This window comes from Poecilia mexicana, unplaced genomic scaffold, assembly GCF_051168715.1.
Source record: "Poecilia mexicana isolate PSO_F unplaced genomic scaffold, ASM5116871v1 scaffold_9, whole genome shotgun sequence".
Taxonomy (NCBI): Eukaryota; Metazoa; Chordata; class Actinopteri; order Cyprinodontiformes; family Poeciliidae; genus Poecilia; species Poecilia mexicana.
Window position 1 is genome coordinate 8706128 of NW_028263378.1, and position 288358 is coordinate 8994485.

The following is a 288358-nucleotide window of genomic DNA, read 5'->3' on the forward strand; positions in this document are numbered from 1 at the left end:
TTTCTTGGCTTTACGTTTTTTTATTCTCTCTGTGTGAATGCGTATGTTCTTTTTATTATTATTTAGTTATTTATTTCGCCTTTTATTTGTATATGTAAACTTTAGTGAGAAGTGAGGTATTATTATTAAGAGCCAGACAGTTTTTAAACAGACAATAGCTTGTATTAAAATTCGTTCAAGGTATTTTAACATGTAGTTAAATGCATTTCAACTTGATTGCCTGATTTCTTTTTTATTCACAAAAACTGTTTCCGGATCGCAAGTACAAATACAAACAATCTCAAGATAAGTACTCTCCCTTTATATCTCCATTACACAACATTTCCTTCAAATCTTACTTTTTTGCTGATAGCTGAATCTGAGGGTTAAATATTTTTAAAAATTTCACTTTCATCTTTGTAATCCCTCAAGTCACAAAGCAGATGTTAAATAATTTCAATTTACTTGTTACAAAAATCCTTCGACCTTGAAACCTGAAGCGGAAGTTAGCAGAAGGAGAACTCTTGACAAATCTCGCGAGTCTTTGTTCGCATATCGGTAGAAAGTTTAAGCGTGCTTTGGATGTTGACACGTCCCTTATTACATGAGTTACCATGCTATCTGGTTGTACATAAAGCATGCCTTTGTCTAGCATCGTATTTCTTTTTAATTTTTTTTTTAATACCCGTAGTTTCAGTTGTGCTTTTCATTATTTTCAGGCTAACCGGAAGATAATATAGCTGCAACATCCTAGTCCGTCTTCTGTGTTTCTGGTAAGCATGAACACAGAGTGGTTTCTTATTTACATTAGCTTTGTCACAATCCGGTAAAGCAGAGAAAATAGTTTATTTCTTTTGTCCAGACTTAATGACTTGTGTGTTTTACTGTTGGAATTTGATGGCCTCTATGTCTTCGTGTGTAATTGCGTAAAGAACCACTAGAAGGCGTAGTACTTGAAGCTGTACTGGTTTCTTTTATGTTAAAAACATTTGGTTTGTGAATCAAATTCACCTGCCAATAATTAAGTGGTTGTATAGTAACCAGTACTTATAATTGTTATAGACAATTAGTGTGTCTAGAAATATGGTATCAGTCCCCTTGGTCTTCCAAGTTCATCTGAATTGTTAGTACACCAACTTATGTTCAGACATTTTGCAATTTACACATTTATTATTAGGTCTATTGAAGTTGTTCTTTGATTAAAGCCATGAAAATCAAAAACCTTAGTAAACGGTTTAAAAGCAAGCACACTCTCCTCTTTGAAAGAGCCATCTTTGTTTTCTAATGTCAAATTTCATTCTTATGTTTTCTCATATTTTCTGTCTCTTGATGTTTGTAGATAAGGGAGTAGAGGGATTCTTAACATGTAAGACTTTCTGAAAACGGAATATTCAAAATCAAGAACCACTAACAAAAATGAAACTATAAAATTATTTATGTATTTTTTTTTCTTCAGGTTTTGGTGTATGCTTATGACTGCTGGTTTGCTGTTAGTGGGCCTCCCATATTCTATCTGTGTTGCTGCTCAGTGGTATTATGGCTGGCCAGACAAGCCTGGGTATAAGAAGTATATAGGTAACTTTCATAATATTGTGGATTATTATTATTATTTTTTTTTTGCCAATTGTAGTTTATTAAAAATAGTATTAATTGTGTTTTTAAATTTTTTAGGCGGATATACCGGTTGACAATTGTTACGTTGGATCTTCTGAAATACTTTAAATATGGGATTTTGCACTTTCAGATGAAGTCATGGTATAAAAATGAGGAAAATAGCAAGTATTACCAAAAGGTGTGTTAAGTAAAATACTTGATTATTTTATTTTGCCCTAAATAAATAAAAAAATGTATTAATTGTTGTCTTCCTTTATGGGTGCAAAGGGAAAAAGCTAGACTTGTACTATCCACCTAAAAGAAACAAATCTGAAGCCACACTTGCACCTGTGGTGGTTTTCATCTATGGTGGCGCATGGAGCACTGGAGAAAGATCCCTTTACTGTTTACTGGCCAGGCAGATGACTGAAGAGCTAAATACTACTGTCATCTGTCCAGATTACTGTACTTACCCAGAGGTAAGGATCACACTGTTTTCTAAATTTGCATATGAATACAAAATGAGAAAGACCAGAAAATATCCTATATGAGCAGAAGTGTGATGATCTTCTTACGTAAGAAAAAAAATTGCCTGTTTGCCTGAACTTACCCATATATGCAAGCAGAGCAATAATTTTAAAAAGTTAAACAAGTTAAATACTGAAAAATGAAGCTGGATGAGAAGCCAGGTTAATTTTGCCACCAAATATGGTGGCAAGAAGGTAAAGGAGAAAAAATGAATGTCTCAGTGTTAAGAGAACTGATACAAGGAGTGGAATCTAAGGGACACCAAAAATACATATTTTATTTTCAGGTTGTTCTTTAGCAGTGGTGTGAGTAATGTTATTCATAATTCAATCTTCATTCTATAGGGAAAGGAAAAAGGCATGTTAATAGGAATATTTAGGTGATTTTTTTTAAACATATTGTTTAAAAAACAATATGGGAATGTTTTATCAGGGGAATGTTTTAGCGATGGTGCAGGATATTGCAGACTGTTTGATTTGGGTGCAAGAGAATGGACAGAAATTCGGCTTTGATGAGGTAAGCCTTTCTTCTTTCTATATATTTAAGGATTTACTAAATCTCTAACTCTTTACTAAATGAATTGCTTCATGAGTGAGTTTCAAAGAAAGAAACGTTTCTGTCTGTCATATTTTTACTTTGGCTTTATATTTTTTAAGGAAAGTTTCACACGAAGACACATTAATCAGTTTATATTTTGAGTTTATCTCTGCACGACGAATCTAGTCCCTTGCTCTTCTTAGGTTTGATTTTCTTTTTTTTTGTCCTCACAAACTGTCTTTAAGTCCTGAATGCTATGGGTGCCTTAAGGTGGAACCTTATCTTCAGTTCTTTCCATTGTTCTTCATTTAGATTCAAGGTGTTTTGGCTGCATCATTTTAGGAATCCTAAGAGAAGTAAACTTAAAAAATAAAAATCATTGGGATTATGGTCTTGCTGAAAACTTTGCCCTGAAAAATTTTGATTCAGATTTCAATTTAATTTCAAATATTTTAATCTTAATTTAGCAATTGATTTACTTGCAATTAAAGTCCTTTATTTAGGGGGATATTTTGCCAAGAAAGCTCATCCAATATCGAATATTAAATTCAATTTACTAGATGATAAAACTCAAAATTGCCTCATTTTGATTTAAAAAGGCAATTCTGCCTCAAAATGAGCAGCAGGGCACCGTTCAGTGCGGTTTGGTTTGCTGTGATTTGGTTTATTCAATGGAGCGTTTCGAATGCCAGTTGGACTCTCACTGAGTAAGCAGATACCTAACATTACATCATGCTTATGTGACAACAATTATAATGAACATAAAATGCGGCGTTTGGGCCGCTTTACAGTGGAAACTGACTGTTCAGCTCACTGGAAATGAGCGGAGAAGTAAAAAAAAAGCAGACAGAGGTGCATTAATATCCCTCCTAATCTGCAACATTTACTGTCAACATTTTGGGCGATTAATAATTTGTTTGGTTTCCCCCACTCTCCCAAAAAAACCATTGACGAAAACTTCTTCTCCGTGTTTATTTCATAGGACAACATTATTGTAATTGGTCATTCATCAGGAGCTCATCTGGCCACTCTGGCCACGCTCTTTCTTACTGATGCAAGAGACGAGTTGTTCATAGACTCAAAGAAAGAGCGGGAAACTGCTTCATCTATACGAGGAGTTATTGGTACGTATTACATTTATCTACACACTGTATGAAAACAAGGCCATGCTAAAAAAGTTGAAGAAATGAATCATTTCCTTAAACAGGCTTTTATTAGTCATTACAGCTTATTTTAGTTCATCCTTAATAATTCAGTTAAGCTTTTTTTATATGTTCCCTTGACAGGTCTGAGTGGGATCTACAACATTGTGGAATATTATGAGCATGAGCAGAAGCGAGGAATTGAGTACCTTTCATCGATGACAAGAACCATGAATGGAGAGGAAAACTTTCCGTACTACTCACCAGTTCACATAGTGAAGAAGCTCAGCAAAGACAAGCTGAGCAGGTGAGAGACAAACTAGAGCAATATCCTGAAATCTGTTTCCTAATTTATGTATTTATTTTAATAATCTGCCATACATGGTCACTGACGGTGTTAATTTTTCTTGGCTTCCAGAGTGCCTCAGTTCGTTTTGCTTCATGGAGATTGTGACATTGTTGTTCTAGCTGATTCTTCTGTGAAATTTTATGAGCTCCTCACCTCTCTGTCCGTAAAGGTGTCGCTCCATCTGCTTGGTGGAGTCCACCGCAATGAGATGGTCATCGACCTCATGCTGCCAAGCAGACCCTACTACCGGCCCATCTTCAGATGTATCCAACAGGAGTTCAGGAAACTTCTGGGTCCCTCTTAGCAATTCATTTAGAGTCTTAGCTTGTAAATAAATTATTATTATAGCATATTTGTTTTATTTGTAATTCTTGGACTGAGTACTTTTTATATACAACTTTGGGAAAAAAATTAAGAGACCACAGCACTGAACCTCATTGAAAACCTCATAGTTATCCTCCATATATTGATTTCTGAACTCCTCCTGAAATAAAGCGTTAGTATTCTTGTTTCTAAATGAATATGAACTTGCTTGAGGACGTGCTGCATCTTTTTTGATATTTTGACCATTTATCATTTTCCACATATAAATACTAATTTTTTGCCTGGAATTTAGTATTTAAATTCTAAATGATATTAACCATTAATCAGTATTGATGGTGAATATAATGTTTTATTTTAAACATTATAAGACATGTCAGTAGTTCATAGAATAAAAGAACAGTGTTCATTTTACTCAAAGATAAACCTGCCAGTAGTAAAGTCAGAGAAACTGATCGTTTTAAGTCGTCTATTAATTTTTTCCAGAGCTGTATGAAGGTTAGTAAATTAGGATTACTTGTACGTCAAATAATCCTAATTTATCCAGTCTTGGTGGGAGGGTAATGGTAAAAGTAAATAATACATTTCAGCCCTGAGCAGTGTTTCTCATTCACACTCCAGTTCCAGCAGACTGTCAGTTTGACTCAGAGTTTAGTTATGAGGGTGTGGACTGAACCATGAACCAGGAGGGCCCTCAAGATAACAATACAACCCTACCTGAAGCCACTGCTGCCCATTTATGGAGACTGACTGCACTAAAAGAGATTAAACAGAATAGAGAGTGCTATCAACCTCCACTGTATGTCTTTTATTAACATGATAAGCACTAATACTACAGAAATCCAAATAAAAGGATGTAGCTATGCAAACTAATAAATGACTGCATGTCCAATGACTTTAAATTGAGTAGAGAAAAGCCTAAACACTTGATATTTGCAGTGGGAATAATATTTCAGTAGCTGGCGCATTTTGAACAGATTTTGATCTTTGTCAGGTCAACAGAGTAAAGTGGCCACAGGCCAGACCGTCACATAGACGTTTCACAGGTACAACAGGTGGGGTGGCAATCAGCATTCCCATCTTCACTGTAAATACATTGCAAACACTGCAAGAATGAATCAGATGTAGTGAGTAATAACACATGGTCAGAGTTCACCTGGATGGAAAATTAATGCTGAACTGAAAAAAGAATAGTAAAAGTTTTTTTTTTTCACTCGGATGTAATTTTGAATGACAAACTAGAAAAGTTATATTTAATAAAGAATATATTTATTATTTGTAATATATTTTATTTTAAATGCCTTAAATGTTGAATTTTATATTTTTGATGAAGATTTATTAGGGTTAGAGTCAGCAGCGTACAGCTATGGAAATCAAATACTTAGTCAAAATGCCAAAATTGTGGGTGGATCTATATTTGAAAATTAATATTGAATCTTTTTTAAATAACTTAAAAATAAATCTTATTTTCTAAAAGGCTTAATACTATACAACTAAAGCTGCTAAATTAATTAAATACATAAAATATATTACATATTCCATCAGACTAAATATTCCAACGAAATGAAAGAAAATATTAAAAATATATTTTCAATATTTATTTTGTTTTTTTCTGGGCACATTTATTTACTTGATGGTATGGGTATTTATAATATTTATTCATTTTATTATTATTGATTGATTTTGAACTTATTTATTCACCATCTCATTCACTCCAACAATGATTTCCGGTGCGCCAATACAGAGATGTGAATAAGCTCAAGATAGTAATCCGCCTTTTCGTCCAGAATCACTAAATCAACATTTAATTCATTCAGGGAAACCTGAAGTGTTTCCACATTATTGAGCTGAGTAGAGATAGCAGTTTGAGAAATCCGAACTGTTTTACCTGTGTGCAAACTTTGAAACACTGAACCGATGCAAAATAATGTAAATTAATTTCTGACCTCGTCCGCTTCCAAACCGGAAGTTAAATATTGATTATCCAGCTCAGCGGGGAAGCCCCAACAACGGACTTTGACTGTTGACGCATCCTTTGGCAGCTATTTAAGAAGTTACCTTCTATTTTTGTTCAAATAGTAGGAACAGCCTCTGATAGCAATGAGTTATATTTAGTCATCTCCTCGGATGTTACTATTTCTCAGACGTGAGTCAGCTGAGGCTTGCAAACACTGAGCGGGAGATCCAACTGTTCTGTTTGTCAGGTGAGCCTAAACGGAGACCTGCTTTGTAAAAAGCAGGTGACGAGATTAAGTTACTTTTACAGAAACTTGGTGGCTTTTCTTTTTCAAACTCCTGCTGCGCCTGTCCTTACAAAGTTGTAAATGTGCTACTGTTATTTTGTTAGATCTAACTGCAACTTTTAATACTATCTGTCGATTCACTGGATGTCAGGCTTTCTCAGCAGGTCTCAGTTTTGGGGTCTTGCTATTTTTGCTGTCCTTATATTATAAATGTAACATTTCATCCTAGTATTAAGCAATACTTAATACTTGTAATAGTACATTTCATTGTCATTCTATGTTGCCTCAAGGATCTGTTTGGGATTTAGAGTGTCATCTATCACTGGTTGTTCCCTGTTGAAATTAGAGTTCTGCAAGGCTCAATCAGTTTTAATTACACTGTTCATTCTCTTGCATCATAGATTTTATAAATATAACTTTTCTTTCAACTCTTCTGAAAATTATAACCATCTTTAAATGCCCCTAGTCCTGAAAACCCATCCTGTGTTACATACTATCTGTTACATTGATCCAGAGCAAATCTCCCATTTTGCCTCCAGAAAGAAAAGTTTTTCTGCTAACTTACTGTATCTTTATTGATAAAACAGTTATAATCACATTATTTAACTTCCAGATTAAACTGTTATAACTCAGTTTGTTTTAGCATCAGTCAGACCCCGTAGCCACAGTTGGTGCGTTGTTGATTTTACTGCTAGATTTCTTTCTGTGATTTTGTATTCACTTGGTTTTTATATATCATTTTGATTGTTGCATATTTTCAGACGCCATTCTTATTACTTGGACTAATACTACAGCACTTTGGTCCACTGTTTGTTTTTAAATCTGCTGTTGAAAATAAAGCTGAATGATTTAACTCAAGAGATGTTTTGAGCAATTTTTGTTTGCCTAGATGAGTGATAATGTAAAATACCGCTAGAGGGCATACTAGGGCAGTTTTCATCAAAGGTGAGGTTTTCTCAAACATTTTAGGTTCATTATTGCAGTCTTCTTACCAGTGATCAATTAATAGATGTAATTAAGTAAATTACATCTCTCATTGTCCTGTTTTGTAGCCTCAGTTTTCTGTTCTTAGCTGACAAGAGGCACCCAATGTGGTAAACATGTTTTGCATTTTGATATAATATTCAAAACATTTTTTTTTTTTTTTGAGCTTCTGTCTTTCTGTCCTCTGGAGCACTCTGCTCATTCTCCAAACAACATTAAGGCTATTTTCATCTACCCAGCTGCTGCTCACAGGATATTTTCTAACCTTTGAACAATTCTTTGTAGATCTGAGAAATCCTGCAAGAGCTTGTATAGTAGTACTCAAGCAGAGCTTTATCAAGTGCAGAGGACCCCAAAGGGCTTGTCACTACATTCACATGCACATTCACACTAATCGTGGTAAGCTACGTTGTAGCTACAGCTGCCCTGCAGCAGTTTGACGGAAGCAAGGCTGCAATGCACTGGCTCCCTCAGACCACTACCTGCAGGCAAAGTGGGTGAAGTGACTTTAATTTTTAAAGTAAAATAAACAAAAATGAAGAGCAAGAAGAAAAAATGAAGGGCTCTTTATAAAATATACATAATTTACTTCACATAAGTTGAGCCTGAAATTGCAATTGAAGCCGTTTGTAAAGTTTTATTTTGCTTATTTCAGCTGCAGTAAAATATTTCAACTCCTGAATTGAATGTTCTTTGTCTTTTTTTTGTCTGCAGAAGGAGTAGACTAATTCACAATATGTAAGTCTTTCTAAATACAGAATGTTAAACATCAAAAATTACTTTTGTTAAATAATTGAAATATGTTTATATATTTTTATTTCTTTGAAAGGTGTTGGTGTTTGCCTGTTATCGTGGGTTTCCTGTTTGTGGGCCTCCCGTACTTTGTCTGTTTTGTGGCCCAGTGGTTCTGTGGCTGGCCAGACAAGCCTGGGTACAAAAAGTACATAGAAGCTCTAAATCCAAGGTAATTTGTGCAATTCTTTTTGTTTAGGGCTTAACAACCACATAATGTCCTTTGGTACAACATATTTGGTTATTTAGAAGAGGTTTTAATTGTCTTTTTAAAATGTTTTATCATTCAATCAGGCGGATATACCGTTTGACCTTTGCTACGTTGGATCTTCTTAAATACTTTCAGTATTGGAAATTGCATTTTCAGATTAAGTCCTGGTATAGAAACGAGGAGAACTCTAAGCACTGCAAAAAGGTGTGGACATTATAAAAAATGTACTTGTCAGTTTTGTACTTAATCCTAATAAATATGATAAGTTTTTGCAAAATCTTATCAGTAACCTCTGGTTTTCTTGCTTTCCTTTGGAAGGGCATTGTTTATGGGCGTCGCGGCAACAAGCTGGACTTGTATTACCCCCCGATACAGAATACAGATGAGCTTCCACCTCTGGTCGTGTTTATCTATGGTGGTGCGTGGAGCACTGGATACAGATCCACTTACTGTTTACTGGCGAGGCAGATGACTGAAGAACTGGATGCAGCTGTTGTTTGTCCAGATTACTGTACTTATCCTAAGGTAATAAAGGCACGATGTCAGTTTCTGGTCTTTTTTGTGTGTAATAAATATAAATGAAAGGCTCCAACTGCAACATACTCCAGTAATAATGGCTCTTTGGGGAAGCAGCAATAAACCAAGGTTTGTCAGAGAGCTTTTCAAAAACCTGAACTGGTTTGTAAAATGCACTGTTGATTCTTTCTCATTTCAGGGGAATGTTCTAATGATGATTCAAGATATTGCAGACTGTTTGATTTGGGCGCAAGAGAACGGACAGAAGTTCAGCTTTGACAAGGTAAGATGCTCTCTAAGTTTTAAAGAAAGTAGATCAGACTTGATAATCATTGCATAAATCGGAGAATATCCTGACTCCATACCTATTTATTAAATAAAGCTCAGGTCACATACACTTATCTTGGCTAAGGATCAAATTCATTTATCATTTTAGGTGAGAATGGTTAAAAAAAAAAAAAAAAGAAACATCAGTGATGTCAAAAACAGGTATTTGGTGTTTGAAATTACAAAACCAACACAAATTAGTTTTCTTTCCATTTTATTTTACACCACAGCATTCATTAAACTTGACAAAGTACTGAAAGAAATTCCCAAGAAAGTTGCAGGAAACTGGCAAAAACATCTCATTGACTAACAAAATAGAGAACATTTTACCCAAAAGTTAGGAAACTGCACTTTTCTTCAATGTAAGCAAAAATATTGTGTCAGACAGATTTGTCCCATTTGTTCCCTTCTTCTTTGTTTTATTGAAAGATTGCAGTAACAATAAGTGGTCCCGCTGCAGTTTGCTGTTTGTAATGTCTTTGTGCAACTCCGAGAAAACCAACAACAAATTCAAACAATGTTCACCCAATTCTTGTTTCTAATATTTGGTGCAGCTGGAACAAACGCCACAAAAATAGTTTAAATAAAACAATAAAAGTATAATGACAAAATTATATTCATGTCCACGTTTTTTTGTAATTATTTTCTCTCAATTAGCATGGGTCCTATTTGATCTGTTATTTATCGACAACTTCTAATACTGATGTTTTCTTTGAGAGTTATGATAGTTATGATTGTCATGATATATTACGTTAAATTCAAGGGTCTTGATGTGAAATATGCTTTAATAAACCCAGTTTTTTGTCTTTTTAGGACAACATTGTTTTAGTTGGCCATTCAGCAGGTGCTCATTTGGGTGCAATGACCGCACTATTTCTCCTTGACACACGAGAGGAGCTGGTGATAGAGTCAAAGAAGCAGCAGCAGATTTTACAGTCAATACGAGGAGTTATTGGTATGAACATCCATATGTCTTTTTAACCAAAATATGTGTTTTAAAAGGACCCAAAATAAAAATAAACATCTGACTATTTCATGTTTTTATATATTGTTTCTGTAATTGACATCATTATGCGTTAATTATAAGTCCATTTTAGTAATTTATTCCTTTTAACCTTTATTATTTTCCTTTTTATATGTAACTTGTCTTTTTGTGCTTCCTAAATAGGGATGAGTGGTGTTTACAGCATCATGGACCATTATGAGCATGAGAAGAAGCGAGGAATCGAGTACGTCTCTTGTATGTCAAGGGCCATGAATGGGGAGAAAAACTTTCCACGCTACTCACCCCTGCATATAGTACAGCACCTTAGTGGTGACAAGTTGAGCAAGTGAGATGACATTTGTTTCTTGTGCAATGTTTTTGACTGCTGCAGCAAAAACGTCTTTCCTGACATTTCCCTTTCTCCAGAGCTCCGCGGTTTGTTTTGCTTCACGGGAATTGTGACATCGTTGTTCCGGTCGAGTCTTCCACAAAGTTCTACAAGCTCCTCTCTTCGCTGTCCGGAAATGTGTCGCTCCACCTGCTTCCTACCGTCAACCACACTGAGATGGTCACTGACCTCATGCTGTCAACCAGGCGCTTCTACCATCCGATCTTCAGATGCATCGAACGCGAGTTCAGGAAACTCCTAGGTACCTGTTAACAGCCTATCAGGGCAGCAAACATCAGCTGCCAGGGACTCACATATTGCACAGCATCTGCTCTAATGCCACAAAATTTTTTTGTTTTGATTTTATAATTATAATAAACTAAAACAATTATCATTTAGCTGCTTTCTATCCAAAATCAGAAAGCCTAAAGAATAAATGGTCTGTTTGTGCCTTCACAGCCCTAAGCAGTGTTTCTTTTTCACGCTACATTCACCACAGACAGCCAGTACGTCTCAGAGTTCAGCACAGAAAACGTCCACCACCACCTGAGCCACAGCTGCCTGTTATGAAATCAAGACTGAAAAAGATTAGCTGAATACAAAGTGAGGTCAAACTTCTACATACCAACTGTTTTATTAAGAGACGTGTATATAATACTATGTTAAAATATTATTATTATTATTATTATTATTATTACTACTGGAGTCAAATTGCAGAAGCAGTACCTCTTATTCTTAGGTTAATGGTTTTGAAGTGAATGCAGATGCACAACATTGATCATATTATTTGTTGTGTTAAATATAATTAAATATAATTTATTTTGTATGATAAAATCAGCTTGAATGTTGTGATGTTTAATTTAATACCAATAGCATAACATTGATGTTATTAATATTAAATGCACCTTAACCCTCTGATGCGTAAGTGGGTCCTTTTTGACCCGGTGAGCTCATCTTTTTCCAACATCTTTGTAATGAAAAATTTTCATCACTTCATATTCCAGGTGTTCCTCAAGAAACATGTTACTGATATCATGCAATTAAATTTTTTTCATTTACCTTTTATACACTTTAAGAAATAGCATGTTTTATATTGCGACCCCATTCTTCCGTGTGTGGGTCCAAAATGACCCGCATTAATTTCCTATGAAATTTAATGGGAATCATTCTCTTACCAACTGTGACTGTCAGGAAACCATTTTTTTGTGAACCAAACACACTGAGACCTAAGTGTCACCCCTGAATAATATTATTTTACACAGCAAGAACTCTTACATATAAGTATTATCTTTATTTTTTATCTCACAAATGTGTTTGTGTGTGTCAATCATGAGTACTGTGTCAGCGTTATTGTCACGAATCAACATATTAGCCTTCTTCAAAGTTAGCTAACGCTAGCTATCTAACCAACTAGCTAACATTACCACCTGTACTTTATTGTACATGTGTATTATTTGTGTGTGTGTCTGTGTGTGTCTGAAACCCTGGATGAGAAAACCAAGAGGGAGAATGTGTTGAATGACATACAAAACCTGTTGATCAATGTGTTCAAGGTTCTTTCTTTTATCATCTCAATAAATAAAATAAAAATTCATAGCTATAGAAATAAATGTATAAATAAATGAGCCAGAAAAGTATAGAGTGCCTTCTATGGGTCGGGGAGGATGTCCTGTCCCAAGTGGAGGAGTTCAAGTATCTCGGGATCTTGTTCACCAATGAGGGAAAAATGGAAAAGGAGATCGATAGGCGGATGGATGGATGGATGGATGGATGGATGGATGGATGGATGGATGGATGGATGGATGGATGGATGGATGGATGGATGGATGGATGGATGGATGGATGGATGGATGGATGGATGGATGGATCACACACACACTCACATGTGTCATACACATAGCATAACAGAACAGAGACAGTAATGTTAGCTAGCTTGGTTAGCTAACTAGTTTCAAGAAACGTGCTCTTTTGCAGCCCCCACATGCCCCACACACACCCACACACACGTAATGGATGTTAACATTGTCCATTATTGACATTTCATCATTGTTGTTGTAAAATTGCTCCTGTTATCATTTTGTTTTAAAAATGTTCTATAAATTGTCAGAAATGTTCTACAAATTGTTCTAAAAACATTTAAAAAAGTGAAAAATGAAAATATTTCAAACATGAAATAACTCTTGTGTGAAATAAAACACAGTAGAAAGTATTATACAAAACATTTTGAATCAAAATGACAAAAGTAGCATAAAAACACATTGTTTGTAATGTTGTTTTTTTCTGTGGTCCTTCATATTTATGTGCAGTTAAGCTCAAAATTGTTGATACTCCATGCAGAATTAGTTTTAAAGTAAAGTTTTAATTTCACCAACATGTTTCTTCTGATTTGAAGTAATATTAATATTTTGGAGCTGCCCAGCCAGAGTGCGTACTTGAAACTTGGATGATGGATGAAGGCCATCCAGCCTCAACAATGTGGAGTTTCTTACAAAAGATGAAATCAAAATACCAGTGAAAAAATACAAAAACAATGTGAGCAATAAATGCTTTGATTACTGTGACACCAATAAAGACTTTTTCTACAGATTACTGAAAAGGGTATAAATCATTTTTGGTATGCAGTTTTTTCAGTAAAATGTAAGCTTTTTCTTACTATGACATTTAGTTAATGAAAACACAAAATTCAGTTTCTCAGAAATGTAATGCAGACATTGCGGAGAAGACTTCTGACTTGACAGTTTCCCAGCAGACAGTCACTGACACTGTCCACAATGAGGATAAGCCAGGAAGGGTCACTGATAAAGAATTTGGCTGTGTTCAAGAATATTAAAGAACATAGAAAGTTGCGTAAAAGGAAAAAATGTCAGATAAATCTGGATAAGTAACAGGGATGCTAGCAGAACTGTGAATTTAATAGTTTGGCGGGATTTAAAGATGTATGGACTACAGATGGAGTCAATGTTTCTCGAGTCATCGCAAATGGATATGTCAAGGACATGGACTGTAGTTCTCACGTTCATACTGTCACGGCACTTCTGGATCACATGTAATATAAGTGTCTTACCTGGGCTACTCAGGAGAAAATGGACTGGACTCTTCCGCAGCTATCCAAGGATTTATTTTTGGGTGAAAACAGATTTTGCAGTTCATTTGGAAATCGATGTTGAAGAGTCTGGAGGAAGAGTCAAGAGGCACAGAATCCACGTTACTGGTCCATTGTGAATTTTACAGCTGTCAACCAGAAAATTTTAGAACACTTCATGTTTCCCTCCACTGACAAGCTTTATAGAGATGCTGATTTCATTTTCCAGCAGGACTTGGCTCCTTACACTCATAAAACTACCAATATCTGGTTTAATGACTATGGTATAATATCCTTGTGCTTAATGGTCTGACCTAAACCTAGTGGGGAATCTATCCTGTGTTGTCAAGAGGAAGATGAGACACCAGCTGACAATATAGATGAGATGAAGGTCACTATTAAAACAAGCTTGGCTTCCTTAGCAGTCTGATGTGACATACACTAATACTACACAGTAAATTGACCTATTTTCTTAGTAGGCCAATGGATCCTTATGGTTTTACATAATACGGATTTTTTTTCCTAGTTTTTTAAATGAATCTCAATAATCCTTCGTGTTTACATCCTTGCTATTTGCACAGAGTTGTTTCTTTCAAACATTATCCATATAGTTGTTGTTTCAAATAACATTCTTGATGTTATTGTCTTTTTTTTTTACATTTCCTGGAAATAGTCTGTGTTTTATACAGAAATAAACATAAACATTTTGTACATTTTTGAGCAACTATTTAGTTGCACATTCCTTTCAAACGGAGCTATTTTTTAATGAGAACTGTGCAGTCTCATTCTTATTTTCACTTTTTATGAATACATTTTTTGAATAAAGTCTGAATGTGCAAGCTTCTAGTTACCTTTGACATGCGGGTGTTACTCCTGAATTTCTATTCTATACTATTCAGCTTTTATTTTGAAATTTCACGCCTATGGTTCGCGCACAAGGCGGAGTTCTGAGAGGGTCCGCTTCTGCAGAGCTGCGAAAGGGACATACACTCCACTCCGCTCCGTTTAAGTGATTTGTTGGTCATCTGGACGGAACCGAAGCACGAAGGAGAGAACAACATTCGGTAAAAATGTGAATACAAATTTCGTTGAAAGTAACTGTGTCCAAAGAGACAGTAAACATGGACTCTAATGGGAACAACACCAAGAAGAAGTTGTGGTTCTGCGGTCTCCTTTGGTGGTCGCTCCTGCTCGAACTGTCGTCTGGAGGTAACAACATTCCTACTTTTGGACTTTTCTGCCAATGAAAACAATGACTAAATTAGACACTTGGTGTTACATTTGGGGTCAATGTGTAAAAATGTATGTGCTAAAAGTTTTACGTGAAGTTTTACGTTTTTTTTTATTATTATTTTAATTGTCAATTCGTTACATGAAACTGCCTGTTAAAACTGTAACTTAAGCTTAAAAATAACCAAACATCCTTCAAAGCAAAAGTGATAATGACTTTTTTTTAAAGCACTACATAAATAAGCTTGTCCACAACAGCAGGTTTATCATTACAAAAGATGATTAAACGATTTTTGTTGCTATTTATTGTTTGTTTTTTGTCACTGCAAAGGTTCACTGGACTTAAATTGTTGACCTCACTGTTACCAAACAGGATTAAGTGAAATATGTATGGAGACGTGTTGGTGGGGGGTAAAGCTGCAGAGTCATTAGTCCCTTTCCAGCATCAGCACAAACTCCACTCTCTTTCTTAATTTGGATGTTATGAGGGCTAATAAATGCAGTTTCCCTCTCCTGTAAAAAACACATTTGGCGATTTTTGCATGCATGAATACCCACTGTGCAGAAATAGACTTTGAAATGTAAACGGAGTCAAAGGATTTCCTAGTTTTTGCACTGAGACATCTAAGGGAGAGAGATGTCTTTGTTTCACAATTGAGCATTATTAAATCCATGTAGGCATCCCTTAGCTATTCTCCTTTATTTGAGCCTGACATGTGTCATCTAAATTCAGCTTTCATCCAGGCACTGCCCTCGGGGGATCATCACAAATTATTTCACTTTGTCATTCATTGAAAATGGCCACAATGGAGACATTTCCCTTCATGTCATTGTCTTTCTGATTCTGTTTTGCCTTTGCACCATGTACCAAGCCTTTGGTCAAAAGATCTGCATCTCGGGGTTTTGACAGTGCATCGGCTTCAGATACAATTCAGTCATGTTGCATCTCCGGTCTGCTGAATAAACTGAATGCACAGGCAGTGACAAGCACTGGTCTACCCCTCAAATTAACTTACAGGCCTGTGTTCTCTAAAAAGGTCACACAGGCTTTGTTGTTAAGGTAGATGTTTGGGAAGTGTTTCAAAAAATGTCACTGCTGCAAAGAAACTTGCCCCTGTTGACATGTAGATTACAGGATGGTGCTCCAAACAATGTCCTGTTTGTTCTTGTGAAGGGACACACTAAGGTTGGTGGGTTTTTGTCTGATCTGCTGTGTGCTGTGTACTCTTTCATTTACATACCTGCCAAAAATAGACGTGTTGCAACACTTCTGTCATGTCAAGAAGTCAAAATTATGGAAGGAATATGGAGGAAAGAGCTTCTGTCATCACCAAATATTTTTGTTTATGCAAATGCAGTTTTAATGGCGACTCCAGAAGACACAATTAAGCATGCATTTCTGCCTCTGTGAATTTAGAGCAAGACATTTTGTCGCCTTCTTCTTGACTAGTTTAATCTTTATTTTGTACATAAAGCCACTCTTATGAAGGAAAATTAAGTACAAATAATAAAGGACAGGGACCCACAGCGGTGGTTACGCTTTACTCATTTTTCATGTATTTTTTTTAATGCCTGCAAGCCTGATATTTACACATACTTCCAGCCACATTAACCCATCTAGATTAGATTATACCTAAAAACAAAACAAAGCAAACATTCTGCTCTTAAGCTATTGTCCTTGTTTGGATCAGTGATATGGGATACTGCCTTGCAGCAAGAAGATGTGGTATGAAGTGAGTGAAGCAGCTGGTCAGCTGAGGTCTTTCTCTATGAAGTGGTGTATGAGGCTTTTCTCCAACTGTCTGTCTCTCACCGTCAAGTTCAGTGTTCTTTAGTTGATTTTGTTTTTACTAAATTGTTCGTTGTGCATGTTTGTTTAACCTTTAACAAGTTATTACCTGCTTCTCTTTTAGTGCACACATTTTAATGCTCACTTACATTCTAAATGTTTTTAACCACACCACACCAATAAATATTAAACCCTCTATGTATTTCTGAAGTATTTTTGAATAAATCGATATTATCTTGAATATTCTAGTTAGTGCAAAATATATCCTTCCGAACTATCTATGAAGAGGAATATGACACGTTTATTTATTGTTAACTTGATTTTTGTAGATAAACTTAACCAAAAATATACAATAATGTACACCAGCTTAATTTATTAGTAGCTTTTAAGTGCTTAATTTGCAGAATATTGGACCCTATAATCATTCTTCTTTTTTTAGATCAGCAGTAAACATAGCATTTTCTACATGTTTATACATGTAGAAGATGCATGAGACAATGCAAATGTTGTAGAGATGTTCCTGCAGACTTGGAAAGAGAGTGAGATGTAATAGAGATAACAGGAAGGATAAGTATAACAGGAAGGGTGGTCTGCTGTATCCTTTATCAGATTTCAACATCTGTAAATTTAACATGATAAACGAATCAATCAGTTTGTTTATACCAATATTTGGAATAACCCTCCCGACCCCACTAAGGGACAAGGTGTTAGAGTATGGATGGATGGATGGATGGATGGATGGATGGATGGTTGGATGGATGGATGGATGAATGGATTGATTGATTGATGGAAGGAAAAGTTGGCTATCGTTTGGAAATATCGGAGAAAAGTAAGGATCTGTATCCTCTGGGGCAGTGTTTCCCAACCCTGGACCTCAAGGCACACTCATGGGTGATTAACAGGCTTTTGCTGAACTGCAATCATCTCAATCAGTTGTTAGAGCACAGAAGCATCTAAAGCATGCAGGGTGGTTCGTGTCCTTGAAGACCAGGGTTTGGAAACACTGCCCTAGGGAATACATCCTGGAAAACAATGCAAGCTATGCTAATATGCTCATGCTGGTTTAAAATGTCTGCTTTGTTACGTTGAAAAGTAGTGAAATATATTTGATGTTTGTGAAAAAGCATCATCAGCACTTCGATTTGCTTGTAATCTCAGTTTGTACAACAAATTCAAAATTCTGTAATGTAGCTGGCTTAAATGTCAGTTGCTTTGACTTGCACATGTTGATTTTTATAGATCAGATTAGATTTTTATAGATATAAATTATTTATGCTTATTTTTTTCTCTTTCCTTTCATGTTGTGTTGGGTCCTGTAATTGACATACCTTTATTTAATCCTTTCCATTACAGACTCAGCTGTGCTATGAGATTGAGCTTAGAAACATTGCATGTTTCCACACTAAGTTTGTCCAGCCCAGTGATTCTCTCTAACCCATTATAGACTCTCCCCCTGGCTTGTAAACTGCAAATGAATGAAAATGTGAAACGGGCGCTTTTCTCCACAGAGGCAGAGATGTTTGTTGACCTTTCAATATGTGTGGTGCTCCGCAGCTTGTTAAAAACTGGTGGTGCCTGGGCATGGAGGCACATGAGAATGCTTCAGAGCACGTTTGTGCAGATTACAGAGCGAGGAAAATGGCAGGGAAGTGAGGTAGAAGAAACAGCTGGGTCCGTCTGCCACGCCATTTCTAGAACAAGAGGCCGCAGACAATGTGGGGACGTCAGAGCCTTTTATGTTCCGGTTGATGGTTTCTGTCAGTGCAACGCAGGCCTGAACATGTCTGACTCTTTCCAAGTCACTTCCACTTCCAGTGTGTCCCTTTGTTTCCCACTATTATGGCATTAAAGTCAAATACCTTAAATATAGCATATGTCGTCCTTACAGCACCAGAGAGCTCATGAACAACTTTCTACTGGAGCTACAAATAAAACTGCAGTTCAGCCTGGAACTGTGGTTCTGACAAAGGTGCTTATTAGTTTAAAGGTAAAAAATCAAACCAGTATTTTAATGCATGTTAATCATAATGGTTGTGCTCAAACATTAAGCCCAACTGGCCCACCTTGAAGGAAAAACTTGGAAAACTCCCCCATAAAAACTGTTTTTAAATCAGGAACGCTGTAATATCTGAACAGCCTATGTTGTAACTCTCAGTGAATGTGTCTGATTTGTATTTACAGACTTTGCTTTACTTATCAAGTACTTACCAACAATTATAATTAGCCTGGTTTAATGTCTAAAAGTCACAGTGTGGGCTATAACAAGCCCACTCTGTTGGCCTAGACTTCCTCTCAGTTTGTTGTTGTCACTCTGACTCTACCTTTTATATATATATATATATATATCTATATATATATATATATATATAGATATATATATATATATATATATATGCAATTTGATCTCACTTTTCCTATAATTGTGTATTTATTTACTTTAAAAAATCTACCAAATGTGTTTCTTGCAGCTTCCTTCTATGGGGATGGCTTCATACAGCTTAAGGCAACAGAATCGTCTGACCATAACATTCTCCGTGTTCGCTTCCGGACCTCCAGCACCGACGGCCTGATGTTTCTCGCTGCTGGCCAGGCCAACTATTTTCTGCTAGAGCTCCATGCTGGTCGCCTGCAGGTCGGTACAACTGTGGCTGCAGTACATTAGCATATGTGTGCCTTTACATTCTGAAAATACATTTTTTGGGGTTTTGCTACAATCAGCACACCCAAACATTGGCTACTATAAGCTTTAAGTCTCTCCTGTAGAAAAATAAAATTAGTTTGCTTTTTGCTCCATCATTACAGTGTCTGCACCACTTTATTTGATCCTTAGCATCTTTATCACTGAAATCTGTTTAAAGTGTAAGGAAAGAAAGTCCATTTATTTGACTGCATGGCCCTTGTGATATTACTTGATTACATCAACCTGTCCAGAAGCTGCAGTCGGAATTTAGCATTTTTTGCTAAAAACTTGTGCCATGCATCTCTGCTTTTAAAAGGTTAATTAAATGTTCTACATTTTCTCTGTAAATAAACAATATAAACAGTATTGCACATATTGCAGTTGCAGTCACAGTTGTGACTTGATGCAGTTAGACTTACTTTAGTAAACAAAAGAAACTCTGGGATTTACCTGACAGTTTTGTGCATTTGACTAAAATATCCTTGAGACTAAGCTCATATTAGTTACATTTTAACTGTTGTGAAAGAATCACACTGACAAATGTGTTGAATTTTTGCACTTCACTGAGCACAAAGGGTGAACTATGCTTCATGGGCTATACAGTGGTAGTGTTCACCATTTTTCAAGCTGGGGGTCTCACTGTGTGAGTCAGACATGAGTTGCTCCCTGGAAGCTCGTACATGTTTAGCTCCCCAGCAAGCCTTGACAAGCACGTCATCTAAATGCAGCATTATTCGGAGACAGTGTTGTGATGCTCTGCGGTCGTAGCCCAGGGCAAATGGATAATGGTGCTCTTCCTGCTCTCAAGCCCAGACAGAGTTCACTGTTTTGACAACAGGTGACATCATAAGCAGTCTGAATCCTGCATTTCTTATCCCAGGTGTCACTGTATCTACAGCTTATCTTTCTGCAAACTCTTGCAATGTATGATATTATTCTTTATATAAGAATGAGTGTTTTGATATGATAAAATTTAAGAATATAGATGTCATCTTGGATTTGGTAAAGTAAATCCATTTATATCGAATATTAAAGCATTATCTTACATATAGGTCTGCGGTGCCTTTATATCACTGAAATTCTAACTACAACCTTCAATGTATATTAGTGGGACTTGATTTAGACCACTGTAATTGGAAGAAAAAGATAAATTTATCTTTAACTTTGTGTTTTTAAAACACATCTTTCTTTGCAGCTATTACAGTTGTAACCCATTTCGGAGGGAAATTTTTAGTCTGTTTTTCTCAGTTGAAGCTCAGGCAGATTAGCCAAAGGGCATCTGTGTACAACAACTTTCAATCCTTGCTCCATGTTTTCAATAGTAGATTAATCATATTATTTAAAATTGTCTTTGTTTCTTTTAGGTGAGATTGGATCTTGGATCAGGAGAGCAGGTTTTAGAGTCAGAGCGAGGGGTTCAGCTCAACGATTTGGCCTGGCACTCAGTGGAGGTCCACCATGTGCAGCTAAATGTCACACTGACTGTCGACAAAAACTCTCATACAAGTGTAAAGATACCTGGCTCTCATCATCATCTCCACATTAAAGATGGTCTTTATGTTGGAGGCTCAGGAGGTTTGGACAAAATCTACCTTCCCAGAAACTTAATCGGCTTCCGAGGCTGCTTGGATGAGGTAGTGTTCAATCAGCATGACTTGGTGTCATCACTGAGGCCGTACACTGGATACAAAAACATTTATGAAGTCTCTTTAGGTTGCAGCCCCCAGTTCTTTGCTACTGAAGAAGATCCTATTAGTTTTTTCAGTTCCAGAGCCTATATATCCCTTCCAACTTGGAATCATCATCATCATCAGGCTGCATTTGAGTGTGTTGTGCATACCTCAGCCAACGAGGGTGTAATCCTCTACAGTTCAGCCAGGGATGGAGGCTTTGTGGCTCTGGAGATACAGGAAGGTTTTCCAGTTGCTGTTGTAGGGAAGAATGGAGTCAAAACTGAACTACGTTCTCAAACATCCATCAATGACAGAAAATGGCATTCTCTCAAGTTGCATTTTAGTTCCAGAAACCTTGAGCTAACCGTGGACAAGGAAATGGTGAAGAGTAGCATTAGTTCTCACTCAAAGAGGCTTCATCTTAAAGGTTTTCTTTATATTGGAGGTATTGATGATGGTACCAGATTAGAGGTGAGAAAGGTAGGTCTTGCCTCTGTATCAGGAAGACGTGCCAGAGGAGGTTCCTTCAAAGGATGTTTAAGGAACATTGAAATTAACAGAGTTAAGATGGGTCTCTCTAATGCAGTAGTCACCAAAGATATTTCAGTAGGTTGTGAACCAGAAAAACCGTCAGAGGAATCAACCCATGTTAGTCCTACAAGTACACCAAGATCAGTTTTGTATTTTGTAACTCCAACTTCGTCTCTTCAAATGTCCACCCTTGCAGTTGGTTTGGACAAAAGATACGGCTCAGATTTTGTGCATTTCAAAAATCTTGTAGTCCAGGAAGGTGGTCGAGCCTCTCTTGACGCCAAACATATCAAGGTATTCCTGGACTTCAAGGCACTTAGTATTCGACAATCTCAAATTATGTTTAGAATTGAAGAGCAGCCAGTTAGAGGTCAGATAAGACTTGATGTGGATGACGACCAAGAGGAGAACACCTTTGGCATGTTGGATCTTTGGCATGGCAGAGTGATGTATGTCCATGGAGGCTCCGAGGAGCCAGATGACTTCATCATGTTCTCAATATATTGTAGTAGCAGAAAACCGGTTCCAGATTATCTGAAAAGCAACAAATTATACCGCTACAACATAACTGTGACACCAACTAATGATGCACCTGAATTAAGCCTCCCTGAAGGAAATCTCTTTGTCTTATTGGAAAGATCTAAGAAACATCTCACCACAGAGGTTTTGAAAGTAACAGACATAGACAGCAATTACACAGACCTTGTTTTCTCAGTTCTAGGAAATCTGAATGCTGATGCCGGCTATTTGGAAATAGAGGGCAACCCAGGCAAGGCAGAGACTTCATTTTCATATGTTGACCTAGATGAAATGAGGGTATATTATGTCCACACGGGTGTGAGAAACTCAAGGATAGCTCTGAGAGTTAGCGATGGAGACAAGGTCAGCAACACTGTGGTTTTAAGGATCATGGCCATAGCGCTTGAGTATAAGATTGCCAACAACACTGGTCTTGAGCTCACTCAAGGAGAAACTGCTATTATTAGTTCAAATCAGTTGGCCGTGCAAACAAATGCAATGAAACAAACTGTAGACATTCGATATGATATCATTGAACCACCACAGTTTGGAGAACTCCAGAGACTTCACTCAAGTGGTGAATGGAGGCACACAGAGTCATTCTCGCAAAGACTTCTTGAGAAAGAGCGCCTTAGGTACGTTAGCACCTTTCAAGACATCCAGACCTCAAATATCAGTGATTACTTTAAATGCAAGGTTAATGTAGCTGCAAGAGCAAACACTGAAATTCTTTTCCCAATTGCTGTTAAGTGGGTGAGGTATCATTTGGCAAGGAATGTCATGATAAATATGGATAAAGTTAGAAAAGTGACTCTAAGCTCGGAGTGCCTTGTGGCGAGAGCTGATGGTGTCTCCCTCTCAGATGAGGACCTTTACTTTCGGGTCCTCACTACACCAAAGAAAGGAAGACTCCTGCTTGACTCCACAGTCTTGATGAAGAACTCAACCTTTAGCCAAAAGGATCTATCAGATGAAAGAGTCCATTATGAGCTGGTCGACAGACCTCACGAGGATACAACGGACAGATTCAAATTTCAGCTCATCTCCAAACATGCTCAGTCTGAAAATTATGATTTTCAGTTTTCAATCAAAGCCGATATCAACACTGTATTCATGAAAAATGAAGGCCTCTCGATTCAGGAGGGCGAGAGTAAACTCATCACCAAAGATGAGCTCTTTGCAGAGACTTTAAGCACAAGGGACATGTTCTACACCGTCACAAGCAGTCCTAAACATGGAAGGCTGGCACGCGTTAGTCAGTCAAATTCCAATGCCAGCTATGATAACATCTTGACCTTCAGTAATCAGGATATTATGCAGGAGCGATTAATGTACATCCACGATGATAGTGAAACTACACAAGATGATTTTGCTTTTATAGCTTCTACCAACCAAGGGTTCAAATCTTCCATTTCAGATAACGAAGTTGGCTCCAAAGGAGGAACTTTCAACATCGCGATTCAGCTAGTGAATGATCAAAAACCGATTCGAATAATTGATAAAGTTTTCCATGTTGTAAGAAATGGACAGAAAATACTCACTACAGAGGATTTGCTTTATCACGATAACGACTCTGACTTTGATGACGGCCAGCTGATCTACACCCGACGTGGAATCCCAGTGGGAGACCTCGTGCTGGTCAATGACACGACTCATCGGCTGTTTCAGTTTGCACAGAAGGATTTGGAGGAGAAGCGAGTGTTGTTCATTCACAAAGGTGCTAGTATTGGCCGGTTTGTTCTCTTTGTGTCAGATGGAAAAAATTTTGTGTCAGGTCTCTTAGATGTTAGTGCTCATGACCCTTTCCTGAAGGCTGACAACAACACAGGTCTGTTGGTTCAGAAAGGACAGTCGGTAACTTTTACCAACAACAATTTCAGCGTCGTATCAAATATGGATATCCGGGATGACCGGGAGGTCATTATCAAGGTGGAGGAGCCTCCCAGATATGGCAGTATTTATCGTAATAAAACAAAGGTTGAGTCATTCACTCAGTCTGACCTAAAGGATGGGTTAATCTCCTATAGCCATGATGACAGCAAACACCTGGCAGACCATTTCAACTTGACTGTGAAAGCTAAAGTTCTGCAAATTACAGAGAGAGTTAATGTGAAGGTTTATCTTGAAAGTCATCAGAGGCCACCCATCATACAGCATCAGGAGACTTTACTGGTGGAAGAGGGAAAACCAGTTAAGATTGATGAGACTAAACTGGAGGTAAGTGGTACCATAATACACTTTTCTGTCAGAGATTGGATTTGTCATAACTTTTAATAAATGTTAGTGCTTTCATGTATCTAAAAGTAATGAGAAACATGTTAGTGTTATCTAAGTACAAATAAATTTGTAAAAGTTTGTTCACCTATCCATTATTTTGTCTTTGGCTTATTCTTGTCACCCTACCTGAAAATGTGGGTTTTTAATAGCAGTGTAAGAATAAACATTGAGCCCAAAAGGTTTTTGCACTGAAATTACTTGATGTATCATAAGGATTTCAAAGAGAAGTAAATCTTAGTTGGCAATGTGACATTTTAAATCTAACCAGGGAATGTTTTTGGATTGGGACAGGTCACACACGAGGACAACCTGCCATCTGAGATTGTGTTTGCAGTCAAAGAAGCTCCATCTCATGGCTTTCTCCGGCGCTTTTTCGAAGCCGATGAGCGCTACATCGGAACCAAGCAGTCGCCTGTCGAGACGTTTACCCAGGAAGACATTAACAAAGGGAACATCCAGTATGTTCAGGTGGAGCCAAACAAAGTAAACGACACCTTTGTCCTGGATGCCACCAATGGAATCACCGACGTCAGCAACATCAGGATAACTGTTGACATCATCCCACTGCTCATTCCTCTGCACGTCACCAATTTCACCATTAACGAGGGCGCCTCAAAAGCACTGACGGAGGATATACTGAAAGTCACCAATAGACACTTTTCTGGATTGAACTTCTTTTATAATTTGACAAAACCCCCTCTCCACGGTCACATCGAGCACTCTCGACATCCTGGTGTGCCTATAACCACTTTCACCAGGAGACAGGTGAGAAAGGTTACAATGGTGAAAAAAATGTTTTATACCTCTTGAACATTTTCACATTTTATGTCTCTGCAATAACAGGTTTTAATGCATTTCGGAAATAACTTTGATTCTACGTTTAAAGTTTTATTTTTTAAATCTTTTGAAACATCTTTTTGCTAACACTTCACCATTATGCACCACTTTGTGTTGTTCATTCACATAAAATCCCATTGAAATGCATTGAAGTTTGTGGATGCAATGAGAGAAAATGTGAAAAGGTTAAGGAGCATCAGTAATTTTTTGCAAGGCTGGTAGAAATATTTTCTAAAACTAGATAAGGATTTTTTCTGTCTTTGCTTTTATCCCTACAACATTCTGCTATTTCTTCAAAGTAATTAGACTTTTAGTTATTATTGCAGTAATTACTTTCATACCTTGCACCCCTTATCTTAAATGCTTGCATATTTTCAGACTTGGAAACCTAGCAGTCTTACATAATTAAATTATTTCAGTGAAGAAAGCTGTTGCCCTGGCTTGATCTGGCTTATTTGACATGACCTCCTACTCTTGCTGGAATTTATTCACCTTAATGATTATGTGCAAACTAAGTTTCTGAAATGTCTTTTGTTTTCTTTTTTGTGTGTCAACTCTTGCCTATATTTTGATATATTTTAATTTTTATATTTTGTTTTAAATGACCAGTACTTTCCATTTTCCTGAATGATTTCTTTGACTTTTTTCCACAGGTGGAACATGAATTTATTTACTATGTCCATGACAGCAGCGAAACTTTAGTCGATAATTTTACAGTGGAAGCCAACGACACAGGCTTGAGGAAGCACAGTGCTGCCCAGACGGTTTACATCGAGCTTACAGCTGTTAATGATGAGTCTCCTGTCATTACCACCAACAGGGTCCTCAGGGTGAGTCTGTAGCTCTATATTTAAACTCTGCACACTTTTTTTCTGCCAGTCGATCTGGCACCACTGTCAAAAGATTTCCATGGGGTCGTTTACTGTAGTTGCCATGCTTGGGGTGTGGAGGAGCGGGGAGGCGTACTATGTTTGCTATCTGGGATCCCTCGGCTCTGCCAACACAGAGCTGATAATGACATGCATAAAGAGGAGGCCAAATCTTGTGGGAAAGTAATAAAAGCTGTTTTACATTACAATAGTTTATTTAATGTCAGTGGGTGGGACAGTACCTCTTTGTGCTGCATGATAATCCAAATACAAATCCATCAGATTTCATTTTCAGAGCTGGATGGGATCCATCTGGAAAAATAATTCAGAGTGTTGTGTCTTTTGTGACCAGCTTTGTCCCAGTTGTAATAAATTCCTTTGAGGTAAATCAGAATAGAGCCACCCCTGAAATTTCTAACATGAAATATTATATGAAAGCCAGTTTTTATGTAGTTAGGAAACTCTTACAAGTCATAGTTTTATTTTATATTTTTGTTTATTTTATTTCATAGTGATTGGGACCTGATTTTTACATGACAATTTAGCACTAATAGATACTGTGTTAATGCTGATAAAGGTCACTTTTCAGCATGTTTACATTAGTAGGTGTCTGGTGAAAGTCAAGCCTTTTAGACAGAAATAATATATCAGTGGCCACAAGGTGGCTGTCTGCCACTGTCTGACAATAAACTGTGCAATAGGCATATGTACCATACATGCGTAATCTACTTGATGCTGAATATAGCTGTTCACGATTGAGTCTCAATTTTAGTTGAAAGGGCTTTGCCTTGGAATAAAAAAAGAATGATAAGATCAACCTGTAATTTGATAAAGTTATGGTATCGTCTTTATTTACTGCTGGTACAGATTGTGAAGATAAAGATAATTAAAACTGTCTCTCAACAACGACGCATCAAAGCTGTAAAGGTTTGGCAGTTTAGACTCGCTCAATTTCAACAAAAATGAATCCAAAAGTCAAGTATAGTCACGTCCTTTGTGCTTATTATGCTCTCCTCTGAAGTTGTAGCCTGATGAACATCAAACATCCTGCTGTAATTAAGAAGCAATCTTGACCCCAGGAGGCTTTTCATACAAACCGATCTCATGTGTCGTTTTCTTTTAATCTTGTGAGTCATCCTGATGCTGTTTATCAGTCCTGCTGTGACTTCCTGCTAAAGGTGGGATTACCGGAGGTGTAGTTGCTCCCCTCCAGAGCAACACTCACTCATATGTGAGAAAAGCTTTCTCATGTGGGGGGCTGTTCTGCTGTAGGCCTGGTGCGACAAGTGTGATGGGTAGTTGTGCACGTCCTCACTGAAGAAGTCCCTCGGGCTTCTATTCTGATAATCTGCATATAAAACCAAGTTTAAGAACACTTTACTGTTGGTAATATCTGACAGTTTGTATGTTTAGAATGTAGTTTATCCCAAAAAATCAGCATAAAAAATAAGTACAGGCTATGGCAATAACAGATTTTTTTAAATCAAATAAATCAACCAGAAAAAATAGCTTGGTCCTCACTAGATGTTAATCTGAGATCAAACAAAATCTCAAAATGCAAATATCAGAAAATAACTCCACTTATTTATCTAATACTATAATGCAACAGTTTAAGATGATCTGAAAAAGTGTTTAGTATTCAATGCCAAGAAAAAAAAACAAGATCTATACGTCAAACTCCAGAGAATTCATGATTCAGCATGTTAAATACTGTCAATAACAGAACACACAAAAAATTCGATGTTTGATGTTAATGCACAGTGTCACTTTTGGTAATATAGGCAAAAACGGTATATTAGCACAAACACACCATATCAAGCATAGTGGTGGAGGGATGATGATTTGGGCTCTTTTGCAGTCACAACACACCTGAGTGTTTTCTTGACCAAAACATAAGTATATTGGAGTCAGTATTATGCAATTTGAAATTGAGCTGGAAAACGTGGCACTCGGTGAGACTGTTTGGGAATCCCAGAGATTAAATGATTTCTCAAACATATATGAAAGGCAACACTCCAGGTATGTTTTTGATGAGGGAATAACATTATATCATGATGTAAAGGTCACAAAAGTCATAATATTGCCCCTTTAAAAGACAGAAATCTAAGGAAAATCAATCACAACCACTTGTTTTTGATTCCTTCTGATTGCGTCTTCCTGTCTGTCAATTGTGTGGGGCATTTTGTATTTATCACCAATCACACTTCATCTGTTGTTGAAGTTTCTCACTTTAACCACCTGCCAGAGATCTGGCGATGCCTTGTCACATCCACAAGCTTCCGGTAAACTTGCTTTTTGCTAGGTGTGAACAATGTGTCAATTGACAGATCAGATTCTTAATATACAATGTCACACATTGCACCCTGAATTTTTTCAAATTTTGTCATGCAAGAAATGGAAACTTCTAGCGTTGTGGCACTTGGGTACTTTGAAAGTGTTGAGTACCACATTTTCATTGTCTTGTCTCTGGGTGTGCTGCTTTTCCACGATCAAGACAACAACGTAGCGTGAAACTCCTTCCTGCGTTTAAATACAACCAATGAAGTTTTGTAACACTTTAATTTTACTGCTGCAATCTGTACCCTTACGTGCTTCAGATGAGAGAAATGAGAACATAAGATGGAGAAACATTTTCCAGTTCCAGTATATGGATGTTTCTCTGACTGTGGAACACACAGACAGAACCCTATCCTCCCTTTTTCACTTGTTGCCTCCATTCACTGTGTCCGCACGTAGTTCTAAGTTGGTTATTTTTTACCTGGATGTATACACTCTTCAGAGTTATCTGGTTTGTCTGTTTAGTGGACAAGCAGCATGTTGGTCTGCAACATGCCACAGGAGCTCCTTTATTGACTAGCTTCCTAATGAAATGAGCTGCTACAGACAGTGTGGTTTACCTTTTTTTTTTACTTTTTTTTTTTGCTGTTCATAATTTTTTTCTGATTGCTTAAAAGTAAATTGTGTTAACAGTCTAATGAATAATTGAATTTGTTATCAGATTTTTCTTAATTTCAGAATTCTGGCACCATTATGGCAATTCTTAAATTTTTTAACCATTGGAGTTCCTTCGTTTCATAGTTTAAATGGTGCCTATGTCATTTTCCTTTAATCACATAAGCTGATAGCATATTGTGAAAATGGCATATTGACTGAGTTACAGGGATTGTTTCATGCCTACATGCTGTTTATATCACCCTGTTGCATTAATTAAGGAAATGACAACCTGTCCAAGCAACAGTAGCTCCTCTGGCTTGAGGTCTACAGACTTATCCTTCACTGTCAAGGACCTGCATGCTTCAGTAGTTTTATGCTCTGTGTGTCAGTTACTTCCTCTGTTACTTTGTGGTAGCCCAAGGCTCTTTGGTGTGCATGGAAGCAGGAATTTACCTCAGCTTGTCAGCACTCTGAAGTGCTCTGAAGAGTGTTTACAGTCTGTACAGCTATTTTTAGTCTGGGGGGTCCTTGATTTAGGCAGCGTTCAAGTGTTTCTATCTTTTTTTTTATTTAATTTTTTGCCTTTTTTTGCCTTTATTTTTTGAGCTGGAAAGCATGGCACTCGGTGAGACCCAGAGATTCCCATGCTCTATTCTGAATTAGGCCTGTATTGCTCTAATACACATGTGTCAAACTCAAGGCCCGCGGGCCATATGTGGCCCGCCATGTCATTTTATGTGGCCCGCCCCAGCATTTTATAGGCCGATGATTGATTAAAATAGGTTTTGAGCACGATTTGACTACAAACTACATCTCCCACAGTGCATTCCGATCGTTACCAGCCAACATTACGGCTTCTCGCCACTAGAGAGCAGCAGTCGTCTCAAGCTGCTTATTGATTTTCCCAGCGAATAAAACTGAGACATAGACAAGCTAACATCAAAACGTCCAAGAAAAGAAAAATCGATTTACAAGTAAGACTGTGAATGAAGATGTGTGTGAGCTGGTGTCAGGGCGGCAGGTCGCGCTAGACTTTTTTTGTTATCCGTTATCTTGACTGACAACATAAAAAAAAATCGGTCATGTACTATTTTTATCCGTGAAATTACAATCATATTAACATCGGCTATTTAGTCGCATTTTATGCGGCTTAGTTAATATTCGCCGTGAATCCAGATCCCATCAAAGATTAAGCAGATAAATGTATCAGCACCTGCTGAGCTAACCTATCTTACAAACTGTTGAGTTTCCATGGATTTAAGAAGAACTTACATGATCTTACCACAATGAAGATTTGATAAAAGTGCTTATATTCTAATGTTTTTCAAAACAACATACATATTTTATTTTTAAGTGTTGATTGTATTTTTGAACCCTTATTTATTTTGAAGTGTTGATTTTATTTTTGAACCCTTATTTATATGTAAAGTGTAGATTTTATTTTTGAAACCTTATTTATTTTGAGGTGTTGATTTTATTTTTGAACCCTTATTTATTTTGAAGTGTTGATTTTATTTTTGAACCCTTATTTATATGTAAAGTGTAGATTTTATTTTTGAAACCTTATTTATTTTGAGGTGTTGATTTTATTTTTGAACCCTTATTTATTTTGAAGTGTTGATTTTATTTTTGAACCCTTATTTATATGTAAAGTGTAGATTTTATTTTTGAAACCTTATTTATTTTGAAGTGTTGATTGTCTGAAAGACCTTACACATGAATTGCCCCATATGGGCTTTGAACCGTTGACCTCAGCATTACCAGCACCATGCTCTAACCTGCTGAGCTAACTCACCTACCTTACAAACTGTTGAGTTTCCATGGATTTAAGAACTTACATGATCTTACCACAATGAAGATTTGATAAAAGTGCTTATATTCTAATGTTTTTCAAAACAACATACATAATATTTTATTTTCCAGAGATTTTGTATTTTGAAGTGTTGTTTCTATTTTTGAACCATTTTTAATTTTCAAGTGTTGATTGTATTTCACAGATATTTTGATCTCAGGCTTAGTTTATGGACTGTAATGTGAAATTAGGCACAAGTCTGACAGTTTGTTCACCAAGTTACTGTGCTCTCTGAGAGGATCAGTGGTTTAAGTATTTGACACTGTTCCATGCCCATCGTTGACATTAGTCTCTAACAAAATGTGGATCATCTACTAGGAACACTGCAAAGAGCTGAGTTTCTGTAGTGTAGTGGTTATCATGTTTGATTTACATGCAAAAGGTCTCTGGTTCGAAACCAGACAGTAACTGATTCAATATGTTCTATTCATCACAGGTGTTTACTAAAGGTCAACAAGGGTTCTGTGGTGTCATGGTCTGTGCTCTGAATCCAGGCATCTGAGTGCAAGCCTCAGTTGAAATTTTCATGCATTGCATCTCACATCATCAACTTTGGAACCTCAAACTGAAACAAAGCAGAGAAGCTCAGTTTCTGTAGCATAGTGGTTATCATGTTTGCTTTACATGCAAAAGGTCTCTGGTTCAAAACCAGACAGAAACAGATTTTGCATGTTCTATTCATCACAGGTGTTTACTAAAGCTCAACAAGGGTTCTGTGCTCTGAATCCAGGCATCTGAGTGCAAACCTCAGTTGAAATTTTCATGCGTTGCATCTCACCTCATCAACTTTGGAACCTCAAACTGAAACAAAGCAGAGAAGTTCAGTTTCTGTAGCATAGTGGTTATCATGTTTGCTTTACACGCAAAAGGTCTCTGGTTCAAAACCAGACAGAAATGGTTTTTGTAGGTTATACATCTCTTGGGGTGCAGTGAGACAACAAGAGCCTTCCTCTTTTGTGATGGTTCATTTGCCAATCAACTTCAATGTAGGCTTCTTTGAAATCCAAGCTACTTTACTTCAATTACCAATTGGCAGTTCTATGGCGTAATGCACATGTGTCAAACTCAAGGCCCGTGTGCCACATGTGGCCCCCCAACATTTTATAGGCCATGGAAACTCAAATGCAATATTTAAAACTTCAATACATAAAATCAGTTATTTAACAATATGAGGTGGTGTTTAATTTATTTTTAACATTGTATTTTCATACATTTATGCTAGGGCTGCCCAAGTCTAGTTTTCCAGAGCTACCATCTGCAGCTTTAGATGCATTCCTTCTCTAGCACACCTGGACCATTGACTCATTATAAACCTCTACAGAACTGAGTGAGGGAAGTCACCCTTTTGTCTGGGGTGTTTTAGCAGGGATGCACTCCTGATTTGTACTGTCAATGTGGCCCGTTGAGGGGGGCCAATATGCTGAAGTGGCCCTCGGTGAAATTGAGTTTGACACCCCTGCTCTAATATCTGTATTGTCTAAGTTAGAAATTATTTGTATAGTAATTAAACTGCAATACATGCTGTACTAGCAAATGTATTCTTGTCCTTTTCACGTTTTATCTTACCTTGACGCCAAATGTCAATGTACCTGTTGGGATTTCATGCAACTGAACAACAGAAAGCAGTGTCTAATGATGAACTGGAAGTAAAAGGATACTGGAGGAGGTGCAGAGATTCACTTTATGGAAAAGTAGTAAGAAGTAAGACATGGTTGGAAAAAGACAGATCCAACGAGGCACAGCAAACATGATCTAGTCAGATAAAACCAAATTTTGACTTTTTCTCCGAAATGTCAAATGCTGTGTGTGATCACACCACCCCCATGCTGAAAGCACTTTGAACTGCCTTGTTGCTGAAATGTGCTATACGCATAAACTTGACTTGAAAGATAGTGCTGGCAGCATTATGCTGGGTGCTTTTTTTTAAGCAGGGAAAGAAAAGTAGGTCAGAGTTGATAGGAAGATGGATGGAGTTAAGCACAGAATATGACTTAAAAATGTGTGTTTATAGGCTCTCTTCATAAAAAAGCTATTCTTCAAGAAAAAATGAGAAATTATTTAAGTCTCTATTGTTTAAGACTAAAGCTGCAGGAGACGTGTCCAGATTGCTTCCAGCTGTAGTAATAGAAAAATGCTATTCTGCAAAATATTGACCAAGATGGTTGTTAGTAAAAGATTTTGACAGCTTTTTATGATTTTCTCCCACTTCAGAAATCCAGGTAGTGTTTCTAAAATGAGTAGGGCTTACATTTCATTTGTACTGTTTATTTGTGCAGAACTACATGAGACACAATCTTTCTTTACCATAAATGAATTGACTTTGCATTTCCTATATGCCTGACTGCTGGAGATAGGCGCCAGCCACATTAAACCCTACGAGATTATTTATAGATGGATAGGTGGATTTCCAATTAACTCATTTTATTTCAGCTTTATCCCCTCTTTAGAACCAAATATAGCTGTAAATAATAGTAGTTAAATCATATAGGGCATAATGAGTCACATGAAATGAAACTTTCCAAGTAATATGGCACTTGTTTGTTGTCTCTCCAGGTGTGGGTGTCGTCGATCACAGAAATCAGACCGGAGGATCTTAGAGTCGACGATCTTGATACACCAGCAGATGAGCTACAATTCATGGTCACACCACCCAGCAATGGACAACTGGCCCTTAAAAGCAGCCCCATGAAGGCAGTGTTGAACTTCACACAGGCCCACATAGACCAGGGACAGCTGCTGTTTGTCCACAAAGGTAAAGCGATTTAATAGACAGAGAAGGACTTGTTTAATAGCTTAATTTTGTTTTGTCTTCCATCTGCACAGTATTTCACACTGTGAAGTTGTTGGTCCAAAAACTGATTTCTGAGTTATTTATTCTGTTCCTTTTACCTCCACTAGAGGGTGCTCTTGGAAGGTCTGATTTGGTTTTCACTCATGTCATATCAGGGGCAGCTCATCTAAATCATCAGCAGTTTTTGTCATTATGTTTATAGTGATTTCTGTTTTGATATAACTTCTTACGTTTTGTTTTCTTGTAAATGCAGAAAAAGTTGAAACCTGCCCTAAACATCACACTCATGCAATAATGTTTTAAGGGTTTTGTTTGGGGATTTAAAAAGATATTCTTGTTTTTTCTTGACAGTTTCTGGCTTTAATTGATGTTTTGATGTCTTTTCTAGGAGCCATGTCTGGGGGATTTAACTTCCAAGTCAATGACGGTGTGAATTTTACTCCCAGGCAGATCTTCAGCATCACCGCCAAAGCTTTAGTTGTGAATTTGGAGAAAAACCGCCCACTCAAGGTGTTTCCTGGTAAGCATAGCCACTGACTACAGCAAAATCAGCAAATTGCCTTTTCTACTCCTCCTGTACAATGACCTCACTGATAATAAAAAAGTAAGTGTTTTCATAAAGTGAGTGAGCAGCTATTACATTGGTGGCAGTGATTTAAAGCATAATTTAATTAACAACGCTCTCATCATTAAAGCACTCCCAGAAATACTTTGATGCTATGATTACTTAGATTAAAGAGACAGGTGTTGCAAAATTAATCATTATGGCACGACAGAAATAACTGTTTTAGGCTTATGCAGTTATACAGATGGTATATTTGTAAGCAGAAATATTCTAAACTCAAAACTTATTTCATTTTAATTTAGTCCACTCCAATTCTTTCCTAGTTATAAAACAATACCATCAAATTAAGTTTATAATAATGACACCCAGCAGTTTGCAGTGAGTTGACCTTCCAAACAGTGGAAGTTTGTTTAACTTTACAACAATCCCTCATACTAAAAAAATCACGTGGTGAGAGTAGAAAGGAACAATTTCTTCTCAACAAGAAGAAACCTCAAACATAACCAGGCTCAAGATGAGTCGTATAATTATATTCAGATTCACCTACATACTGTTCAAATTCAATAAAATGTGCACTCTGCCTCAACAAGAAAGGCCAAACAAATTCTTTTTGTCATTTACAATTGAAACATATGTGTTGGTCTGACACTTTTGGTTTATAGTTAGCTTTATTTTTTAACTATGACACTGTTGTGTGTTCAGCCCGCCTGCTACTGTGCTTTTCAGATTTCTTTTGGTTTAATAATTCAGTGCCTTTCCAAGAGCAGGGTCATTAAATCATTAAATGGGTGTAGTCTGTGTCTGCAAACGCTTTTCATAGTTTTCCATAGGTTTCCACTACTTCTCTTTGTGAATTAGAAAGAACTGATATTGTTGTGTGGGTGCAGCAAACAGCCAGCTGGCACGCTCTACTGAGCCTCTCAGCCACAGGGTGAGTGGGTACTTAAAAAACTGTGCCACTGTCTGTTCCAGGCAGCCATGTTGGTGCTTTGTGCCAAGCAGGACAGACGGGGGAAGCCAGGATGGCAGCTTTGGCTGACAATTAGGGTTTTTTTGTTTTTTTTTAAAGGAGAGAGTGGCGACGTAAAGCCCTTTCACACTGCGGTGGGAAAATGAATGTTTTTCCCCCTTTTTCTCACAAACATCTAGACTGTCTGGGGGATTTTTGTCAAACTTGAGAGAGGAAACACTGCTTTCTGCATGTGTCTCTTTAAATTAGTTCACTAAAAAGGTCATGCAAAATACATGTTTAATATGAGTAAGATAAAAATTGTGGAATGTAGTCAGGACAAGTCTAGCTATATTATCCGGAATCTACCGTACATGTTTATTATTATTAAGAGCATATAACAGAAAATTATTTTCCTGCAGCGCGAGTATAAAAGAGGGATTTTTATTTTAGTATGAAACCGTTTCTCTCCATCTTCCTCCAAGGTAGACATTTCCCTTGGGAGATGAAAATGGTGGGAGCGCAGCTTACAAGTGAGGAATGAATTTCCTCTATATTTCCCTGCCTTCCATTATTTATCAGCAGCCATTTTTCAAAGCCCTCAAAATATTCTGAGTTGCCACAGGAACCTGCACTGCAAAAAAATAAAAACTCTTACTAGATATTTTTTGTCTAGTTTCTAGTGTAAATATCTTTGTACATTTGACATAAAGACAAAACTAACTTATAAGTAACCTATTGAGCAAGATATAGGAGCTCGCTTTAAGTCAATAATTCCTTAATATTAATCAAAAGAAGTAGTGGTTCCACTGGCAGACTATTTTAATCATAACAAGACATCTATCGTATGTTATAAGTGAAATAATCTACTAATGGAACAAGTACCTTTTCATCAATATTAAATAGTTATTGATTTAAATCAATCTCCTATATCTTACTGAAAAATTACTTGTAAGTTAGTTTTGTCTTATTTCAGGCGTATGAAGATATTTGCGCCAATAACTAGACCCAAAATGCTTGGCAAGATGTTGTATTTTTGCAGTGTATACAATTTATTTTGGAATAAAACTTCTTGATTATTCCTGGCTGTTTTTGTTGATGTCTCTATTTTTTTACCCCCAAGTGGCGTATTTGTGTCTGTGAGGAGCTTTTAATGTGTTGTTAGGGGTTTATGTAACACCCCCACTCTTTCGTTGGACATGGTGTTGTAAAACGTCTCTGGTGTCTGCGTGGCAGCTTTAATTTAACACATCAAAAGGCGGTCATCACTCTATCCCAGGCTTTGTTTTTAAGAGTTTAAAATGTTGTGCAGCACAAAGGAAAATAATACAAGATGTAACTACCTTGAATGGTTCAATCCTACCTTTTACAAATTCTCTCCAGGAGCTTCCAGCCCGATCACCAGTGATGATTTACAGGCTGTGACCAATGACCTTGGAAGCACCTCTAACCGCACCATTATGTTCAATGTGATTCGCCATCCTAAACTGGGACGCCTGGTGAAGAGGCAGCTAGATAACTCTACTGTGGAGATCTCAACTTTTACACAAGATATGGTAAGTGCACACAAGGTCACATACAAACTGTCTTGTTTTAAAACATGTGCGTCACTGAAATAGAAATCAAGGGTGTGTGTGTGTGAGAGAGATTTTTTTATTAAGCTTCCTCCATTTATGTGGAAGGCTATGCCAGATTTCCACTGTTCTGCATGAATAATGCATGTCCTCCATCCTTGTTGAAGATACTGACTCTCCATTTTCTGCTGAATGAGCCATGGTAAACTTTTTTGCTTTGATTTATTATGGATTTTGATCTGACATAATTAAAGTCAAGGTGATTGTTCTGCATTCACTGCAGAACAAAGAATATTTAAATTATTAATTATATCTGATCCATTCAATCTTAATCTGTGGAAAAATTGCTGACCAATTCAATCCCATAGACTCAATTTATACAGGTGCATCTCACCAAACCAGAACATGGAAAAATGATGATTTATTTTACTGATTCAAGTTATAAAGTACAAGTTAAGTTTTTCATTTATTTAAGCTTGAAGAAAAGAAAAAAAAAACACAAAAATATTATGTCATAACACTAATTTCATACATCAGCAAGGATACGCCACAAAGGTCCCAGCCAAAGAAGCCATTAATATCCAAGCTTATGGAAAGTTAAGTGGAAGGAAAAAGTCACATGACTGTTATTGGGATAACCTTTTATGTTTGAATCAGTCACAGTTTTATTGAAGATACTGACTCTCCATTTTCTGCTGTGCGGACCACTGCAGTAACTGAAATGTTTCTGTACTGCAGGTGAACAGAAAGGAAGTCATCTACATTCAAACGCCCATTGAGTCGGTGGGCTGGGAAGCTATGGATTCAATAACCTTTTCTGTATCGTCACCGCCTGCCTCTATAGACGGTCAGACTTTCAAAATAGACATCTCCTATGAAAATACAGGACCTGAACACAATACAGTACTCCTCAAAAACACAGGTATGAACTATATTTTCAGTTCATTAGCTACTGTATTTGATTACACCTCATTAGCTCTGCATTTTGCTTTACATTTGATCAATACTGATCTTTCACATTTCATTTGGACTCTATCTCCTTTATTGAAAGTATTCTTCTGTCTAGTCCTCAACCATGATAGCAAAGTTTGTAGTGTATGGCTAAAGCAGTTGAGGGTAAAATAAGTATCAGACCTAAAACACTGCCTGTAGCAGATAAACAGTTTTTCCGGTCACAACCACATTACAAACCTAAAAGTTTGTCTATTTGTGTTTTTACTTCTTTATTAATAAAAACCAGAAGGAATATGTTGGGTATTTATATTTATCCTTAAGTCATTTTTTTAATAAAAATAAATTAAAAAAGAAAACAATGCATCCTAGCTTAGTTTGCCAAGGTTGGGGAGAAAAAGGAAGTTACCTCCTTACAGATGTAGGGAGTCGTCTGGCAGCAGCATTTTAATAAAGCCGTAAAACATTTATTGAAGTCAATGAAAGAAAACAAAAACGTTTCTCTAAAAGCAGTCATGTTCTTTACTGAAAGCTATGACAAAGCAACATGTTTGTGAAAGATCAAAAAATGACATTATAGAGAAAAGAAAGAATGGAGTTAAACTGCAAATACAGCATCCAGATTTACTCTGTTTATTTTGTGGTAGGTGCTGAGGTGGCAGAAGGGGAGAGTGTTGTCATAGATGAATCCAAGCTGGATGCCTCCAACCTGATGTCAAAGCTGTCCACGCCGCAGCGGAGCTCCTATGAGGTCTGGTTTCAGGTGACGGATCTTCCCCAGCATGGCGTTATCGTGGTAGGTGAGAGAAATCTCACCAAAGAGAAACCAAACTTCTCCCAGTTCATCGTCACCAAATATGGCATCATTTACAGCCATGACAACTCTGAGACGACTAGCGATTCTTTTGTGTTCAGTGCCTGGCTGAACCCAAAAGGCAGGACTGCCCAACGGCCTCAAGATGAGAAGGATGTTGTTGTTGAGCGTTTTAACATCACAGTCAGGCCTGTGAATGATCAACCACCTGTGCTAAAAACTAAAGCTCCAGGTCTAAAAGTGGTACAGGGAGACAAGGTAGCTATCGGGCCTGAGGATCTCAGAGTCGAAGACTTGGATGATCCTCCAGAGGATATTACGTTCTCTGTTATTAGCAAACCAAGCAACGGTTACATAGCTCTGCAAGGAGGTTTGAATGAGTCAGTAGTTGCCTTCACTCAAGCTCAAATCAACAGCAGAAGTGTGTACTTTATCCATGATGGAAACTCTGCCTCAGGCGTGTTTTACTTCAGTGTCACAGACGGATATCATAAACCAGTATATAAACTTTTTAACATAGATGTGTCAGAGATTACCATCACTCTACTCAATTACACTGGATTGTCATTGCAACAAGGGAAGAATGTAGTACCTCTAACCCAGGACAACCTTGCAGCAGAGACAAATGGCAAAAGTGCCACCATTCACTACATGATTACAAAATCTCCCACCTTTGGCAAAATTCTGAAAGAAAACCAGGAAGTTACACATTTTACACAAGAGGATCTTCAGACTGGAAGCTTGGCCTATCACATGATCTCGCTGTCCTCTACAGAGGACAGCTTTGAGTTCACTGTCTTCACTTCTGAGGCAAATCTTACGGGTCAAGTCCTTAATGTGACAGTCAGACCTCTGATCAACATTGGCCAAGGATTGAAAATTCCCAATGGGATCACTGTCAGGCTCAACACTAGCTTTTTTAATGCCTCTGAACTGGCTGCTGTAAGTGACAATGACCCTGTCTTTGACATTTTGTCCCATCCAAAGTACGGAAAGGTGCTTCAGACAAGTTCTAAAAGGTCCAGGAAGTTTGTCCCAGCTGCATCCTTCACATTTCAGGAAGTGGTGCAGCAGAAAGTTGCATTGAAGCTGAATGCCAACATGACTGGAGTAGAGGAGCTGAATGATTCCCTTGTGTTTGTGCTGAAAGCCGATAATGTCCAACCTGCTAAAGGGGAATTCCACTTTACAGTTGTCCCATATGACCCAGCGGTTTTTCCAACCACAAAAAGCCCAGTCCCGACCACGTCACCCATTCCTCAGACACCAATCAAGATCTCTAGGAATGGAACTGTCTCCCCAGTCCCGTCTACAGTTCTCCATTCCACCCACCAACCGAGCAAAAATCAGCAAAAATTCAGGGGCCGTAACCGCTGGGGGAACTCCAACGGAACTAGCTTTTTCAGCACAACACTCGGGAAGCCGCCTCGAACGGAGGAGTTTCCCTTTAGGAACACACCGGTCCGTGTGGAGTCCTACCCTCAGAAAACCTCCAACCCACTCCTCATCATCCTGCCACTTCTGGCCCTCCTGCTGCTCATAATCATCTTTGTAGTTGTGGTTGTCTATTTTCGACACCACAGACAAACGAAGCAGAACACCTCTTCACCTCAGGAGAATCCTCCCACTGCTTCACCCAGCAGTGAGTCCCACAATGACCTAACCCAGAGGAGCACCACAGTCCCCACTGTTACCGTCACTCCTTTAAGTCCCTCCTACCCTTCCAGCCCTGTGCTGAGTAGGTTTTTGCCACCGAACCAGGCTTCACCTTATGACACAGCTCACTCAAATGTACTCGTCAGTTCTTGGAGTAACGGTTCTCTGGAACCAACTTCCCAAATTGTTCACACCGTTACCCCAACTTTGCAAAGGAATCAGTACTGGGTATGAAGACAGTGATTGATACAAGATAATGTTGCTACATGTTTATGTAGTGAATGAATGGTACAATTGATTACTTACTGTTGCAGTTGCTTGCTATAGATTTCTGGAGCTGTTTTGACCCATTGTGTGCTTTGTTCCATTAAATGCAGAACTGTATCGTATTATCTATCAGTTTAACTCTCATGAGCTCCCTTTCTGGAAGGCAGCAGCTGCTGAAAGAGGAAAGAAACGGCTTTTATAAAGTGTTTCTTTTTTTTTGTTTAACAGGTCCTTTATATATAGAAAGCTGCCAATGTTCATGTCAGAGAAAGTTTTCCCAAAATAATAAGTCACCAGCTATCTTTATGCAAGATGTCAGTCTTGTCTGAAGATGGAGTTGTGTCTATACACGTCAGTGCCAAGTTTTTGCTGTGCAAACACTACTGAAGTGAGCAGCTGGATTTAGAAGAAAATGAGATGTTCCCATTTTATTGGCGGATGATAAATCATGACCTCGGAGATTACCCTGTGCCCAGGAATGCTTGTGCATGGATGTTCCAAATTTGGGGGAAATAATCCTGTATGTGCAGCACGTTTGACACTTATTGGCACTTCGGTTTGAGAAGTGCATAAGTAGCATAATCTGATACTATAACATTTAGACCAATACACCATTTTGTTAAAACACATTTTAAAAGTCAGGGAGAGGATCTTCCATCAGGAAAAGCTTGTGTTCAACAATCATCAGTAACACAATTACTGGTACGCCAGTCAGTTCCTTTAAGATGAACATTGTGATAGCTTTTTTCAGATTTGTTCTTCTTTAAATTTAATTAGGAACTTCCTATTAATTTTGCTTCCCTGGTGTAAAAATATAATATGACGGAGGCTTATCTCATTTAGAAACTGGCTATTAAGGATGTTAAGGAACCAAGTATATCTTACCACTGCAGACATTGAGAAAGTTAACAAGTGAAATCAAAAGCTCACTGAAAGTGGCAACTTAGGAACTGTGTGCTCCGATCAAATCAGACTGAAACCTGACCTTTTCTTAACATCTGGCGTAAAACACAGGATCATATGTGGGAAGCACCTCATCTCCATAAAGCATGGTGGAAAACCTGTGATGCTGTGGTCTAAAAATCTTCATCGCAACATGAACTGTTTAGTACTTTTTTTTTTTTTTTTTTTAAAGAGGCTCTGTCTTTGAGAAAAAAACTGAAAATAGGTCATTTTTGAGTATTTAAGCTGTGGGATGATGTGAAAAGAATCCAGATCCCTCTCGATATGCTCCAACCTTTATTAAGTTATTTTGTGCACTTGGTGAAAGACGGTTTGTATCAAATAATATCGCCAACATCACAGTTGATTTAGTAAAAAAATGTTTATTAAAGTGAGACATTTTGCCCCCACCCCCATTAAGTAAATTAAATTAAAAGTTTAACTTTTCTCACTTTCACAGTGCAGGATCGGGCTGCTTACTGAAAACCTACATGTACCTCTTCTTTATGTCAGGAAGAAATTAGACATTTATGGATTTAAATATAAGAGGGGGAGATTACCATGATAACAACTTGATACTGTGAATTACTGAAGCGGGCATAAGATTTATGGTCAAAATATTTAAATCGATTGTTTAGATTTATATAATTTCTATGCATTACACAAGTATATAAAAGTATAGTTTCTTTTGTCATCTCAGGTATTTTTTTAACACAAAGTGTGCGCTACGTTTATCAAAGGCAGCATGCAGTCAGTAATCATTGAAGCCTACATAACATAATTGACAGGTTTTTGCAGGTATTCTATAACTTAAATATTTTTTTACCTCTATTTGACCATATCCTGCAGATTTAACCTCATAGCACTACACTCCTATTTAAAAATAAATATCAAAGTATGATCCACAACTGGTAAATAATCTTTACAGGTGGGGTTTTATATTTCTGTAATAGAAAAGGATGTTTTATTTAAATGAACAAACCTACTGAAGCGACTTGGCGACAGAAAGCGGAAAGAAGCTTTTGATGACTGAAAGGAGCTCTTGTTTCATCTTATTTTATCAAAGTCGGGATAAATTATGTCAAGTTGTTTTCTGCGGATGAACTCTGACCGCTGTAAACTAGCGGTTCTGCTGTGATCTGCTCTAAGGCGAGTTGTGAATTTTCGGGGAAAAGAAACCACTGTAAATATATTTGTCGTGAAATAATTTTGTACTGAAAAGAATCAGTTGTGTCCCAGTCTAATCTAAGTGTTAAAAATTTAATTTGTAACAAAAGTGTTGTATTTATTTATACTGTATTTTTTAATAAACCATTTTAAAAATCTTCTCAGTCTCGGCTTTTTTTTTTTTTTGCAGATCTCATTCAGTCATTTACCTTCTTTTATCCTTTAGCATTCCCTCATTGAATCCCTTTTTCTTCCTCATAGCCATTTTGTGGCTCTCACTGTAATTGAAACTGTGCTGCTGCCATGGCAACAAAAGACCCATTACAGTAGGGGACCAATAATAAAAAAAAAAAAAAAAAAGATTATCATCATGAGTTCTCCCAGTTTCCTGCAATTAGCTCAGCTTTAGTTTTCAAACAACCAAAAGTCACTAAACCTGCAGCACTTTGTTGTTTGGCACTGAGACGCGTTTCCACCCCATCAGCAAGACAAACACAAATTGTTCGTCTCCCCGCCAGCAAATACTGGAGACTTCACATGTGTAAACTAAAGCTGACTTAGCAGTGCTGTTAAGGTGTTTTTAGTCTTCACATTTACAATTTTTTTTCATTAATTTTATCCATACCTATAATAAGCTAACAACAGTTTGGCCTGAACCTGCTGCGTTTCTCGTTTCTTACTTGTTCCCCAAAACACCTTGTCTGTTTTTTGTTTTTGTTTTTTTTAATTGTTATAGTTACACTTCTTTATCAGATATGTTCAAGTTTATTCTGTTGGTGCTAATGACTGGCTCGGATGCTTTGCTTTGTCTTCTCCTTCACTCCGTGGAACGCTTTACACGAAATCCTATATTTTATCCTTTAAATGATTAAAAAATATTTTTCTTTTATAACAGAAGGAAGTATTTCAGAGCTATATGGTTTAATAGGACCTGGAACTCATAAAAGAGAAATCAAACCTTAAATTTAGATTTAATTAAACTGCTTTTTTTATTTAGATTTGTGACTTTTACGAATTTAATAATTTTGTACAAACAGGAAATTGTATGTGATATAAACCAGGTTCTGCAAATTAAACCCCAATCACCAGTAGGTATCTTTTAACGCATAAAACACCTTTTTTCTTGTACTCATTAACCATTTCTTGATTCCCTTTGTTTTAGTGAAGAAAGTTCAAATATCTACTTTGTTTTTTTTTGTTTTGTTTGTTTGTTTGTTTTAATTGTATGACACAGTCAGACTTGTTGAATTTTTCCAGATTAAAGCAATGTTCTAACCTCAGTCTCACAACTGGCGAAGCAATGTTTCTTTTTATGAAACGCCTTTTTTCTTGGTTTCTTTCATTCCCACAAGAGTAGAGATGAAATCATAGAAAAACATTACTGGCGAGACCACCCAACACCATGGAACAATTTAGAGTTCCCTTATGTGTTTATAAATGCTGATCACCTAAAAGAAAAGTGATACACCAGCAGATAAAACTTTGTTGACTGGAATAGTTTGAAGCAAATCCGTTGTGAATATTTTAAACATATTTTTATAATGTATCATAACATAGATGTGTTTGGTGAACTACATTGTGGTTGGTGTGTGTTTGTCTGGGCTGTAGTGTAGGAGCGCTGGTTTCCTATTTATGTCATGTGGCGTGCATGTATTTGCATGACTTTGACAACAGAGAATCTTAGGAAGTGATCACGCTGGCCTCTTTTCAAAGTTACAAACCTCAAAATACCCAGATCAGGCTTCAGTACTCATCAGTAATTATCTCAACACTGTTGGGAGACACTCTGTCTCTGTGCCGCGCTGTGCACTTCAGGTTTTGATACATTTCTGGAACGTGTATATATTTTCATGTAACGGTGAAATAGAAAACTTGGCTGTGGCGAAGCACACACACCTCCAAATTGTACAAGGTCTTGTTGATTGAACTCTGATGGAGTCTTTTTGGCAGGGTTCATGAAATAATTACACAAAACTTAGGGTTTCAGAGACTGGTTTAATTAACATTAAAGCTCTTAAACCCAATGTGAAGGGAGGCTTTACTGTAACTTTTACAGCTGCATTATAACACAAACTTTGAAGGTCACACTCAACTTTTGGCACTAAATGAGAGCTCGGGGCTAACAAATTTTATTTTTAGGATTTAATATAGCATTTATGCACCCCCTGACTCTATACAAAATTCAGAAGCTGTCATTTTGTAACGTTATCCTTTACACAACCAGGGAAGATGCCAGGATTAACTTTACATTCATAACAGAGGCCTGGTGTCGAGACTGAGGAGGTGAAGAAATAGGTAACCAGTACCCTGCTGACAAGCCTGACTGCAAATCATGCAGATAAACATCACATTAGAGCATGACTGGATCTGAGTAAACCCGCATGAAGCTCCTACATTCCCGTGATAACTTATCAAACATGTTTGATGGTAGCTCAAGATGATCTATTCATGTTTTATCACACTTTTCTACTACAGCATTAAAATTATTAAACTTATTTTATTACTCAGTCCTGCAAAGGTCATGTTTTAAATACTCCGAAAAGTTTCAAAACTCTTTTTAAACCAGAATTGAAGATATACCCAATCTTTGGCAGGCTTACATTTAAGATAAAAAATAAATAAAAATTGCTGACATTAACAAAACCAAGGCATTGCCCATTGTCCTGTCATATTATTACTGTCATATGAATGTCATGTCTAACTTTACAGCTGTTTTATTTTTCTTTTGAAGAGGACTGGTGCAGTGAAATTGCTGACACTGAGTTCCAAACAAATGCCTGAGAAGATGTAGCCAAGGCTTCAACGATCTTTACGGCAAATGTCTGGAGTGTTGTGCTTTTGGTTTTTCAGTCGAACATTTAAATTACAACACCAAGATTAAAACGAGAGCGAATGCATTCTGCAGCACAGCTATTGTACGAGTGAGGGTTAGATACATCTGATAGGTTCTTGGCGTCGATAGAAAAATCTTACAGTAATTGCTGTAATTTGGGGGCTGGAAATTGTGGGCCTCAGGGTTTAAGAACAATGGTACCCTTCCCTTTAAGACGAGGCTGCCAGAGACAATGGCTTCTTGGTTCATTTGCTGTAATAGGGTTCCATATAGATGATCCCAGATGGCTAATTAAATCACAAAGTGCATGTTTAAGTTGAAAAGAACTATTTTGTAGTGGGACTGCAAGAGGAACAATGTCGACGCACCAAAAAAGGAACCAAATGACATTTACTGTATTTGTTATCGCTAATTGGGGCTCGTAAAATTCAGTCTGGGGTGTCAGAATTTGTCACAATGGTGCTGAAAAGTTTGACGGTTCTGTTTTTAAGAGGAAGCCTTGTCACACAAACAACATAATATAGCAATATACCTTATTGTCGTCCTGCTGAATGGGATGAGCTTAGTGCCCATTGTCTGACATTAAATCAGACTAAACTTTTCCTAACTGACCTAAAACTGGAAATGTTTAATCTTGTTTAATGTAGTTGTGTCTTCTTCTCTAGGGTATATAAATATCTGGTTTCAATTGGTTCACTTATTTTGCTTTTGTGTGATGTCTAACTTAAGTTAAATAATAGTTTTATCAGCATCCTGACAGATAGCTTCACATTCACGGGGTGTAGTATTTACCTCTCACCCAGTTTTATAAAACGCCAATTTACAATACACAAAGGTTTTACAGTTGAAACTGGACGTTTTCATGCACGAAATAACAAGAAGCACACCCTATTTGTTTTTTACTGTCTGAAGTTTCATCAGACCATGTATCTCTCTTGTTTTAGGTCAATAAGAATTATGAAAATTATTTCTATTTGCGAATTGCCACAATAATGAGAGAATATGTCAGATTTATTTAGTTTACCCACAGAATAATTATTATCTTTTTAAACAATGAGCATAAGGTCAGAATTGTGGAGCAGCACAAGTCTGGTTCATCCTTGGGAACAATTTACAGATGCTGGAAGGTGCTGCATTAATCAATTCAAACAGTTATATGCAAGCATAGACATGTTGGGAACGTCCAACCATCACACCTCTCAGGAAGGACAGGAGGGGGATTTTTATCCAAAATGTGCAAATCCATCCCAGAACAGACCTTGTGAAAATGCTTGCTGAAGCTGGTAAGACAGCCATCATCCACAGGGAAATGTGTCCTAATCTTGTCAGCAAGTAGTGGTCTGACGAAAGTAAAGTGAAACCGTTTGGCCACAATGACCATCATTACATTTGGAGGAAAACCGGTGGACACGCGCAAGCCTGGAAACATCATTCCTGCTGTGAAGTATGGGGGCGGCAGCATCAGGCTGTTTTGCTGCATGAGAAACTTGTATACCTCAAAAACAGGTCCCATCACGAGGAATGGACATTAAATGTGAATATTGAAGCATCGTCTAAAACCACAAATGGGTTATTGAAATGGAAAAAGATACAGCATGAAGCAGAGATCGGACTGAGACTGAGGAACTGTAGGATCTCAGTCCTACAGAGAATCTGTGGTTAGATCTGAAAAGACAAACCTGACTCAGTTACACCAGTCCTTTTCAGGAGGAATGGGCCAGAACTCCAGCAAACTGTTGTGAGAAGCTTGTGGAAGGAAACCCAAAACGTTTGACCAAAGTCATACAGCTCAAAGGCTACAAAATACTGAGGAAGTAGAAGAATATTTTCACATAGTACATGTCACCTGATTCTGTAGGTTTGAATCTTTGAAATATTGCATGAAATAAGTCTGGTTTTCAATCTCAAATGTTTTTAAGTGATTGAAACGTGACAGACGTCAGAGTTTAAAACCTATTTGACAAACTTAGAAAATCTTTGTGTATGTGGCCTCTTCCTCTTAAATGTCCTCTTGTTTATTGTAATCAGAGCTGTAAATGAATCTCTGTGATTCTGGGGGAGGGGAGAATGTGCAGACACACGCAAACCAACAAAAATGCATGTTGTGTATCTGTGTGTGTTTGTTGGAGGGCAGCCAGAGAGCCGAGGGGGTGGGAGGGCAGTCAGCGTTTTTCAGACAACATGAATGAGGCCCCGCCAGAGCGAGCTTCCTGTGTGAGGGCTATAAAAACAAAACCAGAGTAAAGGCTCTCACATTCCTGAATACTCTGCCAGGTACAAGATACATGACATGTCCTCATCAAGTTTTCTATTTTTTTACTCCAAGAAAGAAAAGAAGAAAAAAAATGGGTGAAAATGCAACACTTCCCATATCGCCTTGTCATGAATTGGAAAACACTTGAAGGTCCATATATGTAGGTCAAAGCTGTAGCAGTGTTTGCTTTGATGTTCCTTAGAGGCTCATTAGATCTCAAAGTTTCACAGGACAGAAATCGGGATCAGATTTCTGAGCATTAGTGGGTCAGATAATGACAACATCATGTGTGTGTGCGGTCTACAACCATGTGCATTGATTATATCTATTATAATAAGCTGTGGGAAAAGTTTCTTTGGCGTGATGAAGATTTTACTGTTGCAATGCTTAACTTGACTGGAAGCCGAGATTCTTATGAGTGATAAATATTGCATGAGATCATGTTTAAAGCCTTATCAGGATACTTTTATTACTAGGTAATATTTTGTCTAGACCATCCATCCCTCTTAAAGAGATGGATCCATGAAGTAAGGTTCACTTAATATCTCATTCAGTTAATACTATACTGCCCCCATATTGTTCTTCCTGACTTTGCAGAATGCACATCTCAATCCGATTGTTCACATTTTCTAGATTAAGAGACAGATGACAGTGAAAAAGGTTACAAACATCAAAATGCACAGAATTTCAGAAACACAATGCATGTGAAGAAACTGACGCAACATTGTGGTGAACTTCTTTAAATAGATGGTTTTTTTTGTGTGTTTTTTTAGAAAAGCAAAGGTCAGCAAAAGCAGGTTTCTTTCCCAAGAGCTTCTGGAAACGTCACTGGAAGAAAAACACAACTTGCTACTTGAAGAGACAAAAACAACTCAGATAACAGCTGAGTTCAGACAGTGTGGCTCTGAATCCTTTAAACAAGCAGAGATTAGTATTAGGGTTCAGTAATAATAACAACAGGCGTGGCAGGATGCCGATTTCTCCACACAAACCTAAAGGGGACAACTTGTGTTTGTGTTTGTCCTATTTCAAACCGCAGCCGCCCACAGAAACTGCCATAACAAAATGGTCTGAGCCCTGTGAAATACCGTCTTTGCTGTATAAAATTGTGCTTTTAGCCGACAATGCTCATTTCTAACACTAGGTGTAGTGTGTATTTCCCGGTATTAGAGGTCTCGCCCTCGGGAGAGGGCTGCACTGAGGTCAGTGGATGATCTAATGGGAGCTGCTGCTGCTGCTGCTCACCAGACCCACATTTTTGTCTAATCTTACTTCCTGCATGGCTGACATGGACTGGCAGTGCCGCTGCATTACACAGAACACCCACTTTACACCAAACAAACTCGCAAAAATAGAGGAAAACATTTTACTGGAAAGTGAAAAAGTACCCCCTTACAGATTTAATGAGTTTTTACATTTTTGTCACACTTAAATGTTTAAGTTATCAAACAAAAATAAACTTAATAATAATTACAATCCATCACCCATTTCTGGATAAAAACTCTTTAGAAAGACTTTAGAGATGACTTTATGACCATTTCCAGTTTTCATTTCCTTCCACTCTTGAATTTCTTCAGATTACGGAACAATGTGTTGCTTTTCAGGACCATTCAGCCTACTTCGTGTCGTCAGAAAGGTTCCATTCAACCCCTTAAAATCTGGCGGTAGCCAGGCCTGGGTGTGGCTCGTGAAATTTAACCAAACAACATTTAGTTAATCTCTCTGTGATTGAAATTTCACTGGAATATTAGAGCATTAAAAATGTTGACTCTGCGGGTTTTTAGCCAGGCATCCTGTTTCCTGGGTGTGACAGAGTTCGATTTACTGAAAACACACAGCACATGATGTACATTCGACCTAAGAGCTTAACAGTTAGTCAGCATCATGTTGTTTTGTAAGAAGGTCAATATCTCAGGTACAGGGTGTGCTAAGCAATGCACAGGAGCAGGTCACCGATGCTATCATTCTAAAGGGAGGAACTTGTTTGACAGTTCTCCACTCATCAGCAGATTTCTGCACTGACAAAACCTTCCAGGTGTCACGAGACAAACAAGAGGGGAGCAGTCATGTGAGGACGGCCTGGTGTTTGTGACTCAGCATGAAAAAGCTGAAGTGAGACTCTTTTGGTTGTTTTGAAGTGGCAAAAAGGAAAACAACCCTAAAACGAGACAGGTGGAGGTGAGGAGGAGCTGAGGGTTTTTCACCCCCGGCTGAAACATGAAGCCTGTGAAAACGGTGCTCTGGCTGCGACTGCTCTTTAACCCCGTCCGCACCTGAACCTGTCAGCTGTGTCAGGAATCTGTCAGGACTGGGTCTCTGTTTGCCGATCAAACGGCTGTACGAGCTGGGCCGTAATTAAAAACAGGAATCAGACAGAGCCCCCCTTCAACCACCCATCCCTTCCCCGCCTTCAGCGGGGAAATTGCTGACTGCAGGCAAACGCTGCACATTCCTAAAGCATGAACTCTGAAAAAACAGAAGACAATTTTTCCCCCTGGTCATACCTTCACAGACAAAGGGAAGGAACAGCAGGAAATGATCGTATATCTGTTTGAGCACACAATGAGCATGCGTGTAATTGTTTTTGTCGCTTTGATGAGTCCCGTATGTGACTGAGCCGTCTGATCTGATGGGATGACAAACAGGAACTAAGTCAAAATAACCTGAATCAGTTTGGAAGAGCATTTCACTTGTAGTGGAATTCGTGACAAGAAATTCAGTAAATGTAGTGGCCTGAATTATTTTTGAAAATACGTTTAGATGTAAATATCCCGGTAGACTGAAGACGATTGAGGGCAGGATCCCTGTCAGTCTGAGTTTTCCTTTAAAATGCAGTTTTTGTAAAGGTCTGGTCCTTTTAAATGACATGGTAACCTCCTGACCTGTGTTGTCGCTGGGGAATTTCAAGAATGGCATCCAATTATTCCAAGGAAACTTTCCACTGAGCATGTCTATACATTGCTTGTGCCACTTTTCACCTTTGTGCTCTGCTAAAATCTGAGAATAATTGAGATCCCTTCTAAAAATGCTTAGAACAGCTCGTTTTAATAGTTCAAACTTGAAATACATCCTGACAAGCATTAATTCTCAGCTAATATCTAGAGTCTTCATCTGTGCTCTTGCTCTCGGGAATACAGCCAATCAGCACCAAGGAAAATAAATTACACTCCTGGTGTTTCAGATTTCCTATCCTGCATTTTCTTTCAAATCCCTCACATTTGCTCTCCGAAAAATCCACAAACAGAGATTATTCTCAAACAATTTGAAGTTATGTTCCACAGAAAAAGAAATGAATATGTTGGTCCATTAATAAAGAAGGGTCCACTATATCCTGCTGTACTTGCATTTGTTATGGTTGTTGTTACCCAGAAAGCCTTGTGTAGTTTTGTTCCTGTATTTAGTTCACTCGAAGTGGATTGAAACCTGTGATTTTAGGCGGATCAGAGTTCTCATGTTTTCCACACCAAAGTTTTATTGCTCATTCTCAAACCAGCTACAGTTCAGCTCATCCAGGTTGATATGGATCCATCCTCAGTCATTCCAAACCCCAACTTTAGGAATCTCTCTCCTGAATGGTGGTAGTGTGTGGAAAACTTTTCATAGACGAGGAAAGTGCATCTGATTGTGCATAGGTTGATTAATGCATTTCTGTAACATGTCAAGTCACTACGCAAACTTATTGACAAAGAGAATAAGAACAACATGTCTCCTTTACGTAAGATCAGTCTGGCTATACTGACAGCTATTGCATAAGAGGTATTAGCAAACAACAGTCAACACCAGACAGACAAAAATGATTTCAACACAAGCAAGAGCTGCAGGTTCTGTTTCTCAAATCAGCACCTCCACTTGAAATATTGTTCATCCACCTAAAACAAACCATTTCCTTTTAACAGAAATCCTGTTTGGTCTGGTGACTTCCTCTTTTATTGTAGAAATACTGGAAGATGAAACATAAAGAATGAAATCTTTTCGGTTGGACTCGGGTCATTTCCTGCCATTATAGCGTAACATTTGGAGGACTTTAATCAGCTGAGGCAGATGAGGGAAGTTGGGGTCAGTTCCATAGTGGTGATTTGTGGGATATTGTGTCATAAAAATGGATATGATGCGGTTATTGGGAGGATGTGCTCAGGATTTTAAGCAACGTATATGTGGAGTTCCAGTGAAAAATTGCATAAAAACACCATCAGCAAAAGTGTCAGATTAATTTTTGAGCTATTAATAATTTAACTGAACTGTATGTTCGAGAGCTGACAATAAACAGCTTCAATAAATGTTTAAAACCAAGAATTTGGTGCAGAAGTTACCTTTTTATTTTTGCTTGAAATGGGCTCAAATGTACAGAAAGACCGTCACTATTAACTGGGTAAAAACCATTACCAAGTTGCAGGGAAACCACATGCCTGACTTTTTCTGCTTGGAGATTTGGAGGTTGTCATCCTTTGTTATTTTGTTCATTTTATCCACTGTTACCACATGTAGTAAAAAAAAAAAAAACTCTGTATGAGGCCACTACCAACCATAATAGTTGCTACAGACTTCTTCGTTTTTAAATCCTTATCTTGATTATCCAAAACACACATCTTGACACTGCAGTCAGTCGGTCTTAGGTTTGACGGATCTTGAGACATTTCTTTGGAAGGCATTTGGTTTGTGGGGCAGTCAAATCTAAAAATGTTTAATTTGATTCAGGGACTTGGCACCCTCTCAGTCTGTTATCCAAATCATTTCTCTCTGAACAATGAAACTGGATTTTCCAGAAGTTTCATAGCAGGCTTGAGGCAAATCGGTTCTTGTGTTGATCCTGAACATCCTAACCGATTTTATGTTTGTCTGTGGGTGACAGTTTTCATCAAATGGTCCAACATGATAATGATCCCAAACAAACATCAGAAATGCTTTTCAAATATATAAAGCAGCAGACATTTAACTTCTGGAATGGCCTTTTGAATATTAAAAATCTGTGAGCAGTACCTAAAGGCATGATAGTATTCAGCTAGAAATCTGATAGAGGTTTGTTAATGATTGGGGGGGAAAAAATACAACTTACCAAGAGAAAATATACCCAAAGAGGTCGGTGGGGTTTATATTAGATATGAATTATATGCATTTCTGTCCTAAACTAATCTCAATTTTCTAAGCAGGAAGTGGGAGATTTGATACACAAAGTTACATTTTTCCATCTGATGCTGCCTTGGACATTTGCCCATATAGATAAGTAAAAAAAATCTCTGAGAAAAATCACGCCCATGGTGAGTGTAATTCTGACGGGGACCGTATGAGTTATAGAAGAAGGTTAAGTCCAAAATGATATATTAATTAATATATATATTAATTAATATATCAATATATTAATAAATATATTAATTTCAAATCCTACATCAATGCCGTCTGATTAAAAGGAACCTATTTCGAAAAGCGGCTTTTCTGCATCCGAGAAAACAAACAAGCTCTTCTGAAAAGAGACAAACAGGTGAACTGTGCAAAGTCTGCTGTTTCTCTATGATATGCATTCATCATCACGTCTCTAGAGGAGGCATGTGGAGATATTCTCATCTGCAGGGTATCAGCACTCTGATTAAAAATGTACAAAATGTTTCTGGGTTACATTTAGTGAATTCCTGAGAACTGCTGCGCATCCAAAAAAGAAATGAGCCAAGTCTCATGAGTGCAGTAATAACATTTGTGAACGTGATGTTCCTTATAAGCACTGAAAGGCTACAAGGGTTGTTTGTGCGCTCTGATGGGACGACTCCTGCAGAAAACCTTGTATCCTAATGTCTATTGCTCATCGGCAGTGGGAGCCTTATCAGGCTCCTCTGCAGAATCTGGAGGGTATTTCTGGTGTTGCTCTTATGGCCAATTCCCCTAAACACTCGATGTTTGTGTCTGTGACATGTAGCCTGCAGCTGACAGCGCTCTGCCTCATAAATAAATCCCTGTTTCATGTAAAACTGTAGTGTTTTGCTAAGCAACACCAAACATTGTGACTTAAACTATGCTTGACAAACACTAAATAATAGTCATTTGCATATGCGTTTAATATCATGTAAAATTCAAATGTTGACGGTGCAAATACTTTAAAAACATGTGACATTTCAAGAGTTTTACAAATTTAGAACAACGCAAGCTTCAGGCTGGAGAGAGTGCATAAATAGGAGCACCCATTTCCTAAAGGGTTGGACGTATCGAACATGAAGCCTGAGGGATGAATGTTAAAGTCTGCAAGAATCCAGTCGAATCTGATGAAATGGAAAAAAAAAAAGATCTGAAAGCTGCCAGACACTAAGATGTATGTCACTGTGGCAACAGAAGGCTCATTAGCTGAAGCACCACATTAATGAATCCACAAATACTTCATATTTAATGTTTTTAAATGAATGTTTGATACTTATAAAGGTTAGGATAAAAAGAATGAACAACAGAGCTTAGCCAAACCAGTTGTCGACATGTTTAAGAAATTGTTAAAGTTGTTTATGAATGATCATTAAATAACTGAGACTAAAATAAGGATGTTTGGCCATAATTCAGAGTACCATCTATACAATAAATTAGCATCTAAACACCTTATGATGACAGTCAGACGAGGTGGTGAAGTGGTGATGATTTGGGCCTGTTTTCCATCCACAGTCACATGAATCCATGAATCAACAGTGAGGCTGTTTGTCTGTCTGACAGAAAAAACCTGGATATCAGCAGAACAATGATCCCAAACACAGGACGCCTGAAGGAGAAGCATTAAGGTCAGTCAGAAACCAGACCTCCACCTGATAGTAAAGATGTGTCGGGTCTTCAGACACTCTGCATGAACAAATGTCTGCAAGTGAACTGAAGCAATGTGGCAAAGAAACAATGACTTTATTTAATGTGAGTCTGTTTATTTCTTCAGAGGCTGTTTATATGCAAGTGCTTTTGTCAGGTGGTTTTTAGTTGCTTATGCATCGTAGTTGATAGGTTTTCTCCAAAAAAAAAAAAAAAATTAAATCCTATTTTACAATTCCAGATCTTCTCGTTTCAAATGGCCTCCTATTTGAAATTCAAAGTCTCGTAACATTTGATTACCTTTATAAACACACTGTTTAGACTCAGTAAAATTTAACTAACTTGTGACTGACAGGCTGTTTTTTTGTAATCTGTGCATAACTATGTCAATTATAATAAAGAAACATAATTAAGATATTTAATAGTCTCAAAACAACTTTACATCTAAAAATAATAATTTTACATTGATAATGCATCTATTTGTCCCATACTTATTTAGTCTAATGAATGCTAATTCAAAACTTTTTCAAATTTTGGAAGACTGCGCGGGATCCAGAGCCTTCGTTTCTCTTCTAAATACTTTGCATTGCAGATTTACCTTGATAGTCAAGGTTTAAGAAATAACAAAGATCTTTTCACTGAGAAAATGTTTAAAATGAAAGATCAGCAAGTTGAAAATGAAACTACCTGCCTGCTATGCTTAAGAAAATGACAGCATTGCTTCAAACCTTCAAAGTTATGAGATTAACACCTGATGGTGCCAAAACATTGTCATGCAAACAGTCCTGCTTTGGCTTAGTGTTCATTAACTTCCTCTTTTAACCTCCTGCTCAGTGTTACATCTATGAGTGCAAATATTATTTTTCAGTTCGTCGTATCTTTACATCTAGGTAGCAAATCGAGGCCATCAGGAAGAGCGAACATTTCTCCAATAACTTGTCATCCTGCACAAGCAGAAAATGTGAGGTCAGATAACCTCTTGGTTTTCAGTGATAGCGACGAAAGCTAATGAAAACCTGTCAGTGTGACCTTTTCCTGTTCACGCCGTGTTCACAGTCATTCGCTCTGACATTTCTAACATGGACCAGCTGTCTCAGATGGCTGACCTCTGTGCTGTCAGCAGATCTGTGAGCATAACGTGAACCACAGACACAGCACAGCCGTCCTCCAGGGACAGGGCCTGAAAAGAGCTGCACAGCGTTCTGCTGCCTTTGTCTTTTTTAGCGTCATAAAGCTCTGCTGTGACCACATTACTGACGCTGTTGTTTGCATCCATTTAATGGATGTTTGATTTGTACAAAATGTGTTTACTTTATATTGTGAGTCAGAATAATTACTCATAATATGGCAAATAACTTTAAAAAAGGCTTTAGAATAATGCTTAAATGCATTAAAAGTGCCACCTTCTGAGTCTAAAGACTTCTAGCCCACTTAGTCATCCAAAATGTTTTCACTTTATTTTATAACTTTTTTTTATTTAGTAGCATTTCATGTTATTTGGCGTTTCCTGTTGTTGCTCTTTGTTTTTCCAGTTTCTTTGTATTATTTCTGTGTTATTTTGTCACTTTCCATCAGCTTAAGCCCCTGTCGCTTACAGCTGCTGTTCATCCAGTATTTAGACTCGCCTGTGTTGCTCTCCACTAATCAGCCTCCACGGAATTTAAGCCTCTAAGTTCATGCAGCCCTTTGTCAGACCGTTCTGTTTTCTGCTTGTCTGATGCTGGTTTCTGCTTTGCGGTTTCCCCTCTTGCATCTTTTTTAAAGTTTGTTTTCATCATCAAACCATTTGCAATGTTATTATGCCTGTGTTGGGTCTATAAACAGTTTTCAGCAGAGCAAATTTTCTGTATCAAGCACTTTTCCTTATTTCCTTCTCTCCTCGATGGAGGACCACAGGGCTACCTATTGGAGACTTGTTTTTTATTATGTACATGAAACTGAATAATGACAAAATTACTAACATTATTGCTGCTTCAGCTCTTTCCAGAAGTGCTCTAGTGACCAAACTATGATTCATTGTTTCTGATGTATCAAGACGTGTAGGTAGCCATTCATGTCTTCCATTCCATTCAAGCTGTTGCGATGAAAGAATAAATTAATAATTTTTCCACATCTGTAAGAGCAGTGCCAATAAGTCATGTGTTTTTCTATTTCGAAAACAAAACAAAAAAAAAAAAAAACAGGACAAGCTACTATATTTCTGTGAAGGATAAATTTAATTTGCATCTCTTCTACAATCATAGCTTCATGATACAATCATAAAGTTTAAAAACATCAGTAATTCTGCTTTTAAAAAGGTCTGCATTATAGAAACTGGTGAGAAACGCTCTACTCCCAGCAGCCTGCGTCCGTTAACGCTGAGCCTTCCGACCAACATTTTGCTGACACAAAAAGAAACATAAGGTGTAAAAAGTGTTTACCATTGTCATCTAAGCTGTTCATGCTGAAACAGGATATTAGTGCTTGCTGTGAGCAGGATCTTAAGAATCTAATCCCAGAACAACTTAGAAAAAGAAATGGCACAATTCGATAACATAGGCTGGGATTTATAGAGTGGAGCCTTGTAAAAACAAATGGATTGTATGTCTGCATCATCAGCACATAAGAGCTGTTAGAAATAAGTAACAAAAAAAAGTAACAAAAATGACCAGAGAGACGAAGTCAGAAGGCACAGAGAAGCAGCAGTGACAGTCGCTGCTCGGTGAGGAGCCTGTAAACATTCTGTCCTGTTTGTCTGAGAATAAATATTTCCTGAAGGCAGGCAGTGTGTTGCTGCTCCTGGAGAGGCGCTGAGACCAAAAATTGTTTTTAAAAACTGTGCTGCAAGGCTAAAAACTCCTGATATAGGAAGTCTTGTACCAGATGTCTAGGCAACAGTGAAAACAGGCTTCTCTCTCTGCTCTTCGTCTTCCCAAGATTAATCCGTTTATTATTATTGATCCCTATAAACTCTAGGCAACTGTGTTTGCACTTAAAACTGGCTTAATTTTCTAAAAATACACATGTAAACGTCCCAGACAAAAGAATGCAAATGGGATTTTGTTTTGTGTCCTCCCCATAAACGTCCCGTCCTGCTCCGACGTCAGCTCCCAGCAGTCTCTGCGAGGTACCGCCCTTTTTCTAGCCAAAACCCCACTGACCAATCACGGGAGCGGCACGGCCGTTTGTCGTCGAGACCCAAAAACGGATCGGCTGATCCGTTACGCGTTGTCATACTTTTGCAGAGCCTCTTCCAGCTTGCCCGTGATCTTCTGGAAGAAGGCGATCTGCTGCTGGAGATGGTGCTGCATCTGGGCTTTGAAGTCTCTCACCCGGATGTGGTGGAAGTGCTGGATCTCAGCCAGCGTGGCGCAGGAGATGATGTTGCAGCGGTCGTTGATGCCGTCTGCCTGCGCCCGGTCCATCTTGCCCTCCTCCACGTGCTTCTGGCTCTCCTTCACCTTGGTCAGGGCTCCTGTTGGGGGATGATGAAAAACACAAACATTTGTATTTCTATGCTTACTTGTTGCTCTTAAAACTAGAAAAAAAGAAAGAAAGAAATGAGCTGACTGATCCAACAAATTTAACATTTTTAACATAAGTGACCAAAAACTTTTGCTCTAAGCTTCCTGGAAACCAGGCAGAGCCTCATAGCGGTTTATAGTTATAAAATCTGGGGGCCCACACTCAAAACATATAAATGACATGATGTCACCTTGGAGCCCTCAACCTTTTAAGGGACTTTTTGCAGCATTCCTGATGCCAACTACCAGAGTTAAACAAACACACACAGGTTTGCATTTCTGTCCTTATTAGGATATTCTGTAGACGAAATCTATTCACACACATCTGTATATATAATCCTAATAAAATAACTTTGAAATTTGACGAGACGCAAAAAAAAAAAAAAAAATGCATGGAGTCACCAAATGTTTTACAGAACTACATTTTAGTAATTCTAAAAATGAAACTAAAATTTTACTTCAAGATAAAAATCCAATTAACTGTTATTGCCAATGCAATATAAAAGAGTTTAAATTATTATTGTGGTTAATTTAGTTTTGCAGCTGTACTTCGTGTTTTGCCGTTGTGCTTTCTGGCTCATTATTAAGTCTCAAAACCACCAATCAACAGAAAGATACAGTAATTTAACACCTTCCACCAACGCCCTCGGGTTGAACGTCCTGCTACACTTCAGCCCAAGGCATTGGTTGATGAACAGCACATAAAAAGAACACATTCCTCTAAATTAAATAAATAGATTTCTGATATAATGAAGCTACCACATCCACCACCTTTAACTCCTACAAACTTATAGAAACAAACTTTATCTGATATGTCTGTTTGATCCTCTTGAAGAGAAATCAGAGAAGCCATCATCAATATTGTGTAGCTCATTTTCCTACCAGAAAAAGTAAAGTATAAAACTAACAACTGCAAAGGAGCAAAAAAATGTCACCTGTTGTAGCAGCCTGGATAAAAAGTCAGCATGCCATCGTAGAAATGATAATATAGTGTCATATCTCTGCGCTTCCTCTGGCATCATTTTTGTTACCGCTTCCCACAGTAATGACTTTCTCACTGAAGAGTGTCGACTGCATGTCTTGGAAGGGGTTAGTTCTCACCGTTTTCCAACCCATTCAATTTAAAGTCTCTTGGACTACATTATTGTACTTAAAAGGTTTTTTACCCTAGAATTGCTCTGCAGGGAGTAAAAAAATGCCCCGAAATCAACCATAAAAGGACTGTTAAATTTAGAAAAGGAAGTGAAAATTGTGAGCATGACACTCATGTCTAGAGACTGAGCAACGTTTGCTCCGAGTGTTCGCACATACTGAATGCTCCTCTCGTCACTGTGGTGGGCTCCTGTGGTCTAAGTGAACCGAGACAAAGGTTTAAAAAACTACATTTTCACACACCGCCTCAAACTTCCTGCACAACAAGTCTTTAGATAAGAACGTGCAAACACTAAAAAGTTCCTTTCTGCTATTTTCAAAAAAACATGTTTGTGCGAAACAAGCATCACAGATGAAAACCTACTGGACAGGAATATGACACTACCAAACAAGGCATAAATGTATGATTTTTGAACTTTCTTCCTCATTAGAACTTTTCTGACACTCCTAAAACTGTGCAGGTTAAACAGAGAAGGTGTGATTGTGTTTTTAAATGTCTACGCCAATATACATAGTGAATTGTTTGTTCAAAGGGCAAGAGAAGAAACATGAGCTCACTTGGGGGTGGAAGCTGATGTGAAGCAATTTTTAAATAAATAAAAAATGACAGTCAACATAAATTAAGAATAGTTAATGATGACAGTTGAACAGGTTTTCAGAGGAGATTGGCGCCTGTGAGGCATGAAGCGAAACATCTCACATTGTCATGGGATTTTTTTTTGAGTCACCAGGCCTGAGCTGAGACACAGAAGATTCCTGAAACATGACGCCAGAGAATGCCTAACACACACATCACTTTTTTTTCCCCTTAGAGGTCGCATGCAAGTTCCTGTGTTGTCTGTTTTTTTCCTTCCAGTGCACAAGATTCTAACAAAAGGTAGCATGAACGACAAGCCAAGGACATGAGCACAACAACAGAGGGATGCATGTGCAGAACCAAACTGATAAAAGAGAAACTCTATGGGAAGAAAAATAACTGAGGCTCAGAGGATGGTGTTAGCACTTTGTAATATGCTGAGCCACATCATGCTGCACACAGCTGCCGCACAACCTGCCAAAAAATACTTTGCGTTTGAGTATCTGTGAACCTTGAGCAACAGAAAAATACTTTAAGCCATCCTGCATTTGCTGCATCTTAGATGTGGAATCCCGAAACAAAAACCTTCATTTCTCTTGTTTTTGTTTTGCCGTCATCCATCTGGCAGCTTAAATAAGGAACAGCAAAGAAACCTCAATGTGAAGACTGGTTAAAATCCTGGTCAGATTAAAATAATTTTCAATCTACTCTCTTTGATTTTTGTCACAAGTTTAAGCTAGAATTTGTAATTTACATTTGCTCATCCCAGTCCTAACAAACTGAGGCCCTCTATAAATGGCTCAGCTCATTGCTGAGGTACAGCGGCCGCCCTGTGGGCTCGCTGGACCGACCAAACATCATTCTGAGTGATCAACCCAGGTGATTGTATTCTTTTAATCTTCACATACAGCTGAAACCTGATTTACAAACTTGGAATGAACAGCTTTACCCTAAGGCTGAGCATTCTGTTTGACAGATGGGTGAAGCGTTTTCAGCTGCACCTCAAAACACAGCTGATTCTGTCAATCAAATGCAATTCAGGCACAAGTTGGACTAGATTTTGTCTGTTTAATTATGCAACACTGGCAAATATGTCCAAAATAACCCTTAAATGAACCTTTAATTGCAGAACTCACTTTCAATCTATAGCGAAAATACTTCCATTTAAAAATATAAAGATATTTTTTTGCTCTTTTCAGTGTTGCGACACTAAGTATACCTCAAAATGTATAACTTACTTTATGTTTTTAAAAGGGTGCAAAAACTTCTGCATGGCCACCTAATAATTTCTACATATTTTTGACAATTTTGATACAAATAAGACAAGAACTATAAAAATACCTGTAATGAAAACAAATTAAAAACTCTTCTCTTTGACCAGCTGAGCTGCCTCAACTGTTAAAAAAAAACTCACTTCTGTTCCTTCTCCAAGTTCCTCTTTTACAGTTGGCAGCTGTGTTAGAGATGCAAGCTGCTATTTTTAAGCACATACATTTGCAGACGTTTAACACACAAATGCTGTAGAACTGCATGCAGCGTGCAGATGTGCAGCGCTCCAGACAGGAGTTTGTCCTGATGACTGTTTTGTTAAAAAAGTTCTGTCTGTGGAACGTGAAGGTGGCACAGAGTTCCCTTGCGCAGGGAGCCATTTCAGCCCTTACGTAATCCCCACTTATGCAACGACCTGAGCCAAAGCGGACGAACCAGCGACAATCCCCGTCTCATCGCTCCACCGCCTCTGGTGGAGCTGCAGAGGACATTCAAATAAGCCGTTAGGATGCCTCGGGTGTTTACACGGCAATGTGAGGCTGACTCAGCAGGATGTACCAGCTTTCTGGTATATCGCCGCTTTCTTTCACTTTCCTTATTTTTTTTTTTTTTATCACTTCCTGTTCTAATATGCCTGATAAGACATGAAATCATTTGCTCAGGGTATTGGAGATCCCTGAGTGAATAAAATGTAGGAAAGACTTTTTCTTGGGTTTTTTGCCCTAATTAAGACACATGCAAATGCAGCCATATGTTCTAATGTTCCAATTGAAACTTTAAATTAAAATACTAGCTACACAGAAGTACTTTACATCTTAGCAGCAGTTCTATAGTGTCTTTCAACACCGCCATTTCCAAACTCAATCAATCTTCCTTCCACTTTTTCCACAGCTTAAAATAAAACAGAAATGTCACACCCCAGTGCTGTCAGAGCCTCAAAATGAATTTTTAGACAAAAATGGAGAACTGAAAGGTTTTCCAAAGCCAGTCAATAGCATGAGTTGGCGTTGTCCCCTTAAAGCTGCAGGGTAATGACTAATGGGATCTTTGTGAAGGTGGAGATCAATACTATGACAGCTAAGGTTCTCTTGCAGGAAAGCTCGCATTTCACTTGTGACCAGGACATAAAACATCCTGTCTGATGTTTACGGGTCCACAAAGCTAAAAATGGCCACACTAAATAAACATTTCTGGAAACATGAATTTGAAGACAGAAAATTGCCTTGGAATCCTGTCGAATATTTCAATTAGATCCTAGTTTCAGCGATTGTTTCCATTAGTCATTGTCGCTGAATCATTCGATCCCCAACAGTTTCTGTTCGACCACTTATGTGGAGGAAATGTATACTTTGGTTTTATGACAAAGGATGTGGCCATGTTTCTCGACTTGTGCACAGATGAGTGTAGCAATAAAACCTCACTGCACAGAACAGCTGAACAATACTTGAGAGGACGTTTGCTTTGCATGTAACTGGCCTACAGATGGGGACCAAGCTACAAACAAACCGCAGTCTATGGGATTCAGAGTTAAAACAGAAACGCACTCGTTTTTGCAAAGTACTTTATAAGAATCCCAGATATTGAGGCAAGTAGTAAACATGAACTGACTTCAGTGAGTTTGCATGGCCCAAAGTAATCCCATATGTGTCCTTCATTGTGGAAACATGTTTGTTTATAACGTCCTAGAAGAGCATGTCTGTCTTTTGCCTCTTCCACATTCCCTATAAATAGAAAGGAATTAACAATGTGTTTCCAGTTGCATAATGGGCCAAACAAGAGAGAATTCATGAATGGGAAAAACAAAGATAATAATACGACAGACTAGACCGCCCCTCTCAGTATGAAAAACAAGAGATCAAAGTGTTTTTACAGGCCATATCCTCCGTGTGGCTCACCTCTCTTTGTCTGCATACTGTCTTTTCCTTCAGTGTATGATGGGATTGTGCCTAAAGAGCAGCTCCCAAAATTTCTCAATCGTAAAAATAAACTTGCTTTAGCACAATAGCCAGTGCAAATAGGATGTACTGCTGTTTTGGTTACGTTTGTGAATCTGTGTTTGTAGTCTACGTGGCAAACTTGGCTTGAGTTGACTGGGAAGTTTGTGTATTACTGCAGCCAAAACACAGTCTGTCCTGCTTCCTCTGCACAATCTATTGTGGAGTAAATGGTCCAATTTTTTGCAGGGACCCATCCGACGGAGGTATCCACAGGCTCTGTCATCAGCATAATGCAAAACATAAGGTATTCACTGAGCAGCAGCAGGAAGTAAGAGGAGGAAACAAACTCAGACTGGAGCAAGTTTTGCATGGATTGATTGAGTTTAGAGGACAGAGTGCAAGCCTATGTAGTCCCATGTTTTGCATCACAAAGATTTCACATTTCACTCTGTCACAATGGAATTACTTCAACAGTCACACATATTGGGAGGTACTGATGTTTAGAAAACTGTCAGTCAAGTTTTACCAGGAGTAACGAGGAGTCGTTACGTTTAAGCTGTGCGTTATTCAGTTGTCTATACAGATAACATCAAATTACTTTTCCAAGCATCTGCTAAAACGTTATGCCACTGAAGCAGAACATTCTTCTCACACAAACTCTCTTGGTTAAATTGGACGTATACCAAGACCCTCTACTGCTACAACCGTAGCTTAATATTCTATACATTCTCACTAGGGGTGCACCGATCGATCAGCCACAATTCCCTTAATTTTGAGTGATAGACAATTGATTGATACATATGTGAAACCGCTGTTATCCACTAATCTTACGCATCGGTCTATGTCCTCAAAGGTTTGAAAATCAGCCACTGTCCTCTCTTGCTAGGCTGTGAGAGGCAAGTGGCTGACAGACCCACCCATTCGGTCATGTCTGCATGTGCTCAGCTAACAATAGTGACCCCACAGTAGCCAACTTAGCAACTTTGTCGAATCCTGCAAACATTACTACCACTGTCATATGCCCGTACAAATACCACAAGACTAATTCCCTCCCCCAGTCACATCACATGCACAAACGACAAAAGATTGAAATGAACATTGGTTATTAACATCAGCACAGTTTTATCTAAGGGATATGACACCAATGCATTCAGAAAATGCCAACATTGTGTGTCGTCAATGCTTATACAAATATATCCTGCATTACAAATAAAAAAGAACTATAGTAGCATACCACAAGGACCAGATTTGGGTCACTGTGGTGTTATCTATGATAACTTTTCACATTGCACTGCTACCAGTCTAATCCGAAATATATTGGCATTGGAACTAAAATCAATAGAAATAAATAAATAAAAATAGTCTAACTCGTATTTGTTTATATCCCATCGTAGCCAAAAAAAAAAAAAAAAAAAAAGAAAAGACATGTTACTCCCAAACTATATTGTTGGTCATAAAGCAGTCCAGCCAGTTTAACCTCCTGAGAAAAGGAGTGGTTTAATTTGAAGTTGTAAGTTTTTCTGTTTGATTTTTATGTGAAGTATGAAGAGATGATGTCACATTTGAAGACATCAACTACATTTAAAAAAATATAACAGCACTCCGCCTGCGGACTGTGGAACACGTCGACATGGTGGAATATAGGCTATCCTACTTAAAGAAACCCTTCAAGTATGGTAATAAATAGATTCTTAGTGCAAGGTTGTGTACTTTCTTCATTTAAATAATTAGAAAGGTAAAACATTCCTTCCTCACAGAAAACTAAACATCCACAAAGATAGGACTTCAAATTATTTTTAGAGTATCATTTGCAGTAATGTTTTTAACTTGTCAGACATACGAGTGTGATTTGTTCTCACACTTACATTCTATTAAAGAAAGCTGCAAAGGTCAAATATTATTATTCAGAGAATTTTGTTCTTGATTTAATAGTAGTAATAGTAGAAGGTATAAATGTTTTGCTTGGCAACAGATTACAACTTGCGCTTAAATTCTGAATATTTTAAGCAGTTTAAATCCGAAGCATTGAATAACACTCCCATTAATCTTTTATACAAAAATCTATCACAAAGATGGGCAGATTAATGTAAAAGGATATAATTAATCTTACAAACTTTTTAATTAACTTTAAATGGTAATTAAGTATGAGACTATCTCTCATCATTATTCTGGATATAAACAGCTGGTACCATGAAATGGCTGTAAAGGAGGTAAAAGGGCAGAAAGGACTCAGAATACTTTGGGGAATCATTGAGTTCCTCTTTGCTAACAGTGAAAGATAAATTCTTTGAGCTCATTTCCATTCCAGGTGAATGGATTGGAAATTGTGGTAAATATTAGGCTGCTACTTCCTACTACGTTGCACGCTTTCTGTAAATAAGGACTTATTTTTAGAGATATGCCTCGAAAGATTTTAACAATAGGAGAGTGCCCATGAGCAATCAGTACGAATACATGTGTTTACATCTCAATTTTTTGTTTCAAAAATAGAAAACAGTGGTTACTGGATTATCAAACACTTGGGTCAAACGTTTTGGGTGTCCTCACAATGAATCTCTGAAATTGTGGGCCATTTTCTCCTGAGAGAACTGGTTTAACTGAGTCAGGTTTGTGGGATGCCTCCCTCTTACACACCTTCTGAGCTCTGCCCACATATTTTTTTTTTTTTTTTAAATGGGACTGAGCTCAGAGCTTTGTGATGCTCCAAAACACCGACTTTACTGTCCTTAACTCCCTTTGTAACTAATGTATAGGTACGATTAGGCTCACTGTCCTTCTAATAGAATCATTTATGCCTAAGCTTTAGCTTCCCCTCTCATGCCCTGAGATGTTTCTTCATTATTAGGCCATAATCTTTTCTTTTAATATTTCCCCTTACGTATTGGCTTCTTCTCCACTGAGTGGAATTTCAGGCCAAGACAGCAAGAAACTGCTGAACGTGTTTGGATCATAACACGTTTAGCAGTTTCAGTCAGCATCTACATAATTTATTTTGCCTCTCTTCTGGGCTTGACATGGACAATTTGAAGCAAAGCAAATCTCTAGAACACTGAGCCTTTCTCCATCCAGGATGTTGGCTGGACATGTTCATGCTGTTTATACTTAATTTAATAGTTTGAACAGATGAACTGGAACCTTCAGTGGTATAGTATCTGAAAAAAAAAAAAAAATTGTACCCGAGGATGAACCAAACTGTTCAGGGTCCACAGTCCTCTTCTTGGAAATCTTGTCCGATTTTCCCAGAAAAACTTCTGACTTTAAAAGAAGTGACATGAGTCTCAAAAAAATAGAACACGTATATGTGCGTGTCTGCTTTACACGCTTCTGCATTTTTAAAAAGCTTCAATAAAAATAATGTCCGTAGCAGTGTTGGTATTTTCTCTTTTCTAAGAAGGAAGCAGGTGTTAGATGGATTATTAATACTTCTGCTGTGCCAACTATTGTCCTTCTAAACTTCACCTCAAATCATGGCTGACACTTTGTGTTAAAAAATGAAACAGTTGGTGACACTTAGATGGACAGTGCCCCAAGTCAGTCTGAAGTTTAAGTGCAGAAAACAATCACTTGTGAAGGATAAACCTGCAAATATACCTGCAACATGTAAAATGACATTTTCTCTATGTCAATATGCCACCGCCAGTCACAGAACATTAAGCACAGGTAAATAACTACCCTGTTCATGCAGCAGTGAGTCAAATGGGAGCAGCAGCAGTTGCATGTTAACAAGTCTTCAAGTGCAAACACAACTTCTGTTTATTCTGGGAACTGAACTAAGTTCTATTGCTGACTTGTGTGAATGTCATGTCAGACTAGAAGTTATTTGTTTATCCAAATCTGACCACAAGAGACGCTTAAAGTGAAATGATTACTCATTTGCAAATCATTTATAAGTGGAATAAGACAGTGGTGTAATGATACAATAAAGGTAAAGTACAAACGTAACTATATTAGCTAGATTAACAGTAACATGTAATATTTTATTTTAATTTTACATCAGCAATAGATCTGACCACATGTTAGGCCATGTTATTCTTGAAATTGGGATGCATAACTGGTCAAAAATAACCAAGATTTTTTTGTTGTTGAAAAATATAGAGCAATGACAACATTAATTTCCTATGAATGTGCTTGAAAAGGTGAAAAGATGTTCAGTTAAATGTGCTTCTTGTTGTCTGACTGTGGTTGGAAAGTTGTTGGGGTTGATAATGTAGGCTAGCCCACACCGGACTTTGCTAAATTAGGACAGGCCACATGGAATTAAAAAGGCAAGACTTCAAAGTGTTCTTTTTGGGTTAGCAAAAAGAACACTTTTGCTCTTCTATGGCCATCATCTTGTCATAACAAGCCATATCAGTTGTTTAGAAGTCAGTTGTTTAGAGAGCGTGTCAAACTCAAGGCTGTGGGCCAAATCTGGCCCTCCATGGACATTTCTGTGGCATTTATTATTTTATCAGTCAAAGCAAATAAACATTCATTTGTATAGTGCCACATTAACGTGAAAAGATGTTAAATCTTATTTAAAACTCCTTGATTTGAGGGATAGTGCTGATATAAAGCAAGGTTTCTGACTTGAGTTTTGATTCTCCTCACAATTTTAGTTAAGTAAGAGTAGTAAATCTGCTGCCAAGAACAAATGTCTATTTCTCTGAGCTACTGTGCTGTTGATGCTAATATGACAAGAACTGCATTTGGTATAGGAAAAAAGCTTTACAAATAGGCAGGTGATGACTCATTTGTGAACCAAAGTGGGAAACTGACCACTGCAGCTTTAGTGTCAGATTAAGACTACATATGATAAGATTTAAACAACGCAAAGAAAAGGACTGAAAATATATTTTGTTATTGAAATGAATAATTTCAGCCCTTTAGAAGGGCTTTTTAAATTCAGAAAGATATATCTGTTCTGTTTTATCAATTTCATTAGAAATGAATAAAGGGTTTTGAAACTCCAGGATGGCATTAGTGACTCTTTTAATGTAATGTCTTTTCAGACTTTCAAATACAAAACCCCGAAGCACATTAAACAAAACCACTCCTACTTTCTACAAGTTAAACCTGCTTAACTGCCCTTTCAACATAGGGTGATGTGTTCATATGTAATTTTGCAGTTGTAAGTTTATCACATAAACACTGATACAAGAACAGACAGCTACCATTTTGGGGGAAGCTCCTTAAAGCATTATTTCATTTTAAAGGATTCACTGAGTGAGAAGTTTGTAAAATGCCTCAGTGTAGTTGGTTTACCTTTTTGGACATGGATGACGTCTGGAAAGTTTGCCAGGTGACCTTGGTAAAGAGCTAACAAATCCATAACTGGGTCCAGATCTTTGCTGGGCTGTTCATAAAAATACTCTCCAATCGCTTCGTAGGCATCTCCAGTGAAGGAGATGGCGTGGTTGAGTCCTGACGAATATGTCTGCTGGTCCATTTCAAAGGCCTGGCTCAGAGCCTTAAATGACATCCCCACCTTCTGGTACTCCTTCTTAAATCCACCCATCTGCTTGCGAGCAAACTCATTAACGGTGGCGTTGAGCTGCATGGTGCTGTCGTCCATCCTCTTGGTGAAGGTCTTGAACCCGTCAATTTTGCTCTCCACCTCCTGGAAGTCGAGGGGAGCCGGTGGAGTGCTGATGGTGAGGAAGAAGTTGGCTCCCACTAGCTCGTCCTTCTCAGCCTTCCTCTTCCCCTGCTTCCAGGCCTTCTCGTCTGTGCAGGTCAGGAAGTGCTGGAAGACGTCACACTTGGACAGGATAGGGTGGCTGGTCATGTGGTTCATCCACCATATGAGACCCTTCCTCCTCTTCGAGATGAAGTCCTCCTCGAAGCGGCCTGTGGCCTGCTTCTCTGGGAGGTGTGGCACGGAGATGACTGGGAACTTCTCCGCCAGGCGAGCGTAGAGCCAGTCGAAGTGCTTGTACCGCCTGCTCACAGGGTTCTGGGTGTGCGTGGGGGTCAGCTTGTAGGAGATGTAGCTCTTCATCCCTTTGAACTTGGTCTGCTTGGTGGGATCGTCAATGGTGCAGGAGAAGGGGTAAGGATTCTCCTGCCACTCCGGACCATGCTGACCCATCACCACACACAGCTTGTCCCCATCCTTCACAAAGCCTGACGCCTCTCCGAGCACAAACGCCTCTCCTCCTGACTTCACAAAGGTAGAGAACCTGTTCAGGTTCCTGCCCACTGTGGCTGAGCTCTTCACCTGCGCTGCATTCCCTCTTGGACTAATGTGTGTTGTCATTCTGTATGTGGAGCCCTCGGAGTCCTGGTACCTTCCTCCCACATTCCCTGGCTCATCTGCTACAGTGGAGTTGTCATCCCAGTCATCATCCCAGTCATCATCGCTGCCTTGGATGTGGTGTTTGTTGTTGTGATGCTCTTGTATCGGCGCAGTGTATGCGGTTAACCCTACTGGAGGAGGCTTAGAGAAGTTTTGGAGTTTGTCAAAGCCTCCAGCTGGGATATTAGAGTACCGAGGCTCCGCGTTGATGTTGTAGCTGTTCAGCGCAGCCTCGCTCCTCAGGATCTCCACGTACGAGGCGGGTACCAGTCCTCTGTCCCCTTTGCTGTTGGTGCCCTCCAGCCAGCCATCAATGTCCTGCTCGCAGATCAAAGTTAGGATTTCGCTCTCCTTCACCGACAGCTCCCCCGGGTTTTCAGAGTTGAAGTCGTAGATCACTCTGGCTTGGAGCGCCATGGCTCACACGGCAGCTGGAAGCGGGACAGCGGGATCACTTACGGCTGCCGTCCGGGGCAGGAGGGGAACACAGCAGTCAACCCACCTCCCCAAATATATGTCTTTAAAATCCTCCTCAAGCTCAACGTTAAAGCTTTAAACTGCCTTTCTGCCTCCCCTCGACTCCAACCTGATTGGAAGCGGCGGTGTTTTAAATCCAGCGGTCGCAGCCTGTGAACACGGACCGATCTGCGCTGCGCTGCAGCCTCCCTCCTGCTCCGACCGACACTTCATCTGCCTTTAAGCGCTGCGCAGCAATCCGACGGAGACCAGGCGAGACCAGTCGAGGGCGGAGCAACGACAACATGCAGCAGCTGCAGACAATATGAATCAAACCTTCCTGCACTGCTTCTGTTGGGTGTTTCAAACCTCCCAAACCCAAATAAATATTGGGTATAATATAATAAGTATAATGGAATTAATCTGAAGGAATTCACAAGGGAAGTAATTTAAACGAATCTGTTCATGTTAAACCTCCCAAACCCACCACCCTGTGGCTAGAACTGCTTAATTAGAAATGCAAAATCCTAGTGCAGGGAAATAATAACGAAACGCTGTCATTTTTCTGTTACGACCTCTCATTTAAACATGAATAGCTATATGTTGATTTGACAAATCTTACTATAACGTGAAACCTCATAACTTCTGCCCAAACTTTCTCGTTTTAGCATGATATGACTACTTGTTGAATTAATATTAAAACAGTGCATTGCTGTGCTCAACCACAATTGGACTTGGACAGTCGATCGCTGGTATCTTCTGGTTCCTTTCTTCTACGACTCTTTTAATTAAAACTATAATAAATAAATAATTTGGTAAGTCTGTTAGGTCTCACTTCAGCTGGATATGACACATTTTTTTTCTTTTTCAATCTTGAGTTCAAGAGTGCAGTCAGTCAAATAATGACTAGTTGATGTATTTGATTTAACCAAGGCGCTAGCTAACTTGGATTGTTCCCAAACTTGTGTCATCATTCATCAGTTCAAAGGAATGACAGACATCACAATGGCAAAGCAATTTTTCATTCATCTATCCATTAGTGCAGTCAGGTGAGTTGCTGACTCAGCTCACTGAAGGGCACTGAAAGTCTATTTTTAAGTCTTTTACAATTACATTAATGAGTCAGGAGTCATCCTTCTAAAAATACACTTTTCATTCAATCAAGACAGACGTAAATCTCATCTGTGTGGGGATTTTAGAGTGGAATTTCCATACTCCTCTCACATGGAACAGTGAGGGGGTTTTTCTCTCAGTATTGCATTTTCCTTTCCATCCACTGGAACACTGTCATGTTATTTGACAACGTGTTAATGACTATAAGAGTGAGTGAGTACGTGCAAAGTTAACTGTGTCCATTGTTTCTGTGTTGTCTATGTAATGGACCAGGACTTCTGTTTCACAGTGCAATTGCTAATTTTTCCTTCTACAACATAAACAGAGTAACTCCGTTAGGAAATCATGCTAATTGAATGGAATAGCTTAGACCTCGAAACAACCAGATGTGTTTCACTTTGGTAAGTGCTTCCCCCTAGTGGATACTTTTATTCATGGCAAAATTGGAAGTCCTATAAAGTATTGTTGTTTAAATATTATGGTTTTAAAGATTTTTGAACTTCTAAACAAACTATTTTGTGTGAATTACGATCTCAGTCTTTACTGTTTTCACTAAAGTGTCAGCTCTCTATATATTGTGAAATTTGACCTTTTTATACGTATGTAGAGTAGTTATTTCAGTCAAGAAGGTTATACTGAAACAAAACCGCCTTCAAATACATTCGGTATTAACAGTTTGCTCAACCGCCATACTGTTAGTGGCCACCAGAGGTCTCCCATGTCACATTTAACTGATCCAGATCGCCTAAGGAAACAAACTTCTCAGTTTAGTGACTCAAAACACTGTAGATGCTAAAGCTCATGCTTCAGCGTCTGTTCTCCTTCTAAAGGAAGCCTGTAGCTTTCAGATGTGAATGCATGTCACCCAGTTCACCTTCCACTTGACCTATTTCACAGAGATTTCATTTATAGAAAGTCCTATGAAATATTAAAGAACAGTGCACTCTGCAGGGAACAGGAATTATATCACACTGCACTGCCTGAGAAAACCCTGTGATTTTCAGCCTTATGTATCCAGGGGATGATTCTGTACTTTTAGTTCTAATTTTGTTCTTTCTGCATAATTCCTGCATACTGTAATTATCTGACCTTTCTGTCGACTGAATTTATCTGTGTTAGTTTGTCATGCCCTCTGAGATTTGCCTGCAAACTCTTTTGAAGATGATGGGAGTTCAGATCAGAGCTAATAAGGATGCCAGTACTAACACATGCAATAGGGTTGCAATCTTTTGCATACACATTCATCTTTCTATTTACCCTGTCCCTTTTTATATTAACAATAGAAATACGAAATTAGGGTAATCTAAAACATTTCCAGCAGAGTTATACTCTGTAAAAGCCAAGTCTTCAAAGAAATGGGGAGTAGCTTCTTATTATTACAAGGAGTTCGCCAAAGCATATTTGGATGCAAGACACAAACACATTGGAACAGGGACAGTCATAATCTGGCCTCAATAGAGCATAGAGCTCCACTGTAACAAAGCATTTTGGTAAGGAACTGAACAAACAAACTAAAATCCAGCAGAAAATGAAAACAAAACTTTTCTGAAAGACTGTGCTGAAGAATAACAGTTGTCATAAAAAAAATAACGATTTATTAGAGCTATGATTAGAAAAACAAAGTCTTCAGCAAAAATAAAGTTATTAAAGAAGGGTTTGGCTCCTAAAGCTACATTACATTTTATGAAAACATTCTTATGAATTCTTTTAACATTGTCTAAAAAATTTTTTTTAATAAATAAATCTTCCATGGCAGTAGCATATTCTTGCATTAAGAAATAATAAAAAATGCAGTCTTTAATTTGAGCATATTAAAAAAATAATAACAATAATGAAAAAAAATTGCAATTTAGAAAATCCACAGTCCCATAATTTTGGCATCCACAACAATTCCGATAAAATAGTTGTTTTTAAAATCTCAATGTTAGTTCTATGTTCAGTTAACTCACTTAAGGGATCTCTTTCGATTTCCCTAGGGTCTAAGTCTCTGGGGCTCTCCTGGAAATGTGAAAGATAAGAGAACATGCCATTGATCATAAAAGAAAATCATGGCAATAAAGGGTTTATATAGTTTGAGGATCAAAGTCAATATTTCACAGATACTAACTAGCAGAATTTCACAAAACTTTATGAAAAAAGGAAGCATGCTGAACTCCCATTGTGAAGCTAAAGCAAATAAGATGTCCAAAATCTGTTTTTAGGAGTTTACCTAAAACAGATTTAGGTATTAAATCTATTTATTATAATGTGTCTAGCTCTGTATTTCCATTTAACTGGCAGGATTTCTCATGGCTCCCATTCCAATTTGGGCCAGTCAAATTCAGCTAAATATATCCCTTAGAAGATTATGACCGCTTAGATTATGACTGCTTACAAACCCAAAAATAAGTGTGACCCTCTGTCACTGCATATAATTTAAAGACATGAACACGTCATTGCAGACTAGGCAGATTATAGAAAATACTTTATATTAGTTGCTTAAGCACGTGAAAAGTCTGTATAATGAATTGAAGCTATCTTCAAGTGTAACCCAGTTTAAAAACCTGCCTTTACCTTCCTTTAGGTAAGGTAAAGGAAGAAAGAATAACATGGACTGGGTATTCTCACTCATTCTTCATACATTATATGTAGAAAAACACTGTCCAGTCACATCAGTAAGTACACATTACATCCTTTTTAACACCAGTAACAACGACCAATCACAGGGCTGCAATACCATCTACTCAAACCATATTGATATTGACGTTATTCTTGCTCCGCTTCTTATTTTTTTGTTCCATTATTACAATTATTATTATTATTATTATTATTAGTAGTAGTAGAAGTAGTAGTAGTAGTAGTAGCAGCAGCACTCTGTTTCTTTTAGTTTTGTAATAATATAAACCTAGAGATCAACTTTTATTGTTCTGAGTGTAATGTCCCACAGCTATGTAAATAAATTATTCATAATAACAACATCCAAACCCTATTTGATTTCCACTATCGAAATGTTAGCGTTTTAGTAACTGATTTGTTATCAAAGAAATGTCGCATCTAATCGTCCCTCCTCAGATTGGGCAACGAAAATAGCCTCCATGTGTTTGGTCACGTGATCGCGCTGCGTGCGTAAAGAGAAAGGACGACGTGCGTGACGTAACGTGAACGCTTTCGTTAGTTTCCTCAACCAAACACTGTCTCTACAGATATTGTTGTGTGATAAAAACTGGAAAGGAGCCGGTGGAAAGGGAGCTGTTTGTTCAGACAAAGACCAGCTAAACACAGCGGGGTTCCCCCTTTTGTGAAGGAAACCGGGTTGCTGCTTCTGAAATGGAACTTGTCTTATAGAGGGGAAGGAGACGGCGATTTGTTAAAAAAAAACACTTTTTAAACCCAAGAAAAGCTCGTTTTTAGTCTTCTAGCCATTGCTGTCGGAAAGGACGCGGGGAATACAAAGAGACGCCTGCTAAAACCCTCAGAAATTTGGACTCACTCAAGCAAAAACGGGATTATTACGAAGCTAGGTCGTGCTGCTGTAACTGGTCAGCGATAGTACATGGATTATCTGGTGAGTAAACGAACAAAAAGGCTGTTTTTGTTGCTCACAGCGATTAAGCAAGCTGCTGCTTGCTTATCTTTGCAGCTGACAAGTCCAGGTCTAGCAACAGTTTGCTGTAGGTGTATTACTATTGTACAACTCATAATTAGCATTAGCTTTTATTAGTTGTCAAGTGAAGCTCCTAGCTTCCCTCCTCCATCAGTACTTTAGAAATAGGTCTAACTGGTTGATCCAGACCCCAACGTGTTTGTATGCAAAACAGCGTAAGATGTCAAACAGCTGCACACTTTGAACACCTCTGTTGCTGAGGATGAATCTGCGTCCTGTTTTTGATAAGGTTATTTTCAAATACAAGCCGTCTGCATGTTTATAACTGTCCTGTGCAAAACAATAACTTCCCTCCAGGCTGTTGGCTCCAGCTTTTGGCTTGAAGATCACTGGTTTTTGGGCCTTTTGCCCACATTGTGCAGATGGGATGGGTGCTGCTGGGAAAAAACAAAACAAAAAACAAAACAACAACAAAAAAACCCCAACAACAATAAAGAGGAAGCTGGTGGAATTGAAAAGCCTTCCCTTGGGATTTATAAAAAGTTTGCCAGTACATTGTGCTGTCATTTCACTGGTGGGGACAGAGTGACACTGTGGAGTGCAGAGGAACTCGCCCACCCAGTGTTATCAGCTTGTTTATAAACGGGCCTCCCAAGACGTGAGACCTAAAAGAAACTTTGAACTTTGGCTTTACTGGAACTTTTTTTTTTATGTCCTTAACCATGACCAAAACTGCTGCAATGTCTTGCATCACAGGGACCAATTTTCTCTGGAACAAAAGGAGTGTGTTCATAGTTAACTTAGGTTATAATGTAAACTCTGCCAGGCATGGATGGAAAAATATTGACACTAAAGGGTAAACCAATAGGCCAGTGATGTCAAAGCAGCCCCGTGTGACAGGAAATGAATAAAATAAACTGGTTGGCTTTCTGTACGGACAGACTTCACGTTTATTCCTTTAATATCTATAATACATCCCAAATAAGCGTAGATAAACTCTGTCAGCTTCAGTACCTTACTGACTTGGGGCTGTTTCTACCACACTCTTAACCCATTCTTTTGTAATAAATATTCAATAAATAGTTTTAATGATTTTTGAAATATACAGTCGTTTGTCCATAAGACTGTATTTATTGTGAATTGTTATATAAATATTGCTCTTATATAAGATATATATCTTATATCTAATATTAGATACATTAATATGTTAAAATATTAATATACCTAATATTTACCAATATTATATATGGTGGATAAATATCCCTACCAACAGCCATGTGAAAAGATGACCACACTTTTCTTTTAGATTGCTTCTGCTAAACACCCCACAGTGCTGCGCTGCATCACTATCACTGTAATATTGTCAAACAAATAACACATGACCAATCCCCTGTTTGTGTGTGTCCCTAAACACACACAAACAGTCACAAAGTTGATATGATTTATAATATCTTAATATTGTCCCAGTTTTAGTTATGGGACCGATACGATGGATATGTTAAAAAATGACTAGAAATGGCCGATATCGATGTTGATGCATCTTTATAAAAAACCTATGTAAAATTTTGTACAAGCTGTTAGTAAACCCAGTAATTTAAGTGAGAGTCCAAAAGGTTATCCAAAGTTACGTTTGGCCCTTGTTTATGGTATCAAAATGTTTGGCTTTCCTTTAACTCTCTAAAAGACATCAGTCCAAGTGCATGTATAATTTTGACCAAATGTGGGTTAGAGTACTGTAATTTCTCAGTGAATTCTGTCTACTGTGCCAAACCATTTTGAAACTCATTGCATTTTGTTTTGTGTTCAGTCCATATTGAGAAAAGAACAGTTGGAATGTTTCTTTAAAAGCTCTAAATTAGAATAATGTTCAAGTTGGGTGTAAGCGTCCTTCATTTTGACACACCTTCTCACTCTTAGCATTAACAAAAAAGAGATTTTTATTTTGCAGCCTGCATGTTTGAGTGGTTTTAGGATTTTCCATGGTAGTTTTTGTTTTGTGTGCAAAGCACAGCTGTAACTCTGGACTGTTGGGACAGAGTGCTTGGCTGTCCTCTAAGGTCAGGCACTCAACAGGCGTCGGGCTGTTGCGTTCCTGCTGTGCGACACTGAAGTTGTGGTGCAAAGCTCTGGACCACAACTATATCCTTCTCAGATTTAATGAATCCTTCCTGTTCAGTCCTTTTTATTCATTTTAGTGAGGCCTCGTGTTTGTGATGGGAATTACCTTTAAAAGATGGGGATTATTATGTTCTATTAAATTACAGGCTAATCACCGTAGTTTGAATTATGACAGTAGCTGACATGTGATCTGGGCCAGATTCTTTCAACTGGGACGTGGTGCATGTTAAATCAACTTCTGCATGCTCAGCATTGTGTCAAAAAGAACATTCAAAAACTGCAGCACCGAGACAGGGACTTGATCCCATGAGCTGTTGCCATAGTACAGCCTTACCAAATTACTGCCGCACTGTGTTGCCACCTCCCGAGACCTAACCTGATTTTGACTGACTCAGACAAGATGTTTTCTGGGGACAAAATATATTCTGTTTATTAATGTGTGCAGGCTATTTCATTATCTGCACAACAAGTACTACTGCTGCTAAAGTAATGCATGTTTAAAAAGTTTTTAATCTGTAAAAAGTTTGAATTAGGTGCACAGATTTAATCAAAAATATTGAGAAAACACATGCTAAGTATTTAAATAATTTACAACATTCACCCTTTTTACTGTGCACCTCTTTATAGAGTTTAGAAAGATGCATTTTAAAACAACTTTACCTTAAGAGTGATAGATGGCACTCTAGTGGATTTCAGTCACTCACAGTAATTACAAACAGCTGAATTCATCTTGCAGGTGAGGGGAAAGTGTAGTATGCTTCCTTCAGCCAGCTGGTCAGCAGTGTGCAGCAATGAGAGATGCAACAACAGTGTTTTTGTTATTCTATCTCATATTGTCAGAAAACAACTTGATGTCAGAAACTATTAACATTTTTTAATCCCTAGCTTTTTAAAACCTTAGTCCTGCTACTTTGTGCTTGAAGTTGTATTTTTTTTTTTTTTTTTAGCTAAATTCTAATATATGACTTTTTGTGTGGCCAGCTTCAATGCTGGTGGGGCTATTCTGCTACACCTTCAGACTTTATGTCTATCACATTCTAGTCCAGTCTGTAAGGAAGTCAGCTTGTCTCAACAACCAGAAAGTTCCTGTTGTGGAATCTGAACTATGTGAAATACTCACTGACAACGATTGGCAGGCATTGACTTGAGGCCATGGTAACAATGGAAAAACCTAACTGAGCTGCTTCATCTGCTCAAATACTGCTCCACACCTTCATTCGTCTGGGTCAGGATCAGGATAAACAAACAGCAGCAACACTGAGAGAAATGACCTAAAACGGTAGCTGCATGTTAAACCGCAGTAAAAAGAGTCAAAGTTGAGCATAAAGTGCAGCTTATGTAACTAAAAGCCACACAAATATGACGTTATGAATATCTCATAAAATGAGATGTTCTATCATTTTATTGTCTGATGAAACTTGTAGTTGGATAGGGATCATTTTCATATTCTGCTTAAACTAGAATTATATCAAATTGCAGTCTTGTTATCCTAACTGTGGTTGTCAAAAGAAAAAAAAAAGGTGACATTTGGTTTAAATAATTCGTGTGGAAAGGAAAAGACAGGCTAATGGTTAATATCTTTTATGTCTAGGTGATATTTAAAACTGATACTTTGTGCTTAAACCTCTTCCTCCCTTTCAGATAGCAAATTTGACACATTCAATAGGCGTAGATTTAAATTTTAACTTGCGGATAAAAGACATTGTTTATCTTACTGTATCGGCTATGCAGTACTTATTTCATGTTTCACAGCTGTAGTATCAAATAATAAACATTTGTGAGATACAATCATCTATACTTTCTCTGCAAATTACAATAATACATTGCAAAAGGATATGAAATGTGAAGGACGCAGCCATAGTGAAGACTGATGACCAGACAGTTCTTCTGTGACACCCTCCACAAGGAGGTTAGGCCACAAAAGACCATTTCTAAAAGAAGCTGACTGTTCAGAGTGGTGTATCAAAACACAGCAATAGAAAGATGAGTGTAGAAAAAAGGTTTGTTAGAAAAAGGACGCAAACATCAGGAATTACCACCAACATGATTCTAAAGCATAGCCAGTTTAACAGTTTGGAGACAAGGTGTGGACTGCGGCTAGAGGCAGAGCGTCCAGAGCTGCCACTTAAAGAGATGTCCTTGGGCTTATGACAAAAATACCTGGACTGTGGATCAGTCACTCAAAGTTCTCTTTTCAGACAAAAGTAAAGTCTGGGGACCTGATTTCCGACTAAAAAGCAGAGTGTGAGAATAAAGTCCAGTGTGACGATTCGGTGTGGCATGTCACCTGCTGATGGTTGTCCATGGAGGTTTTATCAAGTCCACAGTCCACATCTACCAGGACAATGTAGAGGAGTTCATGCTTCCCAAGCTTTATGGAGATGCTGGTTGGTTTTTCCTGCAGGACACAGCAGGACACAGCACAGTCCACACTGTCAATACCAAGTTTAATGACCACACAGTCACTGCTGGATTTGCAGGCAACCTGCCCTGACCTAAACCAGGCAGATAATCCTTTTATATTACAATCTCTATGGAATTAATCTATATAATGTGAGTTTTTCCTGTCGAATTGAATTATTAAAGTAAATCGACTTAGTATGATATTCTAATTAATTGACCTGTAATTCTATTTAGTGGGATTCAAAAATGATACAATGTTTTTTTGGTCCTCACCAAAATCACACTCTGTTGTCTTAATTTTTATTGTGCACGGTGAGAACAGGTAGAGCAGAGCTAAGAGCAGGTGCTTTAGCCCTACTCCCATCCTGCTGGCAAACAGCAGATGTTATCTTTGTCCTCTACTTGACAGTGCTGCACAGCCCTGCTTCTCCCGGTGTAGCACTGCCAAATTCCTTTTTCTGTTGTAAGCAACATGGTGTTTCAGCAATGTGAATGTTTTAGTTCATTTGAATATCTGTGATATTCTAGGTAATGATGCTTATCAAGGATGAGTGCAGGCCCTTTACGTCTCTGGAAATATTCACATTCATGGAAGTTTAAATGTCCTAATGCCTTTAAATAGGCAGCAGTGAACCTTTTGTTGCTTTTCAGTTGTAGTTTCTTTCTGCTTAAAAGTTATTTTATTTAGCTCTGACCTGCAGTGTTGTGAATTTATTTTCAAGATTTTATTATGTTACAAATAATATTTAGAATATATTTTTCAAAATGGTCTAGAACATATAAGGTGTTTGAGTCCCTAAACACATTCCCTGATAATGATCTTGCTGCATTTGAACTGAATACATGTCAAAAGATGTATAAAACTGATGTACAATACACTTTTTTTAATTATAAATATGCACTCCAAAGGGAAAAGTCCACTATGATTTTACCCTGCTGTTGTAGTTTCTATTACTAAACAAGGGCTGCCACTGCCTTTTTTTCCAGTTAATCTATTGGCTTTATTCCAGTAACTTAATCTTATTATTTTTGTCCAAAAAAATCACAAATTTCTTTTTGATGACATCTTTTCATCATAATGGGCTCCCATAAAATGAAAACTAAGCACATATGTTCAATTTAAATTGTGACATCTCCAGTATTACAAAAATAAATAGAAGGAAGTTTGTTTTATTTATATATTTACAGTTAAAGAAACATAAGTATTCAGGTTGTCGAACGTAAGAAGATTGAACTGGAAAAAAGAAAAACTAGACTGTGTTGAAATCCTGGATTCAAGCATATTTTCTGAAACTTTTTAAACTTAACAAATAAAGTTGTCCTGGGCTGTTGCCCTGAGGTCTTTGTGTATACGAAGAATTGTGTCCTTTTTTAAATTATGAGCATATAAAAGTTCACCATCTAACACATCAGATGTAATTTGTCAAAATGTAAATGTGATGCGGGACATCTGATGTACTAAATCAGGAGTCCTGATGCAGGAGTGATGAGCATTAAAAGTGAAGGTTGCAAGGACACAGTTTCCCCTCCAATTTGAGACAAATGAAGCAGAGCAACAAAGCCGTTCTAGTTTAAGATTTACAACAGACACCTTGAAAATCTCGTTTTTTTTTAACAAATTAAATTTTAAATTAAATTTGTAATAGTTTAGCAACCTGCCAGTGATTTAGTTCACCCACTACCCCAATGCTAGCTAATTTTATTTTAAATTGTATATTATACCTGTCAGCAGGAGGCAACGCCAATCCCTACTAGACGGCTGAGATGACAAACAAGCTTTTCAAACATGACTCACAGTTCTCATAAAGGCATTCGACAAAACGTCCCACAGCATTTGCTGAAATCCTTGCGACCACAGGAAGCTCAAGTGGTCAATCTTTTCATCCTTCTCCATGCAGAAAGCAATGGTTTTCATACCTGCTATAGCTCTGCTTGCAGTACGGACATTGTGTGTGGGTGGGTAATGGTGACTAATCCAATTTGCAGTCTTATTCTGGATCTCTAGTTGCCGCTGAGTCCTTAATCTCTGTGGAGAGTGAGAGAAAAAGAGATACTCTCAGCCTTAAGCTTGCGTCTGTCTGTTGATCCCTGTGGTAATAGTTTCTTATCTTTCTATGAATGAGCATGGCGGGTAAACGCAAGGTCCTCCTCATCTAACACTTGCAAAACAAGGCAGTGTGAATGTTGGGATTTAAACGAAGAACCAGAGTGAGGCTATTGACAGCTGACTGCAAGACAGGGAAGAGCTGCGACTCATGCTGTCGGTCTGACACTGTTGTGTTCAGCTGATCCTCCTTCGTCCATTCACTTATTCCCGAGGCTTGCTGGTTGCCGGGGGTTACGCTTGTTGTCGAGCACAATGTCGGAGCACATGCAGCTTTCCCTCGCCTTGTGCAGGATTGGGCTTTATACGGTAAGAAAAATGCAAGAAATGTGTGGCTTTCTTCTCACTTTTAAAGCAACACGGATGTGTTATATTTTTTTCATGTGAGCTGGATTTAACCCCGTCCAGTTTTAGCGTGGTTTAATCTTGTGATTTGAAATGGGGACTGATCAGATAAAAGTGTCTGCCGCTTCTCTGCTGCTTGGCCCCTGACAGAGGATTTCGCTGCGTTTCATTCAAGCGGTTGTTGCCCATAATTTAACATAAGAAAGGTGAAGGTGAGCGCAATTATATCCTGTTTTCTGTAGCAGCTCACAGCAACTGTCCTCAGGCAGTGTTGTAGGTGCCTCTGGATCTATTAATATTTTCCTAAGTGGGCCATGGTGGAAATTATTGTCAGAGTTTTTGCTGTACTGTCCTAGTAAGACTTGTGTAAGAGTAATATACATGTATTGGCATTGTCCAGTGAGAGTGCAGTATGCAACAAGTTTCAAATCAAACTACGTATTTTAGCGACAGCTGATGACTCAAATAACATATTGTGAGATTTGATTGTTATTCCTGTAAATATGTGAAATGTTTTGGTCTACATCAACAAACCCAAATTGTGGAGCAGGGATGTTACACGGGTAGCACTTGTTTGGTTTAAAATCTCAACCGTGACTCATCATTTTAGCCATGCAAGCATCATATGAGTGGTGAAATCAATTTAAGAGGAAGATTGAATGTGTGTCTTACTAAGTTCCACCTCTCCAACAAGCGAATGGTGATGTGACATATTTTTCCCTCCAAATAAAGTTACAATCTAACTCTTTGCAATAACAAAGGTTCAATGAACAGAAAATATCTTGTAAAGAAATGCGGGCAAATATTTCTCCTCTGTGATGTGAGAAACTGTTCCTTTCTGAAGGGGGATTGCTGAGAGGTATTGCTGTTAAAGGTCTTTCTACAAGCTCTTGGGCGATGTGTGCGTTTTGTTTTGGCTTTGTCGTTGTTTAATCAGCAATGACAGTCTGGAGTGTTCTCATACTCTTGATGTCAGATTTAAGTGAGAATTTTGTTGCAGAAACATGTGGGGAACTAAACTGCAGGCTGACATTTCACTCAGAAGCAAAGTGATGTCTGACGTCCCTTTCAGCCGGCTGTAAAAGACATTGCGTGGGAAGTCTTGCTGATTTTAAAATTAGGACAATTGAAAGTACTGACTACTTAACAGAACTACAGAGGCATGATTTCTTCTTTTTGTGCATTGCAGGGATTCACTAAGATTTAAACCCCTGCTGAATCACCATCACAACATCCGGACCAGCTGTTTATCCGGCCTTTAACATATGTGTTTCTCTGACGGATTAAAGAAACATCACACTTGTATAAACATACACACACACACACACACACACACACTGTGGCCCCTACTTCCTTCTGGTGTTCATTAATACTGATGATGAAGAGAACTTCCATTAGATTTTCAGCTTAATGCACATTTGTATTGCGTCAAGATAAAATATATAGGATAAAATATATGGTTATTAATTAAAAAATAACATTTAAGAAATAAAAACGTCAAGATTCGTGGGCATTTGTTGATGGATAATGGATCTGTACTACAATTACAGCTCCAATAAAATAATTATTGTTGAAAACAATTTTTTACTCATTTCACAAAATGAAACTCATATTATACATATGAGTTACACACAAAGTACAATGTTTCAAATCTTTAATTTTATATTTTCAACAGGGAGTTTGAATCTCCTGGTTGCTGTGCTACACAACAACCTGTAATTCGGCTGTTAACATGATCAAAACGTGTAGAGGTTACTGGAACTGTTACCCTTTTGGTCTTTTAACTATTAGCAAACTATGTGATTGTGATTAGGCTCTTTGTGTTCCTCTCATTATGTCATTAATGGACTGGAAAGCGTTGACTTTAACCCTGAGGGGCTGGCCAAACCATCAAGAGTCTCAAGGCATGAGTAAGCATGACCTACTTTAAGTGAAAATGCAGAAAATGGCACTCTGCAGTTTACCTGAATTGGCTACCAGACTGGGCCACATTAAAGGATGCAGAATTAAAAAAAAAAAAAAAAAGACATAGTCCAAATCATTCACTGCTAATACAAATGAATAATAATGTCCCTAAATATATTTGCTACAAAAAGTGTTAGACATGATATTATACATTTGTAATCATTGCCATTAACTGATAAATGGAGGTAAATATGCATGTTCTGTCTGACTTATTTTGATGACTTGTTTTGGCTATCCTGGTTGTTTGGTTACAGGTTGTAAGGAGACTTTTATCTTGACAGATTGTGCAGCTCCTATCACACAGGTTACACCTTCATCTGCTTTCCCCTCTCAAGAATAAGATATTGGATCATTAAATCAAAGCTTTCCGGTCTGGTATGTAATATGTTTTTCAGAAATGCGACTTGCCACCAGTAAATCCTTTTTGCTTCTTCGTTGCTACATATAGCTAACACTTTTTCCCAGCTGATTGTTGCTTTTGTCATATTTCCAAACGTCCTCACTGCTTTTGTCCACAAGCTGTCCTTTAGGCTTGTGACAAGACCACTGTGGTGCAGTTCAACACTGTTCTACTCAGCTTGTGTATTATTCTTGGTGATAAGAAAACATCAGAATAGTTTCTGCTTGTGCAGCGTTAGGTTATAGTGTTCATAATTCAACCACGTTTCTGTGAAGTCAATAAATAATAAAGTATTTGTGAATTTGAAGTGTCTGTGAGCATACTCTGCAGCACTTTTAATATGCACTTGCACCGCTTTGTTCTCAATGCAAACTGTGAGATACTTACATTGAGAACTTAATTCATTCAGAATATTCAGATAGTCCTTATGATGGGTGCATCACTTCATCTGCTTTTCTTCTTAAGCTGATGTCTCCATCTCTCTGGTAGAGGATAACTCTGGACTCATCACACCCTGTGAACTTCTTCCATTTCTCCAGAGACCAATCTTTATGGTCCCTGACATAATGAAAACATTTTCTCCAGTTAGCCTCAACCATTAGTGGTTTTCTTAAAGCTACGCAGTATTTCAGTCCCAATCCCTTGAGTTCCTTTCACGTTCTGTGTGTTTGGAAATGCTTTATTGTATTTCTCTAAACGTGTAATGAAATCAAATCAAGCTACCACTGATCATGATCATTCAGGATTTTTTTTCTGACCACATTACTTCCTCAAAGACCGAGATTCTCCACTATCCCTTCAGTTTTTAATAATGTGTTGAACAGTTCGTAATACACGTTTAGTCGTTTCTGTAATCTCCTTCGATGTTTTCTTTGCTTGATGCCAATGTTTTGACCCTTCTTAAACAGACTAACAGCTTCTCCATGACCACAGGATGTGTTTCAACATGTTTGTTTAGGAAATGAGAAGCTATTCATTGCATCAGTTGGGATTACATAACTTGTTGCTAGCTGAAAGATAATTGCCCATGCACTAATTATCCAATAGGAGGCTTGTACCCATGTGCTTAGTTAAATCCAGACCTATGCAATTTTTTATCTGGCCAGGCAGTGTATAATATATCACCGCTCTATGTGTTCTTGACTTTAATTGGGCTATGACAGTCTTTTTTCCCCCAATTTTCGGTTAGTAGTTAAGTCTAGATAGTTTCAATAGCTACTGAAATGATCAACTAACACTTGATTGTATGTTTAAATTCTAAGTTTTTAGAAATTTGAGAGCCTTTGGTAGTTTTCCAAACAGTTCCACCATCTTTTTCTTGATAAAAAGCTTAATGCCAAATATAACATTTGAAAAAAAGTTTCCAGTGAAAACTTCTAAAGGAAATCCTAAGGCTCATCCATGTATTTCATCCTGCTTTCAGATTTATCCTTTGAGCTTGGTTATCTACTTTCACTCTTTTTATCTTGGCTGCACAATAACAAAAGTTTTATTCAGATTATTTTAAGTTTTACAGCTTCTAGGAACTCTGATAGGCTGTTAAACTTCACCACAAATATTAATTTAACTAAAGTTATTTTATAGCCCTTGGGACTCATAAATATGTTATTGTTTTTTTTTATGGTGCCTGTTATGTTACCGTAAAGTTCTCACACAGTAAATAAACCTTTCTTCTTGTAGCGTGTGAGCGGCGTACATATCCAACCTGCTTCCGTTTTTTCTGAAAGACAGGATGGGAGCAGCCATTGCGCCATCCTGGGCCACGAATATCCCAGATTTCAAAATAAACATACAGTGAAATGATGACTAAGAGGGCATGGAAGGCCACCCTAGTGACTGTCGAGTACTGTTCACTGCTTCCCGGCTGCCACTCTTCTGCAAGTTATTTTGTTTGTCCAAAGCCATTCTGAGAAAGTGTTTGGCTCTGGTCGCCAAGGAAAGAAGAAAGAGAAGGTTTCTGTTGGAAATTCAATAGCAGGCAGGGGAGGGCGATGCCACATTGTACTTCTGTTTAGACCATGGTTAGAACAATAAGATTTGTTTTCCATTTCAAAATAGTGTGCTTTTGTTGTAAACAACATTGAGTATTTATATCAAGGAGCATCAGGTTTTTGTGTTTAATTGAAGATGCAACAATATTGGCTGGATTTTCTTTATGTTGATGATCAATTATAGAAAAAGGATGAGTTTGAGAACAGATTTTAAAGCAACATGTTAAACTTTTGGGTCATTGGAGCCAGATAATGACTATTGCATGCTTGACTAATCTGCCTACATTCTTAAAGCTGCAGGATGTAACTAATATTTAAAAAAAAAAAAAAAAAAAAAAAAAAAAAAAACCTGTTTGTTGAGACTATGTTGTGACACATTGGTACGTGACAGATAATATTTGAGGAAAATGAGCACCTTTGCCCCTTCCAGGTGCTAACTAAAAATGACCAATCAGGACCAAGAGGAGGGTCCTGAGTGGACCTGTCATTGTGACAGAGGAGCACTGTCACTTAAGCTTGTGAATGTGCTGCTCATCCACTCATGTCACTCAAAAAAATCAAAATTTTAATGTCAAAGAAAATCTGAGTGATGCAACATTTAGTTGTCAGAAAGGGAGGAGCTATTTCGATGTATTTTGGAGTTTTCAAACATGAATGAACTATTTTCCTTAACTTTTCTTTTTTTTTTTTTTTTGAGACCATTCATAAGTGGATTTTCTAGCATGCTGTGGATCATTGTCCCTCTGCTTAAGCTCTCTACTAGCTGGCTGAGATTTTCTGGTACAAAGCAGATTTAATGGTTCCATCAATTACAACAAGTCATTCATATCCTGAAGCAGCAAAGCAGCCCGAGGGAGTTTAACTGTCGTATGATGTGGGTTTTTTTTTCGCAGATGTTGTGTTGGTTTAACATTTTACGTAACCGAAAACACGCCTTCCATAAAATTCCAAGTTTGTCTTTTCTGTTTTTTGTTTTTTTTTTGTCTTGGTTCATAGAATATCATCCTAAAAGCCTCAGAGCTCAACAAGATGCATATAGCATTTGCCCTTGGCTTAGCTCTTGTTTTGATCAGCTTCGGTTTTCACGTTGGAACTCTCCTATAGATGGCATCTTTGCCTGGTCTCTCGTGTTTCAGTGTTTCTTTTGTGTCCTCCTGGATGAGTTGTTGATGCACGCTTAAAGTTAGTTTGGTGGTCCGGCTGCTCCATTATTCTGCATTTTCTCCATTTGGTGTGGTATGGTTCTCTGAAGACTCAAAGCTTTAACTCTCCCTAGGTTGTAAATGTCAATGTCTTCTCCATTAATTGACTTTTGTGTCCTCAGAAATAATGAATAATGCCAGAATCTTATTATAGTCTGCAGTGCATGGTTTTTATTAGAATGCCTTATCATTTTTTTTTCTTAAAATTGCTGTGTGTTCAATGTTCGTTTGCGTTTTTGCTTTGCTCCATTAGTATAAAACTTTTTTTTTTTTTTAAACCAAAAAGAGTTGTAAATTATAGCAAAGCATTGACAGAGGGAAAGAAGTTGCCATGATTGTGGGTGTTTGAGCTTGCAATACTTTGTCAGTCTTGTTTATAACTTCTTCCTCACATCTCAGGTTGCGGTTTCAGGTGTTTTTGTCATTATTTATTTAATAATCTATTGATGCTCTCATCTGAAATGGATAAATCATGGCTTTGAGGTTGTTAAGCTAGAACGCCAGACTGCTCTGTTAAACTGATAAATACTGTAACAAAAATATGTCTTTTCTTTTCTTGCTAGCCGGAAACTCGACAGTCAAATAAGCGATGGTGTAACGTCATCCTTGCAAATGGAAAGTTGCACTGCTCTTAAAAATATGTCTGTACAAACCTCTTCATTTTTTTCAAGCACATGACATAAGATTGTGTGCGCAAATGATTCCCATTGACAGAGTCTCTACTCAGTGTAACAAATGGAACAATCTGGGATTGCTAGATCGAGATAAAAAATATTAAGGAAAAAAAAAAGTGTTGCCAAACTCTCTCCTTTCGTTCCATTTCTAAAAAGATTCAACTCTACACTTTTTTTAATAAATGCAGATGACTCAAAACAGCAACTCACACACACTGAAGTGAAACCCTCAAAAAGCATCATATACTTAATTCAGTTTGATTTAGTTCATTTGGATTGCCCTGATTCACCGCAAATCTCATGTTAATTGACAGATCATATGCAGAGTGTATTGTCAATTCAGTCCAATCATGGACACTTACTTATAGTCAACTGCATATATGTATTAATTAATATTGCAACAGTCCTCCTAATAAACATGTAGCGACAGGGGACAATAACCTGTGGTTTAATTGTAGACACAGATTTGCCAGAGAAACATCACATTTTATCAAGGCAGTCTCTATCCAGACCATTAACAACAGTATAAACTAATACTGATGTCTGCAACAGACTGGCGACCTGTCCAGGGTGACCCCGCCTCTCGCCCGGAACGTTAGCTGGAGATAGGCACCAGCACCTCCTGACCCCACTAAGGGACAAGGGTTTAAAGAAATGGATGGATAGATGGATAATACTGATGTTTGTCCTTAAAGTAGGTCTGAATAGTAGTTAAAACAAACTTAAGAAGAAACTTAAGATTAACCTGCTTTTCATTGGTTATTTTGATTGGAGAGCATTTTTTACTAACCATCTACTTTTGCAGTGCTTTTGTAAGTAAATTTAACAATTTTTGCGCTCAATCATACTTGTTCCTTTCTGCCTTTAAGTTCAAACTAATGAAATCTGTATCTGCTATACCACAATAACAAAAAAATCAATTTCAGCTTGTTCATTCAAAACATTTTTCAAATGCTACGAAATGCCAAAACTATGGAGCTGGAGGTTCTCAATTTGCTGGCTGTCATGGCTGAGAAATGAAAATGTTGTGCATTCCTTGTGATCGAGCCAATCCTGTCCACCGAGGCCTGATCCGCCCACAAATGTAATCCGCTTTGAAACGAATGGCGAGAGAGCGACACAATCAGCTTCCTTTTTCATCAAATGCAGATATTTCTGTTGTCATGCAGGGGCAGCATGAGGAGATGGAGACAGCTGTGTTTTACCATCTGGCCATCAATGATTTAAATCACATTTAGCTGAAAGCAGTATTTTTAAAGATTCAAAACATAAAGCATTCAAGGCAGGAATATTTGCCTGCCTTGAATGCAGGCAATTCATAGACAAGGTTGATTGAACTGCTTAAAAAGAAGAAGAATAAAAATGATTAAAATGCAGATTTAAAATGAATAAAACCCCAAGACATGACAACGTCAATAAAGCAACCATTGACTTTTATAAGTAAGCTGCAGTGAACTGTGTTTTTTCACTCCAGATTTAAAGAACCCAACAGTTTCTGCAAATCTTAGAAGTTTAAGTGGCTGTTTCTACAGCTGAAGAGCACAGAACCAACCTGTGTATTCAGGCCTGTGATTGTTCAGTGCTTTATAGACCATCAATAAGATTTTAAATCATTTCATTTGACAAACAGAATGTTATTGTATTAATTTAAGGACTGGCATAAACACATTCTGGTTTAGAAAAACCTCTAAAGGCACATTGCAATAATCTAACATATAGTAAAAATGACAGAATGTAGATTTTGTTTGTGTGTGTGTCCTGTTTTGACAGGAAACTCTTTATTGTGGTAATACTTGGAAGTATGGTGACACAAAAGAATAAAGTTGTAGGTCATCATCATTGGTATAAGAGAGATGACAACTCTACACCTCTCCAGTATTTAGTTCAGAACGTTAACCGTCTTGAATGCGGTTTTGAGATCCAGTAAAATCAAGACAAATGTTTTCTTTTTAAACATTTTTAAACCGGTGAAAAGATGCAAGCCATTTAAAACCTTCACTAATAGACTCAGTGCTGTTGTTGGCTCTGTTAGACCATTTTCTTAAAATGTTTTAGAAATAAACTAAACATTTTTTTCCTCTAAGGTCCTTATCAGAACAAATCATTTAGGCCACAATTTAGGAAGAAAAAGGTATAAAATATAGGTAAAGTATAGCAGACTGAAACTATCTAGGTCATTCTAATTTAGTTATGTTGAAACCCTTTTTGTGCCACAAGAGTTTATCTTAGATCAACTTTTCTCTGACAGCTTTATTGTCCTTAAACAGAAGAAATGCTGCAGATTCAGGTTAAGTTTTCAAGTCAGACATGCTTATATCTATCTATCTAAAACTCATATTGTTCAGGATTACTGGAGATTTCTAAACTTTACTGAACATGCACCTTGACAATCTTATGCTTTTGGCTTCTTTATGCCAGCTGGTTATTTAAAGCAGCTGTGTCCAAACTCAGTCCTCGAGGGCCGGCATCCTGCAGGCATTCTCTACCTGGTGGTAGTAACAACCTTTTGAGCATGTCAATGTTCTTCTTAGGCCTTTAATGAGCCATCATTTGATCCAAGTGCGTTAAAAGAGAGAACTAAAACATGCAGGATGCCGGGCCCTCAAGGACTGACTTTGGGCACCACTGATTTAAAGAAAGGATAGTGGCGCCCTCTGCTGAAATTAAGTAGACACTGCTTCGGATTATCAAAACCAACTGACTACTGTATGTAATGGTGAACTGATCACAAACACTAGTGAAGTTTTGAGCGGAGTAAACTTTGTCAAATACAGCAAGTGGATGGAAGAGTGAGCCAGTTGCTGCTCTGGTTGCTGTGCATCATGTCCTAAAGAGGTGCATATGCAATTATTAAAATAAAAAAATAAAAAAGACTTGTATGACTTTCATTAAAATACTGCATATTTTTATGCAGCTAATAATGAAAAGTCATATCAAAGTGATTTTTTACATTTTTACTTTAAAAACTTGTATGGTGAAGAGTACTTTAAACGTGAGAATTTTGACCTACATGGCAGAACATTTGGACTCTATTGTCCTATCCTCTGTAAAAATAATACTGCTATCGAGAAGCTTTTAAAAAATCCAGTTTTGTCGCCATCTTCAGCAAAACCTTGGTGTATTCATTAAAAGATAGAAATTTAGGTAGATTTGCATAGAATAAAACTGTCCAAAAAATTTTAAATTTTTGATCATGTGTCAGATAACTGTAACATCTGCATCCGGTAATTGGAGTAGCTGGAAAATACCTGTATTAGCAAGGGAAGGTTGTCCGAATATTTTCAACCTCAACAAAGAACTCAACCCAGCCCAGATTCAGATGTCACATCTGGGCTGGGATGTGACATCTGAATTATTGTTCCCTTTCTGCAAGGAAACAGTAACAAAACTGCCACTGTGCAGCTCCATTAACACAATGCTAAACATAATTAATTTACGTCTCAGTGCAGTGCTCTGTTTTATTGTTCTTGTTCTACCTCAAGTTAAATATGGATTAAAATGGTTTGCTACATTTTCTTGCACTTTGAATATTAAAGCTTGGGAACTATACTCTCTCTAGTAAACAAATAAGAAAACATAAAACATGTAAGACCTGATTAAAGTTGTTTCGCTGGTATATAATGCTTGATAATGTAGCCTCCCTTTTGTAATATCTCCCAAGGTGAGTGCCGTTTGACGTTATAGTTCTTTAAAATAGTTCAGACGGAGGACTTCTGTTTAACAGAAAAACTCAGGAGTGTTTTTTTTTTTTTAACATTCATCTCTCATGATCACTAATTTTATAATAAGCTCATACGCTCCCTCACAAAAGTCTGAATAGCAGACATGCCTCATTTCTAATATAGAGTATTTATAGAAGTTTTCAGTGCTGGTACTGATAAAACTTTCCTTCTGTTTTTAACTTTGTGTAGCTGTTAATCCAACAATTATCATCTGCTTTTCTGCTCTGTTTTGTGTGCTTTTTAAAACCATAAAATGTTTTATTCATACTTGAAAATTCTCAGTAATTTCCAGTCTCTAATGATGGAAAACAGGGAGAAAACAGGAAATTCTTCTGCTTCAAAGCCCGAAGCAAGAAATGTAATATGTGCACCTGATAAATGACTTACTCACATTCAGGCAGCAAAACCACTGATCAAATAAAAAAAAAAAAAATTTCTTCTCTTGGGGGATGATTGTTTATAAACATAATCAGTTTTGGCACTATCATTCTTTCTCCTTTCTCCAGGGGAATTTGAAAGCAGCCTTTCCGGAAAGCTGCTACACTGGGTAATGTGAAGCAATAAATATCCAGCCTTTTTTTTATTTTTTTATCTGTACCAGATCTGCACACAATGTTGCAATTTAGAAACATAAGAACAGTAATCATCAGTAGTATTTCCTCTTGTGAGCCAAGAATTATTCAGAAAACTTTACTTATCTGTCCTCTGGGGGGAGCCATCTAATCATTGTTTTACTTTCCAGCTCATCTGTTCATTTATTTCTAAAGAGGATTACAGTAATATCTACAAAAAAAACAATTGCTTCTGGATGTTCTGCATGAGTTATTGTTTTTACAAGCCACACCACATATGTAATATTTACAGTAAAGTATTAAGGGGGAAAATGGGAATAAAAGTTGAATAAACAAATAAAACAACTTATTTGATCAAAACCCAGATTAAAAAACAGTTGTAGATTCATCATTGATGTAAATCAGGAATGTTCTGTCCTGTCTGACCTTTTCAAGGTTAACCGTAGGCCCATTTTTTTTAGACCCTGCTTGACTTTTTGATGTGCAGATATAGTTTATACACATCCATCCGGATAGATGCTTTCCCTTCATGACAGCAGGCCTCAGGAAGGGCATAGGCTGCGTATGAACCAGGTTGGCGCTGTTCGTCGGCTTTATGTCGGCTTGTGATGGATCATGGCACAGTTGGCCTTTAACTGTTCTTTCCTGTTTTTGACTAAGTAAATGTTTCCCTCTGTGCTTAGTCATTTATGAAAGCTGCTTTGCGCAATACTTCCATACGCACAACATCTGTCCATCAGACTCAACTTTGACACCACGAGTGTGTGTGTGTGTGTGTGTGTGTGTGTGTGTGTGTGTGCGTGTGTGTGTGTGTGTGTGTGTGTGTGGTCACATATGTCTTTTTTCCATTCTTTTACTCTAGTGTCCGTCTCTTTTGCTAAGTTTTTAGATCATAACTGACTGGATCACATTGAGCTGTTTCAAGTCTCACATGGTGTTAATTTGCAGTTATATTATTTATGTAGTCATTTCCCTGAAGCATTGCATTAATAGATTTTTATATAAGCTGTAAAAATATCTCTATCTATATGTACATATATAAATATATATTTCTTGCAGATTTGCTGTTTATCCTATAAAACATTAAACATCTTTATTCATGGTATGTGAAGGATTACTCAGATCAATTTTGAACCGCATGCAAAATTGCTAATCACCTTATTGGATCTTAAAGTACTAAAGTATTTCCCTTTTATAAGCAGCAGACCTTGATGTAAATTGGTGTTTCCATATATTGATAGTCCATGTAACGTGAAAATCTTTGGTTGTATGATGTGATTTTCTTCGGTTCCCTTTGAAGTAGAAGCGACATGTGGAGTCTATTTGCTTTAGTCATGCGCTGCCTGTGTGGGATTTAGTCATACATTTTGCATAGTTGTAGTCCACACACTAATATTCCCTCAGCCTTTTCGATGATCTTCATGTTTCACACACACACACACACACGCGCGCACACATGCATTTGGCTGTTAAAAAAGCATTAGCTCCACATGTGTTTGTGGTGTTGACTCTGCTTCAGTGCATCAGCTTTGAGGCAAAACTCAGACTATGGAGGTAAAGTTCTGAAGGTGATTAGAGGCGTGTTAGTGTATAGCTTATGATCCACGTCTTTGTCTTGATGTAAAATCTAATATTGGGCTAAACAGAAGAAGCAGAAGTTCGTCAGATTTTTCCCGGTAATGGTCTGCCTTGCATTTTCTGCAGCCCTCAGAAACTGCTGCTGAAATAGTATTTGTGTTTTTGTTTTCAACAGCACGGAAAGCGCATGGCTGGTTCAACTGAGGCTAGGCAGGCCACTATGCCAAACAAAACATCTTTAATTATGCTCTTGAAAATTAATAAAAAATGTTGCTAAAGGCTAAGTGACCTCACAAATGATGCTAAGTGACCTCACATTCCTACATGTAATTCAGTGGTAGCCTGGCTGTACTGGAGCACTATCGGATGCATAGAGGATTGGGATTGGCTTAAATCTTTACGCTCCGTAGAAATGCAAGGCCTGCGCCCATCAGTGTGATGGAGATGTTTCATTTAAAACATGGTCTTGAATCCAGATGTAGGATAAAAAGCACGGTGAGACATTTTTTTCTGTCTTTTAGATTTTGATTCTATTGCTTACACATGGTCACGTGTACAACAACAATACTGGCACCATGTCTTCTGGACATCCTTCCTCATCCTATGCTAGTTTCATATGGAAAAGACCTTCACATTATGTGAAGTACGTATGAATCATCTTTATTTTTTATCTTTATTTTTTTATCTGGTTGTGCAAGACTCCCACTTGTATATCTAAATGAAAACCAGTCATGGGAGCAACATTGCTCAATTTGGCTTTTGGGTAACTACTGAGGTATAAACTGCTGAGGGTCTGTGGGCTTGTTGAAAGATGCTCTTTCTTGTATCAAAATAAAATATGACAATTGCATCACATGGTGACGGAGTAAAACCAGCCGGGATCACAATCTGGTAGTCGTTTTAAAATTACATAACCATTGTGATACTCTAATTTAAAAGAGAAAATGCTATGAAAAAAGCAAAGTAGGGTTTGGAGGCTCGTTAACCAGTTCTCGGTTCATTTCAGGGCAGAGGTCACATGTTATCCTCCCAGCCCTTCAAAAGCAGAAGGAGATAAAAGTTGGATACAGTACAGGGTATAGCATTTTTCCCTGGAAAGTTTTTAGACAGTTTGTCAAGTTACAAACCAGACACTTTAATGAACCTTGTAATTTTATGTGACATATCAAAAAAGTAAAGTAGATAATTAATTCACTGTTTTCAAAAATCTTTTTGAAAACAAAAAAATGTGGATTTTTAGCAGATCCACACTTGCTAAAAATTGGGCAGTGTGGATCCTCCAGAGTTACGTAAGGTGCATCTCTGATTAATATCTAGCCTGGTCTGAGTTTATAGCCATGATTTGGTAGGTTTAAAGTTGCCCCAAACTGCCTAAATATTCCAATTATGGTTTGATTTATAAGGAACAGTATGTTCAAGGTTGTATGTAGTAGTAGTTTTCCACCTCACATGGTGTTTTGCACGTAGACCAAAAAGTTACATTTGATCTCATTTGATCCAGAGCACCTTGTAAATTGCAAACATGAGTTCTTAGCTTATTGTAAACAGTGGTTTCCTTGGGGCGGTGCGTGGTGTGAGGACATTTCGTGGCCGCTCCATGTATGCAGGCTATTAGTTCTCAACGCAGCCACCCATGGTTCGATTTCTGTCAGTGGGATCTTTGCTGCATGTCTTTGCTTAGTTTTTCTCTCTCCACATTTTCTGTTCTCATTCCAGTCAATAAACCAAGATGTGAGTCAAAAAAATTTAAAAAGAAAAAAAAATGTTTTCCTCTTGCCACTTTCTCATAAAGGTCAGCTTAGTGGGGTAAAATACTTGATTTTTTTCTATTGACAGATTCTGTCACCACTGTTTCTTGGTTGCTACTTTCATCAATGCCTTCTGTATAAGCCAAAATAGGAGGTTATTAAATATTGGTTGAAGAGTGCTCTTTTTTGTCAGATATTCAAAGCTGTGGATATTGTCTTTTAATCTAACTCTGCTTCAAATTTCTCCAGAATTTTATCTCTGACCTGTCTATAAACACGGTGCGTGTGTGTGTGCGCGTGTTTTACGCTACAAACAATCAACCAACCATATATAAAAAGCGCCTAGAGTATGTGATTGATGATTCCCAATGATTTCCAAGGCCTTAAAACTTCCACATGGAGGTTTTAAATATTAAGAAGTGAGTTGTCATTGTTAAACTACTCAGGCTTTGCTTAATTGGCTGTTTTAGTGCTGATTTGTTCTTCACATTTTAGCAACTTCATGATACCTTCTGCTCAGGGGTTTCATGGGACTCTGTTTAAGTATCAGAACCATGAACCTCCAATTTGGATCTTTAAATGAGTGAGGAGGGGAGGCGTGCTTGACTGACGTGGGATGGGCTGTGGGCAGTGTTTATGGTCTCGCAGTACGGCGTGTTTTTTTTTTTTTGTGAGGCCACAATGAAAGGAAGAGGCCATAGATCCACAACCTACAAGAGGGGTCTCCTAATTTCCATAATTAACTGTTGACACTAACTGTGCTTAATGAAGGCCTATTAAAGAGATTGACCCTTTTACTTAGCCAGTCCCTGGGAATGAAGCTGAAGGTTCTTCAGCAAAGGTTAAAACTATGTGTCTGGTTAATGTCTAACAATTGTGCTTTAATGCTTTCAAGTCTTAGATTCTGTCTCAGTGGAAAGAGTTTTGGGACAGAAAGACCTGATATTCTGAAGAAAGCTCTACTGGAATGAGCAAAACTTTCTGATAAATATCTAAAGCATGAATACAGTATTCTGGAAGAGCACAATGGAATCAGAACAAGGTAATTGTCAATATGGCTGATGTGTGGCAGTTAACTCTTTCCAAACTTTCTACCATCTTTGCAAGATTTTCCTTTCATGGAGTTTTTTAATGTGTTCATGTCCTGTTGGATATCTAGTTTATTTAAATAAAATGTTATTTATTCTTAGCTCGCTGTATTTTTATCTTGTTTAGTTTTCTCCTTTTATTCAACACTCTATACAGACCCTTTACTGAACTCTACTAATGAATAACAGCACTCTAGTGAACTGGAGTACAAAAGCAAACTTGTCCAAAAAGAAACGGAAAATCTTCTGATATATCAAAGCTTCAAATCTTATTTATCTCATGTTAAATGTTAGGTACTCGTTTCACTTTCACATTAGAGCCTGGCATGTGCAAATTAATTATGGCTTCCAAGTAACACAGATGATGCTTTTTTTTTTTTTTTTTTAAAGCGGTGACGTCTCCTTATTAAAAGAGAAAGTTTGAGAATGTAGAGTTTCATTTCTGACAATACCTTGACTCAAAGTATCACCACAAAATCAGTGGACAGGTTAATACATGAATACATACTTTGCATAAAATATTCAGTCTGTTGAATGGAGTCATTAGATGCCAACATCTGATGCAGGTAATCCTACCCAAGACACAGTGTAGGTAATGGTGTACAAATCACCATTATCATTAATTTTCGAGTATTGTGCAAACCTACTGCTAAGCATATATTTACTGGGGTTCGAGATAAAGAGTTTATATGAAGTTTCATGTTTTAGTAAAGTTTGCCATACCATGACCAATGCCTTCCTTCATAGTTCCACTTGCTTCTCATCTCCCTTCATTGCTCCGTCAGGGATTCCTCCCATTGAGTTTGATTTCTTTGTTGCATATCATTCACCCTTCTCACTTTTCCTATTTCTTTTTTGGTAACTATTAATAAAATCCCCTACTGGTAAAAAACTGACTTTAGTCTATAATATGGATAATCAGCTTCTCATGATTTTCATAATTTACTTTTAATTTTGTCTTATAGCAGATGAGGAGATCCTTCATTACATGTTTCAGAGGAAAGAGAGTTGTATGACATTTTTTTCTATTTGGTTAGCTGTCAGTAGATTCATTCTGTATGAAAATGGGCTACAAATGATGCAAGTGAGACAGTACCCTCCCCACCCACTTATCCTTATTATGTCTGTGAGATGAGGCCCCTCACACTCCCCCGCTTTGGTTCATGCACACTAGTTTCGGGGCCTTCAAAAGGGGGCCCCTCAAGCTTTGATCCCTTGTATGTGTGCAGCAAAACATCTTTTTACCCTACACTGTCCCCATGAAAGTGTTTGCTGCAGCCACATGCTAATGTAAGCAAGCAACTTGCCTGTCCCACTTTTAAAATGTATACATTTTAACATTCCCAAGGGGTACTCCTTGAACCCCTCAGTTCTGTTTGCCATCTTATCTGCCCTCTGGCTGTCTCATTGAGTAAAGATCTCCCTGTCTGAGTGCAGATGCCTTTGCATTTCCTCAGATTTTTGCTTTCTTGTAAGCTGCTGTTGTGCTTTCTCTATCTTGCTATGTATGCTGATGTACTGGAAACACATTTGGTGGGTATAAATGTGAGGATATGACGGGTAATTTATTGAGTATTAAGTCATGTCACATCTTCAAGCTATTTGTGTTTCCTGATGGGATCCTGTTCTGAACATTGCATGTGTAATTGGGATCAAGGGTGTGGAATTAAGTCAGTTAACTAATGCTAAACCTGGTACATTGTCCTGCTGTGACATCAGGATCTCATTTTATGTATTTATTTGTTCCTGTTCACGGTCCAACTGACTAACTGGGAAGATATTTTAATGCAGGTACAGTTAAGCCCAAAACTATTTATATGCCTGACATACTTAGGTCTTAGTTTGTTTTTTTAATTTAACTAGCATTTTTGTTTTTAATAGGGACAATATTAAGCTTTTGGAGGAGCTTAGTCAGAGTCCCGACTAAAATCTGTCAGAGAATCCGTGGAGGTAGCTAAACATTAGTGTGTTCGGAAGGAGGCCTTCCAACCTCAAAGACGTAGAGCTCATCACCAAAGATAAATTATCAAAACACCAGTGGAAACATGCACGAAGATTTTTCTATTATACATAGGAAAAAGTATATATAAGCTCAGCAATGGCCATTTTTTAAGATAAAAAAGATGCATAATTCATTAATGCAAATATTATAAACTGGTGCTCTTTTTTTGTAACGTTTTAATGCTTAAGAGATACCTGATACCTCTCATTTACTTTCAAAAACAGACTTCTTGTTTGAATGAAAATAATCTAAAATCTTACCTTGCCAGCAATATGAACAATAATGAGCTTAACTATAAATTGAGCCATTAGTGTCCCTCTAATGTTCAAACACCCTGCATGTTCAGGTGAGTTGTGTTAGAGGTTAAGTGATGTGGTTGGTGGGAAATTGCTGCAACATTTGAGTGAAGGTAGCAATTCTGTAGCAGCTGCTAATGTCTGTTGTACGGCAACTTAGAGCTCTCAAACATCCCCCGGTGTGGGTCCCTTAATGCTGCTGTTCTTGTTTTGTGTCTGTAATAATTTTCCAGGAAATGTCAGAAAACACAGTAGCTTCTAGTTGGGATACTACATGTACTGGTCACGGCAACGAGGGTTGTTTTGGTTGCTTGTTTTGACAGGATCTGGCCTCTGAATTTGTGCTGAATGTAAGTGGATCTGCTTCTTGCTTTGATTGCTTTCTCTCTGTCATGCACATTAAAACATGCTTAATATTTAGCCTACTGTCCAGTTACCTCCATCTGTGTGACTTATTTTCATACATTGGCAAACAGCATTGCTTCTCTTTTGTTTGTTTTTTTGGGGGGCAATTAACATTTCAGTCTCAATAGTGTGGGAGATAGAAGGTTATGAACTTTGTTGATGAGGGTACACTTGAGCAATTCTGTAAAAAAAAATAAAAAAAATAGGGAAAGTAATAAACCATCATGAAAGCCCCCAGGCGTTGCTTTGACCCCCTCATGGCCTCACTGAAGGGGAGTCGATGTAGAACCCACACAGTTCTGGTTGAAATCTTGGATCAGACCCAGTTTCTCTTCAGGTGAACTCCTTTGGCTTTGTTGCAAGACAAAGTTATTTTGTTATGCAAACCCTGTTGTATAAGAAGAGCACATTTAAGCCTGCAACAGCAGTTTTGAATCTGAATAAACTTCAAAGTGAGATACTTAAAAGCATCTGACACTGCACAGTTTTATACATTTCTTTGATCCATATCATTTATTCTCCTTTTGGATGCCAAATTGGCCTCTGTAGCATTATCCTGTTTCTTATATCATGTCATGATCAGTTCATATCCTTGTAGACATGCAGAATTTGGAGACCTTATGTGGCTTATGGCTGCTTAAGTTATGGTTAATAGGTTACAGAAGACAACTTGTAATTCTGCTATCGCATGTCATCTCACTTTGCACTTTTAAGACCGTTTTTGTATTTAGTACTATATCTTTGTGTATGGTTAGTTTATTTGCCATAATCTTGACCAAATTTTAGGAGTGCAACAAGGTTTTGTGGCAGAGACCTTATTATATTAAATTGCTGTAATATTTTAGTGAAATTGTTTTTTAGAAAGCACAGTTAGGATTATAAGCCACTCTGTGTCTGTCATACGTCCTCTGGTGAAATAAATGCAAGATAATTATACAAACACTGACAAGACTATCTATTTGCTATTTAACTGTTTCATCCAACTCATGGGACAAGATGGCGCATGAAATGTATGAGAACAAGACTAGATTTCAGCAGTATGTGTGGGAAAAGTTTTTTTTTTTTTTTTCTAGCAAATGGAGTAACGATTTCACAAATTCTGAACCGTTTTAAATAATCTCTAATCAGGGTAGTATATTTACATCCAAATTTTACTTTTACATATGTTGTTTGTGATACTTGTATTAATACATTGTGGTCCTCCAGAAAGCACTGCAAAAAGCTCCCTTTCTTGTTTCCCCAAATTGAATATGAGGTTTCATAAATCCTACATTTGCATCGTGAAGAGCCTGAACTGGTTTAAGTTTTGTTTAAGTTGTGATTTTGAAGTAGAAATGATCAAAGGCAGTACGGACCCACAAAACGACTGTGTAATATTTCTTTAAAGGAAATGGAAAGTTTGAATCACCAAATATTGTGGAATTCTCACACCAAACTACATAACAAATCCTTCACATTTCATCTGTCATGCAATCAATGTTTTTTTTTTAAATCAAGTATCCAAAATGTTATAAAAGTAGTGTAGATGTCTTTATATGGATGTGTGTGTTACCTGCCAGTCTGACAAGAAGTCTTTATTCAGCAAATCTGTCAATATAACAAAGCCACACCTCCTTCTTACTTAACAGAAATACTCTCAAACAGACTTCTTTTTCAGGATTCATGCTTTATATGCTGTACATATTGCTTTGAACATCATTAAATTGAATTACTTGGTTTTCAGCTGCTCTTTGCATCGTTCATCAGGGACAGCTGATGTTATTTGAGGATAGGTAGGGCAAGTCACACGACACAGGGAGCTCCAGCAGTCAATTCAGTCTCTCACTCAATGGATGTCATTATAAGGGATTCAAACCACATAGATTGTTGAGAGAAATCCCAGATTTGTTAGATCTTCAAATATATTTGACAGCCCATTACTTGGTTTTGTTAGATGTGTCATGAAAATAGTCTACATGTGTTCAAAAAGTGGTCTTAAAAAAAACATGATCAAACAAGACAAGGCATAGCCAGACAAATCACAGAAAGAAAATTTAAAAACAGATATCAGGAGATGAGTTTTGACAGAGACTGATGGTGGTCATTTAAAAACACTGTGATCGGGTCTGGGATTGTTTAAGAAACCTAATTTTTATTTATTTTAGGAGATGATTTATTTCTATAGTATTTAGATATCATTAGTTTACAGTCTTACATATTTCAATACCTGGTTCTTAAGGACTGGAGTTGGAAACCTCCTGCTCAGATGCAGCTGTAGTAATGGCCAAATTACGTCCTCAGCAATAAACTCTGCAGATGTCTGGTGATGAACCATCAATCAATCTCTTTTTTTTTTTTTTTTTTAAGGGCATGGATTCTTGAAGACCGAAATTGGACACCCTTGTTCTATGCATCTAGTTTTTCCACAGCTGTGTTGACCAGATTCCAAAAGATTTACAGGAATTTGATTTTACATAATAGCTTTTTGAAAATTCTTACATTGGGCTATAAAAAGTCTGGGCAAAGACCCAGAAATATCACTATTGCTGCGGTATTGAGAAGGGTGTGTGTATGTGTGTGAACTGTAGCAGCGGGCACTTACTGCCACATCCAGATGGTGCAGCAAACTAACAAGGCTACACTGCTGGACCCCTCAATAGGAGCGTCTAGACTGGTCCCTTACCAGACAGATACAGCCTCCCATCAACTCGGCGTTTGTCAGATTTATGGTAATGGTCCTGCAACAGTCTTCCTGTTATTGACGTCCAGATTTACAGCACTGACAGCCGCCCCCACCCCACTGCCACACACACACACACACACACACACGTGTGTGCGCGCACACACACGCACCGTCCTTGTCTCAAATGCTCCCATTATCTTACAGACTTCAAAAAATGCACCATCCGCTGCTCCAGCGTCTTTATCTCTGCGTCCTTCTTTTCTTAGACACGGCATGCTACTGCCAGCATCTGTCCCTTGTCTGTGGAGCTGAAAGTTATAGAGGTGCTTGTGTGTTTAGGACTTTGCGTTTGGTAAGGAAGCTCAGGGCATGAAGTCCTCTAGGATCCTTTCCTGAAAACCCTGTGGAAGAGAATAGATAAAGACCCTCTTGAGGTGGCAAAACCACCCAAGCCCCCTGTATCTCCTCCACAATAGGTTGTGTCAGGGTTTCCTGTTAATCCTCTGTGATGAAGCATGAGCGTTTCTCTTTTTCTGAGGGTGGGGGGGAAGGTTTTGGGAGCAGGGTACAGAGAGGACTTGTGGACGAGCTACGTTGTTGTGGTTTGGCAGTGGCTCAACGATGGGCAACGTTGGAGGAGTGCGAGGGGGAAGGAGGGGAATATATGATTGGTGGTGGAGTGCAAGTAGAGGACAGACATAGTCCGATGTATGTGGATTAGAGCGTAGCCCCACTTTCAAGTCGGCATTTTTGGGGTGGTAACCCGATCTCTGGGCTCTAGCACTTGTGAGCCCAGTGGGAAAGGCTTCCTGACAGATATCCCGTCCATTCTCAGCCCAAGTGTTTTTCCAAGGCTCCCACTCTGCCTTTGATCTGGCCTCCTCATCAGCCACACAGGGTCACAAGCTACCATGTTGGCCGAGATAGGAGAGGGCTAACCCTGGGACCGCTTATAGAAACAGGAAGCTCCAACCTGTTGGTCGAATTATCCACAATATAAACATGTCTTGGTTTGACATTTAAAATGAGATGAAGATTTTAGATTGTCAGTCGCAACAACTTTTTTTATCCATACTAATGTGGTGATGAAATATTTATTTGATAGAAGTGGCAGTTGTCTTTTTTTCTTTTTTTTTTAGTTCTCTTGTCTAAAATTGATTCCTGTTGTAATTTTCTTTTATTTTCTTGAAGACTTTGTATTCAGTGTATAAAGAAAGAAATAGTACAAAGAAAATGCAATAATATATATTTTATTTTCACTCACTTTTTATTAAGATAAAACATTGCTTCTGCCTCTTCAGCTTAGTTGATGCAGTGTGTTTCGTCAAAAAGCTGGGGGCGCTCTAACTTCACTTTAGGGCGGTGTGTGTGCGTGTGCTTGTGTGTGTTCAAGCTTGTCTCCTTGTCCAGACACCTTAGCGTCAGGGCAAAAGTGTTGGAGCTCTGAAATGAGGGCCAGACAGACAGAAGTGGGATGAATGAATTGGTTTGCAGGGGTTGATAGGGAAGGAGGGAGTGTGTGTGTGTGTGTGTGTGTGTGTGTGTGTGTGTGTGTGTGTGTGTGTGTGTTTGGGGGGGGGGGAGAGATGCATCTTGCTTTAGAATGAAAAGATGATGTGCCTGCAAAGCAGTTTTAAAGCTCGGTTTTCCCTTTTCTGCACACGTTATGGACCTTGGGTTAGATTCTGGCTGCTGCACCAGACGGGTGTTGGAGTTGCTGCAGACGGGGATATAACCACATTATAAAATTATTAATATACTGTAGCTGCTTTATGTATTTGTGCATTTGTGGAGATGATCTGTTTTTGATGTTCTGGGTAATGAATGCCACCTGTTTGGTGTCCCTAACGTGTTTTTTTTTTTTTTTTTCATTTTGTTTTGTTTAGTTGAATCGAAGTAAATCTTGGATTTCATCACCTGCAGCTCCGGTTGAAGGCACGTCGGAGTTTATCAATGCCAAATCCACTTTTTGTGTTATTTATTCTGCTGTCGGGGATGTTAAGAAAACAGTCTGTCGTGCCTGCAGTAACAAGCACAATACCCTTTGTGTCTTTTTTTTTTTTTTTTTTCTCCACCCTCAGGGAAATTCTCCTTTCAGGCGGGCGATGATTGTAATAGTGGTTTATAAAAAAATGCATTGAGGATTTTAGAAACCAAACCTGCAGATCTGCTAATGTCAATAAAATGTATGGCAGAGATCCAGTCTGGTTGAAAACATGGGAAGAGTCCCGAGTGTCTACCATGCCTCTCTCACCCCTTAACGAGAATGGCATGCATAGTTCCCCCCCCCAACCCCACCCCTTTTCACTCACTGTAACCATACTGTGTCCCACCATTCACTCCCCCTGCCCTGAACTGGCTTCAAAGCGGCAAATAACAACAACAACTGAAGGGGGTGGGAGGTTGTTGGGGGGTGACTGAGGATGAATGAATGTTGCTATCCATCCTCCCCCCTCTTTCCGTCTTGCTCTCTCTCTACCTCTCCTGCCCCCCCCTCTACGTTTTCCTTCATCCCTGATAGCCTACTTTCCTGTATGTCCTCCTCCGCCGCACACCCGTGTTATGACTGTGGATGGTGTGTATTACACACATAGCTGTTAGCGCTGCTCCTCCGCTGGGAGGCCCATATAAAGGACTGTCATTTGCAAAGGTCAAGAGTGAGCCCTGCACGCAAGTGTTGTCCCGACACTTGGTCTGGAAAAATAAAAACGGCCTGCTCGCCCATCAGTGTCCTGTGTCTGTCTGGCTGTAGTGGCCATGTGTACTCGGGCCAGTGTCTTAGATGTCCTCGGTTTTTTTTTTTTTTTTATGTCTTCGTCTCTTCTTTCCTCTGTTGTCAGGAAGGCACATCCAGCAAGGAAACATCTGTTTGCTTTTTGTTGTGTTCTCGGGGATTGCCTTTGGTTCTTGTGAAGTTGTTTGGATTCGTTAGCTTTGTTTCCATAGTGCAACCAATTTAAGCTCATCAACACATGTGACATCTTCCTTGAATGTGTGAAAGAAATTCCTAAGAAAGATTCAACTTTTTATGGATTGATTCACATCATGTTTATTGGAAATATTGTCATCTTTATTCAGAAAACTTTGGATCTATGGATGCTTTGTTTTTATAGTCTGACCGACTGATTTTATTTTTCTTTCTAACGTCTGTTGAAACATATTTGTGTAAACTTTGTTTTATTTTAATATGATGTACACAGCAAACACTGACAGAAAATGTCTAATTTTTGGGAATAGGTTAGTAGTTTGCATTATAACAATTAATAAAAAGGTGTATCCATATAACTGACTGGTTAATTGGTTAACTATGTGGCTAAGTTAGTCAGTCAACTCAGCCAGCTTACCAAATTACCAACCAGTCAACTAGCTAATCATTAATCCAACTAACTGACCAAGCACCACCCACCCAGACTAACCTGGGTTAGATCTACCATGCTGGTCATCACCATGCCAACCTGTCAGCCAATCACCAAACCACATTTATATAAGAGTTCATGTAAGGAATAGCAGAAACACTTATAGCCCCTCAGAGGCTCAAACCTAGTGTTTGTTGCATCACTTTCAAAACCATGCAATAACAAGTAAAATTGTTTACCAACATTTCTGTTTCTCCTTCTCGTAGTGCCTTATTATTGTTATTGTTCATATTCAAAGGTAATTTGCGATCACATATCTTCTGATGTGGCTTTTTAGTTTAATGCCAACTCCCACAACTCATGGTATAAAATCATACTCATCCAGAAAATATGGGTTGATATTTTGATTAGTTTGAATAAGGTCTGCCAAACATCTGAATAAACTTACTATTAGTGAATGATTCTAAATGTCTGAAGTGCTTTGTCTTTTTAATAGGAGGTCTCCTGTGGTTTCCAGCAGTATTGGTGGACGTCGTGCTTCAACAGAGGCAGGGAAAACACAGTCCACACAATCTGGGAGCTTGTTAGGAGTTCCTCAGTTTGGAACATGCTGTCATCAAGCCTCTGCCTATATTCCTGTCCTGTGGTATCTCGACTCCAGCCACAGAGTATGAGAGTGAAACATGAACTAGACTGCTGCTCTGGTGATTGTGGTTTCCCTCTAACCCACATTTATTACCTCTAAAAATACAGAGTGGTTTTCTCTAAAAGAGCCTGTCCAACTGCAGCCAATGAATTTTCACGATGATGGATGGCAATTAATTGACTTCATGTGAACCCTGTTTCTAAAGTTCTTAAGTTGATTTACTTTGGAAATATTTGTGGAATAATGTACGTTAGCCGCTTTTGTATTGACAGACTTGAGTTCACAGGACTCTGCCATGATTGAAAGAGATCAGTGGCGGTAGCCAAAAGACATGTAACAACAGTAGTCATGCCATCTGTGTCTTTCTTTTTTAGGTAGTAGGTTCTCCATTGTTGAAGCATTGCCATGTCTTAATAAAATCAGCGTCTACTTGATCTCTGGTTCATTGCCAGCAAGCTCAGTTATATCACCCATTAAATGTCTTGGAACCCAAGAGCTCATTTTTCTTTTGTCAGCCATGCATCAATTTCATTCAGAATATAAGGGAGTAGAAAACACTTTGCTTTTGGCCTTAAACAATATGATTCTCATTTTCATTAAGTCCAGCGAATAAGCTTCCACAACAGTGAGGTAATGTCTCAGCAGGTCTTTCAGGGAAGTACGGGTGAAACAAATCCACAAGAGGCAGCTAATCAATAATGTCTAGGGATGGCAGACTCTTTATATGTGGAGTTGTTTTAGCTGCATGGTTGTCCCTTCTTTATTGCACTCCCTTGCTCTTACAAGGGTTTGATAATAGCTTCAGTAAAGGCACTTGATTTTCAGTTATGCTAAATCGTTTACTTTTGACAATGCAAATTTAATTTCTTTTGATTTTACATAATAGAACAACAACATGTTGCACATGTTGTTAAATGAAAGGAAATTATATATATTTTTCCCCACATTTAATGTATTTTTAATTTAAAAAATAAATACATTTATGAGACGTATGGCTTCCCCTTTTAATCAGCTTTGACTTTTGAAGCAAATTCAACTGCATATTTAGACACAGAAATGTTTTATTCCTTGCCAAATGCTTCATATTCAATTAATTTGATTATGAACATGACATTTTATGTCTTTCATCAGATTCTCAATAGTGTTTAGGCTCATGAAACAAAAAACAAACAAACAAAACAATCTTCAGTTTAAATGTTTCTATTTTAGCTCTGGCCAACACTTTTGGGTTGTTCTGCGGAGATGTTAAACCTCTATTTCAAGTGTTTTTCAGTCTCTTAACATTTTTTTTTCTTTTAGCACTACTTTGTATTTAGCTCTATCTGTTTTCCCATCAACTCTGACCAGGTACTCTGGAGTTGCTAAGAAAAGCATCGCCACAGCAGGAGGCTTACACCACATTTAATGGTGGAGATTGTTTCTTCAGGCTTTACGGGTAGTGTAATATTTCCGTTCCACATAGTGTGTTTTCAATGCAGGCTATTTTTGGTCCCATCTGAGCGGAGCACCTTCTTCCACCCATTTTGCTGTTTCCCCTACATGGCATGTTGGCAAACTGCAAATAGAACATTTTAGGACTTTGTCCCAAAATGAGAGGTATGAGCTGGGGATCTCTGCACCTCCTCTATTGTTAAACTGGATCTCTTGACTGCTTCTCTGATAAAGCCTCTCCTTACCTAGCATATCAGCTAGGTGGACTGCCATGTCTCGGCAGGTTTGCAATAGCGGTATTCTCTTTTAATTTTGATATGGATGATTTAAGAATACTCCACGAGATGTTCAAAGCTTCTGAAAATTTTTTGACTGAATTAAAATCTATTGGTGGTTGTGAAAGGACAAAAAAAAAAATCTGAAAGCTTCAGGGGTTTGTGTACTTTTTCAAGGCAGTGTACACGTTGCATATAATCTCAGCTGTTTGTCTGGATGACTTGGAGATTTATGGGGGTAGTTACGGGCCAGACTGATTTGAGCTCTCTGTCTCGGTGACACAGCACACTGCCTCTCAAATCATCAACTGTGGGGGTGACGGGGCAGGGGCAAGCCTTGAGGTAAGCAAAAGCCTTTCGACATATTTATTTTTCCCCTTTGAGGCTTTTGAGCAGCTCTCCTCGTCAATCTTGTGCTGTCAAAGAAGGCCAGAGGTGGGAGCTGCCATCTCTTTCTCTCACAGGGGCCACTGTGTTCATGAGGACCCCAGGGTCAGGCCCTGGAAGCTCCTTTAGTTACTGTTGTGAAATCCTCTCTGTTTCCTCCCACGCAGCCAGTAAGGCCGCAACCTTCTTTGTTGCCTTTGTTGTGATTTACATTCGAAGGAGGGTGGATAAATAAGTCGTATAACTTACTATACGCCTCGCACCCTTTTCCACGTTAATGTTAACTTTTGGCTCACGGAAGTGACATCAGAGAAGTTGATTTAATCTTCCACAGAAGCCTGTAACATGTAGCTGCAAGGAAAGGGGGTGACACTAAGAGGTGAGCAATCAACAGAGTAGAAGGACCTAATTAAACCAAGTTTGTACATGTGCTCGCCCATCTGACATGCGTGTGTTTCTGATCTTACCCGTTCTCTGGAACAGGAGAATGTTTCCTGTTTAAGCAGACGCGTGGGTTCACGGAGGAGTCGGAGGGTCGGGTTCCTCCGCCGACGTCTGGTTCTGCTGAAGCAGATTCCCCACATCCCCATCAAACAGCAGCCCTGAAAACTGACCCTTGTGGGTGCTGATATTTTGGGGGGTATGATGAAGAACCGAGGGTTGGAACAAGGTTGCTGTTGATCTGTTGCCGCCTTCTGCATACCACATTTATCTGATATCGAGATTGTGCATTTTCCAAAATATCATACTAATCAAACGCAGTAAAGATGTGCATGCTAAGTTTTATGCCTAATTTCTAGTCACTACTGATCATAGACCGGAGTCCCTATGTGGCCCTGAGACGGATGGACAGATGTTAACAAATTTATGGTAAAATTATCCTTAATAAATGGAACTACACAAGTACCATCACATCAGCTTTTACGTGCACAGAAGTTCACGTGCCCTTATGGGTTTTTCTTCTTGTTACAGTCTTTGGTAGAACAGGGTCATCTGCTGACATGAGCAGTAAAAAACCCGTGTTGATGTTCCACCTGAAATGTGATATACAAGATGGATGGGGTGCTGTGTGTGTGTGTGTGTGTGTGCTCTGCCTTCTCCAGACCGGTTCCTGTCTTGCTAATAAAAGAGATCTCTCTTTAGTTTTGGATACTGATCTCTTCACACACAAGTTTAAGGATCTCATTCACGGTTCTCATTGCGTTTGCTCCCTAATGTCTCACAGCAGGGGACTCTGTCCCAGGCCGTGATTCATGGAGTGACAGGGTCTGCCCTCAGTGACCGTAATGGCCCAGTCAGACAGGGTGCAACATGCAAGCGAAAACGTCTTGGGTCACCACTTAGCTGCATCTGTCTTAATGGTGGGTTTGTTCATGTGTATATATCCACAGGTTATAATAATCTGTACAAATTAAGTAAATATTTTCATTATGACTTTTACTGAACATTTAATTTAACTGCCCTTGACAAAATTGTCAAGTTTATAACACATTTCAGCAACAAGGTAGTTCAACGTGCTTTACACCATAGAAACATAATGCATTAACCAATTATGACCCAAGTAATAAACATACAGAAAATAAATGGAATTTTGTAAAATTCCCTTATCTAGCAAATATACAATATATTGATTAATGCCTGGGTTATTATTAATCAAAACCAGGTGACTTTCAAGATTTTATTTAAATGAACTCAGTGTTTCGGCTGTTTTTCAGTTTTCTGGAAGTTTTGATCCAGAAAACTGGATTCTGCTTTTCTATTTTTGGTTCTGACTCTGGAGAGGTAGAGGAGACTTGAACCAAAATACTTGAGTGGTCTTCAAGGTTGATGTAATGACAACAGCCCTATCATGTATTTTGGTGCTAATCCATTTGGAGATTTATAAAATAATAAAAATATTTTCTCCCAAGTCTATTCTCTGAGCTACAGGGAGTTCAGAGAAGGACTTTATAATTGGGATAATGTGCTATATTTTCCTAGTTTTAGTGAGATTGTTGATCAGCTGTGGCTGTCTGATTCATTTTTGGGTGAAAACTTGTAAATATAAGAACGAGTTTCTCTAGATCCTTCTGGGACATTAGTCCTCTAACCCAAGAAATGTTCTTCAGGTGATAGGATTACTTTGCAGTTGTCTCTCTGAAGGTTCATGTCTGAGTTCATCATTGCACCCGGATTTCTGATCAGTAGCTTCGAGTTATAATAACTGATGCTGTGCACTGACTTGTGATTGTTCCTCTTTTGTTATTTGGGTAGTTAAATTATTTCTTGCATAAGTAACCACACACAGCTTAAGGAAATATACACAATAGCACTCTGAAGCTCCTCACTTTGAAACCCTTTTTATTTGTGCAGTTGCTATTATGCTCAAATAAAGACCTGTCCAACTTCTTCTGCATTACAACTCATTCTAAAATTATCTAAAATATGACAACTTATAAATCTAGTTTTTGATTAAGGTTAAATTAAGGGGCCAGAGTTATGTGTCAGTCTTAGTTTTGTTGAGGGGAGGGATCTGAAAAAGGCCTGGGCGTGGAGGGGGCCTGAGATACAACAGTTAGCAACCAGAGAAACAAAACACACCAGAACCTGTTCCTGATTCACTGTCAGCTGCTCCTCATTGTACTGGAAGTTCTTCAAATATCCCCCCTTTCATTTCTCTTTTGAAGAATTTTCTGATTAAGTAGAAATCAGTGCTACTCATTTTTCCAGTCATTGATGCTTATTAGTTCTTCGTCATAGTTAATTCTTTAATAACTTACAATTAACTGATGTCAGAATTGGTACTATTGTTAGATTATGAAACCTCCCAAAAGGGAGCTACGACTTGATAGCTATGTTTTTTTGTAGCCAAAAAAGTATCTCACAAATCACCCAGTACCAAAACGTATGAAATGGTAAAGAGGCGATACTGACAGTATTTATTCCTCTCAATAAGACCAGCACCTCCATATCTCCTCAGTGTGTACTGCCTGCTTCACATTCTTTGATTTCTGTACTTTATTTCAGTGTTTTCGGGCACTGTGCTGTAAAGGACCCCCACCACCTAGACCAGAATATGATTTGGTGTGCATCGGCCTGACAGGAGCTGGGAAGACCAGCCTGCTCTCGCGGCTCTGCGGTGAGAGCACTGACAACATCGTTCCTACAACAGGTATGTGCTTAGTGCACATCACAGTGCACCGATGGAATATTAAGATTGTCTTGTTTGGGTGGGCAGATGCTTGTAGAAAATTTATTTCCCTTTTAACCGATGAGGGAGCTTTCCACAAAGGGAAAGAACGTTCCCAGTGTTTGTTCCAGGAGAGTATGCCAGGATGTCACCAGCCCAAGCTTTGTTTCTTTCCTCCAGTCACTTTGGAGGCTGGTGTTGTATGTGCATCTAGGAAGACAGGAGGATCTTGTCTTGGTGCACATAATTTTCCTGGTAGTGAACGTCGCTTTCCTTATATGCATTGCAGTCCCTTAGGAACAACAACGTTCCCTTCCTCCTCCCCGTGTCTTTGACAGCAGCCACGTTGAGCTGTTGCAGAAGTCCCATCTTAAATTTAGTCTGTCCCATTGAAGTTAAACATAAAGCAGCTCCCAAATGTGCAGCTTATAACAATAAGTCTCTGCTTTTCTGGGGTTTTTGAACCTTTGTCTGTGCCTCCTGCTTGGTACCCCGCACCAGATCAAATATGGTAATTATCTACCTTAGCAAAGAGACATTTCAGTGAACGTTTCTCAAAGAAGAGTTAGCTGTCGTTGCCTCCTGCATCTGCCAATGTTTACAAGAGCAGAAACATGAAGACAGAAATCTCCTGTGGCTTTGCTCACTTTTCACTCAAATATTTCTCTCTGTTGTAATTTGCTCTGAAATGAAACTTGGCAATAAATTTAGCTTTGTAGAAAGTCATAGTCTTCGATTTCCCGCATCTCTGCCTCCATGTGTTTGAGTTGTTTTGAAAAGAGTCAAGTTAAATCTATTTCTTCTCTAAGTTTCTTCACTGGGCTCTTCTGTTTCCCATTCACACCCACAAAGAAGGACCACATAACTCAGAGAAATGCTTTAGATATTAACTCTGTTCTCCAATAAACCCAACATAATGCTTTTCTGCTTAGTGTTTCATCTCTCTTTCTTCTCTGGACCACCAAAAAGGGGGTTCTTGTTTATGACTCAGATATGTTTTTTTTTTTGTTTTTTTTGTCTGTGAGAAAACCATTTTGCATTAGAAAAATCTACACTCAGCCTTCTCAGCCAATTTGGTTATGTAGTGAGTTTCTATTAGTATTATTTATTTGTAAATAATGTAGCAAAATTCTTATGTAGGAAATCTTAATCTACCTTTTGTGTTCTATGTTTTCTGTTTCCAGGTTTCAGCATCAAGGCAGTGCCATTTCCAAATGCCATCTTAAATGTAAAAGAACTTGGCGGTAAGGAACACATTCTCCTTCAGAGCCTTTAAAGTAAGGATGAACGATAATTATCGGCCCGATATCAAGAAATTATGACATCATTACTAACAGTTCAATATCATAACGAATAGCACTGATGACATGTTCGGTGGTGTGGGTAACTTTGTATTTTTTTAAATGAAGGGCTCCCACCCCTCTATGAAAACATGCTGGGAGTTTAAGTAGCGTCAATATAATTGCAGAAAATATATTTCTGAATGGAAATAAATCATTTTAAAATTCCCTCATGCCAGAAAACAACTTGGTCATAAGTTTTTAAAAACATAACATAACAAGTACACACAAACAACAGAAACATAAACATAAGTCAGTCAGAATGACTCCCAAACTGGGAATGAAGTCCAGCTTGCAAGTAAACAGAAAAGATAAAGGCTGTATAGTTTCTCTAAGGTTTTGGAGGAAGACAATATGCTGGCTTTGTGTATCAAATGCGGAAAGAAAGTTCCATGAGGAGAAAAACAGCACTTAACACTTACCACGTCAAATTTCATCAGTCACTTCAAAGACAACCATCGCTTGACAGAGGAGCCTACTCAAAGCATTTGAGAAGGCTTGCAATTAGGGCTGAAACGATTCCTCGAATGATTCGAGTACCTCGATTACTAAAATTCCTCGAGGAAAATTTACCTGCCTCGAAGCTTCGTTAATTTATGTTTTATTAGTTAGCGCACCGTGTTCCGGCCGGGACTTCATTTGCGTTGCGCGGAGCTCTCACTTCCGCCTCTGAGTTGTTGACAAAAGCTAAGTCTCAGCAGCATAAAGTCCAATCTTCAAGATTGGCCCGTGGGGATTTAATTGATTGATGATAATGCCCGACTTTTTATCGTTTTGGGGAACCAATAAGCATCCTTAAAATGACTGGGGGAATGCCTGGAGTACGGCAGCATTTCTCCTCCGGGGCTGCTGGTTGAAAGCGAACGGCGGGAAGAGCGCTGAGGTGAGCGGATAGACTGAACAGGGCGGGCGGCTGAGTAGCTGATGCTTACCGTGTAAATGTAGCTTTACCGACGAACCGCACAATAAATTTCATATCCCGGTCTGAAGAAACGGGTGGCGGAGCGCATCGTACATGGCTGGTAGATGAGTTTCTGAGTGTGACCAGTGAAGGTGTCGTAAATATCCCGTATTGCTTCCCCCCGTGTTCGTCCCCCGGTCTAACAGTTCGTCAGTCCGCTGGTCTATTTCCTCCCCTCCACCCCATCTTACGTTCGTTCATTCGCCCTCTCCTCCCACTCCAGGCGGCATTTCCCGTATTTTCAAACCCAAAGCGTGACAGGTTAGGTGGCAAGGTGAGTTTAATTAATCTATTAAACTCACTGAAGATTAAACTAAGCTGGATTGTAGACATTTTTTATAAGCATATTTGTTAGCCTGCCTCTTTGTTATTAAATTCAATATAATTTCAGATTTTTCTATAACTTTTCTTCTGGTTAACTTAGAAAGTGAGCTATTATTGTTACAGGTTAGTTTTCTAAACTACAAAAAAGCAACTGTTAGGGATGCTCAAATATGAAAAATTGGACTGATATTGATATCTGATAGTAACACCGGTATTATGCCAGATTTACCAATATTTCATTTTGTAATTTTTTTTATCCGATTACTCGATTAATCGTAAGAATAATCGATAGATTACTCGATTACTAAAATATTCGTTTACAACAGCCCTACTTGCAATGCTAAAGACAGTAGCATTAAGCCAGCCTTCTAGAATCCATCAGGACTCAAATGCATTGGCAAAAACTTTTGATAAAACAAGAAAATTTGCTCAGAAGGACACAAGCGATTGAAGATCTCATAATGCTTATCTAGCCTGTGGTCAGGACGACAGCCTCTCTTGCTTCGTCAGTACTGCTTCACCAATAGTCAGAGCAGAGGGGACCCATTCCACTCAGTGTTTACATTGCAAATAAATTGCACATTTTTAACTCTTAAGGAAAGCTATCGATCAATACTTGCCAGTCACCGTGGCAACCCTTGCTACTCCCAACTGAGGGGGGGCTGTGCTTTTATGGTACAACTTCTATGATGAAGTTGTACCAAGCTTTTATGCTCCAACCAATACGAAAATTCAACTGCCTAAGCACTATAGGACGGAAGGAGGCTAGTAGTGAGACGGTTTTAAGCAAAAATATTGCCAAACTAAAAAGAATTGCATGAAAATGTCATAATTCAGATTTTCTTTTTCTGAAAAAGTTGAAATAAATAAATAAATAAATTGTGATCACAAATGCAAGCTTGTCTGTAGCTTTTGTAGAAACTGAAGACCCACCTTCTGAACAGGCACGTGTGCACATGCATCTTGCACCTTGTTAGGGTTTTCTGAAGTGGTTGTACAATCTGCACGCTGGTATTCCTGGAAATGTACAGCATTCACAGAAACTGTTTAACAAGCGGAGATACAGGTTCAAATACACGACCAAAACAAATGCAGTTTTTCAAGGAAGCCTGAAGAGAGTTCGGTCTCTCTGAAAAGCACCACAGCTGGAAGATAAATTAGATTAGTTAGTTTGGTTCAGAGTTTAAAAAAAATAGTGTTGTTTTCACTGTATGACAGGTGCAGTGCATATTTATATAAGACTCAACTTGAACTAGCCTCCTGAATAGAAAGGGTGAAACTCAGACTCGCATATACACAAAGAGGCACTGCAGGGACCACCAACAAGGATGCTACCAAATTTGGACAGAGCACATTAGGCGGTTTTCAAAAGGAGTTTTACTGGATTGGGTTGAGCCTAGTCTGGTGGTGGTAACATTATTGTGGTTGGCAAAACACTCATTCCACGGATGACAGTTCTGATTTAGAGATGATGGTATAGGCTGCCACCACAGCAAAGAAAGATGAAATCGGTTCTCTTTTTCTGTTTGCCAGCCCCCTGCTGAATATCCACGGTTCTGCTCCTCCTCATGTAAATAACGCAGAGCACAAAAACTTCAGCGATTTATGTTGTTCTGTGTGCATTGGAGAGAGTAGAAGCAAGCACATGATGCGCATGAGTATGACAGCTTAACTGGCTACTGTTTATTTGGAGCTGAATGCTGGGTTTAGTTTCAGTGTGAAGATAAATGTTGACATCTTTTGCACACACTTCTTTTTCCGTTTGTGCGTGACGTAAATGTGAAGTGGACAGTGTTGGCGCTGTTGCATAACGTTCAAAAAGTTTTCACAATGAACTCCTCGGACTGTTTTCTGATTAAACGGACGTGTTTTTGTACATTTTGATGCTCAACTCTTGGTGTACCACACTATTCTTGTAAAGCAAGCGAGCTGGCAGGTTAATTTTATGCTGTTTTGCATTTCAGTGAGTATAGGAACAAGAAGTTCATACTGAAGTATTCCTCAATGTGTGTTTTTTTTTTCCTGACCCACTTTGAGGAAAGAAGGGTTTCTGAGGTACGAAAAAGCTGAGTTTTAAAAGGAGTGTTTTTTTTTGTTTGTTTTTTTTAAACTTTTGTCACACCCATTATCCATATTTTTTTTTTTATTTTAGATAGAATAAAATAGTGGACACAATCTAAAAGCACTACAAATTAATGGCTGGCATTGCACCCCTGATCCGTGACATAAACACTCTAATTGGGCTCTACATCTGTTTTGATTTGTCTTGGAGTTTTTAGACTCTTCATAGCTTCTATGATGTTAAATCCAATCTAATCCGATGTTTGAAAGACTATTCAAATACTCTGTTTAAGATCTTTGATCCACATTAGCTCTGCAAAGAACCATTTGTTTATATGTACATGGGAACCCAGATATGGTGTGCCAGCATGTTTTAAAGTGAGAACATATTGAAAGCATCATAACAGAAATGTGTATTTTGCTCTAATATAGTTATCCATTTATACCCGTAGGTAACGATCCAACAATAAGAAACGGATATAAATGGCTTACTAAATCAAAATGAATTTATTATACCATAAACAATTTCACAATGTGAATATTTTACACAACTTCAAAATAAAAGCTCAACATTCTTTCTTCACATCTTCACTTAAGCTGGATTTAAAATATATTTGTCATAATAATCAAACAATATTTTGAGAAATCAATCTCAATTAAGAGTTTGTGGGTCAAATATAAATGTATACGTTGCAGAAGAAGAGCAGCTAGGGAGGCAAGGACGTATTCACATTTCAGGAGTGCTGACGCTCCTGAACCGAACAGGTTCAAAAGAAATGGCTGCCATGGAGGTCAGAAATCTTTGATCAGAGCAGCTATACTCCTTATTAACTGCTCTAACTGGAGACATGTACATATGCTGATGAATAAATGTCTTCTTGTCACAATTTCCTTAACTTTACACTGTAAACTCAATTGTCTTATTTGAATAGTATGTTAAATCCTATGAAGAATGGCTAAGACATCTTCATAGAAGTAGAAAGTGATGCATTGAAATTAGAAGTTCATAGATACTGGCCTGACAAAGTGAAATATTAAGCAAAAATTATTTGGTTATTTGTTTATTATTATATTTTACACAGGTTATAATTGCAGTACTGGTGATTTTAAAATACCAGGGATAAATAAATGTACCTAATTGAAAGGTAGAGGTCTGTATTTTAACGCTATATGCATTCTATGAACATTTGTACTCGTAGAACACATTTGGATTTTTCAAAAATGTGGATCTCGATGTAAGAAAAAAACTTAGCTTTCTCATTTTTAAACAATGTACAGCTGCCATGCATCTTTCATTGTGTTTATTTCATGAAAGTTTAATGTGATTGTTTCATTAGCTTCACGTTGAGAATTTGAATCTGCTGATCTTTTGTCCCACAAGCATTTGTTACTTGGCTGGTGTCAGGTATAAGGATTAGGTGGGAAGGGCACCTCTGGTGTGTGTGTGTGTGTGCGTGCGTGTGTGTGTGTGGGGATAGTGATATGACGTCGAGTCTAGACGGGCAATTTCACAGTGTGCATTCATGTCACGCAGTGACAGCTGATAACATGGTCCTAATAATCACAACTCACTGCTGTTGTTCTTTAGTGCTGTGGCTGTGGTTGGGAGTTGCGCTCTGGGATTTAAGGAGGATTGATTTGTTTAAATAAACCGCACAATATTTGCACCTGGTTGTTTAAGAAAGCATTTGTAGGTAGAACAAAATAGCTTTGCCATGTCATTTTAAGCCTGTTATTTGATTTTATTTTTGGATGAACACATGCATGTCTGATGTCAGTGAAGAATGCATTCAGGGCTGGTGAAGCATACAGAGTCGGAATATGTTAAGACTTAACTTGCCACTGCAAATCTAACCACAAAGAACACAGGAAGAGACGAGGAGGATGCAGTGAGATGACAGACGATCCATCAGCTCCCTGTAACTAACAGCAGGCGATGAAAGTATGCAGGCCCGTCTTTAAACAAAACCAGTGCAAGGTAGTCATCACAGATCAAATGTGACTCTTTAACGCTATCATGTATCCTGACAGTGTGGGCTCGTATGCCTAGCAGGGAAGCTATTCCAACTGTAAAGTAATTTGTAAATTGCCACATTGGTTTAAAGCCGATGACTGAAGTTGCTGTTCTGAATTTCACAGTTCTGAGGATTTGAACGAAACTGATCTCAGTTTCAGGGCCTCTTTCAAGGATATCGTCGTCTTTGATGTAGTTCACCCTGTTGATGCTGACCGAATGATGCGAGACAGATACTACTATTATTACTACTAGTATCTTGGGAGGGATTTGTCAAACCGGCTCTCGGTGGTCAGATTTCTGAAACATCCCAAAACGGTGATGTTTCAGGTTTTGATGTTGCGTCTGCAAGGTTTAAAGTTCAAATCACGGAAAACGCGTAAACGTGCTTTTAATTTTCTGTCCACACTGGCTTAACAGGAAAAGTGTTAAATGGAGTTGTGTAGCATGTTTTATAAATATCAATAATGTGGTGAAGTATCATTACACTTTCAGCCGGTCACATTTCCTAACTACGAACAGCTGTAGCAGTCATGGTTACACGTGATAAAAATGGCTCAACTTTGCAGAGTTGGGGTTTGAATGACAAGCAGTGAATAAACAGCCAAATTGTTTGCATAAACAGTTGTTGGCAGTTATGTGCATGGATGAGAAGGACGGAGGTACGATCTGAGCTAAGCTCCGCTCAGGAAACGTTTACGCTAAATCAACTTGACGTCTGAATCTACAGCTGAGGTGGTTTCTCTTCACTTTACAAGCAAACTTTGTTTTATTCCAAATTCTCACTAAAAGTTACCAGCTTTTCATCCATTTTTCATGTTCTGTGGGAAGCAAATCTGGTTTTCATTAAAGTGCCTGCAGTGTTTTTCTTTTCTTTTTTTTTCTTTTTTTTTTTAGCATTTTTAGCTTTTGACGTTATAAGCATAAAGGTATGTGCAGCATACTTGTTAAAGTAAAAATGGCCAAAAACTAGCACTTGGAGGAGTATTGGAGTATTGACTTAGTAAATCTAATTATGAATCTAAAAAACAGCTGCCAGCATTCCAGCTTATTATGACTTTCAGAGTTAAGCAACGTTTTAAAAAGTTTTGGTTTCAGAATCTTCAAATGGTTCCCAACTGCTTAAAGTCCTTTTGTCATTATATTCTAGGACATGTTAGATTGATTTACCAGCACTCGGCCCTACCCCTCACCAACATGTTGCTGCACACCGCTGGTCAGCTGACTGAAAAATATGACGACTGCATTTTTTCCCCTCCCTTACAAACGGACTCAGTAGTGCTCTTTGTTTTATTCTGTGCTGTGAGATCTTCTCAGGTGTGAAAAACAGGGGAAGGGCAGAGGTGTTGCTTGACACTAAATGCAGCAATTCTAAACTTGGCTCCTTTGAGTGACATGTCAGTGAAACCAAACCTTAAACTAAAAGGAAAAATTTTATGAAAATAGCTTTGTTTTTGAACCATTACCTTTTCCAACCTTGATACCACTAGGCAACCCCTGCTTGCTGGCAACAAATGTTTCAACCACAGGAGTGACAGCATGAAGGGAGCCAGCTGGAAACCAAATGGTGTCTTGTTTTTTTTTTTTTTTGTTTGTTTTTTTTAGACCTTTTATTATTTAAACTACTCCATTCATTCCAGTCCATTTTTGGTGATTCCGTATTTGTGAAATTTAGCGAAAATCAACCCACATTTTTCTTTTTTTTGCATTAATCTATACTTGTGGCTTTATTGCAATTTTTTTCACAAAAATTGTCAAAAACATTGGATTTAAGTGACTCCTAACTCTCACCCGAAAGTGATGGGTATTTCTTTCTTTTACTCAGAAGTCAAGTATTTTCAATCTTTGACTGGAATTATTACACTGTGACTAAAAAAATCGGAATATCATACGTCATTTTGATGGACTACAATCCACACACTACCATTTGGTGCAGAGAAGCACACATATTAAAGTTTGCACACAGATCAATCGGAAAAAAAAAAAAAAAAAGAAGTCCCATCTTTGTAACGTCTCTAACCTGAACTCAATGTATCTCGCTATCCGGGATCTGACTGCACATTGAAGAGTTATGGACAGGAACACTTGTGCAATAGGAGTCCATGCTACAGAATTTTCTCCAGCGAAGTAGGGGTGAATGAAACTGACGGGCAAAAATAGGTTATCATGGATTTTTTATTTATTTAACCTGTCAGTAAAAATGACAGATAACGAAAAAGCCTAGCCTAACCTCTGCTTCTTTCATGCTTCTGCTTCAGCCTTACTTCAGCTGCCACCAGTTATACTCCATGATGAATACGGCTATAAACAAAAAAGTTACATTTACCGTCATGCAAAAGCACGAGCAAAGCAGTAGTAACCTTTAGTTCTCCACTGCAGTGAGGGAAAATTATTTTGCACACCTTTCAATAACTTACTGGACCAACAAAGGAAATTACAATTGACGTTTTCTTATACAGATTTTGGATTCCTTGCAAATATTTCTAATTTAGCACCAGAAAATCTATGATTTTGTTTGCAAGGAACCCCCCCCCTAAAAAAAAAAAAAAATCACAAAAATCCGAAATGAAATGGAAAGTTTTTCATTTTTAAGACAAAGCTCACTGGGGTTGAATATTTCAGTAAGACAACAGAAGAAGCAACACCACAAGATGCTTTAACTTTTAGTTAAGACTAAGTAAGATGAAACATGTGTTGTGGCTCAATTATATAACTGTGCAAGGAGGGGGGGTGCCTTTTAGCCAAAAACCATTGGTGAATCTCATTATCTCACAATGGATTTAATCCACATGTGCATTCTAAAAGATTTACAAACAATGATGTGTCAGCTATTTTTTAAAATACTAAACATAAACTAAACATAGTTAGTTAACATAGGTTTTTTTTTAAATACCATGTTAATATTTAAAAAAATAGCTGACACATCATTGTAGTCTTAACTAAAAGTTAAGGCGCCCTTGCGTTTGCCAACAATCATCTTGTACTGTTGCCCCTTGCGCCCACATTTTAACCTAGCGGCTTAATATATCAAGTCAAAAGAAGTGCAAAGGCTGTTGAAAACCGCTCTTTGAAACACTCGCATACCTGACGACTTCACCTCGTGGTGTGCGGTTCTTTTAGTGGCCAGATGATTGCAATAGAGTTCATGTTTTTCCTGTTTGTTCATGTAATTCTTCCAACGTAGTTCATGTCTCAGTTAATTTATCACTGGAGAGCCGCTCATTATTTAATTTGTGCCGTCATGGGTCGAACGAGATGATGAGTCTTTCATTTCATGGTTGGCTTCTTCTTCGAACAGTCAATAAGAAGCATCTCGCTTCTCCGGTGGCATTTTTGGCTTTTTCTCCTACTTAAAATAAAAACCTCCACTTTAAATGCATTTTCAAGCAGTAATCAGATTCCTATTACTGAAAGGGAAAAAAAAAGAAATTGTCCAAAAGATGAAAGGTCTTACTCATGATGTGCCTGTTTGATTAAAAGGATGCTGTGGCATGACATCATCCTCAGAAATCCTCCCTGTCAGACCAATAGGTGGCAGAAGCTGCCAACAAGATCCAGAAGCATGACAGACATTCCACCATTTCCAGGCAAAGACGAAACTTCCTAGACAATCTCTCAAGTGCCACTTTGTCTGATAGCTTTTCACTCCAGTGAGAGGTGTGAGTGGATTGACTGGGGGAGGAAACGGGGAAGGGAAGGGTGAGCATGAAGGGAAGGGAGGTAAATGTCAGTGAGAGGACTGTGTGATGTTTAAACATTTGACAGCCTCACAGCTCGTCATTTCTTGGCAGTTTGAATACTATGAGCAACTAAAACACAAAACAACAGTTCGCAAGATTACAAAGGAAGTAACCTCAGCGAACGGAGGAGGATCGTTTTGTCCAAATATGGTGCATTCTTCTTCTGATAAGGATCATACTTGCGTGTGCAGTGTGACGGGACAATTTCTGAGACTACGCATCAAGCTTTTAGATCCAGTCAACACACAAAAAAGAGAAAGTATTTTCTTGTGAAAAAAGCAGTTGATGTTGGCAGAAAACAATCAGGCAGCTAAACTAGTTAGCAAAAACTCTGCTGTGTCTGTTTTAGATTTTCACAAGTCTTCTCATTTTGCTTTGAAAGTTGATAGAAATGTGCTGAACATCAGCAGCTGGCTTTGGTTACTCACAACAGATTTGAGGGGAAAGCTCTTCCAGTGCTCAGAGGATGAGTGCCACTGAGGATATGAACGTGCAAGACATGGTTCCTATTAGTTTAACTTGGATCTGAAAAGGTAATGGCTATCAGCGCTCAGTCATTGCTGTTTTTTCACTTTGATTTTGAAAAAATTACAAAATTGTTATATAAGTAATTTATTGCTAGTAAAAAAAAGGTGAGAAATGGGTGTGTGCAATAACATTATTCCAAAAAGCTGCTCCAATATTTGTAGTATGTGTCAGATTCACAGTTGTTGCTAATTTAAGCTACATGTTTAGCCTTTGAAGAAACCAGTAACCTCATCATAATCATCAGTAACTGTTCTAAAACCCATGAGGGTGACTTAGATATTTTCAAAAAATAATTCAGTTGAACAGAATTATTTAAAAAAAATCTCTTTATCTGTGTTTCATTGCCTTGACAAATAGACTTTGGGCTCATTTTGTTTTTTCTGTTCATTCAGTTATAATGTTATAAGAGTTTTCTTAGTAATGGACAAGTAGTGAGGGTTCCAGGTAAGGAGTAAAAGGCATTTGTTTTTCGTTTTAAACTTTTTTTTAATTTGTAAAAACAAAGTTTTAAAAAGCCTTATAAAGTTAATAATATAGAGTTTGGGATCTGCATGAATAGCTTTAGTTGCTTTGAACAATATCAAAACACGTTTTCTCTTGTGATTTTACTGGACCTGGATTTATCAAGCCAGAATATCTGCTTTGAAAGAGTTTAATCTCCTAATTTGGCCATAAACGACATAGTTGTGACTGCAACTTTTCTTTGCTGATTTTTTTATTTTTTTAATTTTTTTAATGACTAATACTTTTAAAGACAGACACCTGCATATGACTGCTGATATAACAAGAAAAAAACAAAGGGAGTTTTGGTGTGGTAACAAGTCTAAGTACATACAGCCATATGGTTCCTAAAGATGACAGGAATGTTCCATAAAAGAAAAGCCGGAAAAACTTGAGATAAAAACTTTTTGGTGCTTTGTTGGAAGGTTGTGTTAAAGACCTCAGAGAACTTGCCACAGTTCTCCTGTGGATTTAGACTGTCTCGGTTGCTTCTGTCTCCTTTTATAATCCCAGATTGACTCCATGATGTTGAGAGTAGGGCTCGGTGGGGGCCATGCCATCTGTTGCAGGACATCTTGTTCTCCTTGTCTACATAACTCTGCTTTTCTAACTTAATTTACTAGATGAGAAAAACTATATATTTTAATGGGAACTAGATCAAACTTAATTTACTTGAACATGTAGTGCTTGTGAAAGTATTTATATCCATTGAGATTTTTCACATTTTGTCACATGACAATTGCTGATTTCACTTTTCTGTATTTACCCTAGCAGTGATACTGAAATAAACAATACCATAAATGTTTTGTTTTTTTTATCTAAAAAGTGTGACCTGTATTTGTATTTTCTTTCTGATGCCCCTAAAAAAATCCAGTACAAACATTTTACTCCTAATGAGATAATGGTTTTTTATATATGCAATTTAATCTCAGTATAAATCTGAGGCCTGAATCATTATTATTTGATGTTTGTTTTTTTATGTTTGTTTTTTTTTCTAAAAAAATGTTAATAGTTGTTGTTCTTTTTTATTTATTTATTTTTATTTAAGTTATTTTATTAAATACATCCCAGGTCAGAAAACCACATAAAACATTTAGGTATTCAGAGTTAAGCATATTACGCCTAGTTTAGAAAAGGTCAAAATTAACAGAATTTACTGTAAAAGACCTGAAAAACATTAACCTTTTATTGTCATCATATGTAAGAAAGGTTGCACCAACTGCCTGGTGTGAAGTTTGGGGTTAGAACTTAATAAAAACCAGCAGCAGATCTGAGAACTGCTGCTGGTTTTGGAACAGTTTTTACTGCTTTAGTTTAATAGGACGTCTACAGAGGTGAAAATGTCTCGAGATGTTAAGCTGTTTAGTATCCAAGAGTTCCTGTTCTTGTATAAGCATTTAAATATGACCTAATAATTTAGATAACTTATTGTCCATTATCAGAATTAGTGTAACCTTGAGCAGTTGCGATCCCATGTTAGTAAACACACCGATTCACCGTTCTTCTATGTGTCTACAGGAGCTGACAACATCAAGAAATATTGGAGTCGTTACTACCAGGGGTCACAGGGCGTAATCTTTGTACTGGATAGCGCATCATCGGACGAGGACCTTGAGTCAGCGCGGAATGAGCTCCACTCAGCTCTGCAGCACCCTCAGCTCTGCACACTGCCGTTCCTCATCCTCGCCAATCACCAGGACAAGCCTGCAGCAAGAGCACCAAATCAGGTGAACTGGACTGTTTCCTGTTGTTGCTGCTGGTTCTTCTCATATGCACAAACTTTATTTTGTCTTTTGCATATACACCCCTCCCCCCTCTACTACACATTTGAAAGGAAGACTACATCATGCATATCTCGGACGTTATAGCAGAGTAACATCAATGTTGCACATTTTTGATGCCCTTTGGCACAAGTTCAGTGTGCAGTATTGTCTTAACGTTAAATTTGTTGACACAGAAAAATCAATTAGGATTGTTTTAGAGAAAACAATCCATGTAAGGCACTGTAATTAGAGGTTTTCCAAAGAATTATCTAAGATTATCTGTAGATGGAAAAAAAATCATGCTTACACTCTGAGTCAGGCCTTGAACAAGAGCTCTCAAGTGCTTATTAAATAGAGCAGAATAAGGTTTAGTCTCTTAAGCAACAGTGAGTACTGAAATGTTTGTCAAAACTCCTAAAGTTTAGTGGCATAATTATAATCAATTTAATTCCCTCTTACTAATTTCTGTTCTAACTGTTGATTCAAATTGCTCATTGGTATGAATGTGGAAGGATGATTCTGTTTTTAAAGTAAAGCTTGAAGGTGCAGGAACTTGTTACTTGCACTAAGGACTTGTTGTCTGCATTAACAAGAGATTAACAAAATGAATCAATTTTCAAGGTTTTACACTCGTTTTTGTGCTATTTTTTACAATAGCTTTTTATAACATACGTAACCTTTTGAGTGCTCTGCAACTGTTTCCACTTCAGACACAATTCAAAGAGATGTTCTGTTAAAACATCTATGTGCCAAATTACAAACTCCCCTTCCACTCCTTCCCCTTAAATGTTTTCTTTCTTAAAAATGTATTTTATGATATAGAAACCTTTAAGTAGTATCTCTTTTCCTAAATAGCAAAAGTAAGGAGACGTTTCTTAACGAAACAACACTGTGATATCTAGTTGAATACGTTATGTCTGACATTACACTCATTCTTCCTCAGAAAGAATCAGTTCCTTAGCCAAGTTTACAAACCTTTGCATTATGAATGCAAGGTGCAAACCAGACATGTCAGGCATGAGGCTGAAAGCAGGGATAGGTTACACAGCAGTATTCCAAGCATTGAATGAAACACAGAGCACTGTGGAGTTCATCGCTTGAAAATTGAAAAACCATGCTGCTGGCTTGGCTAATCGTAGGATCTACCAAGAGGCCACAAGTACCGCCAAGATCCACAGCTCAGGCAGGATAATCTGTCGATGGGACAGCTATTCGTTATTAACACCTCAAAACTGGCCTCTATGGAAGAGTAGCAAGAAAAAAGTTGTTAAATTAAAGCCAAAAATATCATGTTTGCAATTTGCTGCAAGGTACACAGGGAACCTTTTGGCGTACATGCAAGCCAGTCCTGTTAGTTTGCAAAAGACTGGCTCAGGTGTTCACCTTGGAGCCGGGCAACTATCTTAAACATACAGCCATAGCTTTAATGGAATGGTTAAATCAAATCCTATATGTTAATGGGCTAACCAAAGTCTAAACCTAAGATAAATTGAGACTCCACCCGATCTGACAGAATTTAAGTTTATTTTCTAAAGAAAGTTTTGCAACATTTTCTGTCCCTATGTGTTTAAAGTTTTTAGACACACATCCTAAAATATTTGCAGCTGTATAAGGTAGCTCAGGTGGCCATGGCAAAAATTTACACCACACTTTTCAGATCTTCATTTGCAAACCTTTTAAAAACCTTTTGTCAATTCCTTTCATTCAAAGCAGACTTTGCCTTTCTTTGTGTCACTTTATTAAATGCAATTCCAATAAACACGCTGAAATGTGTGCTTTTTTTGTGACAAGATATGATAAAGGCCAAGAGTAAGGCATTGCATGTAGTTTTTTTCTGCCCTCCTTTCTGTTTTCCCATCAAGCTCTACCAATAATTCCCTCTTAGAAGGAGCCCTTTGTTGTTGGATGTTATGTCTAGCGTTCCCTGAACAGTTGCTCACACATGTGTCTGTAACCTCACTTTCCTGCACTCTCACAAACTCCCCCACGCAAACCTATCTACACACAAGCATCATCTGCAGGCCTATTGAACACTTTAGATGGATAGCTCTGAAGGATGCCTGGAGAGAAGGCCATCTGTATTCCCCAGCCTGGACCACCAGTGTAGCTGTTTTACAGTAATGTGAAATCTGTGATGGGAAGGAAACGGCAGAGAGAGGTTATATTCCAGATTCTGTTGTGACTCTAAAAGTTTAATCCCCCTGATATAGTTCATATGACTTTAAGTAATTATTATAGACATTATGTTCTTGAGCCAAAGCCACAATAGTTACGGAAACCCCCCAATCTCGTTCTATTTCAAAAAGCAGCTGCCTGCTTTAAGCTCGGCAAGACTGATCTTTTGTTGTCCGACGTTAATGTAGTCAAATAATACTGTCTGAGCCCCCCACATTAACCACTGGTCTTACCATGATGTTTCCTCTGGCATATTTTATTGCATCAGTCTTAGGAAGTATTGACTTTGCAGAACAGTTCACAAACACTGCTGACACGTGAGTTCACATACGCATGACGGATTGGCTGTTAGGCTTTTAATTCATGACATCAACACATCATGAAAAAGCCCCGTAAAAGTTTGTACTGAAAGTTGAGTCACGCCTAATTTAATTCAGTCTTCAACTTTGATAATAGATCCTACTACTAAGTCCACTTCCTAATAGAATTACAACCGAATGATCCTCTCAGGATGTTTAGCGGTTACCAATTGCACACGTCCAATGAGCACGTAAAGCACTCGTCTGTCTCTATCATGATGTCACTTATCGGCCATGAGGAGAGCAACAGACGCAACCCAAGCATTTTGTTAAAGAAAGGATGGGATGAATGTCGTTATTACACCTTTTGTTCCTGTTGAACACTTTATCTTCTGACTCATGCCTTGTCACTGAAAGAACCTCATGTTCAGTGAGTCATGGATGATCTTTTCTTATATGAAAAAAAAATGGACAAACTGTAAAAGATATCATTGTCTCCAGATCGGTTTCTTCTTTTTGTTTAGTAACTTCAATAAGGCATAGTAGAAAACAACAAAGCAAGTACTTTTGTCAGTGTAAATTGATTTCACAGTGGTGTGAAAAAAGTATCTCTCCATCCTTTTTACTTTGCCTACAGATGAACACGTTTTAATGTCAGACAAAGATAACCTGACTAAATACAAAATGAAGTTTTTAAATTATTTCCTTTTTTATTGAAGGAAGACGTTCAAACCAATGTTGCCTGTCTTGAAATATAATTGGTGAAATGTACATTTTACCATTTTTTTTTTCATTTCACTCACCAAATCCATGCCAGAATACAGCCAGATTTGTAGAATCAAGAAACTACTTAAGTAGGACCTGTCTGACAACATGAAGTAGGTCAAAAGATCACAAAAACTATGACATCAATGGTAGATCTAAAGCGAAGTCAACTTAGGTTATTTAGCAAGATAATTCAAATTAAGTCTATCTCTAAATGACTCCAAAATGAAGCAAAATCACAGTTTTGCATTGGCCTAGTCAAAGTCTGGACTTAATGCAATCAAGATGTGGTATATGGCCTTAAAAACTAAATTCATGCTTGTGAATTGTCCAGTATTGTTGAATTAAAATAAATCTGCAAAGAGTGGGCCAAATTCACCAGTTACTTTTTCCAATGGCACCAGATTAATTTGTAAAAAAAAAAAAAAAAACTTTCTGCAATTTTCTCTTTTATGAACTTACATTTCCATTTATTCGGGTAATCTGAAATATGTAAATGTGATATCCAGGACATACAGAGGCTTTTAATTGCTATTCCTGTAATGGTTTACAACACTTTTATCTTGTAATTTAGGCCTATACATATTCTTGCTGAATCTATTTAATTCAATAATTTAAAACCTGTTGGACTGATGAAGGACTATTCTGCTTGCCTAAGTTGTGTAAACGCCCCTGTCCAGGTAACTGAAGATTCCGTAAACGCAAATAAAAAAAACTGCAACCCACAGTCTCATTGCTACACACAGAATGTCATTGCAATATGAACACTTTACTTAAACCTTTATATGGGTTGAAATATTTGGAGCCACTTTCTGTATCATTGGATTCCTGAATGTCATTTTCATTGCATTTTGGAATCGGTTCACCGATGAGGCTACATGGCGTCAACATGGATGTGATTTTTGTTTTTGCAAACTCTCCTTCCTTGTCGAGCTCTGCGGATCAGTAGAACCAGCAGCTGCTTTGCAGGTTCTTGTTTCTTGTGAATGTTTGACAAGCACCACAAGGTCACATTTTAGCAGGTCTGAATTCTTTTGGCAGCTCTTTTGCCGATGACACGGTTCACAGATGACGCAACCATGCTGACCCTCCCCTCGTAGCAACAACTCTGTTCATAAAACAAGGCGGCTTATTTCCCCAAGTAAGCACACATGGTTGGTTTTCCCGGTGAAGTTTTCTGCAGAGCTTCTTGTTCACTTGGGGTGTATCTGGCGCTCGTGTAGACCTGTTGCTGGGAGAAGGTGGCAGTAAGGTTGATGGTAATGGGCCTCACTGGGGCCCTGCGTGCTGGAGCAAGTGTTTTTTAGGAGCAGCGTTTGGTCTGGAGGAGGCAGAAGAAAACGTGGGACCAAAATTCCTTGTTGACATCAATCTCCTGCTGTTGGGGGGCCCAAGGAAGCTGGGGAGGAGTAGAGGGGAGGTCACCCTGTTGATATAACACCTCAACAAAGCAGGTCTGTTTGTGTGGCGGGGGCCTAATGGACTGCACGCATGAGGGGCTCTTGTTTTAGAAAATGCTATCGGTGTCGTGAACAGAGTTAGAGGTCTTTTTGGTTCTGTTGGCATTTGTGTTATCTGAAGAAGAGATAGAAGACAGAATGAAAGTGATGATGCACGCCGTGATGGGTGGAAAAACAATGAACTGAGTCATATTGTTAAATGTGGGAGTCAAAAACAACAACCCCACAGTACACTGAGGAAAAACGGTCAAGCTGTAACTTCTAACCTTGAAAGCTACAAGAACAGCTTCACTCCCGGACTGAAGACAGACACCGAAACATCGTCATTTAGATGATTTAATGCATGTTTTTTTTCCATTCCCCTCTCGCTCTTTTTTCTTTTTCTTTTCACAGTCTCAGTCTTTTACTCTGTCCCTCTCACACTCTCTCTCTCTCTCACACACACACACACACACACACACACACCACAGAACGTAAGTCAGTCCAGTCCTTAACAATCCATTTATGCTTTCTGTCATTGTAAGGAAAGCAGTGCCTGGTAGAAATTGGAACACATCTGTTTTGAGTGTACCAAAACTGAATCTGACGTTACTTATTCATCGTGACAGTGTCACTTCACACTCATGAGCTTCGTTTTGTACAAAGGTGATCAGGTTGTTTTTGCAGAATTAAGTCAGTTACAGTAACTTTGTGTTAATCCAATTGTTTTTTTTAAACAAATGTTCCAGCATTTTGCTTCATTTTGTGCAAAAATCAAATACATTTTTACCTTTTGTACTAATAACTTTTTTGGTCCTCTAAGTGGGAGGGTGGGCAGAAATCTACATCCAAGTAGGCGTTTGCTGGCACATCACTGCTGGTATCATTTGTTTCATATTTACCATGTTCTGTGCCTTCAGCTGATCCTATGATTGAATTTCCTGACGGAGTAAATATTTTCTTTTGGCTGCTGCTGAAGTCTGTTGAAAGAAGTCAAATCAAGTCGTAAGCACATTCTACCATTTGTTTTTTTCAAGATCTGCATCAGAAAATTCTGCTGTGGGCTTGAAGCAAAGACTCTGGGACATGAAGTTCTAACGTAAAGCACTTTCCCCATCAATCTTTTTTCTGTTATTCTGTGCCTTTAATGACGCCAAGTAGGATTTTTTTTTTTGTGGCATAATGCCTTTTACAAGTTTATATAATCAGTACAACTCATGGTAGATGAATGGAGATATGGCCCATGCTGAGCAGAGTAGAAAGAATGAACGTGACTTCATCTACAATCTGTTGTCACACATCCATACTGTGGATGTATGAATGTGACACACACATGGTGAACGGGTGACAGACGGTGGGAAAAGCATCATGCATGTTCTGAATTGCCATCTGATGAGTGGTGAAGTGAAATTTAGCATCTGCACTGACCAGATTAAGTCATCTTTGGCTGGATGCCGTACTGCAAACCATTTAGCTCTTTGTTTTAATACTTAGTTTTAGTCTCTTTAAAACACTCTTTTAAATCCCTTTCTTTTATTCAAACTGTAAGATTTTCTTTTATTTGTATTTTCTCACATATAGGTTTAACTATAATGATTTAGATTAATAATTCACAGTCTTGCCTGAAAGGATAGTTGCTTCAAGTGTAGAAAATGTTTAAAAATGTGACTGGTGATTTCCAGACTTTTCTACTTATAATGTGGCATCAATTCTTTTAATTTAATTCCAGCTTTTAGAAGATGGTATGTTTTCCTACCAAACAAAATATCCAGACTTTGATAAAGTTTTGTGAAAGCTTGTGGGTGAATCTATGATGGTCTCTTTATACAGACATTTGGGGCCACATTTGTGCATTTGGAACATAAAAAAGAGCAGGATAGTCACAATCAAACATTTCAGTGACAGCATCTTGATCTGGGGTTACTCCATTTGACACCTTTAATCAAGGTGGATAAGTAAAGATATCCTTAAAGCAGTCAAGGTTGACCCAGAACTGTTAGGTGCCTGTTAATTAACTGAAGATGAAGAGGGATTTCATTTTTCAGCAACATAATGAGTCCAAACACATCCAAATCAACTAAATAGTTGCTTAGTTTATAAAAAACCTAGTGTTGGACTGGCCAAGCTGAATCCATAACTGAATCTCAAGAGTTGTCCTAATCTTTGTTTTGGTTTGGTTTGTAGCTTCTGCAAAAACTAGTGTGCAAATATTACCAAGTCTAGGTGTAGTTTGCTGATAAATGCCCACCAAAGAATGCTAGTATTCTGAAATTGAGTTATACGTTTAACCAACATTTTTGGTTTATGGGTGTAGTTTAAGAAGACTTTGTTTATTTTACTTTTTAACTTTATCTATCAATTCACAATTTATTTGGTTACACTGGACTCATAGCATATTCTAACAGGAGCCTAGATCCAAATGTTAAGCTATCTGATTAGAAATTGACTGGTTATCTACAGGACATAAAGCTCAGACAAGTGAAGTAAATACCACTGATTACCTCAGTGTACTGACACCTTCCTTGAATTGTCATAGACTGAGTGGATATGAGCCGTCCCTTACAGTTTTTTTTATTGCAGACAGAAAAATGCATAGAGTCTCAGGCATTACCAACTTTGGACTCTGTTCAGAGAAAAAAAAAGAACTATATGGGGTTCATTGGATTCCCAGGTGAGTGGATATCCCAAGTGTCCCAAGAGAGGATGACCTGAAGAGTGTTGGAAGAGTGTGAAGAATAATGGCCACTTCAAGGCCCTTCATGCAAAGTCTGGTCAGTGTAGGTCAAAGAGGTCAAAGTCTGGGCAGTGTAGTCTGATAGTGGAGCGTCTGCAGAAAAAGTCTAAGCTTCTTGGCTATTCACACACTTCTTTCTGTTTTGTAGTGGTGTTGTAATGAATGATTACAGTGGATCCCAACCTTTTCTTGGTTCCGTATTTGCAGATTCAACTGTTTGCAGATTATTCTGGAACATAATTCCACAGTATTTGTGAAAAGTTTCACTATTTGCATTTTTTCCCCTAAAACATTGAAAGAAAATTTGTCTTTTAGATGCTACCAAACTAATTTAATCAGTCTGATTTCTTGTGCAATTGACTCACTTCCAGAACGCATCATTTGGAAAACTTTATATTTGCCAGCTTTTAATCTCTCTCCCTTTCTTCCTTACTGTCCAGTGCTGCATTGCAAACAATACATTAAATGGGTATTAATCAAATAAAGTGTTGCACCCTCTTCTGCAGTAATGGGCTCAATATGACTGGCAGAAATTACTGCTTACACTTCACCTTCTTGTCTTTACATCACTGTTGACAATGAGCCAAAAAGCAAAAAGAAAAAACAAAATGCAGCCACTGCAGTCATTTGACTTTTGACTGAATGCTAGTTGAGCCCTGATGTTTCTCTTCACTGACTCTCACTCGGTGGAGTGCTTTGATAGGCAGTCGGTTTTGAATATCCATTTGTGTACAGAAATGTGAATCAAAGAACTGATAAAATTGTACTTTAAATGTTTGCGCCTTCTTTTAGTCTAATCTTGGATCCTCAAAGCAGAAAACTCTTTACATTTTTGTATTTCATCTGTAGACATTTACTAAATTACTTATGTTTCACCCTTTCTTTTAAGTCTTAATTACTCTTGTGAATTGTGTTTGATTTGTTTTTAATGTGGTGAAGGATATACACCTGAGGCATTATATTTTCGTAGTATTCATAATATATCTGTTGATGTGATTGAGTTTAACCTTTTAATATTTGAGATTTTACCCCAGTAGACATGTTCTGACTTGCCCTCACCGAAGCGGTCAGTGACAGCTAAGGACGAGGCCACCTTCAGAGATTAAGAAGGTGACTGGGTCATGATGTGGGGAAGTAATATTTAGCCAGCCTTTTTGTCTCTATTATCAGGCTTTCTGAAATGAAGTGGGTGGAGTGGGGGGCATGGTGGGCTGGTCCTCACCCTCTGTTTGATCATTGATCTCCATGACCCCATTTGAAGGGTCTTAATCTCTCTGTTGACCTCTTCAAGGATTTTTTTTAGGTAGGGGTTACAGGGGTGTATGTTGACTGGGAACTATCAGGAGAGTGGGGATGCTGTATTGAAACTCGGGTGGGGGGCTAGCAAGCTTTTCTACTTGAGTGGAGACGGAGACGTGCAGTGAGTCTGGAGGATGTGTGATTTCACACCTGTTTTCTAATGTAGAGATTCTGGCAAAATACTTAATATTAAATCCCGTATGTTTATTTTACAGTTCTGTTACTGCAATATCTGAGTTTTCTTTTGTATTTGTAATGGGCCGACTGATAAATGTTCAAACCTTTGCCTTCCTGATCAACCAGCTTAATCCATGGTTATACAGTTGTCTCAATGGCCATGAGAAACGGCCTCTTGGCTTTTCTCTCCTTTTTGCCTTCACTTGAGATTAGGAACTGCAGTCCTTATTTTAAAATTTACATAAAATCTGGATGTATTTAACACCTGGTAGTAGAAGAAGAGTCTATAGATGGATGACATTCCAACGCAACTCAAAATACAAAGTTTGGGCTCATGTGTAACTATTTAGCCATTTGTTTGTCTATCTACCATTTTGAAATATTTACTACCTCTGTGTTTAACCTTGCAAAAACTTGTAAAAAAGGAGAAACTTTCAGACTTGTTGCTGTCCCTGCTTGCTGGGCGCCACAGACTTTTACAGAATTGGGGTTTTCGCATAACTGACTGAAATGACAGAACGTGCTCCACAAAACAACGCCTGGTTGTGCACATTTGTGAACAAGATGCCATTTGTAAGCATAAACACAGAGATTGGCTTTCCCTAGGTTTATAGCTTGAAGGATTGCAAAGATAATTTGAAAAGACATTTTAAGATTGTTTTTCTTTGTTTCTTAATGCTAAGAGTTCCTTTGAGCATGTTCTGCCGCCATGCAAATGTCTAACTCTGACCATAAAGAAGGTTTAACGTTCATTTTACTATACAGTCCTTATCTTGAGGATAAATGCTGTGTCTGTTCCCGGGGCTCTAACTAAATGTTGTGACAAGACAGATGGACTGCACCTTTTTATACACATCTGCACTACAGTAAAGGTCTGGCTTTTTGCACAGTCTAGAAAGGGATGGAATATCAGTATTTACCAGGACTGGAAAAAGAAAATAAGAATATGAGGAAAATATTTGTATTTTCACACTTTATTTTCTCTCTGATGTCTAAATATTATTTTCTTCCATACCTCCTTTGTTCAATGTGTCCTTTCATTCCTCTTCCCTCCCTTTGTTCTTAATTACTTGTTCCTTGTGTACTTCTTTGTTTGCTTCCTTAAATTATTTTCTTTCTAAGGCCCTTCCTTTTTTGTTTTTAATTTCTTCATTTTTACCATTTGTTCCTTATTCCCAAGATTCTTTCAATCCTGTTTTGTGTTCTACCTGTCTTTTCTGTCTTTATCTTTATTATCTTCATGGCTTCATAACATCCTTTCTTTGTACTTTGTGCCCTTCCTTTCTTGTGTCTTGCTGTTTCACACTTAAAGCCCACTCACTGTGGAAAATTTGAACTAGAAAGTGGAGACCCACACCATTGGATTCCTAAGAAAATCTTTGTCCTTGGCTTTATAGTCAGCATGGTGATCTTTTACTGTACAGACCCAACAGATTGGACTCTCCCTCCTCCATATCAACTCACATGCTTCACATACTTGCTTTCTAATCACTTTCACTCCATATCTTCATTCGATACAACTGTACTGAAGGACGCATACACAGACTTATGGGTTTTTCAAAATAAAACCGCACACAGTCTACTCACCATTACTGCCAGTAGCACTACTACACCAAATGCATGCTGCCACATTGGGGTTCTCGACCTCTGAACCAATCCACTTTTGGGTAACAGCCACAGGGCAAAAGGTCCGAGGCTGACTGATGTATGTGGGGAGTGAATGCTGGCCAGTCTGTTCCGATTCAATAAACATGCTTCTATATATTGCTTTGCCAAAGAAGTTGATGCTTGTTCTGAAATAAAGATGTCAGACTGTCACTGTTTGTTGTCCCAAGAATTGTTAGAGATCACGTTCACCTTCATTCAGGCAGATGGCTGTGACCTCCCTCCCAAAAAAAGTTATGGTATCGATTTGAGTAGTCCAAAAAATATTATTACCAATTGATATATCGATTGAACTGATCATCTTATAGCTCATGTAATCTTCCTGTTGGAAACCATTATTTTCATTTGTATGTTTTGGCCAATGACTGTGTTTCTATGCTGCAACAATGCAGCAAGATGTAGTGGATCAATTTCAGGACTAGTAGTCCTGAAATTAGTAGTAGTCCTGAAATTGGATCAAATTCAGTAGTGAAGTATCGTTCACTGTGCTTTGTCCTCCTTTTACTTTTCAGTTTGGGTTACAGTTAATCTGAGAGGTTTGGAAAATGATCATAACCGATTGGAGGCAAATCATTAGCTACTTGCCAGTACTTGCAATGGAGGAAAATACTTATATCATTCTTGTAAATATCTTTCCATATGTATATATAATTTTGGTGGCACATGAATGTCTGATTTTATCAGGAAAACCACATGTATAACCGCCGTCCATTTGATTTTTGTTTCTCTGCTTCAAATTGCAGTTGTGTATTACGGGTTATTGTGGTCATTATGGTTTCCTTTCTCAGGATCTGATCATTCCCAGTGCAATAACAGCTGATGATAAGGTGTTGGAGATGGCAATTGATCAGAGACTTTCATGTAGATTGCAAACTTTTCCCTTTTTGGGCTGTTTATTGAGAAGACATACCATGACAGCAGGAAGAGCCTGTGTAGAAGAGATGGAGATGTTTTCGTCTGAGAGTCTTTGATATTCAAGCCAGATAATTAAGTCACTCTTTTAACTTGTCTCCTCTTTAAGACCTCCAGATATGCCTGAGTGTTGTCAGACAAGGTGTGTTGCAACACGCTTGTCCATGAGCAGCTGTGCGGATGTCCTCATTTATGCATGGAAGTGCACACCCGTGGAAATCAAACAACTTCACATTGATAGACCTTTTCTAGGATAGTTTTTCTCCACAAACACACAGCATTTTGCTTTGTGGTCCATTTCCAGCTCACCCTCAGGTATGCAGCTGCACTCCGGCTAAACCACAAGTGAATAACTTTATACATAGAACCTGCGGTTTACTTCTTCGCTGTCTTCAGCTGGAAAGTTTTTTTTTCTTAAAGAAAATACTTAACTCCCACAAATTCTCTGGGAAGGAAACAATAAAAAGTGAATTTGTTGTGACGAAGAAACCCACTGTAATGGGTGAATTGTGCTCATGACAGATGGAACACTTCCTGGCTTCTTGTTTTGAGAGGAGATACTTATCTCGAGAAGTGTTACCTTAGAAACTGTAGCCAGGCACAGAGATTACCCTGACCGGGCTGAAGAAAAGCGAGAGGGCTAAGGGAAACACAAGGCTGCAAATGAGAATGGGTGTTGTGGAAGAACATCAGTGCCCTAGACCTCCCCTTCTGCTTATCTCTCTGCCCATCGTCTGGCTCTCTTTCATCCACACGCCAATTGTATCCAGGCCGCAGGGTTTTCACTGTTCTGTTTTTTTCTTAAACCACCTCTGTGTGGCAGGCATGTATGAACGCAGCCTTTTCAAGCTGTGTGACATAAGTGCTGAGAAAATGATGGACAGCTGCTTTTAATTTATTTCGAGCTCGTTATAGTTTTCCTTAAGATGTGCTCAACATTTTGTACTTTTAGAGTGAGCGGCCTCTAACAGCCAAATACTGTCTGCAGCTGTTTACAGTACTGTTTTTTTAGGCCTCATTATCCTCACCTTTCAGATGTATGCATGATTTTTATGCATTTGAGAAATTTTGTTTAGCAGCATGTGCAGAAAAGCTATTTGTTTTTTGCTAGAAAATAATCTTTCCACTTCTCTAAAAAAAACTTTTTCAATTTCACTGAGACTTTTAATGGATAAATAAAAGATATAGTGTTCTTTTCTTAAGTCTGTAAAACCATTAAAGGGATATTACAATATGCTTGCCAGTGAATGCCTCACATGGTTCTGGTCAGTTCACTCCATCATCAGTTCTTACCCATTCATATGTCTGTTTCATATTCTGAGGTGCTTGGAGAGAGGAGTGGAGCTGTTAGGCTGGTAAAATATTTAATGAAGTCTTAGAAGAATTTTGAAATCAACTATTCCATTGTGTGAATTATAGTCTAAAGCTGGAGATTCAGAACTCCATGTCCAGTGAGACAGTGTGGGTTGTTTAAAATAGGCTGTGCATATGAGGAATGCTTTAAGCATCTCACAGCTGGAGGTGAGGAGTGAGGCCAACATTCCTCCAATCACAGTCAGACTGGTAGATGGTTACAGGAACTGATGTTTTGCTCAAAAAAAGGTCAGACAAAAAAAAAAATAAAGACAAAAAATTCAGTCACAGCCGAGAGAGACCACAAATATAACAAATATGCACAATGTCTTTGACTTATATGCTACCAAAATGTTGCAAGTAGTATTACAATTTCCTGCATTATTCACATGCCAACTGCACTGACAAAGATTCACTCCCCTCAGCATAACAAATGTTTAAAGTCACTGACACAGCAGGGTGTTTGGAGCATTTTTTTTTATTAAATATGCAAATAATCATTGGAGAACATGGGGCCACTGATAAATGGTGTACAGAGCATTGAATTCTCTATCCAAACTGGTCAGTATTTTGAAAACTAAACTTTTCACAAAATCTACTTCATTACCTCCTGTTTATAACCATTTAAAGAGTGTTTTTGGATACATCCTTAGAAGTTACAGCTTTACACACTGTTTGCATTTCTTCATGCTACAACTACTTCCAGATGCTGTCCTACTGTACTATATCCACATAGTATTTTTTCCTTTGGGTTAGATTTCCCCCAATAAAGTCACTTTATTTGACGATGTTTTTCAACTCTTCAAAAGGCTTTAATATGGGAGCCCCTCAATCAAGTATTCTGGATAAAACATTAGGGGTCAGAGTCTCACAAACCAGCCGGGACCCTGACTTAAAAAAAAAGCAAATGACAGCGGAGGATATACAACTGTCTTTTTATAGAAACCATGAGTTAAACCTAGCAGGCCCGTTACAAGACCAACTCTTCCTTAAGATTATAATCTGTCTTTCCAGTGACATTCAGACCGGAGTTTCCCCTCCTAAATTAGTAGCATCTGCTTCTTTGATTTCAGTTAAGCACTGCTGGGTCAGTAAAATGTCCTGCAACTTCATCATCCAAAGTTTTCTTTTGTCATTAGTGATTTCATGAAAACTCCTTGAATACTTTAAGTCAGACATGTCCAAAGTCCGGCCCGGGGGCCAAATGCGGCTCGTGGTCAAATTTCATCCGGCCCGCAGCCTCTAAATCAATAACGTCTGGCCCGCATGTAGGATTAATACATTGGGCAGCAGTACTGTTACCTGCATAGGGCGTAGCTTACACACTAAATGTGGTTCCTCATTTGCCCACTAGAGGGCAGCAGCCCGTGTGACTCAGGCCATTTGCAGCTGGAGCTCATTAAGCTGCAGAGTGATGCAGAGAGCCGCGGTCGGCACCAGCGGCTTTTTCTCGTGAACTTTTACCGACAGCTGGATAAGGACAGGTTTCGAGAGATTCGGTTTGGTAAGAAAATGCTAAGCTTGTTTGGGTCGACGTTAGGGTTGCCACCTGTCAGAAATCAAAATAAGGGACACGTCTGCCGCCGAGACTGCGGCAGCAGCGTATCGGGGTTGGTCTGTGTTACCCAGAAAGCAGTTGGGCGCAATATCGTAACACCGTGAGTGAAACAATGAGTGGGGCAGCCTACTATATAAATTATTCGGGGACCACTGCTTTTTCATTACACATACACATTTGTAGAATACGGAATAAATCGTGTTCGCTTTCACTTTAATACGAGACGGTACATTTAACAGTCAAATTCGGGATTTTCAAAAGTGAAGATTTTCAGAAAGAACTTGATAATTTAAAGTTTAAGTCATCAAGTGCTTTCTGAAAATCTTCATTTTCTCATTCATTCTGCAAACGTCTCCTCCCTTGTGATAGCAGCTATAATAGATCTGCCGGCTTGTCAGGTAACATCAGCGTAAAGCTGGTGCCATGTGATGCCCTCGGCGGCTTGCCAAAAGCTAATTGTGCTAATTGGCAATCGCCAATCCTGTAACGAGGCTTTGAAGGACAACCCACCGACACAGATGAAAGCGCTAAGATTTGTCTTGTGTCAAGGACTTGTTGGTAATCGGTGCGTCTGCTGACCCAAAGGCCAGGAGGGCTGGATTGTGATGAAGTTTGTGCGGAAATGGATGGAGATCTAAGAGAAACCCTGCCTTATGGGTGTTCTCAGAAACTCTGAGCTAAATGTATTAATTTTTTAAAAGGTTCCTCTGTAAAATTGTGAAATGCAGACTTTTTCAGAAGAGTTTTTTTGTCTCTCTCTCTCTCTCTTTTTTTTTTTTGGTCAGAGCTTCTTCATGTGACACGTTTTGTTGTTTTAAGTAGTATTCTCTTTTAGATGTAAAGGTTTAGGTTTAAGCTTCACTCAGTTTGCAGCCAAGTAACAGTGGTGTGTTATAGTCCAGACTCCAAATTGATAGATGATCCCAGAAACCAGACAGAAACTATCCCAAGAGCTTTACCAGTCACTAGGTCATTTTACTTTTGCAGCTTTAGTTGTCTGATAGCCTTAACTCGGAGTGCAGGCTGGAGGGGCCATTTGGTGCACAATGCAACAGAGGATCGGTTTAGAAACCAGTGAACATATGTATTACTGTGTCCTTTTATCTGTCTGATAGCATTGGCAAAGAAATAAAAACTTCTAGTCATTTTTTGAAATGTTTTGGAATCTGTTAAAGTAAAAGTGTGACTGTAAAGTATTGAGTTGTCAAGCACTTCCATTTCCAATCTGTTTAGTAGTATTTCAGTTCAGAAGTAAAGTTAGTAATTTGGACCAGTATTTGACCAATATAAGAGTGTAATACCCTGGAGAAAATACTCCTCCAGTATCAAAGTATTTTCAGAAGGTAAAGAAAACATGTTCTCACAATGTAGTTGATTTAAATTAAAAGAAGAAAACCATAATTATTGCTACTGTTGCAAGAGATAAATAAACAATACTAAACACACAGTAATACATTCTTTGCTCAATTATCTGGTTTTCTCTGTATTGTATTGGTTGCTTATTTATTAAGTGTGCCACAGAAGCCTCAGCCTAACCCGACCATCAAGCAAGTATTTCTAGCCCGACACCGCCCGGATTTCAGGTTGGGCTCGGCTCATAAATCTAACCAAAAATCCACATGGCAGTATTTGGTAGGTTGCATGAGTTTCGCTGTCTGTTGATACTTTAGCGACATATTGTCTTTTTTAATTTTTTCTTAATTTAGATTTTAAAACACACGAACAGTGGTTGGGACCTCAGCTCAATAGAAATGATAATGTTGAGGACATATTTATATAAATATTGCAGTTGTTTGTTTTTATTAAGGCTATGCAGCCTTGGAGATTGTGTTTGTAAACAGTAGGACCTGAGCCGGGACTTACTGTGACTTTAAATGACACTCAAGTACTTTATGCTGCTAATCCAAACCGGTATGTGAAATTTCATTCAGCTTTGCATCTCTAATGGACACTGGGGAAAATAGATCAGGCCTTGCTGATAGATGGTGGCTGAGAAACGTGTTGTATATATTTTTTTCTTTTTATATTCTAAAGACCTTTCTTCGGATATTGGCATTCCAGGTCTATTTCAGTTTCTCTTTATCCGCCTGTTCAATAGGCAGATATCCAGAGGGGGTTTTGCAATCCTTAATAATCTTGCAGCTTTGTATACTTTGCGGTGTTTGACTGAAACCGTGTTGCATTTCATCTCAGTTTAAACAAAACAATACAACTGTCAGTTATCTGAAGGACTGGGCTCGTTTTCAAGAGATTTAATTAAAATGTTTGATCTTAGTGACTGAAATGAATTTGACTAGTTTTCTGTACACGATTATCAAGTGTGAAATCAAATATGACATTATTGTATGCATTGTTTTTTTTGTTTTTTTTTTCAATTTCAACATGATACTTTTTCTATATATTGCATTCTTTTTGGTATATTTTTACACCAATTTAAGCCTTGAGTATAGTTTTTATTGTTATTTTGCACTTCAGCAGTGTAGAACAACATTGTTTTGTCTGAATTATTGATAAAGATCTGCCCTTTAAGTTTTATACACTTGCACTATTGCATGTCGGTGGGGTTAAACTCACCAGAGCCAGAAACCAAATGAATGCACCAAATACTTGGCAATTCTCTCTTCCCCAGTGCAATGTAGCTACATGAACATGTAAACTGTCTGAGTTTTGCAGACATTGCTGCAGGGCAGAGGGAATTACACTGTCACACAGAGGATATGGAGCTGCTGTGATATCCTCTTGGCACATAGTTGAAGACCATCCAGGTGGAAACTGGTATGCTCTGCCAGGAGCGAGGAGAAGAGTGAGGTAGCTGCGTGGGAGGTGCTCATCTGCATCGGCAAGCAATTTCTTTTATGTGAACTGGAATACTGCCTTACCTGATGTAGCTATCGAACACATCTAAGGATTACGAGGTTAGGAGTGAGGGCAGTAAATGTTTTGGAAGTTTACATGCATGTAATTAAGAAAAGTTGTAACCTATCTACCAAAATGATTTATAATTGGGTTATAAAGCATCATTGTTAGTCAAAAAGGCCTTAATAAGGTCATCTGGTTTTAAACCTTAAAAATCTTGTTCTTCTGGAAGAATTTTAACTAAAATTATTTACATATGCTTGAACTAAGAAAACTCGTAGGTATTTTTGTTTACTTCCTACCTTGTTCCACGTTGGCCAGTTTAAAAATTCAAGGCCTGAAAAGCAAAACAAGCTCTATTTAATTGATAAGTCTACTGGATTGTAATTTTGATAGTATTAAAAGTAATATTTGATTACAGGCTGGAGAACTACAAACATAGTTTTACCACAGGTTTGCTAATTTTTAAGAAATAATTCATTTGTGAAAATCATTTACAAGATTTCTCTATTTAGACTTCATTGCAGCTGAAGGCGTGAATAAGTGAACTGGTTCCAGTCGACCCTCAGTCACTCTAGCTACTTGGTGATCATTTAACAGTTGGATGCTGCAGTTTTATCAGTCTTGACAATATCTGCAGTTCTCAAAAATCAAATGTCTCCACATTGGTCCTCTGCAGGGACCTCTTCAATGTATTTTTGTTGACAAATTATCTGGTAACCTTTGCTGTGCTCTTAGACTATACATTGGAAAACCCCATTCTGTAAACTAACAACCTCTCCTTTTATCCATTAAAGGACAAAACTTAACTCTGTCATTTGGTTTTTGGAGGATGAAATATATATTGTGCATTTAAATTATTTTTTTAAAAAAAGCTCTTCTGTAAGTAAATGACTCTGAGTCTAGAAAAATTAAATCATGTGTCAAATAAAAATCTTGATTAAGTCTTTACTTAGTTGTGTACAATTAAATGAAACACACAAGAGGTCAGTATTTTCAACTAGGGGTTTTCTTTAGAAATCCTTATCACAAGCCTAATAAGCAATTAATCAAATTGGTACCAAATGATTTGATTACAAGTATGAAATTGAAGAGGGATTTGACATAATAAATCAGATGGTTCATTCAGAGGCAAAGCTATTTATGTCAATTAAATAATTCAGTTAGAAGTATGAATAGATTTAAGCAAACAAGTTGCATGCTTTTTGTCAATTTGATTAAACTGCTAAGTAAGCACTCATGATAAAATTAATGACAAAGTTGGACATTATTTTTCATTTTTTTACTTTTTGGTCATGGCTTCAAGTCTTGCTTCATGTCAAATAGCCTTCTAGCATTTGTGAATCACTGCAGTTTTGCCACAGTAGAAGCCACTCGTCCCCGGATGTTGCTACGTCTGAGGACAACTTGGGGCATTTCTGCTTTTGCTTCAGTTTTTTTTCTTTTTTTTTAAAGTCTCTGAACCCCCAAGTGGAGCTCATCCAAATTTCTGCACTTATCGCTAGTGGCAATCCCTTAAACAAAAGCTGCCAGCACCATACTAATAATGCCAGCAAAGCTACAGAAAATACTGTTGATGATTTTGTGCTGAGCATCTTGAACGAATATCACAGTTTGTCCTGATGTAATCCACTCCTTAATCAGAAACAGCAATCTTTTACTCTCGTATAGCCTGAAAACCTGGTAAACAAATTTAGCCAACCTGTGTGCAGACACGCTTAATGGCTCTGACAAATTTCTCCCAGAAATGAAGATATGTTGCCGATAGGATTTGGAAACCAGGTGTCTGAATGCCACAAGGCCGCCTGGGTATGATTAAAGCCGGAGTTTTATCTGAAACATTCTTCAAGCGAGATAACGTGTCATGCTACAGGGTTTACTGAACCATACCGACTATTGGTTTTTCTGCTCAATGGGTCTGAATGCCTTTTACCTGTCTCCACGTCTTTTTCAACTTCAAAAAGGCTTGTACTGTCATGTACATTTTGATTAGAGAAAAATTAAAAATGTTTAGACAGAATTTCAGTGTGGTCTCCTCGCATGTGGTTGTTGTTTTCAGTTGGCCAGTACACATGGACCCCACACAATCCACGGGTTGAAAATGTGATCTGCCTCTGGTTACACCACTTGTATAATCATTGATTCATCACACCATGTGTGTTTACTCACATTATTTGTGTTGTGATGTCTGGATACTGTTTGGATCATCTGATCATTCTTCACGTCTGATGGAAACCCCAAAAGGTGAGCGTCGAGGTGGGGGGTTTTTGCCCAGAAATTCTGTTGACATTTTTATTGGGACCCACATGGATAAAAAGCAAACAAAGAAATTAAAAAAAATAATTTACAGCCTGAACAATTTGACTACCTTGAGTCACTTATGATAAAGTGCAAGGAATAATGATAAAATACAGATAAGAACTTCTTGATTAGTCTGATGTAATTGCAAATTTAAATCATTTGAGGTGTTTAGATCTGAGCAACATCATCTTTATTATGACTATGACTAACTCATTGAAATTAATGCCAGAGACATCTCGGAGTGTTGCGTATAGGGCAGTATAACTGTTCCAGCTCGTTTTGTGAGTTAATGGCCACAGTTGACAGATGAATCCCCTGGGCTGTCTCTGCCACATGAGACAATCCTCCGCAGCTTCCTGTGATCTGGATTACCCCCCTCCAAGAGGATGACAACATGAAAGAATACAACACTATTATCGTAAAATAAATTTTAACGTGAAGTTATTGAACTTCACCGCATCAAACGGAACGTTATCTTTTTTTTTTTTTTGTAGCGACAATAACAACATTGATGTTGCATTTCCACTGTTTGAGTGCCTATAGGAAGCATGTTATTGCGTGTTCTCTTATCTGATTTATAACTCTGATTAATACAATATAACTTATTGAAACTGCACAAACCCTGAAGGTGACTCCGTCATGATGACTTTTCTCTCTTCTTGAACCACATGAATGGAATAAGACAATAATGTTTGGCTGTTTTTGTAATCGATCCTCATGCTGCAGCTAGACGTGACGTGATATGAGATCCTTGATGGCCTGGAATAAAAGCATTTAAAACAAAAGGTGTTGGACATAATTTAACAAATTTTTTTAAAGTTAAAATAGAAAAGCAATTTTTAATACAGCTGTTTGAATTATTAGGAGAACCACCCTTCCTTCAGCTAGCTGGCTAGACGAGTACAGATTGGATTGTTGGGGCACTGGAAATGTTGCTTTAGTTGTAGGACTTTTAGCTGTAGGAATGGTATCACCAATACTTTACTGCTTTTTTCTTTTTTTTTTTTTTACAAAATTTAAACTGGCTAAAACTATTCAACTTGAGGAGTTCTGGGAACATATTAACAAAGAATGTTTTATTTTTTTTTAAATTTATCTTAAATTCAAAATGTATACATTTTTGTACTGCTCAGAATATGTTATTTCACTAAATGGCCTTTAAAAAATGTACTCTAATGATTAATCAATTACTAAATTAGTTAATTATTTCAATAATCAATTTATCAGGATTAAGATATCAGGATTGACACTGTAGCTTTTAAGACCTAGGTATTCATTGATGGTGATCCATGTCCAGCAATAACCGCTGCCTCTGAATCACACACTGAATTGCTGAACTTAATGGTAGTTCGTTTATTGCAAAGTTAATCTTTGCCCATGGCTTTCAGCTCAATTGTCTATTTGCAAAGGAAAAGAGAAACACTTAATCAAAAGTGGAATTCCTCCAGTTTACTTTTGCCAAAAATCCTAGGATTACAATCATTTAATAGCGTGATAAATACGGCTTCTTCCCAGAATCTTTCCTCTCTGGAGAACTTTTCCATTCTGTTTGTCGAAGCTGAAATTGTGTGAACCATGCAACCCGGCCACCCAGCTCCAGTGTCCTCGTCTGTCCCTGTCAAGCCTACCCTCCCCTCTGCTTCCCTCCTGCGGTGCCCTTTCTGAGGGCCAGCTCCCCTGAACCCAAACAACAGCACCATTTGTTCTGCCAGGGCTGGGAATGTACTCAGCCATCTTTCACTACATCTCTGCCAGCCCTAGTAGATGCCAAACCTGTGGGCCAGAATGTTTCCTCCCCCTTTTTTTCTGTGTTGTATGTGTTTATCAAAATATTTTCCTGTGGAAAATGTCATCGAGAGACCACTGGACCTTCGATTAAGGTCCAGTGGTGTTTTTGTTTTATTTGTACTGTATTTACTTAAATCGATATTTATGATTTCCTATGTTGTAGGATTTTGAGCCTTATTTATACCAATTAAAATATCTATAAAATAGTTAAACTCTTCAACTCTGTGTTCATTTCATAGAGTTGTAGGTTTATGGAAAGTGAAAAAAATATGACATGTTAAATTTTATTGCCTTTTTTGGCAAGTTCTTTAGAGTCCCAGCGTATTTAAAGCATTCAAGAACCTCTAAATGGATCCAGGGGAAAAATAAGTCACCCTCTATATTTTGGTGTACATTATTTTATACTTTGCCGTTGCCAAGCTGCAACATACTTTATTATTTCATATTTTACATTTCTGTTATTTTTAACCTGAGCCAAAATAACAAGCAATGAATATATTTTCAGCTATTTGCATTGAGACCACCACTGCTCATTGGAGACAAACAGGCCATGGATGAGATGTAAATGCCTCATTGCCCAGCGGTCCTCCATCACTGTTGAGTGAGAGACGGATGGGTGAGATTATGTAAACACAGGGTCGGGGTCTAAGCTTCTTCTCGCAGTGTGGAACCACCGTGGAGCTCTTCAGACTGCCGGTGAAGGACTTAAAGAAAACAAAAGTCTCTTATGGCGATCACTCAGTCTGAGAGATCCGGTTGTAGCCGTTACTTCAAACAATCCTTGATGACGAGCCGCTCACTCGGAAAAACAGACGTTAGAGTGAAAGCTCAGGACTCGACCAGGCAAATACGTTTTCATGCATTTATCTTGTTTAATTTGGATTAATTATTTTTCATTTTAATTACTTGAGTTTTCAGAGACTTGTTTTAGTCTATTTTTAGAGATCCACTTTGACATCAGAGAAGTTTCATTATTTTTACTTCAGTGAACACACTATATAGAGCTACCAGGTTGCACCGACATGTCGACTCTTCAATGTGTGCTTTTTTTGAGGTGGTTTCATTCTGGCTGCGATAAAGAACGACACTTTTAGCAGGTACCAGAAAGGCTGGAGGAAGTACAGCTGTTTCATCCTTTGAGTTGTCAACATCTTTTTGGAAATGGGCTGGATTTCTAAATGTTAGCAGCTCTGTTAAAGTCTTCAGGAAATCCAGTCTTAGTAAAGCTCTCATACTTTTCATTAATTAAAGAAATTAAGGCCGGTTTGATATATCAACACTTAATTTTTTTTTTTTATTATTTTGAAATGCTAAATGTTGTATACTGAACATAGACTATAGCTGATATTTGCTTATTTACAACTCAAATACTGCGTTTGACTTTTAAAACCCTGAGCATCTGCTCTTATACTTTCAATATAAATAGTCATGACAGATGGCTATAACAAAATGTTTTGAAGGATGAATTTTTGTCTTTTCATCTTATTTTCAGACAAATCAGAATCGATAGAATTCAGAGATTGGAAAGTAAATTTTACTGCAAAGTTCTGATTAGAGCATCTGTTTTTTTATTATTATTATTATTATTGTTATTATTATTATTGTTGTTATTACTATTTACAACAAAATAAAAATTCCCTAACTCAGACAAGCAAGTTGCGTACTACTGAGTGTGACAAACGGGACGACAGAGAGTCGGCTTAGGAGGGCTTCCTTGGCTGAGCAGAAAGAATGTAGATCAAGGAGTAATCGGCTCTATCTGCTACATTAGCCATGAATGAGGTCTGAGCACATGAAGGAAGTCTTAGAGGATGCACCCCAGCCTTACAACTCAAAGAAAAGATTTTAGCACTGCTCTCTTGTTTCCATAAATGATGAATGAGTTTTTATTTGTTTTGCTTCTTTTTTAGCTTTTTGATTTTTCCATGGATCATTTATGATGCATAAACAAATATTTGACCATCAAAACAAGTCTGCAATTCATTTCTTGTGAAGTTTGGCTCATTTTGTGAATGTTTCGTCTTAGATTCCTTTGAAACCTTCAAATCAAAATCACATTCAGATGAGGATTCAGTGCGTACTTTTCAGCTCTATAAAGTTTTATATATTTAAATATGAATATATCTTGTAAACAACTTAATTTGATCCGTGCACTCCATCTCTTTCCAATTTTAGAACCAAGAGGCCCTTTTAATAGGGATCTCCCTGCTAACGTGTCCAGACTTGTCGTACACTTTTGCCTATGCCCCCCGTAAATCACAGCCATGTCTTTGAAAGGTTATGGTCGTCTTTCAAGCAAACCGGGAAATGCAATTCTCTGGGTCTTATTCTTGTCAACAGTTACCATGACAGATATCTTAATATAGTTATGTTCGAGCTGCTTGCGACTTCTTCTGTAGTCATGATGACGTGTAAACAAGATGAGTGTCCATGACCCCAGTGCCCCACATTTGTGTCGCTCTTGCATTTATCCAGAACCCCAACAGGACAGGGTATAGTTCCCAGTATTTACTAACGCTGTTATGACATGCAGCACAGACCAACTTTTGCATGTTCATAAGGTATTGAGAACCTAAATTATTTCATTTCCCTTCCTTTTTTATTCTTTTTAAGCTTAGCATGATTTGTTGAATGAAATCGGCCTGCAGACCTTAAACCAGTATGTTATATTGTTCTTGCGACATTTAGTAATGGTGCTTCCACTTTATCAGTCAATCAGTTAATCAATCAATCAATCAATCAAGTTTATTTGTATGGCACATTTCAGTACTTTACATTATAAAAAAAACCTAAAAATGTTAGAACAAACATTCCACAATTGAAACATTATATTTTGCCAAGTTCTGTCATTTCCCATCTAAATGTTAATCAGTGTCTAGATTTAAAGGGACTCAGTGTTTCAGCTGTTTTTTACACTTTATGTACTCTGCATAAATATTGTTGCTGCAGGTGTATCGTTTTTGTGTTTCTGCAAAATGAAGTTTTTCCGCTGCGGTATCTGAAGTTATAATTAAAGAAATAGCTCTGTGTGGCGTCCATTGATTTGGTCTGCCTTAATATGCACCTAGACATGCTAAGATATTTTGTTCTGCACTGCAATTCAACGTTGGTTGCAGACAGTATTGTGTGGGACTTGGCAGACACCCCCTGAAGCGTCTTTTGAAAAAGGTTACCTTGTTTGCCCCTTGAGCTATTTTCGCTCTGCCTTTCTGTCTGGACTTGCCGAACTGTGAAAAAACTCCTCACAAACCTTACCTCCCTTTTCCCGCCTCCCTCCCCTTCTCTGTCTGCCATGACATCACAAACGGCAGGTATCCAAATCAGACCGCAGTGGAATGGGTGTTTGCTTGAGACCGTTACTAACACACCTGCTTTTGAGCACATTCCTGAAAACACGGTCCAATAGGACGGGCACATTAAGCTATATTGTGGGATCCCTCAGGAGGTTACACCTGAATCTCAGCACTTCTCTTATATGCAAATATCCACCTATTTCACAATTGATGCATTCTGTGTTGATGTGGTTGCTGTTTTGCTTTGGGTGCTCACAGACTTTAATTATCAATTAGCTGTTATTGAAAATCTCCTGTGACTTTGAAAAGATTTTAATTCGGAGTAATACCACTTTTGTCGATTCAGTTGATGCCTTTTGAAAACTGAAAAAAATATTGGTCAACAATTGCAAGACAGGTAATCACCCGTTCAACATCAGCAGACGTAATTTGTTGCTTTGAACCCACAGTGAAAATGAATGCACAGGTGCGGTTCTTGTTTTAATGGTGCCTGGGTGACTCAACCCTTAACCATTCAAAATGCAGGAACATTAATAAATCCAATAAAATTCTGTGCAGTCCCTCACAACACATGTAAAATGCTCTCTCTGTTCAATGCACACCCATAAAAGAAATAAACAGCTTGTTTAAGAGACAACTGAAAAAATGTGGTTTGAGTTTTAAGAGCATTCTGTGGCAAATGCAGTCTCTGTATTTTGCCCCACTGGCAAATGGTTGCTTGAATAAAAAGTAATTAAAAATTTAAATTCTGACAATTTGGAAGATGTCGCTGTCTGCCATGACATCACAAACATCACGTATCCAAAGCACCGGATATGTCGCAATGGAATGAATGTAGCCTTATTAACACATCTGGAGCACATTCCTAAAACTTGGGACGGGCATTTCAAAGTGGATTATAGGAGCGCGCAGAAGGTTACATCTGAAACTCAGCAGTTCTCATTCATGCAAATACCGACCTAGTTTATAGTCTAGTGCCAAACAAAAAGCTACAGAAACAAACTTGTAGGCAAAGTTTTGAATATTGAAATGTATTTCTTGCACATCCAATTATGTTGAAAGTCCTAAATGTTAGCAGTTGCCACTATTTCCTTTTTGGTTCCAAATTTAAAACAATAAATAAAAGACCTTCAGCTTAAACTATGCTATGAAATACTCTCAAATTAGGTTTTAGAAACCTTTTTGGCTTCTTGAGAAGTTCTCATTGAATGGTCCTTTTTCAGGAAGATATGTCACAGTGGTGAATGGATGCTTGTCTAAACATTTATATATGTAAAAAAAAAAAAAAAAAGAAAACTCTGTCAATGGTTTTGGAGATGTTGCCATTTCTGCTCCAGTTCTGACCAGTATTTTTCTGCCCTGCTGGGATGTTTTTCGCTGGATAACTGCATTCATAGAATCCTTTTTATAGGCCAACTGAATGTGTAAAACAAAGCAGGCGTGAATAACCTCAGTAAAATCTTATCCACATTATCAATGTGTTTTGCTTTACTTCACCACAGTAATTCATCAGTGATGTGTCATGATGTTGTTCCAAGGACACTGACACATCCATAAAATTAAGAAATTCTAACTCTTATATGATGAACTCATTTCCAGATATTATTGAACTGACAGATTGTTCATAAAAGTGCAGAGTAAAATTATGTATTTTTTCAGCCTTTCAACTTCTTTATATTGACCATGTTTGGTTACTTTAATAGTCAGACCAAGTGAGTTTGTTTTTTTTAGGGTTGAGATGCTCTTTTTATTTTAGCAAATCTTACTGTCTTTGCGCGCATAACTGGATCCTTGGGGGGACATGTAGGTGCTTTCTTCTTTGTTTGCAACATTAGTAAGCAGAAACATAAATTGCATCAGTATTTTTACAGGTCTGCCTAAAACAATCAATCAGACAGCTGCAGCTAATCCAGAATGCTGCTGTTCGAATTCTCACTAAAACCAGGAAGATAGATTACATCCCCCCAGTTCTAAAGTCCCTACACTGGCTCCCTGTAGCTCAAAGAATAGACTTTAAAATACTGTTGGCTTATAAATCACTGACCAGCTTAGCACCACAGTACATTAAAGATCTGCTGCTGTTGTATCAACCTTCCAGACTCTCGGGGCTTCTGGTTCTGGTGTGCTCTGCATTCCCAGAACCAGAAAAAAACATGGAGAAGCAGCATTCAGCTTCTATGCACCACAAATCTGGAATAAACTTCCAGAAAACTGCAAAACAGCTGAAACATTGAGTGCCTTTAAATCTAGACCAAAAACCTATCTGTTTAGAGTATCATTTGAAACATTATAAAACATCAATCAACATTTTGATGTGTAACAACACTTAACAAAATGTAATGTTTCAAGTGTTGAATGTGTGTTCTATGACTTTGTATTTTTGTGTTTTTATGATGTAAAGCACCTTGAACTGTTTGTTGATGCGGTGTGTACCAAACTGAACATAGACCACATGAAGCAAAGGAGAAAGTTTTCCCAGAAGATTAGAAATAAGCTATAGTTGATCCCGTTAAAGTTAAAATCTTTGGACAGACTAGACTAAACTGGAGCATTTTGGCACGACTCATCAGCTCAAAGTTCTCAGGAATTACTTAGAAAAGAACACTGTTCCTACTGTAAAACTTGGAGGAGACTAGGTTGTGTTCTGGGGCTGGTTTGCTGCATCTGGCACAGGGTGTCTTGAATTTGTTCAATAAAATCTCAAGATTATTGAGGTTTCCTGGAAAGAAAATAGCCTGCCTATTCTTATCAACCAGCCTGGTCTTTTTGATAAGACCAAGCTTATCAAAAAGCTTGGTCTCAGCCGCAGGTCAAAAGACTTCCGACAGGATAATAACCCAAAACACAGCTATCTGCACCAAAGAATGGTAAAAAGCAAAACATTGGACTATTCTGAACTGATCTTTAATGAGTCCTGATCTAAATCCTATTGAACATATGTGGAACGAGCTGAAACGTGCTGTCTGGAGAAGGCACTCTTCAAAACTGAGACAATCGAAGTAGTGGGCTGAAATACCTGTGGACACATGAGGAAGTGTTATCGAAAGTTACAGAAATGTTTGATTGCAGTGATCACATCAAGAGGTTGCACAACTAGATATTAAATTACAGGTACCATTGTTTTTGTTACAGGGACATTTTGTTAGCTTGCTTTTGAAATGTAGTTAAACAAAATCATGTATGATTTTCATTGGTTAATTTTCAGTAAGTTATTTTATTACTTCCAGTTTCAAGTCATTCAGTGACTGGAGCATTTTGGCACGACTCATCAGCTCAAAGTTCTCAGGAGTTACTTAGAAAAGAACACTGTTCCTACTGTAAAACTTGGAGGAGACTAGGTTGTGTTCTGGGGCTGGTTTGCCCCAGAACACAACCTGGGGCAAACCAGCCCCAGGTTGGTTTGCCCCAACCTGGGGCAAACCAAGCCATACGAAAGCCATACCATAATTCACTAATTGTTGTAGTGAATTAACAAAATTGTTAATTCACTACAACAATTTTGTCTGTGTGTTTGGCATATGCCTCTGGTGGTCACTCAGCCTTTACTCCAAATGTAGCAATTGTCCTGGTAAAGTTTTAAATATGCTTTTGGCAGCACAATGCTCTTGGTGAGCAAAAAAAGTGAGTTTTCGTTTTTTAAACAACTTTGAAAACCAGTTGAAAGAATGATTTGGATTGTATCAAATAGTACATAACTCGGCACTGAAATATGGTAACGTTGGGGATTTTTTTTTTTTTTATGTGCATGACCTGCCTGTGTGTGCTTTTCCTGGTGTCTGAAGATGAAAAAACTTAAAGATGTGCTGGTTTGTAGAGTTGAATTATGTCTTAAAGTTTGGTCGTTACTGCTTGAGTTGAAACAGTCGTCCTCAGAGAATCAACAAAATGTCTAGGGATGTGACTAAGCCCCCTTATTCCTAATGGGAGCTAATGGGGACGTGGTAATAGTCTCTGATGTGACGTGACCAGAATGACCCTCGCTTGCCGGGAGGTGGCTTAGAGTCTGCTCTTTGCTGCATTTTCACTTCTTAGTGTTGACATGCTCTGAGAGAATTGTCTCTGTGCCACATAGTTTTTTGTCTGTCAGTGAGTTACATAAATTCCCCCCTGATGTCTGATACTGACCAGCTCTCTAAGGATGTGGGTGCAGATTTAAAGTACAAGCATTGTACACTTCTGATATTTTGTGAAAAGACCCGATGATCCTATTTTCCCACAAATTTGAAGCAAGACAATTAAAGCCGTTTTTTTTTTTTGTCCTTCCTGTTTCCTCTAAATGACTACTTAAACGTCTGTTGTGCAGACAGGGGTATCAGCCATTTAAAATTTATATTGTTTCCTTTTTTGTTTGATAATCCTAGCCTGTGGAAACTTGGCATCCGTTTCTCACCTGTGGAGATGAGCTGCCAGTCCCTGACAATAGAGAGGATGGCATTCCACCTCTCACAATTATCGCTGAAATCTGGGATGCTTAGCGGAAAGGTCATGATAATCCCTTGTAATTGAGGCCTTTTGAAGTGATAAATCTGTGTTGAGGGATTTTTATTGTGTGCCTGACATGCACACCAAACAGCAACACTCACACCTCAACTGGAGTCTCTTACCCACAAATTATCGTCAGAGCCATATATATTTTCAGCATTGTTGTGTCTCTTATGGTTGAATGGCGCAGGTGATAGCCCTGTAGTATTTCCATGCAGACAACACACCCAGAGTCTTAAAAAGGAAAAATGAAAGGTTACAAAAAGCAGCCAGACAATAAATAAGCCACTGTCAGGTTTCAGAACGTCCAGTACCACCATGGTGCCTGCTCAGCAAAACTTACTATTTCCTCATTGATTGGACTTTTTCCCATCTCTTTTTGAAAAATATTTACTTTCCTCTGAGAATGGCTCGGCTTAATGACTCATAGCTAATTTGCTGGTAGAATTACAGACGTGTATTCTTTCAAGCTCTGCTATTAGATACTGTAAATGTTGCACAACAAAATATAATGTTACCATTAACCGGCAGCTTCTGCTCTGAGAGAGATGTCGTCACCTCAATTAAATACTTCATGGACTCATTTCCCAACCAAAAACATCTCCACTGACACGATGACAGAATCACTTCTATTTTATTTGGGATTTCCCCTCCCCCCGGTGGATCATCTTCCTCTCTAATTATACATCCTCAGCAACAAAAATAAACAAATGAATTAAAAGTATAAGTTATGCTTTACTTCCTTTGGTTTTCCATTATTTTTGAGGCTATATAATTTAGTAGAATAGTCGCGCCAGGTGGTTTTTCTTTAGAATTGATTCCTTTATTCTCCCACAATGGGAAAATCTGTGTGCAACAGCGGCAATGTGATAACAGCAAACAGACCCAGACAGAGATATTATATAACATTATAAAAAATCAGGGTAAAAAATAAAATAAAACTTCAATGTAAATACTGTATAGTTATAAAAATTACTCCGTTCTGGGGGAATGTTCAACTGAGTTGGTTAAATAAAAAACTTTACAAAATGTGAGCATTAAAAATATTAACTAAATTAGTTGTTAATATTAACAAGTAATAATTAATATTGATTGTTAATTAATGTTAATATTAATACATTGCATTAGACCAATGTAATGTAGCACATATGAAGTGGAAGAAGGACAGCTGTGACCATAAATCAGGCTTGCCCAACTTTAGTCCTTGAGAGCTGTAATCCTGCAACTTAAACATGCACCCATTAGGGTTATGTAATTAAATGAGGGATATAATCAATAAATAAAGTTACCTGGTTGATGTGTAATCTCTAAAAATAAACCATAAACCAATAAATCTCAAGTATTTAGACCCTGCCAGATGGTCTAAACCAGGGATCTTCAAATCAAAGCCTTTAGGTCCAGTGTACTGCAACATTTAGATGTGTCTTTGCCTCAACACACCTGAGTCAAATAATCAGGTTATTAGCAGGACTCAAGAGGACGTCACCACGTACTCAGGAGGTAATTCAGCCATTTGATTTAGCTGTGTTGGACCAGGGATACATCTAGGAGTTGCAGAACATCGACCCTTGAGGCCTGGGTGTGAGGAACCCTGGTCTAAACCTTTGGAGATATTAGCTCAGCAAATGTATTGATAATAAAAGGATTTATCGCTGGAATGTATCTGTATCTGTTGCAGTAATAGACAAAGTTGGCAAAACAACTGATGTTTTGTTTGAAATATGACAAATCTTTCCAAGATGCAGCATGTTCTCTCTCCACACAAGAACTCTGTGTTCCTGCATCCAGATGGTCACTTTAAAGTTACAACTACTTCACCTTTTTATTTTGGCCATTATTTAGTTTGTAAAAAACGGCCAGTTCAGAATTGCTCTAAGATTCTTTTGCTGCACAACTTGGCAAATTAACATATGTTGAGTCTTGCTCTCTGTTCTTATCTGCTGCATACAGTAGTTTAGATTTATACTTAATGACACAGAGTCCTGTAGTTATAGTCAGACAAGGTTGATTGGTCTACATTGATTGTTCCATTGAGTTCAACATCAAGATGTATTAACCTTAAAACATTCAGACTTGTACAATTTATAAACCTATTAAAACTGCATGGTTACTGTAACCCCTCCAGAACCAATTTTTGGGTCTGCCAAAACTAACTTGTCTTCTGCAAGTTAGCGTTTTAAACGACTAAAATCATTTTCACTAATCATATTTAACATATCCCTGGGAACAGAAATAGATTTGCCCCTGTGATTCTTACACACAGAGCAATAAAAAGTATTTTTGTCAAGACAAAAGTGACATTTATGTCCACAAAATTCCAAAGATTTTAGATTAATCGTTTCCTCTAAGCACTTCTCTATTTTCATTGTCCACTACAGTCATTTGCCTTTTCAGAATATGCCATCTTAACTTTTGTTCAAACTGTGCTGGGCAGCGTCCAGGACGGAAGTGGCTAGTCAACCACTGTCCTCTGTCACATTTTCACACATGGTGAACTCGCAGGTCCTGGCACACATGGGCGGTGGCTGTGCTCAGTGACTCATGTGGCGCCCAGTGTCTGAAACTTTCGTCAAACGTCTGGCACATGGTGCCTGTGTGTCATTGTGGCCTCTGACGCTGGTGGCTCTGAATTACCCAGTAGATGCTGATTGGCTGTGTTGAAGATGAGGCACAGGTACGAGCCAATCAGTGAGCCTCGAGAAAGAAGCAGCAGAGTGTGAGCAACTGCAATACCAAATGGCTCTAACTAACTTGTTAAGATCACCCCTTGCATTGCCGTTCACTTGCGTCATTACTGAGTGGAAATGTCCAAATATTGCCAACTCATTTGGAATAATTATCAGGATGAAAGTTGGATATCACTTGTGTTTTTGCACATTCTCTGCTCTGTTAACCTTTTTATAACAAATGTTGTGCATGGCAGCCTCTGTAGTCCTCTTAGAGTCTATTTGATGATTTATGAAAGAACTTTATGTGCTCCGGGTAAAATGCTAAGTTGCACACATGGAGAGAGGAATGGGGATGTTAGGATTAATTTCAAGTTGCAGGTGTTTTAAGGTAAAAAGAGATTTCTATCTGTTGTTTTTCTGAGAATTTATGTTTGGTGGCTGGTCAAAAACATCAATAACTTATTCCATCCAGTGGGGAAAATAGAGTTGAAGCCAAAATGGAGACGATATGTGCGGAAAAATTAAATATCCACTCCCTGTTTCTTTAGGATTTTAGAGGCTACCTCTGTAAAGCAAGTGTGTGTTTCTTCAGTTTGTTGGGGTGGGACTTTCAGGTGCACATAAAAAATCCAAAGACTAACATGAGCAGTCAATCAAGCTTCATTTCTTAAGATGTGGTGCACAGTAGAAAGGTCTAACTCAATGTGGTGAAAAAGGTAAAAGTCATTGGACCAATACATTTGAAGCAATAATAATGGGAAACTATTAGGAAGGTTGTCAATCAGGGAAACGCTAGCCCAAGAGGTTTTACAGACCAGGTTAACAGATGTTAGAGTTCATCACATAACGGTCTGAAGAAATCTGGCTTGTTTGGTGAAGCCTTTCCTTTTTAAAACAAATAAAGCAACACCACTTAGATTGAAAAAGCTTCTTCTGAATGAACCACAAGATTCACAGAGTAGTCACAGAACCTGGACTATTTAAAATCATTTAACTCCTTTCTGGAACAAGGTATTGTAGAGTTAAATATGAAGCCATCAGCCAATTCAAAAGTAATTGCATGTGAACTTTAAAGAGCTGAAGTTTGGACGGTTCAGAAAGCTATTGATGACCAAATTATTTTTTGTCCAGAGACATAAAATGCTGTGGGTGGTCTCTATGAACGTCTGTTGTCCATTGGGTTCTAAATTTTTACTGCTATCTGACAGGTGTCTCTGATATGGCTCTGATAAAGTTGAATAAAAACGGAAAACTTTACTTCACAAGTCATTGTGGCGTGTAAAGATGGGCGTCCTTATTCCTGTTTCCGTTTCCGTTTTTTCTTTATTGGAACGAGGCAGGTCTGGTGATTTTAACGCGCCCAGAGGGGGGCCTGATTGCTCAGCTCATCTAATCACTGATACTCATGACAAAAGCGATGCTATGCTTAACGCTGCACAGCGTGTCAGCGTAGTGTTGGCTCGCCCTTTGGTTTTTCACATACCTCATCACCGGAATAAGCTGTGGTCAGTGCTTAATCACTGCAAGGGCGGTCTGTTAGGTATGGCCTGCCTCCGTCTTTTCATCTAAATTTAATTACAATCAGTAACAGAATGCTGCAGGTTTGTTAAATGCTTTTCCCTTCAGAGATAAGTAATAATGCTGCAAAAGTAAAAGTGAGCCAGAATCATATTTCTTTTTTCTCTGCAGAAAAATAATTAAGAAATATTCAACAGAGGCTCTTTGCCAGTCTTGTAAGGATGAGGTCATTGTGCTTTGTCAAATAATTTTATTCGGTTCGACCGGCAAGGGCTGTGACTAATGAATACTGCAACTGAATTGCAGCAAGCATTTCAAACAAACATTTTAAACTCTACAAATGTCCTAATAAAGACTTTCTTAAGGGTGCCAAATGAAGATAAATGGGTCCTAAACTCTGAAGTCCAGCTGCAACATTCCAATAAATGCGGCATCTTCAAAGAGACCACAGTGTTTGCATTAATGTGTGTAAGCACTGGTGTGTTTTAAAGTAAAAGAATTGTCCATTAAACAGCTATGTTAAATACAGATATCATCCTTCCCACTAATAGGTGAAATCTACAGTTGAAACCACATATTTACATATAACTTGAAAAAGGCATTTTTCACTCAATGTCTGACATTAAATCAGACTGTGCTTGTCCTCTTTAAGCTTAGTGAGGATTACCAAAATTATTTATATTTCCCAAATGCCTGAATAACAAGAGGTGCAATGTTTTGACAGATTGTAAATTTACAAGTGGACATATAGTATGCGGTAGAATTTTTCTTTCAAACTGACTTGGGTCCCATGTTTTGTTTATCCTTTCACAAACTTCTGAGATGACTTTGGTACAATTGTGACCCATTTCCTCTCTGCTTTTCTACATGACTGAGATCAGAGCTTTGTGATAGCTACTCTAAAACACTGACTTTGTTGCCCCTAACCCACTTTGTAACTTATTTGGCGGTCCACTTAGTCACTGCTCATTTAAAAGACCCATTTCTGCAAAACCTTTTACTTCCTGTTTGCTGTCTTGAGGTGTTGGTAACATCTCCATTTGTGAGGAAAGGACATTTCCATACAATGTCCACATGATGCCAATTATTTTGTGAAGTGCACCGGTCCCTCCTGCAGCCAAAAACTCCAGCAACATGAACCTGCCACCCCCATGCTTCACAACTGGAATAGTGTTCCCAGGGTGCATTTGGAAACTGTATGCTGTTTCCAAATGCATAGCTGCATATTGCCAGCTATGCCAGTTTGTGTAAATCTGAGGACCCATGTTCATCTTTAGTGAGCAGACGGAAAGAGAACTGAATCTTTTATTTTGTCCCCCGTATCTAAAATGTTCTTTGCTGAAATGAGATACTTTGCAATTAAAGTATTTAAAGTAGCAAGTAAAGCAACCATTACTTGCTTTTTAAGTAATGGCTTCTTCATGATTTATTTATTTGATGATAATGACAGTCTTATCTTGTCATTTCTGAGACACTGAACCCATCTCATTCACTGAGCAGGAACATACCTGAACCTCTAAAAAACTGGAGGCTGTAAATTAAGCTATTGAATGTGTGCAAAGCCATAACTTCATTTTTTAGGCTTTTTAATTTCAGTTTATGTAACCTAAAATTCGATCCCTGAGTGTTTTTAAATTTGCTACGAATAAATGAATTTTACCTGGAAAAGTTTGGTCGCATAGTGAGAAAAAGGAGGTTGTGTGTCTTTAAATACAGTGTATGTAAATATCTAGTTTCAGCTGTATGTGGAATAGTGTTGCTATCACTTAGATCATATTTCCTCTGTGTATGCCGACTGGCTAGATGAGTGATGGAGGTGCTGTGCTGGAGGAAAGGGGATGAACAGCAAGAGAGCAGACAGGGGCGTGGAGGGGGCTCCGCAGCTCACTGACCTTGACAATGGAGCCACAGCCAGTGACTCCGATAGCTCTCTCCAACACCCTCTCCTGCTGTCTCCTCCTGTTCTCCCTTTCTTTATTGTATTTTTTTCTTATACCCTCTTTTTTGCTCATACACTCCTTTTTTTCGTGTTATCTTTCCTCTCTTTGCTCACTTGGAACAAATCTACCCTGCCAGTGGCTACGGCGGGCAAAATACACCACTGCCACTTCTCTGCTGCTGCTCACCCCCCACCCCTTACCTCACGTCTGCTCTCTTTCCAGACAAGCGGGTTTAAAAAGTCAACTGCGTATTGAGCCGTCTAGACTGAAGCTGGTCAGCATACCAGCCCTCCCCACCCCCAGCTCCCCTCTCTAACGCCAGACTTGTGAGTTGCTGGCCACAGATGAAAAGTGGACGAGGAGCATGTGCCCTTGCTGAGCTCAAGTGCTAAATGGCTCCATGACCGCATTCTGTATGTATATTGACCCCAATCCAAAAGGAAAACGTGCAAATAGAATGTCACAGAGTAGTACAGTAGCTAAATTCAAAAAGTGAAACTTGTCTTTTATAGATTCATTGCAAAGAGACATATTTGAAGCATTTATTTTTCATGATTTTGACAACTGTGGCTTGGAACTAATGAAAACCCGAAATTCAGTTTCTCAGAAAATGTGAGTATTTCATAGAATAAATGAAACCAATAGCTTTTAATGCAAAAATATTTTATTACCAGTTCTACAGAGAGTTATTGGTAGCCTCTTGGATAAGCCGCCAAAGATCATTGCTAAAGAAATAGGTTGTGCTACAAAGGGCTGTAGACAAGCATAATAATGGAAAGTTAAGTGGAATGAAAAACTGTGCCAGAAAAAATGGTGCACAAGCAACAACGCAAACTCAACTTTAAGTGGATTTTCAAGCCTAGCTCATTAAAAAAACCAAGTTTGGACTGAGGCTTTATTAAGTGCTTAAGGAGGCAGTGCGCAGACATGTCAAGGACATTGGCTACACGTGTCACATTCCTTGTGCAAAGCCACTTCTGGACAAGAGACAATATCAGAATTTTGCATTTCATATGAAAAATGAAGGTGTTGGAGTCTGAAGAAACAGCTGAGAGGCTCAGAATCCAAGTTGTTTGAGGTCTAGTGTGAAGTTTCTAGCAGAACCTGGTAAATATCCAAACTCCCAGAAGTACTAATACCTGATGTAATGACCAGATATCCTAGTGAATTCTCTTGACTCATAAAACCTAGGATGGACTGATGAACCTGAAAGTCGCAGAATGATCACTTTCACTAATTCAGTAATTTGTGCAAAGGTAGCACCCACATTGTATTAAGGGCATGTATTGAATATATATTTTTAATAGGCTGATATTTTCTGGAAAACTATAGTAAATAAATCTGTGGTTAATGTTTCAGCCTGACCAGCTAAATTGTCATTATTTCTTGGTTTTAAATACACAAATTAACAGGCTGTGATATGTTATCATAAGATAACTAAGACATTAAGCTAAAGTTCTTATCTCACAAAACAAAAAGGTGAAAATTATATCATTTCCTAAGCATAAGGAAGTTATAACAAAGTGCTCTTAGGGTTTTGTTACTTAGAGATTATGAAGCTGTTATCAAGTTTACAATCTTTCTTATTATCTAATGAAAATCCACATAGTTTGATCTATAACAGGTGGCTTTTGTGAACAAAAATTATTTTACTAAGTTTTAAAATTCAGATCAGAGTACACTGATGCTGAACCATGTACAGAAAAAAGTAAAATACACCTCTTTAAAAATGTGATTGTAGAAGGTTTGGTATTTTATAATAAAAATATGTAAAAACCCTGATTATAATGTAATCCTCAAAACAAATAAAAACAAATATTTTTGCAGTCATATCATATAAGTGAAGCATCTCATGCCTGACAGGCTAAGCAAATTCACCCAGGGCCTCTTTTCCTCTTTACAAGGTGTTGGCTTTTTAAGTAAGGGCGTTCCTTTCCTCTAGATATGTAAAGTACAAGTGCTAGTTCAAGTGTGAACTTCCCATTCTGCTCCTTGACTTCCTTTTGATGTTCAGTTTTATGAGTAATTTTTATCTTCCTGTTTGGACTTTAGGTGCTTATTATGAATGTGATTTGTGTTATTTTTTCAGAAAAATACAGGTAATTACTTACAGTAGGAAGTGGAAGCAGTAGAAGAGTTTCCAGGGCAGCACTTTCATGTTTGAGAAGCTCTCCAAAACTCCAGAACGTGCTCTAAATGAAGCACCTTATCAGACACCGACATGTTTGTAGTCATTATGCGCAAGCTGTGGAATATCCGGCACTGTCTGTGAGCGTGTTTGCTGTTGCCTGCTGTCAGTTGATTAGGTGAACTGTATGGCACCCTGAAGTGTGACATTCCATGTAAAGCAGCGCGTGATAGTTTTTTAAGAGGTGTCTCCAGCGAGCCTGTGGCCCCACCATGTGCAGTTAGATGACTCTCTTCTGCCTGTTAAAGGCAGCGTTGACAGCTTGGTTTTCCAACAGAACACTTGACTTTAACAATTAAGCTGTTTAAGCGACAGTCTGCCCTTCAGTCTTGGAGCAGTGCTCCTCTTTGTGAAGTTGAATAATTTAATAAGGTAACCTAAAACAGTTTGTCTGAGCACTGTATAACCTTTTTTGGGGTAAGTCTCGAGGGTTAGGTTTGTCAAAGATTCAACAGGTTTAGGTTTTGTTTTTTTTTTAAACACGTGAGAGTTAATTTATCAGAACTGTTACTGTTTTGTTTCAGCACAGCAGTTTATGGTTTATGCGTTTTGCATGTTGGAGGTCCGAGTCCATCTTAATGGTCATGTCCTTATTGTTCTTTAAATGGGGATTATGCTGTAAGTGTGCCGACCTAGAATTACTTTAAACGTTTTCATAGCCCTGGAAGTTTTTTATACACTTCAATTTTATGTCCAAGACAAAGTAATGCATGATTGCATTATCTCAAAATGGGAAAATCATGGCTAACCTGGCTGGCCAGGTAAGGAGAGGATTATTAAAAGCAGTAACCAAGTGGCGCGGTGTAATTCTGGAAGAGCTGCAGAGATCCACAACTCGGGTGGATGAATCTATTTGTTTGTGATGGCTGGATGTGGTTTACTGTCACAGTAATTTGTTTCTCTTACATATTTGATAGATTCCCATTGGTCAAAAGCAGAAATGAACCCCAATTTCAGTTTATAAATATGGAAATTTATAACTGCTTTTATTTTTGAACTGCAATAATTATGAAGCTGAAATTTTATTATTACAGTTAAAATGAATGTTGTCCACTGTCCCCATGTTGAAACATAGTGGTGGCTGCATTGTGCTGTGGGGATGCCTTTCTTCGGGAGGTATAGTGAAAGTGGATTTGATAGAGAATTGGATCTAAAAACTGGGCAGTTTGGCATAGAAAACCTGATGGAATGGCTTAGATCAGAGCATGTTCATGTTTTAGTTGGATTTATGCTTGGACTTTGACTGGGCCGTTCTTGGAGTGTGTAGCAGAACTTGAGAATCCCTCTTCTCAGATGTTCTTAATCCAACCTGAGTCAGTTTACAAATAGGAATAAATAAAACTGACGGTCTTCAGGAAAGACATTTTTATGTTGATCTGTCATATAAATACCCAATAAATTATGTTGAATTTTGTGGTTGCGACAAGTTAAAAAGTTCAAGGGTTACGAAGACGTTTACTAAGCACCTGAAAACACAGAATAGACGACCTGTTTTGTGGGACTTTTTTGTGTTTGGCATTTCAACACATTCTCCCTAAGTCTCCCCCCACTCACAGCTGAGAAAAAGAACATTGTGTCTTCAGATGGTTCAGCTTGTAAATATAGATAATAAAAGGTCCTGTGACAGACACTTCCACAGTGCCTATCAACTTCTGTTTTCATGTGTTGTCTGTGATTGATTACGAGAAAGAACTGCATGCTCTTAGTGTCATAAGAGATCTTACAGACCTGTACCAAGTGTTTGCTCCATCCTGGCCTGGGAGGCAAGGGTTGGAAAATCAGTCAAGATGCATAATTACCCTCTTGAGAATGTGTGAGACCTTGGAAGCGCAATATGTGAAGTTACTTAGAATCTCCTGATTTCTTTGAAGGTTTATCTCTCTTACATCTTTGTCTATCCTGCCAGTGCACTCTTCCCGCCCACCTTGATTTCCACTTTCTTTCCTTTTCCCACCCATACAGCCTTTCTCGTCCTGTCATTCCTGGGCCGGTGGTCCGTCCCCGTGGGAGGTTAAGGGGCACTTTGGGTGAGAGGGCAGTTGGCAGGTTGTGTGGGCACTGTGCACGCCTTTTCCCATAGCCGGCGTCAAATGCCGCTGAACCCTGACCCCAGCGGGTCTTCACTCTCAAAATCGACGTGGAACGCAATTCAGCCTGCCAGACCCTATTCAGGACAGGACTTTCCAATGGAGGAGAAAAAAACGCCCCCTCCCCAATTGTGGATACTGGCCTTTCCTTTGTCTGCTGGTCAAGCAGGGTCGGACGACCGGCCGCCACTAGCTAGAACAAGACTTCCGAAAAGCCTATTCAGCATGTGATCTGACCCCCAGGATCCAGTGCTGACTCACATGGATCAAACGTTGGGAATCTCCGGGGGTTCTCTTCCATTGAGGTTTTCATCTATTGAAATGTACTCTTTTCACAACTCAAAATGACAGTTTTTTTCCCCCTCAAGTTGGATACCACGGCACTGGCTTCCAAATTCAGGAATCCTGGAAGAGTTGCGTCTATCTCCTTTCAAAGTTAGGTCATTTCAACTTCAGTTTCTTATTACCAAAGGTTTTGCAGAATTAAGTTAAAGAAGCCAAAGTCATGCTGCTTTTATCTCTAAGAGCTGGATCAAAACAAAGTTAATGTATGGCAGCTTTGACTTGATAAAGACCACAGAAATCTGTGTGAACTTTCTGGTGGCAATTAATAGGCAGTAGCAATTCCTCCATGGACCAAATTATTCATTTATAAATATTAACATTTTGCTGAAAAAAAAACTACATTTAATCTCTGCCTTTCATTCTCAGGCCATAGAGAACTATACACATGCACATATACAAAGAAGGCATCAGTTATTGGACTTTGCTGAAAGTGCTGGAATTTATCATGGGCTGAGGGTTATGAACAAAGGCAGCGGTTTCATTATATCGCTCGGATCACCCATTAGGGCTGTCACGTTTTATTAGAAGTTCAAACATTCGCTGCAGCGTGGGGAAACTTTGAATTTCAATGACCCTCTCTAGTTCGCTATTTATATTCAAAAAGCTCCTCAGATCTGTAAACTTTAGCAAAAAAAAAGTTTCAGAAGTTTGTGGCATTTTTGTCCTGCAGAATTTGTGGAAATAATTAAATTAAGTCGTTCTGACTTCTTAATTCAATTTAAGATTAAATATTGGTAATGTTATCCTTCCATCTAAGTCAGAAATGGTCAGCTTCAACCACCAAAATCGTGATGAACTGTGAGCCACAATATAAAATCTCAAACTGGATCAACATATCATTGCATACATTTCACTCATTCATTCATTAGTTAGAGCACAACCAAAAACAGAGCAAAGCATTGAACCTGGGAAGGAAACACATCAGGGAATATTAACCAAGACAAGGAAGCTTCTCATTACATCTGTAATGAACTATGAGAGCTACTTAAAGAGGGCCGCTCAAGAAAATATCCTTATCATAGGATCAGCATACACAACAGTAATATTGTAAGGGATTCGTCAAAATGCCATAGATTAATGTCTTATTTAAAAATCTAATCCATATATATAGAAATTACCTAATATAAGAAAGAATGTTACAGAAAACAAGGTCAAAGAAACGTTGATTTTAAACTAATAATAGTATATTATTAGTATGTGTGATAGCAGGTGGTTTTGTGTGAATGTGTTTAGAGTCCAACCCAATGCATGGTTAAATCTCTGCAGAAGAGCAGCACTTTGATTGTAGTGCCGCGTGCTGTGTGCTAAAGCAGGAGCCTGCTGCAGCTTTCAAGCTGGTCAACTGTCAGGACTGGAGCGTGAAAAAAAAGGGGGGGGGCTTGGAGTGAAAGGGATGGAGGCCGAGGAGGAGGGGTGGCTTGTGACAGACCTCCTGGGTTTTGAGGGCCCTCTGTGTGGGCTGCCACAGCACGGCAGGCTCCTTGAGAAGGAGAGGACAGAAAGGCGGGCTCAAGTGAACGTGCCGGCACATTGGCCCCTACAGCAGGGAGCGCGGGCAGAATGCCAGCTCACCCGTTCAAGTCCCATAGACCAGATGTTCCTTGTCATGGAGCTGTTGGCCTTTAATAAATTGAGTTACTTTATGTGTAATACGGCAGGGCAGACATGGGCACCCTGTTTCCGACTGCGCACATGTCCCATTCTCTTAAATCTTTTATTGTAATGGGTCAAATAATGGTGAAGCAGCAATGCCAAGACACTGAATCTGCTAAGTGTTTTTCATTTTAAGTCGGTGAGTGCATGAAATCTTTCCCTATTGCCCTCAACTCTCTAAACTAAAACTTGCATTGCAAAAACACAGAATTTTATCAAGTATTTTTGTCTGGTTTCTAGAGCAAATATCTGAGTACACTTAAAATAAGACAGAATTTATTTTATTTAGCAAGATATATAACCTTGTTTCAAGTCAATAATTTCTTAATATCGAGAAAAAGTACTTGTTCCTCCGGCAGATTATTTCACTGATAACACTGGGAAAATGTCTTGTTGTAAGTGAAATAATTTGTAAGCGGAACTATTAGTTTTTATCAATATTAAGGAATTATTTTAGTTGAAACAAGCTCCTATATCTTGCTGAAAATATACTTGTGAGTTAGCTTTGTCTTATAAATAATGTGAACAATTTCATGTAAAGCTCATTTGCAGTCTCAATGCACAGTTTATCAATGAAAATAAACACAAAAATGTTTAATTTAATTCAGTTCCAAATATTTAGCTGCACTTAATTTCACATAATACAAAGGTTTTTGTTTGCTACTAGATTAATCAAAACTACTAACTTAAAAAACAGAAATATGCAGAAGAAAACCAGAAAAGTTACCGTACAATAATGTTGGAATCTGTTGACAAGTTATTATGTGTCATTTGCTGCCTTCTTCTATTAAAGTCTTGAATCCTGCTTTCTGTTGAAGGGATGATAATCTATTTTCATCCCCATCTTCTGAACATAATTTTTTTTCTTTACTATAAAAGTAGAGAACATCATTGTGGAGAATAAATGCAGTAGCATTGTTCCACTTAGCTTGCTATAGAAAGCTGTTGGTGTCTCTTGTGTATCCTTGATTTACAGCACCTGGGAGAACGGATCTGATCTGGCAGTCATCATTTCCCTTTGAAGCAAAGTATTCTGCAAGTGAATCACTTTGAACCCGCTCCAAGGTGAACCCAAGGGAGAACCCGCGGTCTCACCTGTGTGGAACAGAATAGTAAATCCTAAAGGCTCCTCATAGTTGTTTTTTTTTCTTTTTACTGTGACACAGGGACTTGGCTTGCAGGGCAGCCCCAACTCTTTTTACATACTTCCAAGGCCTTCCAAGTTGATTTCCACAGCCAATGAAAAATGAAACTTATGCCCTTCCTCTTGTCATACTTCTTAAATGCATTGCATGTTTTATAATAGGCCAAGAATCTTGAGTTCTGTTTTTAGATTCAGCAAGAAGCCACTAAAGGGGAGCTCAAATCTGATAAATATTATCTATCCTTCAATTTTTTTTTTTTGTCAGAACACATGTACAAACACTTTGGATCAACTGAAGACTTTACGCTGATTTGTTGGAGACTTCTTTAAATAGAATGACATTATAATCATGTTGCAGAGTTGAAGAGAATGCAAAGACAATTTTTTTGCAGCACTCACATCACAAGGTATCATAGGAATCTATTACATTGTGGGACTGAAAATACATGTCCTGGTCTAAGATAACGGAGGTTCTTTACATTATTGGGTGGCAGATTAATGTTTTGCTGAGTATGTGGCTGAGGAAACAATATGTGTTGTTGATCTGGTCCAAAGATCAATATTTTCTTCTATTTATGCAGAAACAGAAAATCAGTTTATTCAGGCTTTTCTGTTTTCAAGACACATTTTGTAACCCATTTAACTAATGGCATTAATTTGGATTTCTGCATAGATTTAACTAAAAACAAACATTTCGAACTTGATATTTCTAGTTTGGGAAAAATTATCATTTACTTGACTAAACTTGATTCTCTTTAGTAGCTCATATGGAGCTTGAACGTACAAGTTGCTGTAAGGCCGTACTTTGGAAATATATAGCAAATGTTTGACTTTAGAGACCTCAGATATTCTGCTTTTGTGAAAACATCTTACTTGCTCACAGGGGCTTCATGCACAGCACTATTCTATAGCAGAAGTCTTGTTTACCTCATTACAATATGATTTTCAAGTATTACATCCCAAAAAACTTTTTTTTTGTCTGCTTTAGTTGGATATATTATTGGAGAAATAGTTTTTTTTTTCATTATTTGATTTTGTTTTGTGAACTCAATTAAAAGGTTAGATTTGACAAAGTTTAGGATACATAATTTATCCCGGAGAAAAATTAGAATATTCAAAAGGGTTTGTAATATCTGGCAGATTTTAAGGCAGTTTTGCGAATCACCAATACTTTTAGAAATTTAATCAGATTTTGCCTAATGGCAAAAAATAAATAAATAAATAAAAATGTCTAAAATATCTTCATGTTTTCTCACCAGTCTGAAGTACGATTTTTAAGATTTTTTTTAAATGGTTAGTTAACACATTAGAAAAGTTTTATATTGTTATGTCGTGATTGATGAATGCTAGCTATGTGATGAGAGTAGTTAATCAGAGGTAAGTAAACTAGAGAAAACACCAAAAGGTGGCGCTCTTTCTTCCAGTACCTCCACCAAAGGGAACACTTTCACTGAACAGGTGATCAGGTCATTATCTATGTTGAGTAAGACCTCTGACAGTAATCCCCTAAGATGCAAAACCTTTGGTCCATAATTGAAGGTGTTACACTCATGCTTAAATAGGCTTTAGGTTTTACTTACTGGCCAGTGGGTCGTTTCATTTGACACCTCTGTCAGTTTGTGGTGCAGTGTTTGTTTTTTCACGAGCTTCCTAAGTGTTCCTCTCCTGGGGACCTTCAGGCCCTCTGATGTCTTTAAGACTCTTTAGGTTAGCCGGAAAAGCAAACAAAAGAACATTATTATAAGGTGAGGGGATCTCACATTACCCTTCCATTTCAATGTAGCCGCCAGTGTGGGCCACTTTCCAAGTGACTGATATCTTCACAGGGGCCAGCATGTCAGGGGATGGTGTAATTGATTGTCTTGGATATTTGAGTATGCCACTTTCCCTTGTGGACAGACCCTCTAATGCTTTCTTCCCCAGTCATATAGCTTCCTTGTACTGTGAGGCTTTGACACAATGGTAAAGCTTGGGAAACAAGTGATCACTGGACATAGAGTGGTGCATACAAAGGTTTTGCCCCCTTTTTCATTTCCCCCCTTTTTTTGCATGTCTGTCACACCTTAGTATTTCAGAACATCAAATCAGTTTACATATTAATCAAAGACAACACAAGTAAACCCAAAATGCAGTTTTAAATGAAGGTGTTTATTGTTGAGGGAGAGAAAAAATGCAAACACGCATGGCTCTGTGTGGAAAAAAACTGATCACCTCATAAACCTAATAACTGGTTCAGCCAACCTGAACATCAACTGCAATCAAGCACTTGATATAACTTTCATCGAGTCTTTTCCAGCTGTGGAGGAGTTTTGTCCAACTCACCTTTGCAGCATGTTGTATTAATGGCCTTGAGGATGATTTGGTAGACAGCACGATTTATGGTTCTGTGTTTGCTCAGGTGTGTGGATGTGTTCAAGAGCAGGATGACCATCACCGCATTTTACTGTTTGTGTGATATTCTTTTTCTGGAAAGCCATGTTACTCTTACAACAGACCGAACAGGACACATACCTTCTCTCTTCAGTCCAAAGAATGTTTTCCCAAAAGGCTTGGGGATCATCAGGGTGCGTTCTGGAAAAATTGAGATGTGGGCGTAATATTCTTTTTGTTTAACTGCCATGTAGGCCATTTTGCCTAGTATCTTATGGTGGAGGCATGACCTCTGACCTTAACTGAGGAGAGTGAGGGCTGCAATTTTTTGGATCTTGTGGTGGAATCATTTGTGACCTCTTGAATGAGTCATTGCAGCTCTCTTGGGTTAATTGTGAAACTCCTGGGAGGTTTCATCACTGTGATAAAGACTTTCACTGTGGCTCACTGGAGTCCCAAAGCTTTAGAAATGGTTTTGCAACCCTTTCCAAATTAATCTCAATTCTTTCTCATTTATTCCTGAATTTCTTTGGATCTCTGTATGGTGTCTAACTTTAGAGGATCATTTGGTGTACTTCACTTTGTCAGGCAAGTTTGGTTTAAGTTACGTCTTGAATGTTTGTCACATCTCTACTTAGTTTGAACTCCTAAATAAGTTTGAAAAAGAAAATTCTTACAACTAAACATTTTCTAAAAATCCTTTTATAATCTTATAATTTCAAAAGAAAGGGATTTTTGCTTATTGTGATTCAATTTAGCCCTGGCAGGTTTTCTAGGCTTTTGGAACCTAAGGCGTTTAGCAGAGCTCAACTCAGCAAAACAGCTTTTCCCAAATGAGAAATTAAGAGCTGACAGTAGACGTCATTGAGGTCTCTTTCACAATATCTTTCTGCCGTAGGAGTTTGTCCAGCTAATATGCATCTGTTCCATCTGGCTTCACTGTTACACTCTGCAAGAACTAACTCTAGATTTCCCAAGTTTGTGAACATAACACAAAACCACTGAACCATAGTGGGAGCTTTTATGAGTATGAACCTGAACATGGTATGTTAGTCATTCTACTGTCTTTGGCCTCTGCCATTACTCTCAAAATTTACTCATCACAAATATCTCTGCAAATCTGATTAGGAAACATACATGGCCCTTCCGAGGTTCCAAGGTTATTAGGGTTTTGGCTTAATAAAAAATACCTTGTGGCACCACAGATTGCCAGGTTGTCACTTTATCTAAAGCCTGTTCATGAAGATAACAAGTTCTGGATAAAAACTCAGACCTCTCTCTTCCTAGTTACAATCTCCATCTAATTCATTCTGGTAAATATTGACATGCCCGGGGGAAACTCCAAAGGAAGGTTTTCAGGAGGATAGCTGGTCAAATGCCTGAATCTCCTCAGATGACTCCATTTTAAAAGGAAGCTACAAGATTTTTTTGTCTGCCTAACCACTGAGGTACAGGTTTTTGCTAAATGCTGAGATGGATGGTTACATGTTTAGATCTTTGTGAAGTTTTTTTGTTTCATATAGATGTGTACATCAAAGTTTGACTTAAAACACAATTCTTGACAGTTGATCCTGTAATGTAGCTGTGAATCCTCTGTAGATGTGAATGCAATCATGAGTAAGTTAATTAGACTTTCTTAGTGCCATATTATTTTATGGAATTGGAGGCATGTTGTGTAAAGTGCTCTGGAATAATTTAATGCTTGAAGTTGGTTCTGGGATGCAAGGAAAGTTTGTTTGTCAGAATCAAGAACAGAGACGTATGGGCCCTGCAACACATTCTTGGTCTGAGATTTGTCTATTCTTCCCATGTATTTTCAGCAGACATCATCATATAACCTCTAAATCTATAAATGAGCTTCCTGCCTGTTGACTTCTTTTTCTGTCCCCTGTCTCTGGTTGGCTTAGTTAGTCAGATAGCCAGAATAGAGCTCTGTAGAGAACTATTAAAGCTCTTAATTCTGCCAGGATATCCTCTTGACTTGGCATGATGCCGACTGTGGCCGTCACATGAAGTAATCTGGCATAAGTGATGGAGCCACTGGAAGCACGTGCCATGCATGCCCCTTTGCCATGTTAAGAAGTCTGAGGTATTCCTACCACAGTTGGAGCTTAAGCTTAGCTGACTAACCATGCAGTTACTGGGTCACAAACTATCGAACCAAACAATGCATATCTAATGATGAGACATGTTCCACAGACCCGTTTTCCACCATGGTCATTTCTGGGTTGACTATTTTAATACACTTGTAAAATTCATGATGACAGTTTTAAATATTTCTTGAAGAAGCTTACAGAGTCCTCAGCCAAGTTTATTTCAGTTGCTGTCCTGCAGATACCCCAGATACATATTTAGGTAACTTGACTTACTTTGCCAGGTTGCCTAGCACCTCTACCCCATTCTTTGAAGTCAGGCGTTTATGTGACAGTAACTTGTAGTTTTACCTGTGGACAACTTTTTTCTGCATTGCCAAACTTTACTAGTCTTCTGATGTTAAAGAGATTAAAACAGAATTACAATATGTCAAATCTCAAACCTTTTGCCAGTTCTAAACATTCGCCTAGTAAAGTAGTTTCCCTTTATTACCTTCTGTGAGGATTTTCTTGACTTTAATGTCTCTAAAATCAATTTGTTGCAATCAGAGAGTAGCTTAAAGTTTTGGACGCCTTTATCTATGAATAAATCTCTTTCTTCCATGTGCATTGTAAGGCCCTACATGGACTGTATGACCTAGAAGAAGCTAGATTGGATGACCTAATGGTCATCCTCGAAGCCATCTGGCAACCCAGGTCTTGTTTGGCTTACCCATCCTGCTGCCTCACGCAATTCCTTAAGCAAGCATAAGTGTGCTTAGGAGGACTTAATATCAGGGAAACTGGTTTGGGCGTCACTTGTTGACTTTCGGAGTGGGTAGACACCGGCTGTTAGGTCATGGGGTTCCTTCAGACACGTAAAAACTGAGGCTTGATTTTAACAACGTGTCCTCTCAGTCTGTTGTAGGATTTAAATCTTTGGGTTCTCAGTGAAATCCTGCCCTTGCAAAGTCACTCTTGGTAAGCTTAAACTAATCAAGTAATTATTTAACACTCCAGCTTCTTGAGTTGTACAGTATCATTAGTTGTGTTCTGTAGAAGGCTGGCAGATGTATGTACTGCCAGCCAATTAGTCAAGCAGGGGAAGTTAGAGAAGCTCTAGCCTGTCTGCACACAGAGGTAACTCTTGGCCTTTTGACTGTCTGTCAGTGCAGAGGCCAGTGTCTTCCAGAAGAGGGCCTTGGCTACAGGCAGACGAGTCAACCAACCAACCAACCAACCAACCAGCCAGACAGGCAGCCAGCCACACTGTCTGCAGTCTAGGTCTGGGGCTAGATCCTGGACTAGGGCAGCTCAAGTTACCCAGACAGATTTGTTAACACTGTTTGGGTCCACTCAGCTTTCTAGCCAGGCTTCTGAGCCAAACGCGGCTGAGGTGACTTAATCTGTCATTAAACTCACATTACACCCGAACACAGACTCTGCTCAGGGGGGCAGAGACGGCACTCACTCTCCAACTCACTGGCACGGCTGGCTGGGTTTAGGCAGACACAAAGAATACATCCCCCTTCCTCCTCCTTCCCATCCTCTTCATGCCACACACCATGGCACAGCTAGACAGCACTGCACAGTCTAGACAAAAGCAATTTCACTTGAAGTTGAAAGTCATTTGGCTGTGTGATGGGTGTCCGTGTGGATTTCCTGGTCTGTGCTGTATTCTGCTTTTCAGAAGAATGTGCTGTCAAAAATGTATTTTTTTATCTTCAATTTCAAATGTAATGCTGCTGAACAAAAATCAAATAACACAAATTTTATTGTTTGCTTTAAAGGGCCAGATTTGAATTATACTTGCTTTCAATTTGCTGAAAATGAGAAAAAAATGATGAATCTTAAATGAATTTCAGTTTTAAAGAGTCTTAAATACAGCCAAGTATTATGTAGCAGGTCTTAAAAAATGTAGATATGTTAATTTGTGGCTTCTGCCATCAATGTTTTTTAGGAATATGCTGGTGTTTTTATTTTATTTTTTTCCATAATTTCTTCCTCTGGTATAGGTATTCCACTCTCTATCGTGGAACAAAAGTACCTGCTTGTTACACTTTTGAAAAAGTATTTACTCCTCTCAGAGTTTTTTTTTTTTTCTTTTTTGTACAAATTAAATATTTCACATTATCAAACCAATGTTGATACCTAGATAACCTCAGGAAAATTCAAAGAACAATTTCCAAAGAAATAGGCCAGAAGATTTTATAAAAGCAACATGTCATATTCTAAATAAAAAAATCAAAACAAAAAAAAACAAAACAAATTCGAGTATAGATTGGAAAGAGAAATTATGTACAGATGGGAAAAACATGAGGCAGCGGCAGACCTTCTCAGGAATGCCCAGCACACCACAGTTACTCAGAGCGCACTGACAACTCTTACAGGTCATCTTTGTAACACCTGGGGTTACAGCAAACCCCAGGTGTTTATGGTTCAACAATAAATCTTGACTGTTTTGGGGCAGATATTCTGTGGACTGACTAGACAAAGCTTTGCACCAATCCATTGCCATAAAACTATTACAGCATGTCAGACAAAGAACATCATGAAACCAGCTTAAAATGTTTTTAAGGTAGAGTGGTTATATCCAGCTGCTTTGCCTCTGCAGAATCTGTCTACTTTGGCGTAACAGATGCAATCATGAATTCAGCAATTTATGGTTGTTCTGTTCCACACAATGATCCAAAGCACACCACGAAGTCGACCAATGAATGGCTCAGGGAAAACAATTGAAGTTTTCCAGGGTCCTAGTCAAAGTCTGTGGTTAAGACTATATGGCCTTAAGCAGAATGTTAATGGCCAAATCCTCTTCAATGTAAATGAATTTAAACAATTCTGCAAAGAGGCCAGAATTTATCCACAGCAATGTTAAAGATCTGCAAACGCCGCATGACCTCATCATTTGAAAACAGCTTTATTTGAATGATCTTTGTTCAATATTAAAAAGTCTTTCATGATCTAAAACTTTTAGGTGTGATAATAAAAGCAAAAACAAGCACTTTTTGCTGTAATAAATGTCATGTTAAGTTGACAAAGATGTGTTTAAGTTGTGTTTTTAAATCATTCTGGTAGGTTTTAAATTTAAATTAGAACGATTCCAAAAGTGTCTTGAAATTCTTAAATTGAGCTTTTTGGGACTATAAACTTTCTGATCTTTTTTTTATTTTAATTTCTACTAACTACTTCTATTTATGACTGCTAGATTATTATACAAAACTTCAGTTTTACCAAAATAGTTCTAAAAATATGCATGAAAAAGTTTGACATAGTGCTAAATTATTCAAGATTAGTTTTTAGGATTCTCCTCTGATGCAAACATTTGTCTGCACATTTTGTCACCTGTCATCAGGCAAACAGGAGGAGATGGCTTGAGCAAAACCTTCTTTTATTCTCAGCTTGAAAATGTCAAATTCCCTAACAACCTGCAGGACGATCAGTGGAGTTCTGGGACATTGTTTCCGTCTGCCTGAGATTTGTTTTTACCTAACAGCTGGTTCTGCTTCCTCCACAAACCTTCCTGCTCCCCTGCTGTCAAGAGCTGCCAAAAGCCAACATATGAACTTTATAATCAACCGTTACACAGAGCAGTGCCAAGCCAAGATGCCAAATATTTTTCACATGAAGCGGCTGCTTTGTTTCATTTAGTCCTCATCTGTTCGACTGTGTTGGTTTTATTTGTTAGTTTACACCGTCGTCAAGACACGTCTGCAGAAATCAAAGCTGATTTTAACTCCTAATTGGCTGAGATGAGGTGACATTGATATAAACGTCTTAGTCTTATTTAAACTTTATTTTACTCAACTTCATTAAACCTCATGCCAGCTTCCACCTCCAGGGTCCCTGTAGTCTTCAATAGTCTGGAAATTGCTTTTATAATTTTCTGGGGCTGAATAAGGACGTCCAATAAAGATGTGTAAAGAAAAAAAAACAAATGGATTTTTCTATTGATTTATATTTTACATCTGTGTAATTTGTCACAGCATAGCTGACATTTTTATAAAATTTGTTAAAGGTTTTGCTGTCCCAAGAACGTACAGATAAATGCTCCCGACGCACTCATTCAAAAATGGGAAAATGGCCATTTTGCAACTTCTCAGATCACAGTTTCAAGCTAAAACCATGGTTCTTCACTTGAATGTGGTGTAGACTCCAATCTCATTGTAGTTAGTCTAGATGCAATGAAATAAATAAAACTGTGTCTTTTACTGCACTGCTAAATCGAAAGTGTTGTACTCTTTGATTGACTTGCGAAACACACAAACATTAAAATCAAACAAATTATATTGTTTGTGTTTGTAAAAGTCCAGAATATTGAAAAAATAATATTAAAAAATAAAACTGCTTGAAAAATGGATGGAAACTGTTGTTGGAATCTTGTATTGTGTGTTCTTAACCAGATAAAATATTTAGGAAGAAAACTGATGCTGTTCACCGTAAATCCTCTCTTATACAACTCTTACAGTTTGGAAAAGGGAAACATTTTGATATTTTGAAATGCAAGTCTGGAAAAATATTCAATTTTGACATGAAAGATGTGTTTTAACTTAAGTACCTCTGATGCATTTCATTAGAAGATTACTACACAAATATTATTTTGTCTTTAAAAGCATAGTGAAACACTGAGTAATTAATTGTTAATGTCTCCTAATTACAAAATCAATTTAGGACTGACACAATCACATTAATCGTGATTAATCAATTATTGAAATAATTGACTATTTTAGTCATCAAATAATCGTTCATTAGCATTTACTAACTCTAAAATAAACCAATTGAAAAAAACATTCTCAGAGCTGTAATTAAGCCAAAACTGAACAAAAATATATATTTTATATATTAGATGAAAACCCTTCTTGGCATGTAAATATGTTCTACCCACAGCTCCTCAAATTGCATAGTTTTAGCTTCACCTGGTTCAAATTCTGCAAAATTATGAATTGGTTAATTTAAAAAATAGTCTATAAATCAGCCATAGGGCTACATTGGTGTTAAGTGAAGCAGAAATAGTTTATTTCAGCTTTTCAGCTGTATGCATTCTTTGCTATCTTCTTGTGCTTTTGGCAATTACATTTTCATTTTCTTATTAAGAAAACAAAGAATTTAATTATTGGTTTATCTGCATTTTTACATATATTTTATATTGTATTAAAAGAGGTTAAGTGGTTAAATGAAAAATCATCAGACTCATCGATTACAAAAATAATGAACTCCAGCCCTGATATCAATTATTTGGCTTTTTTTTGTTGTTGTTTTTAATAAATGAGACAGAACAGTGTAATTTGATCTCCTTGCATTTCTGTCTGCAGATAAAGAAATACTTTGAGCTGGAGCCGCTGGCGAGAGGAAAGCGATGGATCCTGGAGGGCTGCACTGTTGACAACATGGAGTCAGTGAAGGAGAGTTTTGGTCAGCTCATCGGCCTGCTGGAGGACAAGGAAACAGAGCCGGCGAGGATATGATGTTAACGCCCGTCAGCGGCTGCCGACCGCTGCGTCCTGCCGGTGCCCACGTCCACACACCTGAGAAAGCGCAGACACAAAACACACAGGAAAACGCAACAGATGTCGGCCACTCTTTGTGATGAATATTGTATGTTGTCCTCCCTCTGCCGCGGTCTCAGCTTTCACATCGGAATAGTGAACCGGGGCATCAGTCGAGCCCTGCAGACTGACAGAAGAGAGACACCCTTAGAGCCACCCAGGCTCAGAGAAAAGTCTCTGAAGTCTGCCAACAATGGAAACCTTGTTTACTACTGCTTGTGCCATTGTTATGTGATCAAAGGCGTTTAGGACATTTAGAAAGTCTGTAGTCAGCATTAAACACTAACACACACTCTAAAGCACACACACATACACACCCACAGAGACATGAAACTAAGTGCAGCCCAGATTGATATGTTTAGCATCTCCACTAATTGCTTTGCAAGATGTTTGAGAGAGCACGGTTGATGTTCTTTTCCACTGAGAAGTACTGTATGCTGTAAAGTCTGCTTCTCCCTTTGACTCTTCAACAACACATGTTGTTGTGTGAAGGGAGTGCATAGCCTGAAGCCCTGTGTTCTGTACGGTAGTTACCTGTAATCCGAGTAGTATAGTCTGAGTATCTCATGGAGTATTATGTAGATGCAAACAAGCAATTTGCTGTGTAACCGCACACGAGTACAAACTACTAACCGAGTGACCGAAAGCAACGCTGGGAGGAAGTCTGAGGGCTTTTATAAATGTGCGATTTAGGTTATATTTTATAGCTTATGTATGTTAGTCTCGTAAAGCAGCGTTCTGATTTGTTTTTGAAATGTCTATATGTCTCAAATCAAAGACCAAACAAAAGAAAGAAAGAAAAGTTGATTGACTGAGCTGGTTATAGCCACAACGTGGAGCAATGTAATGAATTTTGTGTCTTTTTAGTGTTGACCAATGTCAGATTTGTTTTTTATTTTATTTGTACTACGTCTTCTTTCCTTTCCTTTTTCTATTTGACATAACCTCTCAACACTAGCTGGTGACTGGAGTTTCTCATCATGCCCCAATACAAACTATCAATCAGCCGCAGCAACAGCTGCATCTGACAAGTCCCTGTCCGACACCCTAATGCCTTCCAACTGTCTGGAGAGCCCCCTCCACCCCCCAACCCCCGTCTGCTGTTTATCGCGCGTGCACCCCCCCACCTCGTCCCGAGCAGCTCCAACCCGACTCTGCTCCACATTCCCGTTGCCACTCGATGAGCTTTTTTATCTCAGATGTCATGTCAAGTGAAAGGCGTATCATTTAGGAAGAGTCGCCTTCACTGTGCCACGAGTGTCGGGTTATCTCTGAGAATAACGATAAAACAAATCAGCAAGTTGTTTAGTCATCATGGGTTTTTTTTTGTTTGTTTTTTGGGGGGTTTTGTTTTGTTTTTAGAATTTTGATTCCGAATGGAGAACTGAGTGAAATTGTTTGCTTCAATGCACATATGGATTTCTTAACCAAGGATTAAACCAGAGTCAGACTTCTCACGTCGTCTGCTCACCAAAATCACAAATATGTGCATTCAGCTGTGCATCATGATGTCCAAGGTTGAAATTAAACTTTTGAAATTGAAAACAAATGTCGCATTTTGAGCTGTTAATGTGGATTTGAAACATTTTGAGTCCTACCACTTACGTGTACAGGTATTCCAGAAGAAACACTATAAAATGAATGTCACTTGTCTTTACTAATATGATCTTTAAGGGTTTAAAGATGATGTCGACCTGTTCCTATATAAACATCTTTAGAAGTAGTCTGAGTGGAACTCCTGGTTACCTGACTGGGTGTTTTTCTCTCCGTTCCTCTTATTAATTCACCAAACCGTCTTGAGGGAATCTGATACCCTAAACAATAATCAGAAAAGTCCAGATGAATGAGAGGAGTTCAATCCAAAGTTTTAAAAAAAAAAAAATGCGGTTAAAGTGGAGCAGCTGAAGAAAGAGCAGAAAGTTAATCAAGTGAGGCAGAGATTACTGAGTAAAATGCTTCACAATGATTCAGGCTTGTTTGTCACAGTTCCAGGGGCCTCATGTGCAGCCTGAGTGTACCCATAAAAACATGCTCCTTGCTTTGTGAAACCAAATAAGTCAGATTTATTATTAATAATATAACAGTGGAAATGTGTACAGCCCCACGCCAGCCTCAAGTCTGGCCTTCCCACATTTCTGGGGTTTTTACCCCATGAGTGACACTTAAAGAAAACACTGGTAAGTTATTAATGACCGGACAGCAATTATGCACACCAGAAACATGATAAATGATCATTACATCCAAGTACATGAATGGATATAAAAAGTATGCACATTGTGGTGCAGGAATTACTTTTGTAACACAACGGCTTTAGATTTATGAGAGTATATTGTAGACAATATGGTGCGAAGAGCAGGGTTGCTAAGTTACGGAAAATGTCTGGAAAACTTTACAAGGGAAGTTAGCTGTGGAATTAAAAGTAGCTTTAGGGTATTTTAGAGAAGCTATGATATCTAGACATAAATGACACCATTGCCATTGAATTAAATTCATGAATACTTCATTTATTCCAAAGGGATTCATCCAAATATCTTCTAAAGAGTTGTGGATAATGATGCTGTGGGAAGGATATCCAGAAGCAGTCAGGCTTGCAGTGAATCTGGAGATGCCTCTGACTGAAGACTGTTTTTGTACGACAGTCTCATGAGTGTCATGACAAACCAAGAGCTCAGTTTGTGGGCAACAGAGATAATATTGCACGGTAACATGTCCTGGATATTACCATCAGTTGTTAGCAAGCACTGCTAATCCACCTCATTTGCTTTTGCCGCTTCTCTTTAACTCCCTGTCTGTATTGCTGATCCGGGCAGAGACATGTAGCCTCGGACATGATGGTTTCTTTTTGATTGTGATTCTGCATCCACAAAACCTCTTTTTTTTATCAACTCCTCTGAGACTCTGAGACTCTGAGAGTCGAGGTATTAGTCAAACCTTTTAGATGCTAATTAGCTGCTACCAGTTGTAAAAAAAAAAAAAAAAAAAAAAAACAACGGCTTGTTTCCACGATTACACATCACCACAACCATCCGAAAGTCAAAAAGCAGGAGCAAAAATTACATCATCCAAATCCGGAGAAAATAGTTGTCCAAACGTCTAGTGCCTCAACCAAAAACACATGAAGAATGTCTGCAAAAAGAATGAATCAGAATTAACACAACACGGCCACAATGCTGCTACTATGAGACCAGTGGCGCAATAGTAGAAAAATGATGTTGTTCACATATATTTTAACAAGTAGGGTCCAATCTTCCCTCACTTTATGTAATCCATGGGCTCAAATATGTGGCCTGCATTGTCATCTATGTATGTGGTGATGAATTGCAGTTCATGCAGATGATGCTTCAGTAGCTTTCACCTCATCTAAATGCCATGTTCTCTTACTTTTCTCATCTTGAAGAGTTGACAGAGGGAAAGAGGAGGTTATGGATTTATTATTACAAGTTTCTATACAAAATGATCAACCTAAAAAAAATAAAGCCTTAATCACAAAAAGTAAGGGTTTGATGTAGAAATGAGTCTTTTTTCTTTTTTTTTTTTTTAAAAAAAAAAAAGAAGTTATTTCTTCCTCTGTTTAATAAATGTGCTCATTTTTTATTTTTTTTTGGTGAGTGATTATGCCACTGCAGGAAAAGGAGAATTTATTTGAATGTTTTTATACATCTGGATATGTTTACAAAAGAATATTTTCTTTTCCTGGATCAGCACAGAGTATATCCTGGGTTTCCCATTTACGTGAATTCCTGCAGATATTCCCCCCCCCACCGATTTGTGGACCAAGGTGTCCTGTGGAAACCTGAGACGCTGAACGACAATCAGAAAAAGACAGATGAACCAGGGGAGTTCGAGCCAAAGTTCGAAGGTAAAAGCGATCAAAGTGGAGCAGCTGAAGAGAGTTTTGAGTGTAAAGTTAACCGAGTAAGACAGGAGTTCCTGATAAATATACTCGACTCTGTGCTGCGTCTTTGTCCCCCCGTCTCAACTCCCCCTTTCTTCTCCTTTTGCCCTTCTTCCCCCTCTTTCAAATTAACCGTGTGGCTTTAATACAATGTGTGTCAAGCAGGTTGCCCTGGCGACTCTTTGATCCTGTTTTCCAGTCTCTGCCTGTGGGGCAGACGTGCCTCTCTTCAGTCTGCTGCACATCGGCTCTGGAAGCTGTTGCAGCCCTGAGACAAACCATGGGCTGCTGCGTTCATCTCACCCCCACCCATCTCTTTTTCTTCACTTTCCCTTTTTTTTTTTTTTTTTGGCTTTTGCACACACAGGTTCTCTCCGTCCTTCTGTCTCGCTGCCCTCCCTCAACGTGGGCATCCAGGATGCCCGAGGGAAGGGCAGCAGCCTGGATCTCGGTGCAGCCGCCCTCCCACAACAAGGAAAGAGAAGACGTCTGTGTTCAACGTATTTGTTTATTCGCCCGAAGAACATGCAGCCAGTCCTCTCCTCCCACTCACAGCTCTTACCTGCTCTCCATGTTCTAATTGCTGGTGTCTGGATGTTCAGCGATGCCGTCTGGTTGCACACACCCTCAGGAAGACGTTCTGCTGTGATGAAGCAGTTTAGATTTTTCTACCAAGTCTAAATACCTGAGACGCGCTGTTTATCGCGCTGGATACGGTATCTAAAGAAACATTCGAGTCTCTACGTGCTCATTTTTACAAATGACGAACATGAGCGGTAATTAACAGCTACCTGTAGGGCAGAAGGATACAGAGAACTAATTGTTGGCAGCGGTATAAGGGAAGTAAGTGCTCCGAAGGGCCATTAAGAGAACGAGTGAGTCAGAAAACCGCAAAGAAGCAAACAGAACTTACGTAGCTGAGATCAAACCTCCAAACTGTGTGGTTCTGCCGCCTTCATCGTGGTTTATCATCCGTCTTTCTGGTTTCAAGCTTCACACGTCACTATCTCTGCTTTTTTCCCCCTACTGTTTGTACACAGTGTGTACAGGTCACACACTTAACAACAACAGGAAGTCAAGTGTGGACCGGATTTTACCCGAGCTGCTCTCCGTCTAACGCTGTAGGGAATCCATGGCTTCATGTAGCAGCTGATGATAAGGTGATAGGTTAGTAGGTTGAGGGGAAAATGTTTCCTGTAACAACATTCTGACTTTTTAACTCAACAAAAGGAGTGCTTAGGTAAAGCTAAAAATTAACTTGTATCAAAAATACTCTTTGCTTTTTCTTTTATTAAACATTGTTTTGGGGAATTTAGTGTTGCATTACGCATGTACGAATGTATACCCACAGTTTTGTGACCCGTTTTGACCCATATTGCATGAATCCTGATAAGCTGCGAAGCCCTTTTGTCTGGCAGAGGTCTCCAGATTTTGACATAAAATGTTGCGGTGTCTTTAGGAAGCCGTTCCTCCACATATTCATTCTGCGTTTTACACCCAGTCCAAATGATCTGTTTATTTATTCTGAGCTTAGTCTTTGATTGTGTTCACATTGCAGGTAAAAGTGGCCAAAATTCGACTTTTATTGCCCAGATGGTATTAATATCTATATTTTTGTTGTTTTCTTTTAATGACCCAGGCCATTTTTATGCAGCATGTGGTCCAAAATCTGATGCATATCTGATGTTTCTTTAATGCTCAGATAGTCACATTGCATTTCATCCAGATTTTATGTCACTGAAGTCAGACAGATGTCCCAATTCTGCACTGGCGAAGACTCAAAGTTGGAAGTTCAAATGTAAACCATAGACAAACATTCCAAACACAGTTGATTCAAATTAACTACAATTTAGATTACAATTTCATAGCAATTTTTGTATGTTTTCAATTGCTGTTATCCGTTCTCCGCTTGCACGTTTACAGTTGGCTCAAAATGCTGCAGCAGGATTTTAAATGGCACAAGTAAACAAGAAGGAGACACGACTCCGGTTTTAGTTTTACAAATAAAATACAGTATGGTATGCTTTCAGTTGGTGGAGTTTAACCAACTCCACATGATTGTAATGGAAAAGGATGTTGCTGCTGTTTCCTAACAGTGTAAATCCTGGTTTAAACTCTTAAATTTATTTCCTTGATCGTATGTAGGTGCAAGATAAGACGAGAAGCTTTTTTCCTGGAACCTTTTGAATACACGTTACTTGGACGGCATGTTCTCTTGTCCTGCCCAAGTGAGGATGAAAGAAATGGGTCTCTTTGTCACGGCACAGGAAGACATGGCTCATTAGCCAAAGGTTCCCAGTTTTGTTTTAACAAGTAAAAAATTCATAGGACCAGTTAAATTACATTCGTTTTATATAAATTATTGCAGGCTGAAAAAAAAAAAGTGCATGGGAATAAAGTGACTTAATTGTAAAGCTGGGATACGTTTTTTTTTTTTTTTTTAAATGTAAGATTAGGTTGCTGTAGTAAAAGAGTAATGGTGACTCAAGCAAAAAAAAAAAAAAAAAGAAAAGAAAAGCAAATGGACAATCCTGGTTTCTCAAAATGAAAGCATTTCTCTGAAGAACAATAGACAAAAACATCTTGTAAAACAAAAAAAAAAGGACTAATTTGGAACTGAGTGACAGAATTTAGAAAGCAATTATCTGGGATGTTTGATGTTTTAAGAATAGAAGAAGAACCGATGTGTTTCACACACACAATAATGACGTAAGCTGATGCTCTGATGCTTTGTGAAATGCAAACGAGCGACCCGACGGGGAACCCGCCTGTTTACACGACAAACAAAAAGCGGCCATGTTTTCTTAAACTCTGCAAAGAAGGCCCCTCGTCTCTCCATCTTCCCCCGTCCACTGTGTGTCTATTTGTGTGGTGGCATTTTTCTGCCGATAAGAGCCCGTCAGGAGGTGCAGCAGATGCTACCCTGACATCCATCTGGGCCTTGCACCCCTGCGCTGCCTCCCACAGCCGATGCTCCACGAATGGCGGTGGGACGCTCACCATTTAGCGAGGGTCTGCTCCCAATAGACAAAAAAAACAAGAAACCGCTCTGCCCCTGATGCTGAACAGAAAGCAGCTCTGGTGCAGTTTTCACTCCCACCAGACACCCGACTACAATCAGACGGGACCTCTGGGTTCCTTTAAGGTGTTTCCTCTTGGTTTCAACACTTTCCTAACTTTAGTTCTTAACAAAAGCGTTTTTTTGTTGTTTTTTTAAATCAGCCATCTCCAGCGATTCATGTCCCTGTGTTCAGTTTTTGCCCTCGTCTAGTTTTACTTTTGAAATGACATGAACGTGTGAACCTAATACATGGTATTGAAGCTTAAAACGTGTGTCACATTCAGATAAGACTGCCACAGTTTTGACTTTCTAAATCAAGAGTAAGGACAAACTGCTTTTCAACCTTTGCTGCAAAATCTCTACCTGGCAGGAAAATGTTCACTTTTTAACTATTTTCTCTTGAACTAATATACTAAAGATGCATATTGGTGTATAAAGTCTTATTAACATTCAGTATGAATACAAAGGAAAGTGTTAAAGATAAATGTGTTTTTAAACAGATTCAATTTTCATGCTGAAATTCTCCTAACATACATATTTATGGACAATATTGCAAGTTGGATTTACTGTTGTTCCTCTTGCGGAGACGTCGTCCGTCTCGTAAAGAAACTGAAAAGCGTTCCTGCTGTCATTTGTTGTGCCAGATCAGACGAGTTACCGGTTCACTGCAGGAGGGATTTTCTGTCTGTCTTGATTCTGTTTTCGTGTTTTCAGACATGCAACAGGAGATAATCCTGTACATTTGTGGTAGAAGCTGTAAAACTAATGAACGACTTAGCCCTGATAGCGTCTTTAACAACTTCCAGCCCTGCTAAGCAGGGAGCGCGCGATACGCCATCTCTATTATTACCTCTAATTTGTGTTTGTTTAAGCTTTTTTTTTTTCCTTGATGGTATTTTATGAGTCACTGGATTAGCGTTTTTTTATTCGTTTGAACTTGACTTTAACCTTTTAATAAAACACAACAAAACTCTCCAGCCTTAATTAAGTTATTATTTAAATTCTAAGGTGATGCAAAACTAAAACAGCTGCCGTGAGAAGATGTTTCTAATCTTGGACTTTCATCATTTATCTGAATTATTCCTTCCTAAAGTGGAAAGATTATGCAAAAAAAGAACATTTCAAAAACAAAAATCTGATGTTTTTGGTGGACGTTTCTTTTCTTTTTTTTTTTTTTTCAAACATCAAAATGATGCACACAGGCTTAAATTTGTGCATACATTCAATTCCACTAATATTTAATAAATCTTTCTTAGCAAGTTTCCATGAACTCAGTTTTTGTAGCAACAAACTTCTGGCAGAACTCTGAACGTTTCTCCTGATCAGAAATACTATAAAACGTTGCCAGTTCCATTAAATTGGTAAGTTTCTGACAGGAAAAGTTTAAACTATTCCAGAAGCTTATTTATATCCACCCTTATGCTTTATTTAACTAGTTTTGATGAGTGTTTGAAATATTTTTTCCGTTGGAAAACAGGTGAAGAAGTGGGCTTCATTTTTTATTCTTTATTTCATTTTATTTGAGCTTCGTATCGACTCTTCCAATCAATCTGTGTCTTTGACCGTAATTCTTTCCCCAAGAAGACATCCAGTTCTTGTCTGTCGAGCTTAAAGATGCTGATTTCGGTGCAGATGCGTTTTTATTCATCCCACCCCGTCTGCTTAGGTTGATTGACAACAGTTTTTCCAGCATATTTCATTTAACAACATGCTTCAGCCCTGGTGGTTCTGGGATTGTTCTTGATCATCCCAGTCCTAACATTTTATCTCAGGCCGAGTCGGTGAAATCTCTGACACAACTGTTCCACTGGGACAATGATCTCAAACACTCATCTGAACTGAATGTGGGATGGATAAATGAGGCGATGTGTCTGGAACAAATCTTTCCAAAGCCTCACCCTGCTGAAAATTAGTGGACTTAATGGTGGCTAAAAGTGAGGTCTACACCAAGTAACCAACCAATTTAAATGAGCACAAACAGTTCTACTTGAAAGAGCAGTCAAACATCCTGCACATGTTGCTGAAGAGTCAAATGCTTGTGTGGAGTGTAAACTGTATCTCTGAGCTTCGTTGTATATTGACAGCGTAGATTAAGGAAAATCTGCAACAAATTTAATGTTTTTACAATTTATTGATTTAAAACATCAACAATATAGCAGAGGAAATGTGCATCGTACCAGGTTGTAGCTCTGGTGCCAAATTCCACCTGCTTGTCATTTTTTTTATTTAGTTTTTTTTTTTTTTTTTAAAGAAATGCACACAGTTGGAGTGCTATTCAGTAAATTCAAACTTGCAACAGTTTTTAGAATGAACTATTAAAATAAAAATGTAATATTTCATTCACACCCAGAACTGTTGGTCTGTTTTGGAGGAGATTATCCAAATGAAATACCTGAAATTTTCAATCCTGAATATAATTCAGGTTTCAGTTGAATTTTGTTTCCCCATGTTTGGTGAATAATTCATATGAATTAATATTTTCCAGTGGATGAAATAAAACAGAATCCTTTTAGATTAACCATATAAATTATTTCTATTAATGCTGCCTTTGTAGTGGCTTTAAAAAACACTTTTTAAGAATTAAATCTATATTTCAGTGGTTCAGCTTACAAAGGCTTATAAAGAGATCAGTTAATAAAGTGCAAGGCTCCAATGTTTAGACAAAAAAAAAGCGGCTTCTTTAGCTAATTAAACTGATTAAATTAATTTCAATTTAAATGCATTTGAATCATATTTGTGTATGACCAGAAGAAAACAAGCCGCCTGTCTGAGGCCACCTCAGCGCATCTTGTTTTTCCTGCGTGTTTGAATGCCTCGTCTGTTTTGGTGACATCCGGCGGTCTCGTCACTCAGATTGTTTGTCCTGGAGACGGGATCTCTGCTTTTCTCTTCCCCTGCGGCTCGGCCCGAGTGCTGATGGAGACCCACATCCCAGGTGGCCCACACATCAAAACAAGAGGGGAGCGCGGCTCTTGGTTTTCATGACAAACATCACTCACTTTCTTTGTTGTGTGAGGGATGTGAGTGGGGCGGGTGAGGTGAGGTGGGGGGGCGGTTTATCTCCAGAGGATCTCCCGCCGCCCCCTGTCGCTATCGCCTTCCACCAGCACGCCGCCCCATCCATCCCACAGGAGCTGCTAAAAGCAAATGTCAGTCAAGGAGAAGGTGTTGCATTCCTTACAAAGGTCAATTAGTGGTGGCCACTGAAGGATCCATTGCATACGGGAAGTGTTTGGGATTTTAAGGAGCAGCTTTAATGTTTTAACTGTCACATTACTGCAGCTCATCTCGAATCCCTCAGCATGACACCTCCGTTTGAGCCCATGTTCACTGCTCTTCTCTTTATGAATGCACACAACACCACAGATTGGCAGCTGGCTGTGAGTGATTTAAGACAAATCTAGATTTTCAAACTGCTCCATATGAAAGTCGTTCCCAGCTGCTGGATCCTTCATGTGATCCCTGCTCTGCCTCCTGGTCTTTAAGGAGAATCTAATCTGATTCAGGCGGTGTAGACTCGGCTTTCCCTGCTCCGCTGATAGCCGTCAGACTCTCAGCTCGTTACAAGTGACTCTGTTGTCATAACTCTTTGAACATGCACAGATGTGACACCTCGCCGCTGCGTCTCGCTCTGCCCCTCTGTGCAGGAGAAGGGACGAGCGCGTGAGGAGAGGGCGCAGAAGCTCTGATGTAGAGCAGATGACAGATATAAAGACTTAGTGACATGAAGTCTGAGCTGCAAGAATGACAGATTATATAGGTGAAGAGCCTGTTAGATGAAAATAAATGAAGGTTTTTGCTTCAAAGGGATACTTCAGAAATATCTCAGTGGGATTTCTCATGTTCGTGTTGCGTCAGCGCAGATTAGTTGGTATCTGAAGAGGGAGCTTACTGGAAATCCAGGAGGGGAGAGCAACTGGTTGCAAGTTGGAAAATAAAGAGATTTGCTATTTGTTGTGCAGCCAATTTTGGAAAACATCATCAGACGTCAATGAAAAAAGAAAAAATCCAATTTTACACATTAAAACATAAAATTAGCATGATCACAGGAATCGCATCAATCTGTGTGCCTTTGGTTTAAATGAGACACAAACTATTTGAAGCTACAATAAACAGCATATTAGAACAAGTTTCACTACATTATATTTTGGTCCAGCCATAATTTGCACAAAGCTCTCGGTTGCTCAGAAAACTCTGATTTTACCCACTTCGAACTCAGGAGGAGTTCATGTTGGTTTTCTGACTGGGAACTCGTAAAATACAACTTCAGAGTGCAAAGAGACGGCAACAATAAAGTGAAACTCTCCACATCAGCAGACACACTATGTCTGTATTGAATGGACTAAATAATTGCCTATAAAAGGATTTTTCCTGTAAAGTGCCTTCAGATTATATTTATTTGCAAAGTAGTTCCATTCAAATAAACAGAACTTGATTTAACTGCATTGATAAATCAAGACAAAGTAGTTTCTAACTGGAGGAACTGTGTTTCTCTGGTTTGGGATTCTCCTGGAGGAACTGGCCCAAGTGGCCGGGCAGAGGGAAGTCTGGACTTCTGTGTTTGGGCTGCTGCCTCTGAGACCTGACCCCGGATTAAGTGGAAGATAATGGATGAATGGATGGAATCGGAAAGCTGTGTTGTTCATAGATGATGGGACCCCTGATTTATTAGTTGGTAGAACTTCCTCTTATTGAAGTTAAAGTTGTAAGAGTTGTGGCTTTGAGGCTGTTGCACCGTTCAAACACCTAATCTGAGCCGTCTTGTTGTGGCTATCCCAGTATGTTTAGTGTTTTCTCTGCTAAAACACTAAACAGGTTTTCTTCCAGGATTGTCCTGTATTCAGCTTTGACCAGCCTCATTCCCACAGCATGATTCTGCCACCACTATGTTTCATGATTTATGTTGGGCATGGTGTGACCAAAACAACTTCTGACCCCCTACATGAATACAGGACTACGGTTTCTGGGCCGTGCAGTCACAGTCGTATAGTTGCCTACAAAGAAATAATAAATAGTTCTTATCATCACTTCACAATATTTCTGCAAAATAAAATAAAACTTTAAGTCTGAACTCCTACTGCTCTGTCTATGTTTTTAATCTTTAACCTCATCCCTGACTTGTTTGCTGTGTTTCTTGGTCTTCAAGATGCTGTTTGTTCACTTTTTGCTGCTCTTCCATGCCTGGACTCTATTATCTAATTAGGTGACTATAATTAGGCAGGTGGTTGTAGTGGATTTTATGTAGTTGTTGTTGCAGAAATCTGTGAACATATAAGTTTACAAAGGCCAACTTTCACTTCACATCCTGCTACACTGGATTTAAGTCAAACAATGGTAAGATGATGACTGACTATAAATCTTTTAACAGAACCTCACTTTTAATAATTCAGAACTATGCCTGTAAGTGCCATTTTTTGAACATTTGCGAGGAAATTATATTTGCATGGCACGTTTTGGTAACAAGGTAATTCAAGTGCTTTCCAAGATTAAAAAGAAAACAATAAAAAAGCAGAACATTGAATTGCAGCAGCAGAACAGAGGAATGTGATAACAGTTTCAAGAACAGTTTGCATGTTCCAGTTTTATTAATCAAAGGCAGCTCCAAACAAATGGGCTTTTAGTTTGTGTTTCAGCAGTTTTACACTTTTCTGGAGGTTTGTTCCAAATTAGAGGAGAAAAACTAAATGCTGCTTCTCCATGTTTGGCTCACTCAGAGCAGAGCTGAGCTGATCTGAGCTGAGCGGTCTGGAAGGCTGATGCAAAGACAACAGGTCTGATCCTTCGAAAAACAAACAAGCTGTAGCAGGGGAGGCCATTTATCAGCTGATAATTTGTAGTAAACATTTAACGGTTTCCATCAGTGTGACCAACCGTTATATGTTAGGCCTGTTTGGCGTGCAGCATGGCAGCCGGCCAAGCTCTGTAGGTGGATTAGCTCATTGAATCTAAACAGTTTATGAGGAAAGCGGCTCCGGTGACGACACTATGTGGGCAGCTTGCAGCTCTCAAAAACACAAACCTTCCATGTGAAAACAAAAAAAAGGGGAAGAAAAAGTGAGTCTCTGGCGTGTGTGGACGCTGCAGTAAACAAGGTCGAGTCGCAGAGAGGGAACACCTGTGTTTTACCAAACTTTTTGGCAGGCCAGGAGTCCCCGATAACCGCCGGGGGCCATATTTGGTGGGACTGCATATTCAGCGTTGCGCCCACAGAACGCAGTGACAGAACGCTCCCTGACTCACACAGGAAACTGCAGAGTCAGTCACAAATAAGATCAGAGTAAACAATGGGAATAGGAGAAGGTGCCGAGATGATTCAGCTCCGCTCGGCGGCGAGCCGTGGATGCAAACACGGGTCAGGCAGCGTGAATGAGATTAGAGCCGCAGCCTGAAATAGTGTTTAAGGTGATGGGGATTAGGGTTAAATGTCAAAAAGGTCGAGTTTAGTTTGGCTTAAAGAGCTAGAAGTAGCTTGTTCAGCATTTGGTCATAACGCATCTTTACATCTGTAGGTTTTTTTCAGAAACAAGAGGGAATAAAGCTTTTTAAGTTACCTCATTAAAAGTGTTCATCTGAAACACATTCAGCATGAAGAAAATATGCTAATGTTTATTTAGCATGTAGCTTATACATCAGTGCCCATTAGCTAGGCGCTGATGTATCCCAGTGTTAGTTTTTTTCTGCTTTGCTGGTTGCTCTGCTAGCTCTGAGGTGCCAGCAGTCGGGTCCAGTATTTGGTGTCATGTGGCAGCGTTTCCCATCTGTTTACTCCAGTGCTGAGGACATAGCCTAAACATCCTCTAATAAGATTAACCATCAGCAGAAGGAAGAAATATGTCTGCTCTTTGAACCCTTTCGCCAACAACCGTGTGGTCACAGGAATCCCACAGAGCATGGGTTGCTGGTTTTGGTCATTTAAACGTATTCAACCACATCATATATTTGATTTCATCCTTAGATAACTTTTAATGAGTTGTTAAACTGAATCAAGGTTTAGATTCAAGATGTTAATGGATATAAATTTAGGAGAGAAGCCTTAATGAGTTGCAACGTTGTGGTTTTAGCACGGCAACCACAAGCTACAAATGCGATGCCCTGTCCAAGTTAGTGCATAATTGCTGAAATGATTCATGATTTAAAAATTTTCAATCTGATACCCGTAATTAAAATTCATTGTAAACACCAGGCTGCTCTCTAAGGTGCTGTTCAGCAGGGGCACAGCTCCATGACCACAACATAATTTAAAGCCATAAAACAAAAAAAAACAATAAGTCATGCAATGTTAGTCACCCACTTATTTAAAAGTCCTCTAATAAAAGTGAGTTTTCGACTGGGATTTAAAAACCTCCACTGAAGTAGTGTGCCTAATTTGCAGAAGTAATTTCTGGAGAGAAACAACAATCTTCCCAGAGATTCAGCCAGGTTTTCAGAACCGAGAGCCGCAGACGAAACGGAACGAGAAGCTAAAGCAGGTCTGATGAACGTCCAGGTGTCTGACCGTTAATAGATATGGAAGCAATTAAAGAAAACTTAAATGAACCCTAAACATCTTCTTTTAAGATGTTTAGGGTTCATCTTAAAACTTACTTTTATAATAAGGCTTTAAATATTTGACTTTATCTTAAATTTTTAGTTTTTCATTTGTCTTCAGTTTTTGTTTTTTAATTGAATTAACATACTTATTGTGTTTCTTGTATCATTTATGATGCTGTTTTAGTTGATTTTTTTTAATGCAGAGCACTTTGTAGCACATATGCACATAAATTACTATTTTTATTAAGCTGAATGTGGAAGCTAGTGCGAGAATTACAATTAATTATTACGAAATAATTGACATTATTCAGTTTCTTGTATATTGACAAACAGTTAGATAAGCTTGTAAAATAAAATATAAAATTACTTTTTATAAATATGCAGCAAAACAGAAGATGTACAAAAACCAAATTAAACATTCACAAAGCTCCTTTAACCTGCACAGAAACAAAAAAACATCAGTGCCCATTAAAAAAAAACAAAAAAAAAAACAAGAGCATCATCTGCTAAACGTTAACAAAGTGACATTCCCGCATTCTTCACAGTTTGTCTTTCGTGTTGTTGTCTAGAAGACACACCCCCAGGCTCCCCAAAACCTCAGCACCCCCCGCCTTCTGAATCAGCCCGGTTCACATACACAAGATTAAGTAGCAAAAGTGACATCCAAGACCAATCGGGCCACCCAAGAGAGCCGCAGCCAGCGGAAAGGCTGTCAGAGCCCCCTTTGGCGGCATTAATCTTCGAGCCTCTCCTGCCCTGCCAACTCACATCTCCTTCAAACCGGACAGAGGTAGAAAAGTGAACTTTTCCCTCCCCAAAGGTTTTTCTCCTCTCCACCAATTAACTCTTTGGGGGACAATTCATCGCCACCTGCCACCTTCAAACGCTGGGCTAAATGAATTGCTTTTCCAGACATTTTTACAAACTTTTCCCTAATTTAGCAGCAAAGACATTAAAGTAGCCATTAGTTTAATACTCCAAGCACCTAAATGCTTCCTCAATGACACATAAAGCAAGCGCTGAGGTTGGAAAAAAATGGAATTGAAAGTAATTAATGCACAAGAAAGCTACTTGTCTTCAGAGGCCTGCAGAGGCATCTGAGTGGCCTGTTCCGACCATTAACGTCAAACTGCGGACTTCAGCATCAGAGAGCCATTAACACAGACTCAGAGGACTTACTTGTAGCATCTTTGATCTCCTCCAGGAGGAGGCTTCTGTTCTGCGTTGGTTTGTGTGTCCAACCTGATAGTTGTGTGAGTGGGAAAGCAGAGGAGATGAATACAGAACCCGGTAAATGGCGGAACATGAATGCGTCATGGTGCGGATGCCTTCAGTCCCAGGAGAGGGGCTTCCTAACCCCAACCTTTCTCCTGCCTGAGACCTGAGAGGCAGAGGTGGGTGGGGGCGCTGTGCCAGCGAGCGGCGTTCTTTGAAGAGAACAACACTCATATCAGCAGCGTGTATCAAATTGTTTCTGCCTGTTTTTTAGTGGAGCGGTTTTCGTAAATGCTCTCTCAGAATGCAAATTGTTCAGGGATTAAGTTTAATAATGTTTGATCTTGTGCCTTTTTTATGTCTTGAAATGTTTCATAAAATCTGAAACTGAAAATTTCAGAACATAAAAAAAACCCTTTTAAACTCAAGAGGTTTTTTTTTTTATTATTAAATCCCACATATATGCATAAAGATCTGCTCAATCTTCTCTCCATGGTGGCTCTTTTAACCTTTTTATTCGTTCCTTTAGTACTTTAGGGAGCTGTTTCCTACTTTACAACAACACACATCTACTCTATTGAAATGAAATCTGCTGGAACATTTCAGTAAACTGGAACAGGATGAGGCTCGTTTGAGAAATTAAGAAACTTTTGATAATATTCTTTAAGCAGGATAATAAACCTACTTTTCAGTCCAGAAGACCTGAGTGGCTTGGAAAGTTGTTACACTAACAGCAGATCTTTAATGTATTTTGGTTCTAAGCTGTTCAGTGATTTATAAACTAACAGAAGTATTTTGAAGTCTGTCCTCTGAGCTATAGGGTGTGATGCGCTCTGTCTTCCTGGTTTTAGTGGGAATGCATGCAGCAGCGGTCTGGATCAGCTGCAGCTGTCTGATTAATTTTTTCTCATTTAATATTCTAATATTACATGTTCTGTTGTCATTTGCTGTGGGAAAAAACTTCAAGAGAAATAAAAGTTTTAAATAAACTTTTCAATAATGCTGAAATCTACGGAAATGCATTTTCTTCTTTCCCATGAGGACGGACTGAAGGGCACAGACTGCTGCATCATGTTTAGAGTGACTCAAAAGTCTGCAAATCCACACAATAAAAATCAGGGTTTTGCGATAAAAAGTGCTTTCTTATGTAAAGTGACATTTCCCCCACAGAGTTTAACTGAGAAAAAAAAACACAAATCTGCAACAAGGTGTTCAAGCATTTACTGAATCTCATACATTTGCATATTTTAGCTGAAAACACAGTTTGCAGAGAATTTACAGTCAAAATGACCTTATTATTCAAAGGTATCAGTCAGGGTTATACATTTCAACAGCATTATTTATGGTACAGTAATTGCAGTCATCAATAGTTGGATAAAATATGAGGCAATAGTAATGCTACAGAAACCACAAGTTTCTCCAGAGTAATATAAAAAAAAAAAATTAGCCAGGGAAGCCGCCAACAGCAACACTGAAGGATCTGCAAGATTTCCCTGTTATTTTCCAACTGCGACAATAATCCTCTGCAACTGTCATATTCCTGGTCTGGGCTCTAGGATTGTGACACACACGATTGTTCTTCCAAAATCAACATCCAAAACATCCCAAAACCTGAAATAAATTACACTTATTATTATTATTATGATGGGTGTATCGGGAAAAGTTTTAATTAATAGCCAATCTCGAACCTAAATCTTCAGGGGTCTGCTTTAAGGCTGAAGATGAGGAGGGATTTTATTTTCATCAACACGGTGAGCACTAGCTCAGTCACATAAGAGGAACTTCATGAGAAGAAAATTGAATTATAAAAAGCCAAACCAGAGTTGAGGTCTAACTCTGCAGGTTCACCTGAAGACGGCTTTGGACAGGCGACCGTCTCACAGTCAGACAGAATCTGGAGAACTCTTTAGAGATAGAGGAGTCAGATTTTGCCAAATGAAGATTTTGATCCTATAATCAGTTTTAAAATAATGACATAGACACTGAGATTCTGCTATATTAAAAAAAAAAACTCCTAGAAGATTAAAATGAGTTCAGCATTTAAATTTTATTCTGAAGTTTATTTTATGCGTAGTGTGCTTCAAAATTAGATAATTTTTTTGCCAAAATCAGTGCAGAGACTAAACAGTCATTGTCATTTTTAGTAGCCTGACTCTGTCGTTGACTATTTGCACACATTTGGTTAACTTTGTCAGTTTGTTATACTTTGGTTAAAATTAATTTATTTTTGCTTTGAGGAACCAGTTATCTTGGAGATGCAGCTGGAGAGCAATGCAGAAAAAGAAATAGCAGCTGATTTTATTCTCCTTATATGGCATAAGCTCCTCAGTGGGTCATAATTAGTAGGAACAGGGGAAACGTACTGATTAGTTTGATTTTCTTCTGTTCTGGGCAGCTAGTTCTGTTCCAATAGTTTTTGTTTTAGTTAAGATTTATGTATTAGTTCTATTTTGTAAGTTAGTTTGTTAGTCATTTACTCCTGTGTGTCAGCAGTGTGCTGATCAGCCACTATTTAAGTTTCCCTCATGCCTTGTTTGTCAGGTCGGTGATATTTCGTCTAGACATTGGCTGTCACCCGCCATAAAACCCAAAAAGAAAAAGAAGAAGAAGTAAGAAGTTTGTCAGGTTAGCTTATTTGTGTTATTATCTGAGGTAAAGCCTGTCTTGTTGACTTCTGGTTGGAGACCAATTTATCATTTTTTTTAAACATTTATTTATTTATTTTTGACATTTTTGAAAATAAAATAAGAATACTTTTTGAAAACATCCAGAGTCTGTCTGGCTGGTTAGTGCAAATCCCAGACATGCAGTTAAACCTCAAGATTTAATGACAGAATTAAATCTGTCTCTTCTGTATTTATATTTTTCTAATATATGCATTTGTTTAATGATCTGAATCATCAGTAAGTGTGACAAATATGCATTAAAAGAAGAAATCAGTACGGGGTAAATACTTTTTCATAGCACTGTTCATTACCAACTGTTTGTTATGGTTTCTTTATTTGAACTTACATAAACTACCAAGGAGGATAAGATAAAAATTACTTGCAAGATAATGCATCTCTCAAGTCTTTACTGGATCCAGCAAAGACTCAGTGTCTAAATCAGCTTTCTTATCAAGTTACTTTTTCTTCTGTCATCTCTTTTCTTTCTGCATTTTCTACACAAACGAACCGCTCCACTTTCACGGTGAGTTTTGCTCTGGTCTGGTTTCTCCAATTTGAGGAGCATTGAGGGAGTTGAGAGTTGACCTCTCAACTTGTGGGATTAAGTTTTACTTTTCTTCTCAGAGTGTGTTCCCGCTGCACAGATTGCTTTTACACCTGTCTGAAAGTCCCATCATGATCCGCGCTCAGCCAGCTCCAGCTGCGGTCTGGCTTATAAATCATACAGATCACATGCGAAAGACAACATGTAAATGAGGTGTGAGATTTCTCCTGTCATGTCAGAGGTTTTAATACTTCTGTTTCTGCTGTACCCATCATGACATGCACTTATTCCTGTCTCCTTTCTGAAGAATCCTGGCAGGCAGGTTATTTTTTGATCTTGCCCTGTAATCCCAAACAAACAGCAGGATGTTCTGATCGGGACTCCTTGTTCTTCTTTTTGTAGAGGATCTTTTTTTTTTTTTTATGCCTCTGGCTGTATGTTTTGGCTTTTCTTCATGCTGCGGAGTGAGTATTTTAGCCTTGCCGATACTGTGACTTGATAAATATTTTAGGTGTCTACTACGGCACTGCATATGATGACAATGCAATGCTTCAGGAAAATCCATCAAGGAGGTTCTTTTGTAAAGAAATAAGCAGACAGGAATGTGTTTCATGGGCCAGATTAAACAAATTAAAAACCAGCGGAGTCAGAAACATCATCACTGTGATGAGAAACTAAAATAAACTTTAAGTTGTGGATTAGGTTTTTCCCCTTGCACCCTGAGAGGTCTGCTGAAAGAAGCACTTTGTCTTATGTTGTAAGCAGCGTATTGTTCTGTCTTCAAGGTGACAAATTTCTTCTGAAAATAGGAGAAAAAAACAAAAGCTTTTAAAAATAAAAGTGGAATATTTTCAAAGGATTTGATGGTGAGGTGGAGCGGAATAAAAAAAAAGGATTTTCAAAACTGTTTACAAATAGAAATCTGAAAAGTATGGCATGCATTTGTATTCAACCTGTCACCTCAGAGCCAAAGGCTTTCTGAATTGACATTCTCTTAGGACAAGCTTACATGTTTAACTAAAGCAGCATTCAAACATAAAATAGCTTAAAATAATGCATAAAGGGATTATTTATCCCTTTAATTAGGACATGAATTGAATGTTAACATGGGTATACATGATTTACTGGTTTCGCTTTATTGTTTTTGTTTACTTTGCAATGGAATTCATTAGTTGTTTATTGTTATTGTTTTAACTGGCATTTAATTTGAGTAGAACATAAAAAGGATAAGGGGCTGGGATGATGTAGCTGCTTATTTCTGTCCACTCCTTTTATAGGAACGGAGTAATGATGGGCAGAGGGATGTCTTAAAGATTTTTTTTTCTGCTTTGTGGTTATTTTGTTCTTGTGAAGAGTCAGAAATAAAATGTATGTAATTGATATACATTCTGCTTGACAGATTCTTTTTACTTAATTTTTAAGTATCGTGAGCCAATGTTTGTTGTGAATTGGCATCAATGTTTTATATCTTGCCACAGATTTTGAATAACAGATTTGGATTTTGACTTGGTAATTTTAACTCATAAATGTGTTTTAGTTCAGCTGGATGTTTCGGGTCAAAGGTGAACCTCCAGCCCAGCCACATATTTGTCATCCTGTAAGTGTTCGTCCATCTTTACTTCTTCGCTTCTTAACATTTTCCTTATCAGGGCAGGTTTATTAGTATGACTGGATGATGATTGAACAGTGTGCTGTGAAATGAGAACGGCTTGGGATACTGTTTTATAATCTAACCCAACTCTTTAACCAAATTTTATGTGACAAAATGTAGAAGAATTCAAGTAACATTAATATATTTGCAAGGCAGAATAATCAGTGATGAAAAATGATGAGTAAAAAAATGATCCATTTTAGAATAAGTACTTCTGGGTGTTACTTGTCACCAGATTTTATTTAGAAGATCCACAGTTGATATTTATTCTATGATCTCTGCTCTTGAACATAAGTTTTCACAACGTCCTGAAAACCCTCAAACATTTGCAAAGAGTGACAGAAAGGTAGCCTATGAAAGTAAACGTGTGTGTGTGTGTGTGTGTGTGTGAGAGAGTGTGTTATTTGGCGCGCTGATAACAACTAAGTTTCTAGGAAACATTTAAACTCAAACTTTTGACACCGGCAGCTGCTGAGTCGAAGCAGAGTGCCGGGTTTAATGATGCTCTGTACGAGTTCCAGAGGACTGTTTTTTGTGGCAGAATTGCAGAGACTCATTTGTTAAAGTAAATAAAAACAATTCAAGATGGATGAGCAAACCTTTTTTTCCAAATACACAAGCCTCCAACAGAAATTTGTTTGCTAAAAACCATCCCACACTCAGTTAGTGCAGTAAAGTCGGGGGGGGGGAACGACGGGAAGCACTGGAAGCAGGACGACGAGTGCCCCATTAAGTTTTTAAGACCACACATAAAAAGAAGAAAACCTAACAGTACAAGGGCATACCTGACCTTTTTTTTTTTTTTACATTTTTTCTGCTGATCTTTCAGCAAAGGTTAAGTTATTTTATGTATGCTGCCTCTGATTCGGCCAACACTAACTCAGGACTGTACTTAGCTTAACATATAGTGACTTCTTTTCAGCTGACGTTGGCTTCTCCGTCTCTCTGCGGTTTGTTGAAGAAAGTCACTGCTCAGCTGCAGGAGGCAGTGAATAGTATTCTTATTATAAAATAATCAGGAATTCTGTCAGGAGAAACACTGGAGGTCCTGCTTGCAGGATCTGTTCTCAACAAATTTTAATAGATTAGTTGGTCATCGTCAAGTGTGACCACCTGTTCTTCTCAGAAACAGGCAGGTTTTTATCAACACAATTCCAAAGTAGAAAAAATTCAACAACAAACTTTAAAACAGATGGGGTTTTTTTATTGATTTTTTTTTTCTTTTACAAGAAAATAACGATCAAGGAGAGCTACCAATCTTTCCAGGTGTAGACAACCCCTGCAAATTCATGTCTAATTGAAAAATTAAGAAAACAAACCTCAGTTGGGATGTTAGATTTCAAAGACCATAGCAGGAAATGTTAGGAGCAAACTAGATGAGCAAGACTTTTTCAGGTGGGTGGCCAGGAGGAAAAAATATTCTCTCTGAAAACGATATATAAGACGTTTGTTTGGGGCTGCATGGTGAAGTTATTAGCAGTCATGGCAACAACGCTCTTGGTTCAGATGCCAGGTGGAGGCTTCGTTTATTGTGTTTGGATGTTCTTCCAGTGTGTGCATGGCTGTCTGTCCTGTGTGCTTCTGATCCCACTGTTATGAACTGGCAACCCGTCCAAGGAGTTCTCTCATCTGTTGTCCACTGACTGCTGCAGATAGAAACCACTCCATTGTAACCGTGCAAGGATTCAGCAGGGATAGGTTTGCAAAGTTACATATGCCTTCTGGAAGTATGTCCCTTGGACAAATGAGATGAGACTACAGATGTCTGATAAAACTGAACACAGACCATCAGCGCCAAATGCAAACATTCAGTCATGATGGTGATGGTTTGGGCTTGTTCTGCTCATAGGACCTGGCCACTTTTCAGTCACTGAGTTGACCTTAAGCTCCACTAGTCAAATGTCAAATGGAAGACAGTCTGTCCAAAACTAAAGCTTTAGTGCTAGGTGTTTCAGTGGTCCAGTCAAAGTCCAGAAATTCTGCGGAAGGGGATAAGGAGAGCTGTGCATGTAGAACTGTCTGCTAACCTTAATGAACTGAAGCTATAAAGAAGTGGGGGAAAAATACTCACAACAATACAAGAGGCTAACAGGCTCAAGGCTGTTGTCCTTTCTGCATTTCTCTCCACAGCGCTGCCACAACGCAGCAGCCTCACACCTACGTACACACAGTTTTTGAGATTTCAGTCTCTTCAGTTCTGCCTATGCTCCTGCTCTTGGCCACGCCCCCTTACTCAAATTTCACACTCGCATGTGAAAATGGCAGCAAACAGATGCACACTTATGCAACCGTACAACTCTGAAAAGCAGATGTCGAGCCTCCTGCACAACCAACAAGAATGCGGCAAGTGGCTTCTGGATGGTACGTCAACAACAAAACACTTGTCTTTTCCAGTAGGCATTGTACAAAGCATGCAGCGATGAAACCAGTCGGCCAAACATGCTGGAGCTCTTCTTGGGTTGCTAGATAAGTGGTTAGGCTCTGCTGGTGTTGCTAGGGGAGGAGCAGTGCCTGCTGTTTTGTGATGTTACATTCCACAAGTTTTTGAAACAGGACATTTTCCAGACACCAAAAAACAAACAGGTGGGGGTGTTTTTGTTTTTATTAAGGGCTTGTGTTGCTTTAGAAACAGTAGAGATCCAAATAAAAGTATGAAAATGTGCAAAATGTGACTTTGGCATAATAGATCCCCTTTAATGTTGAACGACTGTCAAAAACTCTTCTCCACCGTTCCATGTCAACGTCCAACCCAAAGATCTTCTGATTTCTCAATCCTCTTTAAACTTGTGAGAGGTTAACGATGACCCATAAAAGCCTCACAAACGCTGATCTCCTGTTGACGGTAGATGTTTCAAGGATTTCCAGAGACCTTAATCAGCGTAGCAGTGGGTGAAAACAGCCCTTTGGCAGTACATGATGAGCAGCGGTAAGCTCAAGTTGTTTTTTGTGTCTTAATCATATGAGAGCTGTAATATTACATCACCTCGGGAGTGTTTCAGCAGTTGACGGGCCGTTCGGTGGTCTCTAAAAACAGCCCATCACCCTTTGCAACATTTTATTACATCTCCCAGCTGGTGAGGCCAATTTTTACTTAATCCATTAAAGCAGTTAAACTTAAAGACTGCTTTAGTAACTGAAAACACTATAAAACACTGTCATAACGAGCAGGTGCCTGGCTTATTGTTGTTGTTGCACGAATCAAGTATGAAAAAATGTTTTGCTAATCTGCTAAGCACATGTGGATTCCTTATACGGTGTGCAAATACGTTAGGAAGGCAGAGAATCCACTTAAATTAACTCTAAATTCTGTTTATGTGTACAGGTTAGCTACCATTCGAGGTCAGCATTTCTTTGTTTGCTAAAACATGATCCATTTTTTGTTTAAATGCCACTTAAAGTTTAAGTAATTGAATTAAAAAGTGATAGTATAAAAGCAAGTTAAATATAAAACACTTAAAATCTTTCCCTCCAGATGATGTGGCATTTTCCCTGTAGAATTAAACAGAAAAAATAAACAAATTTATCTTTGAGAAGGAAAATATTTAAAAACGGGTGTAATGGCCTGGTTGCACAGGCGTACAAAGCTCTAAAAAAGCTAATACAAAGCTAATAGTTTGTTAAATCAATGTTAGCATTCAAAAGTTTTCCAGTGGATTATGTAGGCATCTCATGACCTCTTTACCCTAACCCTATTCCTTACCCTATAGGAAAATGGCAAATGTGGAACAATGTAGAACAGAATCAAATCTGAGAAGGTCAGCTTATCGCAGTTGTTTACCTCCCACTGGGATCTAATGAGAGCCTGAAACCAGCTGTGAACTCAAGAAGACTGAATCAGAAAATTGTTTAACAGAGCTTTAGTTTAAGGAAGTGCACATTTATGCGGCCAGGCTTTTGCACTTTTTCTTTTGCAATTCCCATCCAAATTGATTATTTTTTCAGTTGTATTGCAAAGACTAGATAACATGTTTTATGGCACTTTTGGGAGTCTTTACTGATTTTAACAGTGATTGTGATTTACAGCTAATGAAAATCCAAATGTTAGTTTTCTTAGAAAATAACTTTACAGAAAACCAACAGAAAATGATTTTAATAAAAGGTTTCAGCCTTCAAAGTGACGGGGAAGGGAGACTTAACAGGGAGACATTGACACCCTCAACAAGGAGAGTAAAACAGAACGACATTGAAGCCGGCGGGGTTATAAAACAATACACAAATGAAAAGTTAAGTGGAAGGATAAAGTGTGGTTGAAAAAGGTGCAAAAGCATGCAAGATATAAACATCTGCATCAGGCTCAATTTTTGATTGAAATACTGTAATGAACACATTTTTTGACTCAGTATTCCACAGTACAAAGACTTAAGAGTGGGTAACCATGGAGATCCACCACAATGGAAAAGTACCACACGTGTTGGAGGAAAATTCCACTAAATCAACCTCCAGAAGATGCTGACAAGTTTGTCAGCACACACACTGTTACTCTTAGAGGAAACATCACAGAACACACAACACATGTCCCGATGTTGTGCATTGAATGTGATTGTTTTTATTTGTTGCTGCTCTTAGCTCTGGCACATGTGATCTGACACCACTGGTTTCAGGCTCTCATTAGAACCCAGTGGGAGGTAAACAACTGCAAACGGCACATGGTGACGTAAGTGTGTTTTCCAAAGCAACGCTGACACTGATTCTGGAAAGTAGGGAGGCTGAGGAGTGTTTTTTTGTGTTCCAAGTGGCATCAAAAATAATGCCAGACATTTCTATTGTGACAGAGGGAGAGATAAACTGAAACAGGCTGCATCGGAGAGTACCACAACTAAACAAGAGCATTTAACGCAAAGAATAAATGCACATTTTTGGACGTGATGAGCATCTTTTCATGTCCAAGCAGTTTTTCCGTGGCTGTGTTTTGCTTCTAAGGCCATTACGCTGTTTGGACTGCTCATCACTTGGAGCCAATGTTCAGTGTCGGATAGATCAGAGCGGCTTTATCGTCAATATTTGCGTTGTAATGATGGTTCTGAACAATGCCACTGCGCTGCCATTCTCATTTCACATAATTTACTGCGCTTATAGGCCAAGACGGGTGGAATGCTTTCAACTTTTATGATACAAAGTTGTGCCAAGAGGTGTTTTTTTCCCTCTTCTCCTTCTTCTCTGAGGGCTTTTCAAAGGGGAAAAGCGATTCATGCCCTCACTGTTCAGATGGGCCATTACGCTCATATCAGATCGGTGCGTTTGATGTGCTGAGAGATGGAGCAAAATAAATAGCGAGCGCAAGGCTGTGAGAGACTTGCAACGCAGTGCGTTAATTAACGAAGGTCTATACCAATTAGGCTCCCATGATTGGTGTGTGAATGTCAGCGCAGTCACGCAGTTCGGGATTCAGAGCAACACCACTGTTCACTGAGCACAAAGAGCGTAAACAAGAGCTGGCAGCGAGCGTAGCTGGGCAGCGCCGAGAATTTACGGCTTTTCCGACGATTTCAACTTGTACCCCGGCAAACTGATGAAAACATGAAGCAAGAAATAAAAAGTTTTTATGCTCCAAGTCAGGAATGGAAGTCGGAGTGTCATGGAAATGATTCATGTGCAAAATAAAACTCGACTGATCTCCTTATCCTCCAGCATGAGTTTGTTTTCTGGAAGTCCTTTATTCCCAACTGGGGCATTAAAGGATGATTTAAAAAAAAAAAAATCCTAAAGGGACTTTTATCCTGTACAAATAAACTGAAAAACAAATCTGCAATAACTCAGTTGTGTAAGTCTAAAGTAATATTTTTGTTTCAGGATTCAGTCACATTTGCCATCAATTGTAATTTATACGATTTCAGCTATCCTCTGAGGATGTTGATGTTACGGTTTAAAGGTATCAGTCAGGATGTTGTGTCACGGCACTGTGGAAAGTTGCAAGAAAACATTTAGGCCTGGTGAAAACTAACAAACTTTTATAGTTGTAGTCTGGACAAACCAAGCGAACATCTTGGTGTGTTTGGAACAAAACGATCCTTCTGAAAGAAGACCCTGCCCATGTTTGAAACATAATAGTGATGTGATGCTTTTAATCTTGGCTCTGGTTTAGGAGTGGGTTAGCATAAGGAGTGATAGCATAGCCCACGTCCCACACACATCCTCAGAACACCTCCAGCTGAGTCCGCACCCGGTGAACCTCAGAAACACTTAAAATGGGTTTTACATCAAACTCCTTTTAAAGTTGCAATGATCCCTGTTGCTTCTTCATCTGTTTCTTCCAAACCCTATCCTTCCACACAACGTTCCATTAACTTTCTTGGAAATAGCACTCTGAATTACCAGCCTCTTTTTGCAGTGGTATTTCATGCCTTGTGGAGACTATCGGGGACCTCACCACAACCGGTTGTGTGTAAGATATAAACTATAATATACACTGCTCAAAAAAATAAAAGGAACACTCAAATAACATCCTAGATCTGAATGAATGAAATATTCTCATTGAATATTTTGTTCTGTACAAAGTTGAATGTGCTGACAACAAAATCACACAAAAATCAATGGAAATCAAATTTATTAACCAATGGAGGCCTGGATTTGGAGCCACTCACAAAATTAAAGTGACATGTTCCCTTTATTTTTTGAGCAGTATATATTGACTATGCTGCTTTTCTAACTTGTGTCTATTATATTTGCTCAAATGTCGAGTTCGTATTAACTGTTTGCATTTTCCCTCTGGCAGATTTGTTTTTTAGTAGAAAATTTTTATTTTATTCTATAAACCAGAGATGATATGAGTGAATTACGTTTATGACTAAAAATGGATGACAATCACCAGAAACTCCATCCCAAATAGTTAAACGTTTCCTCACATTGTAGGACGTTTAGAGCCATATAAGATGTTAATTTACTTGTCAATCAGTCAAATCTCACCTTGTCGAAGGAGAGATTTCAGTGTTTTTACCTTGGTTACTTACCCTTGGTTACTTTGCCCTCAGAAGTTATTAACGGGTTTTAGCCAACTGACCGTTTCTGTTGTCAAGCCCAATCATGTTAAATATTCAACTTCCCCTGACAAATGAGTCAGTACTTGGTAAGATAGCAACAGCCTTTGGATTTTAATTCCTCAAAGCATGATAAAGCAGATTCAGGAGCGGGATATGCGGCTTTATGGGGGAAATTGAATATTTGGGCTTTTAAGTTTTATGAAAGTGCAACAACATCCAAATTACTCACAACAATCAAGCAGTGCATTTCTCTAAAATACATAATAAAAGTTACATTAGACCTAGAACAGAAAATCTTGGTTTATGTCGGATCTACAAAACAGCTGAGACACTGAGCTCCTTTAAATCAAGGTTAAAAACCCATCTGCCTACAGTTACCTTTAATTCATAATACCGGGAACATTAACTAATATATTTGACGATTATGGTGATCGCATTTAATAAAACGTCACACAATATTGCTTGTTTTATAAATTGGTTGTGTTGTTTTTACCATGTGAAGCCCTTTGACTTGCCTCGTTGCTGAAGTGTGCTATATATAAACCTGACTCGACTTTGAAGGTATAAATGGGGACTATTAATTGTAGGTCTTTTTAGGGCATTTTAAGAACCTGAAGAGAACTTGTTTAATCTCCTGTCAATTTAAGACCATTTATGCTTTCATATAAAAAAAGCATCAAAGGAAATCAAAATTCACCTTTAAGTGTGCCAGGATCTTTAAAAGCCTCCTGGGAGTTAACAGTTTGGGATTGTGCTCAATGCTAACCTCACTGCACAGATGTTGTAAAAGGACTGTTCAAAGCTCCCATTTAAAATTCCTCTCTTGCAGCTCTCCAAACAATGAAACAATCTGGGAAACGGGATAAAAACAATGTCCCCGGCTTTGGCCCCCAGATACATTTATCTGTGTGTTTAAACAGGTTCTCAATGCAGTGAAACGTACCACTCTGTTTCGCCGTTGCACAACTCGACCGGGAGATCAGGCACCTCATTACTCGGCGAGAATGCGCCGGGTAGTCAATTAATGAGGTGAATGTTTGAAGAGCGAAAGCAATGATGACCCAATTGTTTAGTTTTCTTATATATAATTATGCATTTATTCACAAGAATGAAATAAGTCCGCAGCGGGACACACGCAGGTCGGGACAGGAAACAGATGGGTCCTTCGGTTTACTTTGCGGACCTCCGGGTCCTCTTGTCCCAGGAGAAGTTCGCCCCATACGACTTCACCCGGGGCTTTGAGGTCCTTTTCTCTGTGACTTCGTAGCTCCAACCTAGCGGGAAAAAAAAAAAAAAAACGACAGTAAGTGAGAGCGTCCCGTCCGTTCACTGGACGGGCTCTAGCGCCGATGAGGTGTCTGGCGGACATTTACAGGCTGCGTGTATTCAGAACGTCTCTAATCGCTTTCGTGGCGCAATAAACAGAAGAAGCCAGTTTCCTTTACTTGGTTTCAACAAGCCTCCCCAGATGGTTTGGTTCTCTGAGTCAGAGTCAACTTGACTGCTGCTAGACAGAAAACACATCACTCATATTTAACTGCCTGTTCAGCTCAGATTGAATCATTCCAAACTTTTTCTCTTTTGTGCCTCTGTTTTTCCAGAGGCTTTTTTTTTTTTTAATTTTTATCCAGATTTAAACAGGTGATGTATTATGATCGTCTTTCTACTCTCCGATGACAGTCACTGGGTTTACAACAGCGAATCAGCTGAGCAATAAAGAGCCCATATTATGCTCATTTACACATATGAGTTCACATACTTGCGCCCCTTAAATTTTTCCCCAGTTTGTCATGTTCCAACCGCAAACTTTGTGATTTTATGTGATAGAACACGATGGTGCATCTTTGTGAAATAAAAATACATATTTTTTAATTTTTTTATTTTATTTCCTACAAATGAACATCTGAAAGGTGTAACATTTCAGTCCCTTGGAGTAAAATCTTCATAGAACCACTTTTCACTGCAATTCCAGCTGCAGGTCTTTTAAAATGTGCCTTTAACGACTTTATTTTGTAGCCAGTCCCTGCTTGAAAAAGCTGGAGCTCAGCTACATTTACTGAAGAAATGTAGATGAACAGTTTTTTAATCTCGCCACAGATTCTCAACTACATATAGATGCTGACTCTGAACAGATCGTTGTCCCACATGAATATTGTTCGATTTAAAACATTTTACTGTTGCTCTGCTTCTATATTTAGAGTGATTGTGCTGCAGGATGGCAACTACCAAACATATCTAAAGTGTCTTGCAGCCATTAATAGGTTTTCTTGGAGTATACATAGATATGACTACTTTCCCTGCAGCATGATGGAGCCACCACCATGTATGAAAGTGCGAATGATGACTTGAGGTGGTTTTTAGCCATATGCTGCATCATTCATGCGGGGCAAGTTTCATTTTGGTCTCATTAGGCCTGCACACGTTTAATTTCCTGTGGCTAGTCGTATGAGTCGTATGAAACGACTCACGTTAAAGTTTTGAGGGGAGTCAATACTTTTGCAGATCACAGCACACAGAATATGGAACTTGACCTGCGAAGCTCTGAAGTGGGAAAGTATTTAAAAACGTAAAAATATTTGTGAAGCATAAAAACTAAATTTTTTCATTCACACATCTAAGTAAAGAATAAATTCTGCAAAGTGCCATTAGGTAACACTGAAACCAGAATTTTATTAAATAAAACAAACAAAAAAATAATTAGCTGGTCATGATCATTACAATTACTTAACCGAATGCACTATAAACCAAAATAATAAATAAAAGGTTTATACTGAAGCATAACATTCACAATCAGTTTAACCAACCGTCTTACATACTTCACAGCCTTTATTGTTCTGTTTTCTGTCACTTTTATGAATTCTTACCATTTTTCTCAGCAAAAGCAATGGCGTCTTCCTTTGAGGAGAACGAGAGCACCATGTTGGACAAAGGATCGGCCCTGAAACGCAGAAGAAAGAAAACATCCCAGGAGAGAAACGTCAGAGGACACAATTAGAACGACTGTGACCCCACTTAGCAATGATCCAGATTCACTCCAAGTGGTGGACTTACGTTGAGGCCCAGCCCATCAGCGGGTTCTCCCACCGCTCTCTGGTGTCAAAGTCCATCTTCCACTTCTTGGTGCTGTTGATGCCAGACTGCATGGCCGTTTTGGCGGGGACGAAGATGTGAACCTTGCGGGTTTTGATGTGCTCCTCCGGGACCCCCGTCAGAGTTGTGATGTCCTAAGGGAAAAGGAAGAAAAGAAAAATAACAGACGGTGACGAAAAGCAAGCTTTCGACAGGAAACAAAAAGTAAGGGTCATTTTTAGTGGCTGGTGGAAAATGTAACTGTGACTTTGGCCACTTTTGACTGAGCTTAAAAGAAACAGCTGAACCTTCTTAAACGGAGAAATATGATTATGACCGAATAAAAAGTTCTCTTTTGGCAAGGATTCATGTCGGTTCAGGATGAAGTTTCAGCAGTCAGGTTCTCTGTGTTGGGCGTTTTACATTCACATTTTGGCTCCCTTGGCAGAACACGGACTTCCATATAAAATTCGACAGACTTCCCAGAGATTTTATGGAGGGGACGATAAGTTGATTTGTGGGTCAAAACATGACCAGTGAGAAAAACAACAGCTAAGTTATGTTTCATAAATCGAACTGAAATCAAAATTCCTCCATATATATATATATATATATATATATATATATATATATATATATATATATATATATATATATATATATATATATATATATATATATATATGTATGCAAAACAGACGAGTCAATTTGTCCCAATGATCCAACTTGAAGTTATAGATCCTCCACATCATATTAGATTAATTAGTAGATAAAAAAAAAGAAGAAGAAAAAATAGAAGTTGGAAAAATGAGTTGATACTGAGCAGTCACAGAAGGGTTTTGTTACCCTAGTTACAGACATTTAGTCTTTCCTGAAAAGCATCAATGATGGCGCCAAAAATATGAATCCGACTGCTCCAACAGGTCATCTGGAGGTAATCTCAAACTTCGGGCCCAAAAAAAAAAAAAAAAAAAAAATTGTCTTGACTTCAGGAAAATGTTGGTTGGCAGCCGAAATGGAAATATGCAATCAACTGTGTCATGTTTTTCTTGTCCATCATCAGACTGGAGAGAATTATTTCCACTTTAAATATCAGGGGCGCTGAAGAACAGTAAATTGTTATAAATCTGAGGAGTGAACATTTTTATAGACGCCATAAAGCAAGCGAAATGTTTTGGTTGTGTTTTTATCGTTTCATTGATATGATGGATTTTTTTGACATTTCTCATTTTGAAACTGCCCCGTTTTAGTGTTTTGACCTGCCAGGATTTTAACTTTACTTTCTTTTTACTTCTTGATCCGTGTAGTTCATTAAAAGCTGAAAAGTTTGTTCAAGCTAACAGTTTTACTGCTCATGCCCAGTTGTCCTCAACCACAAAATTCTCGGCTCATGGATTTCACTTAGTATAATTCAACGGTTACAGTTGCTGAATTTTCTTGGATTAAAATACCACATTCTGCATGTGACTTACTTGAAATGAATTATTTTTTAAGTGGTAAAAAAATATTTAAAACTAAGCTTACAAATTACCTTTGGTTAGCTTTTTGATTTGTGTATTTTAGAATTTAATAGAAGTAATATTTTGCAAAATTACAATACTATATAACAGACAAATGATGGATTAGATTGTTATTGTCTATGGGGAACATCTTACCAGTTACTGTTCTGAGCTCTTGTGAAGAAATATCACTTTATCTTCCTAAAAAACTACCTCAATACTACGGCAGCTTAAAGCAATGGAAACTGTGCATTGAAATGTAAATACGCGTCTAAGTACAATTAAGTTATTATTCCTAACCCTTGCGGTTTTCGGTCTAATGTGGACTTTTAATAGATTTCTGATGCAGATCAAAAAGGTTGAACTCTGCTTCGCCTAAAAGCTCAGGTCTTGGTTCGGTTGAAGTGAACTCTCAAACAGTTTGAATGCTTATGTGGATGCAAGCAGATATCAGACTACAGAGCACCCTGGGTAAATGCAACCAAAACAAACGCACGAGTTTAGCACTAGCCCAAGAAATGGCTCATGGTCTTCCACCAAAGACAAGAGAGAAGTCCAACAGCCACTAAAATCTGATGGAACTCCATTTTCATCCCAACAAACCAGATGTTTATCACCAGGCTGAAAGAAAGTAGGCCAGTGTGACAATTGGAGTAGGTGGGACCTGGGAGCCCCTTCAAGCTCCTATCAAAGATCTGGTCCAATTCTTCAGGGAATTAGCAAACAAGCACTGGGAAGTCGGCGACAAAACACAGACGAACCTCCCAGCACGCCGGCAGCAGCCACCCAAAGACTGAGGCCTTTCCAGGAGGTTCTCCTTTCAATGCAAGAATTTTACACATTTCAATGGCCATTACAACTTCAAAGAATCTAATTTTCATCATTGTCTGTCATCTGCCAGTTGATTTGTAGAGAGGGGGTCATTTTCCATGAACTCCACACAAAAGCCCGCCTTTCTTCTTGCCAAGGAGCCTGCGATGGCATCTAAGCCCAGTAAATTACAGGTCTAACCACGAAACTACAGCTTGTTTTAGTGAAACATCTTTTTGCTGCGCTTAGAGGCAAGTACAGCCTGAATTTAATCATAAACAAGATCTGCACATTGAAAAGATTGTTAAAATGAAAGGAAAAGGACAGACAAAAGGAGGAGGGATGAGGGGGGCTGGACTTCGCAAGTGCTTGGTAATTATTTCCGGCTGCCCTATCTACTTAACCTTAACAATTCCTTCTTGTCACAAAGAGGAGGAAAAACATGTTCTCCTCACCCAGAGGGGGTAATGGTTCATGACACAATAACACACAACATAGTGTTGCATAGCAGCAAAAACGATGTTTCTTCACCAGCTTGGTGATCGGAAATGTGTCTTGAATTTAGTTTTTATTTTCAAGGGTGTTCAAAGATCTGCATTCCCATAAATGGGAGGATAGAAACCTTTTGAAAGTCTTGGAGCGGAGACCAAAACCTAAAACTCACCCTTCTGTACATTTAAACATGAAATAAATCATATCTGCAATCAGAAACTTTCTTTTTGCCGACTTAGTTCTGGTGGCTGGATGCAGGAAAATCTTTCTTTGAGCCACACTAGAAATGATGCCTCTGGGATTAGCAGGTCAGACTATGGTTCCGCGTATGTAGTTACATAAACCATAACTGACACATGGGGCCCATGCATGGTACACTGGTGTGGTAATTTGTCCAGATGTAGCAAACCTTAAATCATATCGTAGGGAGTGGATCTGCACATAAACAGAGCCAAACAAGAACTCTGCCAAATCACTGAAAACCTTCTGCTCATTATCCGGCTTTGCATGCAGAAATACAAGTCTAGACCTCTATGATGCTCTTCTTGCATTACACCCGAGAGGTAGGAGGGTTATCGGCATAGCAGGCTCACCCACAATGCCCGGATTCACAAAGGAGGGTGGGGGTGGGGGGGATGATTGTGGCTGGAATGTGGTGTGTTCCCAGGAGGACTAGAAAGGGTCGTCACAAAAGGAAAACCCACACGGTGGGCACTTTTTCTTCTGCCATGTACAGGAAGCAAAATGAGAACTATCAAGTTTGACACTATTCAGAGGGCCTTCACAGGGCCCTACAATACCTGGCTGGGCAGACAGAATGGCGGGCTTTAAGAAAGGAGGGTGGGGGTGATTGGCTGGCAAAGTCTCCGTCACGTGAAAGCGTGTCAATATTTCTGACACCTCCTGGCTACGGGCCAAATAAAAGCGCATAGGAGGCTGTCGCTGTGGGGCTGCTGGCCCACCAGACTGCTGAAAGCTGGTACCCCTAATACTCCAACAGAGACCTGGAGCTGAACACTTCTGGGTAAACAACAAAGAAATCTCAAAGTGCTTTAGTCTGGAGGAAAGAAAAACTGCTGGAAAGAAGGGTGTTGATAATATGAGCTTTAAACTTTGAGAATCTTGAGCTGATGGTGCTAAACGCTAAACCAAACACCTGTAGCAATTATGAGTAATGTTAAAATCTAATTACCTAAGGTTTCTAGAAACAATTAGATCCACATGTTGCTCAATAAAACTGAAACTGCATTACATTCCCTGTCGAATGTTTGGAACGTTTGACGGGGAATGTTTGGAGTAAAAGTCTGAGTTTTCTTTCCTCCTTGAATGTCGTGCTGGTCCAAGTTGAAAAACAAAAAAAAAGCTCAGCTGGCTCACGCTTTTGGACGCAAGGCGCTCCAGGAAATTCATTCTCTAGTAACAGACATGTGAACAAGTGTCAATATGAAGGCTGAAAAATGCTGAAGGCTCTCTCACAAAATAAAAACCATGAAAACACACAACATGGCAAACAAATAAAAAGACAAACGGAAACAGACCGAAAAAGTATATATGGAAAAGCACATTTTGATTTCCATTTAATTAGAAAAAGGATCAACTGTGAATGATGAATTGGACATTGAGAAGATGCTTTTGACATAATCTGTTTAATCGAAGGAAACCGTGAGAGGGAGAGCAGTTCCACCTGGAAACTTTACTGCTTTAGAAGAGTCGTGTGGTGGACCTTCGATAAAACTAAGGAGAACTTAACAATTTACATCATACTAGTTTTTAACGCATCATAGACAACTTTTTAATGTGACATTAAAAATAAAACAAACAAATCAGACCTAAATAAGTCCTTGATTTATCTTAAGTACCTCCTAACGTGTCAGGAATACTGACCATGGACCATAATGCCATGGGCTGAGTGAGCTGTAAGTAGAGAAATGATGTCTGTAGTTCAGATATTCACTCATTTTTACACCATGCACAGTTACCAACCAGTCAATGCATTGATTATATTACAGAGAATTTAGTCAGTCACTTAAACTTCCCCTATGACGTTATCATTCGCAAGGAGAAAAAACAAACTTTTAAAGGTAGATTCTCATAGATCATTTTGCCAAATCGGCGCTAAGCATGGTTGGACACAAAGTCAGCGGATGGGACTAGATGAAAATATTAGCATGTAACCAGGCATTCAGCAGAGGTTCCTATATCTACAAAGAATTTAAAGTTTTAAGGTTTTGCCTTGTTGCAAACCTGTTTGATACCTTCATCTGTCTGTAGGTTAACAGAATCCAGTGCCTCTGCCCATGTCTGTCTGTCAGTGTTCACTCACTAAATTTTCTTCAAAGAGACAACATAGAAAATGTGCAACGGGAAGACTGACATGTAGGCATGAGACGATTAACTGCCGTCTGTTTAGAGGAAGTAGGGATCTGTCTGAAAGAGGGAGTTAGGAGACAGGACTTTACCACCTAAATTCTCTGAGTCGGTTATTTTATTTTTAGCTTCAGGGATCAAATGGCAAACAGCAGAAGTGTTGTGTTCAGGTTTCAAAGTAAAAAAACAACAACAAAAAAACAAGAATGTCTGCACAGATCCACTCAAACAATGTTTGAGAGAAGACAAAAGCAGCAATTATTCCTCCACCTTTGCAAATCAAGACTGATGTGCTTCATATCACCTACATAAGTCTCTCAGCTGTTTTATTTGTCCGGTTAAAGAAAACAGACAAGAATGAGCAACTTGACTCTGAACTGGACATATAGGCAGCCACACTGTCCTTTCCTCTAAGTGTTCTTCCAGCCACCATTACCCTCATATCGTTTAACACATCTTGTCAGCTTCAGATGATTTGCAGGTGAATATCCGCGTTTCCTGCAGTTCACTTCCCACAGTTTATACAAAGGAATATTAAACCCAGATTTCTTCCTCTCAGTGATCTAAAACATGGCCTCCTTAGTCCTTCCGATATTATTTGCAGACCGGTCCAAATGAAAGAGGAGATTTTCTGTGGTGTGTTATGCTTTTCTGTAAGCGACTGAGCTTCACCAAGACAGCAAATATAATTTAGCCCTGGAAGTAGCCTGCCAACAATAAAACATATGGAAAAGGAAGAGAAAGTGAACAATCAGATATCACTTTTGGATGTGTGTTTGAGAAAGTCTTAATACAAATCAGATGAATTACTTAAAAAAATAATTTCAATTGTGGAAATGTCTACTGGCTGGAGGAGAAAAACTGAATCAGACTTTCAGAACTGTGAGACTTATGGCTTTGACTTTTAAACGTCTTTTACATTTTTTAAAAAGTTTTTTCTAATCATAGAACCAGTTTTTTTCCCCTTTTTTAACTTTCAAAACTGTCAGAGTAAAAGTAAAGTTATTTTCTTTTACCAACATGTTTTTTTTCTGACTGGAGTTAAAGGCAATTTTTTCTGGCTCAATGTCCCGATCAGAATCTGATGGAGAATGTTTGGAGGGAACTAAAGATGAGGGTGATTGCACAGAGACCTTCCAGCCTCAAAGAGCTGGAGCTTCCCAAAATAAAACATCACAATTGTTAACAGGGTAACAACGACTCAGCTTTTACATAAAAGGTTTGATTGGCCAATAAATAATTTATAACTTATTTCTACCAGAAACAGACTTCTTAATAGTTGGGAAAAAAAATCTAAACCTGCTCTAAACCTGCTCTGGTAGTGAATAATTTTGGTCTCTATTGTATATGAACAGAAACTGTCCAGGTTGTTTGGTTTTATTATTTGTGTTCAGCAGATCATGAAACAAAATGAAAAGGTGAGGTAAAGAAGCAATTCACAATTTTTTTAAACCACTTTTAAAATATGTAATGCTTAGTTTGGATTTTTTTTAAAAATGCAAATTATATATCATAAAAAAAATCCAGAAAGAGAGTAGTGATGATGCTTTGTTTAGGGTTTATAATGACCAAAAAAACTGCCTAAAATTGCTCTTTTTTGAATGATTGTGCTTTTATTTCTACGTAGAATAGGTCAGCGTGACTCAAATGCATTTTTATTTTTAAATACTTGATCATATTTAAAGAATATTAATGGTATAAGTATTACTTTTTCAGGAATTCAACATTTTTAACTCTTCCATATATGAAGTAAAACTACAACAATTAAAAAAAAATTATAACTATATAATAAGGTTCAGCTGCTTTTATATGGTAAAAGCAGCTGAACTGAAATATAGTAATTCTGTTGGAAGTTTATTACATCGCATATTAAAGGATTGCATTCTTGAATTAAGTAAGAGTTTTAACTCTGTCACTGATTTTATCCATAAAAACAATCAGGAAATATTCTGACAGTCAAAATTGTCTTTTTTTTATATAAGCTATGAAAAGACGTACAATGTACTTTGAGCCAGCTGACTGGCAGTGCAAAGCAACAGGTAGGAAAGGAGAAATGCTGCGTGGCTCTGGACTGCGTGAGAACTTTGCTGTTAATTCCCCAGACTTACACTGTGAAGTGCACTTCACGGCCAGGACTCAAACCACTAGGAAAAAGCAGAATTATGTATCTAATTCAAAACAAGTCGACGTAATTCAATGATAAATCTTCCCATCTGCTGACCCTTGAAGACAGCATTATTTGTTATGATGATTGTTACCTCTCCATGAACTGCAGCTTACTGGGGTAAAAGAAAACACAGAGGAATAATCCTTGCAGAAACAACATGATTAACGTGTTTGTCTAATAATTTTACTGGTTTAGATCAGTGTTTCCCAATCCCAGTCCCCAGAGGCCACTGCATTTTAGATGTGCCTCTGTTCCAAAACACTCGATTCCAATGATTGCAGGACCTCCTTTGCATGCCATCAAGCGCTGCAGAAGCCTGTTAATCACCCACTTATTCAGGTCAGGTGTGCGGCTGAAGGGAAGCACCTAAAACATACAACCGGTCCCTGATGAAGCGAGTAGAGAAACACTGGTTCAGTTAAATGTTTTATAACGGACATTACATTCAGCATTTAACCATTCTGAATATGATTTTTATGTGATTAATGCCATTCACTGACTTTTCTTTAAACTTCTTTAACATGAGGATTTGATAGGGTAGTTTGGATGTGGCCAGTTGTTTATGTACCTTTCAAACAAATTGTATTACTGGCAGAATAGCAAACTTTTATTCCAAGTTTAAATTAGAGCAGACACTAAAACTACAACAGTGCTGGTACATGGCTACAATTGCTCAACAAATGTTTCTCAGTTGTCCAACTTTTAAAACTCATTAATTTAAGCTTTCCAGCTGGCTCTGCACATAGAGGCAAATAAACACGAGCAGCAACATTTTTTGCGGACCTTGTACAAGAGTGACTCCTCTACCAAGCTGCAGCCTCTCACAGTACCAACACCTGTACACCAAAACTGCAGCTCAGCGGCCTAAAGGGGGCCGTAAGGTCAGCCGCGCTGAATGATGTTGAGTCAGCATGTGCTGAAAGCCCAAACACATCACCCTTAACCCCACACCGGCCGGCCCACACCCAGACCGAGAGGCTCACTCATCAGCCTCCGCCGGTTCCCACCTTCAGACGACTTTGAAGAGTAAAAAGCGTGCCAATTACTGATTGGACATAGGAGGGGGGCGCGTCTAATAGAAACAAATATTATGTTGCTTGCTCATGTGTGGGAGTGATCAAACACTGGAGCAAGAAGCAGCTGGCTCGAGGGTCATCTCGGATCTCGCATTACACAGCCTAGTGAGAATCGGAAGAAGGGGACAAAAGGAAAGGTCATTCAGGGAAGAGTTGCACAAAGGCATGCCTGTTTGTTTGGGGGAACATCTTAATACTAAATAGGAGGTGAAACAACTTACTTGGAGGTGATGGAACCAAATCCTGGAAATGACACTTTTTCTGTTTTGTATATTTTTAATTTGTAGAACTTTGGGGAATCCAGTAGCCATTTTTCAGAATTGTTTAAAATTATGTAGCAGCAGTATTTCAGTTAAGTCATGAGATTCTCAGACCTTAAGTAAAAAATTTCACAGCATTTACCCCACAGCGTAAAGGATGATAGCCGGAACTAACTAAAACCTGAAAATACTTAAGACCCCCTCTCGAGCTGCCTGTTCTTAACAGCTTAAACATCAAATGTCAATAAATACGCACAGCAGAAACCGTCTTAGGACTAATGCAGGAGCATTACAGTCTTTGTTATTTATGCTCTTGGTGGTATGGCCAATCAACACAGAGGAAAATAAGTAGCACTCCTGGATTGGCTGCTTTGCAAACGCCAGGTCAATAGCATGTCGAGTGGCATTGTGCCCCGTATTTCAGCTTTGCAAGCTGCATCACGAGTATTTTAGATATACTCTATACAAAATTCTGTTAATAGATAAATAAATAACTTCTCCTGTTACCTAAAGTAAGTTTGTATTACTGAGAATATACCATATTATGCCACGGGGGTGATGTATATAGTGTTCAAATCATGGCTGTTTGTGTTTTGTTTTTTTTTGTTTATTTGTTTTTGCAGTCACTGATATCTCCAAACATCTGAATCCATCTCTCTTTTAAATGTTCTGTCCGCCAGTTGAACAGCAACGAATGGCAACAAGTGCAGGAGGGGCAGCGCTGCATTATTCTGCGTTCTGTCCAAGCAACCAAAAAAATAATTAAAAAAATCCAGAACTTCTTCTTGTATCACATGAAACCAAATTAAACAGAACATTTTTGAAACCACAACTTTATGAGACCTCAGTACACCTCCATACAATTAATTACCATCAACCAGGTTTTGTTTCCAAACTATTATTGTGATTGGAAAATTTTTTCAACAGCTGAATATCATATTTCTTGTAAGAGTGCGAAAAGAGTTGCAGTCTTCTTTCAGCAAGCTGACTTGCAAAGGGCAGCAGCATGTTGAGGGAAAAGTCCTGTTATTTTCTGGTATGTTAATAGGATTACATGCCTGGTATCAATAAGATTTATCAGAAACGATGGAGCAGTTCTCCTTACCTGCACCCTACGATGGTGCAACAGTCATATGAGTCATGCATCATAGAATGATCCATTCGTTTCTGTTACTCATTTAGTTGTTTACCTTCTTGCTCATGGGGAAAACTTCAGAGCACATATTTGGAACCTTTGTCAGATTTTGTAAAATCGAGAGGGAACAAACACATTTTGAAGGCGGTCGGTTGCCTTTATCACTAACGAGCAAATGCAAGTGTAGGCAAACAGAAGTGACCCTCCTTTTTCCACTTCCAATCTGCAAACACAACCAGACACTTCCAACATGAAACTCTCACTGACAGCAGAAGAGTCCTCCTAAGAGGCTGGTTCTCAATGGAAGCAAGCGCTAATAAAGGAAATACCTTTTACTGAATGATGCATAATAAAGCCTCTTGTCTGGTACTCTTCAAAGACTAACATCCTCTGACCCTCTACACTCCAAACTTGAGCTGTGAGATCTTTTTTTCCCCCTTTTGGATAAACGCGCCGTATGAGAGGTTCAACCAGACAAAACAGACACTTAAGTTGCTGTGTGCAAAGGAGGGAGGAAGGGTGGGAGAAGGGTAAAAACGGAGGGGGGAGTCGGGGTAGTGAATGTGGTCTGCTCCATGGTAGGTCACCCCGTCTGCGAGAGTGGTCTGAATCTGAAAGTGTTCACCTCTGTACTGTAGACTTCAAAGTGCTGCTGCGACGCATATTTACATGCATGAGTTACCCGGACTGCGAGCGGGATGCAAGGAAAGTTCACCTATATGCATATGAATGGGCTTTAGTCTTCTGTTTACAAATAACATTTAAAAAAAAGATTAAAAATTTAAAAAAGTGAACCAAAACTCCCAGCTGACTCCATTTTGAGGCCAATTAAAATCATCCTACATGAGAAACCCTGTCAGTCAAGATAAATGCTGACTGACAGGCGCAGGATCCCTCAATCTGATTCTAATTTAGGTCTTTAAAAAGAACCAACATGCCTTTTGAGTCAACCACCTTACCGCAGTCAAACCCAACATCTTGTGCACAGATGTTATGTCAATTGCCAGGCAAGTGGTGTGCACCGAGATTCACTAGAAACCAAGAATTTTGCACTAAACAAAGCATGCCAGGAATAAAATGGCCCTACCAATCTAATACACCCTCCTCCTCTATCCACCTTCTTTCCTGTTCGTCGATTCCTCGTGGCCTAATAACTGTCCTCCTCCGCCTTGTAAAACCCCACGGCCTTTAGAGAACTCTATAACAAGGCTTCAACAAGCGCTTTAAGATTATGGTGTTGTCTTTATGTGGAGAGAGAGCGCGGAGCGGGCCGTGGCTGAAGCGGGAGTAGTAGACGTTTGGACACTTGTGAATAAGCGGGGGTACAAAGTGCTGCTTATTGAGGCAGCTGTTATGGCTGTTTCTGCAGAAGGGGGCCGGAGTGCTAAAGCAAAAAGGAGCTGACTCTAATTGACTGAGGTCACAGACATTCCCTGTAAAAGCTGTGTATCAGTGGCCAGCCAGCCGGACCCTGGGAGCTGCCCAGCATGCTTAATCAAACAGTAATTACAAACAAAGGCGCGTCGGGCCGGGCAATCCGGGGAACAGCCCCGGGCACTGGAGCTCCATCACGCATCTTTTTTGTTTGGCCTCCGTCCAAAACGTCTGACAATCATGTCAAAGTTTAGTTAGTAATAAAGTCATAATTCAAATTTTACATTTGAGAAAATGGGGGAAAAAAACCCGTCAAATGCTTAAATTAATTCAAATTAAAACGGCAAAGAAAGTATTCATTGGGGAATTAGAAATTCTTTACATTGAAGCAATAAAATAAAGGTAGAGTTTGGCTTTTAAAATCCTGAAAGAAATGCTACTGCCGCATAAGTCTTGAAAAACCCTAAATACACAGCCAGAATTATATTTTGGTGTTAGAATGGCCTAGTCAAAGATATAACATGAATCTAGTTGAAATTGTTCTCTATCCAGTCTATAGCACCTGAGCCTATATTGCAAAATATCATCACATCTTTCTTGTTTGTAAAATAAAAACTGAAAGCTGTTGCTTTGTTGGTAGCTTATAGCATAAAAACCCTAAAAATAAGTTTAAGTTTGAGGTTTTAAAATTATAAGATGCTTAAAAACTTCAAGAGGTTTTTACTTCGGTATATCAGTATAAATTGGTTGATTTTAGATGCTTCAATTACTAATTATTGTTCTCTGTAACAGTCAGTTATTGAGCCTTTCCAATAAATTTGTTTGCATTCTGGGAGAGATGGAACTTTTTTGTCCTTCACCTCCTAAATTTGAGCGTAACAGAGAAGGACAGAAAACCTGTGGAGATGCGAGTTCCTGTAAGGGGTTGCATTTTCTTGGACAGATGAGAACAAAGGACAAGATAAGCGAGTATCACAGACAGAAAGAGTCAGACGGTTTCTGGAGCGAATTCAAAACATCACTTGCCCTGCTCAAAAACTGCAGCCTCATCTAAATGAAATAAGCAGAATGCCACGACCTCCTCTGGCTGGCAAAGAGAGGGAGCGCCCTCACCCGACATCACCTCTCAAAAGATCGAGATCTTTTTGCCGATTGGTCTCCACAGAAAGCAATTTCCACTTATCGACGGGCTGACGGCCGGCTAGAGTGCCGACGTGCTCCCAAATGCCCGACAGGAAGAGCACTCTTGCTGCCCTCTTCCATGTGAGATTGAGACCACCGCACTGTAAACAGCTGAGGCCCTCTCTTTTTGGCCCGTCTGGGTGAGCATTAGAGTACTTCCCGCCGTCGCCAGCAACAACACGCCACAAAGGAAGCTCTGTGACCAACAACACTGAGGTGGCCACTGTCTTTTTTTTTCTTTTTTTTTTCTCCCCCAATTGAGTCTCACAAACTTTTTTTTTTTTTCTTTCTGTGCAAACTCCTTTTCTTTAAAATCCCTCACTGTGTTTTGGAGGCCCTTTTTTCTCGTCTCTGCTGGTCCTCTCGGCGGCCCCTACTGAGAGGACAGAGACAGACACTCCGCCTAGCCAAAGGTTTGTCTGCCAGTATGGCCAGCTTTGCTTTGAGACAAAAGCACACCGATGCTGCTCACACCGCCCCCTGGCCATTTAAAAAAAAAAAAAAAAAAGGTCCAAAACAGACTCCCTCATTCCTCCTAAAATCAATTTTGTTTGCACTTATTTTCTATGTCCTTGATGTTTCACTAAGACACCACAAACTTCAAATGCTTTGTTTTAAGCGGCTGGTGCAGCACTAACTTTGGCCACTTCAAACATCGATTTATTTTGTGTTCAGGTCAGAAAACTGCATGTTTTTATCCGTCTTGTATTGTTCTTTTTTTTTTTCTTTTTCAACCAACATTAGATCCATACGTGCCGATGAGAAAAGAACCCAAAACATAAAACATGCAGAGGTGAGTTCATGTTTTAATTAAAAATTGTGTAAAGCTGTGAGCCGCCTGTTTCTTTCCTGAACACTGAGAGTAAAATCTGTTTTGAGTAAAGTAACCAGATGTTTGTGGTCACATTTACTATGAATCAAAACAAAAGCAAAACACTGAATGTAAAGGATGGATACTTTTATAGTGAATATTTTAATTTTTGTGTAAAAATCTTTACCTAAACGTAAAAAATAAATAGTGTCTGTGCACTGTTCTTGAACTGGTCAAAGACACATGCCATATAAAGTCATTTCGAGAGCCACAAATGGGTGTTGTGTTATTTTATTTTACCTATAAGCAAAATTACAGATCCAAACTCACAGCACAGGCTATAAAATCCTAACTTACATCTATCCCCTAGAAGACTCTGTGTGCCATGGATTGGTCACCTCTTTGGTTATCGAGCAGGAAATTTAACAGAAGATAAATCTCTGTTTCCATTTATCAGTCGGCGAGAGAACAAATGTCTCAGAAGTCAAATGCCAAACCGAGGTCAAATACTAATTTACTAATTTAAATATTTACAAGTTGGCATGGAAGACTTGCAAGTTACATGTGGAACTACGATGACTCCCTATTGACCCTGGTTTCCTCTGTCCACAGATTGAATTTTTAAAACCTAAATGACATTAAATCAAATCAAATCAAGCTTTCTTCTCAATCTGCTGTGCATAGAATCGTAGTGAAGTAAACTAAAAGCGTGTCTTTCCCGGGTCAACATCACTAAGTCAATAAAGGCCACAATTAGGCTTGGTTGGTAGGTATCAGATCAGTAAGCTATTTTAACAGGAACATTTTTTTCTTCCACAAGGATCATTTCGATTTAATTTTCGTAAATGTCAGTTTAAATTCTAGCTCCAATTCTGCACATTTCAAGTAAATTTCAGTTATCTTAAGCCATCACAGTCCGATTGTGCTTCACCGATCTTTTCCATCTAAAAGATGAGCTATGAAATCTCACATAAACTGCTTACAGGCTCACAGGCTGCTCATTTGTGGCCTGATTAGTGGGAAAAAAAAACAAAAACAAAAAAACACCGCAGCAGTTAATACACGATTACATGAGGTTGGTTTTCATGAGTTTCATAAATATAACTATTATTTAAATATGCATTTTGTATTTAATCGAGTTATGTTTGTCACATATTCAAATTTGGTTGATTATCTGAAACATTTAGTGAGTTAAGAAACCCAGAGGAAATCAGTAAGGAGGCAAAAAACTGTAGGCGACGCAAAAAAAAAGAAAAAAAAACAACAAAAAAAAAACAACCTAATCATAAACATGGCAGAAGAGTGACGATCAGAATATTTCATATATGAATAAACAACAACAAAAATACACAGCATTATTTATCAAACTCTTTGCATTTAGAGTTGTGGACCAGAATTTCTCCACCGGACTCTGGCCTCTTAGTTTGTTTGTGAGAATCTGTTGAATGCAAAACGTGAGGCTCAAACAGACAATTTATTTGTTGGCCTATTTGATATTCATCTAACACCCTGCTTGACCTGTAAAAGAAAAAGTTAATTTCAGACATCGAGTGACACTGTTGATGATCACAGCCAATATTTAGTCATTAATAACCTGGGGTAAGGCACAGTAGAGCCAGGAAAGAGCTGCTACTGGATGCGATGAACCAATGTTACATTTCTCTCACTCTGTGCTCAATATAACATGAAACCTTATTGGTTTATGTAATGTTGGACAGCCACAAAACTGTACAATATCAATATATATTTGAATAACAAAGAAAACACCATAAGGGTCAAGAAATGAATCATCTGTAGTTACTTTGTTGCTCTACAAACTATATTTTTTCCGTTATACGTGAAACTAGATTTGAGCATTACTCGCAGCAATTCTGCCAAATTGCTGCCCAAATTCCACTCAGTAAGCTATTCAGTAGTTGTAATAACAAGGACGGCCGTGCCAAAAGGATTAATGTGAGCGTTGAGCATGCACACTAATGACGAAACCTGCCATCAAATTGTTGCAAAAGCCTACTGTCCTGTTGAAGCTGATTAAGAGTTTCCAACTGTTTACCAAGAAAATAATTGGTAGACGGCAGATCAGACAAAAAAAAAGAAAAAGAAAAAAAAAGCAGCTATGTGTCACGTTGAAAAGCAGGGATTCTTACCAATTTCTCATCAACGGTAATAAGTTGCGTGTCTTGTTCTGCTTTCTCTGCCAGCCTTGATGCTGATGTGCTTGCAGACCTGAAAAATCAATGAATGGACATTACACTCAACGGCCCACTACAAAGCAGGAAATTACACAAACAAGTGGCATTCTGCAGCCACCGACAGTCTTGGAGGACGCGGTGGGGTGAGGGTACAGTGAAAAGGAAGCGGCTAGGAAGGAATCCCCCCCGCCACCTATTAGTTCTGTCTGGTGAATCTCTGGCAGAGCCTCGCTCTCATCCTAATGACGGGACGTGCTTACTGTTGGCTGCTGGGTGACTGGCAGGCGGGGACTGTGGAGCTCTTTGTGAAAGTGCAGCCGTATCCTGACACTGAGCGGCGCAGGTCCATCGCCACTCAGCCAAGGAAGGGCTCACTCAGCATAATGTCCTAATTATCAAAATATGACCGAGACAATTTGTAGGAATATTGGCTACAAAAGCGTAACTTTACTTTTCACAAAAGAGAATGGAAAAGGCGTGCTGTGCTTGATGAAATGTGTTGATTGTTAGGCCGGTAACTGCAGATTTTTACCTCAACTGCATCAAACTAATAAACCAATCTGTACCGCTGCACATTGTCACATTAATTAATCAGAAAGCTTAGAGGGGGCATGACTTGGATTTTCTCTTTTTTTTCTGTTTGGCCTTTCATGGTAACAAATTTTGCTGGATGATAAATTGTCCCAGAAGTTATTGTGATATATTGCAATGTTGTTGTTCTGAGACCATTTTCAAGTAATATAGTGGTAATGATAAGGTAATATTGCAAAAAAGCGTTGTCAAAGATCAATGCAATTTTAATTCTTATAGAAATTTAACACTGGAACTGGAAGACATTTTAAATATCCAAAATAAACAAAACAATATAAAAAACAACAACAAAAAAATCAATTATGAACAAAATTGTCCTTCGAATGTACGGCAAGTATTAAATACATTTCTAACTGTATTCTGATTTTGTAGAATGAGCGATATTCTAATGTTTTGATCCGTCATCTGGTATTTAATAATTATTATTTCTGGACGCAACTAGGCAAGGTTTCAAAACAACAACAAGCTTTAAAGTTTAACATCTCTTATGAGGAAACAAAAAAGAAGTTTGGAGATCAGTTTTTTTTTGTTTTTGTTTTCCAGCTGTAAACAGCGATGAGCACAAGGTCCTGTGAAAACCTTTCTTCCCTCCACTAGTTGCTGCATACTGCCAATCAGCTGTCTGAAGGAAGCTTATTTACACTTTTCCTTCACTTGCAAGACCGGCACACTTGTATGTTTGAAAGATTTCGGTCACAAACAACACAGATATTAAAGGAGCTAAAGAAGCACCACCTTCCATCTACTTAAGGAAGCACTATTTTGAAATTAAAATCGCTGTGAACTGCATGTCTGTTAGCAGCCGACTGCAGCCTGGCCATGATAGCTTATACATCATTACATAACTCATGTGGTGGGATTAAAAACAATTCCAAATACTAGTTAATGTTGACAGAAAAAGCACAATAACCAAAAATAAATAAATATCAACAACAAGCTGTCTTCAACAGAAGAAAATTAAAGTTTTGGAATGGTCCAGCCAAAGTCTGACCAGAGTAATTTGAAGATAGCTGTGCAACAGATATGCCCTCACAATCTGACAGATTAGGAGGATTTTTGCAAAAAAATAAAAAATGAAAATAAAAAATCGCAGCCTAGTGAAAATGTGTCATGAAGGCATACTTCTACCAAAAAGACTGTAAAATAAAATCAAAAACTGCTTCAACAAAACATAGTTCTATTTTTATTCTCAGTTTTATGTGATTGCATAAAATCTACGCAACCACATCAGTTTTATAAGTTATATGTCATATTCATGGTAAAACGTGACACATTATTTAATTATTTTTCCATCACAAAGTGTTAAAAAATAGGGGTAGTAGACTATTTACATCTACTTTGTAAAAGATAACTTAAGCCAAGAAAGCTAACACATTTCTTTTTAGAGAGATCATAGTATGTATCTCAGCATTAGTCAAAAATCAAACCAGCTCACAGCCTGTTCACCTTAACGCCTCTGACAAACAACATAAATGTTACTGCTCGTGAGATAATTATTTTTGAGACAAAATCATGTTTGATTATTTAAGAAACATTCATAATATTACAGTGAAAGAGCATTGTGCCAAACTGCGCAAACTCAGACTAGACCGACATGCTTTACACTAAAGGAGTTAAAGCAAATTTTTCAGTGGTTAAGTACTTGTCAAGTACTTGGGTTGCTAAAATTGATATACAATAGTATGGACACTGATGAAGGCCATTTGTAGCAAAACAAATGACCATAGCATATATACAGCTTGTTACAACAGGATTTAATGTGATGAGGCAGATAAATATTGAAGATTATGTCCGATGACACGTTCAGTGCCGCTTCAACTTACTACCTTACTTGACTGTAAGGTTGAATGTTATGCTGAACTTTGCTATACAACTTCACTCTGTCCCATAACGCTCCTCATTAAAGAAAAGTTCACAATGTCGCGCCGATCATTACGGATGGTATTTTGATGTACGCAGCAGCAAAGAGTGTTTAATTGCGTTTGCTCCTAAACTGATTTGTAGCTTAGCTTCAGCTAATTAGCTACCTCGCAGCGTTTGCGAAAGGACATTGACATTTATCTGATACACTAGTAAAGACGAAAAGAAGTCGATAAAATATTCTGACATATAACTAGCCCCCAAAAGATATTTATTTTTTTCATTTCTGTTTTTTATAAACGATTAGTTTCCAGGGTTTTATTTTAGCTTGGGGCAGACTAGATTGATCGGCCTGGGAGGTTTCTCCACATCTGAGCTGAAAATTCCATGAATAATCCCAAAAATAGTAAGACAAACGGATATAAAATAATATGATAATCAATATTAAATTACCTGGCTGGATTCAGTAGGATCCTGGAAGCTACATTGCTGAGAGACAAACGACCTAAACCGAGAAGTGACATTGAGGACGCCATGTTTGTTGTTAACCATTTGGTACGGTAGCCGCGATGGAACAAGTAGAACGAAAGAACAATATTAAAAAATTACAGAAAAATAATACGTATGGGTAAATTTACATAAATGTAACCTTTTTGAAAGATAGTAAAGATAGTTCTTTAAAGATAGTTGATTGAATATCGGTTAATAATAATAATAATAATAATAATAATAATAATAATAAGTTATCATTTAATTTCAATAATTTCAATACCTGTGTCATTCCAGATTACCTTTATATGAATGGCACATTTAGAAAAATAGGAAGTGATTCTACTGTAAAAACAAGGTGACATTACTAAATATATTTCTTACCAACACACAAAGCTATTTTTTAATTAATTTGTTAACACTGCAGATATGACTGTTAAAACATGAAAAACAATATCTTTGATAAGAAATACTTATGTCTATTATCATAGTTTAATAATGGCCTGTAAAAAAGATTCATATTGTTTTGTAATTGTGTTTTACTATGAAAAACAATGAAAGGATTTTTTTTTTTTATCAATTTGGAAATTTAAAATTTGTCAAATAAAAAACGGCGCAAGAAGTATTCCTTTCATATCATTATCCAAATTCTAACACAAATATTTAAGTTAACCTTCTAGAAGTTAAACTTTTACTTGTTGGTTATATAGAAAAATACAACAAACTCAGAAAAAGTTATAAGGAAAAGATTTTATTGTTTCACTCCTCATATCTGTACAAATACCATCAAACTTTGTATGTACATATGACATTTACATAAAAATACAAAACTATATATTCATAACAGAATTTTGTATTTCTCTAGTGATGTTTGAAAATAAAAAAAAATGCAGTCAGAGGGGAAAAACGAAAAAAAAAAAAACAAGGTAAAGGAGTCTGATACAGAGTAGAATACTGCAGAGAAGTAATCCTACTGTCACTCTGTGAGAGCAATACGGAGCACGTTGGCAAGAAGACAGTTCACAAATGTTAATGGCACATTGTTTCCAAAACGATCAAGTATTGTCCAAAATCTTGACTATGCTTCAATGTTGTGAGATTACATAAATGCTGTGGAATCATGTTTTCAGGTCAAAAAAAGAAATCTAAAGGACTGAAACCACAATGAACATATTCTAAATATGAGAAAAGAAACACAATTGGCTCTCTTTTTTTCTTTTCCATTTCATTCCTGCACCATTTGCAATGCTCAAACCAGTGAGAGAACCCCTTTGGTCAGTTATGATAGCTGTAAACAAACAAAAAAAAATGTATGTACATAAAATGATTGATATATATACCCAATAAATAAACACACAGCCTAAACATGCATTTACGTATGTGTGACATAAACATCTGTGATAGAGATTTGACAGAAACAAGCAGGTTTTTTACAGCTCAGGGAATGCAATTTACAGCTTGTAGATGACTTATACTTACATGGTAAAATGACAAATAAATAACACTGTTTTTCTTTGGACAGATATAATTCTTCATGGTAAAAAAGGAAGTAAAATAACAACAACAAAAACGGGGAAGAATATATGGTGATAAATGAAAGCCGGACAATGTAAATGTATAAATTATAAAACACAAAAACAGTATAAATAAACATCTAGCAGACTGAACTATATGTATACTTCCTTTTTTCATTAAAAAATAAATAAGCATACACATAATGTACAGTATGGACATGATTCCTTGTCCTAAGAAAAGTTCCCCCCTCTATACTGATGGGAGCTTATCCATCCAGTAGAGAAGATAAATGGACATAGGCCTTGTAGTCTGAGTCCCCATCTTCCTCATCCTCCTCCTGGTCTTCTGTAATGGCTAAATGGGAGAATACATGGTAGCTGTTGTATGAATACGGACCACAACAGCGCAGAATATATCAGTGAATGTCAAAAAAGTTCACAACAAAACATCTTACACTTTCTTTTTATGTTTGTTAGTTGTTGCTTAAATGGTCACTTTTATGAAAAAGAGTCTGTGTTACTTGGCTGCAAGAATCACCAATTATACAATGTCCATTTATATAATCAAGCACGTCAGTGCCACAGAACGGGGTAAAAAAGGTTGAAAGGGGAATCACAAGGAGGGATATACAGATATAAGGACACTGGGGCTGATGTGCCAGTAGCTCTGTTCTGTTTTCGGCAGAATCCTGAAAAGCAAAAACACATATAACACCAAAAAAAAAAAAAAAAAAAAAAAAAAGTGTTCTTCTGCTCTCCAATTCGCTTTGCTTTTTTTCTGATTAAGATGGAAGGTCAGGGTGCAAACGTCCAGGGCCGTGGCCAATGCATTAAATGTAATCAACACAGTTCTGAGGTATTTTCTTCTGCTTTTATACATAGATTTACATTTTTGAAAAAAAAAAAAGAAAGAAGAAAAGCACGCAAGCAAGCGCAAGAACGACAATACAAAATAAAAGAAGGGTCCCTCATTATCTTAAAGTGGATGTAAAATATCTGATACATTTTTCACAACAGTGCAGACAGTAAAAGCCAGCTAAAAAAAACAGCTTCTCCTGCTTACAGTAACAAATTACATTTGTAATTAGCTCACAAGGTGATCATAAAGTTGGTCACCAGTCCAATGCATACTTTAAATACGACTTAAGAGATTTTTTTCAGGTGAAAGAAACTAAGAAGAAAAAAAAAGACATTCCCAGATATTCGGAAACTGGAATGTACGTTAGATATTTCAGGTTTCTGAGAGTCCAAATGGTCTTCTTTTAAGATTCTTTTTTATGCGACACCAACGTTACAATCACCTTTCGCTTGTTGTGAGCTAATATTTCTAGGGATCGATTACAGCCAAAAGCAATACAAAGAAAAACATCATAAAGAAAGAAGGTTTCTAAGAATCAAGCAGTGCGAGCGTGGAATTTACAAGCTGTAGTAATGTGATCTCTAAGATGAGATACTGCATGAAATTTAAGGCTTCCTGCTTCTGCAGGCGACTAGCATGACTACGACTCTAACTAGGTTTAAGTTTCAGGATATTCCAGAGCTGGCCAAAGGTTTTAGGAGCCCAAAGCAGAATGTGATTTGGGAGCCCACCTACAGCTAAGACCATTGACCGACATGTCACCTCAGATATGAGGTATATTTATGCAATATATTATATGTCAAAACAAATGCATTTGAAAGTGCATGTAATGGTTTTTCAAATGACATCATCATTAAGGTTAAAAGTGAATGAAGTTACAGCATTTTACAACATTAAACTGGGCGGCGTTTTGCTCTTCCTTCTGTTTCTCTTTGTTACCCTCTTAATACAACAGCTAGAAACTTTAACTGGTTTTCAAACTTGCAGCTGGAACATAGTTAAAGTGGGTGTTATTTCAGTCCCAGATCCAAAGTTCAAACATCGAAGCAAACTGAGACTCTCTTGAGGGCCTCCTGCTGGCCTGGATGTCCTCAGCAGCAACTCAGTTCCCTTAAGCCTTGGGCCAGCTCTGGGGTTGCGCCACAGCAAGCAAACTAGGTCTCTTCTAGTGTTTGAGCTTATTCAATAAGATTATCTTTCCTCCCAGGCTTTTAGCGACAACTTACATAGGATTAAATCGTTCAATCACTTTTCTCTTAACTTGCCTTCCAAAAAAATACTTAAAAAACGTGAGAGAAAAAAAAATCAAGAACACAAGAACAAAAAAATCGGCGACAAAGACAAAAGTCATGCAAGTTCCTTCCATTTCCAAGTCCTTTCTGCTTCCTATAGCTGGAGTGATGTAGCTGGTGAGGGAAACATGGGAAGAGTTGGGATGAAGGGACACTTTCAGGAGAGGGTATTTGTTTTGGAAAAACAAACAGGGAACATTGTCTCTTGCTTGGATGGGGATGGGGGAGGAGGAGTTTTATTTCTCTTGTTTCATATTTCACTTTTTTGTTTTCTTACTTACAGTTGCAAGATCCTGTGTGCTTGACTTCCAGCAACACCCCCATAGAACAAGCAGCCTGCTTCATGGCGCATTCGCTGGGATATGTGGTGTTGTCGCTGGCGCACACCGACTCGTCCGTTCTGCTCTCCGGACAGGACTCGTTGCAGAGCGAGCAGCGGCCCCGGCTCATCCGAGCGTCCCACAGACACTTCTTCCCTGCACTGCACTGGATGTCCTCACATGACTTGGCCTCTGGACAGAGAGAAGAGGAAATCAGCAATTGGGGCGACCTCCAGAAAATTTTGTAATGCATGGTCAGAAGGGGACTATTGAAAATATTGAAGGGTGGGTGAGTTCAAAATGAAATCAAAAGCCACAGCAGAATTTTGGAGGTTTTATTATGCCTTCGTCATGAATTTCTGGGTTGCTAGAAATGAGTGGTCCAAGGGCACTGTCAGAAAATTATCATAGGGGAGGTCAAATGAGGGTCACCAATAACCCTGAGGAAAACACAAACACAAGCGGCATAGCACAGTTTCAGGAGTTTCACAATACTACTGTTACGTGTAGGTAGTGAGGGTAGATGGAGCCAGTAGTGACTGACAAAAGAGCAAAAGAAAAAAACAAGAAAGATGGAAAGGGAAAGAATAAATAAGAAACAAAAGAAACAGAGACAGACTAAAAAAATGAATATAAAATACATGACACACCGGGAGAGTGTTTTGGACACAAACTGTCAAGAAAAACTGATTGATAAAGGAAAAGAAAAAGATATAGGAAGATCAGTCCTGGGTCACACCTTGCTTAAGATCAGCAATATCTGACCTGCTGATCTCAAACAAATCTAATTTGACCAATTCAATTGTGAAGATTTTATTTTCGTTTAACACAAAGAACCGAATGAAATGTTCTCAAGCGGAAGTTGCAGTTTTCAATCAAACAGGAAATTAACATTTCAAAATTCTGTGATATTTGACCAATCAGCAATCACAGCCAGTCAAGACATCCAAATAACTGGCCAATTGATTGTCCTCGGCTTATTAAAATAAATGTTGATAAAATAACATTTATAGAGTGTAGTGGGATGGATTACTGACAAAGTGGCAGTCTTTAAATAGACAATTTACTCTGAATAGTTTTCAAGCAGGAGTAGAAAAATCAGCAGCTTTTCTTGGTTTACTATGAATGGAACAGAAATACAATCCAACCTTATAGGGTAAATAGTTATGAAGGGAACAGAAAATTGCTTCAAATGAGCATTTTCAGAGTGCAAGACTTAGACTGACTGCTATCTGGATAGGAAATGATTTGGTTAAAATCTTGAAGTATGTCTTCATGGCCCCCAGCACTCTTCCTTCCTCCCCTCTCCTCCTCTCGCTCCCTTATGAGATAGTGTTGCCAACATCAGGAAATAATAAGATGTCTATCATTTGTTGAGCAAACACAAGCAACTACCAAACACCCCCTCTGTCTAAGCCCCTCCCAACTGGAATGTTGGCAGTGAAAATACACAGTTGGAAGAGAATAATGCACTGAAAGCATGTTCAAAGTCAGAGACTGTGGAGGCGCAGTGAGGGTGTTAAATCTCACGCCCTCACGTCTCCGGTTGCACACTTACTGATGCATTTTCCGTCATATGCCACACCGATCGACCTGCCCAAGAGACAGGTGGCCTTTCTCAAGTGACAGGCGCTGGCGTAGGTGATCCCGTCGTTCCCACACAGGTAGTGCTGAGATGACGCCACGTCGGGGCAAATCCGATTACACGTCACGCAGTATGCGTTGTTCGTCTGGTCCACGACGCAGGTGGTGGTTCCCGGGCACAGGACACCGAGGCAGGTTTCTGCCGTCACAAAGAGAGGAGAAAGATGTTACAGGAGGTGAAGAGGAGAGACGGCGGTCATGTCTTTCAGACAGGACTGAACAAAGCGTTGCACAGCGTCTGAAGCAAAGTCTGATTTAGGAACCCAACAGCCACCGCTGCTGCACCAAGCAAATAACATTGACATGTTTTAGCAACAATGTTAAAGTAACGATTTAGCAACGTTTAAGCTGTTTTAGCAAAACAATAAATGTCCTGATATGAAAAGATAGGTCTTTAATTTACAATCCTTCACTTAGTTTTAATTGTTTGCTTACATAAACTGCATTTAGTCCATAAGAAAAGATGGCATATGATTTTACTAAGTAATATCTACCATGAGGAGGTTGCTTCTAGTTCCCAGAGAGATCAGAACCACAGTCAGTGGGAATAGAGTATATCAGGTTTTCAGATAATAATATGGAAAATGACTGAATTAATTATAATATGAGGGTCACAAAGGTCACATGTTCCTATTTATGAGTGATTATGAAAGCTTCTCCATATATGGATTACATATTTATTAATGTTTATGATATTGCAACTACATATTTCTGCTTACTGTCCATTTCCCAAGTGATTGATTGGCAGTGAGTTTCATTGTCTACTACAAGACTTTTCAATGAAAAAAGGTTTTTAAAAATAATTCAATTGGTCAATATTTCTATTTAAAATCATTTATGTATTTAATCCAAATTGACCACATCCTACTAACTTAACTTTTGAAGTGTTTGGTCAATCAATCAGAGAGGGTTGTCATACTGAATCTGTGTTTGCTGCTTGTCTATCTTTATGTGTCAGATTGTTGACACAATATGTAAACACTTAGCTTGCAAAGCAGAGATTCCCATCCCCAGTCCAGAAGAAAAGATAAGCACCAAACTGTCAGCTACTGACAGCGTGCCTGGGTACGACCCCATCTCAGACGCAGGCACCACAAATGATCAAATTGTTAGAATAAATTACAAATAAATTCTTATTTGAAATAATAAAGTAATGTATTCATTATGTTCAAATGTAATTTAAATTAATTGGTTTGAAAACTTAAGTATTAAGACAGTCTGTCCTTAACTTCAACCTCAGAATATTTAGGCTGGTTCTATATAAAACTGAGAAAAAAACATTTACTCATGAGAGCCAAAATTCAACTGCTCTTTTGGATGCCTGCCCCCTGCTGGCCTGGCACGTCCTGTAGAGGGTGGCTTAGTTTGGTTATGCCTTGGTCCTGCCAGCACCTCCAAAGACTTTTCAAAGGGGGTGAACATATGGGAGCCCTGATCATTTTGGAAAGTCAGACTAAAACCTTACAGAACAGCATAAGTTTTATTAAGTTGTCTTCACATATAAGCAAAAAAGCAATTACTTATTTATTTTAATATTTCAAATTGGCACGCTACTATGCTCAAAACAATTACATGGGCATAAACATAGATTTTTTTTTAGTAAATAAATGTTGCCAATGATTAAACTGCGTCCTCTCTGATCGAAATTCTATTAATAATTTACATTGTAGACTATCTGGCTTGGCGGGAAGCTAGCAAATTTAGCCCCGGCAGGCTTCCCCTTAGTGGCGCAGCTGAGTTAAGTCATTTTTAAACGTGACTTAGAATATGTACATATGCTTGACTTACTCTTGCATTTTCCTTGGTACTGCACGTCCAGGTCGGGCTGGCCTTTGCATTTCGCCTTCAGGAGTCCGCATTCGTCTTTGTAGGTCTTGCCGTCTGAGCCGCACACCGGACCTTTCCAGGTGATGTTGGAGCAGTCTGGAGCGCAGACGCAGCGCGGCTTACCTTTCCTGTTCAACTTGCACCTTTTACCGGGTCCGCAGTCCACATTTTCGCAGCTTTCTAAAAAAAGAGAAACAAGTTTTTATTAGGTTCTGAACGGGATTTTGGCTGTAAACTTGAAATATTTCGGCTGCTATAATTTACGCACGCTGGCATGCGCCAATCAGATCGCCTGCGTGCATTTTTGTGCTTATTATAAGGGAAAACAAAGGAAAATGAGTGCACCTCCACCTTTGCACGGTATGCAATTAGGAGCTCCGCCATTGAAGATCATCCACCTAAAGAGCGTGCTGTTGGGGACGTCCTCCTCGGTCCAGGACGTCCCTAGTCTCCCGCTCCGACAGCACTCCTCTCGGGTCATCCCAGGCATGTAGAGCACCTGGCACCTCCCGTTCTTCCCCTGCTGCAGCCAGCAGTTTCCAGCTGCAAACGACAATTCATTATTAACTGGAATATCGCACGTTGAGCGTCTAACCACTGACCCAGACGCACCAGACACATACACACACACACACACACACACACACACACACACACACACACACACACACACTCAGACCGCATTATCCGAGACGCGCCCTCCCTCCTCTTTCGCCCTCCCGGCGGTATTTTGTCTGATTTTTTCTTTTTCCCCTCTTTCTTGCAAGACAGTTAACACTTGCCTATTCCAACTGTGACTGACAGCCCTTACAATGCAGCCACGAACCTCAAAAAAGTGAGAATATTCTTTTGAGGGAGTGGGAGGGGGGTTCTTTTATTCCCGGAGTCTCCTTGTTACCACCGGACAGAAACTGGAGCGTCTAGACGGCGAAAACCACAGTCTTTAGGTATATAGGCTGCAACAAGACTGAACACACCGCCTTCTACTTTATCCCAGACATGCATATCCGCCAGACATTGACACGCTCATTGACAAAACACAGATAAACGCAATTCAAAGATTTTTTAAAAATCCTAAATTGCTTAGTGGCACAGGAAAATAATTTATCCAGGCACAAGTTGAACGTTTAAAGCGACGCAGACACGCATGACATTGTGTGTCTGGAGGTTTCTTATATTAAATACAGATTTCTACTCGACTGATTTGAAACATAAACCCCGCAAATGACAGAAAAGTCCGCCCTGTTCTTGCTTTTGTCACAATCCAAAATCTAAATTTGCGATTTGGCGCACAAAGCTGGAAGGGTGTGTGCGAAAAAAAAAAATATAAATAAATACCTCACCCATTAACTCAGACCGAATAGAAAGAAGTTTGCTGTATGATAGAGTAAAACACAATTAAGTTCAAACTGTTCACGAAAAATCGTCTTTAAAATGTCTTTGGACAAATTTGGCACGGACGCCTGCGTCTGTGCGCGCGGAAAGGGCTGCAAAACTTGCCATCTCTCACTTTGAAGTGTCCCACACTATAACACCTGTTTTATATATGCCGAATGCACGCAACGCCTGCAGAAGAAGTTTCAATAATACAGGGGGAAACGAGAACTCTATGAAAAGTTTTCAATAACCCGACACCCGCGCGTTTTTGCGCATGACAGCAAAGTTTAAAGAGAAAAAAGAAACAGAAAAAGGAAATAAAAAGAGCTTACCTTGAACTTTTTGATCTTTCATGAGATGGCATAGCCATAAGAAGAAGAAGAAAAGAACACCCGGGTGAAGGTGGTGCTGGAGCATCCCAAACATGATGGATGTAGGCAAAGTGAAGCACGTATTTGACACAGGCGAGCGCAAAAGTAATCTGCTTAAGGTGGCAGTGTTGAATAAGTGTCAGTCTGAGAATGCAGCCTCTCTTTTTAAATCTATAAGGGGTCTCGGGTTGACTGTCTCTGGTGGGCGGTCTCCTCTTCTGTGGGGGTGGGGAGATTTTTTCTTTTTTTTTTTCTTCTTACCAAAGTTCTTTCAATCCCAATCAGGTGACACACAAGTAAACTTTCTCTTCCTGTGATCACCGAAGAACACGGAAATGTGTGTTGGAAAACGGAACAGGCTGGGATCGTTGTAGCAGATTTGCTAGGAGACTAAAGATAGCTGAAAAATGTGGCGGCAGATATGGATCGGAATTTTGATGGACTAATGTTTGTGTCAACTTATGCATTTTTACTTATTAAGAATGTTTTTATTTTTTATTTTGGTAAATTGAATATTTTACTAAAAATATTTTATTTTACATGCATGTATTTATTATCAAGGTAATAATAATAATAATAATAATAATAATAATAATAATAATAATAATAATAATAATAAATAAATAAATAAATAAATAAACGGCCTTTATTACTGCACAATGAAACAGGCCGACAGCCAGCAGATATATCCGGTCATTCTACCATCTTAATATTAAATGCACCACTTGGTGAAAACTGATATTCCTTTCCATCAGCTGTGGGGACAAAAGTGCAAATCTTTTGGTGCGCGTTGCCTTCAGGAGCACATCCGAGCCTCGGACAATAATAGAACTCATAGTAGTCTGCAGCCAGCCGCACTGCTAATATTAGATCAGACAGTTGTTTGGGTTTCTCTCCCGGGTCAAGCTTTTAAATACAATCAAACCTGTTTCCGAAGGCATCAGACGGAGGAGAACAGGGGTGTTGCGTTTCATTGAATGAAACTCACACACACACACGCACACAGAGGTCTCCAATCACACGGGCTCACACACGCTGAACTCCTTCAGAAAGTCCTTGCGCGACCTCTTCAGCGGAATTCTGGTCACAGCTTTCCTGTGTATAGAGCAAAGCGTTTGGCAGCGAGAACCAGACACCGGGGAGTTCATTATCCGTTTGTATACCGAGCAGCCAGGCAGAGGACGGTGTGATCTTTCTCTTTAGCAGCGCTACAATATCTCGGAAGTGTCTTTTATTTAAAGAAATAGTCATGCAAATGCAACAAAACTGCTAAAACGCGGGACTGCACATGCAGAAGTGATGCGTAGGGCCTAATGAAACATGCTTCAACTTCTTTAATTCTTTAAGTATTAGTTTGTTTCACCTGCTCACAAACCTGCTTTCATTTGCTCGTTTTTAATGAATGTGCAGAGAATTCATTTCGTTCAGTTGTTCGATTTAATCAGCTAAAATAAATTAAGTTCGGATCAATTACATTTGAGCTGCATCGCAAATTTCAAGCAAAAGTACAACTCAAGGAAAGCTAGACAAAGATATAAAAATAAACTAATATTGCGATAGAGGACAATTAAGTCAGTTATCATGAAAAAGATCAATAGAAACCATGAAATTAAAGAAAGCATAGCAAAGTGGTATAAAGCCAATTAAACCAGAGGGTTTTAAAAGTGTACAGGAAACCATTCAGTAAAATACATAAGAAGAATGAATGAAAGTTCTTTCCATTGGGAGAGTACTGACTGTGTCCTACATCAAAAGAGGAAACTGATTCCACTGCAGAAGGAGCTGGAAAGTAAAAGCTGCCTGTGGCTGAAAATTGTGAGGACATCAAACAGACCTCCACCTTGAGAGCAGAATATGAATATTAGTGATTAGCAACAAATCCTGCAGGTTAGGTAGTGGCAAGATATTCAGGGCTTTGAATTTAAAGGGAGTCAGTGTAATGATGGTTGTTGGAGCTATTTATTGTTTATATTCTTTATCCATTTGAATTTTGTTAGTTTGTTCTTAAATGTACATTTTTTGTATTATTTACAGAATTTATTTGTAAGTTAATAATTGTTGATTTCATTTATTTTTTGTTTTATTATTTTTCTTATTGATATATTTTTTGAGTAAACAGGAAGTGATGCGGGTTGGCCCGCTTTCTATAAATGTAGGGGCCTGGTAAAGGACCAGCAGGCATTTGGATTAGGGGCCTATGGTTTTTACCAGTGCAAGGAAGCAGAGAAAACAAAAGGAAGTTTGAACTTTGTAATTGTTTGTTTTGCAAAGATGTCAAAATAAATCATGAAGAACAAGTTACAAGTTGGATCCTGAACCTTCTTTGCCTGCGTTAAAATACTTGACCCCAGTGTCTCAGTGGCTTATTGGAACTTTGTTGGATGTTTGGTTTGACAAACAATCGCCACTACATCAGTAAAAACCTCCCTATGGATCAAGTAAAGATGCCCGTGGACTAAAAGGAACAATTCGTCATCAATTGACATGCTGGATTCAAGGATTTCAAGGATCATCATCAAACAAAAGGTTTTGGATCGTCTTTGATGAAATCAAGCGACTGCTGCGTCAAGCCTGGATTGACACGTCACTCATTCATTAAACTGGTACGTGGCAATATTGTTCAAGCCGTAAAGGAAAACGGTGAAACTACTGGAGTTTAAAGAAAAGACATTATTTCACTGCAAAGACTGATGAGATGAGTTTGATGTGACAAGTTGACGCCTAATTGGATCCAGACGTGAGCCGACGCCCATCATGGAAATGTTTGTTCCCAAGAATCAACCTCTTTAAATAAAGAGACACGTTTGTGCTTTGTGGATTCCTGGACTATGCTGCCTTTAAATGTGTGAAATAATTCAAAGAATCGCTAAAAATGTCTGATGTAAAGAGCAAAGAGGATGACACCGAGACGTTACAAGAGAAAAGAACCATCAAATTTACACAAAAGGGTTTGGAGTTTTACATCAAAACATGTCAAGAAAAACGAAGTTTAAAGTGCAAACAAGCTTCAAAATTTATGGAGAAAATCTCCGCATTAATGACGTCACGAGAAAATGTTCCGGAAGTGTCTTCTAACTTTGCCAAGTTTATTAAATGCTATCAAGATGCAACTGATTTACATGAATCCTTTTTAAGTTTGTCGTTACCAGAAGAAGAAGTGAAAAGGCAAACTGTGTATTTTCAGTCGAAGGTGACGACATTCTCTGATTTTATGGACAATGTAAAGGGTTGGTTGCATGAAGCAGGAGATCCATATACTGAACAGAAAATTAATGTTGATGATCAGGTTGTTGCGGATCTGGATGAAATAAATCCTGAAGACAGTGTCTCTAATATTTCAAGTGTAAAACCACGTTCAAAAACATCTTCACAGGAGTCTCGGACTTCATCCACCTCTTCTGCTCGCATTAAAGCTGCGGCTGAAAAGGCAGCGCTCATGGAGAGATTCGCTGCGTTGAACAAAAAACATCTGATTGAAGCTCAAGAAGAAAAACTGAGACAAGAAAAGGAAAAATTAGACTTGGAAACAGAGTTGGCAGCAACCAATGCAAAACTTAATGTCTTAAAAATAAATTCAGTTGCTGGCTCTAAACGATCTGATGGAATGAACTCTTATTTTGAAAGAGCCCAAGTAAAGGACACGTCCCTGCTAAATCCTCGTGCAGATGAGTTTGTTCCGAAAGAAAGAGCAGCTTCTTCATCTGACTGTCCTGTCGTCAGACCTAAACAAAGGCAGAAACCACTTCAAATGGATCGTCTGAGAGTAAAAGTTGATTCTTCAACTCAAGCAACACAGCAAACACAATTTCAATCTCCTTCTATCTCTGAGAACTGTCAGAATGATATTGTGAACATCATGCAAAGACAAAATGACATCACTGCCTTACTTGTAAAACAAAACTTATCGTCTGTTCTCCCATCCAGAAACATCCCTGTGTTTGATGGGGACCCCCTGCAGTACAGATCATTTATGAACGCCTTTGAGAACGGAGTGGAAGCTAAAACTGACAACTGGAGCGACTGTTTGCACTTTTTAGAGCAGTTCACTAGGGGGCAGCCTAAAGATCTGGTGCATAGTTGTCAGCACTTGCCTCCTGATCAAGGTTATTCCAAGGCCAAAGATCTTCTCGAAGAACATTTTGGAAATGAAAATAAAATTGCTTCTGCATATATGGAGAAGATTATGAGTTGGACACCAATTAAAGGTGATGATGTGAAAAGTCTTCAATCATTCTCTCTTTTCCTTCAAGGATGTTCAAATCTAACACAACAAATTGTTTACATGAGAGAGTTGGATTTACCTTTAAATATGAGAACAATTGTTATGAAACTCCCATATAAACTGAGGGAAAAATGGAGAGTTACTGCTTATGAGCTGCAGGAGCAAAATGGCCACCGAGCACTGTTCACTGATCTGGTTGCTTTTATAATAAAAGAAGTAAAAGTAGCATCAGATCCAGTGTTTGGCAACATCCAAGACCCACCAACTGGGAGCAACTCTAAAGTTTCAAGTTCCAACAAGCAAAGGAAAAAAGGAAGCAGTTTTGCCACTAATGTCAACACAATCCCAGAAGCCAGAACTCCCTCAACTGAAAACAAGACAAAGTCTACTGCTCTTCACAGCTGCTTGTTTTGTTCACAAAGAAATCATCTATTGGAAAACTGTACGCAGTTTAAAGCTAAAATGCATCGGGACAAGTTGACCTTCATTAAACAAAAGGGGATTTGTTTCGGTTGTCTGAAGGTTGGTCACACAAGCAAAGACTGCAGGAGTCGTTTAGATTGCAACGTGTGTCACCAAAAGCATCCAGGGGTTCTTCACATAGAGCTAAAGGAGCCAGGAGCCTCTTCAGAACAAATCCAACAGACAACAAGGTCTCACGTCAACTTCTCAACTGCAACCACTCAGACATGTGGGCATATTGGGGCCGGTCATGATGACGATGCCATTTTTTCTATTGTTGCAGTTAAAGTTAAAAGTCAAAAGAGCAACAAAGTTGTACAAACTTATGCATTTCTTGATCCAGGAAGTTCAGGTACATTCTGTACAGAAACTCTGGCAAAAAGTCTGAACTTAAAGGGCAAAAGGACAAATATTCTGCTAAGAACAATGAGTCAAAATAAGATTGTTAATGTACAAATTTTGTCTGGTTTGGAAGTCTCTGGTCTGAAAACAAATGACTTCATAGAGCTGCCAGATGTTTTGACTCAAAGTACCATGCCAGTTTCTACATTGAATATTCCCCAGCAGAAAGACATTGATCAGTGGCCTCATCTTAAATCTGTTAAGCTTCATAACATCAATGCAGATGTGGAGCTACTGATAGGAACTGATGCTTCAAATGTTTTAGAGCCCTGGGAGGTGATAAACAGTGTGGATGGTGGGCCTTATGCTGTAAAAACTAAAGTTGGTTGGGTCATAAATGGTCCCCTGCGCACTAGAAGCAACAGCAAAAATAAAAATGTTTGCACTGCTGTAACAGCCAACAGGATCTCTGTTGAGCATCTCCAAGAAATGCTGGTCAAACAGTACAATCATGAGTTTAATGAAAGATCATCAGAGGAGAAAACTGAAATGTCCAGAGAGGATCTGCATTTCATGAACATTGTTAATAACTCAACCAAACTTGTTGGGAGTCATTATCATATTGACTTACCTTTCAGGAGTGAAAGTCCCAGCTTGCCAAATAACATCTGTGTTGCAGAGCAGCGCCTCCAGAGCCTCAGGAGGAGATTTGAAAAGGATGCTCGGTACAAGGAGGAATACACTGCATGTGTGAACAACATGCTGCAACAAGGTCATGCTGAGGCTGTACCAGCAGAGGAGCTACAGAAAGATGATGGACAACTGTGGTACATTCCTCATCATGGAGTGCATCATCCCACAAAAGGCAAGTTGAGAGTTGTATTTGATTGTGGATCAACTTATAAAGGAGCATCACTGAACAGTCAGCTTCTACAGGGACCCGACCTCACAAACTCTCTGGTTGGAGTCCTCATCAGATTTAGAAAAGAGCCTGTTGCACTAACGGCCGACATCGATGCCATGTTTCACCAAGTTTATGTCTCTAAAAAACATGTCAACTTTCTCCGTTTCCTGTGGTGGCGTCATGGCGACACATCAAAACCTGCACAGGAGTTCAGGATGTTGGTTCATTTGTTTGGAGCAGTGTCTTCTCCCAGCTGTGCAAACTATGCTCTGCAAAGAACTGCTGATGACAACGCACAACAGTTTCCAGCTGAAGTGATTGATACAATCAGAAATAACTTTTATGTGGATGACTGTTTAAAATCTGTTCCCACAGAAGAAGATGCAGTGCACATGGTGAAGAGGCTGACAGACCTCTGCTCTAAAGGAGGATTCAAGCTTTCAAAATGGGTCAGCAACAGTCGCACCGTGCTCATGTCGATCCCAGAGGAAAGGAGAGCAAAAGAAATCAAGAATCTGGATTTGGACAAAGATCAACTTCCAGTTGAGAGAGTACTGGGTTTACAGTGGAGCATTGAAACAGATGAGTTCAGGTTCAGAACATCTGTGCGGGACCGCCCACAGACCAGAAGGGGCATTTTATCTGTGGTTAGCTCACTGTATGATCCCTTGGGAATCCTGGCTCCCTTCAGTATGCCAGCTAAACTGTTGCTTCAAGAACTTTGTCAACAAAATCTGAAATGGGATGAAGTTATTCCCAATTCTCTGTCTAGGAAGTGGTTTGATTGGCTGGAGGATCTCCAGCTGATATCCAGTTTTAAAGTGGAGCGTTGCATCAAACCAAGCTGCATCCGAAACCCAGACAAAGCACAACTCCATCATTTCTCTGACGCAAGTCAAAACGGTTATGGAACAGTGTCATATTTAAAACTGGAAAAGAATAACATCTCACATGTTGCTTTTATTCTAGGAAAAGCAAGAGTTGCACCTATGAAGCAAACGACAATCCCCAGGTTGGAACTGACAGCTGCTGTTCTTGCTGTCCGAGTGAATAAACTGCTGCAAAAAGAGCTGCAGATACAGTTGGAAAAACCTGTTTTCTGGACTGATAGTACAACGGTACTAAAATACATCTCCAGTGAAACCAGAAGATTTCACACCTTTGTTGCAAACAGAATCTCTGTCATCCGAGAAGCAACAGATGTGAATCAGTGGAGATATATTTCCTCCAAGGAGAATCCTGCAGATGATGCATCCAGAGGCATGAGAGCCGAGGAATTCCTCAGATGCAGGAGATGGATAAATGGGCCAGAATTTCTCCACAGACCAGAAGAGGAATGGCCTAAATTGGATGTGGATCACCATGCAATTCCTGCAGATGACCCAGAGATCAAAAAGGATCTTACAGTAAGTGTTGTTGTGAAGGAATCAGAAAATGCTACGAACTATCTGGTTCATTATTTTTCATCTTGGACAAAACTTAAAACCTCTGTTGCCTGGTTTCTGAAGCTGAAAAACATTCTGATGTTGCTGCAACAGAAAAGGAAAGAGTTTGCTGCTGCAGACCTGAATAAAAATGATCCAGAAAATCAAAAGAAAGAACTAGAAAAGCAGATGGAGAGATTCAAGACCACTCTAAAGAAAGAAAATCTGATTCCTGAAGACTTGGCCAAGGCTGAACTGTCTATTATTCAATTTGCACAACAACAGAAATTTACAACTGAAATGGCTTTAATCACCAGTGGCCTTAACACAGTCTCCAAGAGAAGTTCTCTATACAAACTTGACCCAGTATTGGATGCTGGGGTCCTCAGAGTGGGTGGCAGGTTGAATAAAACAGCCATGCCTGTTGAAGCAAAGCACCCTGCAATTTTAACAAAGGATATGTATGTGTCTACACTGATTTTACGCCACATTCATCAACAGTTGGGACATGCAGGAAGAGCTCATATGCTGTCAAGATTAAGACAAAAATACTGGATCATAAATGCTAACTCAGCTGCCAGAAAAATCATCTCTCACTGTGTTGTTTGCAGACGTAACAGAGGAAAGTTTGTTGAACAAAAGATGGCAGATCTGCCAGAAGAAAGGGTTCTGCCAACCACCGCTCCTTTCACAAACGTTGGAGTGGATTACTTTGGTCCTGTAAGTGTTAAAAGAGGAAGAAGTCTCCTGAAAAGGTATGGCGTTCTGTTCACTTGTTTCACCAGCTGTGCAGTACATCTGGAAATTGCACACACCCTCGATACAGATTCCTGTATAAACGCAGTCCGCAGGTTTATCTGTAGAAGAGGCCCAGTTTCCACCATCAGATCTGATAATGCCACAAATTTTGTTGGTGCAAATCGAGAGCTGAAGGAGAGTTTGGCTGAGCTGAATCATGCTAAAATTCAAAATGCTTTTGTGCAGGATGGCATCAAATGGAACTTTAACATCCCAGCAGCCTCTCACCAAGGTGGAGTTTGGGAGCGCCTAATTCGTTCCATAAAAGGTATTTTAGTCTCTGTTCTTAAAGAACAAGTTTTAGATGATGAAGGACTTCAAACAATCTTTTGTGAAGTTGAAGCCATATTAAACGACAGACCCATTACCAAAGTTTCAGATGACTCAAATGATCTTGAGGCGCTCACACCCAACCATTTGTTGTTGCTGAAAACCAAACCAGTTTTGCCACCAGGACTGTTCCACCAAAGGGATCTTTATGTCAGGAAAAGGTGGAAACAGGTGCAATACATGGCAGAGCTGTTTTGGAAAAGATGGCTTTCTGAGTACTTACCTCTGATGCAGGAAAGACAGAAATGGACAAGAACTAGAAGATGTCTCATTCCTGGAGATGTTGTCTTAATTGCAGACGCTACAGCTCCAAGAGGATCATGGATGATGGCCAAAGTCTTGAGTGTAAACCAGGATGCCAAAGGCTTGGTGCGTTCTGTGCAACTACAAACAAAGACCAGTGTCTTGGAAAGACCTGTGACCAAACTTCTTTTGCTACTGGAAGCATCACCCTGAAGAACCAAGAGCACGTTTGAGAGAATAGCTCCTTTTCCTTGTTAAAGTAATTGTGACATTATTCACAATTAGGGGCCGGAGTGTTGGAGCTATTTATTGTTTATATTCTTTATCCATTTGAATTTTGTTAGTTTGTTCTTAAATGTACATTTTTTGTATTATTTACAGAATTTATTTGTAAGTTAATAATTGTTGATTTCATTTATTTTTTGTTTTATTATTTTTCTTATTGATATATTTTTTGAGTAAACAGGAAGTGATGCGGGTTGGCCCGCTTTCTATAAATGTAGGGGCCTGGTAAAGGACCAGCAGGCATTTGGATTAGGGGCCTATGGTTTTTACCAGTGCAAGGAAGCAGAGAAAACAAAAGGAAGTTTGAACTTTGTAATTGTTTGTTTTGCAAAGATGTCAAAATAAATCATGAAGAACAAGTTACAAGTTGGATCCTGAACCTTCTTTGCCTGCGTTAAAATACTTGACCCCAGTGTCTCAGTGGCTTATTGGAACTTTGTTGGATGTTTGGTTTGACAAACAATCGCCACTACAATGGTCATAAAAGACATATGACCCCTTTTCAATAGTGTCACCACACTAATCTGAATCAACCTGAACTCTTTGGACACCTATTATCTAAACTTCAACAAACAAGTCTTCATGCTAGATTCAGATGAAGATGCACCTTGTGTCTGAGATATTGAGCAAGTGAAAGAATATAGTTTTATAGAGATTCATCAATTTGTAGAGGGAGATGGGACAAATACTGGAGCATCAGACTGACATGGGATGAAGTTTGTGATGATAAAACTAGACAAAACCAGAATTGAGGATCGATTATAAACCAGTTACTTTGAAAACATAGATTGTTTCATATCGTTAGGCATAAAAAGAAACCACTTTACTGCTATTAAACTCTGCTGCCTTTCCAAAGGGTGGACCCACAGTAAACCATAAAGCAAAACCACCAACAATAAAGTAGACAGCCTACACACTTTTGGTAGTTTTACCACAGCATCTAATTCCACTGCCGAACCTTGAGGTCCCTTTGACTGATATTCCTCTTTTGTTATGTTAACCAATTCTAACCTGTAAGCCTCAGCAGGCGTCTGCTGAATATTTCACATAAGGTGCGTCAGCATTCAGTTTTCATGGTTTCCAACAAAGAATCATGAGAAGCAGAGACTAAAAAATTTGAGGGAAATGGCCACCAAAACGATGTGTGTTTGCTCCTTTCACTACAGGAAATTCATTTATCCCAAATTTTGGTTTGACTGAACCAAATCAAAGGAGAAGAAATATCATCTGCTGAATGAAATGACATTTTGCTTAGAGCTCTCCGCCATGATTTTGGACTGAAGAAATTATGATTTCATAAGAATTCTTTTAGACTTCTGATGGAAGTTCTTTCCCAAGTTTTCTTTTTAACTGTAGCCAGATGCATACTCAACACGAGAAACTGATGGAAAGTTCACTGTTGCTACATGCAGATCCAGGAAGAGACAGTGCTGCGAGTTGAGGTGGTATTTGTTGACAATTGGTGCTGTATGAATAAATTAAATTGAACTGAGTTAATATGCTGAGATGCATAATCGAAGAACATTTCCCCAGGTCATTATCACAATCTCCCAAAGTAAAAAGGGAAGCTCTAATTACTTTGTAGGTATAACAGTTAATATTAACACATATTTTTATTCATATTTGCCCTGTAGTATTTTGTAGGAATGCAGGTCTAGAAGTTTTGCACATAATTTTCCTGGATGATAAGCAGATGAATGAATGAGATGAACAAAGGTTGAATCATGGAATATTTTGGGGGCATGAACAATAATCTCAGTTTCAAAAGGCAAAGAGAAACAAACAATTTTAATCCAAGATTTTATGTATCTACCACAAGTTTTCAGACTAGACTCCTGATCAGACTCAACTGGCTTAAAGAAGAAGTGGATCTTATTTTCAGAGTGATCATAGTATTGTTGGGTAAATATTATTTTTACCAAATTAGTCGTAAGACTGATCATTTCAACTTTAATATAAAATATACTCATGAAAATGAAGTCAGTCATGGTAACCAATGCAGACTTGCTTTTGTGCACCACACTTCTTTAATTATACAATGAAATATTTTATCAGGAATCAATGACAAAAACACCTAATCAGAAATTTTTAAATAAAACTTTGGTTTGGATAAACACGGCTATGAGAAAAGCTCTTACCCTCTTAGAGATTTGTTTTGTTTTTGCAGCCCTGTTAGATATAAATGTTACTGATTATCAACCAGATTTCAACATTACACATAACTTATTTATACAAACTATGTAATTAAATACAATTAATAATTTTTCGAAGAGAAAACAATTTCTTTTTTTTACGTTTTTTGCCCCCCATTTATTAAAGGAAAACAATCACATGAAAACTACATTTTGTATTTACTCAGGAGAACTTTAGCTGACAGTAAAATTTACATGGTCTAAAAATTTCGGTGAATCCTGCTGCCTCAAAAAAAAAAAAAGTCATTAAGGGGGAAATACTTCTTCACATCGCTGCAGAATGCGTAAGAAAAAAATGTAAGAGTCTGTCCTGATTGGTCATCACTGAGTTGACTCCAACTTCTGTCAATTCTTCCTTTAACACAGCAAACAAAGAATGCACAAACAAAAGAGGAGGCAGTTTATCCTCTCTGACCTCTTGCTTGAGACTTACTGACTGGATTGTGCTGTTCTCAGTTAAAATAAATTGGACTGATCTGAACTAAAATACGACTGGATATGATTTTATATGACTGGGTATGAATTAGACCTGTTTCTCTTTTGAAATGACATTTGCTTCGCATTACATTAAATTCAAACTATGTTTTAAAAAGTTCTTTTCTTCAGTGCCCCAACACTGATTGTGCAAGAGCAGTCATCTGGACCCAGTACCGCATATCAGCATGTGATGTGTGACCATTTGTGACAGATAGATTTGCTCAAAAGCCATTTGAAATGCCATTGTAATCAGAAAAGCTCTAGATCAGCTCAAACCCTTGGAGTATATTTTTTGTGCCCCTGTGTTTATGGCACAAATGATTGATGAGACAAGAGACTTTGGAATGGTTAAGGGTTTGAAATACTTCCTGTAATCTGAACACATTTCTACTCTGCTGCAGGTGGAGGAGTCCATCATAAATTTGCAACTTCTCTTTCAATGTTGCAATGTTGATTTAGGTCCACATCAGTCCCAAACCTGCATAATGTAAGGTCTATATGAAGCAACAGCACATTAAATTGCTGAAATATGTTTATGGTTTTAGTTTTTTTGTTGGACCCCAGACTGTCAGAGACCTCTGACTGTCTGACCTCCCCTTTAAACACTTTCTAGTTGTTGCGGTTCTATTGCTAGTTGCAGTGCCGAGATGATGAACACCATACAAGTAAATGGAGTATCAGAGCTGCCAGTCCTCAGACAGAAGGTCCACTACATAAAAACTATGTGAATGGTGATTGAAAAATGCCTAATTGCATTTATCACAATAAATTACAAAATTTTTCCGATTTATTCTTAGAAATATATAAAGAATCTGCAAGATAACGGCTTCACACGGTACTTTAGAACCAAATTGGGGATTCCCACACAGCTATTAGGTGCTAAACAATTCTTAAAACTAAAGACTGAGGACCCACTGAAAACTGGCAGGTGATCCATTGAGCTGTTCTGCATTGTTCTGGTTCTGTATTAGGTCTTGAATGGATTTTTTTCCCTCTCTCTGTATGTCAGACATGTCTTTCAGTCAGTGTTCTGCTGTGGTAGTCTGTCTTGGCCACTTTCCTCACTTCATAAAGAAACTGCAAGGTAAGCTGTCATGGTTAGGTGCAAGGTTTAGAAGGGAAAATGAGTAGAAAAGACCTTAGAAACTTTAGAAATGTGCAAACTTAGGTAAATTTGAAAAGTTGATAGGAAGGTTTGTAAGCTAAATGTTAAGAAAACAGAGGAAATTCAAAACTTTACGCTACGCTTTTCAGTCATCAGTCTACATGGATAAGAAGTTCCTGATGGAAACCAAGTGACACTCAAGCTCATTCTGGAGGCTCCCAGGGTACTCAAAGATTTAAAAAATGGGACTACATGTTATCTCCAAACGGAGACTTCGTGATCAGAAGCTCAGATCATCTTAACCGACTCCTTTCTAAATCAAGGAGTAGCAGTGAGTTCTACTCTGAAGCTCCTCTAGATGACACATTCTGTAACCCTGGCTACTTTATGGAGAGAGTTTATTTCAGCTACTCATTTCTAGGATCTCATTTCTTCAGTCATGATCCATGCCTCATGTCTGTAGGTGATGGACTAGAAAATCAGAAGCTTTTCAATTTAGCTCAGATCTTTCCTAACCTTGACCTGCAAGAGTGTTGCCAACATTACTGCAGATGTTGACTTGTACATCCATCTTCTGCTTCACTCAGCTGTCACTCTGATACCCGGTCTCCTCCGTTTGTGACAGAGAGTAACCACCATCATCTGAAGCAAGATAAAACTGTGAAGTTACAGAAGCAGACACCCTCCCATTTCTCTGCCAATTGTAAGTCACCTCCCTATTTACTGAACACAATCTTCATCTTAGAAGCCTTAGAATAAGTAAGAAAAAGACATGGATAAAATTTAGGGGAAAAAAACAAATTCAGGACAGCAGTTAAAAAATATGCAGTGATATCATCTCTGATTTACATTCACATTGCAGCAATTCAGCAGTAATCATCCCACTGTGTTGGGGGAGCCAGTTGTTTGGCCCTGTAGCTGCCAGTCATCTAAAGAAAGTCCCAGAAGGATGAACTCACAAACGTGCTCAAAAACTTTTCCTGTATCTCATTTCACCAAGTATTTCCACATCGCTCCCTGTACACCTATACATAGAATCTAACAGCTGTTTCACAACAGTGCGCCGCGTGAGTAATTGTGAAACAGTGCAGCTCAGCCGTTTATCAAACCTCGTATACCCCCCTCTGAAAAAGGAGAGACTCGGAGCCCAAGATCCTGGAGAAATATGCAACTTATAAGATACGAATGGCATATTCTATTTGGCCAGGTCTACAGAAATGAATATTAAAGACCGCTGGTTGCTGGTGTTTACTCTGTGAGAAGGAAAACAGTTAGAAACACATTCCAGGATTGTCAAGGGAGAGAATAACCTTACAGTGGGAAAACATGGCAATCAAAATGTGAGGAAAGTGGCTGTTTTAGATATAAATGTCAGCACGGTGTTCCTAGAAGACAAAGGACTGCTGAAGATGTTCCAGTCAGAAACAGCAGGGGAGACACTTAAGAAAAACGAGGATATTTTATTTAAAAACGGCACCAAATCACAGGGATCAGACTTTTAATACTTTGGGAGGAACTATAATTAGCTTTTTGCTGCCACCTCGTGTCAAAGATGTGCCAATGCATGTTTTCAAATTAATATGACAAAATATCAAATGTCAAATAAGTCATGTTTATAAGATTAGAACATTATCAATAAATATATTTATATTAATGCATTACATTAGTTAATTACTCACAGACTGATGTTTGAAACCTTTATAATGATTTTCTGTTTACAGTTTATGGGAAAAGGACAGACCAATACAAAAAAAAAATTCTATTAGAATATATGTATTCAGTATTATATAACTGTTTCAGGTTGCAGATGTCCATCAAAAATGTTTGATCTTTATTTCTACTCCACTAAATGTCTTTAGAAACAGTTAATGCCCAAACACTGTAAAGCATAATGCACATAAATGCACATTGGCACATAGACCTCTAAGAACAATGACATGATGCACCATCACAGATAAATTAACGTACAAGCTTTGAGATCTGAAATGAAAAAAATATGCATGTAGAAGAGCTTAACATGGGATGAAGTTGTTATAGACCAATGTATTGCAACATTTGGATGTGTTAAATTTGAATAATCATTTGTTGGTAATGAAAGAACTCAGTATTCGTATTATATTAATTTACATATTATTTGACTATCTAAATAATCAGTAAATTTAATAATTTAACTGAAAACTATGGTGAGCTTTCATCAACAAATGACTAATAAATGACGCCTCTAATGATAAAAATCAAGTACCACAAATGTAATCAATAGCCGTGTATAAAGCTCCAACTCCACATAATAAAAAACTCTGTAAAATCATCCTTTTAGTTCTTACAATACATACAGAAAAAAAAAATTAAACACAGCAACAACATACAGTACGCTCCATATTTATGTTCCTAAAATACATCCATGTTTTATTGCAGCAGCTGAATCTCACATTGAAATGGTTTGAAAAACCAACTGTTCATTTGAGACCAAATAAAGGTTCGCTAAAGGAACCTTTATTAGTTCTCAATGATTACCTGATTCCCTGGGGTACAAATATGAAGTGGCACAGCTTTATTCTCTTACTCTTCCAAACGGAAAATATGAGAGGACAAGCCATTCAAGTTGATCCCCGGAAATCCGAAAATAGCAGATAAAAAATGGCGATTTACCTAAACTTAACCACATTATCAGGGCACTGATTGAAACAGAAGAAAACAACAAGAAGTGTGATAAACTATGCTTGATGACAAGCCACCAAACTGTCAGGAGGAGGGATCTCCAATCTGAGGAAATGGCAGCAGTTTTGTTCAGCTGATGATACAACTGCAATTATATGAATTTATTTGAAAGCCTTTTTCAACATCTGTGTCAAGGAGTTTTAATAAATAAAGAGGGTGTTGTAAATGACCACTTACAGGATCTCATTCTTTTTTTTTCTATCTTGTTTTTAGACCATTAATGTTAGTACTTTTAATATAAAAGTAGCCCTGAGAGTGAGACGCAAAATTTAATCCCCAAGTCAGTTTGTGGCACAAACTGCTTAAAGCAAAATAGGAAAACAAAACAAACATTTCCCTCCCCAAAAATCATGCAAGATCCAGTTACAGTGTAAAATTGCAGATGATAATTCTGCATCTAATTGCAAAGTCCATCCATAACCTAAAAAATTATTATTTATGATGAAAGACAAACAGTGCACTTTTGTCACAAATCTCTACAATTCACAAAGCAAAGCACAACAACAATCCCCTGTAAAAGAGCTAAAGAACTTAATCTCATTCATCCACAAACTTACAAGCATCTGTTTTCTTAAAGTGCCCAGTTTCCAGTGAATATGTTCTGACCCGTTTGAGCTACAGCTGTACCAATACCAACACTGGAGCTTTACAGACAGAGAGATGGATGAGGGGTTCCTCTTCACAAAACTCCATCATCATGTGCATCGGTCTGTTTGTCCTCATCATCCTCCTTCTGAAGCTGCTGGTACTTTCTTTTGAAAAATCCAAACTAGAGAGTAAAAAGATGGAGGTTACTTTGTGCTAATGTTAATCCAATAAAAAAATGCAGTTCCAGCACCCAGTGCTGTGCAAAGGTTTTAAATGACCCCTAATTTTTTTATTCTTTTTCTTCAAAAGACTGAAACTTTCTCGTACTACCAGGGCTTTGGTAGAGCAGTATTAATTTTCAATCTTTCTTCAGAGAGAATAAAAACAAGCTAAGAATGCTTTTGAAAGTTGCAGATGCATAACAAAATGGCCACCCAAGAATAATGTACTGATACCAGAACTTTCCTGCTTGAACGCAAATTCATTACAGAAAGATTTGTGTCAAATACCCAGTGAGACAGAGAAATTCAGGAGAAATGTTGTTGCAAGCAGTAGCCTGGAGACCTAGCAGGCCAGTACCTTATCCAGAGATTTAAACGCGCTACGTCTTAAACCTGTCTGAACTGTGGGCAGCCATTGCCTTTTCCTCAACCTTTATTGTTTCTTTCCTTAAGGCCACTTCTCTAAAAAGGCTATTGTAATATTCCTTTTGGAAATAAGTGGCTCAAATAAAGAAACACTATTTTTGGTGGCTGAGAAGTAGTCCATCTTTTTTTTTTTTTTTTTTTTACAAATTTCAACCATTTTTTCTGCATAAATTCTCAAAAGCTTATCTTAACCTGAGAATCAAGCCTCATCAGAATGCATATTCTAATTCATTCAATGTGACTGTGTATTCCTGATATTTAAGAAAAGTAACTCTGTTCACTCCCATTTATTGTGTTACCAGAGTAAGAAGCTGTGTCTCTGGTTTCTGTAGTTCTCCATCATAACATCTATGTCTCTATGTCTCTGGCAACTATGCTATGTTTGCTATGTTCCAGTTCTGGATTTAAGTAAGTCTAGAAATCATCTAAAATCAGTGAGAAATTTAAAAATAACTTCAGAAAGCACAGAAAATAGCTGCTTGAGACTGCTTTAATAAATTGCCGAAGGTCTTTTATAGTTAAAAGCACTCAGTATAGTGCAACATAGGGAGGTGTTTCAGTAGAATGCCAGTTTTCAAATAGTTCTTTTAAATTACAATGCATACAGATGCATCATTCAGTGAATACAAATAAGCTTCATCTTGTTATTTTTTTTAAAGAAGAGACAGTACATGTAGTTTACTCTAATTTACTCCTATTTACTCGGAATTATCACAGTTGCTTTTCCATCAACCATAAAAAACATGTCCCCAGTGATAATCTTCAGTATTTTCCATAATTTTTAATGAACTCTTTACCTTATACAGCAGACCAACAACCAGAGCCAGCAGTACCAGGCCACCTATGGCACTACCAACTATCACACCAACTGGAACATCGGCTTTCTCTCCAGGTTTGCTGACAGGCAAAACCACCTGGACACAAAGAGGTTTTGGCAAGGTCACTGTAAGATCTGTCTCCAAAGAGTGCAGACAAATAAACTTTAAACTTATGTTTTCTTTGATGTACAGTTCCCACAAATAGAAAATGCCTGAATAATCCCATCCTGCATGAGTAAAATTTCAAATGCTGCAGTTTCACATGAGGTGTTTTGTTGTGAGATACAAACAGAAACATCTTAATGTGAACTTACATCCAGATGCTTGTGTTGGACAATGAGAAGATCCGGTTTGGAGGTCTTCACATCCAGGCTGGAAATCAGATCTATGCTCTGATATGAAGCCTAGCACAGGAAAATTGTGGATTTAAGATATTAGTATGATTTCAATTATCAGTAACATAAAAATACATTTGAAGACATATGAGGTAGAGATTTACCGTAATAAATGTGCCATTCCAGATTCTTGTTTTAACCTTTACCAAATAGTCACTCTTTATTTCAGTGTCTTTAAGGATGCATTCTATTTTCTCACATTTTGCACTTGTACAGTCCTATCAGGTGAAAAAAAGAAACAAGAAAACGATTACAGCAACAACAAAAGGGAGGAAAAAAGCAGATCGATTTGGCATAATCACCACAGGAACTTCATCTACATGAAAATCATACTGGCAGAAAAAAGAAAATTAAACATATTTGTTTTGCAAGTTCAGCCCTAGTGGTTAAAATAATAAGACTGGACTGAACTACTGCATTGTTTTTGTATTATTATTTTGTTCTAAAAATCATATAATTCGAAATAGGTCATAAATGATACAAAATGTGTGTCCTGGAAATAGTTTTTGCAGTGGAGTAATATGTAGTTTCAATAAGCTGACAGATCTCATAGAATCACATTTAAAGCGGGAAGCACTGTGTTTGCTACCATGTGCTCAATACAGTAAATATAAAAAAAAGACATATTTAGGATTTGATACTTTAATGTGAACATACAATTGGAAATATCATAACCACACCATTAAAACAAGGTAAACATTGAACAAAGGGAGTCACCAACTTACCAGTGTCTTTGTACCTTTGAGATTCTCGTCTCTGAATGAAACCGTCTGGGTTTGTTCACCAATATGTGGGGGATTCTTTAGGCTGGTGGAACAGCTGATAGATCCTCTCTGTTTGTGGACATGACCATCAGTAATGCAATTATCAAAACCCATTTACTGTAAATTATATTGGCAAAACACATATGCATGTGGTGGTATTTTCATTATTGCAGAAAAGGAGCACTCACAGCTTGTGGCTCCACGCTGGTTAAATACAGGAGCGGATTTTCACCTTTGGTTTTCACTGGCAGACTTATTGTGAGAAAAAGGAGGCTGAGAGGGAACATACCTATTGAGACCTTTGAACACATTTTGCTTTAGTCATTAAACACAATAAAATGAGACAATAATCCTGCATAAGGTGGATTTGCTAAATGTACCTTCACTGTAAAGGTAAACTCCGGTCCTATGTCATCCAGAGTCTTCACCGTGGTTACCACTTGATTGGTTGATTCTGCCACATAAAAGTTGATATTTGACTCCCTGTAAAACAACAGGAAAAGTATTTAACGTATTTCATGATGCTATTCTTTAATTTCATATTGCTGATAAACTGAGAAAAAGAAAAAAAAAAAACAGACTCACGTGGACAACACAACTCCTGTGTCAAATTGCACAGGAATGGATATTTGCACAGAATTGTCGGCAGGATTTTCCTCTTTTCCATCACTGAAAATCATATCATATCAATCACTCGTCTCATTATCATCTCATGAATGTTCATTTAAAGAAAGTCAAAGTGGAATTAAAAGGATTTCCAGGTCTTTGTACCTTCTGGCCTCAAATTTCACAACGGCTTGGTTTTCCTGAGAATCAAAACTGTAATCAAATGTGATCTGAAAGTTAACCTGTAATGAAATAACAGGGTGTTAATCATAGCTGTTTGAGAAATTAATAATGACACCAAATCCAGCTCAGAAAACAGTATTTATATTTACCTCTTGGTCTTTCTTTAACACTGCAACTCCCACCTGACAAGTGACTGTATTTTTTAGCGTTGATGTGCATTTGACTTCATCTGTCTGCAAATACAAAGTGCACACTAGACAATAATATTTATAGCTTTATGTTTTATTACCATTGACTTTGAACACTTAACTCAGCAGTATTCCAGTGAATACAAAGCAGATTTTGTTTAGTTTGCTCATAACAATACAAACATGACATAAAATAGCCAATCATTTGTGAACAAACTCAAATACACAGAAACATAAAATACTCACAGCCGTGGCAGAGGAGTAGAAGAGGTTGTTGGAGAACACGGCAGAGACCTGTGTGTTGTATGCGTTCTCGTTTTTATTCTTCACAACGACTTTGAATTTCAGCTCTCGGTTGTTGGCGCTGAACAGAACGGGGCTTGAGCTGTAAAAGAAGCGCACAGAAAATTTGATTGAATCTGAATGCGAAACACTGGGAAAGCACAGTTTTTAATTTTTTATTTTGTGACAATTGAATAAAGCAGAGGGAGTAATAGGAACTGAGCATACTCCGCACACTCAGAACAAACACAGAGACCAAAAAAGCTCTTAAAAGCTGTGGTAAGCTCTCTCTGAAACTGTTGCTTTCATTTGAATTAATTCAATGCCTTAGTCAAAATTGGCTCTAAACACTTGAAGCTCACCCTCCAAATTCTTAACAGACTTTAGGTCTGCAGACTCAGAAAGTTTGATTTTCCATCTGTTGACCTATTTGTGTGCTGCTTTGACCGGGCAGCTTGAAACATTATCCTGCTGAAACACTGCAGTTAAGCTGCAGTGTGTTTTATGCTACAGAAACATATTTTAAGCCCTTGTCCACATCTTTACCAGGACTGCCAGTAAGCATGGAGGCTGCTGTCAATCTGTACTACTACAAGGCTTCTTGTCATATCATAACTGGTTTACAATTGCTGTTCTGGTGAAAAACAAATTACAGGGATTTAAGGCTGTTATTAAAAGAGATGCTTCAATTTGTACCGACCGAATATGTCAACACAATGTTTGAACCCGTGACTCATCATTATAGTCAGCACTTTGACTGCACCTGCTGCAGGACAATCATGATGTAAGAGGAAACAATTATACATTAATCATCACAAAACAGTCTTTTAATTATTACTTAGATCCTCATTGGGTCTTATTTCGATGCTAATCAGTTGGAGACATAAATCAACAACCAAAGCACTTTGGTAGCAGAATCTAAATAGGTTTGAGAGATGGAGGATCTCTGCACACCTCCAGCCAATGAGAGCAGTAATTGTTAAGTCAAGTGTGCTGTACTATATAGGACTGCAGTAAGGTGTCATTCTTACCTGGACCCCTGCCTGTCCGCCTTCACTTTCAGCTCCAGATCATTAACACACAATTCATCAGACCCACAGTCTTTAGTAAAAGGGATCTGAAACAGTGACGGACCAATAAATTCAGCTGGACACGATGCTGCAGTTTTAATTAGGAAACTAATTTATCATCACGTAAACATGTTTTAAAGCTTCTTACTTACAAAGAATTCAAAGGCTTTTGGAGAAAAGCTGTCGAGGACAGGGTTGACGTCTGGACTTTCTTGCTCAACTTCTACTTTCAGACTGAGGGAATTTACCAAGTCTGGTGTTTCCTGTTTGATGTATTAAAAAAAGAGCAACACAAGTCTACATCTCCAGAATTGGAACAAGAGAGGCCAATTATACTCAAAAAGATTTGACGGTGAACACTTACCTGAACATGAACCCTGCGATCTACACATTGGGATGTGGAGGATACTTTTATCTTCTCCTTCAGGTATCGTTCATTGTTTACTTCAAACTGTCCTCTTGAAGTTACCCGTGAACCCTTCAGGTCAGCGTCCAGAGTCAATGTGTAGGACACATCTGAAATTAAAGAAACAAGATCAACAACAACAAAAAAAAAGGAAAACGATATTTGAGACTCAAATATTGAATATTGAACCCCTCCAAAACGTAGACATTTTGGCACGGATGTTTCTGAGAATTACTTGGACTATACACAGCTACTTTTGAAAAACAAAAATGAGGCTGGAATAAATTGTTCCTTTATTATTTACACACTTTAGACTGTGACCCATAGATACACCCATCCATCCGTCAAATCAAATACATTTTTTATTTGATTTCGATCAAAAATAAAAGTGCTTTAAAACTATGGCTATTTTGCAAAACCCACACAGTCTCTTTAAGAAGTTCCTACTCTTTCTGAAACTCCTACTTCAGTACATCCTCACAACAATGTTTCTTCATTATGCCATTTTCAACTATTCATAGGAGCAATGCACTGAGAAGTAGCTGGTATGACAAATAAAACACATTCATAGTTCACCAGGTGTTTGCTAATTGCTGCTGCTGCTAGTTTGGAGGAGTTGAGCAGGGAGTGGGTGTTCTCTGAGGCCGAAAAATAAAAGGAATGCTTTTTAGTCTATACATGACACGACATGCAACTTTAATTTTAAGCACGTCCTTCTTAGTTAGAAATCCTTGAAGTTTGATTCCCAGTGCAAAGACGTTTGGAAGTAGGAGCTGTCAGGGAAAACTTTCAACAACTTTAAGGTGTTTTTATAGCATTTTGGAAGCACTTTGCTCTTACATTTTTAGAAACTCCTTTATTCCTCCTTTATTGCTTGTTTAATCTAAACATTTCTATCCTAACTCCATTAGTTTTCCAAATCTGGCTCTTGTATGTTGGATCTATTTCTTTTCAGCTTACTTCTAACCTACTTTGTTTTAGTAACAGAAAGACACATTTTAATTAAACAAAAAAGCTAAAGATAAGTTCTTTAATAAAACTGCCTGTGAAAAAAAGTAGCGTAGGTCTATTTGAAGATACAGCAGTTTCCTTCCTCTTAATGTTTTTTGCACAGTCAAATCTAATGTTTAAAGTTACTTTGAGGAATCCAGCTTACCTACGGGTCCTACAGGATTTGTGGGTCTGAATGAAGCACTAAAACAGATGTTCACGTTGAAGCAAGAGACTTTGCGTCCACTACTGTCACAGTCTTTGTTTAAAATGTTAATTTTATCCGGTTTGAAGGAGGCTTTAGCTGTAACAACTGCCACTCCTCTGGACCTGCAATCAAAAGTAATATCAGTTGCATGTTCGCGCGTTCACAGTGTTCCCACAGAAACTTTTTCTGGAACTCACCAAAGCTGGACAACGGATCCGTAAGCACCAACGGAGATGTCAGGAATGGTATCATCATTCAAGTCTTTATTGCTGTCTAAAGATCTTCCAAAAAACTGAAGTTGAGGATTCAGTTTGGAGCCTGGGATTCTCTGTGAAACAGTAAATACAGTTAAGTCCAACACTAGTCATATCTCTGGTCAAAATAGGCTTAAAATTATTTCCGAATAGACACACAATGATACCGAGTTACTGTGTGGCACCGAACGTCAACGTTCTCTTGGGAATGGCCAGGAGCACTTTATCATGCCACATTAATTTTTGACAGTTCATTTCTTCAGCCATAAAAATCTAAATGAATCCACACTGACTTTATGTAATTCTGGTCTTAAGAGTTGCGTCTCAATCCAAAGGGAGGAACAGTGGCAGGAGAGTTTCAGAGTAACCTGACTGTCCATCCAGCCATGAAAGAGCTGGAGTTGATGGACCCATCGGAGCAGAAACACGGGTTGGTTGTGGAAACTAAACAACCTGGTCTGAGACATGAAGGCAGCCTTCCAGACTCTATTCCTGGAGCTTCAGCTGTTGGAAATTGATGAATAAAAAACTGGTTCAGAATGTGAATTTGATTCTTTTTTTTCTCTCCCAGTCCTTCGCTCTCAGATTGACAATCTGTTGGATTAGATACTAACCAATATCTAAGGACTTTTTGTGGCACTTAACTATGTGAGAAATGCTTTATAACAATTATTCATTGTTTACAACCCAAAATTAAGCCTCTTCCCCTTTTCTTTAAACTTTTGAAACATAGGTACACTCTTGACATGTATTCACCCTTAATTATTTTTTGAAAAACATTTGGCTTCACATTCCTGACACGTTCCTCTCCGAGTAGTAGAGAAGGGTTTAATTAGTGTCAGTATGTTTGTGTTTATCTTTGTGTCGTATTGAAATTAGTAGTAAATCAGTCTTAGTCTGTTTGTTGAGTTGTTGTTTGGCTGCATTAATTATCATTTCTCATTGATTTTTCTAAAACAAATTTTTAGTGGGATACATTCTGTGTATGCAAAAATCTCCTTGCTTTCATAGAAGTCATTAAATGTGGAGTAAATAAAAGCATCCTTCAGATATATTTTGAACATGTTGAGTGTAATTTTTTCATGCACATTGAAATAGTTAACAAAACATACTAGTTTCACACACATAATTTCAGCTCCAAAGATACATGAATAAAACCTCTACTCTTCGTGTATTTCTTAAACACAAAAGTTGTGTGTTGTACCTGTGAGAAGTCTTTTTTTAGACCCTTGTTGTAGCCATTGTAGATGTAAATCACACCTTTCCCCTGGTCCTCCAGGGGGGCTCCAACCACAACATCACTGAATCCGTTGAGGTCAAGGTCAGGAATGACAGAGATAGCAATTCCAAAACGAGCATTTTCATTTCCAGAAGGACCGTTGAGGAATCCCTGCTCACTCAGTATTCCCTTCAGAAGAAGAGACAAGCAAAGTGTGAGACTTATGCACAGAGGATGAGACTCTGGAGTTAAAAATGCTAAAAATGTAGAGATGATTATTATTTTTTTTTTAATCATTGTTACCTTGGTGACAGAGAATAAGTAGACCCTGCCTTGTTCTTTCTTCAGCTCATTCATGTACATGGGCGCTCCAACCAGAAGCAAATCCGTCACTTTATCGTCGTCTACGTCCAGTGAGCACAGGACGCTCCCAAAGTACGACCCAATCTGCAATGAGTTCCAGCTGCTTATCCATCACATCGTAAATCTGATCCGGTTGCAGATGAAAGTGCACATTTTCCACTGAATTTACTAGGTGGATACATCATCCGATCTCCAAACCTGTTTCCCTCTTTCTGTATCCACAACAGCCGGTTGCTTCTGGGGGTTCACAGTGTAGATGATCACTTGTCCGGAATGGTTGGAACGAGGAGCTCCAGCTACAAAATACTCTGTAGACCCATCAGTCAGCGTGGTGAGAGCATAACCTGCCCAGGAGAACAAGAAAAAGATATACTTATCCAAGTGATTGTGTGTTACTATTTTTACATTTTCCTTTGTATGTTTGCTTTTTTCTTGTTTTACGTTGTGTTGCACATGCGACAAGTGATGCTTTCAGCATGAGGGCAACTCGCGTGTAAAACATACCAATCTGCCAGCAACCCAAAGGTAAACAGCAATGGAGGGAGGAAAGAGATGCCTGTTTTACTACACCATCACTATTTTGAGTTTGTGCCAGCTAAATATGACAATGTTAAGGTTTGCTGTGCACTCTATGCAGGTGGCAAAGTTTTGTTTAGTTTTAAAAAACAATAAGTTAAATTTAAAGAAACATTGTCAGTCGCAGTGTGGCACAGAAAGAGAAAGTACCACCAGGTAGTGCCAAGCAGACAGCAATGACTAACAAACCTGGACTTCTGTGCAAAACCAGTAAGTGCTTTTGTTTGTTTGTTTGTTTTTTAAACAAGTATTTTCATGTTTAGAAAGGCTGTGTTTATTTTATTTTTTTTTATAAAAAACATATTTCCTGCAGAAAACAGTTTTTAATTTAAACTTGAAATGTCTGATAAACATTGTAGATGCTACTTTTACAAAACCACTTTCTATAAAGTGAGTATTTAGCAAGACTGGTTGTTATTTTTAGATTGAGGCAGCAAATTACCTTTTCATGGCGAGTATCCAACACTGCTTCTTTTTCTAATTTTTCCAAGTTTTTTTTTTCTTTTCTCTATTTGTATTAAAAATGTTCTATGAAAAAAAAATCTAAAAGCCTGACTTTTTGAAAAAATATTTCTTGTTTCTTGTTGTAAATGATTATTTATATTACAGAGAAATAACAATCCTCCAGTGAACATTTGTTGAAATCTCACATTGAAATGAAACTTATCCCCTAATCTTGAACAATATTTATGTGGGTACTAGAAACATTTAGCTGCATTGGCCATTCAGTCATCCTACACATCTGTTAAATATGAAGACTGAACTGCAGAACGCCATGATATGGTACAGAAATACAATTTGTAGGATGTGGCAATAAAAACCTGAAAAGCGTACCCAGCAGCGAGCTGTGATTTCTCTCTTGAAGCGTTCCCTCAAAGGCGGAGAAAGGGAAAATAGTTGCTACAGATCCTTTCTGATGGACAACAGTCCCACTCCAGGCGTATGCTCCCACTGCTCCCAGCATCATCGTATCCTAGAAGCACCAGGGAACCAGTAAAACGTCATAAACATCGACACATTGTGGTTCATTCATTTACCAGCACAAGAGTTTCCAAATAAAACGTGACTAATTTAACTAGAATGAAAAAAAAAAGTAACACTGAAGGAAAATGGTTTTTAAAGCTGTGGCGGTTCTCTAACAAAGATACTGAGCCTCTGTGGCCACATTAATTCTCCTTTTAACAAGCAGAAAGGACCAAATGGAGATAGATCCACTAATAATTACTTAATATATATTTCTTCTACAATTGTATTATTTCTGTACCTGCTGCTTGGAGTAGTATGCACTGAATCCGACCTGGGACATCTCCATCTGGAAGCTATCCCCCTCTTTTCCGGTACCTTAGGCAAACAAAGCACAATAGAGAAGTTAAGAACAGGACGGCAATGAAATGTGCACTTTCCACTTCTCATCTCTGCGGTTGTTTCCTACAGAACATGTACATGAACAGAAAAACAAAATGGAAACAATATCCACCCTCTATGTTGAAGATGCGTTTTCCTAAAGTCCCAGCGATGGTGGAAAGGACTGCTTCTTCTGACACATTGAAGAAGTGCTTCTCTGTGGGCTCACTGGCAATCGATTTGATTTCCTGGATGAGATTTTTTGTATCTATGTTGTTTCTGGTGTAGTAACCCAACACCTGAGGAGCAAAAAGGAAAAACTCAACTTTTACATATTGATATAGAATTAATCAGAGAGAAACAACAATAATCAATGCAAAGGTGCAAGGTCCATCTTTCAACAGGGAGATTATTTTTTTAGGTTTTGTAATACCTATAATTTTGTTAAATTGTATTTTTACGAACTGAACAAGTGTAGTCAAATTTCTCTAAATTTTCTTCAGCATTACATTCTACTAACAAAAAGCCTCATTTTACATTTTGTGTAAAATGAGGCTTTTACACAAATTTACCAGGAAGTACCAGTTGCAATAAGCAATAAATCAGTTAATCAGATGATTAATTAAAGAAACCTAAAATTTCTATTTGCATGATTTATTGTTTTTCTATTTCAACTAAAAATTGGATGACAAAAATCTTCAGTCTGGTGTTTAGGTTTAAATTAGCCCTTTTTTTGAAAAATAATTGTGTCTACAGAGACAAATTTTATTTGTTGTTTTATTTGTTTATTTTGAATATTTGAAATGTTTTCCAGCTCCAGTGTTAAATGTTCATTAGAATTTAAAGTTTATTCATTTTTGAGAATGCATTCTTCCATTACCAGGGAGGTCAGTAAATTTGAAGCCACTGAACGCATTCCAAGCTTCTTTTTTTTCTTGTTTTAAATAGTCATCTGATGATTGTCTGTTTGAAATCTTAACCTATTCAATATTTAGAGTACACAATAACTGATCACATACCGCAATACCAAATCGAATGATGCCTTGCTTGTCACACTCAGCGATGACGCTGTCTCTAATGTAGTTATCGTGCGACTCCCCATCAGTAACGACCACCATGACTTTAGCAGCTTCAGGTCGGCCACCGTTGCTTGCAGAAAAAGCTTCCTTACTGAGGTAAGGTTACAAACAAAAGACGTTCTTACAGTAAGATAATTCAATTCAACCATTTCTTTAGCTCAATTCACTATGTGATGCCAAGACACTTTACAATGAAAAAACAACATAATGAAAAATAACGGTAGCCCTTTATGTGATGGGCTGTGCATAAGACTGACATGACACTGTCATAAACATGACATAACACCTATTGTGAACACGAAGGAGTCTTTATGAACGTTTATGACTGTTGTCATCAAGTGTCATTCGGTAAATAATGACACTTTTAATGCAAAGTTGGTACTTTTAGTGGACTTTTAATGCAAAGTTTAAAGCAACTTTGCATTAAATGTGTCATAATTTTCCAAATGTCTATGACAACATTCATAGAAATTCATAAAGACTCCTTCATGTTCATGACAGGTGTTATGTCATGTTTTTGACAGTGTCAGTCTTATGCACACCCTGTCAAATAACTGTCAAAGTGTTACCAAAAATAACCCTTAAGAAAAGAAGGAAGGAAGAAATGACCAAGCCACTAAGTTAAGAAGTAAAAAAAAAACACAGACTCTGCATGTATTTTAAGAGAAAAAAAATGTGTTTACTGTCAAACCAACCTGGCAAATGAGATTGCGGCGAAGGTATTGGTAGAAGTGCCATACTTCTGTGTGATTTTGGATGCTGCATTAAGCATCTGGCTCCTGTCTGTGTAACGATTCAGTTTGAATTCAACCTTTTGGTTATCACTATACTGAATGACGCTCATCTATTGTGAGATAAAAAAAAATGAAATGAAATGAAAAAGAGCATTCAAGAATTGTTGTAACTCAATTGCGCAAGAGTCACCTGTGTACTTTGAGGTCCGATATCTAAAGAGGGTATCAATTTGAGCAGGAACTCCGTCATTGGTGGCCATGGATAAATGCTGTTTGAGCCGTCCAAAACAATCACAATGTCCATCAATCCTGTACATTCTGTAGATTAGAGGGAAAGCTGGTTAATGCATCATTAAAAAAAGAAACAACACTCTAAAAAAATTGTCTTTAACTTTTACTGAGCCACTGGTTTAGGTTTTTTTTTTCATTGACAAAAGCAATATTTGTTTGATGGTATTTTGCACATGCTAAAGACATGACCTTATGGTGTCCAGCCTTTTTATTTAGCACTGTTGGTCAAGATTGTGTAAGTTTTGACTAAGATACAAGTATTTTGTGATATTTACAGGCCTGCTTGTGTAGTTAATAAGGTTAGTATTTCTGTTTACAATGATTAGTTTTTTAAAAAAATTGCCTATTAAGTTTCCTTGAACAGATTAAGAAAGGACTATGAACTCTACAACACATGTTCATTATATATATATTTTTTTACACATAATCATAGATAATGGCATTTTAGTCTGGTCAGTTCTGTCTATTTTAAGCTCCTTTCAGGATTAGCTGTTTTCTGTCACTTTAAATCCAAATAAACTGCAGCTGGCCACGCTCCCCAACCCAACATTTACACCGATACCTGAAAATGGCTGCAAACAGATGTGCAGCCATCTGTTAGAACCATACAGAACCATACAGCTTTGAAAAGCAGAAGTTGAGCCTCCTGCACAAGTGATAGGGCTGCTTTTAGAAGCAGTTGAAACCAAAATGAAAGTACAAAAAAATTAGACTAACTATCTTACATCACCAAAGAAGGACAGATGATGGTTATTAATAATGGGGACCTGAATGACTTTTGCTCTGAAAAAGAACTTCACTTCACTTCCCTAAGCTAAACGCTAAGTTCAGGACTGAAGCATGAGAAAATAGCTTATAATGTCAAAGCTTAAAATTCACGCAAAGTCTTTTCTTTAAATGTTTCCTCTCATGCATCCAACAAATAAGCTGTTGGGTTCAGTAACTGTTGTGACTGAGAGTTGTGAAAAACAAGAGACAGATTTGTAATAAAGTGAATACAGGGAAAATACTGCTTACTCTGAATGGCAGGCGAGAAGGCAGGTTGAGGCTGAAAGAGGGGGTTGAGTTTCGAGCAAATTCCTGGATAAAAGTTCTGATCGCCACACTGCTGTCCCCAAAGAGGACCACACATCTGCAGCAGGGATGACAGAAGAAGAAACAAGAGACCTGATTAATACATTTACTTGGCTTCCACAGCAGCCAAAAGGCTCCAGAAGGATGCAGTGAGTAAAATTATGTAATTAAATAAAAGTTTATTTATACAGGACATCTTTTACAGTTCTGTTGCTTCACAAAAACACAGAAAAACACAAAAACAAAACACTATACAATCACGAATGCCTACCATAAAAGTCAATTAAAGCAACAGCTTGGAAATATTTGTCTATTTAAGTCCTGAAAAGGTGTGGTGAAACACTAAAAGGCTCTAAATTTATGATCTAAGACAATGGGAAGGGATGTTTATTTGAATCAAATTATAGGAATGTTCATTGTTATAACTGCTGTCATTAGGTGCTGGCCTGTAATGTTTGTACATTAAGCTGTGACTGGTGGGCAGAAATACTGCAGTATGCTACCTAAGCTAGATACCACTTCCTGTACCCTGGTTATGGTGTGAATGCTTCTATATCTTTATATACATCTGTTTCTTTTTCCTGTGTATGTTGGTTTGGTAGTGTCATTTAAAAAAAAAGTTCATTCCCCATAAATTTCTTCCCATTTCGAATATTTACAACAACAAACTTGTTTTCTTGAATGACAGTTTTGAGTTCAATTTCTACAAACAAAACAACAAAATGTGACATTCATTTCTATTCAGCTCCCCTGAGTCAATATGTTGTTTGACCACTGTTCGCTGCAGCTATTTTGTGGTACATGCAAAATAGCTCAAGCTTAGGCAGATTAGACAGAGAATATGCAAACACATCAGTTTTTAAGTGTTGTCACAGATTCTGAAAATGACTTTGAAAAGTCCATCCTAATACATGAATTTGTTTTGATTTAGGGCATTACATTCTCGCTCTGGACTTTTGTTTAGGATCATTGTCCTGTTGAAATCGCAATCTCAAATATTTTGCAGCCTATTTCTTCCAGGCTGCAAAATAGGATTAGCCTGTATTTAATTGTCTCAATTTTCCCATAAACACTGATCATATGAATAGAATAGAATAGAATAGAATAGAATAGAATAGAATAGAATAGAATAGAATAGAATAGAGTAGAAACTGCCTGTTTTGGCATCTTCAAAGTTGCGACATGCTCTTCCCAATTTTTAAAAGGATGAGCTGAACAGCGCTCTGTGAGATGCACAATACATGCGCAACAACAACAACAACAACAGAAAAACTTACCAAAAAACCATGGCCTGTATGGTTGGGAGCAAGAGTCAAACCCAGAGACATGTTGGTGTTGACACCTGTAACATCTGGAATTGTAACAGAATCTGCGAGGGGGAAAAAACATAAAAAGGCAAAATTAGGAATATGTTACATGAATTGCTTTGATTCTTTCATTTCTTAAGAAGGAAAATTCAAAGAGAAAGATTTGTAGACTTCATTAGGCATTTTTTGAGTACAGTGGAGAGGGTGGAAGTTAAACAAAACCCTGAAGTTTACCTTGAAGGTTGAGCTTATCACATCTATTACTGGATCCCTGAACTGGACACTTGTAAACATCTCCCTTCCTGTTGTCACTCCAAGGAGCTCCAACCAGGAGCCTGAAGAAAACAGGATTATTAATCACTAAACCTCCAATAACAATGAACTATTATGACTTCATTCTTACTTGAAAATGGGAATGTGTTTTAATAAAAACAATGTAAAAATACAAGCTTACAAATCAAGCAAAAGAATGTGTCAATTTGCGATCAGAAGGGATCCAACCATCATGCAATTTTAAAATAAAACACATGCTAAGTATAGTTAAGAAACTTAATTCTGAACAAGATTCCTCCAGGATAGTCGGATCCTCTTAAAGTTTTAGGGAGTGCCTCGATCCTGTCAGGACCTGGAGCTCTCACTTGGGAAATATTTTTCTCTAGTTCTTCGATCACGGCAACAGAGAGAGGTCCAAACTCCATGCATCTGCAGGCGGTTATAGCAGTGTTTGGATACTTCTGTGCAATCCACACCATGCATTCAGAGCAGAACTAAATAAGAAAGAAAAAACATCTGGCAGGGAGACTGAACGTCTTAGTAAGTTCTCTTTACTGCGTATCAGCATATGGCAGAAAATTTGTCATATCTTTCCTTTTAATTCTCTGAGATAAAGAAATAAGTTGGTGCAAGTAACTTCACCATATCTGAAACTAAATAAATATCCAAAACTGTAAAAAGTGACTCTTTGAAGACTTGATGACAGGAAACATTACGTATACTGGTGTGTCATAGGGGGGCTTACAGTCAGAGACTATGATCAGAGGCACTGTTTTTTTCTGAGTTACACAACAAGGAACTCCTCCAGACATTAAATTACTCTATGAGTGTGACTGACTGTACAGACTGGGAGTGTCACTCTGGCCTACAACAAGGAGTTTTTACTGCCGCTTAGCTAAACGTTAAACAGTAATGTGGTATATTGCAACATGAATTGCAAGAAGAAAGCAATTCATGTATTCTCCCATGGCTTTTATGTGCCGTGGGAGAATTAATAACATTTAGTGACGATATCAGGAAGATGATCATGGAACTGTACACATACGTGCAAAACCCAGATGACTCAAGGTACCACATTCATCTGTTAAAAATATGATATGCCAGTGTAAACACCATGGAAAGGTTCTGTCTTGTTCGTGTGTTTTTGTGTGGAAAGTGTCAATCAACCACAGAGCAAAAGAACAAGAACTTGTGAAAATAGGGTTGCACACAAGGCTAAAGAAATGAATTTTCATCATACCACACACTCTGTGGTCTACTGATGGAAGAACTTAGTCATGACCTGTGAGTGTTTATCTGGTGATCTTCACAAAAGACATCATGAGGAATGTAGTAATCTCTAATCTGTAGTAAAATCTCTAAATAAACTGGTATTTGAAATGGACTATGCATATTTGTCCATCCATTTTCTAACACCCTTGTCCCTAATGGGGTCGGGAGGGTTGCTGGTACCATATATATTATAAGTGGCAAAATATCCCATGAAAATCTTTGTTGACTGAGTTGAGAAGGTGTGTGTGACCAAGGCAGCCTACAACATGAAGTTTCACCAGTTTCACCAGTTCTATTCAACCCACTTCATTTGTTTTGTTATACTCTGGTAGCTCAGAGTAGGAATGATTAAGGAAGAAAAAAAAACATCTTCAAGCTCACTGGTGGAGAACTGCATTCATCAGAGTGATAAATGCATTAAGAAATGTACTTATTTGAAGACATTTCTTTTTTTTTTCACCAAGGGAGGCAACGATTGTGTAGCGTGTTGTAAAATAAATAAAAACCTGTAAGATCAAGTGAAAAAATGACTAATGAGGTCAAACTTTGGTATCACAAAAAAAATAAAAGTGGCTGAAGCGAATAAAACTGATGATGATCCAAGAGTGTCAAGACTTGTTTGCAGTGTTGAAAGACAACCAAAAACCGTGTGTGCATCATTCTGCAGGCAGCAACAGGCTTTCATTTCCAAACTGAGAAAAACTATCCCTGACATGAAGCAGGGGTGAAGATGTTTAAGTTCATCAATACTGATCGTTCTGCATATTTATAAGTGTCATTCCCGTTTTACTGTTTTGATCACATTAATGAAGTTCTATGAGAACGCTCTTAAAATCTTTTGGACAGGATAACTTAAAAATCAGTTTAGAGTTTATTGATCACATTCCTACCATTTGTCCTGATAGTTTGGTGCTTGTTGGACTGTGTAGCCAAATTCATCAGAAGCTGGGCCAAGGAAAATCTTAGCTCCTGCGGTGCCAACATTGAAGGACTGCAATTGGCTAATCTTGTCAGCTGGTAGAAGAAACAGAGAAGGTTCCATTAAGACTTATGAGACTCTTACAGTTCTTACAATGCCTTGAAAATTTATCCATAGCCCTTTTTTTGCACATTTTGTCACACTACAACCACAAACCTTAGTGCATTTTATTACACAAATGGGGGAATTTGTGCAACAAATAAGAGGCATTTGCACTTAACATCTTCAATATCAGCAAATAAGATGGAATGCAGATATTCACAGTTCAAGAAGGAAAATCTGTCAACATGACATCTACTGGTTTTGTCCTTCACAAATCTACCCTATATGGAAAAATAGCAAGAATAAAGTTACTTTTGAAGAAAAGCTAGAAGTTTCATTTAAAATTTGCCACAAGCCATGCAGGGAAAATAGCAATCACGTGTTAGATGAGACCAAAGTTAACATTTTTTGGGCTGTGTACATGGTGGAAAATGAGCAATGCATATCAACCACGCATTGTGCTGCACATATATGGTCATATATGTGCAGCACAATGCTGCACATATATATAATGTCTTGATGCATATCAACCACGCATCGTGCTGCACATATATGACCATATATGTGCAGCACGATGCGTGGTGGTTTTTCTTCAGAGCTTTCTCAAAGCTGGGGCAAAGCTGGATGAAGCTAAATACAGCACAGTCCTAGAAGAAAAGCAATTAAAACCTGCAAAAAACTTGTGATTGAGACATTCACCTCGCAGCAGGGTGTGTACCAAAACACACAGACAGCTACAATAGCAGGTTTGGGTCAAAGCATTTATATGTGTTAGAGTGGCCCTGTCCATCCATCTGACTGAGAATGGCCGGCTCTGCAGAGCAGAATGGGCAAAATGACAGTTTCTACATGCAAAGATGAGAGAAAAATCCTAAAAAGATTTGTGCAAAAGTAAAAGGTGAGCTTGACCAGCCGCATGCATTAAATAAATAAATATTATTTTAAAAAATAAATTTTTTTGTCTTTGCAAGTGTTCAGCAATTTGTATTACCTTATCAAAAAAATGCAAATAAATAGATAACAGGTTTTTAATAATTTTGCAAACATATATTGTCGTATATTGTCATAATCATGCCAATCCATAACTAAAAATTGTCATAGATTGCTTCCTGAATTTTGCTCTCAAGAGAGACTTGACACGTAAAGCCACCACTTCCCTCCATGATTCAAAAGTGGGTTAATCTTGCACAGTAACAAAAAAAAAAAAAAAAAAAAACACCTGCAAAGCCTGACTCAATGAGGCAAGAAAAAAACACATACATGGAGATTATTCATTTAATGACGGCTTCTTGGAATAATAATCAAAAAGGCTCCCAACACCCTCAGGTAGAAGCAGGTTGAGTCCTCCTGCTTTATCAGTGTCACAAGCCTAAACAGGCAGAGCTGCGCTCCCCTCTGCAATCACCAGGACCAGGAATGTGGATATTGAACTCGGGAAAACCTTCACAAACAGCAGTCCTTTCCTGCCACGCCTGTTTTTACCTGCAGCGCGCACACACACTCCTTACGCAGACTGCGCCTTTTTACTTTATTTGAGTATTAGAAACAATGTGCTCATAGCGAAGGACAGTATCTGGCGGCATGTCTACGACTTATGAAGCAGTAGTACCAGCGGAAAACAGAAATAGTGGAACTCTTCGCCACGCGGATCACAATTCAAGTTGACCAACACATATTAGAAGTTAAAATAAGACATTCATAATCAGTTAATGAATTTTATACTGACGTTCACTCGATGCGAACAGAGTCTATTAGAGACCAAAAAAAAAAAAAAAAGCTGCCATCAATTTCATAATAATTAAAACTCAAATCCTTAGAAAACGATAAAAAAACTAACTTACTTCTTGTAATCACATGCAAAATATGGGAGCTCGACAATGCGATGCTTAAAAAGTAAAAAATTTAATGTCGAAGATAAAAACAACAAAAAAAACAAAACAAAACGTGATTTATACTTACAGATAACTACTATAGCAAAGAAGATTTTCCTCCAGACGTGATCCATCCCGGTCATTGTTTCATGTGTTTGTGGTGATCAAACAATGCCTCCGAGCGCGTCAAAGGCTCGGCTCCACAGCTGTGACGAACCGGATATGTTTCCCTTATAAGGACTCGAGCCTTCTTTACTGACCTGCAGGTACAAACTTCGCAATAGCTTGTTCTGAGGAGAAAGTTACTCATTCAGCATTAAGGAGCAGAGAGGGAAGCTACAGGTGAATCAAACAACAATGTTTACCATTGTTTTATTCATTATATTTAAGTGTGTGTTGTAAATTAGACATTAAGACAAATTGATCTTATTGGACTAAACGTCACACATTACACAGAAAGAGTTCTTGTATCTTACAGCCTTTTACCAGTCTCTGTCACTATGGGAACTTAATGTGTCACAGATCTCAGTGAGATAAAGATCTGGGGTTTGATTTTCACCAGAACTTTCTATTTATTACTGTGTTAGCCAGTTCTTTGTGGTTTTATTGGTATTTTTGGGGAGGTCATGGTCATGTTGCAGACATCAGTTCTGGTTCACCTTCAGTAGCTCTATAATAGGACGTTAAGTAACATACGTTTAAGTAGCAGTGACGTAGAGTGACACGCTGTGAGAAAGACCAACAGTTATTTTCCTCTCGCTGGAAAAACAACTGATGTAAGACCTTTCATTAAACTGAAGCTGGGGCGGTGAAATTTAACTCTCAATTAGTGGTGCCAGTTCAAAATAATAATTTGGAAAGAACTTTAACTGGACTTGTTGCTCAATAGACACAATCAGGACAGCATGTTGTATAACAAACCAGCGGCTTGTGTGTTAGTAACTTAGATCAGATAGATGGGACTAGATTTATAGATGCATCTTTGGCAACAGTTTTAACATCATTTGTAATAAATTCTTTGCAGATTTCACACATAATTACCAGTAAAGCAACATTTGAGGATTCAACACAGATGCTGAAGGCGGTTTTAGTGTTTCTCTGTGGGCTTCTTAGGAAGTCTCAAAAATAGCCTCCATGACATCACCATGGCTTCATACATTACACAGAAAGAGTTCATTGTGATCTACGCTTGTGGAATCTGATGGCAACATGGGTCAAATGCAGAATTATGGTGGGAAGTGTTTAGAAAAAACCAGACGTTTCGTGGTTGTGTAATATTCAGAGGTGAGTTGTGTTTCAAGGGCTATGAATACTTTTGAAAGGTAACAGTAACAGTAATAAACCAGGAGAATTTAAGCTAGTCTTGAAACAATGAGCTTGCGCCTTCTTACTTTGACATCGCAGGGAAACTGAGTCTGTGCATTTCATCACTCAAATAGCAGATGAACTCATAGCACGACATCTAAAAGTCTGTCTTATTGCTACTTTAATTGTCTGTCAAATTTAATAACATTTGTTCCACTCTCCCAGACTCTGAATGCTGCCAATTGACTTCCAGTTTAACAGTCTTGGAGCTTTTTACTTGGCATTGTCTTTGAGGTCAGAGAAGTGTCTGCTGAATAACTAAGAAGATTACAACATCATTTTCCAACCCCGCCCTTTGGAGCAGGCCACATCAGATCACAGATTGCAGATATTTCAGTGGATTTATAAGCTTCTAGAGGCTTTTCACCCCACACACTTTCTTCGGACATGTAAGAGGATTTCTGAACATTCACTAATTTATCCACCCGCCGGCTTCTTTGCCGAATTAATAACAGATTCATTTTAACCCACTCCTCCATTATCTGTATCTGCTTATCCTTGCAGGGTTGTGAGGGAACTGGTGCCTACCTCCAGTGGTCATTGGGCAAGAGGAAGGGTTCACCCTGGACAGCACAACACAGACAACCATCCACACTCACACCACAGGACGATTTAGAGAGAGCAATTAACATGACAGTCATGGTTTTGGACTGTGGGAGAAAGTCAGAGATGGCAAACTCCACGGGTTCAAGTCCCATGCTGGGATTTGAACCCATGAACTTCTTACTGCAAGGCAACAGTGATACCAACTGTTCAGCTTTGGGGGTAAATGTTTATTCCATCCCCTGATATTTTTTTTTATTTCAATCAATATAATTTTATCTTAATATTTAATGCATTGTTTTTAATAATTGTTGATGTTTAATCAAAAATGAAACTGTCAGAAAGAAATTGTTAGCAAGAGTTAAAAAAATACAAAATTAACAGGGGTTCAAATACTTATTTCTTCCTGCTGTATATTACCAGCACATTGCAACAGCACTGACACTGAAGTTTGAATGCATTGTGAACTGAAGTTGTTTCTGCTGCGATTCTCTTTTGGTCGTAATTCAGATTGAGGATATGAGTCATGATAAAATCTCTGTACAGTTAGAAACCTGAGCAATCTGAGTCCCCCACTTTGAAAACACACAGAAGGGTAGCAGACAAATATAGAAAAGAAAAATTCCCTTTTTAGCAGAAATCCAAGGGAGGATCAGACACAGAATTAAGGAGTTCTCTACATCAACAGATCCAGGAATGAGAAGATGAAAGAAGCATGTAAACAAATACCAACATTTAAGGACAGTGTTGCCTAAGAAGAGCAAAACAGAAGATAATATCTTTTACACTGCTTTTTAACTGGTTTTACAAGACAAAAAAAATACATTTTAGATAAATAATTGCACAAGTCTGTGACATGTACTCTGTGCATTCCTATTAAAAACAGACATTTAACTGAGCCAAAATTTCTGTAATGCAAAATTAACTATATTAATGTATACATAAAAATCTGCAAAACCCTGTTTAAATAAATGCAAACTGGAAATTAAATTCAGCTTTACACATTTAAAGCTGAATGTTGCTGTCAGGAGTATGAATCATTTTTGGGCTTAGCTTCATGGCACCATAAAGACAACAATAGGGGAAAGTATGGGACAACAGGCACATTAGAAAAGCCAGATTGGATATTTTTCCAAACTTGAAGAAAAAATGAGACTGAAAAAGATCAGAGAAGCTGCCAAGCGGCTGTCAGCAAAAGTGGAGGAGAAGCAAGAACTGGTTAGAAATTCATTGACACTGATGAGTGATGGGTGTAGTTGTGCTTCACTGTGCAACATGAAGAATGGCTAGCAGTTAGTTGTAACTACTTGCTAATAAAAACACATAAAATATCACTGGTCCAAGTCCAACTATTGCTTAATTCTGAAGACCCTTCCTCCCCTCTACTCTGGTATTTTTTTTTTCAGTTGTGATTCACACGTTAGTCATTGACTGAACAGAAAACCTTGAGCATTCCTAGTGTTTTTGTGGAAGTGTAGCAAAGCAGTTCCTGGAAAAGGCTGAGGTGATTTTCTGAATCTTATGTTGGCAAACTGACTCACCTTTCTCTAAAAACACACAGATTCAACAGCGATGTAAATCTCTCTTCTTTCAGAAGGATCCACATTGCTTAGATTTAAATGCTACTTCCTTTAACAGCAGCACCATTGTTTAGGGCTATTTCCTTGAATCATATAGAACAATCCGAGGAAGAATCTTAGAAAGAATGCTGAAACAGATTAGACAGGAAACTTTGTTCTTGCTTGCCTCTTGGAATGTCATCAAAAATCCCCTCTGAGGCGAAACCAAAACAACTTCATGTTGGTCAGGATGTTTGGAGCCCTTAAAAAACCCACTTCATTATGTAATTCAAATTAAACCCTATTCACCTGTATTATTAGCCACTGACAGCATACCGACTGACATGGTTCATTTCTTGAAGTGAATGCCCTTTTCTCATTTTGTTACATTACAACTGCAAATAATCAGTGTATTTTATTGGGAGATATTTGGTTTTCAAACTGTTTAAAAACCAAATTGTAAAACACAGAAGCACTTTTCAGATTATATATAATCTGAAAAGTGTGGCCTTCACCTATATTTAAGCTTCACAAGAAAATACTTGGAGGAGCCAACTATTGCCTTGTCTTTTGGGTATTTGTTTATGGGCATCTACAGACTGATTGCTTTTCCTATTCACCTATAAAAATCAATTTGCAGAAGTCAGTTTGGATGAATTGTGCAAACAACAATTTTTAATGACTCTTTGTCTCTGGTGGGCAGCCTTTGCCCCAGCCTCAGGTCTTTTGCCACCTCTAATGATTTTCTTTCAGGATTTTCCTGTATATATCTCCATTAATAGTCCTATCAGCTCTGACCAGCTTTCCTGTTGCTGTTGAAGAACAGCATCCCACAGGATAATGGACCATGTGTCAACAAGGAGAATGTTTAAGCAGAAGGGAAGTTCTAGCTTTCTACCAGACACATTGTTTTTGGGTCCCAAAATGTTTAATTTTGGTCTGATCTGACCAAAACAACTTCTCCCACATTTTACACGGCCAGTGTCAAACTTTAAACATGACATGAAGATATTTTTTTAAACACACTCAGATCATTAAACAGATTCTTCTGACTGAGCTGTGAATATCTGCAGGATCTCCAGAATTTCCATGAACGTCTCGCTGATTAATCCCGGCTTCTCCTGGCCTGTCACTTTCAGTGGACGGCCATTTCCTGGTGGGTTTGCATCTGTGACACTCTTTTCTTTTTCAGATTTCAACAGTGCTCCGGAGATTTTCTTTTTTTTTTTTTTACATTGCTTTGAACTATTCATAATTTCATCTTCATTATGCTGTTTTTTTTCTCTAATGTTCTCTAACAAACACCAGATGCCTTCACAGAAGAATTGCTTTTATGCTTAGATTAAAAACCAAACAGGAGGAATTTATTTACTAATGAAACAAGTATCAAAGACAGTTGGTTGCACTGAATTTAATTTGGTGTGTGGTAGAGCAGGTTTCTTGTGAAAATTGTGTATTATTTTAATTCCACTCCACAACAATTCAGTTCTTTGTACAGTTGTGCCAAATGAAAGCCCAATGCAAGGCATTAAAATGTCCACCATGTAGAAGGATGTGCTCCTCCTTCTTCAGCCCTGCACAGACTAAGCAAAAATGAAAGTAGATGGCCTGATGGTTGGCTGGATAGCTGGCAAGTTGCAGACGTTTCCAGTCTAAATAAGATATTTTTAAAAATAATTTAAAAAACAGAATCATCTTATTTAATAAACACCACTATCAGCTGTCTTTTATATACTGTTCAATTTCTAGTTCTATTATAACTTTTTTAACCTAGTGGTTGCAGCGTTTAACTGACCAAAATCTAACGGTGCAGAGCAAAGCCACAGAAACATCACAGCGCAGATAAATGCAGAAGTGGAGTTTATGGTGTTACATTTTTAATCTTTGTCGCATCTGTTTTTTATCCATTGCAACATTTACAGTATATGTGTGGAAAAGAGATCAGATAAACTAACCTTGATGAAGATGAGCTGATTTGGAAATGTTTTAAAGGAATGTTCTCTCAGGAAGACATTTCTGATTTGCTGCATACTGTGGAGAAATTAATGGAGATGTACAGGAGCACAACACACCCACACCCACGCATATACACACACACACACACACACACACACGCACACACACACACACACACACACACACACATACACACACACACACGCACACACACACACACACACACACACAGCTAATCCCTCTTTCACTCTGATGTGCTGAGCATTGAGAATCTACGCCTGTTGTTTATCCTGTCGGTATCTCTTTCTCTTTTTTTGTTTGCCTCAGCATCACATGCAGCAGCCATGACGTTTCACAATTCACCACCTGCACAGACATCGTAGTAATGAGCAGTATATTTATTTTCTAAAGAAGTAGAAGACACAAATGTTGCAAATGCTGAGCTGATGCTTTGATTTTGGCCAGTCATCCGTTTACAACTGTGCTTTGCAGATTATATCAGGAGTGTGAGGAGGGTTTCTTCCACAGCAGGCAGTTTGCATGACTTCACACGTTACTCCCCTTTGGTTCTGTTTTTCTCTTTAGAATGAGAACATCTATATAAAACACTGCAGCACAACAGTAAGCCCTATTTGCTCTGTGGTTTAGACAAACTACAACTGCATGTTGGCTTAAAAATTGAAGACAGACATGAGGGTGAGGGTTCCAGAAAAACTGTAACAACTGACAGATGTGCACATTTAACTTTAATCCATTGTATCTTACATTGATTACGGTAAATCAGTATAGACAAGATAGATTTAAAATGCAAAAGAAAAAATATTTTGATGAAACTTTATACCACGTATGAACATCTCACCATCGGTATTGCTTAGAAACTGGTTTTGAAAGCAGCAAAAAAGATTCCCCCACATTTGCAGAAGTGGACCTCACTGCCACGCAGAAACGGTTCTGTTTTCTTCTGCTTGCATGGAAGAGTCCCAATGGCACATAATAAGTGTGAAAACCTTCCAGTCTGCATGTCTGCTTCTGTATGGAACCATGTTGGCTTATGAGCTGTTTTGCAATTTCCTTTCTTTATTAAAAGAGAATGCATTCCTTTGTCTCTGCATTGGTTTATGTTTGGAAAGCTGTCATGTTGGCATAAAGAGGCCTTGAAGATTTTTAGCGGTCGGCTTTGCTGAGAGGAAGATGAGAATAACATTCCTCTTAGCTCAACAACAAGCCACAAATGTTGTCTTGTAAGAGAGCTGTGCTGTGCTTTGAACTTCTAAACACCAAGAATATATTGGGCTCCGTCTATTTTAAGCATAAATGAGAGTTTTTAATTTTTGTATTTTCGTTTGTTTATATGTCAATTTGGTGCTGGTGCAAGGCATTAATTCTGGACTTTTAGTGTTTTGTTATTTTTCAGAGTGCTGATTGCATCACCAGCATTGGCGGACAAGTTTGGAATTATTATGGATTTTCTTTAATCCATATAAAGTGGAAAATTAAATATACAGCTTCAAGCACACTGCCTGTCCAAAAGCTAAATTGGCACCTGGATTTGACAAAACAAATAGACAGGATAATGATTGGGTCATTACCCCTGCCGTGTGGTGGTTCCTGGATTTGGTTGACTCTTGGACAGAACTTTCTCTTCCAACAGGACAATAATCCCAGACATACTGTCACAGGTTGGCTCCATGCCAGAGGGAAAACAAGACAGATCAGATGTTAGATTTTATTGTAAGGAAGAATAAATAAAGCATGTTGATTTAAAATGTGTATCGTCAGACTACCCTTTATGTCAGCAGTACATTTTTGTGACAAAGGCAAAGATAACCAAAAAGCTGGAGCTTTTTCCTCTGGGGGAGAAAAACAGACCATGATTTCAACAATTTAATCACTTCTAAGAAAGACTAAGACAGGTGTTCCAACATGCCCAAATGTGCAGCTTTCCTTAAACCCAGCAGAGCTCCAGAGGGACTTGTGTTGACTGGGACTGATTGAAAAAAAGGCCAATGTTAACCTTTTGGAACGGGCCCAACCTCTACCCTGTTATAAATGTACAAACTGTGCTTAAAACTCACGTTCCTGCCAGGAAAAAAAACAAAAAAACAATTAAAATAAACTCAGTGATCTCTTACACCCTGCATAATGTGCAGAGAACAGACATGTTTGTGAAAGCAGGAGTACTCAGAAAACAAAATATCATGCATGGACATAAATAATATTTGACCTCAAACATAAAAAAGACATATCGCTTGGAGAGGACGTCACTAATTATTGTTGCCAGCAGGTGGCAGTGTTTGACTAGAACAAAGAAAATAGGTGCTGTTGAAAGCTTGAAATGTAAACATGCACATTTTCAAAAATGTTAAGAATTTTTTTTTTTTTTTACCGTCTCAAACCAAAAATGTTTTAAGATTCAGCCATGAATTAATAAACATTACACATCCTACTGCTGTAAGTTCTTATACTGGAAGTCGTGCTCTTAGGCAAATCTGGCACAATTTCTTTTAAATCTGTATTTCACCAGAAAGAGACCTTGGCCAAGGTCATCATCATATAAATCTTAACTTTGTAGTTCAAGACATTTTGATCTACCTTTCAAATGACTAAAGAAAAGGTAATTAAGAACAAGACAACAGCCCACATTATAAAGAATTTATTGCAAGCAAACATTACTATAAATAATATGTACAAACTATAAAACAACATTCGTTTACATGTTATGTGTGGATTGCCGGTAAACAGTCTTTCAGTCTTGAGCTGACCAAGAATTTGGGCCACGTCGCCAAAACGTGCAGGATGTGTAGATATTTGATCAGATATTCAGGGAATCAACTATTTAAAATGAACGGCATTCAGAAACCTCTGGATCGTTTCCTACAGGTTTTCCTACGGTGTAACTTAGAAAGGTATTTAAAAGAAAATAAAATTTTAAATGAGGTTCTATGCAAAACAACTTTTACATATTTGTAGCTGTTGCAAACATGTAGAACTGTTCCTAAATATCTGGGCGTGTTTCAAGAGAACTTCAGCCAGATAAACAGGTGGAAATATTTAATATTGGCAACTTTACAATGCACCATATCGCAACAGTGGAGATAAAGGCTGCATCATCTTTGTACTTTATGCGGATATGTAATAAAACGTCTGCCTCACCCATCAATAGTGCATTTTTAAACAAGGAGAATGGATTACCGTATGATGTGTGGCAATAATTGGTATTTAAGAAAATACGAACATATTTTTAAAAAAAACAACAAATCTTTCATTCAAGTCTTAACTCTAAAAAAAGTCCACAGCACACTATTTCCCTCTTGGCATTTGGTTGAAAAGAAAAGCAGCTCCGGGAGGAAATTCCAAACAGCAAAACAAAAAGAAGAGAAGAAGTAGTCAACATTTTGAACAGCTATCCCACTGATTGTCCCACTTTCTAATGAATGCAGACTGAAGGGAATTTCAGAAGTGCAACTATAAACAGCTCTTTGTTAAAAAGAGGGTTTGTTCGCAGGAAAATAAAAGATGTGAGTGTATCCTGATGTTAGTTATCCTTTGCTTTTCAACATTCTTGTAACGCAATTTGGAAGAGTACAGTATTATCCTTGTTAAATGTCACTGACAACCCCGGTCGTGTCATTGCTGCCGTTTCATCTCGGACTCTAAACAAAAACTCTCATACGCTTCTTCGATCTCTGGATCCATCTCGTCCTCGATGTCGAACCTGCAAAAATAATAAATCAATTAAGACACACCGATTCCAAAATATGCCTTTTTAACTGTTTCGTTACAAAAAGTAAGTAGTACTTGAGCAAAACAAAGAAAAACAGGGTCACAGACACAGTTTTTGGAGGGGGAATGGCAGCGACTAAAGCCCTTTGACACTCAGCTGCTGACTAAACTGGATCGGAGGCTGGATAGACTCTGCTGCATTGTGGGTCACTTGGAAACATTTGTCAAGCTTAGGGGCCCACGGGTTTGCAGTCGGTCATGTGACTTCATGTGTCTGGTGATGTTACCTCACAGTCACATGACCAAAGATGAACAGGCAGGATGAAACCTTTAGGGCGCCGTTTGAATAGTGCAGTTACCTGTGCTGAAAATATTGCAATTTGCCAAGAAACATGCTGAAGAGGAAAGAAGCAACAACGTGTGAACTGATGAAAGGAACGCTGTGTTCTATCGTTCCAGGTCGATGCAAACTGTTGATCAGACGACTCCCAAGAACCGGTACACTAAAGAAACCTGCACCAGAGCAGCATCTTGGTCTGACACAAGCTGGTTGATTTCTACAAAAGTGTGGCTTCTCTGAAATCTGCTAAAGAACATTTATCCAAACAAAAGTAAGTTTGTACGCATCTATCCGAGACTATATCTGATTTTGACCCTCTGCTGACCTGAGGGTGGAGTTATTTATTGTAAGATTACTTTAAATGCAGAAAGAATCAAATACATGATCAGAATCCCAAAATGAGTATAGCATTCACCCTCACAAGCATCTGTAAACTTCTGTCTGAACAAACCAGCTAGCTGGAAGGATCTGAACTAGCGTCGCATTTATATCAATAAAAGTTACTTACTCTTCTTCATTGCCGTTTTCACCATAAGCATCATGGAAGTAGTCTTGCCTCTCCAGGAGCTCTTGATATTTTTCAGCGTATTCTGCGAAAACCGACAGAGCGACTTTCAGGCACAACAGAGACTGAGACAGAAGTGTGACTGTGCTAAAGCGAAGTGAGCAGAAGAGAAGCGCCACGCTGAGTCCGAGTTATTGTTTATTAGTAATAATAAATACACCTAGAGTAAAAATGCTCAATTCACTTAAGAAATAATAATTATTATTGTCCAAATGAGAACTTGCGAGTCTAATCATTTGGGTTTGGTAGCGATCAGGGTTGTTCAAAATCAACAGCAGGGTTGCCATACAAATTTTATAGCAAAACTCTTCAACACTCAATTTTGCATAGTTCTCATCCATTTTCAGCATATATTATAAGCAAGAAGAAATATGTACAAGTAAATGTCTGGTTTAATCGTATTATTGAATTGTTTATTGTATTCCTCTCATGTATTCGATTTATTTTAGCTATTTGTGAAGCACTTTGAGGATCAGGACTTATTGGACATAGTTAAACTTGACCTTAAGCATTTAACCTTACACCATTTATGGGGCTTACCATGTGTGCATTAGCAAACCATAAAACATTTGATTACTTTTGGTGTTTTGGTTATAATGAGGTTTTGCATATTTTGAGAACTGATCCATGCACTCACCAGGATCTGCTGCTGTAAAGGGTGTACCGTCCTCAGTGTAGAAGGTCGGTTCATTCTGAAGAGCAAAACACAAAACACTTAACCGAAAAGAACAACCGAGGAAGAGGCATATGAAGATGTAGAACTTCAGCTAAATCACCCAGTCTGAAACTGAAAAGCCTGATTTTTTTCCGGTCAGTAAACGCCTCATACCTAACCTATCGGCTTGCTGACAAAAAAACACTCTTTGCTGTGGTCTCTATTACTAAAGAAAGACTGAAAAATAGCTATTTTTGGTGTCACTGTTTAATAAAAAAGTCAGATGAAACAAAAATGTGTGAGGCTGTTTAAAAGCAACCTGTATTTTGTATTTGTTTATTTTTCTTTTACAGAAGCCATGTTGGATGTTCATTTCTGCCAAAATGGAAAACTGAGACTTCAGCAGAAAACAGGAAGGCTGAACGCAGTAAAGCAAAGTTATCCGTTCTGGTAACCTTTTGGTAAACTCAGTAAAATATGTGCAAAACTCTGTTTTATAGCAATCGCTCTCTCTCTCAGTGTGTTGTTGCTCCTTGTCTTTGTATAAATATTTAATTACCACTCACAACAGGAAGACCAGAAAAGAAAAGCTATTTATTCCGATAACAATCAGCATCAGCAGCTTAGCGGGTTTACAAAAACTGGAGATTGTCTACAATTCAAACAAACGATAAAAGCCGATACTGACGTTAAGTCTTGACACTGACCATGAAGTAGTTGGGGTCGTTGTCTGGTGTGGCGTTACTGGCAGCGGCAGCAGCAGAGACTCTGCCCCAGTCGCTGGATCGCAGCTCCACTAATTTCAGGAGCATCTGTCTCACGTCCCTGAGGAAAACCAGTTAAACGGTTTTACTGAAGACGTTCAGAGCACCGTCCTCCTGCACTGCTGAGCTTCTCCCAGCTGCTAACTGATGCCCAGCTTGTTACAGACATGTGCTCTTTAAAAACAAATATGGAGCTGAGATTACCTTAAAAAAAAAAAAAAAAAAAAAAAAAGAATACCTCAAACAAATTGTTCTTTCAAAGATTTAGGTGGTCTTCAACCATCAGTTGCAGGTTTACTGGCAGATTTATCTTATATAACTTTCAAATATAAATACAAGTCTTTGAGGTACAGGTAATATACACACCTGCTGCATGTAGCGTCCAGGAGAATAGTCTCGATTCTTTGGACCAGTTCTTCCATGTGTGGTTTCCCGCTCTTTTTCCAGGCGTCATCCAGGATTGAACCCGTCAACTAAAAAGCCAAAAACATGCTTATGTCCCGTTGAAGCGCCACACGCAACACTAAAAACACCTTCACTAAACAAAAAAAATCTCCAAAAAACATGTCGAAGATATTTCTGAAACCTTTAGCAGCTTGACGGCACAGATGAGATTTGCGTCGACAGGGTGTGAAAGCAGAGTTTCCAGCAGGTCTTTGAGAGCCGAAAGCAGAATATCTGCTCTGTTCGGAGCTTCTTTTCCACTTTTAATCTAAACAAGAAACATCATTAAAAAGGCACATTTATAATGACAATGACATTTAAAATAGAAATGTAAATACAGCGACGCAAAAGAAGCGTGTTCCTACCTCCAAATTTAGATACAACTCCCCCAGAAATAACACAAAGGAGTGAAATTTCTTCTGAGCCTCTGGACTTCCTCGTATGGCTACGTTTCTTTGTTCGTACTCCGTCTGACATCTACAGCAGAAAAACAAAAAAATATCTATGTTAACGATAGAAACAATTACATACTATACAAGATTTATCTTTTCCTGTGTGTTACTAAAATTATTTCTAATCAAAGCATCTCCCCCATCTTTTTGTAATATTAGACATATAAAAAAAGAGACATATCCTGATTTCATTTCAAGATGACATCTAGGTTCAGTTTGGGCAATGTTAAAATTCATCAGAAACAAAAATACGTTTACCGTTGCAAAAGCAATCGACGAAAGTTTCCACTTTGTGGGCTCAGGGCGAGGTGATGGGACAGGTAATTACAAAGCCTGGCGCCGGTGTAGGAGAAGTTTGGGATGGCAGTAGACTGAGATAAAGAGACAAAAACTGGGTAAGTTACCCCAAATACATGCATATCAATGTCTTAACAGAGAAGCCGAATCTGTAAAGAAGAAGAAAACTGAATGTTGCCAAACCTGCGTAAAGATCAGCTCCACCAGTTCCTTCAGCAGCTCTTCTGTAGTGACCCAGGAATTAAGCATACTGGTGATCTCTTCGACGTCGTACTCGAAGGAGCCAGGAGAGGAGCTTAGGTGAGCAAGGAAATCTGTGACTGTATCAGCCAATGAGGAGTCGCTGTAGTAGCTTTCACTGTAGCTGTCATTGTCATCATAATACCCCAGCTCCTAAACAAAAAACAATTAAGAAATATAAAACATGTCAACACCAGGAGTAATAAGCGGTAGCACGTTCAAACAATATATTTAATTCAAATTCATGAAGTACAAATTAACAAAAATTTAAACTTGTTCAAAAAAATTAAATAAAAAAAGACCGAGTATCTATACAGAAAAAAAAAAAAAAGCAAAAATCTGGTGTAAAAGTTTCTCTTACTTCATATGAGCCCATCCCAAAGGGAACAAACTCTGGAGCACTAGCTGAAAGCGTCGATGCCCTGACCACAGAGTCCACGTTGTTACTCCCTCTGAGGACAGAGGCATAGCCAGGGCTCACGCTCTGTAGAGGGCTGCCAAGTGTCCGAGAATCTGAAAGCAGAAACAAATATGTAACAGCAAAATATAAAATGGAAGCTGCTTGCTCTACAAAAATAACAAGGGTTCTTAACTGTGGTACTGTAACAATATGAACACAACTGCACTGTCTGCACCTCTGTGTGTTGCAGGGGAAGGAAGGTGTTCTTTCAGGGCAGGTTTATCTCTATCTTCCAGTATTCAATACTATACAAAGGTACAGGATTTGTCGACTAAAATACGAAAAAATTCAGTGGGTACTCATACTGATTTGAAACACGGCACTTGCATCTGTGTGATCACATCTGGTACTGTGATTGGGTCAGACTCGTTTTTGGTCACGATTTATAAATACACTTGAAATGTGAACAGAGAAATCTTATAACCACATCCAACTTCTTTAAGTCCTAATTGGTCTGAATGTTTAGTATGATTATTTAGTCTGCTTTAGTGACCTTTCTATATTATTTCCTTGAAAAACTCTGCAAAAAGACAAAGAATATATATATATATATATATATATATATATATATATATATATATATATATAAAAAACACTGGACACTTCTTTAACAAAAAATAAATACACAAATCTGTCAGAGATAATGTCTCCTGCAACTATTCCTTAAAAAATTTGCATTTTTGGTTCCAAGTATGATCTTTCATAAAGAAATAATAAAAAAAAAGATATGTCTCTTGGGAAGCCACATGCCGATAGCACTGCTACTTTTTAATCTTTTTTTTAAGTAAAGCAAACCACCCCATCTTTTAAGGAAAACCATGTGCTCAGTGTTGTCAACTTGACATTAGGTTAGCTTCATATTAGCAGTTAGTAGCTCTTCAGATAACTTTCGGCTTTGTAAGCAGCCTCACTGTTGACACTTAAAAAGGTGCGACAGCTGAGCAACAGCTTTTATTAGCTGCGTATTAGCAACCATAAAATAACAGAACATGTCGCAACTCCAACCTAAAAGGGGCAAGAACAACTTCGGATTTAGGTCAAGAATAATCAAATGGCCTCAAATGTTTGACAGAGTATTTTTGCGAACAGATATATCCTTCATGAAGTATTTCGAAATATCATTTTGCACGAAACGAATCTGAAAGTAGCTACATTAGCCATGTTAGCTCACACCTCCTCCGGGTAATCCAGCGGTCGCGTTGATGCTGCTCTCCGGGAAAGGAGGGACTGATCGCGGCTGCCTCAGCGGCTCTCTCTGGTTGAGCACCGAGGCTTTGGCGTCACCATCTCTGGCGTTAACTGCCAGCGCGGGATCCGCAGGAGCTCCACGGCTTCTCCCGGCTCCAGGAGCTCGATCAAAATTCTCGTTCATGACTGCTTGTTGTTGTCGAGCCTCAAAACAGCATATGAGAGGGATTAAAATAGACTGTTTCCCACGGCTTTATCGACCAGTGTTTATGTGTTATCACTGTAACACCTGTTCTATCTGTCTTTCATAGTGGCCTTTTTCTGATCGGCTGTAAGCTAGCAGCATAACTTTTCGTACTACTTCCTTTCACAACAAACTTGCTGCCCATGACTTATTTATCGGTCAAAAGGAAAGTGTCTTCCTCTAGTGGCGTGGAGTGGAAGTTCAGTATGGCAATTAGTTTTAAGAAATAATCAAATCGCTTTCATACCTACAATTTTTTTCTTAATAGAAGTATCTGTCGAGAGGCTTCAAAAAAGATAAAGGTCTAAGTTTCTGTTTTAATTTTTTGGGCTGCATATTAGACCTATGTAGACTGCAATTATCAAGATTATTTCTTCCAACTAAAAAAATATTTAGAAAGGAATGAAGAGATTCCAGACAATTTTTTTTTCTCAAAAATCTGAGATTAAAATTGGAATTAGATCATTTCAAAATGTTTCCAAATTTTCACTACGGATAACTTTGATGCTATAAGTTCTACTAAGACATCCAAAATATTATTTCTCCTACTGTTAATGTACTGGTGGATATACAAAGCAAATACATCACATTTATAGGGAAACTTGGCTTTTTCTAAGAAATAAAAACATTAAAGATATCTTTAATATTTTTTGTTACTAGGATAGCTGGTAGTTAGAATAGCTAAAATGTTCATCTTGACTGAAAGAAATAATTTTATCTCATCTACTTGAAATGTCCTGTTTTCCAATTTATGATAAGTTGGATTGCCATAGCCGACCTACAGAAACTATTTATTAAAAAGTTTATGCAAATTAAATTATATCTATTATCCATTAAAAAAGATACAATACACATTCCCCCACCTTTCATTTGACTCGTCTCTGAAGTAAAAACTTTTTCAGATGGAAATCTTAAAAGAACACCAAATTGAATATTGTTTTTTTTTCATTCCACTTTAAATAAGTAGTTGTTTTTATCTATAGCGCCAGCTGATGATTGTTTTTAACTAATACAAATTAGATTTAACAACAAATAAATAAAAGAAAAATGTGACGCAATAGACGACTTGTGTTTTTCATCAATGCAAAAAAAGGGATTCATTTGAAAATGTCATTTGTACATATTTTCAGTCTTCTTTTGAATTTTCAAAATGATAGAAAGCTTCCTTTAATGTTTACAGTTGATATTTTCTACTTTTGTTTTATTATCTTAGTAAGAAAATACCCCATTTTAAAATGTCTATGCACAGTTCTTTAAAAGAAGGCAAAAACAAAAACAAACAAACAAAACAAATTTCCTCAATAAATATCAAAGGCATGACCAATCTGTCCTCGTTTTCCATGGAGTTAGTTGTTGTTGGCTTGCAACTTCAACAGTTTCCAAAATAGACTTTCGTGATGATAAAACTCATCTTAGCTTTTTAAACTGCCAAAAGTTTGAGATCAGTAACACATTTTTTCCACAGAATAAGTAGATTATGGAATTAAGCACCTCTCATCAGACCTCTCTCAGTAGCAGCCTTCTCCAAACATGTGTTGCACCAGACATCCCAACGTAAGCATTCATTAGTTGTTTTTGGCCTCCAGGCATTTTCCACTTGTTTCCCAAAGCTGGATCGCATTATGCCACAGAGAATGCCTGAGCCACAAATTCAGAGACCCACTCTGATAAAAGATTATTCCAGTATTGCTGCTGTTTTCTCCCCATTCCAGATTCTTGGAGAGAGTTCAAACATTCACAGGTCTTGAGAATGTGAAGATGACGAATGACTGGGATTTGTGTGTGGATGAGGTTCTCCCTGGCTGGTTACTCACTTCATCATTAACTGCTTTTATTGTATTGGTTCCCCAGCAACATGAAGCTGAGTAAAATTTTATGAAAAGCATAAAACAGGAATATGAAGGTCGCGAAACAATAAATGCAAAATCTGAACAGATTAGAGACGGGCTCTGGAGAAAATGAGCTAATTTAATATTCCATTATATAATCTCACGTTTTAAACCTTTCAATAAAATTCTGATTTGGAAATAAACAAAGAGCAGCTGCTGAAGTTTCAACAATAAAATTTTCCCCATACAGATTTCTTCTATTTTTGGGGACTGAAGGAGGATTCTCAGATAACAAAGCAACATTTTACTCTAAATATAGGATAACCTGAGGAAATTCGACATGCAGTTTTTAAAGAGATGATATAATTTATTAAGGGACAAAAGTTATGCAGACCAAATTTGCCCAGTGTGAAAAAAAAAACAACAACAACCGTGATTCTTGTCAAATCATGAAGCAATAACCTCACTGCTCCAGTCCACACCCAGGTCTGATTATAGTCAGACTGGTAGAAACAATAAATTACCTAAACACAACTGCTATGACAACTTGAAGTAAGCTAAAAATAAACAAAAAGGCAACAAACAGCATCACACTATCTGCAAATAGAGAAAAGGTTAAAAGGAGGTCAAAGTCCCCAAATTACTCCAATAGAGAACTGCTGACTCACCTGAAGGTCAGAAAAAAATGAGAACATCATCTTTGTCTCTGCAGACTTCGCTTGCCTGAGTTATGGTCAATGTACATAATTCAATATTGAGGGGGAAAAAGAATAGACAGAAATAGCAACCATTGGAGATTTCTCAGGTAAAATCAAATTCTGGAAAAAATAAAAGAAAGAAAAAAACAAGCTGGTCATTTTCAGAAAAAAAAATCTTGATGATCTCTGAGACTTTTGAGAGAAAATATAGAATGTGAAGTGTATTTTGCCTGGTGTGTGTTTTGTCTGGCGTGTGTCATGTTACATTTGATATGAAATTGTCAAAAAGAACATCATACCCAGAGTGGTCAGCACCATAATGACTCATAACTGGCGGAACCATGGATTCTGCTCTTCTCCAGAAAATCCCAAAGCAGAACCTTTGTCTGTCATTTTATGATGTTAAGTTCAAGAATACTTTGGTTCTGCATCAGGGCAATGATCCAAAAATCACAGACAAATCCTCTTCTAAACAGCAGCTTGCACATATAGCAGGAACTGATACCGTACTCAGTGCAGGACAATCACATAACCATTCATCACCCATAGTTTCATTTCATATGTGTTTTATCTTTAATAAAAAAAAATTTAAATTGCCCATATTGTAATTCTCAGATGGTTGAACTCACCTT

At 38.2% G+C, this 288358-nt stretch overlaps 10 protein-coding genes and 1 long non-coding RNA gene across 14 annotated transcripts; 5 read left to right on the plus strand and 6 right to left on the minus strand.

The window, feature by feature from the left end:
• Positions 1-381: 381 nt before the first annotated feature.
• On the plus strand, positions 382-4478 carry LOC106933268 (uncharacterized). 2 transcript variants are annotated; one of them, XM_088008726.1, is made up of 9 exons: positions 382-752; positions 1319-1345; positions 1436-1554; positions 1651-1771; positions 1861-2051; positions 2533-2616; positions 3620-3761; positions 3924-4086; positions 4198-4478. In XM_088008726.1, exons 5-9 carry the CDS (start codon positions 1995-1997, stop codon positions 4430-4432), a joined length of 681 nt encoding a protein of 226 aa, XP_087864852.1. In that variant the 5' UTR covers positions 382-752; positions 1319-1345; positions 1436-1554; positions 1651-1771; positions 1861-1994; the 3' UTR covers positions 4433-4478. The 2 variants fall into 2 exon arrangements, with proteins under 2 accessions (XP_087864852.1, XP_087864853.1); XM_088008727.1 differs by having other exon boundaries at positions 1724-1771.
• A 1523-nt stretch (positions 4479-6001) lies between these two features.
• On the plus strand, positions 6002-13491 carry LOC106933273 (uncharacterized). Its single transcript, XM_088008728.1, has 9 exons — positions 6002-6653; positions 8391-8414; positions 8506-8640; positions 8763-8883; positions 8998-9204; positions 9395-9478; positions 10336-10477; positions 10691-10853; positions 10934-13491. Coding segments are annotated over exons 2-9 (1089 nt in total). The 5' UTR covers positions 6002-6653; positions 8391-8412; the 3' UTR covers positions 11169-13491.
• Positions 13492-14947: 1456 nt separating this feature from the next.
• cspg4ba (chondroitin sulfate proteoglycan 4ba) lies at positions 14948-43004 on the plus strand. The gene is made up of 10 exons (XM_015012410.2): positions 14948-15186; positions 19465-19628; positions 21041-24616; positions 24968-25441; positions 26167-26343; positions 33722-33920; positions 34348-34479; positions 36857-37029; positions 37786-37969; positions 38646-43004. Exons 1-10 carry the CDS (start codon positions 15099-15101, stop codon positions 40700-40702), a joined length of 7224 nt encoding a protein of 2407 aa, XP_014867896.2. The 5' UTR covers positions 14948-15098; the 3' UTR covers positions 40703-43004.
• LOC148157644 (uncharacterized) lies at positions 30752-31327 on the minus strand. The gene is made up of 2 exons (XR_015764193.1): positions 30991-31327; positions 30752-30952 (listed from the first exon to the last, which is right to left on the minus strand). It is a non-coding gene; the product is annotated as an uncharacterized LOC148157644 (long non-coding RNA).
• Positions 43005-56893: 13889 nt separating the features above from the next.
• On the minus strand, positions 56894-70110 carry snx18a (sorting nexin 18a). The gene is made up of 2 exons (XM_015012407.2): positions 68379-70110; positions 56894-58150 (listed from the first exon to the last, which is right to left on the minus strand). Exons 1-2 carry the CDS (start codon positions 69826-69828, stop codon positions 57897-57899), a joined length of 1704 nt encoding a protein of 567 aa, XP_014867893.2. The 5' UTR covers positions 69829-70110; the 3' UTR covers positions 56894-57896.
• Positions 70111-74099: 3989 nt separating this feature from the next.
• On the plus strand, positions 74100-178511 carry arl15b (ARF like GTPase 15b). The gene is made up of 5 exons (XM_015012409.2): positions 74100-74524; positions 110940-111084; positions 112287-112346; positions 124090-124298; positions 176729-178511. The coding sequence occupies exons 1-5, from the start codon at positions 74513-74515 to the stop codon at positions 176879-176881; spliced, it is 579 nt and encodes a 192-aa protein (XP_014867895.2). The 5' UTR covers positions 74100-74512; the 3' UTR covers positions 176882-178511.
• Positions 178512-205566: 27055 nt separating this feature from the next.
• Positions 205567-225968, minus strand: ndufs4 (NADH:ubiquinone oxidoreductase subunit S4). Its single transcript, XM_015012411.2, has 5 exons — positions 225840-225968; positions 222891-222969; positions 207553-207725; positions 207366-207439; positions 205567-205775 (listed from the first exon to the last, which is right to left on the minus strand). Exons 1-5 carry the CDS (start codon positions 225920-225922, stop codon positions 205672-205674), a joined length of 513 nt encoding a protein of 170 aa, XP_014867897.1. The 5' UTR covers positions 225923-225968; the 3' UTR covers positions 205567-205671.
• Positions 225969-226610: 642 nt separating this feature from the next.
• Positions 226611-235659, minus strand: fsta (follistatin a). 3 transcript variants are annotated; one of them, XM_015005707.2, is made up of 6 exons: positions 235041-235659; positions 233683-233874; positions 233293-233511; positions 231419-231643; positions 229822-230052; positions 226611-227744 (listed from the first exon to the last, which is right to left on the minus strand). In XM_015005707.2, the coding sequence occupies exons 1-6, from the start codon at positions 235132-235134 to the stop codon at positions 227656-227658; spliced, it is 1050 nt and encodes a 349-aa protein (XP_014861193.1). In that variant the 5' UTR covers positions 235135-235659; the 3' UTR covers positions 226611-227655. The 3 variants fall into 3 exon arrangements, with proteins under 3 accessions (XP_014861193.1, XP_014861192.1, XP_014861194.1); XM_015005706.2 differs by having other exon boundaries at positions 233677-233874; XM_015005708.2 differs by having other exon boundaries at positions 226611-229654; positions 233677-233874.
• A 1371-nt stretch (positions 235660-237030) lies between these two features.
• LOC148157645 (uncharacterized) lies at positions 237031-241712 on the plus strand. Its single transcript, XM_088008449.1, has 4 exons — positions 237031-239182; positions 240785-240970; positions 241385-241560; positions 241701-241712. The coding sequence occupies exons 1-4, from the start codon at positions 237952-237954 to the stop codon at positions 241710-241712; spliced, it is 1605 nt and encodes a 534-aa protein (XP_087864575.1). The 5' UTR covers positions 237031-237951.
• A 7591-nt stretch (positions 241713-249303) lies between these two features.
• itga2.2 (integrin, alpha 2 (CD49B, alpha 2 subunit of VLA-2 receptor), tandem duplicate 2) lies at positions 249304-270858 on the minus strand. Its single transcript, XM_015005717.2, has 30 exons — positions 270493-270858; positions 268403-268526; positions 266202-266302; positions 265938-266029; positions 264604-264718; positions 263486-263613; positions 263257-263405; positions 262502-262652; positions 261616-261781; positions 261403-261479; positions 260973-261111; positions 259761-259906; positions 259503-259646; positions 259185-259388; positions 257924-258054; positions 257685-257848; positions 256487-256638; positions 256275-256385; positions 256084-256169; positions 255017-255155; positions 254732-254815; positions 254565-254641; positions 254379-254462; positions 254174-254276; positions 253982-254092; positions 253755-253862; positions 253134-253247; positions 252949-253038; positions 252614-252730; positions 249304-251350 (listed from the first exon to the last, which is right to left on the minus strand). The coding sequence occupies exons 1-30, from the start codon at positions 270545-270547 to the stop codon at positions 251261-251263; spliced, it is 3552 nt and encodes a 1183-aa protein (XP_014861203.2). The 5' UTR covers positions 270548-270858; the 3' UTR covers positions 249304-251260.
• Positions 270859-278464: 7606 nt separating this feature from the next.
• paip1 (poly(A) binding protein interacting protein 1) lies at positions 278465-285341 on the minus strand. The gene is made up of 11 exons (XM_015005709.2): positions 284941-285341; positions 283669-283820; positions 283251-283460; positions 283029-283141; positions 282684-282795; positions 282461-282586; positions 282241-282347; positions 281818-281935; positions 281093-281147; positions 280399-280480; positions 278465-279542 (listed from the first exon to the last, which is right to left on the minus strand). The coding sequence occupies exons 1-11, from the start codon at positions 285137-285139 to the stop codon at positions 279455-279457; spliced, it is 1362 nt and encodes a 453-aa protein (XP_014861195.1). The 5' UTR covers positions 285140-285341; the 3' UTR covers positions 278465-279454.
• Positions 285342-288358: the final 3017 nt, after the last annotated feature.

What these genes read in the sequence shown, in the direction of transcription:
- LOC106933268 (XM_088008726.1), top strand. Translation starts at nt 1,995, where the DNA reads ATGACTGAAGAGCTAAATACTACTGTCATCTGTCCAGATTACTGTACT. An exon ending in ATCTATACGAGGAGTTATTG is followed by an intron (nt 3,762 to 3,923) that starts GTACGTATTACA and finishes TTCCCTTGACAG; the next exon opens with GTCTGAGTGGGATCTACAAC. An exon ending in AGCAAAGACAAGCTGAGCAG is followed by an intron (nt 4,087 to 4,197) that starts GTGAGAGACAAA and finishes CTTGGCTTCCAG; the next exon opens with AGTGCCTCAGTTCGTTTTGC.
- LOC106933273 (XM_088008728.1), top strand. An exon ending in ACTCTAAGCACTGCAAAAAG is followed by an intron (nt 8,884 to 8,997) that starts GTGTGGACATTA and finishes TTCCTTTGGAAG; the next exon opens with GGCATTGTTTATGGGCGTCG. An exon ending in ATTACTGTACTTATCCTAAG is followed by an intron (nt 9,205 to 9,394) that starts GTAATAAAGGCA and finishes TTCTCATTTCAG; the next exon opens with GGGAATGTTCTAATGATGAT.
- cspg4ba (XM_015012410.2), top strand. Translation starts at nt 15,099, where the DNA reads ATGGACTCTAATGGGAACAACACCAAGAAGAAGTTGTGGTTCTGCGGT. An exon ending in GCTCGAACTGTCGTCTGGAG is followed by an intron (nt 15,187 to 19,464) that starts GTAACAACATTC and finishes TGTTTCTTGCAG; the next exon opens with CTTCCTTCTATGGGGATGGC. An exon ending in CCCACTCAAGGTGTTTCCTG is followed by an intron (nt 34,480 to 36,856) that starts GTAAGCATAGCC and finishes AATTCTCTCCAG; the next exon opens with GAGCTTCCAGCCCGATCACC.
- snx18a (XM_015012407.2), bottom strand. Translation starts at nt 69,828, where the DNA reads ATGGCGCTCCAAGCCAGAGTGATCTACGACTTCAACTCTGAAAACCCG. An exon ending in CGTCATCCATGTCCAAAAAG is followed by an intron (nt 58,151 to 68,378) that starts GTAAACCAACTA and finishes ATCCCCCAACAG; the next exon opens with GAGCCCTGACCAAGGTGAAG.
- arl15b (XM_015012409.2), top strand. An exon ending in AAATGTAAAAGAACTTGGCG is followed by an intron (nt 112,347 to 124,089) that starts GTAAGGAACACA and finishes ATGTGTCTACAG; the next exon opens with GAGCTGACAACATCAAGAAA. An exon ending in CAGCAAGAGCACCAAATCAG is followed by an intron (nt 124,299 to 176,728) that starts GTGAACTGGACT and finishes TTCTGTCTGCAG; the next exon opens with ATAAAGAAATACTTTGAGCT.
- ndufs4 (XM_015012411.2), bottom strand. Translation starts at nt 225,922, where the DNA reads ATGGCGTCCTCAATGTCACTTCTCGGTTTAGGTCGTTTGTCTCTCAGC. An exon ending in ATCCTACTGAATCCAGCCAG is followed by an intron (nt 222,970 to 225,839) that starts GTAATTTAATAT and finishes TTGATTTTTCAG; the next exon opens with GTCTGCAAGCACATCAGCAT. An exon ending in TGCTTTTGCTGAGAAAAATG is followed by an intron (nt 205,776 to 207,365) that starts GTAAGAATTCAT and finishes TTTTCCCGCTAG; the next exon opens with GTTGGAGCTACGAAGTCACA.
- fsta (XM_015005706.2), bottom strand. Translation starts at nt 235,134, where the DNA reads ATGTTTGGGATGCTCCAGCACCACCTTCACCCGGGTGTTCTTTTCTTC. An exon ending in GAAAGATCAAAAAGTTCAAG is followed by an intron (nt 233,875 to 235,040) that starts GTAAGCTCTTTT and finishes TGTCGTTTGCAG; the next exon opens with CTGGAAACTGCTGGCTGCAG. An exon ending in ATATGACGGAAAATGCATCA is followed by an intron (nt 230,053 to 231,418) that starts GTAAGTGTGCAA and finishes CTCTCTGTCCAG; the next exon opens with AGGCCAAGTCATGTGAGGAC.
- LOC148157645 (XM_088008449.1), top strand. Translation starts at nt 237,952, where the DNA reads ATGTCTGATGTAAAGAGCAAAGAGGATGACACCGAGACGTTACAAGAG. An exon ending in GCACTTGCCTCCTGATCAAG is followed by an intron (nt 239,183 to 240,784) that starts GTTATTCCAAGG and finishes TCTGTGTTGCAG; the next exon opens with AGCAGCGCCTCCAGAGCCTC. An exon ending in AGTGCATCATCCCACAAAAG is followed by an intron (nt 240,971 to 241,384) that starts GCAAGTTGAGAG and finishes CTGTTCCCACAG; the next exon opens with AAGAAGATGCAGTGCACATG.
- itga2.2 (XM_015005717.2), bottom strand. Translation starts at nt 270,547, where the DNA reads ATGACCGGGATGGATCACGTCTGGAGGAAAATCTTCTTTGCTATAGTA. An exon ending in ACAGGAGTTGTGTTGTCCAC is followed by an intron (nt 254,277 to 254,378) that starts GTGAGTCTGTTT and finishes GTTGTTTTACAG; the next exon opens with GGAGTCAAATATCAACTTTT. An exon ending in GGAATGGCACATTTATTACG is followed by an intron (nt 253,039 to 253,133) that starts GTAAATCTCTAC and finishes TTCCTGTGCTAG; the next exon opens with GCTTCATATCAGAGCATAGA.
- paip1 (XM_015005709.2), bottom strand. Translation starts at nt 285,139, where the DNA reads ATGAACGAGAATTTTGATCGAGCTCCTGGAGCCGGGAGAAGCCGTGGA. An exon ending in CGCTGGATTACCCGGAGGAG is followed by an intron (nt 283,821 to 284,940) that starts GTGTGAGCTAAC and finishes TTCTGCTTTCAG; the next exon opens with ATTCTCGGACACTTGGCAGC. An exon ending in ACGACCCCAACTACTTCATG is followed by an intron (nt 281,148 to 281,817) that starts GTCAGTGTCAAG and finishes TTTGCTCTTCAG; the next exon opens with AATGAACCGACCTTCTACAC.